The sequence below is a fragment of the Hyperolius riggenbachi genome, chromosome 11 (genome assembly GCF_040937935.1).
Source record: "Hyperolius riggenbachi isolate aHypRig1 chromosome 11, aHypRig1.pri, whole genome shotgun sequence".
NCBI lineage: Eukaryota > Metazoa > Chordata > Amphibia > Anura > Hyperoliidae > Hyperolius > Hyperolius riggenbachi.
This window is the reverse complement of record NC_090656.1, coordinates 194,309,620-194,597,977: the sequence shown is the minus strand read 5'-3', so window position 1 is coordinate 194,597,977 and position 288,358 is coordinate 194,309,620. Positions and strand designations below refer to the sequence as shown.

The 288,358-nt window shown below is 48.2% G+C and overlaps 1 protein-coding gene across 10 annotated transcripts; it reads left to right on the top strand.

Annotated features, from left to right (window-relative positions):
• The first annotated feature begins 139,819 nt into the window (after window positions 1-139,819).
• On the top strand, window positions 139,820-271,469 carry LOC137538056 (protein starmaker-like). Of its 10 annotated transcripts, none has more exons than XM_068260016.1 (18): window positions 139,820-139,980; window positions 160,642-160,798; window positions 163,807-164,035; window positions 168,273-169,803; window positions 178,073-178,104; window positions 184,878-184,935; window positions 197,711-197,742; window positions 200,179-200,245; window positions 203,488-203,522; window positions 210,074-210,137; window positions 223,025-223,056; window positions 229,933-229,996; window positions 231,727-231,761; window positions 235,734-235,797; window positions 236,900-236,953; window positions 250,948-251,088; window positions 251,176-251,211; window positions 269,038-269,119. In XM_068260016.1, the coding sequence occupies exons 1-17, from the start codon at window positions 139,877-139,879 to the stop codon at window positions 251,207-251,209; spliced, it is 2,733 nt and encodes a 910-aa protein (XP_068116117.1). In that variant the 5' UTR covers window positions 139,820-139,876; the 3' UTR covers window positions 251,210-251,211; window positions 269,038-269,119. The 10 variants fall into 10 exon arrangements, 9 of the variants coding, with proteins under 9 accessions (XP_068116117.1, XP_068116116.1, XP_068116120.1 ...); XM_068260015.1 differs by having other exon boundaries at window positions 229,930-229,996; XM_068260019.1 differs by lacking the exon at window positions 236,900-236,953 and having other exon boundaries at window positions 229,930-229,996.
• The last annotated feature ends 16,889 nt before the right edge of the window (window positions 271,470-288,358 follow it).

The following is a 288,358-nucleotide window of genomic DNA, read 5'->3' as shown; positions in this document are numbered from 1 at the left end:
AGGCGCTGGGTGACGGCTCGGACCAAGGGCGCTGGGTGAAGCCTCGGACCAAGGGCGCAGGGTGACGGCTCGGACCAAAGGCGCAGGGTCACGGCTCGGACCAAGGGCGCTGGAGTGAAGCCTCGGACCAAGGGCGCTGGGTGAAGCCTCGGACCAAGGGCGCTGGGTGACGCCTCGGACCAAGGGCGCTGGGTGACGGCTCGGACCAAGGGCGCTGGGTGACGGCTCGGACCAAGGGCGCTGGGTGACGGCTCGGACCAGGGGCGCAGGGTGACGGCTCGGACCAAGGGCGCAGGGTGAAGCCTCGGACCAAGGGCGCAGGGTGAAGCCTCGGACCAAGGGCGCAGGGTGAAGCCTCGGACCAAGGGCGCTGGGTGACGGCTCGGACCAAGGGCGCTGGGAGACGGCTCGGACCAAGGGCGCTGGGTGACGGCTCGGACCAAGGGCGCAGGGTGACGGCTCGGACCAAGAGCGCTGGGTGAAGCCTCGGACCAAGGGCGCAGGGTGAAGCCTCGGACCAAGGGCGCTGGGTGACGGCTCGGACCAAGGGCGCAGGGTGACGGCTCGAACCAAGGGCGCAGGGTGACAGCTCGGACCAAGGGCGCAGGGTGACGGCTCGGACCAAGGGCAGAGGTTGACGACTCGGACCAAGGGCGCAGGGTGACGGCTCGGACCAAAGGCGCAGGGTCACGGCTCGGACCAAGGGCGCTGGGTGAAGCCTCGGACCAAGGGCGCTGGGTGAAGCCTCGGACCAAAGGCGCTGGGTGACGGCTCGGACCAAGGGCGCAGGGTGACGGCTCGGACCAAAGGCGCAGGGTCACGGCTCAGACCAAGGGCGCTGGGTGAAGCCTCGGACCAAGGGCGCTGGGTGACGCCTCGGACCAAGGGCGCTGGGTGACGGCTCGGACCAAGGGCGCTGGGTGAAGCCTCGGACCAAGGGCGCAGGGTGACGATTCGGACCAAGGGCGCAGGGTGACGGCTCGGACCAGGGGCGCAGGGTGACGGCTCGGACCAAGGGCGCAGGGTGACGGTTCGGACCAAGGGCGCAGGGTGACGGCTCGGACCAGGGGCGCAGGGTGACGGCTCGGACCAAGGGCGCAGGGTGAAGCCTCGGACCAAGGGCGCAGGGTGAAGCCTCGGACCAAGGGCGCAGGATGAAGCCTCGGACCAAGGGCGCTGAGTGACGGCTCGGACCAAGGGCAGAGGGTGACGGCTCGGACCAAGGGCGCAGGGTGACGGCTCGGACCAAGGGCGCAGGGTGACGGCTCGGACCAAGGGCGCAGGGTGACGGCTCGGACCAAGGGCGCAGGGTGACGGCTCGGACCAAGGGCGCAGGGTGAAGCCTCGGACCAAGGGCGCTGGGTGAAGCCCTCGGACCAAGGGAGCTGGGTGAAGAATCGGACCAAGGGCGCTGGGTGACGGCTCGGACCAAGGGCGCTGGGTGACGGCTCGGACCAAGGGCGCTGGGTGAAGCCTCGGACCAAGGGCGCAGGGTGACGGCTCGGACCAAGGGCGCTGGGTGACGGCTCGGACCAAGGGCGCTGGGTGAAGCCTCGGACCAAGGGCGCAGGGTGAAGCCTCGGACCAAGGGCGCAGGGAGAAGCCTCGGACCAAGGGCGCTGGGTGACGGCTCGGACCAAGAGCGCTGGGTGAAGCCTCGGACCAAGGGCGCTGGGTGAAGCCTCGGACCAAGGGCGCAGGGTGACGGCTCGGACCAAGGGCGCAGGGTGACGGCTCGGACCAAGGGCGCAGGGTGAAGCCTCGGACCAAGGGCGCAGGGTGAAGCCTCGGACCAAGGGCGCAGGGTGAAGCCTCGGACCAAGGGCGCTGGGTGACGGCTCGGACCAAGGGCGCTGGGTGACGGCTCGGACCAAGGGCGCTGGGTGAAGCCTCGGACCAAGGGCGCTGGGTGAAGCCTCGGACCAAAGGCGCTGGGTGACGGCTCGGACCAAGGGCGCAGGGTGACGGCTCGGACCAAAGGCGCAGGGTCACGGCTCAGACCAAGGGCGCTGGGTGAAGCCTCGGACCAAGGGCGCTGGGTGACGCCTCGGACCAAGGGCGCTGGGTGAAGCCTCGGACCAAAGGCGCTGGGTGACGGCTCGGACCAAGGGCGCAGGGTGACGGCTCGGACCAAAGGCGCAGGGTCACGGCTCAGACCAAGGGCGCTGGGTGAAGCCTCGGACCAAGGGCGCTGGGTGACGCCTCGGACCAAGGGCGCTGGGTGACGGCTCGGACCAAGGGCGCTGGGTGAAGCCTCGGACCAAGGGCGCAGGGTGACGATTCGGACCAAGGGCGCAGGGTGACGGCTCGGACCAAGGGCGCTGGGTGACGGCTCGGACCAAGGGCGCTGGGTGACGGCTCGGACCAAGGGCGCTGGGTGACGGCTCGGACCAGGGGCGCAGGGTGACGGCTCGGACCAAGGGCGCAGGGTGAAGCCTCGGACCAAGGGCGCAGGGTGAAGCCTCGGACCAAGGGCGCAGGGTGAAGCCTCGGACCAAGGGCGCTGGGTGACGGCTCGGACCAAGGGCAGAGGGTGACGGCTCGGACCAAGGGCGCAGGGTGACGGCTCGGACCAAGGGCGCAGGGTGACGGCTCGGACCAAGGGCGCAGGGTGACGGCTCGGACCAAGGGCGCAGGGTGAAGCCTCGGACCAAGGGCGCTGGGTGAAGCCTCGGACCAAGGGAGCTGGGTGAAGACTCGGACCAAGGGCGCTGGGTGACGGCTCGGACCAAGGGCGCTGGGAGACGGCTCGGACCAAGGGCGCTGGGTGAAGCCTCGGACCAAGGGCGCTGGGTGATGGCTCGGACCAAGAGCGCTGGGTGAAGCCTCGGACCAAGGGCGCTGGGTGAAGCCTCGGACCAAGGGCGCAGGGTGACGGCTCGGACCAAGGGCGCAGGGTGACGGCTCGAACCAAGGGCGCAGGGTGACAGCTCGGACCAAGGGCGCAGGGTGACGGCTCGGACCAAGGGCAGAGGTTGACGACTCGGACCAAGGGCGCAGGGTGACGGCTCGGACCAAAGGTGCAGGGTCACGGCTCGGACCAAGGGCGCTGGGTGAAGCCTCGGACCAAGGGCGCTGGGTGAAGCCTCGGACCAAAGGCGCTGGGTGACGGCTCGGACCAAGGGCGCAGGGTGACGGCTCGGACCAAAGGCGCAGGGTCACGGCTCAGACCAAGGGCGCTGGGTGAAGCCTCGGACCAAGGGCGCTGGGTGACGCCTCGGACCAAGGGCGCTGGGTGACGGCTCGGACCAAGGGCGCTGGGTGAAGCCTCGGACCAAGGGCGCAGGGTGACGATTCGGACCAAGGGCGCAGGGTGACGGCTCGGACCAGGGGCGCAGGGTGACGGCTCGGACCAAGGGCGCAGGGTGACGGTTCGGACCAAGGGCGCAGGGTGACGGCTCGGACCAGGGGCGCAGGGTGACGGCTCGGACCAAGGGCGCAGGGTGAAGCCTCGGACCAAGGGCGCAGGGTGAAGCCTCGGACCAAGGGCGCAGGATGAAGCCTCGGACCAAGGGCGCTGAGTGACGGCTCGGACCAAGGGCAGAGGGTGACGGCTCGGACCAAGGGCGCAGGGTGACGGCTCGGACCAAGGGCGCAGGGTGACGGCTCGGACCAAGGGCGCAGGGTGACGGCTCGGACCAAGGGCGCAGGGTGACGGCTCGGACCAAGGGCGCAGGGTGAAGCCTCGGACCAAGGGCGCTGGGTGAAGCCCTCGGACCAAGGGAGCTGGGTGAAGAATCGGACCAAGGGCGCTGGGTGACGGCTCGGACCAAGGGCGCTGGGTGACGGCTCGGACCAAGGGCGCTGGGTGAAGCCTCGGACCAAGGGCGCAGGGTGACGGCTCGGACCAAGGGCGCTGGGTGACGGCTCGGACCAAGGGCGCTGGGTGAAGCCTCGGACCAAGGGCGCAGGGTGAAGCCTCGGACCAAGGGCGCAGGGAGAAGCCTCGGACCAAGGGCGCTGGGTGACGGCTCGGACCAAGAGCGCTGGGTGAAGCCTCGGACCAAGGGCGCTGGGTGAAGCCTCGGACCAAGGGCGCAGGGTGACGGCTCGGACCAAGGGCGCAGGGTGACGGCTCGGACCAAGGGCGCAGGGTGAAGCCTCGGACCAAGGGCGCAGGGTGAAGCCTCGGACCAAGGGCGCAGGGTGAAGCCTCGGACCAAGGGCGCTGGGTGACGGCTCGGACCAAGGGCGCTGGGTGACGGCTCGGACCAAGGGCGCTGGGTGAAGCCTCGGACCAAGGGCGCTGGGTGAAGCCTCGGACCAAAGGCGCTGGGTGACGGCTCGGACCAAGGGCGCAGGGTGACGGCTCGGACCAAAGGCGCAGGGTCACGGCTCAGACCAAGGGCGCTGGGTGAAGCCTCGGACCAAGGGCGCTGGGTGACGCCTCGGACCAAGGGCGCTGGGTGACGGCTCGGACCAAGGGCGCTGGGTGAAGCCTCGGACCAAGGGCGCAGGGTGACGATTCGGACCAAGGGCGCAGGGTGACGGCTCGGACCAGGGGCGCAGGGTGACGGCTCGGACCAAGGGCGCAGGGTGACGGCTCGGACCAAGGGCCCAGGGTGACGGCTCGAACCAAGGGCGCTGGGTGACGGCTCGGACCAAGGGCGCAGGGTGACGGCTCGGACCAAGGGCGCAGGGTGACGGCTCGGACCAAGGGCGCAGGGTGACGGCTCGGACCAAGGGCGCAGGGTGACGGCTCGGACCAAGGGCGCAGGGTGACGGCTCGGACCAAGGGCGCAGGGTGAAGGCTCGGACCAAGGGCGCAGGGTGAAGCTTCGGACCAAGGGCGCTGGGTGAAGCCTCGGACCAAGGGCGCTGGGTGAAGCCTCGGACCAAGGGCGCAGGGTGACGGTTTGGACCAAGGGCGCTGGGTGACGGCTTGGACCAAGGGCGCTGGGTGAAGCCTCGGACCAAGGGCGCAGGGTGAAGCCTCGGACCAAGGGCGCAGGGTGACGGCTCGGACCAAGGGCGCAGGGTGACGGCTCGGACCAAGGGCGCAGGGTGACGGCTCGGACCAAGGGCGCAGGGTGACGGCTCGGACCAAGGGCGCAGGGTGACGGCTCGGACCAAGGGCGCAGGGTGACGGCTCGGACCAAGGGCGCTGGGTGAAGCCTCGGACCAAGGGCGCAGGGTGACGGCTCGGACCAAGGGCGCTGGATGACGGCTCGGACCAAGGGCGCTGGGTGAAGCCTCGGACCAAGGGCGCTGGGTGAAGCCTCGGACCAAGGGCGCAGGGTGAAGCCTCGGACCAAGGGCGCAGGGTGACGTCTCGGACCAAGGGCGCTGGGTGAAGCCTTGGACCAAGGGCGCTGGGTGAAGCCTCGGACCAAGGGCGCTGGGTGACGGCTCGGACCAAGGGCGCTGGGTGAAGCCTCGGACCAAGGGCGCAGGGTGACGGTTCGGACCAAGGGCGCAGGGTGACGGCTCGGACCAGGGGCGCAGGGTGACGGCTCGGACCAAGGGCACAGGGTGAAGCCTCGGACCAAGGGAGCAGGGTGAAGCCTCGGACCAAGGGCGCAGGGTGAAGCCTCGGACCAAGGGCGCTGGGTGACGGCTCGGACCAAGGGCGCAGGGTGACGGCTCGGACCAAGGGCGCAGGGTGACGGCTCGGACCAAGGGTGCAAGGTGACGGCTCGGACCAAGGGCGCAGGGTGACGGCTCGGACCAAGGGCGCTGGGTGAAGCCTCGGACCAAGGGCGCTGGGTGAAGCCTCGGACCAAGGGAGCTGGGTGAAGCCTCGGACCAAGGGCGCTGGGTGACGGCTCGGACCAAGGGCGCTGGGTGACGGCTCAGACCAAGGGCGCTGGGTGAAGCCTCGGACCAAGGGCACTGGGTGACGGCTCGGACCAAGAGCGCTGGGTGAAGCCTCGGACCAAGGGCGCTGGGTGAAGCCTCGGACCAAGGGCGCAGGGTGACGGCTCGGACCAAGGGCGCAGGGTGACGGCTCGGACCAAGGGCGCAGGGTGACGGCTCGGACCAAGGGCAGAGGGTGACGACTCGGACCAAGGGCGCAGGGTGACGGCTCGGACCAAGGGCGCAGGGTGACGGCTCGGACCAAAGGCGCAGGGTCACGGCTCGGACCAAGGGCGCTGGGTGAAGCCTCGGACCAAGGGCGCTGGGTGAAGCCTCGGACCAAGGGCGCAGGGTGACGGCTCGGACCAAAGGCGCTGGGTGACGGCTCGGACCAAGGGCGCTGGGTGAAGCCTCGGACCAAGGGCGCAGGGTGACGGCTCGGACCAAAGGCGCAGGGTCACGGCTCGGACCAAGGGCGCTGGAGTGAAGCCTCGGACCAAGGGCGCTGGGTGAAGCCTCGGACCAAGGGCGCTGGGTGACGCCTCGGACCAAGGGCGCTGGGTGACGGCTCGGACCAAGGGCGCTGGGTGACGGCTCGGACCAAGGGCGCTGGGTGAAGCCTCGGACCAAGGGCGCAGGGTGACGGTTCGGACCAAGGGCGCAGGGTGACGGCTCGGACCAGGGGCGCAGGGTGACGGCTCGGACCAAGGGCGCAGGGTGAAGCCTCGGACCAAGGGCGCAGGGTGAAGCCTCGGACCAAGGGCGCAGGGTGAAGCCTCGGACCAAGGGCGCTGGGTGACGGCTCGGACCAAGGGCGCAGGGTGACGGCTCGGACCAAGGGCGCAGGGTGACGGCTCGGACCAAGGGCGCAGGGTGACGGCTCGGACCAAGGGCGCAGGGTGACGGCTCGGACCAAGGGCGCAGGGTGAAGCCTCGGACCAAGGGCGCTGGGTGAAGCCTCGGACCAAGGGAGCTGGGTGAAGACTCGGACCAAGGGCGCTGGGTGACGGCTCGGACCAAGGGCGCTGGGAGACGGCTCGGACCAAGGGCGCTGGGTGAAGCCTCGGACCAAGGGCGCTGGGTGACGGCTCGGACCAAGAGCGCTGGGTGAAGCCTCGGACCAAGGGCGCTGGGTGAAGCCTCGGACCAAGGGCGCAGGGTGACGGCTCGGACCAAGGGCGCAGGGTGACGGCTCGAACCAAGGGCGCAGGGTGACAGCTCGGACCAAGGGCGCAGGGTGACGGCTCGGACCAAGGGCAGAGGTTGACGACTCGGACCAAGGGCGCAGGGTGACGGCTCGGACCAAAGGCGCAGGGTCACGGCTCGGACCAAGGGCGCTGGGTGAAGCCTCGGACCAAGGGCGCTGGGTGAAGCCTCGGACCAAAGGCGCTGGGTGACGGCTCGGACCAAGGGCGCAGGGTGACGGCTCGGACCAAAGGCGCAGGGTCACGGCTCAGACCAAGGGCGCTGGGTGAAGCCTCGGACCAAGGGCGCTGGGTGACGCCTCGGACCAAGGGCGCTGGGTGACGGCTCGGACCAAGGGCGCTGGGTGAAGCCTCGGACCAAGGGCGCAGGGTGACGATTCGGACCAAGGGCGCAGGGTGACGGCTCGGACAAGGGGCGCAGGGTGACGGCTCGGACCAAGGGCGCAGGGTGACGGTTCGGACCAAGGGCGCAGGGTGACGGCTCGGACCAGGGGCGCAGGGTGACGGCTCGGACCAAGGGCGCAGGGTGAAGCCTCGGACCAAGGGCGCAGGGTGAAGCCTCGGACCAAGGGCGCAGGATGAAGCCTCGGACCAAGGGCGCTGAGTGACGGCTCGGACCAAGGGCAGAGGGTGACGGCTCGGACCAAGGGCGCAGGGTGACGGCTCGGACCAAGGGCGCAGGGTGACGGCTCGGACCAAGGGCGCAGGGTGACGGCTCGGACCAAGGGCGCAGGGTGACGGCTCGGACCAAGGGCGCAGGGTGAAGCCTCGGACCAAGGGCGCTGGGTTAAGCCCTCGGACCAAGGGAGCTGGGTGAAGAATCGGACCAAGGGCGCTGGGTGACGGCTCGGACCAAGGGCGCTGGGTGACGGCTCGGACCAAGGGCGCTGGGTGAAGCCTCGGACCAAGGGCGCAGGGTGACGGCTCGGACCAAGGGCGCTGGGTGACGGCTCGGACCAAGGGCGCTGGGTGAAGCCTCGGACCAAGGGCGCAGGGTGAAGCCTCGGACCAAGGGCGCAGGGAGAAGCCTCGGACCAAGGGCGCTGGGTGACGGCTCGGACCAAGAGCGCTGGGTGAAGCCTCGGACCAAGGGCGCTGGGTGAAGCCTCGGACCAAGGGCGCAGGGTGACGGCTCGGACCAAGGGCGCAGGGTGACGGCTCGGACCAAGGGCGCAGGGTGAAGCCTCGGACCAAGGGCGCAGGGTGAAGCCTCGGACCAAGGGCGCAGGGTGAAGCCTCGGACCAAGGGCGCTGGGTGACGGCTCGGACCAAGGGCGCTGGGTGACGGCTCGGACCAAGGGCGCTGGGTGAAGCCTCGGACCAAGGGCGCTGGGTGAAGCCTCGGACCAAAGGCGCTGGGTGACGGCTCGGACCAAGGGCGCAGGGTGACGGCTCGGACCAAAGGCGCAGGGTCACGGCTCAGACCAAGGGCGCTGGGTGAAGCCTCGGACCAAGGGCGCTGGGTGACGCCTCGGACCAAGGGCGCTGGGTGACGGCTCGGACCAAGGGCGCTGGGTGAAGCCTCGGACCAAGGGCGCAGGGTGACGATTCGGACCAAGGGCGCAGGGTGACGGCTCGGACCAGGGGCGCAGGGTGACGGCTCGGACCAAGGGCGCAGGGTGACGGTTCGGACCAAGGGCGCAGGGTGACGGCTCGGACCAGGGGCGCAGGGTGACGGCTCGGACCAAGGGCGCAGGGTGAAGCCTCGGACCAAGGGGCGCAGGGTGAAGCCTCGGACCAAGGGCGCAGGATGAAGCCTCGGACCAAGGGCGCTGGGTGACGGCTCGGACCAAGGGCAGAGGGTGACGGCTCGGACCAAGGGCGCAGGGTGACGGCTCGGACCAAGGGCGCAGGGTGACGGCTCGGACCAAGGGCGCAGGGTGACGGCTCGGACCAAGGGCGCAGGGTGACGGCTCGGACCAAGGGCGCAGGGTGAAGCCTCGGACCAAGGGCGCTGGGTGAAGCCCTCGGACCAAGGGAGCTGGGTGAAGACTCGGACCAAGGGCGCTGGGTGACGGTTCGGACCAAGGGCGCTGGGTGACGGCTCGGAACAAGGGCGCTGGGTGAAGCCTCGGACCAAGGGCGCTGGGTGACGGCTCGGACCAAGAGCGCTGGGTGAAGCCTCGGACCAAGGGCGCTGGGTGAAGCCTCGGACCAAGGGCGCTGGGTGAAGCCTCGGACCAAGGGCGCAGGGTGATGGCTCGGACCAAGGGCGCAGGGTGACGGCTCGGACCAAGGGCGCAGGGTGAAGCCTCGGACCAAGGGCGCAGGGTGAAGCCTCGGACCAAGGGCGCAGGGTGAAGCCTCGGACCAAGGGCGCTGGGTGACGGCTCGGACCAAGGGCGCTGGGTGACGGCTCGGACCAAGGGCGCTGGGTGAAGCCTCGGACCAAGGGCGCTGGGTGACGGCTCGGACCAAGAGCGCTGGGTGAAGCCTCGGACCAAGGGCGCTGGGTGAAGCCTCGGACCAAGGGCACAGGGTGACGGCTCGGACCAAGGGCGCAGGGTGACGGCTCGGACCAAGGGCGCAGGGTGCCAGCTCGGACCAAGGGCGCAGGGTGACGGCTCGGACCAAGGGCAGAGGGTGACGACTCGGACCAAGGGCGCAGGGTGACGGCTCGGACCAAAGGCGCAGGGTCACGGCTCGGACCAAGGGCGCTGGGTGAAGCCTCGGACCAAGGGCGCTGGGTGAAGCCTCGGACCAAAGGCGCTGGGTGACGGCTCGGACCAAGGGCGCTGGGTGAAGCCTCGGACCAAGGGCGCTGGGTGACGGCTCGGACCAAGGGCGCTGGGTGAAGCCTCGGACCAAGGGCGAAGGGTGACGGTTCGGACCAAGGGCGCAGGGTGACGGCTCGGACCAGGGGCGCAGGGTGACGGCTCGGACCAAGGGCGCAGAGTGAAGCCTCGGACCAAGGGCGCAGGGTGAAGCCTCGGACCAAGGGCGCTGGGTGACGGCTCGGACCAAGGGCAGAGGGTGACGGCTCGGACCAAGGGCGCAGGGTGACGGCTCGGACCAAGGGCGCAGGGTGACGGCTCGGACCAAGGGCGCAGGGTGACGGCTCGGACCAAGGGCGCAGGGTGACGGCTCGGACCAAGGGCACAGGGTGAAGCCTCGGACCAAGGGCGCTGGGTGAAGCCTCGGACCAAGGGCGCTGGGTGAAGCCTCGGACCAAAGGCGCTGGGTGACGGCTCGGACCAAGGGCGCTGGGTGAAGCCTCGGACCAAGGGCGCAGGGTGACGGCTCGGACCAAAGGCGCAGGGTCACGGCTCGGACCAAGGGCGCTGGGTGAAGCCTCGGACCAAGGGCGCTGGGTGAAGCCTCGGACCAAGGGCGCTGGGTGAAGCCTCGGACCAAGGGCGCTGGGTGACGGCTCGGACCAAGGGCGCTGGGTGAAGCCTCGGACCAAGGGCAAAGGGTGACGGTTCGGACCAAGGGCGCAGGGTGACGGCTCGGACCAGGGGCGCAGGGTGACGGCTCGGACCAAGGGCGCAGGGTGAAGCCTCGGACCAAGGGCGCAGGGTGAAGCCTCGGACCAAGGGCGCAGGGTGAAGCCTCGGACCAAGGGCGCAGGGTGACGGCTCGGACCAAGGGCGCAGGGTGACGGCTCGGACCAAGGCCGCAGGGTGACGGCTCGGACCAAGGGCGCAGGGTGACGGCTGGGACCAAGGGCGCTGGGTGAAGCCTCGGACCAAGGGCGCTGGGTGAAGCCTCGGACCAAGGGAGCTGGGTGAAGCCTCGGACCAAGGGCGCTGGGTGACGGCTCGGACCAAGGGCGCTGGGTGACGGCTCGGACCAAGGGCGCTGGGTGAAGCCTCGGACCAAGGGCGCTGGGTGACGGCTCGGACCAAGAGCGCTGGGTGAAGCCTCGGACCAAGGGCGCTGGGTGAAGCCTCGGACCAAGGGCGCTGGGTGAAGCCTCGGACCAAGGGCGCAGGGTGACGGCTCGGACCAAGGGCGCAGGGTGACAGCTCGGACCAAGGGCTCAGGGTGACGGCTCGGACCAAGGGCAGAGGGTGACGGCTCGGACCAAGGGCGCAGGGTGACGGCTCGGACCAAGGGCGCAGGGTGACGGATCGGACCAAAGGCGCAAGGTCACGGCTCGGACCAAGGGCGCTGGGTGAAGCCTCGGACCAAGGGCGCTGGGTGAAGCCTCGGACCAAGGGCGCAGGGTGACGGCTCGGACCAAAGGCGCTGGGTGACGGCTCGGACCAAGGGCGCTGGGTGAAGCTTCGGACCTAGGGCGCTGGGTGAAGCCTCGGACCAAGGGCGCTGGGTGAAGCCTCGGACCAAGGGCGCAGGGTGACGGCTCGGACCAAAGGCGCTGGGTGACGGCTCGGACCAAGGGCGCTGGGTGAAGCTTCGGACCTAGGGCGCTGGGTGAAGCCTCGGACCAAGGGCAGAGGGTGACGGCTCGGACCAAGGGCGCAGGTTGACGGCTCGGACCAAGGGCGCAGGGTGACGGCTCGGACCAAAGGCGCAGGGTCACGGCTCGGACCAAGGGCGCTGGGTGAAGCCTCGGACCAAGGGCGCTGGGTGAAGCCTCGGACCAAGGGCGCAGGGTGACGGCTCGGACCAAAGGCGCTGGGTGACGGCTCGGACCAAGGGCGCTGGGTGAAGCCTCGAACCAAGGGCGCTGGGTGAAGCCTCGGACCAAGGGCGCTGGGCGAAGCCTCTGACCAAGGGCGCGTGGCGAAGCCTCTGACCAAGGGCGCGTGGCGAAGCCTCGGACCAAGGGCGCGTGGCGAAGCCTCGGACCAAGGGCGCGTGGCGAAGCCTCGGACCAAGGGCGCGTGGCGAAGCCTCGGACCAAGGGCGCGTGGCGAAGCCTCTAACCAAGGGCGCGTGGCGAAGCCTCTGACCAAGGGCGCGTGGTGAAGCCTCGGACCAAGGGCGCGGGGTGAAGGGCGGAAGGGTCGTACTAGAGCGCTGGTTGTTACTAAAGTCCCTCCTGGGAGCCAGTTGTAACAAGTCCCTCCTGGGCGCCGGTTGTAACAAGTCCCTCCTGGGCGCCGGTTGTAACAAGTCCCTCCTGGGCGCCGGTTGTAACAAGTCTCTCCTAGGCGGCGGTTGTAACAAGTCCCTCCTGGGCGCCGGTTGTAACAAGTCCGTCCTGGGCGCCGGTTGTAACAAGTCCGTCCTGGGCGCCGGTTGTAGCATGTCCCACCTGGACGCCGGTTGTAGCAAGTCCCTCCTGGGCGCCGGTTGTAGCAAGTCCCTCCTGGGCGCGGGTTGTAGCAAGTCCCTCCTGGGCGCCGGTTGTAGCAAGTCCCTCCTGGGCGTCGGTTGTAGCAAGTCGCTCCTGGGCGCCGGTTGTAGCAAGTCCCTCCTGGGCGCCGGTTGTAGCAAGTCCCTCCTGGGCGCCGGTTGTAGCAAGTCCCTCCTGGGCGCCGGTTGTAAGTAAAGTTCTTCCGGCCATAATTACAATATAGTGCCAGGGAGAGTTGATCCAGGGATTTATCTGACTGCTATAAGGAGTCGGGAAGGAATTTTTCCCTTTTAAGGCTAATTGGACTAGGCCTTGTAAGGTTTTTCGCCTTCCTCTGGATTAACTAGGAAATGTGCAGTTTTTTTTCCTTTCTGATTAAAATTGGAAGTATGTATTTTCTTCTCTCAAACTTAGTATTATTTGACTATGGCAGAAAGCGTTGGTGATAGGCACTCCTGCCTGGCAGGACAGGGTTCAAATCCCTGCAATGTTTGCATGCTTGTTCTTCGCCCACAATTTTCCATATACATTACCAACACAATACTGTAAATATTTTTGTGTTTGGTCTCGAACCAGGGCACTGTTTGTAGTTTTGGACCAGGGCCCTGTTTATTTGAAGTCTCGGACCAGGGCGCTATTTGTTTGAAGTCTCGGACCAGGACGCTGTTTGTAGTCTCGGACCATGGCGCTGTTTGTTTTTAGCCTCGGACCAGTGCGCTGCTTGTTTGAAGTCTCGGACCAGGGCGCTGTTTGTAGTCTCGGACCACGGCGCTTTTTTTTTGAAGTCTCGGACCAGGGCGCTGTTTGTAGTCTCGGACCATGGCACTGTTTGTTTGAAGTCTCGGACCAGGGCGCTGTTTGTTTGAAGTCTCGGACCAGGGCTCTGTTTGTTTGTAGTCTCGGACCAGGGCGCTGTTCGTTTGAATTCTCGGACCGGGGCGCTGTTTGTGTGAAGTCTCGCACCGGGGTGCTGCAGGGCGCTGTTTGTTTGAAGTCTCGGACCAGGGTGCTATTTGAGAAGTCTCGTACCTGGGCGCTCTTTGTTTGAAGTCTCGGACCAGGGCGCTGTTTGTTTCACTTCTCAGACCAGGGCGCTGTTTGAATTCTCTCGAACCAGGCCGTTGATTGTTTGTCGTCTTGGACCAGGGCGCAGTTTGTTTGAAGTCTCAGACCAGGGCGCTGTTTGTTTCAAGTCTCGGACCAGGGCGCTGTTTGAATTCTCTCAGACCAGGGCGCTGTTTGTGTGAAGTCTCAAACCAGGGCGCTGTTTGTAGTTTCGGACCAGGGCGCTGTTTGTTTAAAGTCTAACTCTGCTACTGCCTATAGAGCGCACCCTAGTGGCTGCTGCTCTGGCGCTTTGAGTCCGCCAAGAGAAAAGCGCTATATAAATGTTATTTGTCTTGTCTTGAACTTCTCAAGTTTGCATTAATACAGAAAAATAGTATTCCATTGTTTGTTGCTCATCTCCTAAAGGACAACTGTAGTGGGAGGGATATGGAGGCTGCCATATTTATTTTCTTGTAAACAATACCAGTTGCTTGGAAGCCCTGCTGATCGATTTGGCTGCAGTAGTGTCTCAATAACACAAGAAACAAGCATGCAGCTAAACATGTCAGATCTGACAATGTCAGAATCACCTGATCTGCTGCATACTCAGGGTCTAAGGCTAAAAGTATTAGAGGCAGAGGATCAGCAGGATAGCCAGGCAACTGATTTCCTTTGAAAGGAAATAAATATGGCAGCCTCCATATCCCTCAATTAAGATATGCTTTAACGGGAACCTGAGGTGAAAAGGATATTGAATGCTGCCATATGTATTTCCTTATAAATAATACCAATTACTTGGCAGTCTTCATGATCCTGGGTCTCGAATACTTAGATCCATAGTCCCTGAATAAGCATGCAGCAGATCAGGTACTCTGACTTCGGTTTTACTGGATTAGCCATATGCTTGTTCCAGGGTTTCGACTCAAACTACTTATGCAAGCTCAATAGGGTTGCCGGACAACTGGTATTGTTTACAAGGAAATAAATATGGCCGCCTCCATATCACTCTCACCAAGCCTTTACTGTTTTTTTCAAAGTGTTCTTGGGCCAATGCAAGTTCCATTGCTGAGAAGAAAAATCACAAATTATGTATAGCTATTTTCTCTCTCTCTATAGATATAAATTTTTTTTTACGATCTTTCAATTTCTTTTGATACAATGTATGTTGATTGTATTTGATTGTGAAATAAAGTTATTTATTTTGTTGTGTGGTTTATTCTCTTGTCTCCAGGATAAAAAAGTAATGCAAAAACTTGAAAGAAATGATTAAAGGGGTTAATTTTATCCTGTGGGGGGAAAGTTTAAATGTGTGTTTGAGATGGCTAAAAATTAAAGCACACGTGAAGTGAGAGGGATACGAAGGCTGATAGATTTACTTTTAAACCATTCATATTGCCTGGCTGTCCTGCCTATACTCTCCCTCAAATACTTTTCGCCAGACTCTGAGCAAGCATGCAGATCAGATGTTTGACTAAAGTCTGACTGGATTAGCCTTATGTTTTTCTTTTTTTTCAAGTGTGTTATTCAGATACTATTTCAGCTAAAGAGATCAGCAGGATTTTCTGGCAAAAAGGAAATAAATATGGTAGCCTCCATATACCTCTCACTTCAGTGGTCCTTTAACACTCTATTAAAGCTTGCACTTTGGCTCTTACATGTATAATGGTTCTAGCGGCTTTCGCTCTGGGCTGCACATGTGTAGGCCACATAGTGTTAATCTGTGAAACCTTAGCACTGTTGGATAAACTGACATCACAGGCACCAAGGAAGGAGTGCGTCAGATGGAGGTAAGCGCTGAAATAGTCCGCACTAGCTTTTCTTTCTAGTTTTTGCTCTCAGTAGGAATTTAGAGTAACTCCACTTACATACATTTAACTTATCACTGCACAAGACATTTACTGACTGCCATAGCTTTTAAGAAACCTTGCCGAAAACCATGGCAACAATTTGAGGTTTGCTTAAAGAGTCTAAAGCCTACACATTACCTTTTTTAAGGTAGTCCTCTTCAGCATTAATGGCATAACTAAAACGCCGCTATCCCGCGACAAAACGATACCTTAATCGCCACCAAATACTGGGGCAAAAATCCATGACCTTCAAAGTCGTGGATTTTGCTGCCCGGAGAGGCTGAGCTTAGCGTTGTAGTTCTGCCTCAATTCTCGTCAATCTCCGCGGATCTCTGCCTCTCCCCTGCCCCACTCAAAGGACTGAGAGGGGCGGGGGAGAGGCGGCGATCAGCAGGGATTAATGCGAGGAGAGGCAGAGCTACTGACTGCTCACAGCTCTGCCTCCAACAGGAAGGAGCCCCGCAATTTGCCCCAGGGACTTCGGGGTGATTAAAGAAAACCTGCAACTAAAAAAAGTTCCCTTGGGGGTTTCTCACTTCGGGTGGGGGAAGCCTCCAGATCAGTGATGGCCCGAACCATTCGCCTGGCGAATCTTTCTGGGCCTCTTACTACTTCCGGGTCGCAATGACCCGGAGTAGTACGCCTGCGCTGCCCGGCGGAGCGCGTCCTAGATCGCGCTACTGTTGCCGGGCACTTTCTGCGCATGGGCGTGACGTCATGAGTGACGTCACGCACATGCGCAGAAAGTGCCCGGCAACGGGAGCGCGATCTAGGACGCGCTACGCCGGGCAGCGCAGGCGTACTACTCCGGGTCACTGCGACCCGGAAGTAGTAAGAGGCCCAGAGTAGCAGAGCGGTTCGCCGGCGAACGGTTCGGGAACCGTTCGCTACATCTCTACTCCAGATCCTTTTGAAGAGTCCCCCGTCCTCCTGTGTCCCACAGCGGTCTCGCTGTGCCCCTCCGAACAGCAGGGATGTAAATATTTACCTTCCCGGGTCCAGCGCAGGCGCATTGGCTCTACACTCGGAGATAGGCAGAATAGCCGATCGCTGTTGGACCACTCTACTGTGAAGGTGCAAGTCTCCTGCGTAGTAAAGCGGACCCAACAGAAATCGTCCATTTCAGCCTATCTCCGTTCTGAGAGCCGCAGCAGCGCCCCGCTGGAGCCAGGGAAGGTAAATACATCAGTCGAGCCAGGATTGTGACACGCTTTGGGGGAGCATGCGCTGGATTGCCTGCAGCTACAGCCGAGGAATACCCCCCAGGGGAACCTTTTTTTAGTCTCTTTAGGGCCTATTTTTCCTACAATCCTTCAGGGCAAGGTGAGACGCAGCTCCACCCAACGCAGGAAGAAGCAGCACTTCCCCTATAAAACAATCACATGGTTAGTCCACCCTCAGTGCTGTTTGTTCCTGCGTCCAGGCAGGTCAGCATCTCCCCTGGGAGTTGGATCTGTGTGCTGGGCTGCAGGTTAAATTCCTTAAGGGTGGCTGAGACTGTGGAACCGAGGCATTCTGGCCGTTTACCCCATGCTGGAATCAATGTGGGTAACCTACCTTTCTTTCCCAGATAGTTGGGAGGCAAGTGTGGAAGGCGCAAGGTCTCCTGGTCTATCGGTTGTCGGAGGTGGCGGGGATAAAAGGTGAGCGGCAAGCTGAGAGCGGTCCTGGGGCGGTGTTCATGCGACCTCGTGGTCGCGTCCCTCTTCCGCATTGCGTAACTTCCGGCGGGTATGCTGGAGTACGCTCTTTATGCCGATCGTCTCCATGATCCTTGCTCCCCGCCCACTGTAGACGTCATAGGCGGATGGTATAAGGGAGAAGCGCGGGCAGTAATGGCGGCTGCAGAGGAGACGGCGTTTTGTGTTGCACATAAATATGTCAACAACAGACAAGACGGACAGCGCCTCAGCCGCCCAGAAGGTGAGATAACTGAGTTAATCTCTTTCTGTGGCACCTTATGCTTTTTACTGTGGGTATGTAAGATATGAGGTTTGGTTAAAAGCACATGTTATAATGTTACTTTTTAAACAGCATGTTCTTTCTGTGCATAGAATGTTTGTGTTTATATTGCAGGCAAAAACAGGAGAGTCTTCAGACAGACCTAAGCCTCCTACATACAAAAGATGCCCTGTTTGTAACATTAAGATCCCTTTGCCATATGCAAAAACTTTATGTCAATTATGTATGGAAAAGGTGTTAGGCGAACAGCCTAGTTCCTCTATTCAGGACACTTTGCAGGCTTTCAGAGAAGAAATCAATGCATCTCTGGCCTCGTTTAAATCATCCCTGACAGAGGCTGGTACATCTACTGCAAAGGAGGTTTCTATACCTACTTTGCCAGAGAAAGACGGGCAGGATCAGATAGAAGGTCAGAATAGTTCAGAGGAATCTGATTCCAGGGAACTAGAGTCTGACATATCTTCAAGGTTTAAGTTCCGTATTGAAGATACTGAGACACTAATTGCAGCAATTGATGATACTTTAGAGTTAAATAAAGAGGTAACTGCCACATTGTCACTACATGATCAATTGTACACGGGTATGGAAGAGAAGGAAGGCCTAGTGTTTCCGGTTCACAAATCGATTACTCAATCAATTGTGAAAGAATGGAATGACCCCGAGAAGAGATTATTACTGTCAAAAGCTTTTAAAAAGGAGGTTTCCGTTTGCAGCTAATGATACGATTCTTTGGGATAAATGTCCAAAACTGGATACTCCCTTTTCTCAAGTAATTAAACAAGGGGATTTAGCTTTTGAGGATTTAGGGGATTTAAAAGATCCAATCGATAAAAAATCGATGCTTATTTAAAAAGATCTTGGGAAGCCAGTGCGGCTACATAGACCAGCGGTCGCATCCACGTGTGTGTCCAGGACACTTGAACTATGGATAAACCAGTTGAAAGCCAGTATCTTGGCGGGAGCTCCTATGGAGCAGCTGTTGAATTCCATTACTATATTGACAAAGGCTGCTGCTTATTTGGCAGATGCCTCGGCGGAGATTGTTAGATTCACAGCAGGGACAACAGCCTTGGTTAATGTAGGTCGCAGGGCTTTATGGTTAAAGACCTGGGACGGGAATCTAACGTCAAAAAATAGACTTTGTGGGGTTCCGTTTTCAGGTGATCTTTTGTTTGGACCAGAGCTGGATTCAGCGCTGGAAAGAACGGCTAACAAAAAGAAGGTTTTTCCGAAAAAACAGAAAACAACTCCTAAAAAGAGGTTTTTTCGTAAACCAGGCAATGATCAGAAAGAATCCTTTAACGATCAGAGAAGGGGCAGGAAATGGACGTTTGATAAATCAGCGAAAGGGGGTTTTAAGTCTAAAATTCCTGAGACACAGTCCAAGTCACAATGACTCGTTTGTGGCGGTAGGAGCGAGATTAAAGTTCTTTGCCCCAAAATGGTCTCTGATGTCAGAGAGTCCATTTATCAGACAACTGATAAGATTCGGTTATCGGATAGAGTTTGCGACTCCTCCTCCATCAAGATTCGTTATAACAAAAAATCCAAGAGACCCAGGTCTACTTCCAGAGATTCTCAAAATCCTAGAAAGCATGTTAAGTCAGAAAGTGATTCGAAAGGTTCCAAAAGTGGAACAAAAAGAAGGGTTTTACTCAACAGTATTTGTTGTAAAGAAACCATCGGGCAAGTACAGACTGATTTTAAATTTGAAAAGTCTAAACCCGTTTATGAAAAAGAAAAAATTCAGAATGGAGTCAATTTTTTCAATAAGGGATCTTTTGTTTCCAGGAGCCTTTATGGCGTCTCTAGATCTCAGAGACGCATATTGGCATGTTCCAATTCACTCGCAATCTCAGAAGTTTCTAAGGTTTGCGGTAAAGGTAAACAGAGTTGTAACACATTACCAATTCGTTTGCCTCCCGTTTGGGATCACATCTGCCCCAAGAATCTTTACAAAGGTTCTGGGAGAGGCATTAATCCCGTTGAGACAAAGAGCAGTGCAAATCATCCCTTATCTGGACGACTTATTGATCTTGGGAAGTTCAGTTCAACAACTGAAAGATCATTTAGAGATCGTCTCAGATCATCTAAAATCTCTTGGATGGATTATAAATTCGGAAAAATCCATGTTGGTACCAAACCAGAAGACTTTGTTTTTAGGAATGATTGTAAATTCAATAAAACAAATGATTTTTCTGCCTCCAGAAAAAGCAATGAATCTAGGATTGGCGGTCCAGTCCTTAATAAAGAATCCAGAGGTATCTCTACGAGAGATTTCTCGAGTATTGGGTATGATGTCAACAATTGTGGCAGTACCTTGGGCTTTGACACATATCAGACCTCTGCAGAGGTGTCTGTTGGAAAATTGGGACGGTCGTCCTCAAACATTGGATTTCAGAATTACAATCCCACAATTGGTTGTGTCGTCTCTACCTTGGTGGTTGGAGGAATCCAATCTGAGGAAGGGCAGGCTTTGGAAAGAACCTGTAGAAAAAGTCCTAACCACGGATGCAAGTGCGTGGGGATGGGGAGCTCATATAGGTCACAGAGCATTACAGGGAAGATAGACCAAATGGGAATACCAAAAATCATCAAATTTGAGAGAATTAAGAGCAGTGAAACTAGCTCTAATTCAGATACAGGACGAGATTGCACAGAGTCATGTATTGGTCCAATCGGACAACGTGACAGCTGTGGCGTTTATAAACAAGCAGGGAGGTACAAGATCCCAGTTATTACAGGAAGAGGCAGAACAGATTTTTTTCATGGGCAGAAAAGAACATATTGTCATTGAAAGCAGTACACCTCAAGGGTACTTTGAATGTGGAAGCAGACAAGCTGAGTCAGAACCAAGTGTTCTCCTCAGAGTGGTCTCTCAACAAAGAGATCTTTGCTCAAATAACAGTGAAGTGGGGGCTTCCGGATGTGGACCTGCTAGCCACAGAAGAGAATGCTCAGGTTCAGAAGTTCTTTTCTCTGAATCCAATGGATCACTGTCTAGCAGTAAATGCCTTCAATCAGAGCTGGGATTTCCCGCTTCTGTACGCATTCCCTCCACTGAAGCTGATACCAGTGGTACTCCGCAAATGGAGATCTTGTCAAAACCGGCTAATAGTGATTGCTCCCTTTTGGCCAAGGAGGAGTTGGTTCGCAACATTGAGATCCTTGGCAGTGGAAGATCCGTGGATACTTCCGAGCAGACCGGATTTGTTGTGTCAGGGTCAGCTTTGGCATCCGAATCCGAATCATTTGAAACTAGCAGTATGGATCCTGAATTGAAGTTGCTGAGAGGTTTGGGAGTATCAGACAAGGTAGCGTCTACTTTGATTAGTAGTCGCAAGGAAGTGACAAGAAAGATATATCTTAAGTATTGGAGAACATTCCATTCTTGGCTGAAAGGTTCAAGATTTAAAAGTTTGTCGGTCCCGGCTGTCTTGGAGTTCCTTCAAGACGGTTGGGATAAGAGTATTTCTCTCAGTACCTTGAAGGTACAGATTGCAGCGCTATCTGCTTTTTCAGGTTGGCCGTTATCTTCGTCTCCATTGATTATAAGATTTTTCAAGGCCTTGTCTAGGAAATCTCCAATTTTTAAACCTTATGTATCCCCATGGGATTTGTCTACAGTACTTAAGGGGTTATGTAAGCAACCCTTTGAACCCTTAGGGGATTGTTCTCTTAAATTGCTCACATTGAAAACGGTGTTTTTAGTGGCAATTGCGTCAGCTAGAAGAATTAGTGAAATTCAAGCTTTGTCGGTTAAAAGTCCATATTTTCAGGACTTCCAAGATAGGATAGTATTACAAACAGATCCTAAGTTTTGTCCAAAGGTTATGACGAAATTTCATAGATCTCAAGAAATTGTGCTTCCTACATTCTGTGTTAAGCCGGGTTGTGAAAAAGAAAAGATTTTTCACACCTTGGATGTTAGGAGGTGTGTTTTGGAGTATTTAAAAAAGACATCAGAGATTAGGAAGTCTGATTCTTTATTTATTTTATTTTCTGGAAAGACAGCGGGTCAGAGAGCTTCAAAGTCTTCTATTGCTAATTGGATAAAGTTAGCTGTTAGTGAAGCATATAAGGCAATGCAGTTAGATGCACCAGCCTCATTTAAGGCCCATTCAACCAGAGCAGTGGCATCATCATGGGCAAATAATGCAGGGGCCTCACCAGAGCAAATCTGCAAAGCGGCAACGTGGTCAAGTTTCTCAACTTTTATTCGCCATTACCGAATTGATGCAATGTCGGCTCATGACCAAGCATTTGGAAGAAAGATTCTCCAAGCGGTGGTCCCACCCTAAGGTTGTATTACTTGTTAATCGTCTCACCTTGCCCTGAAGGATTGTAGGAAAAAATTAGAGTTAGTACCTGCTAACGCTGTTTTGAACAATCCTTCAGAGCAACGATCCCACCCGGGTGTTATTGTCTATGTCAGATAGTGGCACGTATGTGGGTTAGTGGAGGTTCACCTGTCGGGTACTTGGTATAAAAGCACTGAGGGTGGACTAACCATGTGATTGTTTTATAGGGGAAGTGCTGCTTGTTCCTGCGTTGGGTGGAGCTGCGTCTCACCTTGCCCTGAAGGATTGTTCAAAACAGCGTTAGCAGGTACTAACTCTGATTTTTTGCAGTGGTATAGCAGAGTTTCAGCTATGCCATTAATGCTGAAGAGGACTGCCTTAAAAAAACTAATATTGTTGGCTAAGTATCAAAATTTTAAAGTAATATGTGAAATCTGATTTGTGTATGTTATCCAGCTTTACTGCATTGATTCATTTCACAGGAAACATGTTTACATGAGAGAAATCGTTCCCATATCAACAGCTGCTGAGTCATCCTAAGAAGCAGTTGCAGGTAAGTACATGGAGAACTCTGCACAAGGTGCTAGGAGTCACTGCCTCTTAAATCAAAATTCTTGAAATGCATAGAATTTTTTTCTTTAGATGTGCAAATATATATTTCATTTAAGACCTTCTTTTCTCAAGTATAAAGCGCAAAAATGACATAACCATTCATTTAAAGCCCAGTACACACAATATATCTTGATTGCCCCGTCACTGGTCAGTTTTACCTCTCATGTAGTATGAGGGCCAACAGATTTAAAATACTTTTATATTAATCACTCCTTGTGCATATGTGAAGCTACCTGTGTTATGCACTGTTGAAAGCACTTGAGGAACACTGGAGGCTTCCTTGTAGTAGAACTCAGTTGCAGTTACTTAGTTTAGATGTGTAGGAAAAGGGGTGTATTACTGAAATAGTAAATCGTTCTTTGTTTTTTTTTACGCAGTGGTTTCCATGTTGGCCCCCATGATGGGCCGCTTGCCGCGTTAGTCCCCCGATGGGCCTCTTGCCGTGGTAGTCCCCCGATGGGCCGTTTGCTGTGCCTCTAGCCGTTGTAGTCCCCCGATGGGCCTCTAGCCGTTGTAGTCCCCCGATGGGCCTCTAGCCGTTGTAGTCCCCCGATGGGCCTCTAGCCGTTGTAGTCCCCCGATGGGCCTCTAGCCGTTGTAGTCCCCCGATGGGCCTCGAGCCGTTGTAGTCCCCCAATGGGCCTCGAGCCATTGTAGTCCCCCTATTGTTGTCAGTCCCCTGATGGGCTGCTTACCATGTCAGTCCCCTGATGTAAGGCCGCCCATTGGGGGACTGACAAGGCAAGCAGCCCGTCGAGTGACAAGCACAGGAGGCGGACCACGGCAAGATGGGTTCTTGCCGCTGTAGTCCCCCGATGGGCCTCGAGCCATTGTAGTCCCCCGATGGGCCTCGAGCCGTTGTAGTCCCCCGATGGGCCTCTAGCCGTTGTAGTCCCCCGATGGGCCTCGAGCCGTTGTAGTCCCCCGATGGGCCTCGAGCTAATGTAGTCCCCCGATGGGCCTCGGGCCAATGTAGTCCCCCGATGGGCCTCTAGCCGTTGTAGTTCCCCGATGGGTGCAGGGTGACGGCTCGGACCAAGGGCGCAGGGTGACGGCTCGGACCAAGGACGCAGGGTGACGGCTCGGATCAAGAGCGCAGGGTGACACCTCGGACCAAGGGCGCAAGGTGACGGCTCGGACCAAGGGCGCAGGGTGACGGCTCGGACCAAGGGCGCAGGGTGACGGCTCGGACCAAGGGCGCAGGGTGACGGCTCGGACCAAGGGCGCAGGGTGACGGCTCGGACCAAGGGCGCAGGGTGACGGCTCGGACCAAGGGCGCAGGGTGACGGCTCGGACCAAGGGCGCTGGATGAAGCCTCGGGCACAGAGTGACGGCTCGGACCAAGGGCACAGGGTGACGGCTCGGACCAAGGGCGCAGGGTGACGGCTCGGACCAAGGGCGCAGGGTGACGGCTCGGACCAAGGGCGCAGGGTGACGGCTTAAACCTAGGGGGCAGGGTGACGGCTCAGACCAAGGGCGCAGGGTGACGGCTCGGACCAAGGGCACAGGGTGACGGCTCGGACCAAGGGCGCAGGGTGACGGCTCGGACCAAGGGCGCTGGGTGAAGCCTCGGATCAAGGGCGCAGGGTGAAGCCTCGGACCAAGGGCGCTGGGTGACGGCTCGGACCAAGGGCGCTGGGTGAAGCCTCGGACCAAGGGCGCTGGGTGACGTCTCGGACCAAGGGCGCAGGGTTACGGCTCGGACCAAGGGCACAGTGTGATGGCTCGGACCAAGGGCGCAGGGTGACGGCTCGGACCAAGGGCGCAGGGTGACGGCTCGGACCAAGGGCGCAGGGTGACGGCTCGGACCAAGGGCGCAGGGTGACGGCTCGGACCAAGGGCGCAGGGTGACGGCTCGGACCAAGGGCGCAGGGTGACGGCTCGGACCAAGGGCGCAGGCTCGGACCAAGGGCGCTGGGTGAAGCCTCGGACCAAAGGCGCAGGGTGACGGCTCGGACCAAGGGCGCTGGGTGAAGCCTCGGACCAAGGGCGCGTGGTGAAGCCTCGGACCAAGGGCGCGTGGTGAAGCCTCGGACCAAGGGCGCGTGGTGAAGCCTCGGACCAAGGGCGCGTGGTGAAGCCTCGGACCAAGGGCGCTGGGTGAAGCCTCGGACCAAGGGCGCGTGGTGAAGCCTCGGACCAAGCGCGCTGGGTGAAGCCTCGGACCAAGGGCGCAGGGTGACGGCTCGGACCAAGGGCGCAGGGTGACGGCTCGGACCAAGGGCGCAGGGTGACGGCTCGGACCAAGGGCGAGTGGTGAAGCCTCGGACCAAGGGCGCGTGGTGAAGCCTCGGACCAAGGGCGCGTGGTGAAGCCTCGGACCAAGGGTGCGGGGTAAAGGGCGGAAGGCTCGTACTACAGCGCCGGTTGTTACTAAAGTCCCTCCTGGGTGCCAGTTGTAACAAGTCCCTCCTGGGCGCCGGTTGTAACAAGTCCCTCCTGGGCGCCGGTTGTAACAAGTCCCTCCTGGGCGCCGGTTCTAACAAGTTTCTCCTGGGCGCCAGTTGTAACAAGTCCCTCCTGGGCGCCGGTTGTAACAAGTCCCTCCTGGGCGCCGGTTGTAACAAGTCCGTCCTGGGCGCCGGTTGTAACAAGTCCGTCCTGGGCGCCGGTTGTAACAAGTCCCTCCTGGGCGCCGGTTGTAGCAAGTCCCTCCTGGGCGCCGGTTGTAAGTAAAGTACCTCCGGCCATAATTACAACATAGTGCCAGGGAGAGTTGATCCAGGGATTTATCTGACTGCCATAAGGAGTCGGGAAGGAATTTTTCCCTTTTAAGGCTAATTGGACTAGGCCTTGTAAGGTTTTTCGCCTTCCTCTGGATTAACTAAGGGCGCAGGGTGACGGCTCGGACCAAGGGCACAGGGTGACGGCTCGGACCAAGGGCGCAGGGTGACGCCTCGGACCAAGGGCGCTTGGTGACGCCTCGGACCAAGGGCGCTGGGTGACGCCTCGGACCAAGGGCACTGGATGAAGCCTCGGGCACAGAGTGACGGCTCGGACCAAGGGCACAGAGTGACGGCTCGGACCAAGGGCGCAGGGTGACGGCTCTGACCAAGGGTGCAGGGTGACGGCTCGGACCAAGGACGCAGGGTGACGGCTCGGACCAAGGGCACAGGGTGACGGCTCGGACCAAGGGCGCAGGGTGACGGCTCGGACCAAAGGCGCAGGGTGACGGCTCGGACCAAGGGCGCAGGGTGACTGCTCGGACCAAGGGCGCAGGGTGACTGCTCGGACCAAGGGCGCAGGGTGACGGCTCGGACCAAGGGCGCAGGGTGACGGCTCGGACCAAGGGCGCAGGGTGACGGCTCGGACCAAGGGCGCTGGGTGAAGCCTCGGACCAAGGGCGCAGGGTGAAGCCTCGGACCAAGGGCGCTGGGTTACGGCTCGGACCAAGGGCGCTGGGTGAAGCCTCGGACCAAGGGCGCTGGGTGACGGCTCGGACCAAGGGCGCAGGGTTACGGCTTGGACCAAGGGCGCAGTGTGACGGCTCGGACCAAGGGCGCAGGGTGACGGCTCGGACCAAGGGCGCAGGGTGACGGCTCGGACCAAGGGCGCAGGGTGACGGCTCGGACCAAGGGCGCAGGGTGACGGCTCGGACCAAGGGCACAGGGTGACGGCTCGGACCAAGGGCGCAGGCTCGGACCAAGGGCGCTGGGTGAAGCCTCGGACCAAGGGCGCAGGGTGACGGCTCGGACCAAGGGCGCTGGGTGAAGCCTCGGACCAAGGGCGAGTGGTGAAGCCTCGGACCAAGGGCGCGTGGTGAAGCCTCGGACCAAGGGCGCGTGGTGAAGCCTCGGACCAAGGGCGCGTGGTGAAGCCTCGGACCAAGGGCGCGTGGTGAAGCCTCGGACCAAGGGCGCTGGGTGAAGCCTCGGACCAAGGGCGCTGGGTGACGGCTCGGACCAAGGGCGCAGGGTGACGTCTCGGACCAAGGGCGCAGGGTGACGGCTCGGACCAAGGGCGCGTGGTGAAGCCTCGGACCAAGGGCGCGTGGTGAAGCCTCGGACCAAGGTCGCGTGGTGAAGCCTCGGACCAAGGGCGCGTGGTGAAGCCTCGGACCAAGGGTGCGGGGTGAAGGGCGGAAGGCTCGTACTACAGCGCCGGTTGTTACTAAAGTCCCTCCTGGGAGCCAGTTGTAACAAGTCCCTCCTGGGCGCCGGTTGTAACAAGTCCCTCCTGGGCGCCGGTTGTAACAAGTCCCTCCTGGGCGCCGGTTGTAACAAGTCCCTCCTGGGCGCCGGTTGTAACAAGTCCCTCCTGGGCGCCGGTTGTAACAAGTCCGTCCTGGGCGCCGGTTGTAGCAAGTCCCTCCTGGGCGCCGGTTGTAGCAAGTCCCTCCTGGGCGCCGGTTGTAGCAAGTCCCTCCTGGGCGCCGGTTGTAGCAAGTCCCTCCTGGGCGCCGGTTGTAGCAAGTCCCTCCTGGGCGCCAGTTGTAGCAAGTCCCTCCTGGGCGCCGGTTGTAAGTAAAGTACCTCCGGCCATAATTACAACATAGTGCCAGGGAGAGTTGATCCAGGGATTTATCTGACTGCCATAAGGAGTCGGGAAGGAATTTTTCCCTTTTAAGACTAATTGGACTAGGCCTTGTAAGGTTTTTCGCCTTCCTCTGGATTAAAGGGACTCCGAGCTCACGAAAAAAAGAAAAGTTGTACTCACCAGGGGCTTTCTCCAGCCCGGTGCTGGTCGGGAGGTCCCACGCCGGCGTCCTGGCTCCTCTCCTTCTCCCCGCTCCGGTATAGCTGACAGGCCGCAGCCCGGGCGACACTCGGTGGAGTGTCGGGCTGCAGCTTCCGCGTATGACGCGGATTACGTCACACGCCGGCCGCCTCGCGTCATCACGGCGGCCGGCGTGAAAGTACTGCGCATGCACGATTAAAGCGCGCATGCGCAGTACTTTCACGCCGGCCGCCGTGATGACGCGAGGCGGCCGGCGTGTGACGTAATCCGCGTCATACGCGGAAGCTGCAGCCCGACACTCCACCGAGTGTCGCCCGGGCTGCGGCCTGTCAGCTATACCGGAGCGGGGAGAAGGAGAGGAGCCAGGACGCCGGCGTGGGACCTCCCGACCAGCACTGGGCTGGAGAAAGCCCCTGGTGAGTACAACTTTTCTTTTTTTCGTGAGCTCGGAGTCCCTTTAACTAGGAAATGTGCAGTTTTTTTTTCCTTTCTGATTAAAATTGGAAGTATGTATTTTCTTCACTCAAACTTACCGTATATACTCGGGTATAAGTCGACCTTGTGTATAAGTCGACCCTAATTTTTGACCCTCTTAAGCTGGAATTTATACCAAACCTGATGTGTTTGTGGGGCAGGGGCATCTTATGGACCTTTCCCCCTCAAGCTGTCTCTATCTAAGCTACACAGCCCTTCGGCGCTTCGGCGGAACTAGTCGGACGGGCGCAGGAGCGCCCTAGCAACCATCCCCAGCCCCCGATACACTCACTATTAGGTAAGCCCGACCACTTCTCTCCTGTTCTATGCTGTTCCTCTTCAATATATTTTTTCACTTGTTCATTGTGGCTGATTTTCACAACGCTTGTTCACACCTATACACACTTCTATCTTTATACAGATAGAGATCGTTTTACCTTGTTTGTATCCAACCTTTTTATCCTCAACGAGGTCTTATTGTCATTGTTACCATTGTAGATATATATATATTTTTGCACTGTATATGGATGCATAGTCCAGGAGCTTTTTTTCATATTTGAACTGTTGCATGTTTTAGCTAGACAGCGTTACTGCTGAGGAGCTGTGATGATGCAGCATTAGTTTTTGACTACTTTATTGCTTAATTTGGATGCTGCCATATCATACGTCACTTCTCCTCAGTAGATCTACGCAATCCATACTAATTAGTTGCGTTTATTTAATTGTGCAATATATCAGCATTATAGATGGGCTTATGGCAATCACTGTATCATATTAGGGGTTTTGGGCTGGGCATGGCATTGCCTTGGTTTTAATTGTTTTTATTGTTTTCACATTGGCTTCAATAAAGTAAGTTTTTGTATGTACTTCTGGCCTCATGCACTAGTTTTTTCATATCCAATATACTATTTTATTTAGGGAGGTGCCCCTTTTTCTTTCCAATTACTGAGAGTTACTTACCAGGTCGATGACCTGCCCTCCCTCTCATTAACACACTTGTGTTTATACTATGCATATTTTTTGCATGAATATGTCTGCTTACTCAGTGTTTGTGCAATGATGTGTGAAGTCTCGGACCAGGGCGCTGTTTGTGTGAAGTCTCGAACCAGGGTGCTGTTTGTCGTTTCGGAACAGGACGCTGTTTATTTGAAGTCTCTGACCAGGGCGCTATTTGTTTGAAGTCTCGGACCAGGGCGCTGTTTGTAGTCTCGGACCATGGCGCTGTTTGTTTTTAGTCGCGGACCAGTGCGCTGTTTGTTTGAAGTCTCGGACCAGGTCGCTGTTTGTAGTCTCGGACCAGGGCGCTGTTTGATTGAAGTCTCGGACCAGGGCGCTGTTTGTAGTCTCGGACCAGGGCGCTGTTTGTTTGAAGTCTCGGACCAGGGCGCTGTTTGTTTGAAGTCTCGGACCGGGGCGCGGCAGGGCGCTGTTTGTTTGAAGTCTCGAACCAGGGCGCTGTTTGTAGTCTCGGACCAGGGCGCTGTTTGATTGAAGTCTCGAACCAGGGCGCTGTTTGATTGAAGTCTCGAACCAGGGCGCTGTTTGTAGTCTCGGACCAGGGCGCTATTTGAGAACTCTCGTACCTGGGCGCTCGTTTGAAGTCTCGGACCAGGACGCTGCAGGGGGCTCTTTGTGTGAACTCTCGAAACAGGGCGCTGTTTGTAGTCTCGGATCAGGGTGCAGTTTGATTGAAGTCTCAAACCAGGGCGCTGTTTGTGTGAAGTCTCGGACCAGGGCGCTGTTTGTGTGAAGTCTCGGACCAGGGCGCTGTTTGTGTGAAGTCTCGGACCAGGGCGCTGTTTGTGTGAAGTCTCGGACCAGGGCGCTGTTTGTGTGAAGTCTCGGACCAGGGCGCTGTTTGTGTGAAGTCTCGGACCAGGGCGCTGTTTGTAGTCTCAAACCAGGGCGCTGTTTGTAGTTTTGGACCATGGCGCTTTTTGTTTGTAGTCTCGGACCAGGGCACAGTTTGTTTGAAGTCTCAGACCAGGGCGCTTTTTGTTTGAAGTCTCGGACCAGGGCGCTTTTTGTTTGAAGTCTCGGACCAGGGCGCTGTTTGTGTGAAGTCTCGGACTAGGGCGCTGTTTGTGTGAAGTCTCGGACCAGGGCGCTGCAGGGTGCTGTTTTTTAGAAGTTTTGGTCCAGGGCGCTATTTGAAAAGTCTCGTACCTGGTCGCTCTTTGTTTGAAGTCCCGGACCAGGACGCTGCAGGGGGCTCTTTGCGTGAACTCTCAAAACAGGGCGCTGTTTGTAGTCTCGGTCCAGGGCGCTCTTTGTTTGAAGTCTCGGACCAGGGCGCTGTTTGTTTCAAGTCTCGGACCAGGGCGCTGTTTGTTTCAAGTCTCGGACCAGGGCGCTGTTTGTTTCAAGTCTCGGACCAGGGCGCTGTTTGTTTCAAGTCTCGGACCAGGGCGCTGTTTGAATTCTCTTGAAGCATTCCACTGTTTGTTTGTCGTCTTGGACCAGGGCGCAGTTTGTTTTAAGTCTCAGACCAGGGCGCTATTTGAGAAGTCTCGGACCAGGGCGCTTTTTGTTTGAAGTCTCGGACCAGGGCGCTGTTTGTGTGAAGTCTCGGACCAGGGCGCTGTTTGTAGTCTCAAACCAGGGCGGTGTTTGTAGTCTTGGACCATGGCGCTTTTTTTTTGTAGTCTCGGACCAGGCCGCTGTTTGTTTGCCGTCTTGGACCAGGGCACAGTTTGTTTGAAGTCTCAGACCAGGGCGCTATTTAAGAAATCTCGGACCAGGGGGCTTTTTGTTTGAAGTCTCGGACCAGGGCGCTGTTTGTGTGAAGTCTCGGACCAGGGCACTGTTTGTAGTCTCGGACCAGGGCGCTGTTTGAAGTCTCGGACCAGGGCGCTGTTTGTAGTCTCGGACCATGGCGCTGTTTGTTTTTTGTCTTGGACCAGGGAGCTGTTTGTTTGAAGTCTCGGACCAGGGCGCTGCAGGGCACTGTTTTTGTGAAGTCTCGGACCAGGGCGCTGTTTGTTTGAAGTCTCGGACCAGGGCGCTGTTTGTAGTCTCGGACCAGGGCGCTGTTTGTTTGAAGTCTCGGACCAGGGCGCTGCTTGTTTGAACTCTCGGACCAGGGCACTGCTTGTTTGAACTCTCGGACCAGGGCGCTGTTTGTTTGAATTCTCGGACTGGGGCGCTGTTTGTGTGAAGTCACGGACCAGGGTGCTGTTTGTTTGAAGTCTCAGACCGGGGCGCTGCAGAGCGCTGTTTGTTTGAAGTCTCGGACCAGGGTGCTATTTGAGAAGTCTCGGACCAGGGTGCTGTTTGTGTGAAGTCTTGGGCCAGCATGCTGTTTGTAGTCTCGGACCAGGGCACTGTTTGTTTGTAGTCTTGGACCATGGTGCTGTTTGTTTGTAGTCTCAGACCAGGGCGCTGTTTGTAGTCTCGGACCAGGGCGCTGTTTGTAGTCTCAGACCAAGGCACTGGGCGGCCTAACATCGGGGGACTGACATGGCAAGCAGCCCATCAGGGCACTGACAGCAATTTGGGGACTACAACAGCAAGAGGCCCATCGGGGAACTACAACGGCTAGAGGCCCATCGGAGGACTACAACGGCTAGAGGCCCATCGGGGGACTACAACGGCTCGAGGCCCATCGGGGGACTACAACGGCTCGAGGCCCATCGGGGGACTATAACGGCTCGAGGCCCATCGGGGGACTACAACGGCTCGAGGCCCATCGGGGGACTACAACGGCTCGAGGCCCATCGGGGGACTACAACGGCTCGAGGCCCATCGGGGGACTACAACGGCTCGAGGCCCATCGGGGGACTACAACGGCTCGAGGCCCATCGGGGGACTACAACGGCTCGAGGCCCATCGGGGGACTACAACGGCAAGAGGCCCATCGGGGGACTACAACGGCAAGAGGCCCATCGGGGGACTACAACGGCAAGAGGCCCATCGGGGGACTACAACGGCAAGAGGCCCATCAGGGAATTAGTTCATGCTACATTAGCACTATCCAGGAGCGCCACGGGGAGGCTTCCCAATGCTCCCATACAACCGGGGTGCCGTGGGGCCCCAAGCTCTCACTGCCTGGAATCCACAGCGGCATCCCAGAGGGGGAGGCTGGGAGGTAAAGGTGATCCCCCCAAGCGTGGCCAGCGCCGGGAAGAGCAGCCCGCACCTGCATCCCAAAAATGAAAACAGGTACTTACCTACAACGGCTCGAAGGCCCATCGGGGGACTACAACGGCTCAAGGCCCATCGGGGGACTACAACGGCTCGAGGCCCGTCGGGGGACTACAACGGCTCGAGGCCCATCGGGGACTACAACTGCAAGAACCCAGCTTGCCGTGGTCCGCCTCCTGTGCTTGTCACTCAACGGGCTGCTTGCCTTGTCAGTCCCCCAATGGGCGGCCCTACATCGGGGGACTGACATGGTAACCAGCCCATCAGGGGACTGACAACAATTGGGGGACTACAACGGCTCGAGGCCCATCGGGGGACTACAATGGCTCGAGGCCCATCGGGGGACTACAACGGCTCGAGGCCCATCGGGGGACTACAACGGCTCGAGGCCCATCGGAGGACTACAACGGCTCGAGGCCTATCGGGGGACTACAATGGCTAGAGGCCCATCGGGGGGACTACAACGGCAAGAACCCAGCTTGCCGTGGTCCGCCTCATGTCCTTGTCACTCGACGGGCTGCTTGCCTTGTCAGTCCCCTAATGGGCGGCCTTACATCGGGGGACTGACATGGCAAGCAGTCCATCAGGGGACTGACATCAATAGGGGGACTAATGGCTTGAGGCCCATCGGGGTACTACAACGGCTCGAGGCCCATCGGGAGACTACAACGGCTCGAGGCCCATCGGGGACTACAACGGCTCGAGGCCCATCGGGGACTACAACGGCTCGAGGCCCATCGGGGGACTACAATGGCTCGAGGCCCATCGGGGGACTACAACGGCTCGAGGCCCATCGGGGGACTACAACGGCTCGAGGCCCATCGGGGACTACAATGGCTCGAGGCCCATTGGCGGAATACAACGGCTAGAGGCCCATCAGGGACTACAACGGCTCGAGGCCCATCGGGGGACTACAACTGCTAGAGTGCTAGAGGCCCATCGGGGGACTACAACTGCCAGAGGCCCATCGGGGGACCCCAACGGCTAGAAGCCCATCGGGGGACTGCAACGGCTAGAGGCCCATCGGGGGACTACAACGGCGGCAAGAGGCCCATCGGGGGACTACAACGGCAAGAACCCAGCTTGCCATGGGCCGCCTCCTGTGCTTGTCACTCGATGGGCTGCTTGCCTATTCAGTCCCCCGATGGGCGGCATAACATCGGGGGACTGACATGGCAAGCAGCCCATCAGGGCACTGACAGTAATTTGGGGACTACAACAGCAAGAGGCCCATCGGGGACTACAAACGGCAAGAGGCCCATCGGGGAACTACAACGGCTAGAGGCCCATCGGGGGACTACAACGGCTAGAGGCCCATCGGGGGACTACAACAGCTAGAGGCCCATCGGGGGACTACAATGGCTAGAGGCCCATCGGGGGACTACAATGGCTAGAGGCCCATAGGGGGACTACAATGGTTAGAGGCCCATCGGGGGACTACAACGGCTTGAGGCCCATCGGGGGACTACAACGGCTCGAGGCCCATTGGGGGACTACATTGGCTCGAGGCCCATCGGGGGACTACAACGGCTCGAGGCCCATCGGAGGACTACAACGGCTCGAGGCCCATCGGAGGACTACAACGGCTCGAGGCCCATCAGAGGACTACAACGGCTCGAGGCCCATCGGGGGACTACAATGGCAAGAACCAAGCTTGCCGTGGTCCGCCTCCTGTGCTTGTCACTCGACGGGCTGCTTGCCTTGTCAGTCCCCCAATGGGCGGCCTTACATCGGGGGACTGACATGGCAAGCAGCCCATCAGGGGACTGACATCAATAGGGGGACTTTAACGGCTCGAGGCCCATCGGGGGACTATAACGGCTCGAGGCCCATCGGGGGACTACAACGGTTTGAGGCCCATCGGGGGACTACAACGGCTCTAAGCCCATCGGGGACTACAACGGCTCGAGGCCCATCGGGGGACTACAACAGATCGAGGCCCATCGGGGGACTACAACAGATCAAGGCCCATCGGGGGACTACAACGGCTCGAGGCCCATCGGGGGACTACAACGGCTTGAGGCCCATCGGGGGACTACAACGGCTCGACGCCCATCGGGGGACTACAACGGCAAGAACCCAGCTTGCCATGGTCCGCCTCCTGTCCTTGTCACTCGACAGGCTGCTTGCCTTGTCAGTCCCCCAATGGGCGGCCTTACATCGGGGGACTGACATGGCAAGCAGCCCATCAGGGGACTGACAGCAATAGGGGGACTACAACGGCTGGGGGACTACGACAGCTCGAGGCCCATCGGGGGACTACAACGGCTCGAGGCCCATCGGGGGACTACAACGGCTCGAGGCCCATCGGGGGACTACAATGGCTAGAGGCCCATCGGGGGACTACAACGGCTAGAGGCCCATCGTGGGACTACAACGGCAAGAACCCAGCTTGCCATGGTCCGCCTCCTGTGCTTGTCACTCGACAGGCTACTTGCCTTGTCAGTCCCCCAATGGGCGGCCTTACATCGGGGGACTGACATGGCAAGCAGCCCATCACGGGACTGACAGCAATCGGGGACTACAACGGCTAGAGGCCCATTGGGGGACTACAACGGCTAGAGGCCCATCGGGGGACTACAACGGCTAGAGGCCCATCGGGGGACTACAACGGCTAAAGGCCCATCGGGGGACTACAACGGCTAGAGGCCCATCGGGGGACTACAACGGCTAGAGGCCCATCGGGGACTACAACAGCCAGAGGCCCATCGGGGACTACAACAGCCAGAGGCCCATCGGGGGACTACAACGGCAGCAAGAGGCTCATTGGGGGACTACAACGGCTCGAGGCCCATCGGGGGACTACAACGGCTCGAGGCCCATCGGGGGACTACAACGGCTCGAGGCCCATCGGGGGACTACAACGTCGGCAAGAGGCTCATCGGGGGACTACAACGGCAAGAGGCCCATCGGGGGACTACACCGGCATGAGGCGCATCAGGGAATTAGTTCATGCTACATTAGCACTATCCAGGAGCGCCACGGGGAGGCTTTCCAATGCTCCCATACAGACGGGGTGCCGCGGGGCCCCAAGCTCTCACTGCCTGGAAACCACAGTGGCATTCCAGAGGGGGAGGCTGGGAGGTGCAGGCGATCCCCCCCAAGCGTGGCCAGCGCCGGGAAGAGCAGCCCGCACCTGCCTCCCAAAAATAAAAAACAGGTAATTGCCTAAAACAGCTAGAGACCCATCGGGGGGACTACAACGGCTGGAGGCCCATCGGGGACTACAACGGCTGGAGGCCCATCGGGGGACTACAATGGCTAGAGGCCCATCGGGGACTACAGCGGCAAGAACTCAGCTTGCCGTGGGCCGCCTCCTGTGCTTGTCACTCGAGGGGCTGCTTGACTTGTCAGTCCCCAGATGGGTGGCCTGACATCGGGGGACAGACATGGCAAGCAGCCCATCAGGGGACTGACAGCAATCGGGGGACTACAACGGCTAGAGGCCCTTCGGGGGACTACAACGGCTAGAGGCCCATCGGGGGACTACAACGGCTAGAGGCCCATCGGGGGACTACAACGGCTAGAGGCCCATCGGGGGACTACAACGGCTAGAGGCCCATCGGGGGACTACAACGGCTAGAGGCACAGCCAGCAGCCCATCGGGGGGCCCACATGGCAAGAGGCCCATTGGGGGACTAACGCGGCAAGCGGCCCATTGTGGGGGCCAACATGGAAACCACTGCGTAAAAAAAAAACAAAGAACGATTTACTATTTCAGTAATACACCCCTTTTCCTACACATCTAAAGTAACTGCAACTGAGTTCTACTACAAGGAAGCCTCCAGTGTTCCAGTGTTCCTCAAGTGCTTTCAACAGTGCATAACACAGGTAGCTTCAAATATGCACACATGGAGTGATTAATATAAAAGTATTTTAAATCTGTTGGCCCTCATACTACATGAGGTAAAACTGACCAGTGACGGGGCAATCAAGATATATTGTGTGTACTGGGCTTTAAATGAATGGTTATGTCCCATTTTTGCGCTTTATACTTGAGAAAAGAAGGTCTTAAATGAAATATATATTTGAACATCTAAAGAAAAAAATTCTATGCATTTCAAGAATTTTGATTTAAGAGGCAGTGACTCTTAGCACCTTTTTGCAGAGTTCTCCATGTACTTACCTGCAACTGCTTCTTAGGATGACTCAGCAGCTGTTGATATGGGAATGATTTCTCTCATGTAAACATGTTTCCTGTGAAATGAATCAATGCACTAAAGCTGGATAACATACACAAATCAGATTTCACACATTACTTTAATATTGTTGGCTAAGTATCAAAATTTTGGTTTTTTTAAAGCAGTCCACTTCAGCATTAATGGCATAGCTGAAACTCTGCTATACCACTGCAAAAATAGGCCTTAAGAGACTAAAAAAAGGTTCCCCTGGGGGGTATTCCTCGGCTGTAGCTGCAGGCAATCCAGCGCATGCTCCCCCAAAGCGTGCCACAATCCTGGCTCGACTGATGTATTTACCTTCCCTGGCTCCAGCGGGGGCGCTGCTGCGGCTCTCAGAACGGAGATAGGCTGAAATAGCCGATTTCTGTTGGGTCCGCTTTACTACGCAGGAGACTTGCACCTGCGCAGTAGAGTGGTCCAACAGTGATCGGCTATTCCGCCTATCTCCGAGTGGAGAGCCAATGCACCTGCGCTGGAGCCGGGAAGGTAAATATTTACATCCCCGCTGTTCGGAGGGGCAAAGCGAGACCGCTGTGGGACACAGGAGGACGGGAGACTCCTAAAAAGGATCTGGAGGCTTCCCCCACCTGAAGCGAGAAACCCCCAGGGGAACTTTTTTTAGTTGCAGGTTTTTTTTAATCACCCCGAAGTCCCCGGGGCAAATTGCGGGGCTCCTTCCTGTTGGAGGCAGAGCTGTGAGCAGTCAGTAGCTCTGCCTCTCCTCGCATTAATCCCTGCTGATCGCCGCCTCTCTCCTGCCCCTCTCAGTCCTTTGAGTGGGGAAGGGGAGAGGCAGAGATCCGTGGAGATTGACGAGAATTGAGGCAGAACTACAACGCTAAGCTCAGCCTATCCGGGCAGCAAAATCCACGACTTTGAAGGTCATGGATTTTTGCCCCAGTATTTGGTGGCGATTAAGGTATCGTTTTGTCGCAGGATAGCGGCGTTTTAGCTATGCCATTAATGCTGAAGAGGACTACCTTAAAAAAGGTAATGTGTAGGCTTTAGACTCTTTAAGCAAACCTCAAATTGTTGCCATGGTTTTCGGCAAGGTTTCTTAAAAGCTATGGCAGTCAGTTGACGTGTTGTGCAGTGATAAGTTAAATGTATTTAAGTGGAGTTACTCTGAATTCCTACTGAGAGCAAAAACTAGAAAGAAAAGCTAGTGCGGACTATTTCAGCGCTTACCTCCATCTGACGCACTCCTTCCTTGGTGCCTGTGATGTCAGTTTATCCAAAAGTGCTAAGGTTTCACAGATTAACACTATGTGGCCTACACATGTGCAGCCCAGAGCGAAAGCCGCTAGAACCATTATACATGTAAGAGCCAAAGTGCAAGCTTTAATAGAGTGTTAAAGGACCACTGAAGTGAGAGGTATATGGAGGCTACCATATTTATTTCCTTTTTGCCAGAAAATCCTGCTGATCTCTTTAGCTGAAATAGTATCTGAATAACACACTTGAAAAAAAAGAAAAACATAAGGCTAATCCAGTCAGACTTTAGTCAAACATCTGATCTGCATGCTTGCTCAGAGTCTGGCGAAAAGTATTTGAAGGAGAGTATAGGCAGGACAGCCAGGCAATATGAATGGTTTAAAAGTAAATCTATCAGCCTTCGTATCCCTCTCACTTCACATGTGCTTTAATTTTTAGCCATCTCAAACACACATTTAAACTTTCCCCCAACAGGATAAAATTAACCCCTTTAATCATTTCTTTCAAGTTTTTGCATTACTTTTTTATCCTTGAGACAAGAGAATAAACCACACAACAAAATAAATAACTTTATTTCACAATCAAATACAATCAACATACATTGTATCAAAAGAAATTGAAAGATCGTAAAAAAAAGAGAGAGAAAATAGCTATACATAATTTGTGATTTTTCTTCTCAGCAATGGAACTTGCATTGGCCCAAGAACACTTTGAAAAAAACAGCTTGGTGAGAGTGATATGGAGGCGGCCATATGTATTTCCTTGTAAACAATACCAGTTGTCCGGCAACCCTATTGAGCTTGCATAACTAGTTTGAGTCGAAACCCTGGAACAAGCATATGGCTAATCCAGTAAAACCGAAGTCAGAGTACCTGATCTGCTGCATGCTTATTCAGGGACTATGGATTTAAGTATTCGAGACCCAGGATCAGGAAGACTGCCAGGTAATTGGTATTGTTTATAAGGAAATACATATGGCAGCATTCAATATCCTTTTCACCTCAGGTTCCCGTTAAAGCATATCTTAATTGAGGGATATGGAGGCTGCCATATTTATTTCCTTTCAAAGGAAATCAGTTGCCTGGCTATCCTGCTGATCCTCTGCCTCTAATACTTTTAGCCATAGACCCTGAGTATGCAGCAGATCAGGTGATTCTGACATTGTCAGATCTGACATGTTTAGCTGCATGCTTGTTTCTTGTGTTATTGAGACACTACTGCAGCCAAATCGATCAGCAGGGCTTCCAAGCAACTGGTATTGTTTACAAGAAAATAAATATGGCAGCCTCCATATCCCTCCCACTACAGTTGTCCTTTAGGAGATGAGCAACAAACAATGGAATACTATTTTTCTGTATTAATGCAAACTTGAGAAGTTCAAGACAAGACAAATAACATTTATATAGCGCTTTTCTCTTGGCGGACTCAAAGCGCCAGAGCAGCAGCCACTAGGGTGCGCTCTATAGGCAGTAGCAGAGTTAGGGAGACTTGCCTAAGGTCTCCTACTGAATAGGTGCTGACTTACTGAACAGGCAGAGCCGAGATTCGAACCCTGGTCTCCTGTGTCAGAGGCAGAGCCCTAAACCATTACACCATCAAGCAGCTTGGAATTGGGTCAATAAAATGCAGTTGGCCTAATTGTAAGTTGTATGTAATTACGGCAAATTTGCATCAGCCTGATCAATTAACGTCAACCTAAAGGTGCCCAGACAGATCAAATCTGATTAGAGAGGGATCTGTTAGCTACCCCATATCCCGCAAGACAGTTCTGCCTTGCTACTCCATATATACTCCGACACCCCAAATGTTATCCTCCCGTCCATCCCCCCCCCCCCTCCCCCAATGCCCCTGCTATGTAATCTCACCTGCTCCAGCTGCCACAGCTGCTCCTGGTCTCATTACTGGGTCACAAGCAAGCATGACAGCATCTCATCTCAAAATGTCATATGATCCTTAAAGAAAAAAGATGGACATCTGTAAACATATGTAAAACTCTGACAAATACTAAATTCTTTACTAAGCAAGCAAATGAGGATAATTTCAAAGAAGCACATGTGTTACAAATAAGGCTGTGTTCCCACTAGAGCGGAGAATGGACTTGTTTTGTCCATCTTCTGCTCATTGCTAAACGGACAGTGAACAGCTCCTATTTTTAAATAGAAGCTGCTGGCACTTGTCATGGATTAATGACAGTAAGATGACTGCACTTCTGTGCAGTCCGCGATAATCCCGGGCAGGCCGATGTGTTCCCTCATATAGCCTATGGGGAGCACATCCATCCCAGGCTCCAGCCGTACCACCCCGTACCATCTGAGCGGATACTACACTGCTCCCGCTAGCCACGTGTGTTCCGGCAAAAAGTGAGAACAGTCTTCGAGGTAAAGACATGCAGATATTGACAACAATTAGAAAAATAGATATCCCTTAAACACAGATATTCCCAATTATAAGAAGAAAATACCAAAAGGGAAAAATATCAATGACATACAATTGACAGCGGTAGGCAGATAATTGCATTCATGTGTGGTGGATGCGGTATAACAGCGTACAACATCCCAAAGCACTGCATGCAGTGCGTTACTGCAAAACGTGTTAAAAGAGAAGAAAATGTTTAATGGATTGTATGCTTCACTGTGTGCAACACAACTTGCTGCTAACGTGCTACATTGCTTTCCCGCTGTCACAGGGAATAACAGGCAGACATTACCAGCAATGACCAACATACATTACCAGCAATGACTGGCATATGTCACATTTACAGTATAAAAGACCTGCAGGCATTGCCAAGTGTAGGCAAAAAGCAATGACCTGCATATATTACCAGTAATGACCAGCAGAGAGGAATTATCTGCAGATATTACCCTCAGCATTGCCAGCGATGACCCGCAGGCATTACCACATTGCCAAAATGACCTCTAGGCATTAGCAAATGGCCTGCAGACATTGCCAGGTGACCTGCAGGCATAGCCAATGGAAGGCAGACCGTGATGACCTGCAGACATTACCAAGAACAAACCTCCAATGATCTGCAGACATTACCAAATGACATGCAGCCATTACCAATAGCAGGAAGAAAGCAATGACCTGCAGAAATTACAAAATGCCAGGCATTGCCAGGTGACCTGCAGGTATGGCCAAATGACCTGCTAGTGTAACGAATGGTAGGCAGAAAGCAATGACCGTCAGATATTACCAGCAAAGACCGGCAAGACATTACCACATTGCAAAATGACCTGCAGACAACAATAACCTGCAGGCATTACCAGTAGACATTGCCAGGTGACCTGCAGACATTGCCAGGTGACCTGCAGACATTGCCAGGTGACCTGCAGACATTGCCAGATGACCTGCAGACATTGCCAGGTGACCTGCAGACATTGCCAGGTGACCTGCAGACATTGCCAGGTGACCTGCAGACATTGCCAGGTGACCTGCAGACATTGCCAGATGACCTGCAGACATTGCCAGATGACCTGCAGGCAGAAAGGGATAGCCGGCACTCGTTGCAATGACCTGTAAACCTTACCAGCAATAGCCTGCAGACTGCTATGGCAGGCAGACATTACCACATTGTAAAATGACATGCACACAATGCCAGGTGACCTGCTGGCATAGCTAATGGTAGGCAGACAGCAATGACCTGCAGACATTGGCCAAAGGACCTGCAGAAAACAATGACCTGCAACCATAGTCAATGGTAGGCAGAAAGCAATGACCGGCCGTCATTAACAGCTGACTCGCAGACAGAAAGCGATAGCCTGCAGACATTGAAATGACCTATAGACAGGAATACCCTGCAGGAAGACAGCGATGGCAGGCAGACATTACCGCATTGTCAAATGACACGCACACAATGCCAGATGACCTGCAGGCATAGCCAATGGTAGGCAGACAGCAATGACCTGCAGACATTGGCCAAATGACCTGCAAGCATAGTCAATGGTAGGTAGACAGAAATGATCTGTATAAATTACACATAAACAACGTACAACATCCCAAAGCACTGCATGCCGTGGGTTACTGCAAAATGTGTTAAGAGAAGAACATTTTTAATGGATTGTATGCTTCACTGTATGCAGCGCAACCTGCTGCTAACGTGCTACATTGCTTTCCCGCTGTCACAGGTAATAACAGGCAGACATTACCAGCAATGACCAACAGACATTACCAGCAATGACCGGCATAAGTCACATTTACAGTATAAAAGACCTGCAGGCATTGCCAAGTGTAGGCAAAAAGCAATGACCTGCATATATTACCAGTAATGACCAGCAGAGAGGAATTATCTGCAGATATTACCCTCAGCATTGCCAGCGATGACCCGCAGGCATTACCACATTGCCTAAATGACCTCTAGGCATTAGCAAATGGCCTGCAGACATTGCCAGGTGACCTGCAGGCATAGCCAATGGAAGGCAGACCGTGATGACCTGCAGACATTACCAAGAACAAACCTCCAATGATCTGCAGACATTACCAAATGACATGCAGCCATTACCAATAGAAGGAAGAAAGCAATGACCTGCAGAAATTACAAAATGCCAGGCATTGCCAGGTGACCTGCAGGTATGGCCAAATGACCTGCTAGTGTAACGAATGGTAGGCAGAAAGCAATGACCGTCAGATATTACCAGCAAAGACCGGCAAGACATTACCACATTGCAAAATGACCTGCAGACAGCAATAACCTGCAGGCATTACCAGTAGACATTGCCAGGTGACCTGCAGACATTGCCAGGTGACCTGCAGACATTGCCAGGTGACCTGCAGACATTGCCAGATGACCTGCAGACATTGCCAGGTGACCTGCAGACATTGCCAGGTGACCTGCAGACATTGCCAGGTGACCTGCAGACATTGCCAGGTGACCTGCAGACATTGCCAGATGACCTGCAGGCATTGCCAGATGACCTGCAGGCAGAAAGGGAAAGCCGGCACTCGTTGCAATGACCTGTAAACCTTACCAGCAATAGCCTGCAGACTGCTATGGCAGGCAGACATTACCACATTGTAAAATGACATGCACACAATGCCAGGTGACCTGCTGGCATAGCTAATGGTAGGCAGACAGCAATGACCTGCAGACATTGGCCAAAGGACCTGCAGAAAACAATGACCTGCAACCATAGTCAATGGTAGGCAGAAAGCAATGACCGGCCGTCATTAACAGCTGACTCGCAGACAGAAAGCGATAGCCTGCAGACATTGAAATGACTTATAGACAGGAATACCCTGCAGGAAGACAGCGATGGCAGGCAGACATTACCGCATTGTCAAATGACACGCACACAATGCCAGATGACCTGCAGGCATAGCCAATGGTAGGCAGACAGCAATGACCTGCAGACATTGGCCAAATGACCTGCAAGCATAGTCAATGGTAGGTAGACAGAAATGATCTGTATAAATTACACATAAACAACGTACAACATCCCAAAGCACTGCATGCCGTGCGTTACTGCAAAATGTGTTAAGAGAAGAACATTTTTAATGGATTGTATGCTTCACTGTATGCAGCGCAACCTGCTGCTAACGTGCTACATTGCTTTCCCGCTGTCACAGGGAATAACAGGCAGATATTACCAGCAATGACCGGCATAAGTCACATTTACAGTATAAAAGACCTGCAGGCATTGCCAAGTGTAGGCAAAAAGCAATGACCTGCATATATTACCAGTAATGACCAGCAGAGAGGAATTATCTGCAGATATTACCCTCAGCATTGCCAGCGATGACCCGCATGCATTACCACATTGCCAAAATGACCTCTAGGCATTAGCAAATGGCCTGCAGACATTGCCAGGTGACCTGCAGGCATAGCCAATGGAAGGCAGACCGTGATGACCTGCAGACATTACCAAGAACAAACCTCCAATGATCTGCAGACATTACCAAATGACATGCAGCCATTACCAATAGCAGGAAGAAAGCAATGACCTGCAGAAATTACAAAATGCCAGGCATTGCCAGGTGACCTGCAGGTATGGCCAAATGACCTGCTAGTGTAACGAATGGTAGGCAGAAAGCAATGACCGTCAGATATTACCAGCAAAGACCGGCAAGACATTACCACATTGCAAAATGACCTGCAGACAGCAATAACCTGCAGGCATTACCAGTAGACATTGCCAGGTGACCTGCAGACATTGCCAGGTGACCTGCAGACATTGCCAGGTGACCTGCAGACATTGCCAGATGACCTGCAGACATTGCCAGATGACCTGCAGACATTGCCAGATGACCTGCAGGCAGAAAGGGATAGCCGGCACTCGTTGCAATGACCTGTAAACCTTACCAGCAATAGCCTGCAGACTGCTATGGCAGGCAGACATTACCACATTGTAAAATGACATGCACACAATGCCAGGTGACCTGCTGGCATAGCTAATGGTAGGCAGACAGCAATGACCTGCAGACATTGGCCAAAGGACCTGCAGAAAACAATGACCTGCAACCATAGTCAATGGTAGGCAGAAAGCAATGACCGGCCGTCATTAACAGCTGACTCGCAGACAGAAAGCGATAGCCTGCAGGCTGCACACATTGAAATGACCTATAGACAGGAATACCCTGCAGGAAGACAGCGATGGCAGGCAGACATTACTGCATTGTCAAATGACACGCACACAATGCCAGGTGACCTGCAGGCATAGCCAATGGTAGGCAGACAGCAATGACCTGCAGACATTGGCCAAATGACCTGCAAGCATAATCAATGGTAGGTAGACAGAAATGATCTGTATAAATTACCAACAGACATTATCAGCAATGGCCTGCAGACATTACCATCCATGACCTGCAGGCAGACAGCAATGACCTGCACACATTACCGCATTGTCAAATGACATGCACACAATGTCAGGTGACCTGCAGGCATAGCAAATGAACGGCAGACATGGGCAAATAGGTATGCAGACATTACCAGCAACAACCAGCAGACAGCAATAGCCTGCAGACATTGCCAGGTGACCTGCAGACATTGCCAGGTAACCTGCAGACATTGCCAGGTGACCTGCAGACATTGCCAGGTGACCTGCAGGCACGGCCAAATGATCTGCAAGCATAGTCAATGCTAAGCAGATAGCAATGATCTGCAGACATTACAAGCAACGACCTGCAGGTATTACCAATAGATGGCAGAAATGACCTGAAGACATTACCAGCGATGACTGGCAGACAGCAATAACCTGCAGACATTACCACATTGGCCAAATGACCTGCAGGTATGACCAGCAAAAAGCACTGACTGACAGGCATGGGCCAATGACCTGCAGACAACCCCAGCAATGCAATGGCCTGCAGACGCCACCCGCAATGCAACGGCCTGCAGACGCCACCCGCAATGCAATGGCCTGCAGACGCCACCCGCAATGCAATGGCCTGCAGACGCCACCCGCAATGCAATGGCCTGCAGACACCACCGGCAATGCAATGACCTGCAGACGCCACCGGCAATGCAATGACCTGCAGGCATCAATGGCAGGCAGAGAGCGATGGCCTGCACATTACCAGTGATGACAGGCAGACATAACCAAATGGTCTGCAGACAATGCCAGGTGACCTGCAGGCATAGCCAACGGTAGGCAGACAGCAATGACCTGCAGACATTACCAGCAAAGACCAAATGTCCAAGTGTGTCTCCAGGCCGCACTCCCCCACAGCATAAACCGAGATGCAAGGTCAGTCCGCCAGAGCAGCAGGTTGGACACCCAGTATAAAGTCCACAAGGACCAGCACACTCAAAGATTTCTGAGTTTTGGAAGAAATCCCTATTACAAAATCTTCATTCATAGCAGTCGGATAGACAAAGGTCACCATCATATAGAAAGTCTAAACATCACGCCGTGATGTTTGGACTTTCTATGATGGTGACCTTTGTCTACCCGACTGCTATAAATACTGCGTCTGCTTGGGGACTAGGCTTTTGATGGACATTGACCTTCTTTAGCGGTTATCGTATTGCTGGATAGTCCCTGTGACGGCTCATGTATTTTAATGTTTTTGATAATGAAGATTTCTATGAGTTTTGGAAGAAATCCCTGAGTGTGCTGGTCCTTTGGACTTTATTGCCAGCAAAGACCAACAAACCGCAATCACCTGCAGACATTACCAGCGATGACATGCAGAAAGCAATAATCTGCAGACATTAGCCAAATGACCTTCAGACATTGTCAATGGTAGGCAGAGAGCGATGACCTGCTGACATTAGCCAGGTGACCTGCAGACATAGCCAGGTGACCTGCAGACATAGCCAGGTGACCTGCAAGCATAGTCAATAGTAGGCAGACAGCAATGACCTGCAGACATTACCAGCAACAACCGACAGCAATAGCCTGCAGGTGCTGACAAATGACCTGCAAGCATTATGAAATGATCTGCAGGCATTACCAAATGACCTGCAGACATTGCCAGGTGACCTGCAGGCACGGCCAAATGACCTGCAGGCATAGTCAATGGTAAGCAGATAGCAATAACCTGCAGTAATTACCAGCAACGACCAGCAAACAGCAATGACCTGCAGACACTGCCAAATCACCCGCAGGCATGGCCAAATCACCCGCAGGCATGGCCAAATGACCCGCAGGCATGGCCAAATGACCCGCAGGCATGGCCAAATTACCCGCAGGCATAATCAATGGTAGGCAGAAAGCAATTACCTGCAGACATTACCAGCAACGACCTGCAGACATGGACAAATGACCTGCAGACAACATCAGCAATGCAATCACCAACAGGCAGACAGCGATGGCCTGCACACACTACCAGCGATGACCAGAAGACATTACCACATTGCCAAATGACCTCCAGGCATAGCCAGGTGACCTGCAGACAGCAATGACCTGAAGGCATAGTCAATAGCAGGCAAGCAGCAATGACCTGCAGACATCATCAATGGCAGGCAGACAGCGATGGCCTGCAGACATTACCGCATTGCCAGGTGACCTGCAGGCATAACCAATGGTAGGCGACAGCAATGACCTGCAGACATTACCAGCAACGACAGGCAAATGACCTGCAGGTATTACCTATAGAAGGTAGCAATGACATGGAGACATTACCAGCAATGACTGGCAGACAGCAATAACCCGCAGACAATACCAGCGATGCGATGATCTGCAGGTATGACCAGCAAAAAGTACTGACCGGCAGGCATGGGCCAATGACCTGCAGACGCCACCCGCAATGCAATGACCTGCAGACGCCACCCGCAATGCAATGACCTGCAGACGCCACCCGCAATGCAATGACCTGCAGACGCCACCCGCAGTGCAATGACCTGCAGACTCCACCCGCAGTGCAATGACCTGCAGACGCCACCAGCAGTGCAATGACCTGCAGACGCCACCCGCAGTGCAATGACCTGCAGACGCCACCCGCAGTGCAATGACCTGCAGACGCCACCCGCAGTGCAATGACCTGCAGACGCCACCCGCAGTGCAATGACCTGCAGACGCCACCCGCAGTGCAATGACCTGCAGCACGCCACCCGCAGTGCAATGACCTGCAGCACGCCACCCGCAGTGCAATGACCTGCAGACGCCACCCGCAGTGCAATGACCTGCAGACGCCACCCGCAGTGCAATGACCTGCAGACACCACCCGCAGTGCAATGACCTGCAGACGCCACCCGCAGTGCAATGACCTGCAGACATTGTCAATGGTAGGCAGAGAGCGATGCCCTGCAGACATTGGACAAATGACCTGCAGACATAGCCAGGTGACCTGCACATAGCACCCCACCCGCAGTGCAATGACCTGCAGCACGCCACCCGCAGTGCAATGACCTGCAGCACGCCACCCGCAGTGCAATGACCTGCAGCACGCCACCCGCAGTGCAATGACCTGCAGCACGCCACCCGCAGTGCAATGACCTGCAGCACGCCACCCGCAGTGCAATGACCTGCAGCACGCCACCCGCAGTGCAATGACCTGCAGCACGCCACCCGCAGTGCAATGACCTGCAGCATGCCACCCGCAGTGCAATGACCTGCAGACGCCACCCGCAGTGCAATGACCTGCAGACGCCACCCGCAGTGCAATGACCTTCAGACATTGTCAATGGTAGGCAGAGAGCGATGCCCTGCAGACATTGGACAAATTACCTGCAGACATAGCCAGGTGACCTGCACATAGCAAAGACCTCCAGGCATAGCCAATGGTATGCAGACAGCAATGACCTGCAGGCATAGCCAATGGTAGGCAGACAGCAATGAACTGCAGACATGCAGGTGCTGACAAATGACCTGCAAGCATTATGAAATGATCTGCAGGCATTACCAAATGACCTGCAGACATTGCCAGGTGACCTGCAGGCACGGCCAAATGACCTGCAGGGATAGTCAATGGTAAGCAGATAGCAATAACCTGCAGTAATTACCAGCAACGACCAGCAAACAGCAATGACCTGCAGACACTGCCAAATCACCCGCAGGCATGGCCAAATCACCCGCAGGCATGGCCAAATGACCCGCAGGCATGGCCAAATGACCCGCAGGCATGGCCAAATTACCCGCAGGCATAATCAATGGTAGGCAGAAAGCAATTACCTGCAGACATTACCAGCAACGACCTGCAGACATGGACAAATGACCTGCAGACAACATCAGCAATGCAATCACCAACAGGCAGACAGCGATGGCCTGCACACACTACCAGCGATGACCAGCAGACATTACCACATTGCCAAATGACCTCCAGGCATAGCCAGGTGACCTGCAGACAGCAATGACCTGAAGGCATAGTCAATAGCAGGCAAGCAGCAATGACCTGCAGACATCATCAATGGCAGGCAGACAGCGATGACCAGCAGACATTACCACATTGCCAAATGACCTCCAGGCATAGCCAGGTGACCTGCAGACAGCAATGACCTGAAGGCATAGTCAATAGCAGGCAAGCAGCAATGACCTGCAGACATCATCAATGGCAGGCAGACAGCGATGGCCTGCAGACATTACCGCATTGCCAGGTGACCTGCAGGCATAACCAATGGTAGGCGACAGCAATGACCTGCAGACATTACCAGCAACGACAGGCAAATGACCTGCAGGTATTACCTATAGAAGGTAGCAATGACATGGAGACATTACCAGCAATGACTGGCAGACAGCAATAACCCGCAGACAATACCAGCGATGCGATGACCTGCAGGTATGACCAGCAAAAAGTACTGACCGGCAGGCATGGGCCAATGACCTGCAGACGCCACCCGCAATGCAATGACCTGCAGACGCCACCCGCAATGCAATGACCTGCAGACGCCACCCGCAATGCAATGACCTGCAGACGCCACCCGCAATGCAATGACCTGCAGACGCCACCCGCAGTGCAATGACCTGCAGACGCCACCCGCAGTGCAATGACCTGCAGACTCCACCCGCAGTGCAATGACCTGCAGACGCCACCAGCAGTGCAATGACCTACAGACGCCACCCGCAGTGCAATGACCTGCAGACGCCACCCGCAGTGCAATGACCTGCAGACGCCACCCGCAGTGCAATGACCTGCAGACGCCACCCGCAGTGCAATGACCTGCAGCACGCCACCCGCAGTGCAATGACCTGCAGCACGCCACCCGCAGTGCAATGACCTGCAGACGCCACCCGCAGTGCAATGACCTGCAGACGCCACCCGCAGTGCAATGACCTGCAGACGCCACCCGCAGTGCAATGACCTGCAGACGCCACCCGCAGTGCAATGACCTGCAGACATTGTCAATGGTAGGCAGAGAGCGATGCCCTGCAGATATTGGACAAATGACCTGCAGACATAGCCAGGTGACCTGCACATAGCACCCCACCCGCAGTGCAATGACCTGCAGCACGCCACCCGCAGTGCAATGACCTGCAGCACGCCACCCGCAGTGCAATGACCTGCAGCACGCCACCCGCAGTGCAATGACCTGCAGCACGCCACCCGCAGTGCAATGACCTGCAGCACGCCACCCGCAGTGCAATGACCTGCAGCACGCCACCCGCAGTGCAATGACCTGCAGACGCCACCCGCAGTGCAATGACCTGCAGACGCCACCCGCAGTGCAATGACCTTCAGACATTGTCAATGGTAGGCAGAGAGCGATGCCCTGCAGACATTGGACAAATTACCTGCAGACATAGCCAGGTGACCTGCACATAGCAAAGACCTCCAGGCATAGCCAATGGTAGGCAGACAGCAATGACCTGCAGGCATAGCCAATGGTAGGCAGACAGCAATGAACTGCAGACATGACCAACAACAACCGGCAGACGGCACTAGCCTGCAGGTGTTGCCAAATGACCTGTAAGCATTATCAAATGACCTGCAGGCATGGCCAATGGTAGGCAGACAGCGATGACCTGCAGCCATGGCCAATGGTAGGCAGACAGCGATGACCTGCACACACTACCAGCAATGACCTGCAGACACTGCCAAATAACCTCCAGGTATTACCAATAGCAGGCAGGCAGCAATGACCTGGAGACATTACCAGCGATGACTGGCAGACAGCAATGACCTGCAGACATTGCCAGCTGACCAGCAGACATGGGCAAATGACCTACGGACAGCACCAGCAATGCAAATGCCAGCACACATTATCAATGGCAGGCAGACAGCGATAGCCTGCACACACTACCAGCGATGACTGGCAGACATTACCACATTGCCAAATGACCTCCAGGCATGGCCAGGTGACCTGCAGGCATAGTCAATGGCAGGCAAGCAGCAATGACCTGCAGACAACACCAGAAATTACCTGCAGACATTATCAAGGGCAGGCAGACAGCGATGGGCTGCAGACATTACCACATTGCCAGGTGACCTGCAGGCGTAGCCAATGGTAGGCAGAAAGCAATGAACTGCAGACATTACCAGACTGACAGACCGCAATAGCCTGCAGGCATTGCCAAATGATTTGCAGGCAGACAGCAATGGTCTGTAGACATTACCAGTGATGACCAGCAGACCGCAATGACCTGCAGATATAACCAGCAATAGACTGCAGACATTACCATCAATGAGCTGCAGGCAGAAAGCAATACCCTGCACACATTGCAATGACCTGCAGGCAGAAAGCAATAGCCTGCACACATTGCAATGACCTGCAGGCAGAAAGCAATAGCCTCCACACATTGCAATGACCTGCACACATTACTGCATTGTCAAATGACATGCACACAATGCCAGGTGACCTGCAGGCTTAGCCAATGGTAGGCAGACGACAATAGACCTGCAGACATGGGCAAATGACCTGCAGACATTACCAACAACCAGCAGACAGCAATAGCCTGCAGGAGTTGCTAAATGACCTGAGAGCATTTATCAAATGATCTGCAGGCATTGCCAGGTGTCCTGCAGGCATGGCCAAATGACCTGCAAGCATAGTCAATGGTAAGCAGATGGCAATGACCTGCAGACATTACCAACAATGACCAGCAAACAGCAACGACCTGCTGACATTGCCAAATGACCTACAGGTATTACCAATAGAAGGCAGCAATGGCATGCAGACATTACCAGCGATGACTGGCAGACAGCAATAACCCGCAGACATTACCAGCGATGCGATGACCTGCAGACATTGGCCAGATGACCTGCAGGTATGACCAGCAAAAAGCACTGACCTGCAGGCATGGGCCAATGACCTGCAGACAACCCCAGCAGGGCAATGACCTGCAGGCACCACCCGCAGGGCAATGACCTGCAGGTGCCACCCGCAGGGCAATGACCTGCAGGCACCACCCGCAGGGCAATGACCTGCAGGTGCCACCCCCAGGGCAATGACCTGCAGGCACCACCCGCAGGGCAATGACCTGCAGGCGCCACCCGCAGGGCAATGACCTGCAGGCGCCACCCGCAATAAAATGACCTGCAGACGCCACCCGCAATGCAATGACCTGCAGACGCCACCCGCAATGCAATGACCTGCAGACGCCACACTAGCCAGATGACCTTCAGACATTGTCAATGGTAGGCAGAGAGCGATGCCTTGCAGACATTGGACAAATGACCTGCAGACGTAGCCAGGTGGCCTGCAGATAGCAATGACCTCCAGGCATAGCCAATGGTAGGCAGACAGCAATGACCTGCAGGCATAGCCAATGGTAGGCAGACAGCAATGAACTGCAGACATGACCAACAACAACCGGCAGACGGCACTAGCCTGCAGGTGTTGCCAAATGACCTGTAAGCATTATCAAATGACCTGCAGGCATGGCCAATGGTAGGCAGACAGCGATGACCTGCAGCCATGGCCAATGGTAGGCAGACAGCGATGACCTGCACACACTACCAGCAATGACCTGCAGACACTGCCAAATAACCTCCAGGTATTACCAATAGCAGGCAGGCAGCAATGACCTGGAGACATTACCAGCGATGACTGGCAGACAGCAATGACCTGCAGACATTGCCAGCTGACCAGCAGACATGGGCAAATGACCTACGGACAACACCAGCAATGCAAATGCCAGCACACATTATCAATGGCAGGCAGACAGCGATAGCCTGCACACACTACCAGCGATGACTGGCAGACATTACCACATTGCCAAATGACCTCCAGGCATGGCCAGGTGACCTGCAGGCATAGTCAATGGCAGGCAAGCAGCAATGACCTGCAGACAACACCAGAAATTACCTGCAGACATTATCAAGGGCAGGCAGACAGCGATGGGCTGCAGACATTACCACATTGCCAGGTGACCTGCAGGCGTAGCCAATGGTAGGCAGAAAGCAATGAACTGCAGACATTACCAGACTGACAGACCGCAATAGCCTGCAGGCATTGCCAAATGATTTGCAGGCAGACAGCAATGGTCTGTAGACATTACCAGTGATGACCAGCAGACCGCAATGACCTGCAGATATAACCAGCAATAGACTGCAGACATTACCATCAATGAGCTGCAGGCAGAAAGCAATACCCTGCACACATTGCAATGACCTGCAGGCAGAAAGCAATAGCCTGCACACATTGCAATGACCTGCAGGCAGAAAGCAATAGCCTCCACACATTGCAATGACCTGCACACATTACTGCATTGTCAAATGACATGCACACAATGCCAGGTGACCTGCAGGCTTAGCCAATGGTAGGCAGACGACAATAGACCTGCAGACATGGGCAAATGACCTGCAGACATTACCAACAACCAGCAGACAGCAATAGCCTGCAGGAGTTGCTAAATGACCTGAGAGCATTATCAAATGATCTGCAGGCATTGCCAGGTGTCCTGCAGGCATGGCCAAATGACCTGCAAGCATAGTCAATGGTAAGCAGATGGCAATGACCTGCAGACATTACCAACAATGACCAGCAAACAGCAACGACCTGCTGACATTGCCAAATGACCTACAGGTATTACCAATAGAAGGCAGCAATGACATGCAGACATTACCAGCGATGACTGGCAGACAGCAATAACCCGCAGACATTACCAGCGATGCGATGACCTGCAGACATTGGCCAGATGACCTGCAGGTATGACCAGCAAAAAGCACTGACCTGCAGGCATGGGCCAATGACCTGCAGACAACCCCAGCAGGGCAATGACCTGCAGGCACCACCCGCAGGGCAATGACCTGCAGGCGCCACCCGCAGGGCAATGACCTGCAGGCACCACCCGCAGGGCAATGACCTGCAGGCGCCACCCGCAGGGCAATGACCTGCAGGCGCCACCCGCAGGGCAATGACCTGCAGGCGCCACCCGCAATAAAATGACCTGCAGACGCCACCCGCAATGCAATGACCTGCAGACGCCACCCGCAATGCAATGACCTGCAGACGCCACACTAGCCAGATGACCTTCAGACATTGTCAATGGTAGGCAGAGAGCGATGCCTTGCAGACATTGGACAAATGACCTGCAGACGTAGCCAGGTGGCCTGCAGATAGCAATGACCTCCAGGCATAGCCAATGGTAGGCAGACAGCAATGACCTGCAGGCATAGCCAATGGTAGGCAGACAGCAATGAACTGCAGACATGACCAACAACAACCGGCAGACGGCACTAGCCTGCAGGTGTTGCCAAATGACCTGTAAGCATTATCAAATGACCTGCAGGCATGGCCAATGGTAGGCAGACAGCGATGACCTGCAGCCATGGCCAATGGTAGGCAGACAGCGATGACCTGCACACACTACCAGCAATGACCTGCAGACACTGCCAAATAACCTCCAGGTATTACCAATAGCAGGCAGGCAGCAATGACCTGGAGACATTACCAGCGATGACTGGCAGACAGCAATGACCTGCAGACATTGCCAGCTGACCAGCAGACATGGGCAAATGACCTACGGACAACACCAGCAATGCAAATGCCAGCACACATTATCAATGGCAGGCAGACAGCGATAGCCTGCACACACTACCAGCGATGACTGGCAGACATTACCACATTGCCAAATGACCTCCAGGCATGGCCAGGTGACCTGCAGGCATAGTCAATGGCAGGCAAGCAGCAATGACCTGCAGACAACACCAGAAATTACCTGCAGACATTATCAAGGGCAGGCAGACAGCGATGGGCTGCAGACATTACCACATTGCCAGGTGACCTGCAGGCGTAGCCAATGGTAGGCAGAAAGCAATGAACTGCAGACATTACCAGACTGACAGACCGCAATAGCCTGCAGGCATTGCCAAATGATTTGCAGGCAGACAGCAATGGTCTGTAGACATTACCAGTGATGACCAGCAGACCGCAATGACCTGCAGATATAACCAGCAATAGACTGCAGACATTACCATCAATGAGCTGCAGGCAGAAAGCAATACCCTGCACACATTGCAATGACCTGCAGGCAGAAAGCAATAGCCTGCACACATTGCAATGACCTGCAGGCAGAAAGCAATAGCCTCCACACATTGCAATGACCTGCACACATTACTGCATTGTCAAATGACATGCACACAATGCCAGGTGACCTGCAGGCTTAGCCAATGGTAGGCAGACGACAATAGACCTGCAGACATGGGCAAATGACCTGCAGACATTACCAACAACCAGCAGACAGCAATAGCCTGCAGGAGTTGCTAAATGACCTGAGAGCATTATCAAATGATCTGCAGGCATTGCCAGGTGTCCTGCAGGCATGGCCAAATGACCTGCAAGCATAGTCAATGGTAAGCAGATGGCAATGACCTGCAGACATTACCAACAATGACCAGCAAACAGCAACGACCTGCTGACATTGCCAAATGACCTACAGGTATTACCAATAGAAGGCAGCAATGACATGCAGACATTACCAGCGATGACTGGCAGACAGCAATAACCCGCAGACATTACCAGCGATGCGATGACCTGCAGACATTGGCCAGATGACCTGCAGGTATGACCAGCAAAAAGCACTGACCTGCAGGCATGGGCCAATGACCTGCAGACAACCCCAGCAGGGCAATGACCTGCAGGCACCACCCACAGGGCAATGACCTGCAGGCGCCACCCGCAGGGCAATGACCTGCAGGCACCACCCGCAGGGCAATGACCTGCAGGTGCCACCCCCAGGGCAATGACCTGCAGGCACCACCCGCAGGGCAATGACCTGCAGGCGCCACCCGCAGGGCAATGACCTGCAGGCGCCACCCGCAATAAAATGACCTGCAGACGCCACCCGCAATGCAATGACCTGCAGACGCCACCCGCAATGCAATGACCTGCAGACGCCACACTAGCCAGATGACCTTCAGACATTGTCAATGGTAGGCAGAGAGCGATGCCTTGCAGACATTGGACAAATGACCTGCAGACGTAGCCAGGTGGCCTGCAGATAGCAATGACCTCCAGGCATAGCCAATAGTAGGCAGACAGCAATGACCTGCAGGCATAGGCAATGGTAGGCAGACAGCCAATACCTGCAGCCATGGCCAATGGTAGGCAGACAGCGATGACCTACACGCATTACCAGCAACAACCGGCAGACACTGCCAAATAACCTGCAGGTATTACCAATAGCAGGCAGGCAGCAATGACCTGTAGACATTACCAGCGATGACTGGCAGACAGCAATGACCAGCAGACATGGGCAAATGACCTACGGACAACACCAGCAATGCAACCGCCAGCAGACATCAATGGCAGGCAGACAGCGATGGCCTGCACACACTACCAGCGATGACTGGCAGACATTACCACATTGCCAAATGACCTGCAGGCATGGCCAGGTGACCTGCAGGCATAGTCAATGGCAGACAAGCAGCAATGACCTGCAGACAACACCAGAAATTACCTGCAGACATTATCAAGGGCAGGCAGACAGCGATGGGCTGCAGACATTACCACATAGCCAGGTGACCTGCAGGCGTGGCCAATGGTAGGCAGAAAGCAATGAACTGCAGACATTACCAGACTGGCAGACCGCAATAGCCTGCAGGCATTGCCAAATGACCTGCAAGCAGACAGCAATGGCCTGTAGACATTACCAGTGATGACTGGCAGACATAACCAGCAATAGACTGCAGACATTACCATCAATGAGCTGCAGGCAGAAAGCAATACCCTGCACACATTGCCATGACCTTGTAAGGCTTGGTGGTGTATTCTCCACAGTCAGCATGCAACGCATGAGCTGACGTGGAGGAGGTACACACACTAGCACAAGGAAACAGGCTATCCCTAGTATAGTGGAGGGGAGGACTGACTCCAATAGGAGATTGTGGCGCACAGAGCTGATGCAGATCCGACAGCCACAAACAATGCTTTCGCTATAACGTCTCAGCGCAAAGTAGCGCTGAGCGCATAAACCAGAACTGAGGAGATCAGGACAGGTAGACAGAAGGAACGCTTGCTAGCTAGCGGCTACTTAGCGACAGCAAGCGTCCAAAACTAGACAGACTGGAATGAGGTAGCCATTGCGTTTGCAGCGATGGCGTGCCTCACAAAGACAGGACAGGATAGTCAGGAAATAGCAGGATCAAGATAGATGAACGTAACACAGACAAATATACAATAAGTATGTTTTCCTAGCGTATTACAATTACAGCTATCAATGAAACTATTTGTAACGTCTGACTAACATATGTATATATCGGCAATGAACCGATATATGACATAAGCAGGAACGCTGACTAGGACTGGAGTAATACAGGGAACAGGACTCAGAAGGATTCGTTATCTCTTCGCAGAGATGAACGCAATCCACAAACGGTAACAGAACAGGATTCAGAAGGATTCATTATCTCCTCGCAGAGATGAACGCAATCCACAAACAGAACCAGGAGCAGGGTAACTACCTCAGCACGGGTGGTCACGGTACGCGCAACCTACCAAAACGTGCTGGAAGGCTGACTAACTGCACACAGGATATAAACAGTTCGTGTACATATACATCAGCGACACTGATGTATCAACGTAACACGAATACAAGGAAAATAATAAACGTGCTGGTATGCATATATATTGGCAATGAACCAATATATGATGCAAAGACCAGCAAAGTATCTTTAGAACAAGAAACACGATCGGGGACTGAAGCGACAGCAAGGCAGGCTTAAACTGAAGCTATGAAAACCCAAGGAAACCCTGCAGGAAGCAGATCTTTATACTGAGGTCATCCAATGGGAGCAGACATGCAGATTCCCAAACAGGTGAATGATAATCAGTCACAAGCTGACAGCAGGGAAAGACAGACAAAGCTATGCAGCTTGCATGGAAATAGATCAGAACTGCCTGAGCTGCAGCACTACTACTTCCAGCAATAGCTGCTGCAGCAGCGATCATTACAGTACCCCCGCCCTTAAAAGCGGATTCCAGACGCTTTTCAAAACTGAAATTCCCAACAAAACAGTCTGACTGATAATTCATGATGACCGGGACAGCCCGGCAAGACCGAATTCCAGAATCAGTCCCCACAAGACTGGACCCATCAGAACCAGAACCTACAGAACCATGCCCATCAGTACTACAAGCCCCAGTGTGACACCCATCAGAACCATGATTTCCAGAAGTAAGCCCTCCGAAATTCCCTGAGCGATACCCACCGCCTTCCAGGAACCGTTCAGAAACGCCAAAGCCTTTGCAATGCCCACCGGTACTGTCTTTACCAACACAAAACCCACTGTTGTACCAGTCCAAGGCACCAGGACAAGTTTTCTCAGAGACCTCCCAGAACACCTTGAAGCTCCAAAGAGATCCCCATAGGTCAGAATGCCCCTTAGGCTCACATGGAGAACTATCAAGAACCCCTATGGAACCTAGGGCAATTCCAGAGTCAGGGCCACAAGGACAAACATCAATATCAGGGCTTTCAGGGACCAGAACCATCTCTGGGCATGCAGGCAGACTGGCAACATCAGAACGTGTTCCCACTAAGAAAGCATCAGAGCACGCTAACACCTTAGACACACTTGGGCATTCTGGCACACAAAGAACATCTGGGCACACCGGCACAAGAGAAACCTCTGGGCATGTCAAGGAACTGTGAGCCTCAGGGTCAGCCAAGACAGGACCAAAACCAGGACTGGCCAAAAAAAAATCATCATGACTAAACTTCGCAACTACTGGACTTTTACACGAGAATGCTGGATCAGACTTAGATGTCGCTGATTCCAGCAAAGTCAGTAACAAATCAGATTCAGGGGCACTAACAAGACAGGACAAATCTTCTGATGTATGCACTGAACCAGATAGGGACTCCACAACTACCTCTGGACTGGACAGAGACTCATTTAATACATTGGATTGGAGCTCATGAGGCGCTGCAGAACAAGTCAGTATTGCAGCAGCCCCCACTGGACTAGGCAAAACTGAGGAATTCCCTGGACAGGAAGGGGACTCTGGAACCTCTGCCACAGCGGCCAGAGAACCAGAATCTTTCAGGATACAGGGCTGGGTTTCAGGAACACTCATCAGACCGGACTGAAATTCTGAGATTTCTATTATTTTGACCAGAGAATCAGAATTATCCATGTTACAGGGCAAGACTTCTGAAACATTCAGAGGACAGGGCTGGAGTTCCTCGGCTGTTACAACACTGGAGAGGGACTCAACAACATTGGTTAAATCAGACTGTGTATAGGGCAAGGTATCTAACACACTTGCTGACGAGGACAATATTTCAATGGCTTCTGCTTTGCTGGGCAGAAATTCATCAAGTTTTATTAGAGCAGACTGTAATTCCAAAACAGCTGCTAGACAAGTGAATATTACTGCAACACCAACTGAGGTAAGCAGTGCCTCAGACTCCTCTGCTAGAGGGTTTGAAATATCCAAAGTACTGGGTGAAGCATAAGACTCTGCGACCACAGCTTCACTGGACAGGATCACTGAACAGTCCATATTGCAGGGCAAAACCATGGAAGCACCTGCTGGACAGCATAATGATTCTGTGACCTGAGTTTCATTGGAGAGATCTACTGCACAATTCATGGTACAGGGCAAATTTATTGGAACATTTTCTGAACAAGGTAATAATTCTGCGATTTCAGGTTCATAGAGCAGATGCTCTGAGCTATTCACGAAACTAGAGCGAGGTGTAGAAACAGGAAGATCAAGACACAATGTTTGCGCATCTGAATCACCATTCAATTGTAAAATTGGAAAATTCAGATGCTGGGGTTCTGAGGTTTCTGGACAGGATTGCTGGGACTCGGAAACTGATGTAGTGCATCTATTGGCATCTGCTGGATCAGACAGGAGTTGAACTTTATTAACACGGGTAATTTCTGCAGAAGTGTTTGCAGAGACAGGCAAGGTTTTTCTGGTGTCTGTTTCACTGAACAAAGACTCATGAGTACTGGCTAGGCTGGACTCAGAAGTCAGCAGGACCTCTGGATTCTCTGCTGAGAAATTTGTGCAGGGCAAAGTTAAGAAAGTATCAGTGGCTTCTGTTTTACTGGGAAGTAACACTGAGTTATCCATGGTACAGGGTGGAGTTACAGGAACATTCACAAGACATGGCAGGGACTCAGTAACTGGAGAAGTGGGACAGTCTCCAATTGACAGTGTGTCTTCCCTGGTATCAACTGATTGAATCGCATAAAAATCATCCAAAATCATTTTCCACACATCGATCAATGGAGCCACAAAGTCATACCCACACACACCACTTTTTATTAGGTTATAGGCAGACTTAATGCATGCATTCAATACTAATTCACTTTTTGCACTGTAAAATTGACAAAATGAACTTGAATCATTCTTCCATTCATTGACCAGAGCTTCCATCTCTCCTTTCTCAAATGGAGGATTCCAAGCATACTTAACAGGCAGATCACAGTTTGCAGATATGATTGTGGCAGGGACATATATTGGGTTAATTAGCAGGTGATTGGCAGATTCCTTATTCTTAAGAATCTCTAATACCTGTAGCAAGTGTTGAACTGTAGTGTATGCAAACTTTCCTTGCTTCACAAATAAGTTGATTTGTTCAATACTCTGTAATATCTCCTCATAATCATACTCAGATAATTCTTTTAAACAAAAATCTTTATTTTCCCTAGCCAGTGATGAAAGTTCATTAGTAGTTTCATAAGTCCATTTAACTCCCCTGAAAGACAATTGCATTTCATTATCTGTTAATGGCAGAATCTCATTATAGGTCTCAGTCGCTAAGGATAACGACTCTGCAGATCGAACACGTTTCTTAGAACGTTTGCGTTTTGCCTTAGACCCTGCTGTTTTTGGTGATTTATTCAAGGCTGCAGGAAAATTATCAGGAACACTCTCTGCTTGCTGATCATTTTTGCAAACAATTGAAGGAGCAGCTGATTGGCCTGCTGCCAGGAGTTCATTTAGAGGAAAAGGCAATGGATCTATGCGCAACCAGTTATGGATCACAAACGCTAGAAATTCCAGCGGTCTCTCATTCAAATCGGAATGATTGAGAACATCACATGCCCACTGAAGCAATTGCCCTTTAAACAAAATATAAACTAGCTGGAGTGCCCAGGTTGAAACAGGAGTCGCTTGGAGATCGGGATTGGCCAGGAACCTGGCACATTCAGAGAAAAACTCATTTTCTGTTTCAGAGTTAAGTTCTTCAAATTTCTTAAAGGAACAGGAACCATAATTAACTGTGTCATACTTTCTGGGAATCCCCCCCACAATGGGGATTGGTAATGGGGTTTTCATAATGTAAGGCTTGGTGGTGTATTCTCCACAGTCAGCATGCAACGCATGAGCTGGCGTGGAGGAGGTACACACACTAGCACAAGGAAACAGGCTATCCCTAGTATAGTGGAGGGGAGGACTGACTCCAATAGGAGATTGTGGCGCACAGAGCTGATGCAGATCCGACAGCCACAAACAATGCTTTCGCTATAACGTCTCAGCGCAAAGTAGCGCTGAGCGCATAAACCAGAACTGAGGAGATCAGGACAGGTAGACAGAAGGAACGCTTGCTAGCTAGCGGCTACTTAGCGACAGCAAGCGTCCAAAACTAGACAGACTGGAATGAGGTAGCCAATGCGTTTGCAGCGATGGCGTGCCTCACAAAGACAGGACAGGATAGTCAGGAAATAGCAGGATCAAGATAGATGAACGTAACACAGACAAATATACAATAAGTATGTTTTCCTAGCGTATTACAATTACAGCTATCAATGAAACTATTTGTAACGTCTGACTAACATATGTATATATCGGCAATGAACCGATATATGACATAAGCAGGAACGCTGACTAGGACTGGAGTAATACAGGGAACAGGACTCAGAAGGATTCGCTATCTCTTCGCAGAGATGAATGCAATCCACAAACGGTAACAGAACAGGATTCAGAAGGATTCGTTATCTCCTCGCAGAGATGAACGCAATCCACAAACAGAACCAGGAGCAGGGTAACTACCTCAGCACGGGTGGTCACGGTACGCGCAACCTACCAAAACGTGCTGGAAGGCTGACTAACTGCACACAGGATATAAACAGTTCGTGTACGTATACATCAGCGACACTGATGTATCAACGTAACACGAATACAAGGAAAATAATAAACGTGCTGGTATGCATATATATTGGCAATGAACCAATATATGATGCAAAGACCAGCAAAGTATCTTTAGAACAAGAAACACGATCGGGGGCTGAAGCGACAGCAAGACTAGCTTAAACTGAAGCTATGAAAACCCAAGGAAACCCTGCAGGAAGCAGATCTTTATACTGAGGTCATCCAATGGGAGCAGACATGCAGATTCCCACACAGGTGAATGATAATCAGTCACAAGCTGACAGCAGGGAAAGACAGACAAAGCTATGCAGCTTGCATGGAAATAGATCAGAACTGCCTGAGCTGCAGCACTACTACTTCCAGCAATAGCTGCTGCAGCAGCGATCATTACAGACCTGCAGGCAGAAAGCAATAGCCTGCACACATTGCAATGACCTGCACACATTACCGCATTGTCAAATGACATGCACACAATGCCAGGTGACCTGCAGATATAGCCAATGGTAGGCAGACGGCAAATGACCTGCAGACATGAGCAAATGACCTGCAGACATTACCAACGACCAGCAGACAGCAATAACCTGCAGGTGTTGCCAAATGACCTGCAAGCATTATCAAATGACCTGCAGGCATGGCCAATGGTAGGCAGACAGTGATGTACTGCACACACTACCAGCAATGACCTGCAGACACTGCCAAATAACCTGCAGGTATTACCAATAGCAGGCAGCAATGACCTGCAGACATTGCCAGCTGACCAGCAGACATGGGCAAATGACCTACAGACAACACCAGCAATGCAACCGCCAGCAGACATTATCAATGGCAGGCAGACAGCGATGGCCTGCACACACTACCAGCGATGACTGGCAGACATTACCACATTGCCAAATGACCTCCAGGCATGGCCAGGTGACCTGCTGGCATAGTCAATGGCAGGCAAGCAGCAATGACCTGCAGACAACACCAGAAATGACCTGCAGACAACACCAGAAATGACCTGCAGACAACACCAGAAATGACCTGCAGACAACACCAGAAATGAACTGCAGACAACACCAGAAATGACCTGCAGACATTATCAAGGGCAGGCAGACAGCGATGGGCTGCAGACATTACTACATTGCCAGGTGACCTGCAAGCATAGCCAATGGTAGGCAGAAAGCAATGAACTGCAGACATTACCAAACTGGCAGACCGCAATAGCCTGCAGGCATTGCCAAATGACCTGCAGGCAGACAGCAATGGCCTGTAGACATTACCAGTGTTGACCGGCAGACCGCAATGACCTGCAGACATAACCAGCAATAGACTGCAGACATTACCATCAATGAGCTGCAGGCAGAAAGCAATAGCCTGCACACATTGCAATGACCTGCACACATTACCGCATTGTCAAATGACATGCACACAATGGTAGGCAGACGGCAAATGACCTGCAGACATTACCAACAACCAGCAGACAGCAATAGCCTGCAGGTATTGGCAAATGACCTGAGAGCATTATCAAATGATCTGCAGGCATTGCCAGGTGACCTGCAGGCACGGCCAAATGACCTGCAAGTAGTCAATGGTAAGCAGATGGCAATGACCTGCAGACATTACCAGCAACGACCAGCAAACAGCAATGACCTGCAGACATTGCCAAATGACCTGCAGGTATTACCAATAGAAGGCAGCAATGACATGCAGACATTACCAGCGATGACTGGCAGACAGCAATAACCCGCAGACATTACCAGCGATGCGATGACCTGCAGACATTGGCCAGATGACCTGCAGGTATGACCAGCAAAAAGCACTGACCGGCAGGCATGGGCCAATGACCTGCAGACGCCACCCGCAGGGCAATGACCTGCAGACGCCACCCGCAGGGCAATGACCTGCAGACGCCACCCGCAGGGCAATGACCTGCAGACGCCACCCGCAGGGCAATGACCTGCAGACGCCACTCGCAGGGCAATGACCTGCAGACGCCACCCGCAGGGCAATGACCTGCAGAGGCCACCCGCAGGGCAATGACCTGCAGACGCCACCCGCAGGGCAATGACCTGCAGACGCCACCCGCAGGGCAATGACCTGCAGACGCCACCCGCAGGGCAATGACCTGCAGACGCCACCCGCAGGGCAATGACTTGCAGACGCCACCCGCAGGGCAATGACCTGCAGACGCCACCCGCAGAGCAATGACCTGCAGACGCCACCCGGAGTGCAATGACCTGCAGACGCCACCCGCAGTGCAATGACCTGCAGATGCCACCCGCAGTGCATTGGCCTGCACACAATGCCAGGTGACCTGCAGGCATAGCCAACGGTAGGCAATGACCTGCAGACATTACCAGAGATGACATGCAGACCCGCAATGAACTGCAGACATTACCAGCGATGACATGCAGACAGCAATAACCTGCAGACACTAGCCAAATGACCTTCAGACATTGTAAAGGGTAGGCAGAGAGCGATGCCCTGCAGACATTGGACAAATGACCTGCAGACATAGCCAGGTGACCTGCAGATAGCAATGACCTCCAGGCATAGCCAATGGTAGGCAGACAGCAATGACCTGCAGGCATAGCCAATGGTAGACAGAAAGCAATGACCTGCAGACATTACCAGCAACAACCGGCAGACAGCAATAGCCTGCAGGTGTTGCCAAATAACCTGTAAGCATTATCAAATGATCTGCAGGCACGGCCAATGGTAGGCAGACAGCGATGACCTGCAGCCATGGCCAACGGTAGGCAGACAGCGATGACCTGCACACACTACCAGCAATGACCTGCAGACACTGCCAAATAACCTGCAGGTATTACCAATAGCAGGCAGCAATGACCTGGAGACATTACCAGCGATGACTGGCAGGCAGCAATGACCTGCAGACATTGCCAGCTGACCAGCAGACATGGGCAAATGACCTACAGACAACACCAGCAATGCAACCACCAGCAGACATTATCAATGGCAGGCAGACAGCGATGGCCTGCACACTCTACCAGCGATGACCGGCAGACATTACCACATTGCCAAATGACTTCCAGGCATGGCCAGATGACCTGCAGGCATAGTCAATGGCAGGCAAGCAGCAATGACCTGCAGACATTATCAAGGGCAGGCAGACAGCGATGGGCTGCAGACATTACCACATTGCCAGGTGACCTGCAGGCGTAGCCAATGGTAGGCAGAAAGCAATGAACTGCAGACATTACCAGACTGGCAGACCGCAATAGCCTGCAGGCATTGCCAAATGACCTGCAGGCAGACAGCAATGGCCTGTAGACATTACCAGCAATAGACTGCAGGCATTACCAGCAATACCATGCAGGTGTTGCCAAATGTGTTGTCACCAAAGGCAGGCAGACAGCGACAGCCTGCAGACATTACCAGAGATGACCTGGTAGACCTGCAGACATTAAAGGACGCCCGAAGCGAAAATGAATGAAAAACAATTGTATCTATCTTCCTTCTACTAAAAATGATATTCCACAGTTATTTTATGTTTAAATCTACTTTTTAAGTTTTAACTGTTTTATTGTTTTTGCTCAATGACACATTCATTGAACTATGCCAGAGTCAAAATCTAAGAAATATTGACCCCTTTTTATCTCTTTCCTACTCTCAGAAGCCATTTTCTACTAGGAAAGTGTTTTATAGTTGGAATTTCTTATCAGTGAGGGTCACACTGTAGTCACTTCCAGTCTAGTCAGGACTGAGTCAGCCACTTACATACCTGATATTTAACTTTCAGGCAGAGAAAGAAAAAAAGGAACACAGCATAGTTAGTGTGCTTGGCACTGTATATATACATGTCCATCATGTCACACGTCACTTTGGGTATCCTTTAACAAAGATGACTTAGTAGACCTGCAAACACTACCAATGGCAGGCAGTCAGCAATAACTTCAAGTAAAATTTGAAGCCACAAGCACACAGCATCAACCTACAGATATTTCCAGTGCCAAGAAGTAGCAATGGTGCTTCCCCAACACCATTATGAACCTCCCCTAGGGAGAGGTTCATTTTTTATCATTCAGAAGAGCACTAAATGACAGGCAGCTACCAAAGCAAAACTACACCAATGACAGGGCAATAAAGGAAGCCATACATCTAGCGATGATGGGCAGATTCGACCAAAAGACAAATCTCTCTCTAATCAAATCTGATTAGAAAGATCTGTTGGCTGCCCATACACCACAGACTAATTACCGATCAATTCCATGCTGGAATCGATCTGGAATCGGCCTTGTGACACCGCCTCGCCACCCCGATGCTATCCCCCGAATGTTAAACATCCCCCCGGTGCCCAGTGCAAGTGATACGATGCCTGTCCGCTGGCTTACGGGCGCACTCTAATCTATATATGCGCGTGCCATGTGGTTGCCTAGTAATATGGCCACATGTATAATGTCCGACTTCATATGCGCGCACTTACTAGGCAACTACTTGGGAGGCCGCGTGTATGTAGAGTGGAGAGCGCCTGGAATAAGCACAAGCAATGGCCGCGGACAGGTCATGTATAATTTCAACGGGGCACATTTAATATTAGGAGTTGACAGCGCGGGCGGCTTCGTTGCATTGGTCAATCATCCCAAAATTGCACGCTGTTACCGCCATGCACCCGATCGAGCAGGTTGTCCCAACATCTTACAGCATGTGCAATCGACTTATGCAACCAATTTCATCCCGAAATTGTTCGCATTATTGGTCGGGCATGCATTAGCACAGATTTTCATCCGATTCAATTATAATCGAATTGGATGGTCGATCAGTCGCCTGATATATGGCTACCTTAACAGGACAAACAGATATCACTAACATACCAATGACAGGCAGACAGCAATGACCTTCAGGCATTACCACATGACCTACAGATAGCAATGACTAAAAATAAATTTCAAGAGAAAAGCAGACAGCAGCGACCTACAAATATTTCCAGTGGCAAAAAAACACAACAAGAAGACCAATGACACAAACATAGCAACATACCGTACTTTTCGCCGTATAAGACGCACTTTTTCTCCCCAAAAAATGGGGAGAAAAAGTCCCTGCGTCTTATACGGCAAAGGCAGGGAATCCCCGACTTACGAACACCCGCCGATACGAACCGCGACCCGCCGTCGGGGATTCCCTGCCTGTGCGTCCTGCTGTGGCCTCTCCTCCCCCTCCTTGCTTGCCCCCCTCCTCGTGTCCCCAACGTGTGCGCTCGGGCCCCCCTAATTGAGAAGTGGCAGCTGCTTACCTCCTCCATCTTGCCCGTGGCGATTGAAGACATCCGGCTCCTGTGGGCGGCTTCCTCTAGTGCCGGCTTGTAATGACGCGTCATCGATGAGGAGGAGGTAAGCAGCTGCCTCTTCTCAATTAGAAAGGGACCCGGCGAGAACACACAGACAGGACACGAGGAGGGGGGCAAGCAGGGGGGACCCGGCGATCACACACGGGGGCAGACACACATGAGGGCCAGAAACCTGGGGGCAGACACACGGGGGCCAGAAACCTGGGGGCAGACACATGGGGGCCAGAAACCTGGGGGCAGACACATGGGGGCCAGAAACCTGGGGGCAGACACATGGGGGCCAGAAACCTGGGGGCAGACACATGGGGGCCAGAAACCTGGGGGCAGACAGCTGGGGACAGAAACCTGGGGGCAGACACATGGGGGCAGACACATGGGGACAGAAACCTGGGGACAGAAACATGGGGACAGAAACCTGGGGGCAGACACATGGGGGCAGACACATGGGGGCCAGAAACCTGGGGGCAGACACATGGGGGCCAGAAACCTGGGGGCAGACACATGGGGGCCAGAAACCTGGGGGCAGACAGCTGGGGACAGAAACCTGGGGGCAGACACATGGGGACAGACACCTGGGGGCAGACACCTGGGGACAGAAACCTGGGGACAGACACATGGGGACAGAAACCTGGGGGCAGACACATGGGGTCAGACAGCTGGGGGCAGACACATGGGGGACAGAAACCTGGGGGCAGACACATGGGGGACAGAAACCTGGTGGCAGACACATGGGGGGCAGGCACATGGGGGCAGACAGCAGGCACATGGGGGCAGGCACATGGGGGCAGGCACATGGGGGCAGACAGCAGGCACATGGGGGCAGGCACATGGGGGCAGGCACATGGGGGCAGACAGCAGGCACATGGGGGCAGACAGCAGGCACATGGGGCAGGCACATGGGGGCAGACAGCAGGACACTGGGGGCAGACAGCAGGACACAGGAGGACACCATTTGGGGGAGGTCATGTACAAGACGCTCCTGAAATATGGACGCACCAGGTTTAGTTTATATCTTTTTTTTCCCTGGATTTTGCCCTCTAAACCTGGGTGCGTCTTATATTCTGGAGCGTCTTATACGGCGCGAAATACGGTTCATAAATTGCCAATGGCAAGCGGACAGTAATGACAACTGTTAAAGGATACCTTAGCCCATATCAAAATTTAAAGATGGGAGCAGGCATGTGTAGGAGGCTCTCATGCCCCTCCGCTCTCCTCCATCCCCCTTCGTTATGGTGTAATGTCCACCCGAAGCTACTTCCGGGGTCAGTGAACATTGAGCAGGCGCTGCCTGGTGACACGCATCCTTGATCACGTGGCTAGGAGCGCTCTGAGCATGCACACTATGAAGTAGTTCTGTAGTGCGCATGCGCAGAGCGCTCCTGGGCAGCGATCAAGAATGTGCGTTGTTGGGCAGCACTTACACAGTGTGCACCGACCCTCCCAACCCAGAAGTAGCTTTAGGGGACATTACACCATTACGGGAGCAGAAGGAGAACGGGGGAGCGGTGGGCATACGGAGAGCCACCTACACATGCCTCCTCCCCTGTTTTTAAATTTTGATATGGGCTAAGGAATCTTTTAAACAGCAAATACTAGCAATCAACAAATGGCAATAGAATTAAGATGTTACCAAATACAAGCATTTATCAGCAATAGCCATCTTACCAAGACAGAAAAGCAGCATAGCTATGAAGCTATTACACTAAAATGTACACGTTAAACTGCTAGCAACAGCTTAAAGTGAACCTCCGGACTAAAAATTGACTCAGCAGCACTGAAAAGGCTTGGTGTTTCTTTAACAGTCTCACAGCATCAGAACTTTGTTTCTCTTATACAAGCCTCATTTTTAGCTGCACAGAAGAAAACTGCCCGGGCTTTTTTCCCCTGATGCTGTGCAAAGCATGATGGGATTTCTGATGTTGTTCTCTTTCTGCTGTTTTGGTGCAATTTTTTTTTTTTTTTTTACATTTTGAATTTGACATTTGAAGCCTAGTGTGTGCAGCTGGGAGGGTTAATCAGGACACAGGAAATTTGGAAATGTGTCTCCTGCTTGTTGTCACCTCCTTTCAACCAAAAAGATGGCTGCCCCCATGACAAAGATGGCAGCCCCCATGAATCACAAACATTTGCCTGTTCTTTTAAAACAGGGTGGGTAAGAGATTATATTACCTATCTATTCTAATTAACATAACTAATGTAACTTGATGACAGTATGTTTGTTTAGGCTGAAGTTCCCCTTTAATGGCTCCCTCTCGAATTGCTAGGTTTCCAGTAGGTTGTAGCAAACTACGCCCACTCTATTTGGTAAATCACAACATTGTGTTCCCTATGAGGTTTCCCGCTGGGTCCCTGAAAGACAACTAGCAGCACACACATCCAATTTTGATTGGCCAATAACGAGCCAATTTTAACTCATCCATGCAGAAGGAAGGCCAGATTTTGAGGGAAGGCTCTGGGTCTTATAGAGCATTCCCATTCCTCTCCTGGTCCCCTCATTGCAGCCCAGGCTCCCTCTCCATTACATTCTCCTGCAGCGGGAGGCTTTGAAGGTCTTTGGGAGCTTGAGCGCTCCCAAAAACAGGCGGCTGTGCTTACGCATGCACAGTATAAAGCGACCGGTCCAGCACTTGGACTCCTGAAGACTTCTGAAGTCAACTGCAGTGGCAGAGAGCAGTCTCCGACAACAGTCAGAGACTGCAAACGAGGGAGCCAGCGGTTGAACGAGGGGACCAGGAGGGGAATGGGAAGGCTCTATAGCACCCAGAGCCTTCCCTCTCCTTAAGTATCTTTAATTTTCGCTTCAGACTCCTCTTAAAGAGTCTGAAGCCTTTCAAAATACCTCTTTTTATGCTGCAGGCTTCTTCAGTATTATAAGCCAAGCTGATTCACTGTGGAGACGCGGCAGACCACATAACTCCACATAAATACAGACAGCATTTAAGGACTTCAGATGCGAAAATCAAAATCAATTTTTTTACTCACCTGGAGCTTCTTCCAGCAGTTCAGCCCCTCACCGCAGCCCCAGTCCTCTTCGTGTCCCCGGCCCCGCTGGCTATCCACAAACATGGCGACCCGCCAGCGGGGTCGCCTCTTCTGAGAGCACAACTAATGAGCGCCTGTGCATCCACGTCATCTTGTGCGTAGTGCACCTGCGCAGTAGTTGTGCAGGAGTGCCCGCGCAGGCAATGAAGCGCCAACCATGCCAGCGGGTCAACATCACTGTGGACGGCCAGCGCGGATAATGAAGAGGACAAGGGCTATGGACTGAACTGCTGCACGGGGCTGGAAGAGGCCCTAGGTGAGTAAAAAATAGATTTTGATTGTAGCATCAGAAGCCCTTTAGGATGTATATGAAAATTTGACCAAGAGACAGCGCTATCTGATCGAATCTGATCATAGAGATCTGTTGCCTGCCCACATATTGCAGGCCAATTACAGATCGATTACAATATGAAATCTCAGTTATTGGCCTTGTGATGCTACATCTGCCCCTGTCCCCCTATTGTTATTGTGCCCGCCTGCCCATGCATTAAAATACCTTATCTGTCCACTGTTGCCTGCTGCAGTGCGCAGTGACATCACACACGCACCATGTGCTATACACCGGCAGCGAGTGGGGGTGTGAATGCAAGACTGATGGGAACTGCGGCCGGCAATAGTGGACAGGAAGTATTTTAAAGCATGGGCCGGGGGGAACATTTACCTCCGTGGGGACAACGCCAGGGATTCCATTGTGTTTGAAGCTCAGCCCGAGATTGCATACCGTTACCTCCGTGCACCCAATCAACCACAGCGGACAAAGATTCCCCAGCATGTCCAATCCATAGTCAGGGACGGATGTGTACTTTTTACTGCCCTAGGCCAGCAGTCAATGAACTGCTCCCTCCTTCACCCAGCACACACAATATATCACCGTTTGTTTGCTCCACTGAGGACAGACAGTGACATGTCTAAAGTGCTGCAGAAGATGTCAGAGCTATATAAATATGTAATAATAATATGGTAGGATATTAGGCTATGACTATGGTAGGATTAGATTGTGAGCTCCTTTGAGGGCAGTCAGTGACATGACTATGTACTCTGTAAAGTGCTGCAAAAGATGTCAGCGCTATATTAATAATATGGATGGACAGACTGACTATGGTAGGGATTAGATTGTGAGCTCCTGTGAAGCCAGTCGATATGCAAAAGGGAGAGAGGGGAAGGAAGGAACAGAGGGAGAGAAAGAGCACAAGATGGCAGATTAAAAAGCTGAGGGAGAGAGGGAACAAGATGGGGAAAGGGTAGCTAAAAAAAAGACAGAAATAGAGAACAACAGAGGGAGAATGCGATGGGAAGAAAAAAGTGGAGGAGGAAAGGAGGCATTACACATGTGGAGAGACTGAAAATGGGCAATAAATCAGGCAGGGTAGGCTGGGAAACAGCAGCAGGCAAATCTCCGGTGTAGCTGCCTAACCTAACCTGACCTAACTTAAAGTGTAACTGTCGGGCATAAAATCAATTCTTTATTTTTATCTGGTAAACAAGTAATAAGGATGCTAATCAGGCAATCCAAAAGTTACAATCACTATTACTTGCTGATAAATGATCATTCCCCAGTTTACCTGTCTCTTATGTGGTACGTTGCCGCACAAAGGAAGTTGCAGGGCATGCTGGGTTGTCCTTTTTTGCTTCTGTACATTAGTTTAGTCTGAGGGGAAATAAAGAAGCAAAAAAAAGACAACCCAGCATGCCCTACAACTTCCTTTTTGCGGCAACGTACCAAATAAGAGTCAGGTAAACAGGGGAATGATCATTTATTAACAAGTAAAGTAATAGAGATTTTAGCTTTTGGATTGCCTGGTTAGCATGCTTATTACTTGTTTACCAGATAAAAATAAAGAATTGATTTTATGCTCGACAATTACACTAAGGGCTGGTAAAGACGGACGCTTGCAGAGCGTTTACCGCAAGCGTTCAGGAAGTCACGTTAAACACTCCCATTCATGTGAATGTGAGCAATTGCACCGTGCTTTTGCACGCGTTTAAACGAACGCGTCGTTCGGGTCCCGATTTTCGCTTGCGTTCGAGGTGCCCCTGGAAACTACATGTAGCTTCCAGGGGCGGCCAACCGCGACGGGTAATGTCCCCCTAGGGGAAGAAAAACCGCAACCGCATCCGAACGCAACGCGAAGGCTGCTGAAAGCCTGAACGCGCAGCCGCCGCACGTCATCAAACGCGACGCCGCGCAGACGTCCGTGTGAACCAGCCCTAAGTCTAAAATACCAATGCAGTGTTTTCCCTCCATGATTTTTTTCTTCCCGCAAATGTTTAATGAACAGAGCCCTATATCTGTTTCCTAATTGCTAGCCATGCTGGTGCAGCTCCCGGACAGCCAGCTCGTTTTCACGAGCCAGCTCACGTTTTCTTTATCTGTGATATATAGCCATGGGGACTGTTAGGGAAACTTCAGCCAGGTAACACGATGTGAGTTGCCTGGCTGTGTCTGTTACTACTTCTCTACCACCCTCTCCATGATCAAAAGCTTGCGCCTGGCCATTCCGTCTAGCCCCATGCAGCCACAAGCGAATCGATGCCCACCACCAGCCAGTGTAAATAGCAGTGCTGGCCAAGCCGCTCCCCCAACCCGCGCTATTGGATGCCTGGATAATGTGAGCGCAGCGATTGGGCTGCTGACAGCGCGTGCGGGGAGCAGCCGAATGTTTTATGTACCAGCAGATGCGGGGGACCTCGCCCGCCTGCTACTAGTGCTAAACACAATAAAAGACACAAACCAGCAAACGGAACTTACAGAGCGCCGCAGCGATCTCCCCAACAGTCACATTCATTAAGGCCGGAATCGGCGTAACACAAAGCTATTTTTTGGAGCAGCTGCTCAATTTGGCGCCTTTTTTTTTTTTTTTTTTTTTTTTTTTTTACATCATCACGTGACCGAACAGGCAAACTTTTAAAATGTTTGAAATTACTTTTTAAGCTGGATAACTGAATGTATCTCGGCTCATAAGCCGAGTTTTAATGTGAACATTGTGAAAAAAATTGAAATTCAAAGTAAGAAAAAAAAACGTATGCTAGACCTTCACCATGCCCCGCCCACGGAGCTTTAGCCAATCCCTGGCCACGCTCTCAGTGATCCAGTTGTACGGGCAAGCTGTGTGTATAACGTGCTGTGTGATCTTTGGCTGTCTGTATAACGTAACGTTATAGCACTGAGAAGCTGCAGGATCTGCTATGCACAAAATCTCGTGTGAAGAAACGGATCTGTCCTGAATATAGCAGACCTGGGGAAAGGCAGCACCCTCCTCTGGAGGACATCACAAGAAGTTACATCCACATTTTAACTAGGGCCATAAGACCCCGTTCACATCTAAAAACGCTAGCGATTAACGCTAGTGTTTTGCGGGAGTGATTTTTCTGCGATTAATGAGGAAAAATCACTGGACACTAGCATTTTGGGAATGATCGCGATTAGCGGTTCTATACATGCTAATCGCGATCGCTCATGAATCTGCCAAAACGCTGCATGTAACGTGTTTGCGGTTAACGCTAACCGGAAAACGCCCTGCAATCGCGGCAGTGAGAATACTGCTATAGGCTAACATGGGCTAGCGGTTTTGTGAGCGGGAATCAAGAGTTAAGGGCTCGTTCACACCAGGGCTGTGGAGTCGGTCCAAAAATCCACCGACTCCGACTCCTCAGTTTAGGATTCCACTGACTCCGACGCCACGACTCCGACTCCTCTAATTTGCATATTACAATTTTGTTGATTAAAAGTATGTAACATGAAATTCGTCTCTTAACTGCCAACGCTTAGGAATTTTACAAGACAACTGAAGTGAGAAGGATATGTAGACTACTATATTTATTCCCTTTAGACTAAAACTAGTCCTTGGTAAGAGTACTTGTAAAAGGTACAAACCGGAACAAAGAACATCTATCAGGCCCTAGGCAATGTAAGTGTGGGTACATGTAAGAATGATGTGCAGGTACTCTGCAGGGGAATGAGGAGATTGTAAACAGACAACACCTCTGTGTTCAATGTGCACAGCATTCTCAGTGGATTCCCTGCAGCTCTGTGGGGAGTGCATATGTAGAGTATAGTACTACTGTGTAACAAAGTAAACCTGAGACAGATGATATTAAAGTTTTATACATACCTGGGGCTTCCTCCAGCCGCCTTCAGGATAATCAGCCCCTCGTTGTCCTCCTCCACCACCTGGATCTTCTGCTATGAGTCCAGGTACTTGAGCCAGTCAGGCGTAGTGCGCATGCACACACTCCGCCGCCAGGAGCATACTACACCTGTGCAGCTATTGCGCAGGTGCAGAATGTTCCTGGCTGTGGGAGCGGCATGCGGCCGGACAGCGCTGACTGGCTGAATTACCAGGACTCATAGCAGAAGATCCGGGTGGTGGAGGACAGTGAGGGACTGATTAGCCTGAAGGGGGCTGGAGGAAGCCCCAGGTATGTATAAAACTTTACTTTTCATCTGTCTCAGTTACCCTTTAATTTGCAGTCACCAAACCAAATTTTAATAACATATCAAATTATTTGATTTCATCAGCAAAGGGAGTGCATACATTTGCATAAATCAGCATCAATGCAGAATTATTTCCATCTCGTTGACCATCTCTATTAGTGACATTAGAGTAGTTTAGTTAGTTTTTTAGGCTCTTTGCCTAGCACAGTTATTTAAGTTACTATATATACTTATGACTAACTGAGCTTCCAAACTCACAATCACTACAGATTGATACTCTTGCAGGCAATACACAGATTTTATACAATCAACCACTAGCCACTAGTTATTTTTCACTCGCTCATTTACAGGTCCATGTTCATAGTTACTTGAGCTCGTGTGTGTTATATAGGATACTTAGCTATATTGATACCACTCCCTGGAGTCTCTGTAGGGTGGTGTAAGTCCCCCATTCTCCAGGTAGAGAGGTCTTTACAAATCTTCCCATATACGAGTTCTATAGTACAATAACTTTAAAGGGGCCCATACACTCAACCGATTTTCTGGCCGACCGATCGATCCCGATCGATCGATTGATCGTTTGCAAATCGGTTGGCCAATCGACCGATCGATGGTCGATTTCGATGGATTTCGATGGATTTCCATCGAACTGGCAGGGTGGAAAATTTAGGTCGATCTGATGAGATTGCTTATCAGTTTGCATTGGCCTTAATGGAAATCTGATGGCAAAAAAATGCCATCAGATCGAATTTCAATAGATTTAAAACTGAAATCTATTGTTTCAAACTGAAATCTATTGGAATTCTATCCTGGTAAAAAATGTTCTAAAAACGCATCAGATAGATCATCAGATGCATTTCTTATCTATCTGCTGCCAATCTGACGAGTGTATGGGCACCTTAAGACTACTTCCAAGACCTACATAAGGTATTTGTTGGGATCTGTGATCCCTCACTCATTCTTACTGGTGGAATTGATAACCTAATAATAGAAAATCTCTTCATCTATCCACAAGGGAATTGTAATATTACAATTTCCTCTTATCTTACAGTATTCAACTCGTAATGCTAATACGTCAAGAATTATTCTTGACTCCTCCCCGCACATTGGGGCAGTGTTCTAGAACCTCGCAACATTCTCTCATCTGGTTTATAGATATACTCCTGACATATCTCCTTTAGTATATAAATACTCACACTAGGAGTTCAGTTCAGTAGTGTTAAACTCAAAACATTGTTATAATTCCTTTGCAAACTACTACTGTATTATTGTAATATTGTATTTCTGTATTACTGTATTATTAGATACTTGTTACTCTGAACTGCATTTCATGTACACTGTTCTAACCACAACTTTCCTTCTGTATAATTTTAAAAATTTTCAATAAAAACTCTATTAGTGACATGGCTACACATCAGGCTTTATACTTACAGCATAGATGTTATTTAGTATATATGTTACGGCCAGAACCCGAAGTGTGGCCACTTCTAGTTCTGGCCGGCCACTTCGGGTTCTGGCCGGCCAATGTGCAAAGTGGCCGCAGCGCAGCGGCCAATGTTAGAAATGGAAAGTTTACATTTATTTTACAGCCGTCTCGCTGCGGCCAAATGTATTAAAAGTTGCTTAATTTAATTAAATATAGCCGGCGGCGATGTGATAGATGAAGCCGCCGGCTTTCGCACTGCCTCCTCCTCCTCTCCTCCTCCCCCCCCGCCTCTCTCCTCTCCCCTGCCTCCTATACGACATACGGAGCAGCCGGGCGGGGACACGCGTGTCCCCCGAGAGTCGTTCGTCGCGGCAGGGGAATCCTGCCGTTCCTGCAGAGCGGGCGCTGGCAGAAGCAATGTCTGCAGCCTCCCCGCTCTGCTTCCCCTGCCGCGACGAACGACTCTCCCGGCGGCTCCGTATTGTATGGAAGGCGGGGACAAGGAGAGAGGCGGGGGGGGGGGGGGAGAGAATCGGGGGGGGGGGGGGAGGCAGTGCGAAAGCCGGCGGCTTCATCTATCACATCGCCGCCGGCTATATTTAATTAAATTTAAGCAACTTTTAATACATTTGGCCGCAGCGAGACGGCCGTAAAATAAGTGTAGCTTTGCATTTCTAACATTGGCCGCTGCGCTGCGGCCACTTCGCAAATTGGCCGGCCAGAACCCGAAGTGGCCGGCCAGAACTAGAAGTGGCCACACTTCGGGTTCTGGCCGTAACATATATAAGAGATTCCTGTGTACACATCATATATATACAGTCACAATCAGATATGTATATCTGACTAAAAATACGGGGACTGCTTTATTGAAGCAGCACAATTAACTAATTTTGATTGGTTTATTTCATTTTTGTGGACTGAGCACAGCTATTACTGTATATATACTGTATATATACATTATTTTTAATGACTATTATCTGAGAAATAGAACATTTTATCATATTTTCTATTTTAATTACAGTTACAAATTCATTAGGAGTCGGAGTCGGAGTCGGTGCATTTTTTCCCGACTCCGACTCCAGGCACCCAAAATTGCCCGACTCCACGACTCCGACTCCACGACTCCGACTCCACAGCCCTGGTTCACACTGCAGGTGGTTTCGGTTTTTTTTCGTCCACCTGCGGTTTTTGAAAACGCCCCCACCCGACGACGTGGCAAATGCATGTCTATGAGAAGGTTCATATCAGCGCGGGTCGTTCGTGGTGCGGGCAGGAAAGCCGTGCGTGCTCCATTTTCAGGCAGATTCCGCGTCAGTGACAGATATCGGAAAATCCGTGAGCGCATACGAACACGATCGCGCTCCCGTTTTTAAGAATAAATACATTGTAATTATTCTTTTCCGGGTCAAAGAGTTCACTTCCTGACTTGCTTCAGGGAGTGCATTACAAAACCGCTCGGAAAAATGCTTAGAAAATCACTAAGCACAAAAACGAATCGCCCACCCAAGCGCCGGGAATCGGGAAAAAAAGCTTTTTTAAGCGTTTTTGCAGAGCGATTGTTTTTTCACTTCCTGACGTTAGTCAGGAAGTGAACTCTTTCACCCAGAAATGAATAAATACAATGTATTTATTTATGAAAGCGCTTTTTCAAGTGCTTTGCGATTTCACTATACCTTCCATTGAGCAAAAACGCTCAGAAAATGGTACAGGCAGCGGTTTGCTGAGCGGATCGGAAACTAACCGCTCCGATGTGAACTTTCTCATAGGTAATCATTGCACAAGCACTCTTAGGGCAATTGCGAAAATCACCGGCGCTTAGAAGAAAAAAACCGAAAGCACCCTAGGCGTGAACAAGTCCAAAGGGAATGTTAAAGGATACCTGAGGCAAAGTCATTTGTACAAACAGAGGGAGCTGGCATGTGTGGGAAGTGAAAATTGAAATGCCCAATTACTCAGCTGGAGCTTCTTCCAAGGGCTCCCTGAAGTCTTCCTGGTCTCTGCGCTGCTCCGGTGCCCCCCTGTGTATGCTGCAATACTGCGCTGTAGTTATTTTTATGAGGAAGTGTGTGGACCAGGCAGACTTCGGGCCGGAACAAGCCCCAGGTAAGTAACTGGACACTAACATTTGCACTTTAAATTCGCTTAGGGCCCTTTTCCACCAGCGCGTTTGCGCTGGCCGAATCGTAAAGACGCAAACCGCTAGCGATTTTACAATTGCTACGGTTTTCTTTTTAACATACGAATCGCGGTAGGTCATTTCCACTACAGCGATTCGTTTTTGACGGGAACGCGAACGCGGTGGAGCGATATTTGCCGCGATTTTGCTATGCAGTGCATAGCATAGCAAAATCGCGGCCGTGAACGTCGGGGAATCGCCGGTAATTGCGATTCAGCAATCGCTAGCGTTCAGCGTGAACGCTAGCGATTGCAAGTGGAAAAGGGCCCTTAAGGTTACATTCCCAGTGGCAATTGCGATCCCTGTAGGAACGCAAATGATCAGGAACGTGGCACCGAACATTATCCGCGCATTGGGCTTGATTCACAAAGCCGTGATAACTCTTATCATGGTCGTGCTAGCGTTTTGCGCGCACTATAACGCACATAACGGTTTTCACATGTAAACGGGCGCGTTTTGCGCAAAAAAAGGTCATTTTTGCACAAAAAAATCATAATTGCGGCAAAAAACGTTATGCGCGTTAGAGCGCACAAAATGCTAGTGCGACCATCAAGCTCATTGTGTCGGATACAGTAAAGCACACAGTGAAAAGTGTGCTTCACTTTGACTGTTAACGTATGTGCTACATCACAATGCTCCCGCCTCACTGTGTGTGTTCCTATATGTGATGCATTTCAGTTCGGCAAGCCACTTTACAAGGCAGCCGTCATGCCACACTGCAATGCACCACTGTTAACCTAAAAATGTCCCTGTATAAAGAAAAGTGCCCAAGGTAGATACTTACCTCAGTACAGAGCCTCTGGATAATGAAGAGGTTTCCACCTTCCGCTCGAGCAGAGCACGCCGTTACAGCACTGGGACCTTCTGAACTTATTCAACAAGGGCTTTTTGTATGGGTTTGCACTGCGCAGGCATACTGATGGCCTGCACAGTAGCATGGTGCTGCTCTTCAGTGTGCCTGTGAAGTGTGGCCGTGTTTGTTCAGAGACGGGGACTTTCAGAGGGTCCCAGATTGTGATCTCAAGGAGGGCATAGGAAGCCTGATGTAAGTATATAACTTTTCCCTGAGGGCCCTTTCACACTGGCGCGGTGTTGTGCGTCAAATAGATACACTGCTACCACAGCCTAATGAAAGTCTATATGAAAGTTCATACTTCCCACGTTGTCGTACGCTGCGCCGGAGGTCCCCAATTTACCGCTAACACAAAACTACGTTACCGCGTGGCTCCTGCGTCAATCTGTGTCGGCCAGGAAGTCATGTTAGTCTATGCGACCCAGGCTTCTTTAAAGAAGTTGACGTGTTGTTTCCGTGCACTTCCGCATACTCGAAGCAGGAAGTGACAATAAGCACACCTCAATTCCTGCTTGGCCTAATGCCAGACAGGGAACACCATGTACTAACGTGGTGTTCCCTGAAGGCCTGTTTTTGGCGATGCGGTGCGACGGGCACAACACACTGCATCGATGACGCCAGTTTGCAGTGTGAAAGCAGCTTGAAGTCACAGGTTTGCTTCAAATTGCCTGAGGTGAACTTCGAGTCAAAAGTTAAAGAGATTCAGAGACGAGGGTTAAGCTAGTTTTTTTTACTTACCCTGGGCTTCCTCCAGCCCCCTAAGCACGTCTGCGTCCCTCGCTGTCCTCCTGCGATCTCCTGTTCAGCCACGGTGAGCCCCGGTAACAGGCTCAGTGACGTCACTCTGGGTCTACTGTAGAGCTTGTCAGATTTCAAGCTTGCAATTGCGCTCCTCTTCAAGCATGGCCATACTGTGTGAGCACAGCCGCGTCTGCGCAATAAGCTGTGCTACTGCACCGCTGCATTAATGCTTCTGCTTGAAGAGGGTCACAGTTGGCAATGTGCAGAGTGTCCCGGACAGTGGTGGAGTAAGGCCCCTCTCCTTGGGTAAGTATTTGATTTATTACCTGAGAAAGAAAAAAATTACACCTACTTGGAGCTTCCTCCATCCCCCTCCGGGCTGATCGCTCCCTCGCCATCCTCCTCCGCCTCCTGGATCATCCACAATTCACCCCAGAAAGTCCCCTGGCTGGGGCGTAATGTAAGGCCCTGTCAACGCTCCGGACGATGGGGGAACCCGTGCGGCCGGACTGCAACAACTGGAAAAATGTCCGGAGTGAATTGCGGACAGTACCTGGAGGTGGAGGACGACGGTGAGGGAGCGACTGGCCTGGAGCCAGGGCCGGCGCTACCATAGAGGCAAAGGGGGCAATTGCCCCAGGGCCCCAGAGCTTGTAGGGGCCCCCAGTGGCTACAAGAGGAAAAAAAATTCAAATCGACTTTATAGTTTTTGAGAAAATCGATTTTAAAGTTTCAAAGGGAAAAAAATACCGTATATACTCGAATACAAGTCGACCTCGTGTATAAGTCGACCCCAATATTTGACCCTCTTAAGCTGGCATTTTTTAATGTCTCGAATATAAGTCTATCTAGCAAAGTTGTAGTTAAGTCCAAACCTTCTGTCTTTGGAAGAAATCATAAATAAGGTTAAGGGCAGCATGGTGGCGAAGTAGTTCTCACTCTCGCCTTGCAGTGCTGGGTTCCCGGGTTAAAATCCCAGACAGGTCAACATCTGTATGCAATGTAACAATGTATACTCTGCCTGTGTCTGTGTGAGCTTCCTCCAGGCACTATGGTTTCCTCTCACATCCCACAACATACAGATAAGTTAACTGGCTTCCCCCTAACTTGGCCCAAGACTATAATACATACAATACATGATACATAGGCATATGGCTAAGGTAGGGATTAGATTGTGAGCCCCTCTGAGGGACAGTTAGTGACAAGACAGTATACTCTGTACAGCAATGCAGAAGATGTCACTGCTATATAAATACTAAATAATAATAACAGTGGGCATGTATGATACTGATACCAGGTGCAACCCTGCATGATCTCCATGCATCTTCCTCACACTGTGCTGCTGATATGTTAATACAGAACATTAAAAGCAGCACAGTGTTGGAAACATGCTTGCAGATCACAAGGGGTTAATCACTTCATGTATCCTCAGTTAGAAAAGCAATGATAAGCAACAGTGCACACAGGAGCTGAGTGCTGACAGGGAAGATGAGCCCAATGTTAGAGAATTACCCAGTCTGACTCTGGATGCATCTTAACTTCCTCTCAATGCTGATATCCTCCACAGATCACTGAAACAGGCTTCAGCTCCCATCCAGCATGTCTCGCTACTCTGATCCCCTCCCCCACTTCCTCATGTCACTAGGAAGCAGGACGGGGATACCTAATGCTAATTGTATCAATGCTGGTAAATAATGCTGCTCTCCCCAGCTCTGCACAATAAAGGTGTCACTGTTATCAGCAGTGCTGACACTTCAGTGATTGAAGATTCAACGGAGCTCCAGCTTCAATGGAGGAATTAAGCTGCTCTTGCCCCGCTGGCTGTACGAGAGTCAGGGCCTGATTTCTGGCAAGGCCACATAGGCCATGGCCTAGGGTAGTGTTGGGCGAACATCTAGATGTTCGGGTTCGGGCCGAACAGGCCGAACATGTCCGCGATGTTCGGGTGTTCGACCCGAACTCCGAACATAATGGAAGTCAATGGGGACCCGAACTTTTGTGCTTTGTAAAGCCTCCTTACATGCTACATACCCCAAATTTACAGGGTATGTGCACCTTGGGAGTGGGTACAAGAGGAAAAAAAAATTTAGCAAAAAGAGCTTATAGTTTTTGAGAAAATCGATTTTAAAGTTTCAAAGGGAAAACTGTCTTTTAAATGCGGGAAATGTCTGTTTTCTTTGCACAGGTAACATGCTTTTTGTCGGCATGCAGTCATAAATGTAATACATATAAGAGGTTCCAGGAAAAGGGACCGGTAATGCTAACCCAGCAGCAGCACACGTGATGGAACAGGAGGAGGGTGGCGCAGGAGGAGAAGGCCACGCTTTGAGACACAACAACCCAGGCCTTGCATGAGGACAAGAAGCGTGCGGATAGCATGCTTTGTACCACCATGCAGTCATAAATGTAATAAAGATAAGTGGTTCAATAAACAGGGACCACGCGGCAACGCTAACCCAGCAGCAGCACACGTGATGGAACAGGAGGAGGCGCAGGAGGAGAAGGCCACGCTTTGTGAGACACAACAACCCAGGCCTTGCATGAGGACAAAAAGCGTGCGGAGAGCATGCTTTGTACCGCCATGTAGTCATAAATGTAATAAAGATAAGAGGTTCAATAAACAGGGACCACGCGGCAACGCTAACCCAGCAGCAGCAGCAGCAGCAGCACACGTGATGGAACAGGAGGAGGCGCAGGAGGAGAAGGCCACGCTTTGTGAGACACAACAACCCAGGCCTTGCATGAGGACAAAAAGCGTGCGGATAGCATGCTTTGTACCGCCATGTAGTCATAAATGTAATAAAGATAAGAGGTTCCATAAACAGGGACCGGCAACGGTAACCCAGCAGCAGCAGCAGCAGCAGCAGCACACGTGATGGAACAGGAGGAGGCGCAGGAGGAGAAGGCCACGCTTTGTGAGACACAACAACCCAGGCCTTGCATGAGGACAAAAAGCGTGCGGATAGCATGCTTTGTACCGCCATGTAGTCATAAATGTAATAAAGATAAGAGGTTCAATAAACAGGGACCACGCGGCAACGCTAACCCAGCAGCAGCAGCAGCAGCAGCACACGTGATGGAACAGGAGGAGGCGCAGGAGGAGAAGGCCACGCTTTGTGAGACACAACAACCCAGGCCTTGCATGAGGACAAAAAGCGTGCGGATAGCATGCTTTGTACCGCCATGTAGTCATAAATGTAATAAAGATAAGAGGTTCCATAAACAGGGACCACGCGGCAACGGTAACCCAGCAGCAGCAGCAGCAGCAGCAGCACACGTGATGGAACAGGAGGAGGCGCAGGAGGAGAAGGCCACGCTTTGTGAGACACAACAACCCAGGCCTTGCATGAGGACAAAAAGCGTGCGGATATAGCAGCAATGCTTTTTGCCGCCATGCAGTCATAAATGTAATACAGATGAGAGGTTCAATAAACAGGGACCGGAAACGCTAAACCATCCCAGATGTTCATCGGTCATGTTACTTGGTTGGGGTCCAGGAGTGTTGCGTAGTCGTTTCCAATCCAGGATTGATTCATTTTAATTTGAGTCAGACGGTCTGCATTTTCTGTGGAGAGGCGGATACGCCGATCTGTGATGATGCCTCCGGCAGCACTGAAACAGCGTTCCGACATAACGCTGGCTGCCGGGCAAGCCAGCACCTCTATTGCGTACATTGCCAGTTCGTGCCAGGTGTCTAGCTTCATGCCCGGTTTCAGGTCCAGCGGTGCCAGCCACAAATCCGTCTGTTCCTTTATTCCCCTCCAAATTTCCTCCCCTGTGTGCTGCTTATCCCCAAGGCAGATCAGCTTCAGCAACGCTTGCTGACGCATGCCAACAGCTGTGCTGCACTGCTTCCACGATCCTACTGCTGCTGGTGCTGGGTTAGCATTTCCGGATGAGGTACAGCTTTGAGATGCGTTGGAGGAGAAGGAGTCAGAGAGGTAGGTGCTGCTGTTGTTATCCAGCTGTTTGCGGCGTGGGCAACACCCGCGCCGTAGCAGGTGAGGAATCGCTGCCAGGCTCCACAAGGTTCACCCAGTGCGCGGTAAGGGAGATGTATCGACCCTGGCCGAACGCACTCGTCCAGGTGTCAGTGGTGAGGTGAACCTTGCAGGCAACGGCATTCTTCAAGCTTCGGGTTATTTAGCTGACCACGTGCTCATGCAACTCAGGCACTGCAGAGCGCGCAAAGTGGTAGCGGCTGGGAACAACGTAACGTGGGATGGCCACTGACATCATGCCCTTGAAGCTGTTTGTCTCCACCACTCGATATGGCAGCATTTCGCAGGCCAGAAGCTTGGCTATGCTGGCTGGCTGTTACTGCCACGGCCCGGGGGTCATTTGCTGGCAATTTCCTCTTGTGCTCAAACATCTCAGAGACAGACAACTCAACCGTAGCGCTGCACACCGAAGGGCTGTTGGTTGTTGTGTTTGATGAACACTGGGAGACCTCAAGAGCACTAGTCCGGAAAGTGACAGTGTCAGCATCGTCTGATGTTTGTGAATGTTGTGAACCACGCAATGGCTGGGCTACTGCTGCTGCTGAGGCGGGTCTGGTGGTGAGTCTGGTGAACCCAAGGGAGGCAGTGTTGCTGGTGGTACCCTGTCCTGCCGCGTTTGCCCACAGAGTGGGATGTTTGGATAGAATGTGGCGGCTCATGCTGGTGGTGGAGAGGTTGTTAATACTTTTCCCCCTGCTCAGGCGGGTCTTGCACACCTTGCAAATCGCCATGGTAACATCCTCAGTGCAGTCTTCAAAGAAAGCCCAGACTTTAACTGGCTGAGGACTCGGACCTCGTGCGTGATGTGCTGGTGCTGCTTAACCCACTGCTGGACGCTTGAGAGGTCATCCAAGTAATTATCTGGTCCTGTTCTTTTGGATCTGTGAGGGTTGTTGTCCTGGACAACATGGGCAGTATTGAGTGGGTTTTCTTGGGTGCTCCCCTGTGGCCTGTACGTGAACCGTCAGGGGAAACACCTCTTCCCTTGCCCCTCCCTCTTTCACCGGATTTCTTCCTCATTTCACTTATCCTTAAAGTACACGCTGACTGGCAGCAGTACAGTGGCAGTACAGAAATGCTATACAGTGGTGGGTGAGCGGTGTACCACTATTGTCAGCAGTGACACAGAGCACAATGCTATACAGTGGCGGGTGAGCGGTGTACTACTGTTCCCAGCAGACACAGAGTGGAAGTAAACACAATGCTATATAGTGTGGCTGAGCCGTGTACACAGAGTGGCATTAAACACAATGCTATATAGTCTGCTATATAGTCACCCCGAACAGGGTGATGTTCTGCAGAACCCGAACAGTGGCAAACACTGTTCGCCCAACACTACTGGGAGGGAACGCAGATTTTAGTACCTAAACACACGATACAACATGTTTTCCGGGGTCGGACTCTGAGGCACATACAGATGGTCCCGATCATCATCCTCATCATACAACTCTTCTCCTGAGTCTGACCCACCCACCACCTCTGCCACCCCAACATCCCCAGACACAGACCCCTCATCGTCCTCAACATTAACTTGGGATGCTGGCCTGAGCCAGACCTCCTCCTCCACATCAGGCCCCATCATCTCCTCAATGGCAGCCCTCATTAATCGCTCTGGCGACGGACTGATGGACACAACGTTCTCCTCCGGGGAGGGCTGCTGCTGACCACTGGCTGCTGGGGTGGATGTTATAGCTTGCGTGGGGCGTTGGCTGTTGCTGTTGTTGGGAGTGCTGCTCACAGCGGAGGTCTCTGGGGAACTCATGTTGAGCTCATATAGTGGTTGACGGTGAGTGGAGTATTACTGATCCCAGCAATATACACACTGACTGGCAGAGTACGCAATGCTATATAGTGTGGCTGAGCGGTGTACACAGAGTGGCAGTAAACACAATGCTATATAGTCTGGCTGAGCGAGCGGTGTACTACTGTTCCCAGCAGAATCAGAGTGGCAGTAAACAATGGTATATAGTCTGGCTGAGCGGTGTACACAGAGTGTCAGTAAACAATGGTATATAGTCTGGCTGAGCGAGCGGTGTACTACTGTTCCCAGCAGAATCAGAGTGGCAGTAAACAATGGTATATAGTCTGGCTGAGCGGTGTACACAGAGTGTCAGTAAACAATGGTATATAGTCTGGCTGAGCGAGCGGTGTACTACTGTTCCCAGCAGAATCAGAGTGGCAGTAAACAATGGTATATAGTCTGGCTGAGCGGTGTACACAGAGTGTCAGTAAACAATGGTATATAGTCTGGCTGAGCGGTGTACACACAATGCTATATAGTCTGCTATATAGTGTCAGTAAACAATGGTATATAGTCTGGCTGAGCGAGCGGTGTACTACTGTTCCCAGCAGAATCAGAGTGGCAGTAAACAATGGTATATAGTCTGGCTGAGCGAGCGGTGTACTACTGTTCCCAGCAGAATCAGAGTGGCAGTAAACAATGGTATATAGTCTGGCTGAGCGGTGTACACAGAGTTTCAGTAAACAATGGTATATAGTCTGGCTGAGCGGTGTACACAGAGTGTCAGTAAACAATGGTATATAGTCTGGCTGAGCGGTGTACACAGAGTGGCAGTAAACACAATGCTATATAGTCTGGCTGAGCGAGCGGTGTACTACTGTTCCCAGCAGAATCAGAGTGGCAGTAAACAATGGTATATAGTCTGGCTGAGCGGTGTACACAGAGTGTCAGTAAACAATGGTATATAGTCTGGCTGAGCGGTGTACACAGAGTGTCAGTAAACAATGGTATATAGTCTGGCTGAGCGGTGTACACAGAGTGGCAGTAAACACAATGCTATATACTCTGGCTGAGCGAGCGGTGTACTACTGTTCCCAGCAGACACAGAACAGTGAACAGAATGCTATATAGTGTGGCTGAGCGGGCGGTGTACCACTATTCCCAGCAGACACAGAACAGTGAACAGAATGCTATATAGTGTGGATGAGCGAGCGGTGTACCACTATTCCCAGCAGACACAGAACAGTAAACAGAATGCTATATAGTGTGGCTGAGCGAGCGGTGTACCACTATTCCCAGCAGACACAGAACAGTGAACAGAATGCTATATAGTGTGGCTGAGCGAGCGGTGTACCACTATTCCCAGCAGACACAGAACAGTGCACAGAATGCTATATAGTGTGGCTGAGCGAGCGGTGTACCACTATTCCCAGCAGACACAGAACAGTAAACAGAATGCTATATAGTGTGGCTGAGCGAGCGGTGTACCACTATTCCCAGCAGACACAGAACAGTAAACAGAATGCTATATAGTGTGGCTGAGCGAGCGGTGTACCACTATTCCAAGCAGACACAGAACAGTGAACAGAATGCTATATAGTGTGGCTGAGCGAGCGGTGTACCACTATTCCCAGCAGACACAGAGTGGCAGTAAACAGAATGCTATATAGTGTGGCTGAGCGAGGTACACAGAGTGGCAGTAAACAGAATGCTATATAGTGTGGCTGAGCAAGCGGTGTACTACTATTCCCAGCAGACACAGAGTGGCAGTAAACAGAATGCTATATAGTGTGGCTGAGCGAGGTACACAGAGTGGCAGTAAACAGAATGCTATATAGTGTGGCTGAGCAAGCGGTGTACTACTGTTCCCAGCAGTGACACAATGACTGGGGGGACCCTGGCTAGCGTGGCTGGAGCGCGAACTACCCTGCCTGCCTACCCAAAGCTAAACCCACAGACAAATGGCGGAGATATGACGTGGTTCGGGTATTTATTTACCCGAACCACGTGACCGTTCGGCCAATCAGAGCGCGTTCGGGTCCGAACCACGTGACCCGTTCGGCCAATCACAGCGCTAGCCGAACGTTCGGGGAACGTTCGGCCATGCGCTCTTAGTTCGGCCATATGGCCGAACGGTTTGGCCGAGCACCGTCAGGTGTTCGGCCGAACTCGAACATCACCCGAACAGGGTGATGTTCTGCAGAACCCGAACAGTGGCGAACACTGTTCGCCCAACACTAGCCTAGGGCACCAGAAGTTTAGGGGCGGCTCAGTGAGGGGCAGGAAAGCTGTTCTATGCAGTCATCCCTATCAACAAGAACAGCTTTAACCTTTGAACTCTCTGTCCTGTACTTGTGCCATCCCTGCAAGACCTGTAAGCTCTATCCTGCAGGTATACATCAGTCTAACTCTCATAGTGACGCAATGGGTCCATCATTAATGAGATGGCAAGCATAACATAAAATTTCAAAACATAACTTCTAATCTATACACGTATTACTAAAATGGCTATTGTCTGTGACACCAATGATGGAAAGTAAGGCAAATTCTCATTGGGGCACACAGAGATACAGATGGTATAGTTGGTCTTGGGCGGTAATAAGTACAAATCCGGCCCTGACGAGAGTCACGTGTTATCAGAGCGGAGGTTAGTCCATTATGCAGCTTGCAGGGGGAGGTGGATTATGGTGACCAGGCATCTTAACTGAAGCAAGGGAGTAGGGACACAATCTGGCTGGCTAGCAGCACAAGGGGAAAAGAATGCAGCAAATGTAGAGCAGAGGGGATGCTTTATACTCTGCTACAAGTCAGAAATTTAGGTCTGATGCAAGTATAAGTCGACCCCCCTACTTTACAAAAGTAGATCAGACCTAAATTTCTCGACTTGTAGACGAGTATATACGGTACACATTTAAAAACCCGCCGACTTTAATGGTTAATAGCAAATCCACCTTAAATGCTAGAAACCCTAAATTTGCAGGATATGTTAAGGAGATCATTGGGAATAAGAGGAAAATACAATTTTTTCAAAAAGACCTTATAGTTTTTGAGAAAATCGATTTTAAAGTTTCGAAGGAAAAAAGTATACTTTTAAATGCGGTAAATGTCACTTTTAGTAGCAACCCTAACAGTAGTGTAATTTTACATGTATCAAAAGAAAGAGCAATACTTTCCTGACGGGGTTTCCAGGGGGTCCATACGCAGCCGCAGCGTTTTTTGCCAGGGATCGCTATACAGATCCCTGACATTTTTTTCTATTTTCCCAAATTTTTTTTATGTTTAGAGTGTGGGAATTTAAAAAAAAAATGATGTGGGGTCCCCCCTCCTGAAACTTTTTAACCCCTTGTCCCCCATGCAGGCTGGGCATGGCCGGATTTGTGGAAAGGCCCCCAAGGCCGGTTCCTAGGGCGCCTGATTGCCACAGGGCGACTGTAGGTTAAGAGTCATACACACCATTCCGCCCTGATAGTGATCTATAGGTGGGCTTGATCCATCTGCAGCCGCCCGCTTCGCTGTGCACACTGTAGCCTGTGCGTACGTGCAGGCAGGCAGTGCAGCGGGCAGCTAAACAGGAGCTGGCCAATAGCGGAACAGAGAGGGGAGCTGTTAGGACCAGCAGGCAGCGGCCGCACGCTCAATTCAGTCAGTCTAGTAGCCTGCTGTAACAGCTTGTTTACAGCTCCGAGCTCCTGTGCAAACGTCTCCCGATCAGAAAGTTTCTGAAGCCACCTGAGCGGCTAGCACAAGCAGTAAAGCAGAGGGCCCAACCGTCCCGATCTCGTCGGGACTGTCACGATTTGGGGGGGCTCTCCCGCTGTCACGGTATGAGCCCCCCAAGTCCCGGCGGCAGTGGGCAGCAGTAAAAAAAAAATGATCGAGGCGCCAGCCGCGCCTAAGTGATATGCGGGATGCCGGCCATATCATTACTACCTCCCTCCCTCCTTCCCTTGAGATCTGCCCCCCCTGTGTCCCCGTTAGCAGAGTGCGCAGCGAGCGGAGCGGGCTGTCATTACCTGCGTCCATGCACGCATACCGATGTCCGGCTTCACTCTGCTTCCTGTGACGTCACAGGAAGCAGGAAGCTGGAGAAAGACATCGGTATGCATGCATGGACGGAGGTAAGATGACAGCCCGCTCCGCTCGCTGCGCACTCTGCTAACGGGGACACGGGGGCAGATCTCAAGGGAGGGAGGTAGTAATGATATGGCCGCATCCCGCATACCACGCGCGGCTGGCGCCTCGATCATTTTTTGGCACCCATCCTCACCCTCCTCCCCACCCACGGGCACCCTTACCCTCCTTCCCACCCACGGGCAGGGTAGGGTGTATGAGGGTATATTTAATAAAAAAAAAAGAATAAGGGCATAAATATTAATAAAAAAAAAATATTAAAAAAAAAACGATGGTAGGCGTGTCTTGGGGGTGTGGTTGGGGGTGTGGTTAGGGGTGTGGCCAGTGTCCCGGTTTCTTAGTTTAAAATGTTGGGAGGTATGAGTAAAGTAAGGAATTCCTATGAGTGCTGGTCTGGTGCTGAGTGTCAACCTTCCCCTCTCCACAAGGTACACAGTGACAGCCTGTAAAAATCTGCAGCCTCCGTAAGTTGTGCTGCAGATCTCTCCCGTCTCTAGTGTGCTTTTTAGCAAACAGCAGCCTGTCTTTATCAGCCAATATTGTGATGGGGTCAGAGGTCTGGTGGCTGCTGAGACAATCTGATGGGGCTGACACTGATCGAGGCAGCATGGGGGAAGGAGAGACCTCAGCTGTTGGCAAGATAAAGAGACTCTTACACACACTCTCTCTCTTACACACACTCACACTCTCTCTCTCTCTTACACACTCACACTCACACACTCTCCCTTACATACACACACTCACACTCTCTCTTACACACACACTCTCCCTTACATACACACACTCACACTCTCTCTCTCTTACACACTCACACTCTCTCTCTCTCTTACACACACTCACACTCTCTCTTTTACACACACACTCACACACTCTCCTTTACATACACACACTCACACTCTCCCTTACACACACTCACACTCTCCCTTACACACACTCACACTCTCTCTCTTACAAACTCACACTCTCTTACAGACACACTCACACTCTCTCTCTTACACACACACACACACACACACACACACACACACACACACACACACACACACTCACTCTCTTACACACACACTCACACTCACTCTCTTACACACACACTCACACGCTCTCTCTTACACACACACTCACACGCTCTCTCTTACACACTCTCTCTTACACACTCTCTCTCTCTTTCACACACACTCACTCACATGCTCTCTCTTACACACACACACACACACACACACACACACACACACTCACACTCTCACACACTAACTCACACGCTCTCTCTTACACACACACTCACTCACACACTCTCTCTCTCTAACACACACACACACTCTCATTCACTCTCTCTTTCTCTCTCTCACACACACACTCTCTCTCACTGTCTCACACACTCACTCACACCTCTCCCCCCACCCTCCCAAAGCAATCATGGAGCAAATAAAAATACATTATTTATAGATACCTCATTAGTGGGATACTACTGGATAGTACTGAGATTTCCCGCATCTTTTTACACCCCACCATTACAGCACACTGTCCCTCTCTGGACGAATTAGCTTCGTTGGTATGTAAGTGCGACCCTGCCCAAGCATTTTCCATAGTGAACATGCGCGATTATGGACCATGCATGCTTGGTAAACGTGCTTTCATCCTACTGGGCATGCAGGGACCTTACTTGCGCATGCCCAATATGGACACCTTTGTCCATGGCAGAACTTATTTGTTAATCATAACATTTTAATTCCTAATTCACTTTTTGGAGAATACATTCTCCCACAGTAAAACAGAATGCCCCTGAGAAGCTGTGGAAGTAACATTCTAATGTGGGCAGTATGGTGACTGAGTGGTTACCACTCTCACCTTGCAGCACCAGGTTCATAGCTCAAATACAAGCCAGGGCACTATTTGCATGGGGTTTGTACATTCTCCCCTTGTCTGGGTGGGTTCACTCTGGGCATTCTGGTTTCCCCCCACATTCTAAAAACAGATAACTTGTTTTCCCCTTAAAAAATGGAAGTCATTGGAATGATCCAACTTTACTTGTGCAGCCTCCCTGGGGGCATTACATTTAATTCAGAAAATTACTGGTTTTATTGTGGGAGAATGTTTGCGTTTGGAGTGAGTAGTTGGTAAACATTTTGTTATTTTTATTGGGGGGGGGGGGCGGTTGGTGACATTGGGCCTTGGGTGGAGAATACTACAAATCCGGCCCTGAGGCTGGGGTAGCCAGAATGTGGAGCACCGACCGATTGGGGCGTCACACCCTGATTATACCAGCTGCAAAAAAGGTCCCTTAATGCCGATTTTTGTTCCGGGGTATCTGTTGGGGGGGCCCCTCAGGTTTATTTTGCCCTGGGGCCCCATTGTTGCTTAAACCGGCCCTGCCTGGAGGAGACTGAAGGAAGCCCCAGGTATGTATAATATTTTTTTCTTGTCCCCCGTCTCAGATACCCTTTAAAGGTGGCCACTAAAAACAGAACATAATTGAAGTAGTAAGTTTATTCAATAAAATCGTTGTACTGAAAAATCAAATTAAATGTTTTCATTGTTCAATGGATTTCACTCAGTGGTGTAAGAATCACCCCCAGCAGACCTGCAATCAGAGTGGATGGGGGCCGATCCAGTAGGTACAGTGCTAGATATACAGCCTGTGGCTATTGGGAGGTGGGCCTTTTTCTTTTTTTCCTCTCTTTCCTCTCCTTGGGAACCCCTCCTGTGCTCCTCCTACCACTGTTATCCCTCTCCTTCTACACTTGCAGACAGGCACAGCGGTGGTGCATGGTCCTGATTATGCTAGAGTCCAGCTTCGGTCTTCTTCCCAACCTTGGTTGCCATCCAATTTCCTTCACTGAGTCTTATCTGCAAGTTTGTGGTGGGGGCTGGAGATGCCAAATGACTACTACAGCTGCAGCTAAATTATTTTATTTAAAGGGTTCCTATGGCAATCCAAACTTTACAGAGTGGCCACGGGACTTCTTATGTGTCCCCATTACATCTGTGGCAGCTCACATCTGTCTGTGCTCAAGCTGTGGCACCCATTCACAGCTCCAACTGGGTCTGGTCAGAGAGGGGTGAGTTCTCCATCCGCTCTGAACAGCAATTCTGACCAGGAATGTCCAATTTTTTCTTTTAATCATGCTCTCTGTTGTGGTTTCTGCACACAGCCTCGTGGGAGTTGCACAAAGAGGGCGCACTGTCTGAATGGAGCAGCTTCGACTTGAGTAGTGAATGGAAGGTATAGCCAGACTACAAGGGGATGGCCACAGAAAGTGAGGGACCGTGGATATCTCAATCCACACATCAACTATGTATGCATTTTTACTTGTATTACTGGATGCCTTAACTGTACAGTGTCTTGAACTTCTCATTTACAGTATATATGTTCCCCAATATTTGTTTTGGACTATGTACAGAACTACAGAAGATGTTTGCACTACATACAGTAAATTAAGAATAATAATAATTTGGGTCACTTTAGGTTTGCTTTGAAAGGTAAAATAATGGCTGCAGTTGAGCATGTCTCATAATGGTGATAATGGCTGACTTCACCATTCGTTGATGATGGGGGGGGAGGGGATGAGCTGGTCACACTTTGGTGTCTTCCCTCCTGGGGTCTCCCTTCTACAATGCTCTGTGTTTTGCAGAAGCACGGGGGGAGCACGTGAACTGCATGTGCAGCCCTGTACCACCATAAAGAGTAAAGGTGGCCACTAACAATACAATTTGCCAAACGATCGTTTACTAACGGTTATTTGTATGAAAGATTATCATTTGGGACCACTAAAGGACAAAAGTCTCTTAACCAATCCAATCAGATTGGATGGATGGGATTTAACCAAAAATCGTATTGATTTCATTAAAGAGAACCTGTAGCAAAAAAACGTCCCCTGGGGGGTACTCACCTCGGTAGGGGAAAGCCTCAGGGTCCCAATGAGGCTTCCCCCTCCGCTGTAGCTGCAGGCAGTCCAGCGCTGGCTCCCCTGAAGTGTCCCAGAATCCTCCCTCGACAAGGCTCATAAGAGCTGATTTACTTACCTTTCCTGACTCCAGCGGGGGTGCTGTTGTGGCTCTCTGCATGGAGATAGGCGAAAATAGCAAATCTCCATCGGGTCCGCTCTACTGCGCAGGCGCAGGAGACTTGCACCTGCGCAGTAGAGTGGCCCGACAGCGATCAGCTATTTCCGCCTATCTCCGAGCGGAGAGCCGATACTGTGCCTGCGCTGGAGCCCGGGAGGTAAATATTTACATCCTCGCCGTTCCGGGAGTATTTTCACCGTCGCCATGGGACCGAGAAGGACGGGGGAAGCCTCAATAGGATCCAGAGGCTTCCCCCACCCGACGGGGAGTACCCCCCAGGGGAGGTTTTTCTTATTACAGGTTTTCTTTAATCTGATCACATTGGTTAGGAGATTTTTGTTAGTGGTCCCAAAGGATCATTTCCGATCGTTCACATGAATAATGGTTTGTAAATGATCGTTCAGCAAATTGTATGGTTAGTGGCCACCTTTCCGAGGCTCTGCACAGAGCTCACGGCCAGGCTGAAAAGAGGAAGCAAATAAACTTACTGCTCCGATGTGCTCTTGTGCATATATCAGGGGGAGGAGGGTAACCCTCCAGACTCCCTAACTCTAGCTGGGTGGAGCAGTGCACACAAAAGCTGCTTAAGGACCCGTTCACACTATGACACACATGCAGCAGTTGCGGAAACGGTGTGGTAGGTGTGTCTGCTCAGGATGTGCAGGGGCACTAGGGTTAGCTAATACCATAGGTGAGGGGCAAAGGTTGCTAAATGCTGATCGAGAAGTTAACAATAGACATTGGCACTGTGGAAAGCAGGGGCACAGTGATGGATGGATGGTTGAGTTCAGCACTGCTGGGCCCACTGTCCATTTGTAAAGTGCTTCAGTGCAATACACAATAATGGAAATCATGCAAGAAATCACATACCAGCGTGTAACATAAATGTGTAATGGGTGCGGGGGAGAAAAGTAGCCTGACAGCTATTTCACACTTGGTGCTTGTTCTGAGGCTAATAGCTGGTATGTGCTTTCTTGCATGATTTCCACAATTGTGTAATGTATAGCACCTTAACCACTTCGGTACTAGCAGCCTCTGCCCCCTTAACCCATTCAGGTTCCGTCGTTTTCACTTGAGAAATGTTCACCTCCCATTCATTAGCCTATAACTTTATCACTACTTATCACAATGAACTGATCTATATCTTGTTTTTTCCGCCACCAATTAGGCTTTCTTTGGGGGGTACATTTTGCTAAGAGCCACTTTACTGTAAATGCATTTTAACAGGAAGAATAAGAAAAAAACGGAAAAAATCATTATTCTCAGTTTTCAGCCATTATAGTTTTAAAATAATACATGCCTCCATAATTAAAACTCACGTATTGTATTTGCCCATATGTCCCGGTTATTACACTGTTAAAATTATGTCCCTATCACAATGTATGGCGACAATATTTTATTTGGAAATAAAGGTGCATTTTTTTCCATTTTGCTTCTATCACTATTTACAAGTTTAAAATAAAAAAAATATAGAAATATTTCATCTTTACATTGATATTTAAAAAGTTTAGACCCTTAGGTAAATATTTACATGTTTTTTTTTATATTGTAATGTTTTTTTTTTTTTATATTAAACATTTTATTTGGGTATTTTTGGGAGGGTGGGATGTAAAGTATAGTTTTATAATGTAATTGTGTGTTATTTTTAATTTTTTTTAATTTTAGTTGTAGTTTTACTTTTTGGCCACAAGATGGCGGCCATGAGTTTGTTTACATGACGTCACTCTAAGCGTAACACACGCTTAGAGTGACTCATCGGGAAGGGAACGGCCAGAAAAAGCACAGCTTCCGAGAGAAGCTGTCGCTTTTTCAGCGGGGGAGAGGAATCAGTGATCGGGCACCATAGCCCGATACATTGATTCCTTGGCTACCGAATCCGCAGCCGGGAGTGCGCGTGCACGCGCGCGATCGGTCGCGGGAGCGCGTGGTAGCGCACATGGTTCCTGGACGTAGTTTCTACGTCCAGGAACCAAAATAGGTTAAAGAGACACTGAAGCGAAAAAAAAAAAATATGATATAATGAATTGCTTGTGTACTATGAATAATTACTAGAAGATTAGCAGCAAAGAAAATATTCTCATATTTTTATTTTCAGGTATATAGTGTTTTTTCTAACATTGCATCATTCTATAATATGTGCAGATTACACAACTCTTAGCATTCAAAATGATTCTTTCAGAGCAGTCTGTGAATTAATGACCTCTCCTCTGGCAGAGAAAAAGTAAACAGTTCAAGAACAGTTGAGATAATAAAAGTCAGAAAACAGCCCTCTCCACGACTTTGAAAGTTGTAGAGCTTAATGACTTTCTTGCATAGAGATAACAACTGGAGTTTCTTAACTCTTCCTGTACTGGAAACAATTAGACTGATGTACCTGATCTTAATGTTTTATTTGTTAGCTGTACTACACATACAAATCATAATATCATAATTTTTTTTTCGCTTCAGTGTCTCTTTAACCACTTGCCGACCGCCCACAGCCGATGGGCGGCAGCAAAGTGGATCCCTAAAGGACCGCAATACGCCCAAGAGCGTTGCGTCCTTTTCACATGCCGGGGGAGCGATCGTGTCATTGATGACGCGCGCTTCCCCCGGCAACTGGCTCCGCCGACCCGCCGCAACATCCCGCCGGCCATACGGAAGCGCCGGCGGGATGTTAACCCCGCGATCGCCGCTACAAAGTGTATAATACACTTTGTAATGTATACAAAGTGTATTATACAGGCTGCCTCCTGCCCTGGTGGTCCCAGTGTCCGAGGGACCACCAGGGCAGGCTGCAGCCACCCTATGTCGCACCCAAACACACTGATCTCCCCCCCCCTGCCCCCTGATCGCCCACAGCACCCCTCAGACCCCCCCCCCCTGCCCAGCCCCCAGACCACTGTTTGCACCCAATCACCCCCCTAATAACCCATCGATCACTCCCTGTCACTATCTGTCAACGCTATATTTTTTTTTATCCCCCCTGCCCCCTCCTGATCACCCCCCCCACCCCTCAGATTCTCCCCAGACCCCCCCCCCCCCCCTGTGTACTGTATGCATCTATCCCCCCTGATCACCTGTCAATCACCCATCAATCACCCCCTGTCACTGCCACCCAACAATCAGCCCCTAACCTGCCCCTTGCGGGCAATCTGATCACCCACCCACACCAATAGATCGCCCGCAGATCTGACATCAGATCACCTCCCAAGTGCAGTGTTTACATTTGTTCTCTACCCTAAACACCCACTAATTACCCATCAATCACCCATCAATCACCCCCTATCACCACCTGTCACTTTTACCTATCAGATCAGACCCTAATCTGCCCCTTGCGGGCACCCAATCACCCGCCCACACGCTCAGATTGCCCTCTGACCCCCCTTATCAATTCACCAGTGCATTAATTACATCTGTTCTTCCCTGTAATAACCCACTGATCACCTGTCAATCACCTGCCAATCACCTATCACCCATCAATCACCCCCTGTCACTGCCACCCATCAATCAGCCCCTGTCACTGCCACCCATCAATCACCCCCTGTCACTGCCACCCATCAATCAGTCCCTAACCTGCCCCTTGCGGGCAATCTGATCACCCACCCACACCATCCGATCGCCTGCAGACCCGCAGTCAGATCACCTCCCAAGTGCATTGCATCTGTTCTCTCCTCTAAACACCCACTAATTACCCATCAATCACCCCCTGTCACTGCTACCCATCAGATTAGACCCCTATCTGCCCCTAGGGCACCCAATCACCCGCCCACACCCTCAGACCCCAGCCCTGATCACCTCGCCAGTGCATTACTTGCATCTATTCCCCCCACTAATCACACCTTGAGACACCCATCAATCACCTCCTGTCACCAGTCACCTGTCACCCCCTAGCACACCTACCCATCAGATCAGGCCCTAATTTGCCCCGTGTGGGCTCCTGATCACTCGGCCAAACCCTCAGATCCCCCTCAGACCCCCTTCCGATCACCTCCCCAGTGCATTGAGTGCATCTATTTTCCCCTCTAATCACCACCTGAGACACCCATCAATCACCTCCTGTCACCCCCCTAGCACTCCTATCCATCAGATCAGGCCCAATACAACCTGTCATCTAAAAGGCCACCCTGCTTATGACCGGTTCCACAAAATTCGGCCCCTCATAGACCACCTGTCATCAACATTTGCAGATGCTTATACCACTGAACAGTAGTGTTGGGCGAACAGTGTTCGCCACTGTTCGGGTTCTGCAGAACATCACCCTGTTTGGGTGATGTCCGAGTTCGGCCGAACACCTGATGGTGTTCGGCCAAACCGTTTGGCCACATGGCCGAACTAAGAGCGCATGGCCGAACGTTCCCCGAACGTTCGGCTAGCGCTGTGATTGGCCGAACGGGTCACGTGGTTCGGACCCAAACGCGCTCTGATTGGCCGAACTGTCACGTGGTTCGGGTAAATAAATACCCGAACCACGTCATATCTCCGCCATTTGTCTGTGGGTTTAGCTTTGGGTAGGCAGGCAGGGTAGTTCGCGCTCCAGCCACGCTAGCCAGGGTCCCCCCAGTCATTGTGTCGCTGCTGGGAATAGTAGTACACCGCTCGCTCAGCCACACTATATAGCATTCTGTTTACTGCCACTCTGTGTACCTGGCTCAGCCACACTATATAGCATTCTGTTTACTGTTCTGTGTCTGCTGGGAATAGTAGTACACCGCTCGCTCAGCCACACTATATAGCATTCTGTTTACTGCCACTCTGTGTACCTCGCTCAGCCACACTATATAGCATTCTGTTTACTGCCACTCTGTGTCTGCTGGGAATAGTAGTACACTGCTCGCTCAGCGACACTATATAGCATTCTGTTTACTGCCACTCTGTGTACCTCGCTCAGCCACACTATATAGCATTCTATTTACTGCCACTCTGTGTCTGCTGGGAATAGTAGTACACCGCTCGCTCAGCCACACTATATAGCATTGTGTTTACTGCCACTCTGTGTACCTCGCTCAGCCACACTATATAGCATTCTGTTTACTGCCACTCTGTGTCTGCTGGGAATAGTAGTACACCGCTCGCTCAGCCACACTATATAGCATTGTGTTTACTGCCACTCTGTGTACCTCGCTCAGCCACACTATATAGCATTCTGTTTACTGCCACTCTGTGTACCTCGCTCAGCCACACTATATAGCATTGTGTTTACTGCCACTCTGTGTCTTTCTGGGAATAGTAGTACACTGCTCGCTCAGCCACACTATATAGCATTCTGTTTACTGCCACTCTGTGTACCTCACTCAGCCACACTATATAGCATTCTGTTTACTGCCACTCTGTGTCTGCTGGGAATAGTAGTACACCGCTCGCTCAGCCAGACTATATAGCATTGTGTTTACTGCCACTCTGTGTACCTCGCTCAGCCACACTATATAGCATTCTGTTTACTGCCACTCTGTGTACCTCGCTCAGCCACACTATATAGCATTGTGTTTACTGCCACTCTGTGTCTTTCTGGGAATAGTAGTACACTGCTCGCTCAGCCACACTATATAGCATTGTGTTTACTGCCACTCTGTGTACCTCGCTCAGCCACACTATATAGCATTCTGTTTACTTCCACTCTGTGTCTGCTGGGAATAGTAGTACACCGCTCGCTCAGCCACACTATATAGCATTGTGTTTACTGCCACTCTGTGTACCTCGCTCAGCCACACTATATAGCATTCTGTTTACTGCCACTCTGTGTCTGCTGGGAATAGTAGTACACCGCTCGCTCAGCCACACTATATAGCATTCTGTTTACTGCCACTCTGTGTACCTCGCTCAGCCACACTATATAGCATTCTGTTTACTGCCACTCTGTGTCTGCTGGGAATAGTAGTACACTGCTCGCTCAGCCACACTATATAGCATTCTGTTTACTGCCACTCTGTGTCTGCTGGGAATAGTAGTACACCGCTCGCTCAGCCACACTATATAGCATTGTGTTTACTGCCACTCTGTGTACCTCGCTCAGCCACACTATATAGCATTCTGTTTACTGCCACTCTGTGTCTGCTGGGAATAGTAGTACACCGCTCGCTCAGCCACACTATATAGCATTCTGTTTACTGCCACTCTGTGTACCTCGCTCAGCCACACTATATAGCATTCTGTTTACTGCCACTCTGTGTCTGCTGGGAATAGTAGTACACTGCTCGCTCAGCCACACTATATAGCATTCTGTTTACTGCCACTCTGTGTACCTCGCTCAGCCACATTATATAGCATTGTGTTCGCTCAGCCACACTATATAGCATTGTGTTTACTGCCACTCTGTGTACACCGCTCACCCAGCACTATATAGCATTATTGTGTTTACTGCCACTCTGTGTCTGCTGGGAACAGTAGTACACCGCTCACCCGCCACTGTATAGCATTGTGCTCTGTGTCGCTGCTGGGAATAGTGGTACACCGCTCACCCACCACTGTATAGCATTGTGCTCTGTGACTGCATGGTGGCAAAATGCATGCTATCCGCACGCTTCTTGTCCTCATGCAAGGCCTGGGATGTTGTGTCTCAAAAAGCGTGGCCTTCTCCTCCTGCGCCTCCTCCTGTTCCATCACGTGTGCTGCTGCTGCTGCTGCTGCTGGGTTAGCATTTCCGGTCCCTGTTTATTACTCCTCTCATCTTTATTACATTTATGACTGCATGGCGGCAAAAAGCATTGCTATATCCGCACGCTATTTGTCCTCATGCAAGGCCTGGGATGCTGTGTCTCAAAAAGCGTGGCCTTCTCCTCCTGCGCCTCCTCCTGTTCCATCACGTGTTCTGCTGCTTGTGCTGGGTTAGCGTTACCGGTCCCTTTTCCTGGAACCTCTTCTCTGTATTACATTTATGACTGCATGGCGACAAAAAGCATGTTACCTGTGCAAAGAAACATGACATTTTCCACATTTAAAAGACAGTTTTTCCTTTGAAACTTTACAATCAATTTTCTCAAAAACTATAAGCTCTTTTTCAAATATTTTTTTTCCTCTTGTACCCACTCCCAAGGTGCACATACCCTGCAAATTTGGGGTATGTAGCATGTAAGGAAGCTTTACAAAGCACGAAAGTTCGGGTCCCCATTGACTTCCATTATGTTCGGAGTTCGGCGCGAACACCCGAACATCGCGGCGATGTTCGCGAACCCCAACATCTAGGTGTTCCCCCAACACTACTGAACAGTCATTTTGAGACATTTGGTTTCCAGACTACTCACGGTTTTGGGCCCGTAAAATGCCAGGGCGGTATAGGAACCCCACAAGTGACCCCATTTTAGAAAAAAGACACCCCAAGGTATTCTATTAGGTGTATGACGAGTTCATAGAAGATTTTATTTTTTGTCAAAAGTTAGCGGAAACTGATTTTTATTGTTTTTTTTTTTCACAAAGTGTCATTTTTCACTAACTTGTGACAAAAAATAAAATCTTCTATGAACTCGCCATACACCTAACGGAATACCTTGGGGTGTCTTCTTTCTAAAATGGGGTCACTTGTGGGGTTCCTATACTGCCCTGGCATTTTAGGGGCCCTAAACCATGAGGAGTAGTCTAGAAAACAAATGCCTCAAAATGACCTGTGAATAGGACGTTGGGCCCCTTAGCGCACCTAGGCTGCAAAAAAAGTGTCACATGTGGTATCACCGTACTCAGGAGAAGTAGTATAATGTGTTTTGGGGTGTATTTTTACACATACCCATGCTGGGTGGGAGAAATCTCTCTGTAAATGGACAATTGTGTGTAAAAAAATCAAACAATTGTCATGTACAGAGATATTTCTACCACCCAGCATGGGTATGTTTAAAAATACACCACAAAACACATTATACTACTTCTCCTGAGTATGGCGGTACCACATGTGTGGCACTTTTTTACACCCTAAGTGCGCTAAGGGGCCCAAAGTCCAATGAGTACCTTTAGGATTTTACAGGTCATTTTGCGACATTTGGTTTCAAGACTACTCCTCACGGTTTAGGGCCCCTAAAATGCCAGGGCAGTATAGGAACCCCACAAATGACCCCATTCTAGAAAGAAGACACCCAAAGGTATTCCGTTAGGAGTATGGTGAGTTCATAGAAGATTTTATTTTTTGTCACAAGTTAGCAGAATATGACACTTTGTGAAGAAAAACAATTCAAATCAATTTCCGCTAACTTGTGGCAAAAAATAAAATCTTCTATGAACTCACCATACTCCTAACCTAATACCTTGGGGTGTCTTCTTTCTAAAATGGGGTCATTAGTGGGGTTCCTATACTGCCCTGGCATTTTAGGGGCCCTAAACCGTGAGGAGTAGTCTTGAAACAAAAATGACCTGTGAAATCCTAAAGGTACTCATTGGACTTTGGGCCCCTTAGCGCAGTTAGGATGCAAAAAAGTGCCACACATGTGGTATCACCGTACTCAGGAGAAGTAGTATAATGTGTTTGGGGGTATATTGTTACACATACCCATGCTGGGGGGGAGAAATCTCTCTGTAAATGGACAATTGTGTGTAAAAAAAAAATCAAAAAATTGTCATTTACAGAGATATTTCTCCCACCCAGCATGGGTATGTGTAAAAATACACCACAAAACACATTATACTACTTCTCCTGAGTACAGCGGTACCACATGTGTGGCACTTTTTTTCGGAACCGGGAAAAAAGGGCGCATGCCGCTAGTGGACAAAAAGGGCGCCGCCATTCACTCTCATAATAAATAGCGTTTAATGGGCGCCGAGCAGGAAAAAAGGGCGCAGGACATAAATAACGTTTACAACTGGCGCCAGGAGATTTTTAATGATTTATAAGTGTGCTTGTGGTGATTTACGTTTATAAAATGCACCCGTGCCGAATAACGTTTATAAAAATACTAAACATATTTATCTTATTTAACTAATTAAAACATTATTTAAAGTTTTATCCCATACTGTTTGTAAAACATTATTATTCACAAAATAAAGCGATCAGTACGTAACGTAAATTGCAAAATATTTTTTGCATCCACAATTAGTAAAACATTATTATCCACATAATAAAGGGGGGTCTTAGGTTTAGGCACCACCAGGGGGGTCTTAGGTTTAGGCACCAACAGGGGGGACTAGGGGTTAGGGGTAGGTACAGGGAGGGTTACTTAGGCACCAACAGGGGGGGTCTTAGGTTTAGGCACCAACAGGGGGGGTCTTAGGTTTAGGCACCAACAGGGGGGTCTTAGGTTTAGGCACCAACAGGGGGGTCTTAGGTTTAGGCACCAACAGGGGGGTCTTAGGTTTAGGCACCAACAGGGGGGTCTTAGGTTTAGGCACCAACAGGGGGGTCTTAGGTTTAGGCACCAACAGGGGGGTCTTAGGTTTAGGCACCAACAGGGGGGTCTTAGGTTTAGGCACCAACAGGGGGGTCTAGGGGTTAGGGATAGGTACAGGGAGGGTTCTGTGTAAGAGTAGGCTTAGGTAAAGTTTTGATAAAATTTTAGTAATAATTACTAATGTTTTACAACACTTATTACGAACGTAGTTATATTTATATCATTGTTATAAAGAATATTTTCAGATTTTATTATAAGAACAAATCGTAAATGAAGGTTATTCACAATAATATAGAATTATAACAATTAAACATATATTATTGTTTTTTTCATAAACGTAATTATAAGTTTAACTTTAGAAACAGGGAAGAATAACGTTTTCACAATTTCCGACTTCATAAACATTATTTAATGATTTATAATTTTGTTAAACCTTATTTGTAAACGAAATATAGCACACTATTTTTATAAACCCTATTAATGATTAATTATTATTTAGAGTTTACACCCCGCGCCCTTTTTGTCCGGGCGCCCTTTTTGTACGTACGCCTTTTTTTCACCCTAAGTGCGCTAAGGGGCCCAAAGTCCAATGAGTACCTTTAGGATTTCAAGGGTCATTTTGAGACATTTGTTTTTAAGACTACTCCTCACAGTTTAGGGCCCCTAAAATGCCAGGGCAGTATAGGAACCCCACAAATGACCCCATTTTAGAAATAAGACACCCCAAGGTATTCCATTAGGAGTATGGTAAGTTCATAGAAGATTTTATTTTTTGTCACAAGTTAGCGGAAAATGACACTTTGTGAAAAAAATCACTTAAAATCAAATTCCGCTAACTTGTGACAAAAAATAAAATCTTCTATGAACTCACCATACTCCTAACGGAATACCTTGGGGTGTCTTCTTTCTAAAATGGGGTCATTTGTGGGGTTCCTATACTGCCCTGGCATTTTAGGGGCCCTAAACTGTGAGGAGTAGTCTTAAAAACAAATGTCTCAAAATGACCTGTGAAATCCTAAAGGTACTCATTGGACTTTGGGCCCCTTAGCGCAGTTAGGGTGCAAAAAAGTGCCACACATGTGGTATCGCCGTACTCAGGAGAAGTAGTATAATGTGTTTTGGGGTGTATTTTTACACATACCCATGCTGAGTGGAAGAAATATCTCTGTAAATGGACAATTGTGTGTAAAAAAAAATAAAAAAAATTGTCATTTACAGAGATATTTCTCCCACCCAGCATGGGTATGTGTAAAAATACACCCCAAAACACATTACACTACTTCTCCTGAGTACGTCAATACCACATGTGTGGCACTTTTTTGCAGCCTAACTGCGCTAAGGGGCCCAAAGTCCAATGAGCACCTTTAGGCTTTACAGGGGTGCTTACAATTTAGCACCCCCCAAAATGCCAGGACAGTAAACACACCCCACAAATGACCCCATTTTGGAAAGTAGACCCTTCAAGGTATTCAGAGAGGAGCATAGTGAGTCCGTGGCAGATTTCTTTTTTTTTGTCGCAAAGTGTCATTTTCAGCTAACTTGTGACAAAATATAAAATCTTCTATGAACTCATCATGCCTCTCAGTGAATACTTTGGGATGTCTTCTTTCCAAAATGGGGTCATTTGTGGGGTATTTATACTATGTTTTTTTTTTAATCAAAGACATGTAGCAGAATAACTTTCGCGCTCAAATGAATAGGAAATTTTACTTTATTTGAAAAATGTCAGCACAGAAAGTTAAAAAAGTCATTTTTTTGACAAAATTCATGTCTTTTTTGATGAATATAATAAAAAGTAAAACTCGCAGCAGCAATCAAATAGCACCAAAAGAAAGCTGTATTAGTGAGAAGAAAAGGAGGTAAAATTCTTTTAGGTGGTAGGTTGTATGACCGAGCAATAAACCGTGAAAGCTGCAGTGGTCTGAATGGAGAAAAAGGCTCTGGTCCTTAAGGGGTAGAAAGACTGTGGTCCTCAAGTGGTTAAGGACCAGAGGCTGCTGGTACACTGAAATGCTGCATACCGGCGAATCGCCGCAAAAATCTGCCTCTCTTGCCGGTCACCCTGCTCTGTCCCCGCCGCAGGCTGCTCTCTCTGCCGTCTCTATGACAGCAGAGCGCTGTGCGCCGGTCAGGAGCCACTTTCATTGGCTCCTGACCCTGTCACTCAATGTAAGCCAATGGGAACGGCTTTCAGTAATGACAGAGCCAGGAGCCAATGAAAACAGCTCCTGCCCGGCTCACAGTGCTCTGCCGTCATAGAGACGGCAGGGTGAGCAAATTGCGGCGGAGAGAGAGCGGCGGGAATGGCGGGGACGGGCGGTGAATGGAATGTAGAGCTTACGTCCAGTCAGAACCGCAGCGCCCCCTCCCCGACGTAGATTTGTACTGCGTCGGTCCGGAAGAAGTTAATAATAAACAATGGACCCAGCCGTGCCAGCCTCTGCCACCATCTCTTCTACTGAAACATACGGCTTGAAGTGGACCAGAACTCCCCCTCTGCTCTAAAAGATAAGCAACAGCATAATAACCTTTAAAGAAAAACATTTCTTTTGTTACAGCCGATACCGATCCTGCAATAAATCTGCAGTGTGTCTACTTCCTGCTTTTGTGGAAGCAGACATAGGTTTAATATACTGTATTTACAAATCAGCTGCTCTGCCGAGGCAGCCAGCTGACACAGCTGAGCGCTCAAGATACACTTGTGATTAGTCGCAGATGAGGGGGAATTAGACAGGCTAAACTCTCTAAATACATACAGGGTGCATTTCTCTCTCTTTCCTTCTGTCCTGTGCAGGAGTTCAGGTCCACCTTAATAGAACTACCCAATTCTTCTAACATTTGGGCACACAAATGCTTCCTAATACTTAAGGATAAGGAGACCATATTACCACCTAAAGGTGACCATTAACGATACAATCCTACGGCCAATCTATAATTTCTGATTGTAAAGGTAATCATAAACAATAGGTGGTGCCCATTAATGTCCGAATTCCTGTTAACTTGAATTGGGTAACGGGAATTTGGCTTGTTAAAGGGGGGGGGGAAGTGTTCCAGAGACTGGGGGCAGTTCTAGAGAAGTCCTGCAGTCGTGTGTGGGAGTTCGAGATATGCGGGGCGGCGAGGTGAAGGTCCTTGGAGGAGTGGAGAAGGCAGCCATCGAGGTGTGACCCCAGATGCTGATGGTCTCTCTTTCAGCAGTCCAATATATTGAATTATGCTTGTGTATCTCATTGTTGTGCTGCTGTAGTCCCTGCAGCATTGCACCTCACACTAGTCCCTCTGCCTCCATCTCAATAGAACAGAACAGGCTGCTTCCCAGCAAGCAGAACACAATATTTGTGCGTTAATCATTCTTTTGAGCAGGAATCATTGCAAGTAGGTGGGCAGCTTGGTATTGCTTCCATTAGAATGTCACCATCCTTCTGCATTGATTTTGCTGTTCAATTCTTTGCAGGTTCAAGCACTGTAATCAAATCTGCTGGTAATCTATTGCCTTTAAATATGTTATCGATCAACTTTCATCGATTTTGACTAAAATTGATCAAAAGTATTGATTGAGTAGGATGTAAAATACACTTCTGTGGATCACACTCGGAGCAGGAGTGGCAGTCGATTGATATGGTTCCCACTGAAAATCGATGTGTTGTGTGGTGAAGTAATCGATCACAATTAGACCAAATTCTTACCGGAGGGTGATTGAGTGGATAGATTTACACCAACCTCCATAGTTAGCAGTGCAGGGAGGGTAGGGGTTGGAAAATTTTACAGCAGATTTTTAGAATTTTTTTTTTACCCAGGCAGGGCAGACAGTAGTCATCCCTGACTCTGGGTTCAGAACTTGCACTTCAACTCCTTTTTCTTTAAGTGAGTTAGATACTTACCTATGAAGAGGGCAGGTTCTGGATCCCATAGAGCCTTTATGGTTCCCTCTCCATGCGCTAGGTCCACTGCTGTCTCCCGTTGAAGTTATTCACCAGCTGGTGGAATAAACCTTCAGGAACACTCGTGAAGGCTTTGGAAATACTTGTGCTACCCAGTACTTCCGAAGATGCGTGGATCTGTACTGTGTGCACAAGAGTCCGGGCTCAAGCATGCACAGTACGGATGCAACCATCTTCAGAAGTACTCAGGGACGCGAGTACTTATGAAGCCTTCACAAGGAGTACTGAAGAAGATACAGTCGGGCATGAATTTTGAATGGGGAATGGCACTGGAACAACAGGACAGAGAGAGGACCAGGAAGGTTCTATAGGTTCCAGAGCTGCCCTCTTCTTAGGTAAGCAAGCATTATTTTCAGCATTCTCTGTGGGACTGAACCAGACGGGTAAGTCATGTCTCCCCATGTGCATTTATGACTCCATTGCCAGTTCACTTGCTGTTATTCCTTGGACCACCTTTGGTAGGTACTAACCATGTCATACTGTGAATGCTCCTGAAGACTTTCCATTTTTTGTTAGATATTCTGAGCCAGTTGTCAAGCCATTACAGTTTGGCTCTTGTCAATGCCGTTACGCCTGCCCATTTTTCCTTCTTACCACACCATGTAGAAGAAGTAACTGTTCACTTGCTGCCTAATATATTTTAGCCCTTGTAGGTGCCATTGTATCAAGATAGTCAATGCTATTCAAGTCACCTGTTAGTCCTTTCACACTGGGGCGGTGCGGTGCGTCAAATTGACGCACTGCTACCACTCTCCAATGCAAACCTATGGGGAAAACACATTACCTGCGTCACGGTGCGGTCTGCCAGAAGTTTTCAATCTGACGCGGCTCCAAAACTACGTTACCACGCGACTTTTACGGCGATCTGTGTTGGCCTGAAAGTCATGTTAGTCTATGGTGACGCAGGGATTTTGAAACCCTTTCCAACATAACGTTGCGGCGCGGAAGTACATTTTTTACAATACACTTCCGAGCACATGATTGCTTGGCCGTCAGAAAGTGAGCGTTAGTTCCTGCTTGGCCAGATGAGGAATACCGCGTAGTAACACTGCCAGTTTGCAGTGTGAAACCAGCCTAAAGGTGTACATGTAATTAACGAGCCGGCAAATTTGGGCACAGGGTGAAGCCAAATAAAGGCTCACTGCTCCTGCAAAAGTCCCCGCAGCATTACTATCCCCCTCCAGACCGTCGGCGACTGTGATGTAAGATGTAATTCGGCTGGCAGCTATTGCTCTATGCTATTTGTATCGTTATTTGGGCCATCTGTTTAAGGCGCCTAAATTAGTGCCTGAGCACCGAAATAGCTGTAATGCATATGTACAGTATATACTTGTCACTGGTGAATTGGGCACAGAGTGAGCCGAATGACAGCTGTCCCTGCTGGCGCAAAACTCCACAGCAGTGTTAAATATTATTCCCCCTCTGAGTTTTCGCAACTCGGGGTAGATGTAATTTGAGGCCCGGCAACGCACAGTATTACATTACTGCTATGAGGCTCCTAGTTTCGGTGCCCTGAAACAACCTGCTTCGGCTTTCCGTTACCACCTATGGCAGCGGCTGCTGCGCCCAAATTTCCTACGCAGTTTTTGCCTGACTCGTCTTAAAGGGCATCTAAGGGGAGAAGGACACAGAGACTGACATATTATTTCCTTTTAAACAATGCTAATTGCCTTGCTGGCCTGCTGATCCTTTGCCTTTAATACTGTAATTTTAGCTAAAGACCCTGAAAAAGCATACAGATTAGATTTTTCTGACTGAAGTCTGACAAGATTAGCTGCATGCTCATGTTTCAGTTGTGTGGTTCAGACACAACTGACCAGAAAGATCAGCATGTTCCTTTCATTTCAGGGGCTTGATTCACTAAACCGTAATAACGCATTTTACGTGCGTTATAACGCACGTAGCCATTTTCACGCACAATCACGAATTTTTGCACGCAATCGCAAATTTTCACACGAAAATTTGCAATTGGGCACGAAAATTGTTACACGTGTTATAACGTGTGCAAAACGCTAGCACAGCCTTGATATCAGTTATCACAGTTTAGTGAATCAAGTCCAAGGTATGTTTTAAAGTTGTGGCAGACACGTCACAAACAGCCAGTGTATCTTGCACACAGCACACACACAGCAACATACTGCTGTGTGTAGAATGACTGGCTGTGATGCCCCACCCCCTCTCCCAGCAGAGCGGACTCTAGTTAAATGTGTATCTCACAGACTACTGCCTGTCCCTGGAACAGCTGTTCTGCTCACCCCCCAGCAGACAGGAGAAGAGGAGGAACACCTGCAGCAATGGAAGATCAGCATCTCACTGCTGCAGGAGAGATTGAAAACCGGCACAGCTGTGAAGCTGACAGTGATGAGCACAGGCGTCTCACCCACCAGGCAGCTATAAATTCTTGCCTAGAGCGGCAGGAGGAAGCAGGAGCGCTGCTGCACTGAGTAGTGAGAGAAGAAATGCCTCTCAGGTATCAGTTTACACTACAGCAGCAGCTAACAGCAGCGCCTGACTGGACTCATAACTGATTCACTGACTGATTCATTCAGTTCCTTCAGCTCAGTGATTCAAAGAACCACAGTAATGAGTCAGTGAGAGAAGGCTCCGAGTACAGCATCAGCTCCTGAGTCCTGACACTTCACTCTTAAAGAGGAACTCCAGTGAAAATAATGTAGTAAAAAAAGTGCTTCATTTTTTACCATAATTATGTATAAATGATTTAGTCAGTGTTTGCTCATTGTCAAATCTTTCCTCTCTCAGATTCACATTCTGACATGTGTTACATGGTGACATTTTTACTGTGGGCAGGTTATGTAGCTGCTCCTAGCTGTTTTGGCTGTTAGAGACAGCTGTAAACAGCTAATTCCTGTCTGTGAACCTTGTTACATTGTGGCAGTTTGCCCAGAGTACCGCGGTACTCAGAGCTTCTTGTGGGAGGGGTTTCAGCACAAAATCAGTCATACAGCGCGCCCTGATGGTCTGTTTGTGAAAATCATTATATTTCTCATGTAAAATGGGGTATCAGCTACTGATTTGGATACATTTCAATTCTTGGTTGGAGTTTCTCTTTAACTGATTCATTCAATTCCTCTCTCTCTGCTACTGGTAACTGCGTGGATGACTGAGTGCAGGGACGGGCCGAGGCAGAGGCGAGAGAGGCTCCAGCCTCAGGGTGCAGTGTAGAAGGGGGTCACTGGCGCATGGAGGGGGGTGTTCCGGGTGTCTGGAACACCGAGACCGGAAGTGGGGTGTGTGCGGCGAGGGTCTCATGAGCAGGCCTTATGCTGCGGGGGGCCTCGCTTGCTGCTGGCGGGTGGCGGCGGGCGTACGGGCCTCACGCTGCGGGAAGAGAGAAGACTTCCACTTACAGTGCCTGGATCCTGTGCAGCCTCTATGTACTTCCTGTCCCGGCCGGCGTCTGTCGCTATGGTAACAGCGCCCCCTGTGATGACGTACCGCATGTCATCACAGGGGGAGCTCTTACCGATGCGATGCGTGCCGGGAGAGGCTGAAGATAGAAGGTGCGTGCAGGATCAAGGCAGGTAAGTGGAAACTCCTCTCTCCCTGCAGCTCTCCCTGCCCCCCCCCTCCCCCCGCCTAACTAACTTATACTGGAGCATATACCTATCTAATCTATACTGGGGGACATATACCTATTTAACTTATACTGGGGGACATATACCTATCTAACTTATACTGGGGGACATATACCTTATCTAATCTATACTGGGGGACATATACCTATCTAATCTATACTGGGGGACATATACCTATCTAACTTATACTGGGGGACATATACCTATCTAATCTATACTGGGGACATATACCTATCTAACCTATATTGGGGGACATATACCTATCTAACTTATACTGCGGGACATATACCTATCTAACCTATACTGGGGGACATATACCTATCTAACCTATACTGGGGGACATATACCTATCTAACCTATACTGGGGACATATACCTATCTAACCTATACTGGGGCACCTACCTATCTAATCTATACTGGAGGCATAGACCTATCTAATCTATACTGGAGGCATATACCTATCTAAGCTATACTGGGGGACATATACCTATCTAACCTATACTGGGGGACATATATCTATCTAATCTATACTGGAGGCATATACCTATCTAACCTATACTGGAGGCAACTATATGGGCTACCTATACTGGGGGGGGGGGACTTATAGCTGGCTACCTATACTGCAGGCACCTATACATGTCTCCACGTTGGGGGCGCATTTTACGCCCCCCCCCCCCCCCCACTCTGGGTGCAATTTAGCCTAGAAACTGCTAGTATTTGGCTCCACCCACACCATGTTTTGGCCATGCCCACACGTCGCTTTCAGGAATCCCCCCCTTGGAAATCCTGGATTTGCCCCTGGGGGGCGCAGAACTCACTCAGCTATCATTCCCCTATTGTGTTTGAAGCAGAGAGAAATAAGAAAAGGGGATACATGGTAGTGACTACAAGCCACCAGACTAGAGATTAAGGTGTTGGGGGGGTGGGGGGTTGGGGGCCTGGGGTGCCTCTTAGTCTAATAACAATCAGTGTGTGACAGATGGGGGGGGGCGAAATTTGGCATCTCAGCCTTGGGTGCTGGAGGACCTTGTCCCGGTACTGACTGAGTGTAGCAGCCAGGCATGGACTGCCCCCCAGGCCGCCTTTTATTCAGTGATTTGGGGCTAGTCTGGTGTTTGGTGTGTTCGGGTTTGTTGTTGTAAGGCAAAGTAAAATACTAGGCTAGCTGATAAAAGTGCAATTAGAGGGCAGGCATGCTGGTAAATATACACAGCATGATGCAGAGCTCGTCTGGAGGGTCTGTGGGAAAAAAATCTGTCTGGTCTCTCCCCATTGTTATAATGACTGCATGTGTGGATAAGGTGTTAAACAGGTTGAAAAGTTTTGACAGACCCTAGACTCCAGGAGGGCTGCTTTCTGACTGGTGTGAGAGACTGTCAGGGACAGCAGTCCTATTACCGGCAACTAGTCTCTGTGTAATGTGGGACTGCAATACAGATACACTCTCTGCTCCATCTCCTGCTATTCTCAGTCTCACTCCACTCCTCCTCTGCTTGGGCTAGTGCACAACAAAATCGCAATAGCAATCGCTAGCAATTTGCAAATGCGACTTGATAATTTGGGCTGAGGCTGCCATGATAACGGGCCTCAAGTCTATGTTTCACCCAGGCCAAAAGGTCCCAGTCCTCCCCTGGTAGCAGCATAGTGTGTGTGTATAGTGTATGTCTTTTGTGTGCTGTGTGTGTATAGTGTGCGTGTGTACTGTGTGTACTGTGTATAGTGTGTGTGTTGTGTGTATTTTCTGGTGAACCCATGCCGCAATAAGTGTATTTTCTGATTTTCTGGTGACTGTATTATGATTTTCGGGGGTCTTGGGGTGAGGTTCACCACGGGGGTGGGGGGTATGGGGCTGGGGGGCAATCACGGGGGGGGGGGGGGAGGCGGGCACCACAGGATTTCTCGCCTGGAGTGACAAAATGGCTAGAGACACCCCTGGTGATGAGGGCCTGTTTTCACTAGGGCAATTAGCTGGCGATGCCCTCTAATCGCCGAAGCGCCAGCTTTTTTTTTTTGTTTTTGTTTTTTTTTACAAATCAGTTTTTACTGTTTTGTAACATCAAAAACGTGAACAGAGTTAAAAAAAAGTACAGTGATCCAACAGGGATCTGAATATTACAGGTATCCACAGCTTGTCCAAGTATGCATTAAAAATAATTATACCTATGTAACATGAGTATGCATTATGAAATTACATACAGGCAACTGCATTATCTATAAAATCATACAAGGAAGTTGCAGTTGCAGGTAGAGCTGTATTATGCTGGGCATACACAGTTAGATAGTTCTTAGATAGGTTACATAGTTCTAGCTGATGGCTCGATTGATAAGATCCAACCTGTCCGATCACCGCGGCAAATCGATACCGCGATCGATCCCCGCGGGCGGACAATAGAAAAAAACAAAGCGCTGATAAGAAGCACCCGCGGGGACAAGCGGGAATCGATCCGCGCGGACGAGTGGTGACACGACGGCATTGAGCCGCTGGCTCAATACTGGCACATAAACGAAGAGTGTATGCCCAGCATTGCAGTGCAATATTTAGCTGTGTAAAGTAATTATGTAACCAGTAGCCAATCAAGCAGAGTATACCTCAGATCTCATTGTACATTGGCGGCTGCAAAGCGGCATGCCCAGGACCACGTAACGCCAATTGGCGTCGGGTCCTGGGACTCTTCCGGGCCGGGGATCGCGCGCTGTGATGCGCGCGCATCTGCCGGCAATAGGCTCCGCCCAACCTCGACGTCAACCCGCCGGCCGTTCGGAAGCGCCCGCCGGGTTGTTAACCCTTCGATCGCCGCGTTAGAAGCGTATAATACACTTTGTAATGTATACAAAGCGTACTATACAGGTTGCCTCCTGCCCTGGTGGTCCCAGTGATCGAGGGACCACCAGGGCAGGCTGCAGCCCTCCCTGTCTGCACCCAAGCACACTGATCTGCCCCCCTCCTGCCCCCTGATCGCCCACAGCACCCTTCAGACACCCCCCTGCCCAGACCCCTGTTTGCACCCAATCACCCCCCTAATCACCCATCAATCACTCTCTGTGACTATCTGTCACAGATGCTATTTTTGAGATTAGGTCCTAAACTGCCCCCTGGGGCTCCTGATCACCCCCCCCCACACCCTCAGATCCTCCCCAGACCCCCCCCCCCCCCCCCCCACCGTGTACTGTATACCTCTATCCTCCCCTATAATCATCCACTGATCACCTGTCAATCACCCATCAATCACCACCTGTCACTGCTACCCATCAGATCAGACCCTAACCTGCCCCTTGCGGGCATCTGATCACCCACCCACACCCTCAGATCGCCTGCAGATCCCCTCCCAAGTGCATTGTTTACATCTGTTCTCTCCTCTAATCACCCACCAATCACTCCCTGTCACTATCTGTCAGCGCTATGTTTTAAATTAGTCCCTAAACTGCCCCCTGGGGGCTCCTGATCACCCCCCACACCCTCAGATCCTCCCCAGACCCCCCCTGTAATCACCTGTCAATCACAAATCAATCACCCCCTGTCACTGCCACCCATCAGCTCAGACCCTAACCTGCCCCTTGTGGATACCTGATCACCCGCTTACACCGTCATATTGCCCGCAGACCCACCCTCAGATCACCTCCGAAAGTGCATTGTTTACATCTGCTCTCCCCTCTAATCACCCAGTGATCACCCATCAATCACCCATCAAACACCCCGTCACCACCTGTCACTGCTACCCATCAGATCAGACCCTAATCTGCCCCTTACGGGCACCCAATCACCCGCCACACCCTCAAATAGCCCCCCAGACCCGCTCTGATCAACTCGCCAGTGCATTGCTTGCATATGTTTTCCCTTGTAATCACCTACTTTTCACCTATCAATCACCCTGTCACCCCCTGTCACCACCTGTCACTGCTACCCATCAGATCAGACCCTAATATGCCCCTTGCGGGCAACCAATCACTCGCCCACACCCTCAGATAGCCCCCCAGACCCGCTCTGATCAACTCACTAGTGCATTACTTGCATATATTCTCCCTTGTAATCACCTACTTTTCATCTATCAATCACCCCGTCACCACGTGTCACTGCTACCCATCAGATCAGACCCTCATCTGCCCCTTGCGGGCACCCAATCACCCCCCCACACCCTCAGATAGCCCCGCAGACCGGCTCTGATCAACTCACCAGTGCATTGCTTGCATATATTCTCCCTTGTAATAACCTACTGATCACCTATCAATCATCCTGTCACCCCCTGTCACCACCTGTCACTGCTACCCATCAGATTAGACCCTAATATGCCCCTTGCGGGCACCCAATCACCCGCCCACACCCTCAGATAGCCCCCCAGACCCTCTCTGATCAACTCGCCGGTGCATTGCTTGCATATATTCTCCCCTGTATTCACCTACTGATCACCTATCAATCACCCCCTCACCCCCTGTCACCACCTGTCACTGCTACCCATCAGATCAGACCCTAATCTTCCCCTTGCGGGCACCCAATCACCCGCCCACACCCTCAGATAGCCCCACAAACACCCTCTGATCAACTTGCCAGTGCATTGCTTGCATATATTCACCCTGTAATCACCTACTGATCACCTATCAATCAATCCGTCACCCCCTGTCACCACCTGTCACTGCTACCCATCAGATCAGACCCTAATCTGCCCCTTGGGGGCACCCAATCACACGCCCACACCCTCAGATAGCCCCCTAGACCGCTCTGATAATCTCCCCAGTGCATTATTTACATCTGTTATCCCCTCTAATCACCCACTGATCACCCATCAATCACCCCCTGTCACCATCTGTCACTGCTACTCATCATACCCATCAGATCAGACCCTCATCTGCCCCTTGCGGGCACCCAATGACCGGCCCACACCCTCAAATCGCCCTCAGATACCCCCGATCACCTCCCCAGTGCATTGCTTGCATCTATTCCCCCCTCTATTCACACCCTAAGACACCCATCAATCACCTCCTGTCACCCCCTAGCACACCTACCCATCAAATCAGGCCCTAATTTGCCCCCCTGCGGGCGTCTGATCACCCGGCCAAGCCCTCACCCGCCCCACCGCAGTTAAAGAATTTTTTTTTCTGATCACTGTTGGTACGACTTAATTGTGGCTGAGACCAACCGTTATGCCACACAATACGCAACCGCCAATCCAAGAAGCTACTATGCCCAGCCTTTTCAGTGGAAGCCACTCCAAGTTTCAATCACCCATCAATCACCCTCTGTCACCACCTGTCACTGCTACCCATCAGATCAGACCCTAACCTGCCCCTTGCGGGCATCTGATCACCCACCCACACCCTCAGATCGCCCGCAGACCCGCCGTCAGATCACCTCCCAAGTGCATTGTTTACATCTGTTCTCTCCTCTAATCACCCATCAATCACTCCCTGTCACTATCAGTTAGCGCTATTTTTTAGATTAGTCCCTAAACTGCCCCCTGGGGGCTCCTGATCACCCCCCACACCCTCAGATCGTCCCCAGACCCCCCCCCCCCATGTACTGTATACATCTATTCTCCCCTGTAATCACCTGTCAATCACAAATCAATTACCCCCTGTCACTGCTACCCATCAGCTCATACCCTAACCTGCCCCTTGTGGGCACCTGATCGCCCGCCTACACCCTCAGATTGCCCGCAGACCCACCCTCAGATCACCTCCGAAAGTGCATTGTTTACATCTGCTCTCCCCTCTAATCACCCAGTGATCACCCATCAATCACCCATCAAACACCCCGTCACCACCTAACACTGCTACCCATCAGATCAGACCCTAATCTGCCCCTTGCGGGTACCCAATCACCCGCCACGCCCTCAAATAGCCCCCCAGACCCACTCTGATCAACTCACCAGTGCATTGCTTGCATATATTCTCCCTTGTAATCACCTACTGATCACCTATCAATCACCCCGTCACCCCCTGTCACCACCTGTCACTGCTACCCATCATATCAGACCCTAATCTGCCCCTTATGGGCAACCAATCACCCACCCACACCCTCATATAGCCACCCAGACCCGCTCTGATCAACTCGCCAGTGCATTGCTTGCATATATTCTCCCTTGTAATCACCTACTTTTCACCTATCAATCACCCTGTCACCCCCTGTCAACACCTGTCACTGCTACCCATCAGATCAGACCCTAATCTGCCCCTTGCGGGCACCCAATCACCTGCCCACACCCTCAGATAGCCCCCCAGACCCCCTCTGATCAACTCGCCAGTGCATTGCTTGCATATATTCTCCCCTGTAATCACCTACTGATTACCTATCAATCACTCTGTCACCACCTGTCACTGCTACCCATCAGATCAGACCCTAATCTGCCCTTTGCGGGCACCCAATCACCCGCCCACACCCTCAGATAGCCCCCCAGACACCTCTGATCACCTCCCCAGTGCATTATTTACATCTGTTCTCCCCTCTAATCACCCACTGATCACCCATCAATCACCCCCTGTCACCACCTGTCACTGCTACCCATCAGATCAGACCCTCATCTGCCCCTTGCAGGCAACCAATGACCGGCCCACACCCTCAGATTGCCCTCAGGGTCTGATCTTCTATGAACTCACCATACACCTAATGGAATACCTTGGGGTGTCTTCTTTCTAAAATGGGGTCACTTGTGGGGTTTCTATACTGCCCTGGCATTTTAGGGGTCCTAAACCACGGGGCAGCGGGACCACTAAAACTATGAATTTTAGAAAACCAAAGTTCAATCAAATTAGGCGGGTACTAAGTTTGGTGAACTGGGATAATGTACTACAAGGGGAAGACACTGAAGGGAAATGGCAAGCTTTTAAACTTATACTCAATCAATATTGTAGTATGTATATCCCATATGGAAACAAAATATCTAGGAATAAAAAAAGGCCTCTATGGATGAATAGAAAGGTTAAAGATAAAATGAAGAGGAAAAAGAATGCCTATAAGGTCTTAAAACAGGAGGGGACCGAGGCTGCACTAAGCAATTATAAGGAGTGCAATAAAAATTGTTAAAAAGAAATTAGGCAGGCAAAGATTGAAGCTGAAAAACAAATCGCTAAGGATATCAAATCTAACCCAAAAAGTTTTACAAGTACATTAACTCTAAAAAAAGAAAGGTTGACTGTATAGGACTCCTAAAGGATGAGGGTGGGAACTCAATGATGGATGACCAAGGTAAGGCAGAGTTATTAAATGCTTTCTTTGCTTCTGTCTTCACAAAAGAAACAGCACTGTTGCAAACTACAGAGGCGGAAGAGTCTCAATCTTCTAACTGTAATATTAAATACTTAACGCAGGAAGAAGTGAAGGCAAGACTAAATAAATTAAAAATAGACAAGGCACCTGGCCCGGATGGCATGCATCCTCGGGTCCTAAGGGAATTAAGTTCAGTTATAGATAAACCCCTTTATCATATCTTTTGTGACTCTCTTGCAACTGGCAGAGTCCCAGTGGATTGGCGTGCAGCCCACATTTTCCCTTTATTTAAGAAGGGCAAAAAATCAGATCCAGGAAATTATAGACCTGTAAGCTTAACATCAGTTGTATGCAAACTATTTGAGGGGTTACTAAGAGATACTATACATGACTTCATAGTAGAAAATAATCTTATTTCTCAGCATCAACATGGGTTTACTAAAGACAGGTCCTGTTTGACTAACATGCTCAGCTTTTATGAGGTAGTGAATGCTAATATGGATATTGGGAATGCTGTAGATGTGATATACTTGGACTTTGCAAAGGCCTTCGACACTGTTCCCCACAAAAGTCTGGTGCAAAAGTTGAGGATGCAAGGACTGGGGAAGAGTCTGTGTTCATGGATAGGGAATTGGCTAATGGACAGAAAACAAAGAGTTGTGGTGAATGGATCGTACTCAAAATGGGAGACTGTTAGCAGTGGGGTCCCACAGGGGTCTGTTCTGGGTCCAGTGCTCTTCAATTTATTTATTAATGACCTAGTAGATGCAGTAGTGAGCAATGTTGCTATTTTTGCAGATAATACAAAATTGTGCAGAATCATCAACTCTCAGGAAGATAGTGTCATATTGCAACAGGATCTGGATAGGATGGCTATATGGGCACATACATGGCAGATGAAATTCAATGTTGACAAATGTAAAGTCATGCACTTTGAACGTACTAATGGTCCAGCACCATACAAAATAAATGGGATACAGTTGGGGACATCAAACTTGGAGAAGGACTTAGGAGTACTCATTGACAACAAGTTAAATAATCGTACTCAATGCCAAGCAGCTGTAGCTAAAGCTAACAAAATTTTGGGATGCATTAAAAGGGAAATAAAAACTCGAGATGCTAGTATAATATTGCCCCTGTTTAACTCTCTAGTAAGGCCACATCTGGAATATGGAATTCAGTTCTGGGCACCACATTACAAAAAAGATATTGCAGTTTTAGAGCAGGTGCAGAGACGAGCAACAAAATTGATACGTGGGATGGAAGGTCTCACTTATCAAGAAAGGTTAGATAAACTGGGTTTATTTAGTCTAGAGAAAAGACGCCTTAGAGGGGATCTAATTAACATGTATACAGGGGCGCCTCTAGCCATCTTGTCACTCCAGGCGAGAAAACCTGTGGTGCCCCCCACCCCCCTTCCCGTGGCACCCCGACATGCTCCCCACCGCCCCTGTGGTGCCTCCTCATGAAAATAAATGTGATGCAGCTGCCTGCCCTGTTCTGCCTGCCAAAGACTCCACAGGCTGAAGGTGAGCTGCGGGCTGCGGCTGGTGAACTGGTGCTGCGTCTATCAGACGGCACAAGCCAGTTTACCGGCTGGGGGGTGGCCCAGCCCCCCGCACATCGCTCCAAGTGACCACCTGTATGGCCTTGTGGATCAGGTGCCCCTGATTCCAGCATACTTTTTCACAAACATTATGAGATATGTTACCGCCTGTTAGGATAGTACTGGAGTGGGTACATCATGACATTAAAGGTTTGACATAGTCAGATGGTATAATAGTTTAGCAATTCATAACCCATTCTGGAAATAAGCACAGTGTGTTTGTAGTGTAAGTGAGACAAGATAAGAGAAGTAGAATGGAGGGAGGAAGGGTGGTAGAGGGTCAGAATTGATGACATGCATGAGCAGATAGATATGAGCAGAATAGAGGCATACTGGGTAGCACTATTTAGTGGCGGACACAGCCAGCAGTGGGCCCCTGTGCAAAATTGCAATTGTGGGCCCTTGTGACCTGCAGCGCGCAAAGCGCGCTGTGGCAAAAAATGGGTGTGGACAGAACCTGCAGCGTGTAGCGCCGCAGCAAAAAATGGGCATGGCAATGACCGGATGAGGGCGGAGCTAACTGTAATTTAAAGTGAACCCGGGGTGAGAGTGATATGGAGGCTGCCATATTTATTTCCTTTTAAACAATACTAGTTGCCTGGCGGTCCTGCTGATCTATTTGGCTGCAGTAATAAACTGAATTACACCAGCAACAAGCATGCAGCTAATCTTCTCAGTTCTGACAATATTGTCAGAAACCCCTGACCTGCTGCATGCTTGTACAGGGTCTATGGTTGAAAGAATAAGAGGCAGAGGACCAGCACGGCAGCCAGGCAACTGGTATTACTTAAAAGGAGAGAAATATGGCAGCCTCAATATTATTTTCACCTCAGGTTCCCTTGAAAAATGCAACGCAAAGACAGTGGGCCCAAGTTTTGGTGACCCTTTCCCCAGTAAATTCACATAATTGTGCAGGTTTTCTCAAGAAAATACACATAATGTCGGCAGATATGCCCAGAAAATACATTCAATCATGTCGGCAGATATGCCCAGAAAATACGTGCAATCATGTCGGCAGATATGCCCAGAAAATACGTGCAATCATGTCGGCAGATATGCCCAGAAAATTCATGCAATCATATCGGCAGATTTGCCCAGAAAATACGTGCAATCATGTCGGCAGATATGCCCAGAAAATTCATGCAATCATATCAGCAGATTTGCCCAGAAAATACATGCAATCATGTAGCAGATTTGCCCAGAAAATACATGCAATCATGTGGCAGACCTGCCCAGAACATACACCTGCTAATATAAATAAAAAAAAACCATTTACTCACCTGCAGCAGCAGACCTCCTGTCCCAGCCTCCATCCGGCGCGCAGCTCCCATGGGTGGTTGGGTGGATAGGTAGCCTGGTGGGTAGGTAGGTAGCCTGGTCGGTGTGTAGGTAGGCAGCCTAGTGGGTGGGTAGGTAGCCCTTAGCCGGGTGGGTAGGTAGCCGGGTGGGTGGCTGGGTAGCTGGGTGGGTAGGTAGCCGGGTGGGTAGCTTAGTGGGTGGGTAGGTAGCCTGGTTTAGGTAGCCTGGTGGGTGGGTAGCCTGGTGGGTAGGTAGCCAGGTGGGTAGGTAGCCTGGTGGGTAGGTAGCCTGGTGGGTAGGTAGCCTGGTGGGTAGGTTGGTAACTAGCCCGGTAGGTAGCCTGGTGGGTGGGTCGGTAGGCAGCCTGGTGGGTGGGTTTAGCCGGGTGGGTATGTAGCCTGGTGGGTGGCTGGGTAGCCGGGTGGGTAGGTAGCCTGGTGGGTGGGTGGGTAGGTAACTAGCCCGATAGGTAGGTAGCCGGGTGGGTGGGTGGTTAGGTAGGTAGCTGGGTGGGTGGGTGGTTAGGTAGGTAGCCGGGTGGGTAGGTAGGTAGGTAGGTAGCCTGGTGGGTGGGTAGGTAGGTAGCCTGGTGGGTGGGTAGGTAGCCGGGTGGGTAGGTAGCCAGGTGGGTGGTTAGGTAGCCGGGTGGGTGGGTGGGTAGCTATCCGGGTGGGGGGCCCGCAATGTTCACAACTTTAGCCTAGTATGGGCTTACCTTACTTGCCTCAGCAGCACTGCACTCCTAATGCAGCCACTTGTTTGGGGGGGGGGGGGGGAGGGGAGGGGGATAGAGCGCGGAACACATGCAAGGCCGGCCAAGGGGGGGCTCAGCAGGGGTCACAGACGACACACAATAGTGCAATCTCCCTGTCCCCAGCCTCAGGCATGCGGCGCCGTCGCGCCAGCCAGTAGAGTCACGCTGCTAGTGATGGGTCGGAAGAGCCGGAATTCCCATCACTACACGCTGCCTTCAGGCGGGGGGCGGAGTTAGAGGCAGCGCCGCACCACGCAGAAAACAAACTGCGGCTGCTGCTAGGGAGAGGGACGGTGGGCGGGCAAGCCCGGCCGGCCGGCAAGGCGATTTGGAGGAGGTGGAGTGGGCGGGACTTTCCACCAAGTCTATTGGCTGGGCCAGCGGGGGGGGGGGGGGGGGGGCGTGCATAGAAGAGGCAGAGCACCACGTGGTGTAAATAAACCACGTTCGCCGACAAGCGCAGCTGCAGGTGATTTTAATAGCGGCGATCAGCCGCACGCACGCAGTCTAACCCCCCGCAGCAGCGCGCCCCCCTTTCTTCATGCCGCTTCAGGCACCCGCTTGTAGTGCCAGCCGGTAAAGGCGCCCCTGCATGTATAAATACATCAGAGGGCAATATAATAGCTTGGCGGATGAGCTTTTTGTCCCTAGGCCTTCTCAAAGGACTAGAGCAGGGGTCCCCAACCTTTTCGAGCCCGGGGCCCAATATCACGACCAAACTTTTCTCTGGGGCCCAGGGAAGGGGGGGGGGGCGTGGTTAGTGGCGGCAGCCCCCCACCCCCTTTTCCCCCGATTTTGAGTGTAGTATATAGGTAATTAGTTATCTAGGTATAGTTGCCCCCAGCATAGGTAGCTAACACAGTTGCCCCTGTATAAGGACTATAGTTGCCCCAGTGTAGTTCGGTAGTATAGTTACCCCAATATAGATAGTATAGTTACTCCAGTATAGCTAGTACAGTTACCCCAGTATAGCAAGTACAGTTACCCCAGTATAGCTACTAAAGTTAGCCCAGTGTAGCAAGTACAGTTAGCCCGGTATAGCTAGTACAGTTAGCCCAGTGTAGCCAGTACAGTTAGCCCAGTGTAGCCAGTACAGTTTGCCCAGTGTAGCCAGTACAGTTAGCCCAGTGTAGCCAGTACAGTTAGCCCAGTGTAGCCAGTACAGTTAGCCCAGTGTAGCCAGTACAGTTAGCCCAGTGTAGCCAGCACTGTTAGCCTAGTGTAGCCAGCACAGTTAGCTCAGTGTAGCCAGCACAGTTAGCCCAGTGTAGCCAGCACAGTTAGCCCAGTGTAGCCAGCACAGTTAGCCCAGTGTAGCCAGCACAGTTAGCCCAGTGTAGCCAGCACAGTTAACCCAGTGTAATTATGATCACTGATATATCAGCAAAGTATTAAAATGCATGTACAACAATCCCAGGCCTAGGGCCTGCCTTAGTATGCAGCACAGAAGTATATGAGGTAGTGAGGCTACATTCAAAGGAAAGGAGGAACAAGTATGAAATATACAACGAATACAAATTAGAAACTAACTTGTCAGCCTTACGCAGAAGAAAATGCATTTAGATTGATGAATATGGTCCGCCACGCTATCTCTGTCTCACTGCCTCCCTGTCTCACACTGCCGAAGGAAAGCGCGGATGCACACACTGAAGCCAAACACTCGAGAAAGATGATATGGGCTAGGGCGGCGTGACTTCCGGCTTGCGCGGCTGTGCTCTGCAACGCGTACATGCGGAGATCTAGCCGCGTGCACTCGCGGAGTCGCGGCTAATGAAGGAGGGGGCAGAGGCAAAATAAAATCAGTGTGAGGCAGTGGATTAGCCGCGGCCCGGCGCAAAACGTCCCGCGGACCGGTATTGGGCCGCGGACTGGGGGTTGGGGACCCCTGGACTAGAGGACATGACCTGCGCATGGAGGAAAAACTTTTTAGCCATTTATTTAGGAAAGGGTTCTTTACAGTAAGAGTGATTAAGATGTGGAATGCATTGCCACAGGAAGTCGTTATGGCAAACTCTATACCTGCATTTAAAGGGGGCTTAGATGCTTTCCTTGCGTTGAAAGACATCCATGGCTACAATTACTAGGTAATGCCTAATGATGTTGATCCAGAGATTTTATCTGATTGCCATCTGGAGTCGGGAAGGAATTTTTCCCTTTAGGGGCTAATTGGACCATGCCTTGTAAGGGTTTTTTCGCCTTCCTCTGGATCAACAGGGATATGTGAGGGAGCAGGCTGGTGTTGTACTTTATACTGGTTGAACTCGATGGACGTATGTTGTTTTTCAACCAAAATAACTATGTAACTATGTAGGAGTAGTCTAGAAACCAAGTGCCTCAAAATGACCTGTGAATAGGACGTTGGGCACCTTAGCGCACCTAGGCTGCAAAAAAAAAGTGTCACACATGTGGTACTGCCCTGGCATTTTAGGGGCCCTAAACCGTGAGGAGTAGTCTTGAAACCAAATGTCTCAAATGACCTGTGAAATCCTAAAGGTACTCATTGGACGTTGGGCCCCTCAGCGCACCTAGGCTGCAAAAAAGTGTCACACATGTGGTATCGCCGTACTCAGGAGAAGTAGTATAATGTGTTTTGGGGTGTATTTTTACATATACCCGTGCTGTGTGGGAGAAATATCTCTGTAAATTAAATTTTTTTGATTTTTTTTACACACAATTGTCCATTTACAGAGATATTTCTCCCACCCAGCATGGGTATATGTAAAAATACACCCCAAAACACATTATACTACTTCTCCTGAGTACGTCGATACCACATGTGTGACACTTTTTTGCAGCCTAGGTGCGCTAAGGGGCCCAACGTCCAATGAGTACCTTTAGGATTTCACAGGTCATTTTGAGACATTTGGTTTCAAGACTACTCCTCACGGTTTAGGGCCCCTAAAATGCCAGGGCAGTATAGGAACCCCACAAATGACCCCATTTTAGAAAGAAGACACCCCAAGGTATTCTGTTAGGAGTATGGTGAGTTCTTAGAAGATTTTATTTTTTTTGTCACAAGTTAGCGGAAATTGATTTTTATTGTTTTTTTTCACAAAGTGTCATTTTCCGCTAACTTGTGACAAAAAATAAAATCTTCTATGAACTCACCATACTACTAACGGAATACCTTGGGGTGTCTTCTTTCTAAAATGGGGTAATTTGTGGGGTTCCTATACTGCCCTGGAATTTTAGGGGACCTAAACCGTGAGGAGTAGTCTTGAACCAAATGTCTCAAAATGACCTGTGAAATCCTAAAGGTACTCATTGGACTTTGGGCCCCTTAGCGCAGTTAGGGTACAAAAAAGTGCCACATATGTGGTACCGCCGTACTCAGGAGTAGTAGTATAATGTGTTTTGGGGTGTATTTTTACACATACCCATGCTGGGTAGGAGAAATATCTCTGTAAATGACAATGTTTTGATGTTTTCACACACAATTGTCCATTTACAGAGATATTTCTCCCACCCAGCATGGGTATGTGTAAAAATACACTGCAAAACACATTATACTACTTCTCCTGAGTACGGCGATACCACATGTGTGGAACTTTTTTGCACCCTAACTGCGCTAAGGGGCCCAACGTCCAATGAGCACCTTTATTATTTCACAGGTCATTTTGAGACATTTGGTTTCAAGACTACTCCTCATGGTTTAGGGCCCCTAAAATGCCAGGGCAGTATAGGAACACCACAAATGACCCCATTATAGAAAGAAGACACCCCAAGGTATTCCATTAGGATTATGGTGAGTTCATAGAAGATTTTATTTTTTGTCACAAGTTAGTGGAAATTAATTTTTATTGTTTTTTTTCACAAAGTGTCATTTTCTGCTAACGTGACAAAAAATTAAATCTTCTATGAACTCACCATACTCCTAACTGAATACCTTGGGGTGTCTTCTTTCTAAAATGGGGTAATTTGTGGGGTTCCTATACTGTCCTGGCATTTTAGGGGCCCTAAACCGTGAGTAGTCTTGAAACCAAATATCTCAAAATGACCTGTGAAATCCTAAAGGTACTCATTGGACTTTGGGCCCCTTAGCGCAGTTAGGGTGCAAAAAAGTGGCATCGCTGTACTCGGGAGAAGTAGCATAATGTGTTTTGGGGTGTATTTTTACACATACCCATGCTGGGTGGGAGAAATATCTCTGTAAATGGACAATTGTGTGTAATAAAAATCAAAAAAATCTCATTTACAGAGATATTTCTCCCACCCAGCATGGGTATGTGTAAAAATACACTCCAAAACACATTATACTATTTTTCCTGAGTACGGTGATACCGCATGTGTAACACTTTTTTGCAGTCTAGGTGCGCTAAGGGGCCCAAAGTCCTATGAGCACCTTTAGGCTTTACAGGGGTGCTTACAATTTAGCACCCCCCAAAATGCCAGGACAGAAAACACACCCCACAAATAGTGTTGGGCGAACAGTGTTCGCCACTGTTCGGGTTTTGCAGAACATCACCCTGTTCGGGTGATGTTCGAGTTCGGCCGAACACCTGATGGTGTTCGGCCAAACCGTTCGGCCACATGGCCGAACTAAGAGCGCATGGCCGAACGTTCCCCGAACGTTCGGCTAGAGCTGTGATTGGCCGAACGGGTCACGTGGTTCGGACCCGAACGCGCTCTGATTGGCCGAACTGTCACGTGGTTCGGGTAAATAAATACCCGAACCACGTCATATCTCCGCCATTTGTCTGTGGGTTTAGCTTTGGGTAGGCAGGCAGGGTAGTTCGCGCTCCAGCCACGCTAGCCAGGGTCCCCCCAGTCATTGTGTGTCGCTGCTGGGAACAGTAGTACACCGCTCGCTCAGCCACACTATATAGCATTGTGTTTACTGCCACTCTGTGTACCTCGCTCAGCCACACTATATAGCATTGTGTTTACTGCCACTCTGTGTCTGCTGGGAACAGTAGTACACCGCTCGCTCAGCCACACTATATAGCATTGTGTTTACTGCCACTCTGTGTACCTCGCTCAGCCACACTATATAGCATTGTGTTTACTGCCACTCTGTGTCTGCTGGGAACAGTAGTACACTGCTCGCTCAGCCACACTATATAGCATTGTGTTTACTGCCACTCTGTGTACCTCGCTCAGACACACTATATAGCATTGTGTTTACTGCCACTCTGTGTCTGCTGGGAACAGTAGTACACTGCTCGCTCAGCCACACTATATAGCATTGTGTTTACTGCCACTCTGTGTACCTCGCTCAGACACACTATATAGCATTGTGTTTACTGCCACTCTGTGTCTGCTGGGAACAGTAGTACACTGCTCGCTCAGCCACACTATATAGCATTGTGTTTACTGCCACTCTGTGTACCTCGCTCAGCCACACTATATAGCATTGTGTTTACTGCCACTCTGTGTCTGCTCTGAACAGTAGTACACTGCTCGCTCAGCCACACTATATAGCATTGTGTTTACTGCCACTCTGTGTACCTCGCTCAGACACACTATATAGCATTGTGTTTACTGCCACTCTGTGTCTGCTGGGAACAGTAGTACACTGCTCGCTCAGCCACACTATATAGCATTGTGTTTACTGCCACTCTGTGTACCTCGCTCAGCCACACTATATAGCATTGTGTTTACTGCCACTCTGTGTCTGCTGGGAACAGTAGTACACTGCTTGCTCAGCCACACTATATAGCATTGTGTTTACTGCCACTCTGTGTACCTCGCTCAGCCACACTATATAGCATTGTGTTTACTGCCACTCTGTGTCTGCTGGGAACAGTAGTACACCGCTCGCTCAGCCACACTATATAGCATTGTGTTTACTGCCACTCTGTGTACCTCGCTCAGCCACACTATATAGCATTGTGTTTACTGCCACTCTGTGTCTGCTGGGAACAGTAGTACACCGCTCACTCAGCCACACTATATAGCATTGTGTTTACTGCCACTCTGTGTACCTCGCTCAGCCACACTATATAGCATTGTGTTTACTGCCACTCTGTGTCTGCTGGGAACAGTAGTACACCGCTCGCTCAGCCACACTATATAGCATTGTGTTTACTGCCACTCTGTGTACCTCGCTCAGCCACACTATATAGCATTGTGTTTACTGCCACTCTGTGTCTGCTGGGAACAGTAGTACACTGCTCGCTCAGCCACACTATATAGCATTGTGTTTACTGCCACTCTGTGTACCTCGCTCAGCCACACTATATAGCATTGTGTTTACTGCCACTCTGTGTCTGCTGGGAACAGTAGTACACTGCTCGCTCAGCCACACTATATAGCATTGTGTTTACTGCCACTCTGTGTACCTCGCTCAGCCACACTATATAGCATTGTGTTTACTGCCACTCTGTGTCTGCTGGGAACAGTAGTACACCGCTCGCTCAGCCACACTATATAGCATTGTGTTTACTGCCACTCTGTGTTCCTCGCTCAGCCACACTATATAGCATTGTGTTTACTGCCACTCTGTGTCTGCTGGGAACAGTAGTACACCGCTCGCTCAGCCACACTATATAGCATTGTGTTTACTGCCACTCTGTGTACCTTGCTCAGCCACACTATATAGCATTGTGTTTACTGCCACTCTGTGTCTGCTGGGAACAGTAGTACACCGCTCACCCGCCACTGTATAGCATTGTGCTCTGTGTCGCTGCTGGGAATAGTGGTACGCCGCTCACCCACCACTGTATAGCATTTCTGTACTGCCACTGTACTGCTGCCAGTCAGCGTGTACTTTAAGGATAAGTGAAATGAGGAAGAAATCCGGTGAAAGAGGGAGGGACAAGGGAAGAGGTGTTTCCCCTGACGGTTCACGTACAGGCCACAGGGGAGCACCCAAGAAAACCCACTCAATACCGCACATTTATGACTGCATGGCGGCAAAATGCATGCTATCCGCACGCTTCTTGTCCTCATGCAAGGCCTGGGTTGTTGTGTCTGAAAGCGTGGCCTTCTCCTCCTGCGCCTCCTCCTGTTCCATCACGTGTGCTGCTGCTGGGTTAGCGTTGCCGGTCCCTGTTTATGGAACCTCTTATCTTTATTACATTTATGACTGCATGGCGGTAAAAAGCATGCTATCCGCACGCTTCTTGTCCTCATGCAAGGCCTGGGTTGTTGTGTCTGAAAGTGTGGCCTTCTCCTCCTGCGCCTCCTCCTGTTCCATCACGTGTGCTGCTGCTGCTGCTGGCCTGGGTTAGCGTTTCCGGTCCCTGTTTATTGAACCTCTCATCTGTATTACATTTATGACTGCATGGCGGCAAAAAGCATTGCTATATCCGCACGCTATTTGTCCTCATGCAAGGCCTGGGATGTTGTGTCTCAAAAAGCGTGGCCTTCTCCTCCTGCGCCTCCTCCTGTTCCATCACGTGTGCTGCTGCTGGCCTGGGTTAGCGTTTCCGGTCCCTGTTTATTGAACCTCTCATCTGTATTACATTTATGACTGCATGGCGGCAAAAAGCATTGCTATATCCGCACGCTATTTGTCCTCATGCAAGGCCTGGGATGTTGTGTCTCAAAAAGCGTGGCCTTCTCCTCCTGCACCTCCTCCTGTTTCATCACGTGTGCTGCTGCTGGGTTAACGTTTCCGGTCCCTGTTTATGGAACCTCTTATCTTTATTACATTTATGACTGCATGGCGGCAAAAAGCATGCTATCCGCATGCTTCTTGTCCTCATGCAAGGCCTGGTTTGCGTCTCAAAAAGCGTGGCCTTCTCCTCCTGCGCCTCCTCCTGTTCCATCACGTGTGCTGCTGCTGCTGCTGCTGGGTTAGCGTTTCCGGTCCCTGTTTATTGAACCTCTCATCTGTATTACATTTATGACTGCATGGCGGCAAAAAGCATTGCTATATCCGCACGCTATTTGTCCTCATGCAAGGCCTGGGATGTTGTGTCTCAAAAAGCGTGGCCTTCTCCTCCTGCGCCTCCTCCTGTTCCATCACGTGTTCTGCTGCTTGTGCTGGGTTAGCGTTACCGGTCCCTTTTCCTGGAACCTCTTCTCTGTATTACATTTATGACTGCATGGCGACAAAAAGCATTTTACCTGTGCAAAGAAACATGACATTTTCCACATTTAAAAGACAGTTTTTCCTTTGAAACTTTACAATCAATTTTCTCAAAAACTATAAGCTCTTTTTCAAATATTTTTTTTCCTCTTGTACCCACTCCCAAGGTGCACATACCCTGCAAATTTGGGGTATGTAGCATGTAAGGAAGCTTTACAAAGCACGAAAGTTCGGGTCCCCATTTACTTCCATTATGTTCGGAGTTCGGCACGAACACCCGAACATCGCGGCGATGTTTGGCGAACGTTCGCGAACCCGAACATCTAGGTGTTCGCCCAACACTACCCACAAATGACCCCATTTTGAAAGTAGGCATCCTAAAGTATTCAGAGAGGGGCATGGTGAGTCCGTAGCAGATTTCATTTTTTTTTTTTGTCACAAGTTAGCAGAAATGGAAACTTTTTTTTTATTCATTTTTTTTTATCACAAAGTGTCATTTTCCGCTAACGTGTGACAAAAAATTAAATCTTCTATGAACTCACCATGCCTCTTGGTGAATACTTTGGGATGTCTTCTTTCCAAAATGGGGTCATTTGGGGGGTATTTATATTATCCTGGAATTCTAGCACCTCATGAAACCTGACAGGTGCTCAGAAAAGTCAGAGATGCTTCAAAATGGGAAAATTCACTTTTTGCACCAGAGTTTGTAAACGCCATAACTTTTACCCAAACCAATAAATATACACTGAATGGGGTTTTTTGGACAAAAATGTATACAGAAATTTTACTTTATTTGACAAATTTTATCACAGAAAGTTAAAAAAATCATTTTTTTGACAAAATTCATGTCTTATTTGATGAATATAATAAAAACTAAGAATCACAGCAGCAATCAAATAGCACCAAAAGAAAGCTGTATTAGGGACAAGAAAAGGAGGTAAAATTTAGGTGGTAGGTTGTATGACCGAGCAATAAACAGTTAGAGCTGCAGTGGTCTGAATGGGAAAAAAGTGTCTTGTCCTTAAAGAGAGTCTGAAGCAAGAATAAATCTCGCTTCAGACCTCATAGATAGCAGGGGCACGTGTGCCCCTGCTAAACCGCCGCTATCCCGCGGCTTAACGGGGGTCCCTGATCCCCCAAATCCCCTCCGTAATGCGGGGGAGCGCTTCCTGGTTGGGGCAGGGCTAACCGCTGCAGCCCTGCCCCACGCGCGTCTTTCAGCGCGTATCTCCGCCTCTCCCCCGCCCCTCTCAGTCGTCCTTCACTGAGAGGGGCAGGGGAGAGGCGGCGATGCGCCGCTGACAGACGCGACTGGAGGCAGGGCTGCAGCCATTAGCCCTGCCTCTAGGAGCGACCAAGTGTGTGACCAAATGTCGCAGTGGGGGGTTTGGGGGTCAAGGGACCCCCGTTTAGCGGCGCTATTGCGGCAGTTTAGCAGGGGCACACGTGGGGCATACATCGGAATGACGTCATGGACGTCCTGACGTCAGACGCCTGCGATCCAGCCCTTAGCGCTGCCCGGAACTCATTGGTCCGGGCAGCGCAGGGCTCTGGCGGGGGGGGGGGGCCTCTTCTGTGCGCGCGGCTAGCAAAGTGCTAGCTGCGCGTACAGCACTTTAAATGGCGCAAATCGCCCCACCAGGGGCTGAGATATCTTCCTGCGCGGCATAGCCTGAGCTCAGCTCGGGCTTACCGCCAGAAAGGTTAATGTTCTCGGCGTCTCTTATTAGGACTGCTAAGGGCTCAATGGCAAGAGCGAAGAGATATGGTGATAGTGGACAGCCCTGGCATGTGCCCCTCGACAGCGGAAATGGATGTAAAATATTATTGCCTGTTTTGATGCGAGCCACCGGTTCATGGTAGAGGGCTTGGATCCATGAAATAAAATTATTACCCAAATCTAATGTATCTAATAGTTGCCATAAATACTGCCATTCAACAGAATCAAAGGCATTTTCTGTATCCAGAGAGGCCACCGTACGCCTGCCAGATTCTTGAGGGGGGATAGAGATGTTGCTGCGTATGTTGATGTCGGTACTACGCCCTGGCATAAACCCAGTCTAGTCACAGTGGACTACTTCTGTAATAACTTTTTTAAGTCTGTTTGCTAGTACTTGGCAAATATTTTTGCGTCCGAGTTTATTTAAAGGCCACTTCCGGATTTCAATCCGGATCCCAAATTTCAATCCGGATAATGGGTTCTGATATCTAGATAGACTCGGATTTCTAAACGGTTTGAATCCAGATATCTAGATTTATCCAGATATCTGGATTTATCCAGATTTTTTGCTATCCGGATCCGGAACAATCCAGATATCAAAAAGAGGTATTCGAGCACTACTGCGAGTCCTGTATAATTAATTCAAAAGGTTCCATCCTCACATCTAAAATACCTCACAGAATTACTTTACCTACAGAAATCAGCTGCTCTAATCTCTGTAAGAAAAAGTGGGCGTGGTTACTCCTTGCTTGCCTTTGTGAATTGTGTAATTAATGAATGTTAGACCAGGTCTAAAAACAGTCTAAAACATTACACCAAACCATCAGTAGACTAAAAACCATCTGTAGGCTAGTCTAAACTGCTTAGTGAATTGAGGCCTATGTATATAGTGAACAGTTATGTCAGCTGATCTCCTAATGTGCTCTGGGGCAGAAGACTGTGTGCCATCAAAACTTAGCTAAAGATTACTAGTAGGGCAGGGCTATATACTAATACACAATAATATATAGTTATAAGAAGCATTCCTAATGTTGAAACAAGGATACTGTAATGCAGGGCCGGGCCGAGGCATAGGCTGGAGAGGCTCCAGCCTCAGGGCGCAGTGTAGGAGGGGGCGCACAATTCATTCAGCTGTCATTCCTAATTGTGTTTGAAGCAGAAAGAAATAAGAAAAGGGGATACATAGCAGTGACTGCAAGTCAGATAACTAGAGATTAAGGTGCTGGGGAGGTTGTGGGCCCTGTGGCCCTCTTAGTCTAAGAGCAATCAGTGTGTGACGGCTGGGGTGGGAGGGATGGAGGGGCGCACTTTGGTGTCTCAGCCTTGGGTGCTGGAGGACCTTGTCCCTGCTCTGCTGTAATGATCCGTTCAGCTGGATGCACTGGCAGACAGCTTTTTGACCATTCCTCTAGTCTGTGGGCTGCAGGTCTCTGCAAGAGAGACCTGTCTTTCCATTACAAGTTTCTGGTCTGTTCTGCTGCTAAGGAATTTGCATACACTTGTTATGCAAATCCCCTACCTGCCTCCTTTGATGACTGGCAGTATAAAGAGCTATGTTTCCCAGAGTCCTTGGCTGGTCATAAGGGTTAGTCCTGTGAAACACTCGCTGGAGTGTCAGCCTTGCTCATTGTTTAAAGATTAGCTTAGAGTAATTCCTGGGACTGCACTAGGCAGATTCCTTAGTGCAGTTAGGATGGCATATCTGTTTTGTTTGTCTGTTGCGATTGTCCTGTCCCAGCGGTGGTCGACAGGAAGTCGTTCTGATCTTTGTTCTTGGAGTATAGCTGGAGCAGCGGTTGCTACCAGCTATCTCATCTGATCTGTCTTGCCAGGATCGCACTCGCCTTGCGCTAGTGCTGTGGATCCGTCTGATCTCCATCTCTCTTGCTGTACTTGGATCGAACTCGCCTTGTACTAGTGCTGTGGATCCTTCTGTTCTGTCTTCCTGGATCGCACTAGCCTCTTGCGCTAGTGCTGTGGATCCTATCTCTCACTTATTCCTGTTTTCGTGATTCTGTCTTGTCTGCTACGAACGCTTGCTGGAGGCTCGGTGAGGTAACCGTTAAGCAAGCGCTCGCGTCCTCTGTTTCATGTTTGTCTGTCGGTGGTTAGTTAGGCGTGCTTGTCTCTGTTGTGCTTATCACGCGGAGACCGCGCATAAACGCGTGCACTGTTGAGAATGAGTGCGGTGTTCGCGTTTAGCTAGCGTTTGTTATTTTCCTTGTCTCCTCATTGTATTATTTGCTGTGCCTTTGCTACTCTCGTGCTCTGCCTTGCTGTAGCCTTGTGTAACCTCTGGCAATCGCCTCTCTCGCGATTGCGTTCCTACTTCATATCTGCTATTGTGTATGCACCGTCGCGGGTTGGCAACTAGTTTGGTGCACACACATACAATCTGTCCCTGTGCTCATTCTCTTACGCAATCGCTTCTCTTGCGATTGCGTTCTCACTTGGTTTCTTCTGTTGTGTGTCCACCGTCGCAGGTTGGCGGCTAGATTGGTGGACATACATACATTCCTCATCTGTGCTTATTCGGTCTTGTGTCGCTGTTAGCAATCGCCATCTCTGGCGATTGCCTTCTCACTTTGTCTTCATGGTTGTGTGTTCATCGTCGCAGGGTGGCGACTAGTTTGGTGGACACACATACCCTCTGTCGCTTTGATCTCTCTCTTTCAGGGCTATCTTGCCCTGCGTTTCTTCCCTTCGTGCAATTCCTGTCTGGCGTGTGTGGCAGGGCAGAGGAGCTGTTCCTCTGCACTCCACAGCTCCATCTGCCGACAGGAATTTCCCTCTACAGGTGCATTGCACCTTTTGCTGGGTTCCCTCAAATTACACGCTTGTGGAGGATTTCCGCAGTGTCAGCGCACGGAGAGAATCCCACAATCGTTACAGATACATAAAGTAAAAATAGGTTACCTAAATGATGTTTTTATGTCCTGCTATGAGTAATTATAGGTACTCTTTTAAATAAAACAGAAAACACATGAAGAGCAATGTTATGTATAAACCAATTGAGAGATAAAGGCTAAGATCCCATCTAGCACTGAGTCCATCACATGGACATGTACATAATGAAAAATCCAGTCTGACTCTTTCTAAAGAATCAACTTGGTCTCCTCAGTGGAAAAGCATTGCCACTCTCTGTGACTGACCTCTCATTCAGAGGTCTTCATTAAACAACTTTTTTTTTTTTATTAAATTGAGTCTCTATGCAATAGCAACCATTACACTAAGATCATTTGCATCGACCCTGGCCATTTTATTCACTGCTCTCTTGGTGTTTTTAGTTCTTCTTTCCTAGTCGCTGCCTCAGCCATCTGCATACAATGATGAAAAATGTGTGTGGGTGCTGTGTCTATGGAGTGGGGAGGGGAATGTATGAGTGCTATAAGTGTAACTGGTTTCCACCTTCTGGGGGTAAACTACAATGTGTTCACTTCCTTTCTCCAGACATTGCTAAGTGCTGGGCCTTCTTTCATATGCAATTACAGACCAGGGACACAATGCTCACTTCAGTTTTTAAAAGGTTCTCTGGATTTAATAAACTTTACTTTGATGCCTCCTCCTCTGTGCTCTGGATGGACCAGGTTTACTGCCTATAAGGAAGGTAACAGTAAAAAAGGGCGCAGGAGGCTAGTGGACAAATCGGGCGCCGCCATTCACTCCCATAATAAATATCGTTTAATGGGCGCCCGATAGGAAAAAAGGGCGCCGGAGAAAAATAACGTTTTAAAAGCGGCGCCCGGAGACTTAATGTTTTATTACTGCTTCTCATGATTACACATTATTTAATGATTTATACATTTTTTAATATTATTTTTAAACGAAAAACAGTACAATTGTTTTTTTTTTTTTACATTATTTTTAAACGAAAAAAACGCACAATATGTTTTTGAAACGTTTATTAATGCTTATCACAGGGGGGTCTTAGGTTTAGGCACCAACAGGGGGGTCTTAGGTTTAGGCACCAACAGGGGGGTCTTAGGTTTAGGCACCAACAGGGGGGTCTTAGGTTTAGGCACCAACAGGGGGGTCTTAGGTTTAGGCACCACCAGGGGGTCTTAGGTTTAGGCACCAACAGGGGGGTCTTAGGTTTAGGCACCAACAGGGGGTCTTAGGTTTAGGCACCAACAGGGGGGTCTTAGGTTTAGGCACCAACAGGGGGGTCTTAGGTTTAGGCACTAACAGGGGGGTCTAGGGGTTAGGGGTAGGTACAGGGAGGGTTACTTAGGCACCAACAGGGGGGTCTTAGGTTTAGGCATCAACAGGGGGGTCTAGGGGTTAGGGGTAGGTACAGGGAGGGTTACTTAGTAATTTTTTTTTAAACGTTATTATACGTTTCACTATTTAAACGAAAGATTAACGTTTTTACAATTGCCGATTTAATGCACATTATTTAATGATTTATAACTTTATAAAACATTAATTTTAAACGAAATACAGTACAATACATTTTTAAACGTTATCCATGCTTATCGTTTAAAACCCCGCGCCCTTTTTTCCCAGCGCCCCTTTTTAACGTACGCTATAAGGAATGTCTATGATGATAATAATAAAATCAACATTATAAACAGAGTTTACAGGTTTATTTAGAAATTAGATTTACAGCATAAAAACAACAAAAGAAAAAAGATAACTAGAAAAGAGAAAAGGCACAAACAGGTGGAGCAGCACCTTAAGTTGGTTGGTGCTTCCTGAGCATCCTATGGGCTCAGAACTTATAGGGAAGGTGCGAGCAGTGAAAAAAAAAAAAAACAGATCTACTTACCTGGGGCTTCAGAATGTTCCAGACCTTATGAGCGTGATCACAAGTGGTGTGGCCGTGAGCTTGCACAGAAGATGCTGACCTGGCGAGGTGGTCATCTATAACGGAGGGTATAGGCTGCCATGGGCTGGAAGAAGCCCCAGGTAAGTAGATCTGTTGTTGTTTTTTAACTGCTCGCACCATCCCTTTAAGCGTTTTTTTTTTTTTTTTTTTTTAAGCATTAAGTCAAAAATGATTACCTCAATGAACATCTTTGGGTGTATAGTGCAAACCAACAAATCACCCTTGACAACAGAAAGGTGTACTCTTAGAATCAGACTTCTTTTGATGGTTTTCCATGCATATGTATATCCTTGGCCCCACAGTCTTCCCTGACCGATGGAGTCCTGACTCCTTATCCCTGCCAAGTTACATGACCTCTTTCTTGTGTATGAGGCTTTACAGTAGTATCAGATGGCTTGCAAGGGTATGGGGCAAGGGAACATATGCACCCCTAACCCATTCCCATGAAGAGTTTTATGTAAATATAAATGTCAGCTGCTAGAAGAAGCTTTTTTCCTAAAACAAGACATAAGGCAGAAAGTTAATGGCTCTTTCTGTAACACCGGCGTACCTACCGGGGATGCGACCCCCTCAGCCGCAGGGGGGGCCCGGGGCCGCTCTGGGGCCCGCTTACTGTGCGCGGGGGGAGCGTTGCCGCCCGCCCGATTCTGGACCCCCCAGAAAGGTGCTCAACTGGCCGCAGTGTCTGATAGACGCTGCGCCAGTTCATTCCCCGCAGCCCCGCTCCAGCAGCCTGCATGTTCCTCTGGCAGGCAAAGCAGGGCTATGGCAAGATGGCCGCCGAAGCCCTGTACTGGAGACTATTTGTGTCTCCAGTACAGGGCTTCGGCAGCCATCTTGCCGTAGCCCTGCACTCTGCCTGTCAGTGCGGGAGATGTGCTGCAGTGCACAGGAGGATCCTCGGGGAGCTGCGCACCAGAGGCCTGGAGAGACTCCTGGCAGGTAAGTGAATTGTTTTTCGTTTTTTTTTTACACGGGCATTTTTTTTTCTGGCGTCTGCTGCCCACATTACGATATTCTGGTGACTGACTGCTGCCCACATTAGGATTTTCTGGTGACTGCTGCTCACATTGCGATTTTCTGGTGACTGCTGCCCACATTGCGATTTTCTGGTGTCTGCTGCCCACATTGCGATTTTCTGGTGACTGCTGCCCACATTGCGATTTTCTGGTGACTGCTGCCCACATTAGGATTTTCTGGTGACTGCTGCCCACATTGCAATTTTCTGGTGACTGCTGCCCACATTGCGATTTTCTGGTGACTGCTGCCCACATTGCGATTTTCTGGTGACTGCTGCCCACATTGCGATTTTGTGGTGACTGCTGCCCACATTACGATTTTCTGGTGAACACTGCCCACATTACGATTGTCTGGTGAATGCTGCCCACATTAAGATTTTCTGGCCCACATTACGATTTTCTGGTGAACACTGCTCACATTACGATTTTCTGGTGAACTCTGCCCACATTACGATTTTCTAGCCCACATTACGATTTTCTGGTGAACACTGCTCACGTTACGATTGTCTGGTGAACGCTGTCCACGTTACGATTTTCTGGTAAACTCTGCCCACATTACGATTTTCTGGCCCACATTACGATATTATGGTGAATGCTGCCCACATTACGATTGTCTGGTGAATGCTGCCCACATTACAATTTTCTGGTAACTGCTGCCCACATTACGATTTTCTGGTGAACTCTGCCCACATTACGATTTTCTGGCCCACATTACGATTGTCTGGTGAAATGCTGCCCACTTTACAATTAATTTACAGTGAAACGCTGCCCCATTACGATTATTTGGCACCTATGGGGGGGGGCCCATCCAAATATTCGCAGGGGGGCTCAGTGATTTCTAGTTACGCCCCTGTTCTGTAATGCAATTTATTAAGGGTTCCCCGATATATAATTGTGTTTTTGAGACTAAGGCCAGTTTGTGGACTCACAATCCTATATGTGATTTCACTGGGACTGCAGGTGCCAGTATGGATACTTGAGGTTAGGTCTTGGCTTTAAATGACCAAGATTGTCGTTGTCCCCTCTCACCTTGCTCAATCCATCTTCCAACTTTTGCCTTCATGTGTGTTTATGTATTTAAAAATGCTTGTAAACATACATATTTTATACTTTTGTATTGCTTTTATATCTTATCTTACCCCTACCTAAGAGATTTGCTCTTATAAAGAGGTTGTACGTCTTATTGTAATTTGACTATGACTAAGGGCTGATTGTTGGTCCCATATGCATGAGTATTTTCCTGTTTGATGCTTCAAAATTAAGAGTTTTAGCCTACTATCGATCTTTAGACTTGGCACTATCCTGATTTCCCAATTCAATCTTAGATCAGATCACATGAGAGATCTAATCTCCCTCTCTTTGCTGCTGCCACAAGCTTCCTGCTGCTCACTGAAATACAAAGCTATGGAGGTTCACTTCCTGCTTGGCTTGCAACCAGAAAGGAGACTACCATGCATTGCCGCGATAATCTCCGTAGGCTATTTTTATTGGTGCGTTGCGCAGGTATAACGCCGGTTGGCAGTCTGAAACAGGCCTTACTGTCCTGCAGATCTGCTGCTACCCGAAAAGAGGACAGCAGTGGATAGTAACTGTGCATCAGCAGTGGCTATACAGGTGACAGGGTGGCCTGGCAGCATAGGAGGCCTCTGCTGTGGGTGAGGCACCAAGCAGCAGGGATGCTCATCCAATATTTGGGTATCCAAACTACCCAGATAATCCAAACTTTTTCTACTATCCGAACTCTGATTCAGATTCCGGATATCTGTGTAAATCCGAATAGCACTATCCGAGTAAACTCGGATATCTATCTGAAATCCGGAATCCTGGTCGGATAGTTAGTTCGGATACCCGAATAGAGGCTTTCAAAGGCAAAAATCACTTTGGAGGCATTCAGTCCTAGAGAGAGATAGAGAGAGAGAGATATTTGGAAGTAATTTAAAGTGAATGGGTATCCTTTTAAAAATAAAAAAGTCAGATACTCACCTAAGAAGAGGGAAGGCTCGGTCCTAATGAGAATTCCCTCTCCTCTCCCGCTGCCCGGTCCCGCTCAGGATCCCCCGTAGCAGTATTCGACCAGTTCGGTCCAATACTGCCACTTCGGCCGCCGAACGGAGGTTTCGGAAGTCTTCGGGAGCACTCGGGCTCCCGAAGACGGGCCGCTCCATACTGCGCATGCGCGAGTGCCCTCTATGAGGTATGGAGCGGCCCGTCTTCCGGAGCCCAAGTGCTCCCGAAGACTTCCGAAGTCCCCCGCGGCGGGGGATTTGAACGGAGGATCCACCGGGCACCTAGAGAGGAGAGGGAAGGCTCATTAGGACCGAGCCTTCCCTCTCCTTAGGTGAGTATCTGGCTTTTTTTTTTTAATCGGCATCCATTGGCTTTAAGCTATTTAACCACTTAAGTCTATCTGGACAGATATATCCGTCCAGATAGACTGTGCAGCTGCCGTTGCCTGCCATCACCCCCCCGATCAGTGAATGGGAATATAATTCCCATTCACCGATCTAAGTACCCCGGTGCCCCGATGCTTTCTAATCAGAGAGCGCGGTATTTCTGCAAAAAAAAAAAAATGTACAGCCTCCATATAGTTCCTGGTAGCGTGATTGTACACTCCAGGATTTTTTTGACTGTGGCCATCTTGTGGCCAAATAGTAAACTACACCCACATACATTTTTTACATTATATAACATTATTTTACATTTAAAATTATCTGTTTCCCTCCCACACCAAAAATTACCCAAATTCATTTTTTAATAAAAAAAAATAAATAACGTTTTTTTTTTTAATTATAAGCTTGTGAATAGTGATGACACAAATTGAAAAAATGCACCTTTATTTATAAATAAAATATCGGCGCCATAAATTGTAATAGGGACATAATTTAAATGGTGTAATAACCGGAACAAATGGCCAAATAAAATACATTAGTTTTAATTACGGTAGAATGTATTAATTTTAAACTATAATGGCCAAAAACTGAGAAATAATTAATTTTTTCCATTTCTTTCTTAATCTTCCTGTTAAAATGGATTTAGAAAAAAATAATTCTTAGCAAAATGTACCACCCAAAGAAAGCTTAATTAGTGGCAGAAAAAACAAGATATAGATCAATTAATTGTGATAAGTAGCGATAAAGTTATTGGCGAATGAATGGGAGGTGAACTTTGCTCGGATGCATATGATTTTCGACACTGTAGGCTGAAGTAGTTAAAGAGAACCTGTACTGAGTAAAAATATTTAAAATAAACACATGAGGTAACTTCAAATGAAAATTACAGAGTTACCTTGCCATCAGTTCCTCTCAGAAGCTCACCATTTTCTTCTGACAATAATCCCATCCAGTTCTGACAATATTTTGTCAGATCTGAAATATATCAGTTGCTGTCAGTAAAATATCAGTTGCTGTCAGTTATAGCTGAGAGGAAAACGGATGTACCAGGCAATGTCCATGTTTCCCTATGGCTCAAGTGGGCAATGTTACAGTTTAACTGTGTGCTGACCAGAAAGCTGTTATGGGTAATGGCTATTTTCAAAATGGAGGACGGAAAATTCCCTTGATCATAGTGAACAAATAGGACGCAGGACAGGAGAAAGACACTAAGGAGTAGACTACATGGAAGGTAAGTATGACTTGTGTATGCCTATTTTGAATTTTATTTTCAGTACAGGTTTTCTTTAAAGGCCACTTCCGGTTTTCTATCCGGATATCCAAATCAATTCGGATTTCCCGGATAATGGGTTCAGATATCCGATTGTATTCGGTTTCCGGAACGTTCGAATTCGGATATCCGATTCGGATCCGGATATCCGGATCCGAATCAATTCGGCTTTTAAAAAGGGGTGTCCGAGCATCCCTGCCAAGCAGGCCATTGATTTGCCTGGGCCAAGCAGCACTCCTTTAGGTGTGATAAGTAATGTAAAAGTTATTGCTGAATGAATGGGAGGAGTGTGAAATGTGGTTCTTATGTTAAAATAACCTGTAGTGGGGAAGGGGTTAAAGGATTTACAACACGAGGATGTTGGGCCCTCACAGATTATCTACACTTTCTTCCAGTAATAATAGTCTGTTTACTTACTTAACATATGTCCTTCGAGTGACAGGAACAGAAGGAAGGTGACAAGCTTTAACAAAGTCTAATCCTCCAACAGCTAAGAGATTCAGGGAGATTTACAACCACACAGTGTGTGCTAGAATAAAATGCTATGAGCAGAAATCTATACTTCCATGGAGGCAAGCCGATCTTTGTCTGCATTCTTTCCAGCGGCCCAGACCCAGTTCACCCTACAATGTTCACAGCAGCAAGCTCTACGGAAGCAGCGGGAGAGGAGGTAAGAGGGGTCATTAGGATTAATTACATCACACCCAGGCTGCTTACAAGGGGTAGGTAGACCTCTCTCACTGATGACAGACAGCGAAAATGTCTGGACAAATTATCTTCTTGGTAGTGAATTAGCATGAAGCAGAACTGAAGCATGGATAGAGTCACTAGTGCACCGATGTTCAAATGGCCTCAATTCTGGTAGCTGTGTGCGGTAATTTTTTTTCTTTGTCTGGGAAATCCTGCAATCAGTATTTTCCTTTTTTGGCTCTTCTGAAAGATCTTTCCACATGCAACCATTTTTCGGTAATTTTTGAAAATGTGGTAAAAGCGTGGTATTTCGGCAGTATGGCCCAAAACGGTTTGACCGCAAACTTATTCGTGCGAACTTCGCTGGATCGCGTTCGCAAACTTTATGGCGGTTCGACCCGCCTCCTATACTACATCATTAGGGTCAACTTTGACCCTGTATATCACAGTCAGCAGGCACATTGTAGCCAATCAGGCTACACTCCCTCCTGGAGGCCCTCCCCCCTCCATTTAAAAGGCAGGCGTTTTACTCACTCGTGTGCCTGCAGTAATTAGAGAAGGGAGAGCTGCTGCAGACTCACATAGGGAAAACTTAGTTAGGCTCTTGTAGGCTTGTTAGCTTGCTCCTTGCTGATTCTTATTGCTAAAAAAGCACCCCTCAACAGCTCTTGTGAGAGCTAATCTTGTTCTTGTGATCTATTTTTTTCTTTTGTTTGGCCCACTTGCATTATACAGTGGGTTGCAAAAGTATTCGACCCCCTTGAAGTTTTCCACATTTTGTCACATTACTGCCACAAACATGAATCAATTTTATTGGAATTCCACATGAAAGACCAACACAAAGGGGTATACACATGAGAAGTGGAACGAAAATCATACATGATTCCAAACATTTTTTACAAATCAATAACTGCAAAGTGGGCTGTGCATAATTATTCAGCCCCCTTTGATCTGAGTGCAGTCAGTTGCCTATAGACATTGCCTGATGAGTGCTAATGACTAAATAGAGTGCACCTGTGTGTAATCTAATGCCAGTACAAATACAGCTGCTCTGTGAGGGCCTCAGAGGTTGTCTAAGAGAATATTGGGAGCAACAACACCGTGAAGTCCAAAGAACACACATGACAGGTCTATGACAGGTCAGGGATCAAGTTATTGAGAAATTTAAAGCAGGCTTAGGCTACAAAAAGATTTCCAAAGCCTTGAACATCCCATGGAGCACTGTTCAAGTGATAATTCAGAAATGGAAGGAGTATGGCACAACTGTAAACCTACCAAGACAAGGCCGTGCACCTAAACTCAAAGGCCGAACAAGGAGAGCGCTGATCAGAAATGCAGTCAAGAGGCCCATGGTGACTATGGATAAGCTGCAGAGATCTACAGCTCAGGTGGGAGACTCTGTCCATAGGACAACTATTAGTCATGCACTGTACAAAGTTGGCCTTTATGGAAGAGTGGCAAGAAGAAAGCCATTGTTAATAGAAAGCATAAGAAGTCCCGTTTGCAGTTTGCCACAAGCCATGTGGGGGACACAGCAAACATGTGGAAGAAGGTGCTCTGGTCAGATGAGACCAAAATGGAACTTTTTGGCCAAAATGCAAAACGCTATGTGTGGCAGAAAACTAACACTGCACATCATTTTGAACACACCATCCCCACTGTCAAATATGGTGGTGGCAGCATAATGCTCGGGGGTGCTTCTCTTCAGCAGGGACAGGGAAGCTGGTCAGAGTTGATGGGAAGATGGATGGAACCAAATACAGGGCAAACTTGGAAGAAAACCTCTTGGAGACTGCAAAAGACTTGAGACTGGGGCAGAGGTTCACCTTCCAGCAGGACAAGGACCCTAAACATAAAGCCAGGGCAACAATATTCCATTGTTGCCCTGGCTTTATGTTTAGGGTCCTTGTCCTGCTGGAAGGTGATTTAGGCTGGTTTCACAGTGGGACGTTACAGGCGCACGTTAGAGCAGCCTGTAACGCACCCCACCGCACAGCAATGAAAAATCAATGGGCTGTTCACAGTGCCCATGTTGCGTTACTTAGTAACGCTGCGCCATAAGACAACGTACTGCATGCAGTACTTTATAAGCAGCAGAGCCGCGTTAGACTGCTTGCACATGCTCAGTAATTTTGGGGAGGAGCGGAGAGCAGCCAGGCACATGGCTAATTAATATTCACTGCACTCAGTGAGGTGCAGTGTTTACTTCCTGGAGCGGCCGCTCTGTGTGGCGATTGGCCGGCGGGACCACGTGATGCCGCATGCGTCCAAGAGTATGCATCACGGCATCACGGACGCCAGAGTGAGCTGCAGAACACGGCTCACTCTGACGTCCACACCAGAGAGCACCAGGCGTTGCGTTAGGGGCAGGTTATGCGACCATAACGTCCCCTAAAACGCAACGTCCTGGTGTGAAACCAGCCTTAAAACAAAACATATCTATGTGTTAGAATGGCCCAGTCAAAGTCCAGATCTAAATCCAATCGAGAATCTGTGGCAAGATGTAAAAACTGCTGTTCACAAACGCTGTCCATCTAATCTGACTGAGCTAGAGCTGTTTTGCAAAGAAGAATAGGCAAGGATTTCAGTCTCTAGATGTGCAAAGCTGGTAGAGACATACCCTAAAAGACTGGCAGCTGTAATTGCAGCAAAAGGTGGTTCTACAAAGTATTGACTCAGGGGGCCGAATAATTACGCACGCCCCACTTTGCAGTTATTTATTTGTAAAAAATGTTTGGAATGATGTATGATTTTCGATCCACTTCTCACATGTACACCACTTTGTATTGGTCATTCACGTGGAATTCCAATAAAATTGATTCATGTTTGTGTCAGTAATGTGACAAAATGTGGAAAACTTCAAGGGGGCTGAATACTTTTGCAACCCACTGTATACAGCCCTGTCAGTCAGTCGCAGCTGGCCTTTGGCGCCTTGGTGGTAATTCCTACTGTGCCACTGCTAGGCCCAGCACATTCATTGACTACCTGTGTGTGTGACAGGCAGCTGCACATTTGTAATCCCATCCCAATCACTGCACCTGTTCAGTGCACCTACCTACCTACCTACGTGAGCGCACGCATTGTTAATACCACCAGTCAATGCACCTGTTCACGGTACCTGTGTGTGTGTGTGACAGGTGCACATTTGTAATACCCAGAAGCACTGCATATACCTACCTGTTGTTCAGTACACCCACCTATCCACGTGAGCGCACGCAGTGTGATATTTAATACCACCAGTCACTGTACCTGTTCACGGTACGTGTGTGTGTGTGACAGCTGCACATTTAATACCCATCACTGCATATACCTACCTGTTGTTCAGTGCACCCACCTACCTACGTGAGCGCACGCAGTGTGCTATTTAATACCACCAGTCACTGTACCTGTTCATGGTACGTGTGTGTGACATGTGCACATTTGTAACACCCATCACTGCATATACCTAGCTGTTGTTCAGTGCACCCACCTACCTACGTGAGCGCACGCAGTGTGATATTAAATACCACTGTAGTCACTGTACTTGTTCACGGTACCTGTGTGTGACAGCTGCACATTGTATTGATACCCGTCACTGCATACCTGTTCACTGCTTCTGTGTGACTGCACTTTGTATTAGTCAAGTCAGTGCATACCTTTCACTTCATCCCCCCCAATATGGGCAAAACAGGCAGAGCCAGAAGCAGGCCACCTGGCAGGTCTGTTTGAGGTCATGCTCAGTGTTCAGAAGGCGCGTGCCATCAACCCCCAAGATTGTCAGGACGTAGTTGACTATTTAACACAGAACATCTCATCTTCCTCAGCTTTCGCACGGAATCTTCCTCCTCCTGCTCTGATTCTGGCACCCCACTTACCACTCAGTCGGCCACCACCACCATAGTGCCATCACCTCAGGGCTCTGCGGTGTGGAAATTTTTTTGTGTGTCTGCCTCAGATGAGATCAATGCCATCTGTACTCTCTGCCACCAAAAATTGAGCCATGGAAAGACCAAGACCCATGTAGGGACAACTTCCTTACAAAGGTGCATGATGACAAAGCACAAACTGCAATGGGATGACAACCTGAGGAAAAGCAGCACACAAAAGCAAAGCCACACACCACAGTGGAAGATACCAGGCCGCAATTATTTCTCAAATAAGGCGATACCCAAACTGTACCGTGATGTTGAAAGGCAAGTGATGTCATTTCTGGCACACAGCATTGGGTCAAGGGTCTGCAAAACATGGTCAGGCCTGCCCGAAGACTAAGTCAGTCCTCACACACAGCATCTCTGCCTGCACACCGTGTGACTGCCTGCCCCAAGACTAAGTCGCTACCCACACAGCATCTCTGCCTGCAGTCCGTTTGACTGCCTTCTCCGCCACTACCAAGAGGGTCCAGGACTCCAGGTGGATTCCTGAATTTTTAAGGCCGCTGCTAGCAGCGGCCGCTATAATAATTTTTCTGGTGCGTGTACATGCCTGCCTAATTTTTCTGGCTGCACTGCAGCTGCAACAACAAAACAAAAGGCATGTACATGTGCCAATTCCCCTTCGTGATCATTACCTTGCCGCGGTGAAGGGGCTTGCGTATCACAATGAAGAAATGACTGCCGGCTATATGAGTGTCTCGGGGGGCACACCCACGATAATAAGGTCGTTGCTTCATTGTGGACAGACCAAATCTGATCAGCTGGACAGTCACTGTTCTGTCATTCAGCTACCTTAGCCCAGCGACCATATGGGCTGTAAAGCCGCCATCACCTGCACTCTCGTCATGGTGCGCACCAGTCCAGCATGGCCATCACTACACAAACAGCTGTTTGCAGTCACTGCATACCTTTCACTGCATCTGTGACTGCACATTGTATTATTCCTGGCAGTCAGTGCATACCTTTCACTTGAATGGATAGCAGACTTGATTCGTCTCATCATATACAGCAGGGCCTCGAAAGTCCTCCTGTATTGTTATTTTTTGTCACTACCTCGGGACTTGCATGCCATGCCTGCTGCCTTCCTTTAATGTATGGTGGTGGTAGCCGTTTCTAAGGCTCCCACTCCAGACCGGAATTGAACCAGGATTCCCCGGCCATTACCCGTGGTCACCATGCTACTGACTACTGAGAAAGTACCATCGAAAGTTTCACACAGTTGAATGAATGGCAGACTTGCCCTCCATAACACATTCTTGGCAAATGCTTTTGATTTGGTTCGTCTTGCGCTGGGTCAAGGGTCCATCTGACCACAGATGCCTGGTCTGCAAAGCACGGTCAGGGCAGGTACATTACTTATACAGCAAATGGGTCCTTCCTTGGATGTGTGGTGGTAGCCGTTTCTCAGGCTCCCACTCCGGAACGGAATCGAACCTTGGTTCCCCGGCCATTAGCCATGGTCACAATGGCAGATAGATTCTCGTTGAAGGTACTGAACAGCAAGCAGAAAAAGTAATAAAAAAAAAATAGATGTAAGCTTTAACAATGGTAGAGAAAGAACCATTGAAAGTTGATAAGGCAGTCAGACATTACCTGATATCACTGAGGAAGAGCAATCTCGCCATGGTGCGCACCAGTCCAGCACGGCCGTCACTACACAAACAGCTGTTTGCGGTGCGTTACACAGTGAGTTTGGTGAGTCAGTGTGAAGCAGTACACTAATTACACTACCTGATTGATGTATACACGTGCAAGATGTTTTAAAGCACTTTAGGCCTGCAATTTAGCATTCAATGTGATTTCTGCCCTTAATACGCCGCTGTGCGTCCAATCCAGATTTTTCCCTGGGATTTTTTGGCATCTATCCCACTCATCCATGCAAAAACTCAGATATTAGACCCCTTGAAACATCTTTTCCATCACTTTTCTGGCCAGCATAAGTGTTTCTAGTTTTCAAAGTTCGCCTCCCCATTGAAGTCTATTGCGGTTCGCGAAAGTTCACACGAACCGAACTTTTGCGGAAGTTCGCGTTCGAGATTCGCGAACCGAAAATCTGAGGTTTGAGCCATCTCTATTCAGTAGTAAGCATGCGGTAAATAATAATAGTCCTTAATTGTCTTCCATGAGTTAAGAAAGTCTTTGGCAGGTGTTTTTTTTTGGGGGGGGAGGGGGGGTGGAGGGTGCATTTGATTATGTAGCAACCTACAGAAAGTAAATAAAGTAAATATACTTTCTAGGCATCCTCTATTAAAAAAAAACCCAGTACATATTTGGAATTTTATTTCTACTATTCTTTTCTATTACACAGCCTGATTAGGAATGCCACTAAAATAGAGATAGGAATTCCACTACAAACTGCAAAATGCACACAAATTGACTTTACCGCCAGGTACAGGCAGGTCTTAAACTGATCTGTAAATTATTTGCTAACATGTCCCGTTTTCCATGAGAATTCCAATTTTCAGTAAAATAATGGAAAGTACCGCACTTTTTATGACCTGATTTACCACATTCGGTAATCTATGACTAAGGCCCCGTTCACACTTGCGGTTTTGTCAAAACCGCACCGGATGTCCGGACCGCACCGTATCCGGACCGGACCTGATCTATACGGTTCCTATCCGGATCCGGTCCGGATCCGGTCCGTTTGCATCCGGCTTCCGTGCGGTGTGAACACGGTTGCGGTCCGGATCCGGTTTCTTAAGGAGATAACAACCTGTTATTACCTGGGGTCTGGGAGGTCAGCAGAAGGGTCTGGGGTCATTGTTGGAGACAGGTGGACGTGTGGAGACCATCCGTGGATACAGAGACTGCAGTTGGGACCATGGATCCAGGCATTTTTTACTCGTATACCTGGGAATTCTCTGTTGTTCGCCTCCTCGTTATCAGACTAATCAGACATGTTGCTGCCTAGAGCTCCAGCATGAAATCGCTGCTGCCCCACCTGAACGCTGGGCCCATGTGGTCCCCATCCAAAATGCATAGGAAGTGGGGTAGAACGTCCGGTTTTTGTAGCCAGTGTGTTGTGCGCTCTCCGGTTCTCATTGGTTTCCATTGGCCGGATGGTGCAGTCCGGCTCCGCCCCGGAGACGGCTGCCGGAGGAGCCGGACCAAAAAATAGCGCATGTTGGAACGGACGCCGGAGTCCGGATCCGGTCCGGATCCGGTCCGGCTCCGGTCCGGCAGAACGGACGCATGTGAACGGACGCATAGGCTTTCATTGCTATTGCCGTGCGTCCGTTCCGTCCGTTCTGCAAGCGGTCCGGCTCCGGCACGGCGATTCCGGACGGCCACCGCTAATGTGAACCGGGCCTAAAATCTGTCAGAAATGCAAACTGCATTTACCGAATGCGGCAAATGCAGTAAATGCGGCGCCATAGACTTACATTGACTTCTGGTCCGCCAGATTGCACCGCACAGTTCCAGTATGAAAGGCCCCTACCGACTTGGTATTGCATTGCCGGCGGTAAAAACAGGGCCTGTGGTAAAACGGACACTAACCCTACCAGAATTGAGGCCAATATGTTGGAAATCGCAGCACTTCCAATATCTGCCTATCCTCATTGATTGCATTTAGGGCTTGTTCAAACTATGAGCATTTGTGTATTTTTTTAAGCCCTGAAGAATTTAGAAATCGCCCTAAAAGTGCTTGTACAATGATTCCCTATGAGAGTGTTCACATATGAGCGGTTCGATTATGATCTGCTTCCATAAGCGCTGCCTGTACCATTTTCTGAGCGCTTTGGCTCAATGGAAGGTATAGGGAAATTGCTAAGCGATTGAAAAAGCACTTTGTATAGCGATTTCCCAAGCACTTTTAAAGGGACTCTGCGCACCTCTCATGGGTATGCCTTTAAGCCAGACGACTTCCAACAAAGTCGTACTATGACCCGTCTGGAGGAGCCTCTTGCAATGGCCATGCGTGTCACTTCCTCTTCCTGCTTCATTCAGTGATGCACTTTTATAACAGAGAAGACAGGGGTGGGGGGGCGCATGCGCGGCGCGCAGGAAGACGGACGCAGCTTCATGTAGCTCCGCTCCAGCACAGCTCGTATAGCCGCAACGCGGGGTATTTAGCCCTCATCTTGAGCACAGATCTTCAGCCTCGACCCCCGCTCTCGCCGGTGTATGCCAGGGCGGAAGAAAACCGGCCCTTCACAGAGCCAGAAGTCAGTTTCAGACTATTTCCTTAGGCCGCGTGACCCCACAATGACGCACCAAGATGGCCGCGGCTATCCTACAGGCTCACAGGACTCAACCTCAGACACAGGCCCCGACTGGACCAGCTCCAAACCAGAGCGAAGTAGATCATTGACGAAGCAAGATCTTGAGGAGAGCCTGGAGCAGATGTACAGAAAGCTCGCAGGTAAATTTCAATCTGAACTGCGTAGAGTTGAAACCACATTATCACAGGAGATAGCCTCACTGGGCAGCCGCACAGACATTTTAGAGACTAAGCATGATAACTTGTTAGCCGCACATAAAGAGCTCCGTGTTGAGCACGATAATCTGAGAGAGTCAGTGGACACATTACAGTTACAGTCCGAAGATCTGGACAACCGAAACCGTAGAAACAATCTGCGGATACGCGGGCTCCCAGAATCATACCAGGAAATTATCCCACCAGTGCTGGCAATCTTTACCTCTTTGCTGCCGGACCTACCTGATACGGCTTTCACCTGCGATAGAATTCACCGGGCACTGAGGGCCCAACCAGGGCCAGAACAACCGCCCAGAGATATCATTTTATGTTTAAAGGATTTCTTGATAAAAGAACAGATCATCAAAGCAGCCAGAACCTCCACAGAGATCCGGCATGAAGATCACGTTATCCAGATATTCCAGGACATTTCGCCCATAACATTGGAAAAACGCAAAAATATGAAGCACATTACATCAGCTTTAATGAAAGCCCAAATTAAATATCGCTGGGGGTTCCCATTTAAACTCATAGTATTACATAATGGTCTAACTTATGTGGCGCAGACACCCAATGAGGGACTTAAGCTTGTACGTAAACTTGGATTGCAATGTTCCACACCTATCTCCTCTTCAGCCAAGCAAGGAAGACGACCTCTTTCTCCTATCTGGTCTCGGAAAGGCCCTTAGGACACTAAATCGCCTCCACGGTCTGCTGAAACAACCTGAACGGTGTACATTTATACTTAAATAAGATGGTATTTGCTCTGACCTAAGGGAATAGGTCTTTTCTTTTTCTATTTTAGTGACCCGAGCTTAACTTTTCTTCCGCCTTCTTATGCTAACTTTAGTTCACAATATGGCATAGCCATGCGGCTGCTGTTGGGCTGTGCACAGTGCACTGCCTCCCCCCTCAGTTCCCTGCTCGTAGTGGGACTGTTGTACCACAGGACTCTCCCCTACCAAATATGATTGGGGTTATCACCTGCGGACCTACTTGTTTATTTTTATCCATGTCTGCATTTATAGGATTTATGTTTAGTTTTTTGTGTTCTTGCTCCCTCCTGAACCAGGTTCGAAACTCCATCATTGCATGCATTAACCAGACCTCTTGTGATAGAGAAATTTATTATTACTACAGTTGTATAGTCTCATTGACTCCCAATATGGTATTCCCCCAGGTCAGATTGGATGGGGTAGTAGGGTGCGGGATTGTATGGCAGCGCCTCTCGGCTACTTTGATAGTGTACCATCAAATGCGTATTCTCTCTTATAATATCCAATGCCCCTATGTTTGATAAGCCATAACACGCAAGGCTTTAATTCGCCCTCTAAGCGCAAGAAAGCATTCAAACAGTACAAGCAGCTGAAAGCTGATGTCATATTTTTACAAGAAACACATTTCGCAACTAGTAATACCCCAAAATTTTTGGATAGAGCCTATCAACGAGCATATTTCACATCCTTCACAAATAAGACGAGAGGCGTTGCCGTGCTATTGCGTAATGGTATCTCATTTGAGGCCAAAAAAGTATATAAGGATCCAGAAAGTCGTTTCCTAATTCTGCAGGGAACTTTGGAAGGCAAAGAAGTCACACTATGCAATTTATATGCACCCCACACATCTCAGGCAACTTTCTTCAAGAATGTTTTCACCCGCTTAGAACCGTATCTTTCTAACCACTTAATAATTTCAGGTGACTTTAACTGTGTAAATAACCCATTGACAGATAGAAGCACAGCAACTGAAAACAGTAGGGTCTTTCCTAAATATTTGAACTATGTAATTAGAACTCATCAGTTGGTGGATGCTTGGAGGGCATACAATATGGGAGACAGGAGTTATTCATATTACTCACACCCTCAAAATACGTATGCAAGATTGGATTATTGCTTTCTTTCTCCCATACTGCTTGCTGGCTCTAGCTCCGCAAACATTAATACATGTGTATGGTCTGATCATCAGATAATCTCGGTTGTACTAAAAGAAATTGGAACCCCTTTTATACCGGAAAATTGGAGAATTAATGAACTTCTCTAACAGGACCCTCGTATAATAAGTGAAATACAACAAGCTCTAGAGGAATACTTCACCATTAATGATAATGGGGAAGTTTCCTCCGGCACTCTGTGGGCAGCACATAAAACTGTTATAAGAGGTAAGCTTATACAGATGGCAGCTAAAAAGAAAAAAGAGAAACTGAGTTCTATACTGAATCTTACAAAAGAACTAGACCATTTATATAGAATCCACTCCTCTACCACTGATCAGGCTACCCTACTTCTCATTAGAGAAAAGAGACACTCTCTAAACCAGTTGCTGTCAGAGGCGGCTGAAAAGGCTCTTAGGTTTTCTAAGGCCAAATTCCTACTGTATGGCAATGCCTCAAGTACAATGTTTGCAAGGAAATTGCAGCAATTTTATAAACCGCCCCATCTGTATAAGCTTCAGAACAAAAAAGGTTCAGTAGAAATTATCCCGGATAAAGTTATGGAAATCTTTGAGGATTATTATAGGAATCTCTTTACTGCCCCTCATAGACCCACAGATGAGAGAATAGACGACTGGCTAAACTCTTTGCCGATCCCCTGCCTATCAGCAGATCAGCTGGCTAGTATTAATGACCCGATTACATCTAAAGAGATTGAGGATGTAATTTCCTCACTGAAGAATGGTAAGGCCCCAGGGCCAGATGGCTTTACTAGTAGGTATTACAAGAAATTCGCTCAAATTCTTACCCCACATTTACGAACCCTTTATAACAATGTACTGAACGGTCAGAAATTCCCGGTGGAACTCACCAATGCATTTGTTTCGCTAATCCCAAAACCTAATCTCGATCACACACTTCCACAGAATTTCCGACCAATTTCATTGTTGAATAATGATGTGAAGCTTTTCTCAAAGATAATGGCCAATCGTCTATCCTCAATAATCACAAAATTAATATCACCCGCCCAATCTGGGTTTATCCCCACACGTCAAACAACAGATAACACCAGATTGGCATGTAACATCCTACAGGACTCCAAACTATTCAACCAACGATTTTTATCATTAAGTCTTGATTTGCATAAAGCATTTGACTCAGTCCTTTGGCCCTATCTAAATAGAGTACTATTAAAGATGGGTATAAGTGGCCCTTTTTTAAGTGCTGTACTGGCCCTATATGATAGCCCCCAAACAAGGTTACGGATTCCAGGGGCCCTTTCTAAACAGATCTCAATTGGCCGTGGAACGAGGCAGGGGTGCCCCCTCTCTCCCCTTTTGTTATCTCTTGCCATTCAAACAAACTCAGACATCAAAGGCTACATTAAACAAGACAAAGAATACAAAATCAGCTTATATGCAGATGATGCCTTGCTCTTCTTATCACAACCAATTACCTCTATGCCAACCCTTTTTCAAATACTGGATCCATTTAGCAATCTCTCTGGCCTAAAAGTAAACACCTCAAAGTCCCAGGCACTCCCAGTAAATTTACCACCTCAAGCAGTAAAACTATATCAAGCTAACTTTGATTTTAAGTGGGCCACCACAAGTATCTCATATCTTGGTATAAGATTAACCGCTTCCTATGACTCGCTAATTAAGGCTAATTACCTCCCCCTATTGAAGTCTATCACGCACACCCTAGAGGAATGGTCACGTTACCAGATTTCATGGCTAGGGAAATCTACTGCTCTAAAAATGGTCATCTTACCCCGCATTCTTTACTACTTTAGGGCTCTACCTCTTAACCCGGGACGCTCTTTAATAATAAAATTTCAAAAACAGTTCACCAAATTTGTTTGGGATTCCAAACCGGCCCGCTTTAAAAATATAAACCTATATAGATCCCAGTCAGATGGTGGGATAGGCCTCCCAAATCTTTGGTATTATTTTCTCGCAGCCAGATTTGCTCAAATGTTGCCCTGGTTTTCTACAGCCCCAGATACACCTTGGGTGCAGTTTGAAGCAGATTCGGTCTGCCCATATAACTTAGCCTCTATACCCGCTTTCCAACTTAAGATGAAAGCCTTTATCCAAAGCCTAAACCTTATAGTACTTGAAAATTTTGTGCTTTGGCACTTATATAGAGATAGTATGAAGCTTTGCTCTCCCAAGCCTCCGTGACTATCTTTTATAGGTCATCCCGAATTCCCTCCAGCCCTACAAGATCATTCCCAATTTGATTGGTGGATATCGAACATGATGACTGCCTCCAACCGTTTTTGGTTGGCGGATAAGTTTATCTCTTTTCAGACCTTACAGTTTGGCAGAGATTTACCCACACAAGAATATTTTAGGTATAGACAAATACGCCACTTTTTCTTGAAACATTCTAGTCCATTTGGACTTCTAAATTGCACTTTTTACGAGCATATGTACTTATCCTCTGCCCCTACAACTGGAGCTATCTCCAGATTATATTTACACATGATTGCTCATTCACATTCAAATAAAACTAAAGGAATGGAGGAATGGGAAGCAGAGCTTCAGATGAAATTTTCCCTAGAAGAATGGCATAAAATTGGAGACAATATGATGTCCTTTACTAAAACCCCCATGATTAGAGACACAATGATTAAGCTTGCCACAAGATGGTACCGAACCCCACAGAAATTGCATAGAATTTTTCCAAGCATCTCCCCACTATGTTTCAGGGGATGTAACCAAGAAGGATCTTACTTGCATTTATTCTGGGAATGCCCAGTGGTGGGTTCTATTTGGGATAAATTTAAAAACAAATTATCTAGAGCCGCTTCAACCTCTATTAATCTAGAACCCCAACACGTATTACTCCTTAAATATAATGAAAGTGTTCCCAAAAAGTGGAGGAGAATTTACTATGCGGTAATATGTGCAATTTTATGGGCAGTAGCTAGAAATTGGAAATCTCCCTCTATCCCTAATGCACAAATATTACAAAGAATTGAAGATATTAGATTAGTGGACTTCTTGTATCATACTCTACATGACACCTATCAAGTATTTCATATTAACTGGGAACCTTGGCCTCAAGGGGAACTTCTTGACCATTAGCTTTTGGGCAGCCTTGGGAGACACAATGTCATTATAATGGTGTTATCAGTGATTTTTTCTTTCTCAGAGACTGGTTTCATGCACAATTTACCAAAGATACCCTCAGGAGGGGTATAATGATGTTCATTGTTCTTTATTTGATATTCTTATTCTCACTTTGTTCTCTTATAATTAAGCTATGCACTCTTTGGACAATCCGCACATGTAATGTACCCTTTGTTGTAGACATAGGCCTTTAAAGGTCAGTTTATTGATGTAAATGTCATTATGATTCCTTTTTTATGACAATAAAACGAAGTGAAAAGAAGACAGGGGTGACCCGGAAGTTATAACATAGCCAAGATGGCAGCCGTGATTTTTATATTGAAATCGAATGAAAACTATTTGGTGTAGAACGGTGATTCAGGCATCAAATAAAAGAGGAGAGCGCAAGCTACAGAAAGGTATGCATCTTTAAGTACTTTGCAGTACTGGTCGGAGGCATACCCATGAGAGGTGCTTTGAGTCCTGTTAAGAATGAATACATTGGGCTCGATTCACAAAAGGGTGCTTGCTCAGTTAGCACACCTAAAAGGGGCGTGCTAACTAACAAACAACATAACATTTGTATTGCACTTTTCTCCTGGCGGGCTCAAAGCACCAGAGCTGCAGCCACAAGGACGTGTTCTATAGGCAGTACAGTAGCAATGTTAAGGAGACTGAATAGGTGCTGGCTTACTAAACAGGCAGAGCCGAGATTTGAACCCAAGTCTCCTGTGTCAGAGGCAGAGCCCTTAACCATTACACTATCCAGCCTAGAGTGCTAAGCAGTTAGCACGCCTAAAGCTTTTATTGATCACGCGCACTGTGCAACTTTTATTTAGGCACACCCAGTGCGACATTTTGGCTCGCTACGGGCAGCGCGAAACTTTGTGCGCCCTAAAGGGCTTAAGGCGTGCTAAGGATTTAGGCGTGCTAACTAAGTTAGCACACTTTTGTGAATCAAGCCTATTTTATTTATTCTTTTTCTGGGTCACTGACGTCAGGGAGTGAAAATCTCAATCGCTCATTAAAAGCGCTTAGAAAGGCCCTTTATACAAAATGGCCCAATGCTCTGAAAACGGGGATCGATTGAAAAAAATCGGGCACAAAAACGCTCAGCGCTTGCGATCGCGCTTGCAATTTATAATGTGAACAAAGCCTTGCACAATTACTACTAGTAAGAGTTCCCATTGCAACTATGGGCAGCCTGAGCCTGACGCATGCTGATATGGAAGAGCAGATGGTGCACACTTTTTGTATTCACCTTTGTCAGTGTGACAGTTGACTTAGAATACACCTTTGATTAGAACGTTTTGTTTAAGAAAAAAAAAAAAAAAACACAAGACTTAACCTCCTTGGCGGTATGAAAAATACCGCCAGGAGGGAGCGCAGCAGTTTTTTTAAAAAAATTTTTTTTTTTAATCATGTAGCGAGCCGAGGGCTCGCTACATGATAGCCGCTGCTGAGCAGCATCCCCCCGCCCGCTTCGATCGCCTTCGGCGATCTCCGATCAGGAAATCCCGTTCATAGAACGGGATTTCCTGGAGGGCTTCCCCCGTCGCCATGGCGACGGGGCGGGATGACGTCACCGACGTCACTGACGTCGGGACGTCATTGGGAGTCCCGGGCCACCCCTCGGCGCTGCCTGGCACTGATTGGCCAGGCAGCGCTGGGGTCTGGGGGGGGGGGGCCGCGCGCCGCAGCAAATAGCGGCAATCGGGCGGGGGCCGGCGGCGATCAGAGTGCTGGCGCAGCTAGCAAAGTGCTAGCTGCGTCCAGCAAAAAAAAAATTATGAAAATCGGCCCAGCAGGGCCTGAGCGGCACCCTCCGGCGGCTTACCCCGTGTCACACACGGGGTTACCGCCAGGGAGGTTAAAGAAAACCTGTACTGAAAAAAAGTTCCCCTGGGGGGTACTCACCTCAGTAGGGGGAAGCCTCTGGACCCTATTGAGGCTTCCCCCATCCTCCTGTGTCCCACGGCAGTCTCGCTGCAGCCCACGGAACGCACAGGCGACAATTTGTCACACTGTGCAATATTTACCTTTTCTGGCTCCAGCGGGGCCTATCTCCGTGGGAAGAGCGGATACTGCGCCTGCACTGGAGCCCGGGATGTAAATATTTACATCGCCGCCGCTCCGGGAGGATTTTTGCCACCGCCGTGGGACCGAGGAGGACGGGGGAAGCCTCAATAGGATCCGGAGGTTTCCCCCACCCGAGGTGAGTAACCCTCAGGGGAGTTTTTTTCATTACATATTTTCTTTAAGGGCTAGCGTTCTATTTCTGAAAACCTTTGCAGAAAAAAACAAGCTGGTATGGCAATACAGCCGCTGTCTGTTTACAATAGTTTCATCTTCTCATAGAAGGGAACTTACAGGCGTACGCATGAGTGCGTAGGCTGAATGACAGCTCACCCTGCTGCCGCTTAAAGGAAAACTTAATTAAAAAATAAAAAATGATATTTACTCACCCGGGGTATCCCTCAGCCCCCCGAAGCTGGATGGTGCCCTCGCAGCCCCGCTGTACTGGGGACACACGGCTGTCCCCAGTACAGCGCTGCAGCTGATCGCAGCGCTGTACATGGTAATTAGATGGCGATCGCCGCTCAGATACTGAAGGTGGGGCGGAGCCTGCGCGTGATCTCCTGCAGTAGCCGGCTCCAGGACCTGACGCCAATTGGCATTAGGTGGTCCTGGGGCTGCCGCCGTGTTCACGCCAGTTGGCGTGACGCGGTCGTTAGGTAGTTAAGAACATTGGAATGCAGCTTAAAGCACACCAAAGCACCACCAGTACTACATACACAATATGGAGCCTGCATTGCACAATGCCGTCTTTTTTATCCACTCTACAACCGCATAACACAAATTGACTAACACAGAGTGGGTCACTGAGGACCGCTTAATACAGATCTGCATGAAGTCTGGTAGGCGGAGAATAGCAGCGAATGTGCGCGCATTCACGCTGAGTAACAGAGCTCTGCAAAAATATCAGCCTGCCTGTCCGCATTTGCATTTGCCAGACTGGGAAAGGAATGACATAAAGCTCGGTTGGTGCCAAGAAAAGGACAGCACATTCCTGAGGCCCCGTTAATCAGTTGGTGTGCGTTAGTACGCGTTGGTACGTGTTAGTGCGTGTTGGTACGCGGTTTTCCATAGCAGTGCATTGGGAGGAAGATTTCAGTTAAAACGCGTTGAGTGTAAAAGAGGCCATAGGGAAACATGGGCTTTACTTTGAAAATCAGTTTTCTTTCAGTTATAACTGAGAGCAACTGATTAATTGTAAAAGGGCCCTTCAGTGTGCTAAGTTGTACAAATGTGCAGCAAACAGTTAAAGCTGCAGTGGCCTCAATTCACTAAGCTTTATCAAACACTTTATCAAATGTTTGATAATTTTCCTCAGGGGTAAAAACTAATTTTGAATTCACTAAGGTGTTATAGATTTATTGATCATTTCATCGATAAAACATTCGATAAATCTATAACACCTTAGTGAATTCAAAATTAGACTTTACCCATGAGGTAAATTATCAAACGTTTTATAAAGTGTTTGATAAAGCTCTGTGAATTGAGGCCAGTGAGTCTAATTGATAAAAATGTCCAGGTCACTAGGGGCGTGTAAGCCCATGACCAGCCAACATGTAAAAATGCATGCAGTGCTGATACAAAAAAATGCACGTGTAGGCCAGAATAAAGATGGACAATAGCATTGTAATGCTATGCCCCCATTATATTGCAAGGCCAAATCTTTAATTTATGCTGCATCTGTGACCAAAAAATGGGAGTTTTTAACCCCCCCCCCCCCCCCCCCCCCAAAAAAAAACATGACATTGTACATATGGGCAACACAATTTAATAACTAAATTACAAAAAAAAAAATGTAAAAATTAAGGAACACATATAAACAACACATATAAACAAATAACACATATAAACACATATAAACAAGTAACACTTACTTGCCCAGTCGCAAACTAGTATCAGAATCAGAATCACTTTTATTCGCCGAGTGCGCTGTTGGCGCCCCCGGAATTGGTTATGGTACACATGGCAAGGCAGAGAGCAAAAAGACATAGGACCTACAAACATTCATACATACATACAGGCATAGCAGTTAAAAAGCATTGCGTCGGTGCAGAGTCAATGTTGGCGACTGGGGAACTGAGTTGTACACGGACTAAGCTGTAGAGGCCCGGATGGGAGGAGTGTTCAGTAGGAGGACTGCCTAGGGGAAAAAGGTGTTTCTTCACCTCGTGGTTCTTGAACGGACTAGTCTGAAGCGGCGGCCCGATTGGAGGGGCTCAAAGAAGTGGCTTCCTGGGTGGGAGGGGTCTTGGGAGATCCTGCCGGCTCTTTTCATCCTTCTGCCTGTGTGGAGGAGGTCGAGAGGGGGCAGAGGTGTGCCAATGATCTTCTCCGCGGCGCTAATTACTCTCTGAAGTTTATACCTGTCCCTGGCGTTAGCTCCCGAATACCAGACAATGATGGAGGAGCAGAGGATGGACTTAACTGTAGCGGAGTAGAAACTGGTGAGCATATCACGCGGGATGCCAAATTTCTTCAGCTGACGCAGAAAAAACAGCCTCATCTGAGCATTCTTCTGAATTCTGGTGGAGTTTCGCCATTCTTGGGTCACTAGTTATGGTGGTGCCCAGGAGCCGAACACTTGGTGCCTGGTGACTTCAGTCTCTCCGATGAGGACTGGTGGAAGGGCAGGAGGGTGTTTTCTGAAGTCCACAATTAATTCGACGGTCTTGGATGCGTTGAGGACGAGATTGTTTTGCTAGTATGAAGCTGGTGCTGATGAGCAAAGCAATAATAGGCCACAAACAGCTGACAAATGTTAAGGAAGCCCAACTAATGAAAATACTTGCATCATTGCATTTTGTGCGCGTAATAGTCTACGTGCTCTAAGTCATTTATAAAGCGCACTGTGTATCCCCGATGCGCACTAAGGAGTTATACCACGTGATGTGTGTTTTTCCCGCCCGCTGTGACAGTTTAGTGCACGTAAAGTTTTAGCTCTATAGTGTTATGCATTAGCACAGTTTAGTGAATCAACCCCAATGCATTTTCACAAAACTTTTCTCAAAATCGAAAAGGCCATTTTTGATGCGAAAATGACTCATGCAACACTGCCGGAACCCCAAATTTCCTTCCTATATCGTCTAGCATAGATCGTAGTCTAGGACCAATTTAGGGGGAAGCCAATTAACTTATCTGTATGTTTTTGGAATGTGGGAGGAAAACAGAGTACCCAGAGGAAACACACACAGACACGGGGAGAACATACAAACTCCTTGTAGATGTTTACCTGTCTGGGATTTGAACCAGGGACCCAATGCTGCAAGGCTAGAGCGCTAACCACTACGCCACCGTGCTGCCAATCAATGACCAATATTACCACCTCCATTTAGTATGAAGGCTTACCTACACAATCTGCTCATAGTATTCAATATCTGTTGACCCTTAAACTACATGGAGGTGGAAAAATTGGTTAGTGATTGGCCAATCATAATTGAAAATGTGTACCAGGCTTTAGGGTGCATACACATATCCAATTTTGATGTGCCAATGATTGGCCAATTTTAACACTTCCATGTAGTATGAGAGCGGTCCTCTACAATCTATTCACAGCATTCTAGATCTGTTAGCCCTCATATAACATGGACATAGTAAAATTGGCCATTCATTGACCAATTAAAATTGATGGTATGTACCAGGCTTTAGGATATCATACACTGAATTGATTTCTCTTCAATATCACAATCTATTGGATTTTTCAGTGAAAACTACTGTTGAATCAAATTTGCATAGTTAAAGTAAATTCATACAATGGATTTAGATTAGACATCAGACTATGCAAAATAGGAACCTTTGACAGTCAGCCTACTGGGCCAATCAAAGTGCAGGAATATCGTTCTTTGAAGCTACTGGACCCACCAGGCTTCCGAGCGGGTTCAGTGGAGCACTCGTTAAGTTTAACAAATCGCTCGTTAAAGTAGCAATAGAGAGCGTAATTTAGCAGCGCAAGCTATGACAGCACAGCGTGCGCTGAGAATTATTAGCAAGTGCTGTTGTCATTAAGCTACGCTGCTGTAGCAGTGAATCAACAGGCGCTCCTCACTCCATGCTGCAGGAAGATAAGACACTGTGGGCCATATGCAATTCACTCATAAGTTTCTTTTAGGTGATATTTTTAAACCTTAGCAATAAAATCCCTTTTTAGACACTTGCAAGAAAGAAAATACTTACACATTACGTTTCACTTACTTTTTAGTACTTTTTCAATTGTAGAGTGCTAAAAAGTTATTTTAAAGGGACACTTAAGTCAAACCAAAAAAATTAGTTTTTCTCACCTGGGGCTTCCAATATCCCCCTGCAGCTGTCCGGTGCCCTCGCCGTCTCCCTCTGATCCTCCTGACCCCGCCGGCAGCCACTTCCTGTTTCGGTGACAGGAGCTGACAGGCTGGGGACGCGAGTGATTCTTCGCGTTCCTGGCCACAATAGCGCCATCTATGCTGCTATAGCATATATCATATGCCATATAGTAGCATAGAGGGTGCTAATGTGTCTAGGAACGCGAAGAATCACTCGCCTCCCCAGCCTGTCAGCTCCTGTCACCGAAACAGGAAGTGGCTGCTGGCGGGGCCAGGAGGATCTTAGGGAGACGGCGAGGGTACCGGACAGCTGCAGGGGGCTATTGGAAGCCCTAGGTGAGTAAAACTCATTTTTTTTGTTTGACTTAAGTGTCCCTTTAAGCAGAAGATAAAAAATTATCTCCTAGGAGAAAACTTAGGAGAAAAAGTGAATTGCATATAGCCCTGTGGCCCATATGCAATTCCCTTTGTCTCTTGAGTTATCTCCTAGGAGATAATTTTTTATCTTCTCTGTAAAATAACTTTTCCGCATTTTACAATGACAAAGGTACCCAAAAATTGGTGAAAAATTGTGAAATGAAATGACAATACGTGAAAATATCACCTAGGAGAAAACTTAGGAGAAAAGGTGAATTGCATATGGGCCTGTGTTATTAACCTGAGGAAGCGGGTGATTCCCAAGAAACGTGTCATTCGTATTGATGTCCAATAAATTTACTCTTAAACCTCCATATTAATGTAAGATTGTTTCTTATCAACACCAACATTGTCTTCTTACACTCACATTGGGGCGCTACCCCCCTCCCAGTATAGCATAGTAGTGTGTTACTAATAATTGGGCAGAGCAAACAAGGCTTGATTACCTTTTTGATTTTGATTTTCTTGTACAGGGAGAAAGAGATACGTCTGCAGATTCAGCTAGAGCTTACCTGCCAGAGGCAACGTGATGCCCACACACGGAATCAGGAATTACTGAGAGATTTCAGACGGCTTGAGGAAGAACTGTCTCTTCTAACTGCAAGGACTGACAGCTTCAGGAGAAAGCAGGTTTCTTTCTCTTTTACTGTTATACTCGTACTTGTGTTCACTAGAGATATCAAAGGGGGCTTTTGTGTGTTTGTTTGTTTGCTTGTTTCTTTTTAACCATTTTACGACTGCTCCACGCCAATGGGCGTGGAGGCCACAGCAGCCCGCCGATTGGCGCAAGATCCATGGGGCAGAGTTTGCAGGGGATCGCGCGTGCCACTGTGCGCCCATCCCCGCTCTGATGGCGGAGCTCCCCTCTGCCTTCAGTCTCCCAGCGGCGATCGCTGCTAGGAGACTTAGACAGCGAGACCGCCGTCTATTTACTCGGTACAGCATTGCGATCTAAGGCAGCGCTGTACAGGGGACAACCGTGTCACTCGGTTGTCCCCTCTGGTGGCACAAAAGTGATCTGCTGTGATAGGCTGAAGCCTATCACAGCCGATCGCGCTGATTGGCTGGCGGGGGCAGGGAGGGCTAGGGAAATAATTAATAAAGAAATGAGGTACATTTATTAAGAAAATAATAAAATCAATATTTATAACAAATAAATAAACAAAGCTGGGGGTGATCAGACGCCACCAACAGAAAGCTCTGTTGGTGGGGAGAAAAAGGGGGGGGGGGAATCACTTGTGTGCTGAGTTGTGCAGCCCTGCCAGCTGCAGTGGCCTATTTCTTTAAAAATGGCCTGATCTTTAGGGGGGTTTAAAACTGCGGTCCTCAAGTGGTTAAAGAGGAACTTAACATGAATGGAATAAGACATTTCAAGACTGCCAACTTTCTTGTGACCACTCAATGAGGTCGATTTACTGGTTTACAGTAAAACTTCCGTACGCAGACAGCGCATGGCAATTTTGCTGGTACAAATGCCATTCATGCATTGAGTGGGGCTTTATTTCATTGAGCGCATTACATGCTCTGGTATTCGATTGTGCTATGCATTTCAAGTGCATGCTATGCACTTCAAATGCATAGTGCACTTCATATACATAGTGCGGTTGGGGGTCCCGACTACTTGCTATGCTTCTGGGGGGAGAATGGGCAGCCCTACTAGTGCCCTCACCACCAGAGAAAGCACCACTACTACCCGAATTAAATGCAAAAACACATGGAAAGGCAATGCTAACTCATCCAGCAGCACCTGCAATTAATCTAGTCTGCAGAGCACAGCCAGTCAGCCTATTGAAAGACACTGTATGTGTCCGAATCTGCAGTACCGATGTATGCATGGGCTGAACCGTATACACTGTCTCCCCTATGCTTTCACATTGTAATGTGTCAGCAGGGGCGGCCAGCCTCCAGGCCCCAATCCTAATGTGACCTGAGAGTTGCATTACCCATACAATGTTTAAAGCTTCAGGCCAGTTTTACACCTGGCCATAGCATTGCGGAGAGTTGCTCTACCCCCTTTCACATCGCAATGCAGAAAACGTCATTCATATGACCCTGCGGCAGAGTGAGTACACCGACAGGGTCATATGCATAGCGCCATCAACCTTTCCCCCACGCAAGCCCGTCGCCGCCCCTCACCCAGTGACATACCCACTGCTGGACAGGACGTATGTCACTGGGATTCCTGGGTTTCCCCATTATATTCATGTCAGTTGGCACGTGTGCGCCACACCGTTGCCTACATATTTACACAGGGGCGTAAATGGAATTCCCCGGGCCCCCTGCAAAAATTTGGATGAAGCACACTCCCCCCCCCCGGGCCCGCTTAGGGACGTTTTGGAGGGGCGGAGGGGTCGCAGCATGAGGAGAGAGCATGGCCACACATCAGCGGTGAGGGGGGCTCTCCTCTCCAGCATCTCTCAGTGGCAGCAGAGTGGGCAGGAACACATACCTCCATCCACTGCGGAGGTCCAATCTCAAAGTACCTCATGTTTAATTAGGAAGTAGCGTCAGACACTTAGAGAGAGGAACCTCTGGTGGTGGAACGCACAAAGGTATGTGTTCCTGCCCGCCTCCTGCTGCCGCTGATTGATGCTGAGGGGTGCGCTGAGGGGAGAGCCCGAGGTGAGAGAGGGGGACTGTCCCCCCTCCCCACCAATGTGTGCCCATGCTCTCTCCTTATGCTGCAACCCCTCCTGCCCCCCAAAACGGCCCTTAGCTGGCCCAAGAGGGGCCCCGGCCCCGCCCTCCCCCCACGGTGCAGGGGCTGCAGCCCATATTGTTGAGCCACTGTAATTATATTATCTGTGTCGCCCATTGACTATCATTACTTCTGAGGCCGCTGCCTCGCTGCAGAGGTTGGACAGTAACGCACTGTTCACTTTGCGGCAGCTCGGTGGCCAATTGGTAACTTTCTGTGCAACGTGACGAAACGCAATAAGTATGCTAGGCCCCATTACCTTGCATTGCCGTTGCGTTACCCTTCGGTAAAACAGTAACACAACGCAGGTTTGCAAGGCAAGTGTAAAAGGAGCCCCAAACACAGGTGAGTCTGGACGCTACACCTCAGCGGGTAGAGTGGGCAGCCCTCCTAGTGCCCTCACCACCAGAGAAAGCACTCACCACCATAAATGCATTTAGTTCTAGGAAGGTTTGCAGTTGCTGCTAGGTAAGTTGGCATCGCCTTTCCATGTGTGTTTTTGCAGAATTTGTGCAGCCAGGACCTCAATATCCCATGCCCATTAAACTGCAGCTATATCAGATTATGATATACTGTTAGTTTTCTGTGTTATGCTGGGGATACACGGTACGTTTCTGTACCATGTATCGACCAGCTGATAATATTCAGCTGGCCCGATCATGCCGCTCGACCCGCGCCCGCTCGATTGCTGCTGGCAGACAACGGCAGGGAATCGAGCGGTGATAAGGAAGCGCCGGCGGGGACGAGCGGCAATGGATCCGCGCGGACGAGCGGGGATGCACCGGCATCGAGCCGCTGGCTCAATCCGGAGCATAAATTGTGCCGTGTATGCCCGGCATAAGAGATATACAGTAGATGGCAGTGGTTTTGCATTTCAGCAGATAGGTTTTTGAGTTTCTAATCTCTTTCTTGTTAATCTATTTTAAGTTTTCTTCTGTAGGAGAACTACAAGAAGCAGCTGCACACCTTTATATCAGCACCTTCACAACTTGATGCACATAATAATGCGGCAACCACAGTGGATCGCAGTTACGCTATGCAATTTTATTATGTTCCTGAAGCATGTGGCGCTTATGATCCCGGCCACATCTCAGCATCCATGGGTCATGTGAACCAAGCCCCTGCCCGGCCTGGTCTGTGTACAAATCATCACTGCAGAGTACAACAAGGTAAACTGACACTGCAGAGGTTCTGTGATTCTATTGGATGTCATCTCAAGAGTTTGTATGGTTATATGTAAAAACAAACAGTCAGTTATGGTATGTGTGGGTACTACTGGCTATGAAGATGCATTTGATTTTTATCACCTGAGGCAATCGTTGATTGTCTGGGTTTAAAATCCAGCATTAGTGCCTGCAGAGTGCAGACTCATGATCCATCATGCCGGGTCAATAAATAACTTGACATAAACTATTACTATTGCCCTGGATGTTCATCTTTTTGTTGCCCAATTTCCATAGAACAGAACAGGCTACTCAATTTTAAAAATCAGAATCAGTGCATGTGTATCATTTAGAGAACTGAATTCTTAACCCTTACAGTGAATATAAAAATAAAACAAGGAACATAGAGGAATTCTATGTAGCATTGGCACTGTACATACACATGTCTATTGCATAATGCTACATGTCACTTCAGGTACCCTTTATAAAGGGTACCTGTGTACCTGATGACCGCCAACCATTCATTCAGGTCACATGACTACGACAAGCCAACCTGATGTTTGTATTACTGCAGAGCAGAGGGGTGAAAAAACAGCTGTGGTGGAAACGCAACATGTTATTGCATGCGTAAATCTGGTGATCTTGTTTAGGAAGATAAACCAGTATTGTTCATCTTGAATTAAAAAACCCTCTTATGCAACATATATTTAATGTAAATCTCTTTTTATTAAAGGAGAGATCCAAGCATTTAAAAAAAAAAAAAGATCCACTTACCTGGGGCTTCCTCCAGCCCGTGGCAGCCATCCTGTGCCCTCGCCACAGCTCCGGCGTTTTCCTCCTAGGAGATATTTTTTATCTTCTGTTTAAAATAACTTTTCAGCACTCTGCAATTAAAAAAAGTACCAAAAAGTAGGTGAAAAGTACTGTCAAAATTAATCTGGGTATTTTCTTGCTTGCTGGTATCTTAAAAGGAATTTTATTGATAAGATGTGAAAATATCATATGGGAGAAAACTTAGGTGAAAAACTGAATTGATTCAGACTAGAGATGTTGCGAACCGAAAGGTTCGGTTCGCGAAAAAGTTCACAAACCGCAATAGACTTCAATGGGGAGGCGAACTTTGAAAATTTTAAAAAATTCTACTGGCTAGAAAAATGATAGAAAACATGTTTCAAGAGCTCTAATACCTGAAGGCACACCTGATTGAGTGAAGTACACATCACTGCTGGAGGATCCACCCTCCCTCCCTCCTCCAAGCAAGGTCCTTTATACCATTTGACTCAGTTGTCTGCCTACACTAATTAGTTATGGGACAGCTGCTACACACTCTGCTAGGGAGATTTTAATTAGCCTCTTAGGGCCCGTTTCCACTACGGCGATTTCGCCGCCGATTCTGAAGAGTTTCCCCGCACATGATTCGCACGGGGAAACTCTGCCATAGGGGATGACGGCGCCGCTGCGGAATCGCTCGCGGGAGCGATTCGCCCGGAATACCCCGCAGTTTTCGCTGCCGAGGCTGCGAATCCCATAGCCGTGCATGGCACGGCTCATGGGATTCGCCTGCGATCCCGCCCACTCGCTCAGTGCGGCGTGCGTCTGCGAGACGCACGCCGCACAAGTGGAAACGAGCCCTTAGCCTCTTGTGGGTCTCCTCTCTAATTCAGACCCATCAGCCCATATGCAGTTCACTTTTTCTCTTGAGTTTTCTCCTAGGAGATAACTTTTCATCTTCTATTCAGAATAACTTTTCACTTTAACTGTGCAATTAAAAAGTAGCAAAAACTCGTAGGAAAAGTACTATCAAAACTATTTTAAGTATTTTCTTGCTCGCTGGTGATTTAAAGGGCATTTTAAAGAAAACCTGTATCGAGAAAAACCTCCCCTGGGGGGAGGTGGGGGAAGCCTCCGGATTCTATTGAGGCTTCCTCCGTCTTCCTCGGCCCCACGGCGCCGGCGAAAATTCTCCTGGAGCGGCGGCGATGTAATTATTTACCTCCTTGGCTCCAGCGCAGGCTTGGCTCTCCGCCTCGGAGATAGGCGGAAATAGTCGATCGCTGTCGGGTCCGCTCTACTGCCCAGTAGAGCGGACCCGACGGAGGTTGGCTATTTTCGCCCATCTCCGTGCGGAAAGCCGCAACAGCGCCCCCGCTGGAGCCAGGAGAGGTAAATAATCAGCGCTTGTCAGCCTTGTCGAGCGGGAATTTCGGGACACTTCGGGGGATCCAGCGCTGGACTGCCTGCAGCTACAGCGGAGGGGGAAGCCTCATTGGGACTCTGAAGCTTCCCCCTACCGAGGTGAGTACCCCCCAGGGGGCGTTTTTTTTGTTACAGGTTCTCTTTAATGACATGTTTGAAAATGTCACTTAGGAGAAAACTCAGGATAAAAAGTTAATTGCATATGGGCCATCATGTTTTAAAGCATACCTAAAGTGATATGTGACAAGAGCCCAAATTCAATTAACTTTTTCACCTGAGTTTTCTCCTCGGAGAAAATGTTTCAACTTCTTTGCAAAATAACTTTTCAGCATTCTGTAATCTAAAAAGTACCAAAAAGTAAAAAAAAAAGTTATCAAAATTATTTTGAGTATTTTCTGTCTTGCTGGTGGCTTAAAAGGGATTTTATGACAAGGTGTGAAAATGTTAACTTGGAGAAAACTCAGGTAAAAAAGTGAATTGCATGTGGGCCAAGGTGAGATGAACATTTACACATATGGAACTAGCCCTTCTAAGAAATTGTATGAAGTCTTTCTGATTTCCAGTACAGCAAGGTTTAGAAAGCTACAGTTGTTATCTTTGCAAAAGAGCTTGTTGAACAGCTTTTCAAATTCAGTCTGGTCTCCTCAAAAGCAAATAAAAGCTAAAAGCCTGTTATATGTCATATAGAAGATAAATGATAAGGTTTTATTACGGGAGAATTCAAAGCGTCATTACTTCAGCTATTTTTCAGCTTCAGCTTTTTGAATCCCAAGGTCTTCTGAAAAATCATGAAAATTGTGATGACCTGTACACACTGGTGCGATGCGTTTGTTTTTGAAAAACACAATCGCAGAGACTGCTGTGCTTTTTAAGCACTGCATTTTAAAAAACGCAATGCATGCGATTTTCATTACGTTTTTAGTTAAACAATCAGGAAACCAGGAAAGGATAGCCTCAGCAAAATCGCAAGCGAGTCACAAGCGCAAAAAAATCGCAAGTATGTTGTACTTCTCAGACAGCCCACCTGTCTTGCCTTGTTGGTCGTGCCAGGTCTAGTCCGTGTGGCTAGCACAGACTTGATAAAGTCCAAAAAGAAATAATAAACTTCCAGTACCAGACTAAGCTGGTTCAACTCTGCGCTCAATATAACAAAGTCTCAAGGTAATGGGAGTTCAAGGATAACGTGCCAATTTTTTGGTATATCAGGTATATGAAATAATATATAGTCTAAAAATTAAACACTCTGATGACAGCTACTTCAAACTGCAGGTCATACAGATGAATTAGTCCAGTCAAATGTCATAAACACTTTTCCAATTCACTAAAACGCTAAAAAGTCCCATATATTGCGACTTGGGCTTCGCTGTAGTCAAAATAAGGCGAGTTAGTCCTTAATGTCAAAAAGAAGTATTGACTAGCACAGGCTGTATCATAAAAAAAAACAGGATTTTATTCACATGAACAACCGTGAACAAAAAAACAGCCAAAAACATCCGATGGCCTTGAGGATGTAATTAAGGCTCCAGAGTATTTAAAACTCATAGCTGCATATAAATGGCTGAAGATATCATCCAGAGATAGGCATTGCCTTCATTGCAGCCAAATCTGCCCACACGACAGTGATAGCACTTGACAAAGATCGGTGTATCTGTTCGAAACGGCATCCATCGTGTGGGCAGATCTGGCTGCAATGAAGGCATAGCCTTAAATAGAAATTTGATTAAAAAACGCAATCGCATCGCATTGTGTTTGCGCTTGCGATTTTCAGTGTGTACAGGCCCTAACTGTGAAAGTCTGATGCAATGGTAAAAATAAAGCTATAAAACTGAAAATAAAAATATGAGACTCTTCTCTATACTACTAATGTTCTATTCATCAACCGTACTACACATGCAATTCATTATCTTATACGTTTATTTTCACTTTGGGGTCACTTTAATTTACATTTCTGAACCAAGATACACACAAACATATATAAATTCTATATATAGTCTAACTACGTGTAGAATTACAACATTTGTTTTGCCTTTTGTTTATTATCCTATAGTCCATCAGGCTGATCGACCCAGCTGTGTTGCTGCGTATACTCAAACATCACCAGTCTCCACCTCCAGGGCATATCTTTCATCAGTGTCACCTCCTGCCCGGGATGACCACGCAAGAAAGAACATGCACATTAAACTCCGGGATAAAGAAACTCTATTTAAAGCAGCAGTAGAGCAGAACATGGGAAAGTATACTTCCACTAAGGAACTTGGATACATTGCTCAACCTAAAGTGGAAAATCATGAAACACCAATAAGCTTGAGGTCTGGTAATATTCCTCAAGCATTAACAGGAATAATGGAAATTATTCAAAATTATCCAATGCATTATCAATCTGACCATGAAAAGACAAATGGAACTTCAGGAGATAAAAATGTAAGTGAAGAAACAATAGTTCAACCAGACCAAAAACTAGCATGTCCAGAAGTTGACCTTAATGAACATGGAAAAGAGGGAGGCTTGGGATTTTTGGTCACTGTTCTCAAAAAGTCTTCGGAAGAGTTCAGAAAGTCTGATGAAGAAGCTAGTATGATTTCCAAGGACTCAGAAGATGGGGAAGATGACAAATCTGGTAAATGCAGAGCTTCCGAACATGAATCTGGCCAAGAAAATCCAGGTATCTCATTAGGTTTGTCTTTGAAGAAAAAGGATGATACAAGTAGCAGTATACATTCAGATTGTGGAAAAGGACAACAGCAGAAGGCTCAAAAACTATACAAAACAATGACATTGCAGGATTCAACCTCATATGAAGATGCTTCTTTGGTTGTGAAGAAAGGTAAAGTGGAAGAATTGTTGAATTCAGACATGTCAGAATCAGAGGTCAGCGATTTTGAAATGCAAGAAAGGGAGGGTGAAGGGAAAAATATGGAGATCACTCAGCCAAATTGTGCAGAAATCAAAATTACAGAGGACAGAGAGACAGATGACATTGAAAGAGAAAGATTCTCAGAAATGCTTCTTCGAGAAATAGAAGTAGGTAGCAGCGATGATGAGAGAGAGGGTGAAGGGGTGAGTGGAGCAGAGAGTTCAAGTCATGAAGTGATTGGTGTTGTCATAGCAAAGAGGAGAAACACACAGGGGAAGGTCAACACTAATGAAGAAGGTGACGGACAAGACAGCATTTCTGAAGTAGGTGAAACAAGTACAGAAGATGATCAAGCTAATCATTTAATTAGTAAGGCTGAAGGAGTATGTGGAGGTAGCAACGAAGAAAAAATCAATGCTGAGGCTAATAAAGAAAATAAGTTAGCTAAAAAAAGGGGAGATAAAAGCAAGTTGAATGCTGGATCAGAAAGTGGCACAGTTAGTGAAGAAGACCCTCCTAATGATGCTGTTAGACTTGAGGACAAGAGGTCGGATGGTGAGGATACGGATGTAAGTGATGAATTAAACAGCTCAGAAGAAGATTCTGACTTCTATGGCCATGAAGGTCGTGACCTGAATTTGGAGATGATGAATATGAATATACACCAGCAATCCTCAAACCAAGGAGATTCCCCTGAAGAAGTCAACTCAGATGTTTCTTCCAGGTAACGTACCAGCCATTTCCTAGACCTCTTTACTAGTCCTATTCAAAAACACCATTATAAATGGTTGCTGGATATTTTTAAGATAAATTAAATTATGAAAAATAAAACCCAATTTACCAGACATAACTGTGAAGGGGGTCAGACTTGGGTGACTTTCCATGATTAGAGTTGGGCCGAACCTCCGATTTTCGGTTCGCGAACCGGGTTCGCGAACTTTCGCGAAAGGTTCGGTTCGCGTTAAAGTTCGCGAACCGCAATAGACTTCAATGGGGATGCGAACTTTGAAAAAAAAAATTAATTATGCTGGCCACAAAAGTGATGGAAAAGATGTTTCAAGGGGTCTAACACCTGGAGGGGGGGATGGCGGAGTGGGATACATGCCAAAAGTCCCCGGGAAAAATCTGGATTTGACGCAAAGCAGCGTTTTAAGGGCAGAAATCACATTGAATGTTAAATGACAGGCCTAAAGTGCTTTCAAACATCTTGCATGTGTATACATCAATCAGGTAGTGTAATTAAGGTACTGCTTCACACTGACGCACCAAACTCATCGTGTAACGCACCGCAAACAGCTGTTTGTGTAGTGACGGCCGTGCTGGACTGGTGCGCACCATGGCGAGAGTGCAGGTTTTGGTGGCTTTACAGCCCATATGGTCAGTCACCTGGCTGATGTAGCTGAATGACAGAACAGTGACTGTCCAGCTGATCAAATTTGGTCTGACCACAATGAGGCAACGACCTTATTATCGTGGGTGTGCCCCCCGAGACACTCATCTAGGCGCCGGTCATTGCTCCATTGTGATACGCAAGCCCCTTCACCACGGCAAGGTAATGATCACGAAGGGGAATGGGCGCATGTTCATGCCTTTTCTTTTGTTGTTGCAGCTGCCCGCAGTGCAGCCAGAAAAATTAGGCAGTCATGTACACGCACCCGAAAAATTATTACAGCGGCCGCTGCTAGCAGCGGCCTAAAAAATTCAGCAATCCGCCTGGAGTCCCGGACCCTGTTGGTGGTGGCGGAGAAGGTAGTGAAGCGGCCTGCAGGCAGACATGCTGTGTGGAGGGACTGGGAGCGACTTAGTCTTCTTGGGGCAGGCCAGGCAGCCAGTCACACGGCGTGCAGGCAGAGATGCTGTATGTGCGGGGACTGACTTAGTCTTGGGGCGGGCAGCAGCCCTCCGGGATCCATGCCTCATTCATTTTTATAAAGGTGAGGTACTTAACACTTTTGTGACTTAGGCGACTTCTCTTCTCTGTGACAATGCCTCCAGCTGCGCTGAAGGTCCTTTCTGAGAGGACGCTTGCGGCAGGGCAGGAGAGAAGTTGGATGGCAAATTGGGACAGCTCTGGCCACAGGTCAAGCCTGCGCACCCAGTAGTTCAAGGGTTCCTCATCGCTGTTCACAGCAGTGTCTACATCCACACTTAAGGCCAGGTAGTCGGCTACCTGCCGTTCCAGGCGTTGGTGGAGGGTGGATCCGGAAGGGCTACGGCGAGGCGTTGGACTAAAGAACGTCCGCATGTCCGACATCACCATGAGATCGCTGGAGCGTCCTGTCTTTGACTGCGTGGACACGGGAGGAGGATTAGTGGCAGTGGTACCTTGCTGGCGTTGTGCCGTCACATCACCCTTAAAGGCATTGTAAAGCATAGTTGACAGCTGGTTCTGCATGTGCTGCATCCTTTCCACCTTCCGGTGAGTTGGTAACAGGTCCGCCACTTTGTGCCTGTACCGAGGGTCTAGTAGTGTGGCCACCCAGTACAGCTCATTCCCCTTGAGGTTTTTTATACGGGGGTCCCTCAACAGGCAGGACAGCATAAAAGACGACATCTGCACAAAGTCGGATCCAGTACCCTCCATCTCCTCTTGCTCTTCCTCAGTGACGTCAGGTAAGTCAACCTCCTCCCCCCAGCCGCGAACAATACCACGGGAAGGTTGCGCAGCACAAGCCCCCTGCGACGCCTGCTGCGGTTGTTCTCCTGCCGCTGTCCCCTCCTCCTCCTCCTCCTCCCCCAAAGAAACACCTTGCTCATCATCCTCTGAGTCTGACTCATCTTCTGCACATGACCTCTCTTCTTCCTCCTCCTCCCCCCTCTGTGCTGCCGCAGGTGTTGAGGAAACAGCTGGGTCTGATGAAAATTGGTCCCATGCCTGTTCCTGCCGTAACGGTTCCTGGTCACGCTCATTCGCAGCTTCATCCGCCACTCTACGCACAGCACGCTCCAAGAAGTACGCGTAGGGAATTAAGTCGCTGATGGTGCCCTCACTGCGGCTCACCAGGTTGGTCACCTCCTCAAACGGCCGCATGAGCCTGCATGCATTTTTCATCATTGTCCAGTTGTCGGGCCAGAACATCCCCATCTTCCCAGACTGTTTCGTTCTACTCCAGTTGTAGAGGTACTGGGTGACGGCTTTCTTCTGTTCTAGCAGGCGGGAGAACATGAGGAGGGTCGAGTTCCAGCGAGTGGGGCTATCGCAAATGAGGCGTCTCACCGGCATGTTGTTTTTACGCTGAATTTCTGCAAATCGTGCCATGGCTGTGTAAGAGCGCCTCAAATGCCCACAGAACTTCCTGGCCTGCTTCAGGACATCCGCTAAGCCAGGGTACTTTGCCACAAATCTTTGAACCACCAGATTCATGACATGTGCCATGCAGGGTATGTGTGTCAGCTTCCCCATATGCAAAGCGGCAAGCAGATTGCTGCCGTTGTCGCACACCACGTTGCCTATCTCCAGGTGGTGCGGGGTCAGCCACTCATCCACCTGTTTCTTAAGAGCAGCCAGGAGAGCTGCTCCAGTGTGACTCTCCGCTTTGAGACAAGCCATGTCTAAGATGGCGTGACACCGTCGTACCTGGCATGCAGCATAGGCCCTGCGGAGCTGGGGCTGTGTAGCTGGAGAGGAGAACTGCCACTCAGCCAAGGAGGAGGAGGAGGACAGCGAAGAGCATGTAGCAGGAGGAGAGGAGGTGGCAGGAGGCCTGCCTGCAAGCCGTGGAGGTGTCACAATTTGGTCCGCCGCTTTCTGCTTGCCATCGTTCACCACCAGGTTCACCCAATGGGCTGTGTAGGTAATGTAGCGGCCCTGCCCGTGCTTGGCAGACCAGGCATCCGTGGTCAGGTGTACCCTTGACCCAACGCTCTTCGCAAGAGATGACACCACTTGCCTCTCAACTTCACGGTGCAGTTGGGGTATGGCCTTTCTGGAAAAATAAGTGCGGCCTGGCATCTTCCACTGCGGTGTTCCGATGGCCACAAATTTACGGAAGGCCTCAGAGTCCACCAGCCGGTATGGTAACAGCTGGCGAGCTAACAGTTCCGCCACGCCAGCTGTCAGACGCCGGGCAAGGGGGTGACTGGCCAAAAGTGGCTTCTTCCGCTCAAACATTTCCTTCACGGACACCTGACTGCTGCTGTGGGCAGAGGAGCAGGAACCGCTCAAGGGCAGAGGCGGAGTGGAGGAGGGTGCCTGTGAAGGTGCAAGGGAGAGAGCGGCATAAGCAGATGATGCACCTGAAGGAGGAAGAGGAGAAGGAGGGTGACTTTGCTTTTGTGTGCTGCTGCTGCTTTTGCTCAGGTGGCCATCCCATTGCTGTTTGTGCCTTTTCTGCAGGTGCCTTCGTAAGGCACTTGTCCCTACGTGAGTGTTGGCCTTTCCACGGCTCAATTTTTGTTGGCAGAGCGAACAGATGGCTTTGGTCCGATCTGAGGCACACACATTAAAAAATTTCCACACCGCTGAGCCACCCTGGGATGTGGGCACCTCAGCAGCTGATGCTGAAGGGCAAGTTGGCTGGCTGTACATAGGTGGCGAATCTGGCGATACATGGTGCCGGACTCTGCCACCAGCTGTTTCTGACGAAGAGCTGCCCCAGCTTCTTTCAGCAACTTCTATCCTCCTACTACTCTCTGACTCCCCCTCTGAACTGTCCCCCTCTTCATCTCCTCTATTGGGAACATACAGAGGATCCCTATCATCGTCATCATCGTAATCATCCTGCCCAGCTTCGCTTGCCTCAGAAAAATCCAAATGTGTAGGTCCTTCATCCTCCTTACACGTTACATCCATAGTGTTGTCGCGTAACGCAGACATATGAGCTGGTGAAAATTCATCTGGCTGTAACAATGGCTGTGCATCAGTGATTTCACCACCACTAAATAATTCTTGCGAAGTGTCAAATGCAGCGGAAGTGGTGCTAGTAGTAGCGCTGGTGGCTGAGCAAGATGAGGTGTTCTGTGTCGCTAAATACTCAACCACGTCCTGACAATCTTGGGAGGTGATGGGACGTGCCTTCTTCCGAGCACTGTACTGTGGGCCAGGTCCACACGAAATTACATTTACACGACCTCGCGCAGACCTGCCGGGTGGCCTTCCTCTGCCTCTGCCACTACCTCTTCCTCTTCCTCTACCTGTTTTGTCCATATCGGGTATGCACGGAGTGGTATATCACACTGCGTGCACTCACGTAGGTAGGTGGGTTCACTTAACTGCACAGGTATGCGCACTGATGCGGTGGGTTCACTGAACAGTACAGGTATACAGTGGCGGGTTCACTGAACACAACAGGTATGCAGTGGCGTGTTCACTAAACAGGTATACAGTGGCAGGTCCACTGAACAGAACAGGTATACAGTGGCAGGTCCACTGAACAGAACAGGTATACAGTGGCGGGTCCACTGAACAGAACAGGTATACAGTGGCGGGTTCACAGAACAGGTATGCAGTGGCAGGTTCACTGAACACAACAGGTATGCAGTGGCGTGTTCACTAAACAGGTATACAGTGGCAGGTCCACTGAACAGAACAGGTATACAGTGGCGGGTTCACAGAACAGGTATACAGTGGCGGGTCCACTGAACAGAACAGGTATACAGTGGCGGGTTCACAGAACAGGTATGCAGTGGCAGGTTCACTGAACACAACAGGTATGCAGTGGCGTGTTCACTAAACAGGTATACAGTGGCAGGTCCACTGAACAGAACAGGTATACAGTGGCGGGTTCACAGAACAGGTATACAGTGGCGGGTCCACTGAACAGAACAGGTATACAGTGGCGGGTTCACAGAACAGGTATGCAGTGGCAGGTTCACTGAACACAACAGGTATGCAGTGGCGTGTTCACTAAACAGGTATACAGTGGCAGGTCCACTGAACAGAACAGGTATACAGTGGCGGGTTCACAGAACAGGTATACAGTGGCGGGTCCACTGAACAGAACAGGTATACAGTGGCGGGTTCACAGAACAGGTATACAGTGGCGGGTCCACTGAACAGAACAGGTATACAGTGGCGGGTTCACAGAACAGGTATACAGTGGCAGGATCACTGAACAGGTATGCAGTGGCAGGATCACAGTACAGGTATGCAGTGGGCTGAGGGCTCACTGAACAGAACAGGTATGCTGTGGCAGGATCACTGAACAGCTATGCAGTGGCAGGATCACAGTACAGGTATGCAGTGGGCTGAGGGCTCACTGAACAGAACAGGTATGCTGTGGCAGGATCACTGAACAGGTATGCAGTGGCAGGATCACAGTACAGGTATGCAGTGGGCTGAGGGCTCACTGAACAGAACAGGTATGCTGTGGCAGGATCACTGAACAGGTATGCAGTGGCAGGATCACAGTACAGGTATGCAGTGGGCTGGGGGCTCACTGAACAGAACAGGTATGCTGTGGCAGGATCACTGAACAGCTATGCAGTGGCAGGATCACAGTACAGGTATGCAGTGGGCTGAGGGCTCACTGAACAGAACAGGTATGCTGTGGCAGGATCACTGAACAGGTATGCAGTGGCAGGATCACAGTACAGGTATGCAGTGGGCTGAGGGCTCACTGAACAGAACAGGTATGCTGTGGCAGGATCACTGAACAGGTATGCAGTGGCAGGATCACAGTACAGGTATGCAGTGGGCTGGGGGCTCACTGAACAGAACAGGTATGCTGTGGCAGGATCACTGAACAGCTATGCAGTGGCAGGATCACAGTACAGGTATGCAGTGGGCTGAGGGCTCACTGAACAGAACAGGTATGCTGTGGCAGGATCACTGAACAGGTATGCAGTGGCAGGATCACAGTACAGGTATGCAGTGGGCTGAGGGCTCACTGAACAGAACAGGTATGCTGTGGCAGGATCACTGAACAGCTATGCAGTGGCAGGATCACAGTACAGGTATGCAGTGGGCTGAGGGCTCACTGAACAGAACAGGTATGCTGTGGCAGGATCACTGAACAGCTATGCAGTGGCAGGATCACAGTACAGGTATGCAGTGGGCTGAGGGCTCACTGAACAGAACAGGTATGCAGCCAGGAAGAAGTTAAGCCTAACTAATCTTTCCCTGAGAGACAGTCTGCAGCAGCTCGCCCTACTCTGACTAATGCAGGCACACGAGTGGCCGTAATGGCCGCCGCTGCCTGCCTTATATAAGGGGGGGTGGGGCTCCAGGGGCTAGTGTAGCCTAATTGGCTACACTGGGCCTGCTGACTGTGATGTAGAGGGTCAAAGTTGACCCTCAGGTGCATTATGGGGCGAACCGAACTTCTTCCGCAAAAGGTTCGCGTGCGGTACCCGCACGCGAACCACCTAAGTTCGCGCGAACCCCGTTCGCCGGCGAACCGTTCGGCCCAACTCTATCCATGATCAGCTGGATATAATAAACAAAACAAAAAAAATCAATATGTGACCATTCAGTGACTATGAGTAAAATAATTATAAATGGGTGGTAAATTAAAATCAAAATGTAAGCTATAAAAAGCCTTGCAGGAGAGGAGCTGAAAGCTGTTCCCTTTCCTGCAAAGCCCCTTTTCATGCCAAGGAGAAGGCTCATCTCTACCTCTGGTGTCCAGGAGGAGGTAGGAGTAACTTTTCCATGCATGCGGGCATAGGTCCTGGGTGGGTGACTTATGGTGGAATCTGGGAACCCCCTTTAATAAGAGGAGCCCAGTGTTGTAGCTACCGAGGTCGCAGTGGTCGCAATTGCAACCGGGCCTGTACTCCTGCAGGGGCCTTTCTCTTCACTCACCGGTGGTTTGTTTGTCTCTTTCTCCCTGCCTGAGGCTCCCACTCTCTGAGTAGCAGACATATGAGATTACAGCCGCTGTGCTCCTGCATATGCCATTGCACCTCTGCTCGTTGCTGCTACTTTGCTGCCAGGCACCCTGACACTCTGCCAACATTCACTGGTTGCAGGAGTAGAAGACACACAGGGTCAGGACTAAATGCACTGTAGGGCCTTGGGGTGACAGTTTGCAACTGTGGTGTGCACTTGAAAAACAAACAGTCCAATTCAGCAACAAGAGAGATAGACGAGGCACTATCCACAATGCTTAGGAGTATTTTATTTGCCACCATCATCAGCACAGACACAATACAAGCAGCACAAGAGTGATGGCCTAACAGCCATTACGCAGCACTTCCGCTTCCTCAGAGACCAATAATCACACAGCACAAGGCAGCGAATCAGTTGACCCGGCACAAGGCAGTTATTAAAGCAAATCATTTGGCGCTAAGGTTGCGGAAGAAAGACTAAATCGGCTGTTTGAAAGAGAAGTAAAACTATTCTGAAGTAAGCCTTATAGGGAACAAAGATATAAAGAAATCGCTGCTAGAGGATTGAGAAAAAAAAAGTGATTATCGGTCTCTGAGGAAGCGGAAGTGCCGCAAAATGACTACTCAAATTGTCCCACTCTGGACCCTGTCAGGTCCAGAGACTTTGTAGGACGAGATCCCCGCACTTTGATAGGCCCAATAGGCTGCCTGTCACTTGACAGGCAGCCTATTGGGCCAAAGTGCGGGGATCTTGTCCTACAAAGTGAATCAACTCCCAAGTCAGTTAGCTAGTTGTACAAGCTGTTAGACTGTATTTCTCCTGTCTGGGAAATTGCTGATATTGCTGAAACCCAAGAGAAGCTGAAGATGTGTATGACATGTCTGATGCCCAGAGGATTAACCATGGCAACAGGGACGTGAGCCCTCTGCGCAGTCCCAATTTGAAACCTGTTGTATGGCTCTCACAGAATTATAGTTTAAAATATGTGGCGTTTATGGCTCTCTCAGCCAAAAAAGTTCCTGACCCCTGTTCTAGGGCATCTAGAACCTGGTGGTAATGAAATCTGAATTGTGAATACAATGCTAAAGCAAACAATTCACATGAGAGTAATAAACTACTTCATATAGACATAAATGTGTAAATAAATAGGGTACTGAGTACTTTCACATTTACCTGAAAAGTATGCATAATTTGTAACATCCTGTAGTGACTTTTTTTGCAGGGAGGAGGAAAGTCTGCATTCTCCAGTGCCAGGTGAGCAGTTTATCATTGTTTTGATGTCTTCCAATGTTGCTCATAGAAAGAAAGTCAAAGCTGTGTTAACTTAAAGGGGAACTTCAGCCTAAACAAACATACTGTCATCAAGTTACATTAGTTATGTTCATTAGAATAGATAGGTAATATAATCTCTTACCCACCCTGTTTAAAAAGAACAGGCACATGTTTGTGATTCATGGGGGCTGCCATCTTTGCCATGGGGGCAGCCATCTTTTTGGTTGAAAGGAGGTGACAAGGAGCAGGAGACACAGTTCCAACTGTCCTGTGTCCTGATCACCCCTCCCAGCTGCACACGCTAGGCTTCAAATGTCAAATTCAAAATGTAAGAAAAAAAATTGCACCAAAACAGCAGAACGAGAACAACAAAATCAGAAATCCCATCATGCTTTGCACAGCATCAGGGGAAAAAAGCCCGGGCAGTTTTCTTCTGTGCAGCTAAAAATGAGGCTTGTATAAGAGAAACAAAGTTCTGATGCTGTGAAACTGTTAAAGAAACACCAGGCCTTTTCAGTGCTGCTGAGTCGATTTTTAGTCCGGAGGTTCACTTTAAAGTGTACCAGAGATGGGGAACAAAAAAAATGTATACATTCCTGGGGCTTCATGCAGCCCTCTTTAGACCGATCTCTCCCTTACCATCCTCCCAGGATGTCTCCATCCTCCGCTAGGTGGCCCAGTACATCCGCTTCGGGCTAAGTGCACACTTAGCAGAAACGCTAGCATATCGAAAAAGCATATACGTTTTGTATGCATGCATTTTTTAAAAACTCTGGTTTTGTTGCATAATCTGAAAAAAAGCATCAAAAGTGCACAGAATGAAAGTCAATGGAAATGCAATGGTATGCGTTTTTCATGCATTTTCCATGCGTTTTTCTATGTGTTTTTGTAAAAAAAATGTTTTCTGATGTATTTACGCTTCATATTGTCCTCCTAGTGATTTGCATAAAGCGCAAAAGGAAAACGCATGAAAAACACACAACGCATATGTGTTTTGTATATGCAAACCGCAAACACATTAAAATGCACGCAAAACACTTAAAAACGCATCTGTGGTAAAAAAAAAAAGCTAACGCAAATGCACCAAAAACGCAGTAATATGCAGCAAAAATGCACAAAAAAAGGCACACAACATAAAATGAAACATGACATAAAACGCAGCTTTTCATATGATGCCATGTGTGCACCTACTCTCAGCATGAGCAATCCGGCTGTGGGCACTCCCTCATCACGCTCCCGTGGCCAGCAGCTCCAATAAATGGCGGTATGTGCGTGGCTGGCCCATGCATGCGCACGGCTAAGTGCAACTTCTGAGATGTACCAGGCCATCCAGTGGGAAATTGCAGCAGCCAGGGGAGCGATCGGCCTGATGGGGGCAGAAGGAAGCCCAGATATGTATTATTTTTTTTTCTTTTTGTCCCCATCTCAGGTTCCCTTTAGGAAATGCACATAGAAAAAATACCTGTCTAAGGCCCAGTGCACACCAAAACCTCTAGCAGATCCTCAATACGCTAGCAGTTTTGGGAGCTAATTTCAGAGCGATTCTAGGTATGTTTAGAGAGGTTTTCTAAACATACCTAGCGGTTTTGCGTGCGTTTTTGTGTAGCAGATTACACATATTGTTACAGTAAAAGCTGTTACTGAACAGCTTCTGTAATAAAAACGCCTGGCAATCCGCTCTGATGTAGCATTTTTCAGAGCGGTTTGCGTTTTTCAGAGCGGTTTGCGTTTTTCCTATACTTTACATTGAGGCAGAAATGCTTCTGCAAACCGCAAACGTGCAGCAGGAGGCACATTTGCGGTTTGCTACAAACCTCAAACCGCCGGTGTGCACCATCCCATTTCAATACATTAGCCAAGCGGATTTACAGGCGGGTGCGGCCGGCGGATCGCATCCAAAACCGCTCGGTGTGCACTGGGCCTAAATAATGACGATTAAAGTGAAACACTGGTCTAGTGTAGACTGATTCGTAATAAGCTGTGACTGTGTTAAAACATGTTTTAGCTTAAATTCCACATAAAATTGAGGATGTATAGAGCGCTGCTACCCAATGACACAACCTGATATTTCCACACCTGGGGCCAATTTGCAATTCACTTTTTCTCCTGAGTTTTCTCCTTGGAGATATTTTTTCATCTTCTCTTTTAAGTAACTTTTCAGCACTTTGCAATTAAAAAACTACCAAAAACCAGGTAAAAAAAAGATCTATCAACATTATTTTTAGTATTTTCTTGCTTGCTGGTGGTTTAAAAGGCACTTTATTAACAAGATGTGAAAATATCACCTAGTAGAAACCTGAGAGAAAAAGCTAATTGCATATGGGCCATGGTCATTAATATGCTTTTTAAACCCCCAGCAAGCAGGGATGAGCGAAAATGCTGATATTGTTTTTGCATTAATTTTCACGAAAATAATGTTAAATTTGATTTTGAGCAAAAATGTAATTGAAAATCATTTTGCTATAAGTCCGTCATGAGTGCATTAGCCAGAATCATCCACTCCTCCCATCGCTCCACCACAGTGGCTCCCCTCTGTCAGTCCCTCCACTGGCTTTCTATCCAGTCCAGCATCAGATTCAAGATACTGTGTATGGCCTACAAATCTGTGCGCAAAACCTGCCTGACCTACATTTCCGATCTTACTCAGAGGTACACACCGCTCACTCCGCTCCTTCAATGAACTTCACCTGACTGTCCCCCGCATCACCCAGTCCCATGCACGCCTCCAGGACTTCTCAAGAGCTTCTCCAACACTATGGAACTTCCTACCTCCCCCCATTAGGATCGCACCATCCTTCAACATCTTTAATAAGGTCCTCAAAATGCACCTTTTCACCCTGGCCTACCAAACCCCCCGCCCCTCACTGATGCTCTAAAACGGCAGCTGAACGCTGGTCTCCTACCTTTCATGTCCCTACCTCTCCCTCAAGATTGGAAGCCTACCTGATCATGCTATTCACAAGCAAAACTGCCAGCAAATCTGCCAGCAAGCAGTTATATTAATAATATTCACATACATGCTTTTTTTAATTGCAGAGTGCTGAAAAGTTATTTTAAAGAGGAAAAATCACAAATCAAAATGTGGACAGTGCAATACATGTGTTATGTAAGTAGGGCAAGTATTTATCTACTTATATACAGTGGGATGCGAAAGTTTGGGCAACCTTGTTAATCATCAGGATTTTACTGTATAAATCGTTGGTTGTTACAATAAAAAACGTCAGTTAAGTATATCATATAGGAGACACACACAGTGATATTTGACAAGTGAAATGAAGATTATTGGATTTACAGAAAGTGTGCAATAATTGTTTAAACAAAATTAGGCAGGTGCATAAATTTGGGCACCACAAAAATAAATGAAATCAATATTTAGTAGATCCTCCTTTTGCAGAAATTACAGCCTCTAAACACTTCCTGTAGGTTCCAATGAGAGTCTGGATTCTGGTTTAAGGTATTTTAGACCATAACTCTTCACAAAACATCTCTAGTTCATTCAGGTTTGATGGCTTCTGAGCACCACAGATTTTCAATTATATTCAGGTCTGGGGAGTGAGATGGCAATTCCAGAACGTTGTACTTGTTCCTCTGCATGAATGCCTTAGTGGATTTTGAGCAGTGTTTAGGGTCGTTGTCTTGTTGAAAGATCCAGCCCCAGCGCAGCTTCAGCTTTGTCACTGATTCCTGGACAATGGTCTCCAAAATCTGCTGATACTGAGTGGAATCCATGCGTCCTTCAACTTTGACAAGATTCCCAGTCCCTGCACTGGCCACACAGCCCCTAAGCATGATGGAACCACCACCATATTTTACTGTAGGTAGCAGGTGTTTTTCTTGGAATGCTGGGTTCTTTTTCCTCCATGCATAACGCCCTTTGTTATGCCCAAATAGCTCAATTTTAGTTTCCAAAATGAAGCTGGCTTGTCCAGATGTGCTTTAGCATGCCTCAAGCGGCTCTGTTTGTGCTGTGGGTGGAGAAAAGGCTTCCTCTGCATCACTCTCACATACAGCATCTCCTTGTGTAAAGTGTGCCGAATGGTTGAATGATGCACAGTGACACCATCTGCAGTAAGATGATGTTGTAGGTCTTTGGTGCTGGTCTGTGGGTTGACTCTGACTGTTTTCACCATTTGTCGCTTCTGTCTATCTGAGATTTTTCTTGGTCTGCCACTTCGAGCCTTAACTTGAACTGAGCCTGTGGTCTATTTCCTCAATATGTTCCTAATTGTGGAAACAAATAGCTGAAATCTCTGAGACAGCTTTCTGTATCCTTCCCCTAAACATGATGGTGAACAATCTTTGTCTTTAGGTCATTTGAGAGTTGTTTTGAGACCCCCATGTTGCTACTCTTCAGAGAAAATGAAAAGAGAAGGGAAACTTACAATTGACCCCTAAAATACTTGTTCTCATAATTGGATTCACTTGTGTATGTAGGTCAGGGGTCACTGAGCTTACCAGGCCAATTTGAGTTGAAATAATCAGTTCTAAAGGTTTTGGAATCAATAAAATGACAACAGTGCCCACATTTATGCACCTGCCCAGTTTTATTTAAACAATTACTGTGCACTTTCTGTAAATCCAATAAACTTAATTTCACTTCTCAAATATCATTGCATGTGTCTCCTATATGATATATTTAACTGATATTTTTTATTGTAACAACCAACGATTTATACAGGAAAATCATGAAAATTAACAAGGTTGCCCAAACTTTCGCACCCCACTGTAAATATAAGTAGATACATACTTGCTCTACTTACATAACATATGTATTGCACTGTCCACGTTTTGATTTGTGATTTTTCTACAGTAAAAAAAAAAGAGAAAATCCTTCTTAGCATTTCCCATTTTAAGCGTGGCTATTTTGAAGCCAATCCTAATGTGATTTCCTCCCTTGCTCTCCTTTGCCTGATTGTGTAGGCATTTCCCACCCTTCACTATAGAAAATGCATTGCCTCAGCATGAGAAATATTGGCCAGTCAGAGAGGAACAGAGGTGTGGGAGGGGAAACAGGAGGGAAAGAGACTTCAGCCAATCAGGCTGCATTAGTTAAGTCTGAGGAGAATTAGAGAAGCAAAAAAGGACAACCTAGCATGCCCTGCAACTTCTTTTGTGCGGCAATGTACCAAATAAGTTACATAGTTACATAGTTATTTTGGTTGAAAAAAGACATACGTCCATCGAGTTCAACCAGTACAAAGTACAACTCCAGCCCGTCCCCCACATACCCCTGTTGATCCAGAGGAAGGCGAAAAAAACCCCACAAGGCATGGTCCAATTAGCCCCAAAAGGGAAAAATTCCTTCCTGACTCCAGATGGCAATCAGATAAAATCCTTGGATCAACATCATTAGGCATAACCTAGTAATTGTAGCCATGGATGTCTTTCAACGCAAGGAAAGCATCTAAGCCCCCTTTAAATGCAGGTATAGAGTTTGCCATAACGACTTCCTGTGGCAATGCATTCCACATCTTAATCACTCTTACTGTAAAGAACCCTTTCCTAAATAAATGGCTAAAACGTTTTTCCTCCATGCGCAGCTCATGTCCTCTAGTCCTTTGAGAAGGCCTAGGGACAAAAAGCTCATCCGCCAAGCTATTATATTGCCCTCTGATGTATTTATACATGTTAATTAGATCTCCTCCAAGGCGTCTTTTCTCTAGACTAAATAAACCCAGTTTATCTAACCTTCCTTGGTAAGCGAGACCTTCCATCCCACGTATCAATTTTGTAGCTCGTCTCTGCACCTGCTCTAAAACTGCAATATCTTTTTTGTAATGTGGTGCCCAGAACTGAATTCCATATTCCAGATGTGGCCTTACTAGAGAGTTAAACAGGGGCAATATTATGCTAGCATCTCGAGTTTTTATTTCCCTTTTAATGCATCCCAAAATTTTGTTCGCTTTAGCTGCAGCGGCTTGGCATTGAGTACGATTATTTAACTTGTTGTCGATGAGTACTCCTAAGTCCTTCTCCAAGTTTGATGTTCCCAACTGTATCCCATTTATTTTGTATGGTGCTAGTCCATTAGTACGACCAAAATGCATGACTTTACATTTGTCAACATTGAATTTCATCTGCCATGTATGTGCCCATATAGCCATCCTATCCAGATCCTGTTGCAATATGACACTATCTTCCTGAGAGTTGATGATTCTCAGGATAAGAGTCAAGTAAACTGGAGAATGACCATTTATCAACAAGAAAAGTAATAGTGATTTTAACTTTTGGATTGCCTGGTTAGCAACCTTATTGATTGTTGTTTACCAGATAAAAATAAATCATTGATTTTATGCCCGACAGTTACACTTTAAAGAGAAGATGAAAAACTATCTCCTAGGAAAAAACGTTAATTGCATATGGGCCATGGAACTTTCTCCATGCTGAAAATCACAGGGGTGGTCAAAAGAAGCAGGAGGTATCCTTTATTAGGTTTCTACCTGCCTATCCCATGAAACAACCTTGCTTTAGTTTTTTTGTTTTTTTCTAAATTCAAATAAAAAATAAAAATTCAGCACTGAACATGTAGTGGCGGGATTATCTCATGTTCAGTGCCTCAGTGAGCTGTAGCTGTACAACAACTGAACTTATGAGCTCTGATGGCCATGCCTTGCCTGTGACAAAATGTAATTACTATGCTGGTGTGAAATTCTTTTTGAATGTTATTGAATCATCCCTCTACTGACTGCAGTTTTACTTTAATCCTGACATGAAAAATTAAGCTAACTAATGATTATTGCCTTCTTACCTGATAGACATGTCATCAGTCAGTTCACAGAATGCAATAGAAGAGGAGGACAAAGACAGTCAAAGGTATCTGTGACTATATAGATCCAAAGCTAGTAGCAGTGGTGTAAGTAAGGAGCTTGGGGCCCCAGTGCGAGTTTTACATGCGGCCCTGAGCACTCTATTGATATGGGGCCCCAAAACCTTCCAAAGACAGCTGCAGCCTCTGAGAGGTGTATTTAGAGTGAGGAAAGAGTTTAAGGCTTACATCTGTGCAATGCACATTATCAGGTGTTCATTACCAGCATAGCACCAATAAAACGCTACTAAGATGGATGAAGGAGGGCCCCTACTTAGACCCTCTGGTCCAGGGGTCCTGGTGTTGTTGCTACCTCTGCAACCCCTATTTCTACGCCACAGGCTAGTAGAAAGTATTCCTGGTCTCCCACAATGCTCTGGGAGAAAAATTCCAATTAGCTAAACAGCCCAGGTTAACCCCCTTGGCGGTATGAAAAATACCGCCAGGGGGCAGCGCAGCAGTTTTTTTTTTTATTTATTTTTTTTTAAATCATGAAGCGAGCCCAGGGCTCGCTACATGATAGCCGCTGCTCAGCGGCATCCCCCCAGCCCCGCCGATCGCCTCCGGCGATAGGCGATCAGGAAATCCCGTTCAAAGAATGGGATTTCCTGGAGGGCTTCCCCCGTCGCCATGGCGACGGGGCGGGATGACGTCACCGACGTCAGCGACGTCGGGACGTCATTGGGAGACCCGATCCACCCCTTGGCACTGCCTGGCACTGATTGGCCAGGCAGCGCAGGGGTCTGGGGGGGGGGGGCCGCGCGCCGCACCGGATAGCGGCGATCGGGCGCGCGGCGGCGGCGATCGGGGTGCTGGCGCAGCTAGCAAAGTGCTAGCTGTGTCCAGCAAAAAAAAATTTAGGAAAATCGGCCCAGCAGGGCCTGAGCGGCACCCTCCGGCGGCTTACCCCGTGTGACACACGGGGTTACCGCTAAGGAGGTTAATGATCACTGGGAAGTGCTACATACCTATGCACAGCAATATATAGATATTGGAAGTGAAAATTTACCATAAAAGTGAGTATCCTGAATAATTTACTGGATTCTACTATATGTCATTGCAGTGCCTCTTTAAATATTACAGCATACAGTAGCTGCCATGGGTATACCAGGGTTGTCAGGCATGCAGATGCAATCCAGTCACCCTCAGTACATTCTGTGTGCCAGTAGCTCAATGAAAGCAAACCTCTTGAGTTTATGTTCCTGAGTCAATAAACTTACAGTATCTCCTAATTTTTTTCACTGGGATTGATTTTTCATGTTAAAGTGATCCTGAGGTGAAAATGAACTGATGAGATAAACAATTGTATTTATCCTCCTACTCCTAAAAATGACCTTTTTTAAGATATCCCATGGCTTTATTTTATATTTAAACATGTACAAAGTAGATTGAATGTTTTGTTGTCTCTGCTCTGTGGCAGCCTATTAAGTGTCCCTAAATGAAAATACATGAACTGTTGACCTTTTTCTATTTACCCCTGCTCTCAGAAGTTGTATTCTGACAGGAAAATGTTTATGGCTATAATTTGCTTATCAGTGATGTTTACTATATTCCCTACAAGGTACCAACAAGACAGAAGTTGTCATTTCCATCACTAAAAATTAACACTTTCAGGCAGCAAAATAAAACAAGCAAAACAGCCTGATTATTAATACGTTTTTCACTGTTCCTACACGTTGAACTCATCATGTCACATGTCACCTCGGGTACACTTTAAGAATACAATATGTAGCTATTCAGCCTCTAGAAAGCAAAAAAGTACTTAAAATATGTGGCCACAAATTTGAGTAAAGGGTACCCATAGTGACACGGGGCCGATTCACTATGAGAGGGTAAAACTGCCATACGCAGAACACACACTGCAATCTTACCGGTACACGTGCCACTAGAGTAGAGCATGTTGGGCAATTTGTACAGCTCGTGGGGCATGTGTCCCGCTTGTGTTGCAATGCCTAATGCACATTACCATAGCAACGTGAACATTACCGATGTAGCACTTGTTGTGCTTATTGCGCACAGCAGTTTTACCCTATGATAGTGAATCAATCCCATGGGGCTTGATTCACTAAGACAAATAACATGCCTTATCTGAGTCTTTTTTTACCTTATTTTCTTTAACAGTCCTCTTCAGCTTTAATGCCAGAGTTAAATTGCCGCATCCATGCAATAGAGGAGTGGTTTCTTGCCCAGAAAACGACCTGCAAAGTTCTACAACTCTGCTCGTCGCAGATCATGCTGCCCTGGCGAGGCTGAGCTTTGAGCTGTAGCTCAGCCTCTCCGCAATCAATCTCCACGGATCTCCGCCTCCTCCCTGCTCCTCTCAGGGAAAGAAGACTGAGAGGGGCCGGGAGAGGCGGCGATCAGCAGAGATTGACTGCGGAGGAGGCAGGGCTACAGTGTAAAGTACTGCTTCTTTGAGGAAATGAAGCCCTGCGAGCCCGGGAGCTTTGCAGGGCTTATCTCTGGTAATAAATCACTCCTCTGTTGTGGGGGTGCAGCAATTTAACTCTAGCATTAAAGCTTAGGAGGGTTGTTAAACAAAAGAAGGTAAAAAAAGAGACTTCAAAGTCTCTTTAACATGCCTTATCATGGATAACACACCTTATCCGAGTTAACACTCCATATCAGAGATAACATGCCTTATAAAAGTTAACACGCCTTATCAGAGTAGAATAGCGAGCACTACGAACTTATGCCGATGACGAGAGCTCCACTTGTCCTGCCCTGAGCCCCTGCTAGTTTGTAGCGCTTGCTATGCTACTCTGATAAGGCATGTTAACTTCGATAAGGCGCGTTGACTTTGATAAGGCGTGTTATCTCTGATAAGGAGTGTTAACTCGGATAAAGCATGTTATCTCTGATAAGGCGGGTTAACTCCGATAAGGCTTACTATTTGTCTTAGTGAATCAAGCCCATGGTGAGATAAACAGCCTTGTGTACAGTCCCGATCCTACTTACAGCTATGTGTTCCCTTTTTTCTTTTTTTTCTTACTCACTGTAAGAGTTAAGAATCCAGAGCTTTAAGGCTGGTTTCACAGTGGGACGTTGAAGTCCCACATTACAGCAGCCAGTAACGCAGCCTAACTTACAGCACTGTAAAATCAATGTGCTGTTCACAGTGCACACGTTGCGTTACATAGTAACGCAGCACGTTTAAACAAAGTGCTGCATGCTGTATGTTATACTGGGCTAAGCCACATTAGACTGTTTGCACATGCTCAGTAATGTTGGAGGAGGAGGTCTCCCCTCCTCCTCTGCGGCCAGCCACATGGCTAATTAATATTCACTGCACTGTGGAGACTCGTGGTGGGACTGTAGTGTTGTCCGGATCATGAACCAATCGTTCATTTGATCCAGATATTTTTTGTGAGTAGAATCATCCGGATCATCACAATGAAAGATTCGGTTCACAGGATGTCTGTCTGGAAGAAACAGGAACATACAGAATGTACAGTGCAGGGAAAGTTCTGTCCTGCTAGTCATTTCACCCAGTCTGCTTCCCTAGTAAAATGATTCAAATGATTCGTTTCAAAGACCCGGATCTTTTCAATGATCCGGTTCAAATGATCCGAATCCTTAAAAAGATCAGGACTTTCTATCACTAACCTGTAGCGGCTGCTTTGAGAGCTGCATAACGCAGCTCAATCTGACATCCAACTTCAACACCACCATGCGTTGCGTTAGGGGCACGTTATGCGACCATAACGTCCCCTAAAACGCAACGTCTTGGTGGAAAAGTAGCCTAAATGACAGTTTCTCTGCGGGTGGACTGTAGTGTAATTTTCACTTTTAAAGTGTACCTGTGAGGAAAAAAGTCCCCTTGGGAGGTGCTTACTTTGGGTGAGGGAAGCCTCTGGATCCTAAAGATCCTTGCAGGTTTTCTTTACGTTATTAGAGGTGATAAAACTTTGTGTGGTTAAGAAACATTTCAGAGTGCAGAAAACAGATGTTTAACCATTTGCAGACCGCGTGCCATTTGAAAACGTCCTGTTGGTCCCTCCTAATGGACCAACAGACGTTTTAAAACGTCCTCCGCAACCGCCGTGCACGCATGCACCCTCAACGCACATGCCCGTTGGATCCCAGAGAGACACAATTGGTAAAAGGGAAGAAGTGTTCCCTGAACCAATCAAAGTGCCTGTAAGAGAAAGATCATGGCTTCAATGACAAGGTGTGAAAATATCAACTTGGAGAAAAGTTAATTGCCTATGGGCCAATGTATCAAAAATAGGATACTATTTGTCAGTCAGTTTAATGTTTACAACAATAAGATTGGAAATATTGTTAAAAAGAATTGGCATTTGTTGCGCGATGGTGGCACTTCTGTGGAAGAATTCCAAGAGATGCCTTTCAAGGTAGCCACTAACAATACAATCTTTTTTTATTTAATCTTACCATTTCTATTTAAGCCAGGTATTTAAGGGTTTACTTGGTGATTGATGCACACTAGTGTTGGGCGAACATCTAGATGTTCGGGTTCGGGCTGAACAGGCCGAACATGGCCGCGATGTTCGGGTGTTCGACCCGAACTCCGAACATAATGGAAGTCAATGGGGACCCGAACTTTTGTGCTTTGTAAAGCCTCCTTACATGCTACATACCCCAAATTTACAGGGTATGTGCACCTTGGGAGTGGGTACAAGAGGAAAAAAAAATTAGCAAAAAAGAGCTTATAGTTTTTGAGAAAATCGATTTTAAAGTTTCAAAGGGAAAACTGTCTTTTAAATGCGGGAAATGTCTGTTTTCTTTGCACAGGTAACATGCTTTTTGTCGGCATGCAGTCATAAATGTAATACATATAAGAGGTTCCAGGAAAAGGGGCCGGTAACGCTAACCCAGCAGCAGCACACGTGATGGAACAGGAGGAGGGTGGCGCAGGAGGAGAAGGCCACGCTTTGTGAGACACAACAACCCAGGCCTTGCATGAGGACAAGAAGCGTGCGGATAGCATGCTTTGTACCGCCATGCAGTCATAAATGTAATAAAGATAAGTGGTTCAATAAACAGGGACCACGCGGCAACGCTAACCCAGCAGCAGCAGACGTGATGGAACAGGAGGAGGCGCAGGAGGAGAAGGCCACGCTTTGTGAGACACAACAACCCAGGCCTTGCATGAGGACAAGAAGTGTGCGGATAGCATGCTTTGTACCGCCATGCAGTCATAAATGTAATAAAGATAAGTGGTTCAATAAACAGGGACCACGCGGCAACGCTAACCCAGCAGCAGCAGACGTGATGGAACAGGAGGAGGCGCAGGAGGAGAAGGCCACGCTTTGTGAGACACAACAACCCAGGCCTTGCATGAGGACAAGAAGCGTGCGGATAGCATGCTTTGTACCGCCATGCAGTCATAAATGTAATAAAGATAAGTGGTTCAATAAACAGGGACCACGCGGCAACGCTAACCCAGCAGCAGCAGACGTGATGAAACAGGAGGAGGTGCAGGAGGAGAAGGCCACGCTTTGTGAGACACAACAACCCAGGCCTTGCATGAGGTACCGCCATGCAGTCATAAATGTAATAAAGATAAGTGGTTCAATAAACAGGGACCACGCGGCAACGCTAACCTAGCAGCAGCAGACGTGATGGAACAGGAGGAGGCGCAGGAGGAGAAGGCCACGCTTTGTGAGACACAACAACCCAGGCCTTGCATGAGGACAAGAAGCGTGCGGATAGCATGCTTTGTACCGCCATGCAGTCATAAATGTAATAAAGATAAGAGGTTCCATAAACAGGGACCGGCAACGCTAACCCAGCAGCAGCACACGTGATGGAACAGGAGCAGGCGCAGGAGGAGAAGGCCATGCTTTTTGAGACACAACAACCCAGGCCTTGCATGAGGACAAAAAGCGTGCGGATAGCATGCTTTGTACCGCCATGCAGTCATAAATGTAATAAAGATAAATGGTTCAATAAACAGGGACCACGCGGCAACGCTAACCCAGCAGCAGCAGACGTGATGGAACAGGAGGAGGCGCAGGAGGAGAAGGCCATGCTTTTTGAGACACAACAACCCAGGCCTTGCATGAGGACAAAAAGCGTGTGGATATAGCAGCAATGCTTTTTGCCGCCATGCAGTCATAAATGTAATACAGATGAGAGGTTTAATAAACAGGGACCGAAAACGCTACACCATCCCAGATGTTCATTGGTCATGTTACTTGGTTGGGGTCCTGGAGTGTTGCGTAGTCATTTCCAATCCAGGATTGATTCATTTTAATTTGAGTCAGACGGTCTGCATTTTCTGTGGAGAGGCGGATACGCCGATCTGTGACGATGCCTCCGGCAGCACTGAAACAGCGTTCCGACATAACGCTGGCTGCCGGGCAAGCCAGCACCTCTATTGCGTACATTGCCAGTTCGTGCCAGGTGTCTAGCTTCGATACCCAATAGTTGAAGGGTGCAGATGGATTGTTCGACACAGCTACGTCATCTGACATGTAGTCCTTGACCATCTTCTCCAGGCGATCGGTGTTGGAGGTGGATCTGCACGCTTGCTGTTCAGTGGGCTGCTGCTGCATGGGTGTCAGAAAATTTTCCCACTCCAAGGACACTGCCGATACCATTCCCTTTTGGGCACTAGCTGCGGCTTGCGTTGTTTGCTGCCCTCCTGGTCGTCCTGGGTTTGCGGAAGTCAGTCTGTCGGCGTACAACTGGCTAGAGGAGGGGGAGGATGTCAATCTCCTCTCTAAAGTCTCCACAAGGGCCTGCTGGTATTCTTCCATTTTGACCTGTCTGACTCTTTCTTCAAGCAGTTTTGGAACATTGTGTTTGTACCGTGGATCCAGAAGGGTATAAACCCAGTAATTGGTGTTGTCCAGAATGCGCACAATGCGTGGGTCGCGTTCAATGCAGTCTAGCATGAATTGAGCCATGTGTGCCAGAGTCCTACCAGAATCCTCATCATCCTCTTGTGAGCGTTGTGATAGTTGTTGTGATGCATCATAGTCGTCACCTTCCTCCTGGTCTGCTTCTGCTGACCATTCGCGCTGAATTGTGGAAGTCCAACGTGCACCGCTCTGGCCCTCGTCAGTGGTGGCATGAAATTCCTGCTCCAACTCCAGCTGTTCCTCCTCCTCTTCTTCGTCATAGCTGCTGGGGCCAGCGTTCCCTGAGGCGGATGGCCTGATGTTGGTACCATCACGCTGATCGTTTTCTCCTTCAGATTCCCCCAGTTGCATCATGACAGCTGTTTCCTTGATTTTCAACATTGACCTCTTCAGTAAACACAGCAGTGGTATGGTAATGCTGACTGAAGAGTTGTCACTGCTCACAAGCAACGTGGATTGCTCAAAATTTTGGAGGACTTGGCAGAGGTCCAACATGTTGGCCTAATCGGATCCACAGAAGCTTGGCAGCTGTCCGGATGCGCCTCGGTACTGCGCCGTCATGTACTGGACCACTGCACTCTTCTGCTCACAAAAGCGTGCTAGCATGTGCAGCGTAGAATTCCAGCGCGTAGGGACATCACACAGCAAGCGATGGTGGGGGAGATTGAAGCGCTCCTGCATCTTGGCGAGTGCCCCCGAAGCAGTACTGGAATTTCTACAATGTTTGGCCACTCGACGCACCTTCAACAGAAGATCGGCCACGCCTGGGTATGTCCTCAGGAACCGCTGAACTACTAGGTTCATCACGTGCGCCAGGCAAGGGATGTGTGTCAGCTTAGCCAACCTTAAAGCGCGAATGAGATTACTCCCATTATCACACACAACCATGCCCGGTTTCAGGTCCAGCGGTGCCAGCCACAAATCCGTCTGTTCCTTTATTCCCTTCCAAATTTCCTCCCCTGTGTGCTGCTTATCCCCAAGGCAGATCAGCTTCAGCAACGCTTGGTGACGCATGCCAACAGCTGTGCTGCACTGCTTCCACGATCCTACTGCTGCTGGGTTAGCGTTTCCGGATGAGGTACAGCTTTGAGATGCGTTGGAGGAGAAGGAGTCAGAGAGGTAGGTGCTGCTGTTGTTATCCAGTGGGAGGGACGGCGGTGCAGCTGTTTGCGGCGTGGGCAACACCCGCGCCGTAGCAGGTGAGGAATCGCTGCCAGGCTCCACAAGGTTCACCCAGTGCGCGGTAAGGGAGATGTATCGACCCTGTCCGAACGCACTCGTCCAAGTGTCAGTGGTGAGGTGAACCTTGCAGGCAACGGCATTCTTCAAGCTTCGGGTTATTTTGCTGACCACGTGCTCATGCAACTCAGGCACTGCAGAGCGCGCAAAGTGGTAGCGGCTGGGAACCACGTAACGTGGGATGGCCACTGACATCATGCCCTTGAAGCTGTTTGTCTCCACCACTCGATATGGCAGCATTTCGCAGGCCAGAAGCTTGGCTATGCTGGCTGTTACTGCCACGGCCCGGGGGTCATTTGCTGGCAATTTCCTCTTGCGCTCAAACATCTCCGACACAGACAACTGAACCGTAGCGCTGCACACGGAAGGGCTGTTGGTTGTTGTGTTTGATGAACACTGGGAGACCTCAAGAGCACTACTCCGGAAAGTGACAGTGTCAGCGTCGTCTGATGTTTGTGAATGTTGTGAACCACGCAATGGCTGGGCTACTGCTGCTGCTGAGGCAGGTCTGGTGGTGAGTCTGGTGAACCCAAGGGAGGCAGTGTTGCTGGTACCCTGTCCTGCCGCGTTTGCCCACAGAGTGGGATGTTTGGATAGCATGTGGCGGCTCATGCTGGTGGTGGAGAGGTTGTTAATACTTTTCCCCCTGCTCAGGCGGGTCTTGCACACCTTGCAAATCGCCATGGTAACATCCTCAGTGCAGTCTTCAAAGAAAGCCCAGACTTTGGAGCACCTGCCTCCTTGCTGGCGATTTCTGTTTGCTCCTCTTTTGCCTCTCACTTGAACTTCCACGCTTGTGGTGCCTGAAATTGCGCGCCGCCTACCTTGTGGCACAAGGCGAACTCGTGCAGCAGTGGGTTCTTCAACAGACTCATCTGTGCTGCTGCTACGACGGCGATGTTCTCGTTCACAAACAAAATCTGGGTCTATGTCCACATTGTCCATACCCTCCTCTTCCATCTCCTCAAACTCGTCATATGTCATTGTGGGGGGCCGCCGCCGTGGAGTAGAGCTCCCCAGAACAACCTCTGCGCAGCTCATTCCAACGTCGTCTTCCAGATCTTGTCGGCCGACCTCCTGCAATTGCAACCCCTCCTGCCCAACTTGCTCTGGGATTTGGGTTTCCGAGTCCTCCTCGAACTCGCCTTGTATTTCAGTGCGCGGTGCATTTCCCACAGTTAATGGTTGTGAATCCAGGCACAACATTTCTGGCTGTTCCTCCATTGACCTTTGAAAGGTGGAAGTTTGTTGGGCTGGGAATAGCTCCTGCGAATACCCCATTGTGTCCTGAGGTAATTCATCGGACTGGTTATCTGGCAGTTGTGTGCGTGGTGTCGCTGCCGGTTGTGTCAGCTTTGTGCCCACTGGCTCCTTGTAACTGGCTGAGGACTCGGACCTCGTGCGTGATGTGCTGGTGCTGCTTAACCCACTGCTGGACGCTTGAGAGGTCATCCAAGTAATTATCTGGTCCTGTTCTTTTGGATTTGTGAGGGTTGTTGTCCTGGACAACATGGGCGGTATTGAGTGGGTTTTCTTGGGTGCTCCCCTGTGGCCTGTACGTGAACCGTCAGGGGAAACACCTCTTCCCTTGCCCCTTCCTCTTTCACCGGATTTCTTCCTCATTTCACTTATCCTTACAGTACACGCTGACTGGCAGCAGTACAGTGGCAGTACAGAAATGCTATACAGTACCACTATTCCCAGCAGCGACACAGAGCACAATGCTATACAGTGGCGGGTGAGCGGTGTACTACTGTTCCCAGGCCCAGCAGACACAGAGTGGAAGTAAACACAATGCTATATAGTCTGGCTGAGCGGTGTACACAGAGTGGCAGTACACACAATGCTATATAGTCTGGCTGAGCGGTGTACACAGAGTGGCAGTACACACAATGCTATATAGTCTGGCTGAGCGGTGTACACAGAGTGGCAGTACACACAATGCTATATAGTCTGGCTGAGCGGTGTACACATAGTGGCAGTACACACAATGCTATATAGTCTGGCTGAGCGGTGTACACAGAGTGGCAGTACACACAATGATATATAGTCTGGCTGAGCCGTGTACACAGAGTGGCAGTACACACAATGCTATATAGTCTGGCTGAGCCGTGTACACAGAGTGTCAGTAAACAATGCTATATATAGCGTGGCTGAGCGAGGTACACAGTGGCAGTACACACAATGCTATATAGTCAGGCTGAGCCGTGTACACAGAGTGTCAGTAAACAATGGTATATAGTCTGGCTGAGCGGTGTACACAGAGTGTCAGTAAACAAAGGTATATAGTCTGGCTGAGCGGTGTACACAGAGTGGCAGTAAACACAATGCTATATATAGCGTGGCTGAGCGAGGTGCACAGTGGCAGTACACACAATGCTATATAGTCAGGCTAAGCCGTGTACACAGAGTGTCAGAAAAAACAATGCTATATATAGCGTGGCTGAGCGAGGTGCACAGTGGCAGTACACACAATGCTATATAGTCAGGCTGAGCCGTGTACACAGAGTGTCAGTAAACAATGGTATATAGTCTGGCTGAGCGGTGTACACAGAGTGTCAGTAAACAATGGTATATAGTCTGGCTGAGCGGTGTACACAGAGTGGCAGTAAACAAAATGCTATATATAGCGTGGCTGAGCGAGGTGCACAGTGGCAGTACACACAATGCTATATAGTCAGGCTAAGCTGTGTACACAGAGTGTCAGAAAACACAATGCTATATATAGCGTGGCTGAGCGAGGTGCACAGTGGCAGTACACACAATGCTATATAGTCAGGCTAAGCCGTGTACACAGAGTGTCAGAAAACACAATGCTATATATAGCGTGGCTGAGCGAGGTGCATAGTGGCAGTACACACAATGCTATATAGCCAGGCTAAAACGTGTACACAGAGTGTCAGAAAACACAATGCTATATATAGCGTGGCTGAGCGAGGTACACAGTGGCAGTAAACAATGCTATATATATAGTGTGGCTGAGCGAGCGGTGTACTACTGTTCCCAGCAGCGACACACAATGACTGGGGGGGACCCTGGCTAGCGTGGCTGGAGAGCGAACTACCCTGCCTGCCTACCCAAAGCTAAACCCACAGAGAAATGGCGGAGATATGACGTGGTTCGGGTATTTATTTACCCGAACCACGTGACCGTTCGGCCAATCAGAGCGCGTTCGGGCCCGAACCACGTGACCCGTTCGGCCAATCACAGCGCTAGCCGAACGTTCGGGGAACGTTCGGCCATGCGCTCTTAGTTCGGCCATGTGGCCGAACGGTTTGGCCGAGCACCGTCAGGTGTTCGGCCGAACTCGAACATCACCCGAACAGGGTGATGTTCTGCAGAACCCGAACAGTGGCGAACACTGTTCGCCCATTACTAATGCACACACCCTTTTTGCAAGATGCCATTTCTATTTAATATAAGCTAACTGCCTTATATTAAATAGATTGTAAGCCTTCGGGCAGGGTCCACCTCCTTTTGTGTCCTACCTGATCATGCAGCTCCATTACTGTGCACCCATGCTATGCATTTGAGTGAACTCAGCTTGCCAAATCTTCATGCTTCCATCCAGTGACTGACTAAGCATTACCTTGTACTCATACTGTGCTGCATGATCTGGTTTTCTTGTATTCCTGTATTGTCGTATTGATGTATGTCACCCCTAAATATTGTCTGTAACCTAAACTAATGTCCAGCACTGTGTAATATGTTGACGCTTTATATAAATTAAATAAATAAATAATAAATAACTGCCTAAATTATCCATTCAATATATTCATTTAGTTTACTCTTATACTACATAGATTTTGTAAAATTGTATGAAAAAGATTGTATTGTTAGTGGCCACTTGGTCACTAGGGATGATCACAGATATGCAAATTGTTCCGAGTTGATGCAAATGTATGCAAATTTTTTATGCAAAATGTATGCAGCTCGAAAATGGACCAATCAATTTAAACCTGGGTTTAAATTGATTGGTCCATTTTCAAACTGCATACATGTGCATATAAATTTGCATAATTTCAGAACAATTTGCATCTCATTGATCATCCCTATTGGTCACTTAGGGCCCGTTCTGACTTGAGCGGGAATCGCGCAATTCCCGCTCAAGGCAAACCGCTAGCGGTTTTGTAAAAACTGTTACAACATGTAACACATGGCAGTGTTCTCACTGCCGCATTTGTGGTTAGCGTTAACCGCATACGTGTTACATGCAGCAGTTTGCCAGCGATTAGTGATTAGCATGCATAGCACTGCTGATCGCGATCGCTCCAAAACCGCCGCAGTGTTTTTTCTGCGTTAATCACGGGAAAATCACTCCCGCAAAACGCTGGACCCTAATGATACAATTTGCTGAATGATCGCTTTTGAACGATTCTTTGTATGAACGATTGAAAATTATCGTTTGGGACCACTAATGGACAAAACTCGCCCAACCTGGTTAAGAGATTTTTGTTCTGTAACCAAGGAACTGTAACCAAGGATTGAATTTCATCCGAAACAGTAGCTTATACCCCCTTTCCCATGAAAAATATTTACCTTTTCTCCAATAGATCATCAGGGGGGTCTGTATGGCTGATATTGTGGTGAAACCCCTCCCACAGTGTGATGTCAACTAAGTCCGAGGTCACTAGTTATAGATATATAGTAACGTTTCTGGTTTACTAGTACAGTACACTAACTAACTGACATACTGGAATATCTATTTTTGCAGGAAAGACATAAAGTTGCATTCTTCACAATCAGGTGAGCAATTTTTCCTTGTGGATATCTGACATTTTTTCATGCATAAAGAAAAGACAAAATTGAAGTATACATGGTAGAATGTCAGACCATGGGATAGTTCACTTAGACAGTTGTGTGAGTATAACAGTAATACTATAAGCGCACTAATTAAGCTGTAATTGTTTTATGCCGGGCATACACGGTGCGTTTATGCGCCGGAATCGATGCCGGCGCGTCCCCACTCATCCGCGCGGGCGCGTAGATCAGTTCCCACTCGTCCCCGCGGGCGCTTTTTATCTGCCGCTCATTTTTTTATATTGTCCGCCCAGGGGGATCAAGCGCAGAATCAATCCGTCGGGGTGATCGGACACGTCGGATATTATCAATCGAGCCATCAGCGGCTCGATTGAAAAAAAAAAAAAAATCACCGTGTATGTCCAGCATTAGATTTTAATCTCTATTTACTGTTGCAACTCTTCTGCATTTCCAGGCAGGGCGTTTTTAGGCATAGGCATTCCAGGCAACTGCATGGAGTGCCATTTGTCCTGGGGGGTCACCAGGCATTCCCTTGATTTAGCCACGCCCAAAATGAAGCCCCATCCCGTGAACTAAGCCACTCCTCTGAAGTAGGCCATGCCTCCTCTGGTGTTTGTGCCACCTTCTGTCCCTTTTTGTGCCTCTATCTCCCTGTAACTCATTTTGTCTCCCCGTGCCTCATTCTGTCCCCCTGTACCTTTTTTGTCTCCCTTTGTGCCTGCTTCTGTCTCCTTGTGCCCCTTTCAGTCCCCCTGTGTGTAAAAGCAGAGTATAGCGCAGCAGAAGCTGTGCTGTAACCTCCCCTCTGGAGTCCAGTGCTGTGACTGTGCGACCATCCTGTTTTTTGCTCCCTCTGGTGCTGGCACCTCACTCTCTTCATTTAGCATGTAATCAGGCTACAGTAGAGGGGTGAGAGCACAAATTCTACTGTGCTATACTTTGCATTTACACACTAAGCTAGGGTAGTGCTGTAAGGGGGTGTGAAACAAAATGAGACAGGATCGGCGGGTTTGTTTAGATCTCAGATTCTCCTGGGGGGAATGACACAGGACTTCTTACCTGGACTGACAAAAAGGCTAGAAACGCTCCTGTTTCCAGGACAATATTTAAATATAAATGACTTTAAAGGGGCACTACAGCAAAAAACTGTAAAATTTAAAATATGTGCAAACATATACAAATAAGAAGTACATTTTTTCCACTGTAGAATGAGCCATAAATTACCTTTCTCCTATAATGTTGGCACTTACAGTTGGCAGTATAAATTTGACAGAAGTGACAGGTTTTGGACTAGTCCATGTCTTCATAGGGGATTTTCAGAAAGGCTTTTATTCTTTATAAAGATATTCCCAAAAAAGGATTTTAACAATGGTGCTGGCCAGCTTCCCTGCTCCCTACACAGTTTTTTGGCAGTTGGACAGAGCAACTGCCATTCACCAAGTGCTTTTGAAAATAAATATATCCCTGAGAATCCCCTATAAAGAGATGGACTAGTCCAAAACCTGTCACTTCTGTCAGATTTCTACTACCTACTGTAAGTAACAGCAACATAGGAGAAAAGTAATTTATGGCTCATTTTACTCTGGAAAAAATGCACTTCTTATTTGTCTATCTTTTCACATATTTTAAATTTTACAATTTTTCACTGTAGTGCCTCTTTAAATAAACAAAATAATAGTTTTCTAAAGTGGCTACACACCCTGCATAACAATTATTGGATTGGAAGTGTTATTTATATGAGTTCAGTGAGTTTGAGCCATTGAGGTGGATCTAGCCTAGTAAGAATTTGTGTATCCTTTATAGATTTATTTGGGGAAACTGCAAAATTTCTGTATATGCCCTAAGGATTTGTTACCAGTGGCAAAACTAATTAATTTCGGCTGAGATCTTCCTATTCAGAAGAACATTGGGGGAGCAAAACGTGCCCTGCCTGGGGCACCAAAATGGCCCTGAAAGTCCTCCTCCTGTCTCATCACCTGCAGAAGGTAGTCAGGGAGGGGGTGGGAGGAGGGACAAAACAGCCATTTGCTGTGAACACAGAGTTTACCCCACCCACCTTTTCTGTGCTACTGAGAGAGATGAACTCTTGTAGCCAGCACAGCGTCAGGTCTCAGCAGCTCACTGACCATCTCTAGTCTTTGCGCTGCACATGACTGCAGTTATTATACAACTGCTATTTTACTGATCTTTCAATGACCCACTGTATTCTGATATTACTCAGGTGAGAATTGCAAATGTTTGTCACCTAAAAAGCAGAATTGAAAAAAAAATTCAGTCCAGGCTTTCTGAATCACATATGTTCTCCTTTGTTCACCACCCATAGTAAATCACCCCCTGAAACATGGAAAAATATGATATTTGCCCTTTCTGAAAAATGAAGCTGTTTATTGGTTGTTGTTTTGTATTGATCTTACACAACAGATGTGGCTGCATTCAGTTCCCAGGAAGAGTCAGACAATGAGGAAGAGGAGGACACACATAGAGAGAGGTAGCCTTGACTTTATCTATCCCTCTGTTGTGTGCAGTATTTTGTGACCCAGAGCAAGAAGGTCATCAGCTATCCATTTATTAATATACAGTAGAGTCACAGTTATTCAGAACTCAAGTAATCGGCACTCTAAAGTGACTGGCAATAAACGTGGAGGGGGGCGGGGGGGGGGGCATTTTGGGTCCTTATCCAAGGCCGGGTTTATACTTTTTTGTGCCCCTACACCAAGTATGTTGTGTCTCCCCATTCTTGCTCAGCTGTACCCCTCCCATTTCACGTGCAGCCCTTCTTTAAAGCGTTTCATTTATGCAACAGACTTTACTTTCATGAACAGCTCCCTTGAGCTTCAGTTTCTCTTTTTCATGTGTTCCTCCCCATTTTCAGCAGTCAGAAGAAGAGTCGCTCACCACTGTAGAGGTGCAGGACCATAAATACAGTCAATATCAAATCCAGAAGGTCCGCACACTCGCTTGTAGACCAAGTCTGCTTTTATTCAATAGACTTGACACAATTCCATTCCATCTACCAACGATTCGTTTCAGGGGCGGCTCCGAGGGGTCCCCTTTGTCAAGGTAATAACACATAATGGTAATTGTTACCATTCTGTGTTATTACCTTGACGAAGGGAACCCCTCGGGGCCCGAAACTAATCGTTGGTTGATGGCATGGAATTGTACCACATCTATTGAATAAAAGCAGCCTTGGTCCCCATTGTCAGGCTCCTCTTTCATATGTAGCAGCCCCTCTTTCATGTCCAGGTGCTGCAGCCGTCCAAGGCCCTGGCCTTTGTGGCCTTCCCAAGAATCCAGCCCTGTCCTAATCATATTAATATGTGTCCCAGTTTTTCGAAAGGAAGGGGATTATGCTCTGCTTCAGTATGTCAGAGCACATGATGACATTCTTGGTTCCCTCAATGAACTGTAGCTTCCCAGTGCCCTCAAAACTCATGCAGCCCCAAACCATGACCCTCCTGGCGCACACGCTTGGCACCATCTGAAGCAAATAAGACTATCTTGGTCTCATCAGACCACCGGATATGGTTCCAGTAATCTATGTCCTTAGTCTGCTTGCCTTCAACAAACTGTTTGCAGGTATATCACTAATCAATGGCTTCGTTTTATAGTTTGTAAAAACTACACTTTTAACATATTGTGTCAATGCATAATTTATTTAAAGCGGACCTGAACTCAGAGCTTCCTCTCTGCTCTTAAAGGGGTTCTCTAGCATTTAAAAAAAAAACTGCCACTTACCTGGGGCTTCTATCAGCCCCCTGCAGCTGGAATGTCCCGCGCTGTCCTCCTCCGATCACCCGTTCCCCACCTCCGGCACCGGTGTAATTATTCATCTAACTAGACGAATAGAAGTGCGGCTGCGCGGCCACGTCAACGGAAGCTTACTGCGCAGGCTCAGTACGAAGTTTTCCTGTACTGCAAGCACGCGTGAGGCCACGGACGCGCAGCCGCACTTCTATTCATCTAGAAGAATACTAATCTTTAAACAGAAAACATTTCTTTGTTACAGCTGATACAAATCCTAAAATAAATCTGCAGTTTCTACTTCCTGATTCATGGAAGCAGACATATTGTTAACATCTAGTGCTTTCAAATGGGCTTATCTGCCATCTCTGCCATTGGCAGTCATTTGACACATGGGAGAGATCAAATTATAACTTGTGATTAGACACAAATGAGGGAGAATTAGACAGGCTAAACTCTCCATATTTATACAGGATGCATTTCTCTCTGTTTTCCTTCTGTCCTGTGCAAGAGTTCAGGTCCACTTTAAAATAATGTTGTGTCAAATACATGTAAAAATCAGCGATCAGCTGATCTTTTCTCATTAATTTTTGCGAAAATAATGTAAAATTTGACTTTCTACTGAAAATGTCATCGAAAAAATCATTTTGTAACAAGTTTGTGACTTTTCTAATTTTTTGCAAATTTACGCGCTAAAAGAAACAATTTTTGTGCGTTTTACGAATTTTACCCCAAAGTACCGTATTTTTTGCAAATTTTTACATCGGAAAGAAGAATTTGTTTCCTTTTACCATATTACAAAAACAATGTATTTTCACAAATATTTTCTCAAAATCGAAAATAGCCTTTTCTATGCGAAAATTACTTTGACAAAAATGAAAAGCGTTACTGGTAAAAATGTGCCTGATTTGAGAACTTACAGTGTTGGTTGTACCTGAATGGAGTATGAAATGACAGGACTTACACCGTGCCCAGGGTAGATTTCTGGAAATGCCACAAAGGCCTGGGCCTTGGGTGGCTGTAGCATGAAAAAGGGGTTGTTACATATGAAAGAAAAGGCCGCAAAAGGGGAGCAACACATGAAAAGGGAAGCTGATGCCCCAGGCAGCTGTACATGAAAGAGAGGGGCAGCAGTACATTGAAGATACACATGGAAGAGGGGGCTGCACGTGGAATGGGAGGGGCACTGCTGTACATGGGAGGGGAGCCCCAACACTTGGCATAGGGGTGGAAAAAGTGGGGAGTTGAACGAGTGGTGTCCACTGTGACTGTATGCCTTCAGCACTAACCTGGCAACCTGAGTATCCAGCCTGAAACTGGTGAGTGAAGGGAGCGAGTGAGGGGCCTGGTGTGCATTGTCCACTATCCTAGTGGACATAGAGTTGCACTAAAAAGTTCTCAGAGCGATGTGACCAAGCCCACAATCAAGCAAGCTAAGTAGGGAATGTCACTTTAAAGTAGATCTGATCTCTTGCAAAGAACAGACTGAAAAGTGTTAATTCCACATAGAAATGCTGTAAAAATCAGTTGAGTGTAATTATCTGTAGGAGTGTGTTATCAGTAGGCCTGACTCAGCATTAGCTGTACAGGAAAGACAGATGCTTTAACACTTCTTTTGCTCCCTGAAAGTTCATCCAGTACATTTTCAGGGCTTTTTGGGAGGATTTCTGTGCATTGTAACAAATATTTTTTCCCTGATTGTTTTGATACAGCACCTAATCTTTTAGAGCAGAGAGGAAGTTCTGAGCTTAGATCCACTTAAAAAGAAGTGAACAACCCTCGTTCAACTCCCCCTTACTCAAGAACTGCATCACACCAACACGGGGCATAGTGCAAAAAGCTACGATTCTCAGCTTCCCGACAATATGTAGATTTCTAAAGGAGAGTAAATATCCTTTTAATAGAAGGCAGTCGAAATTTGGTAGATGGAATAATACGTAAGTATCGTATTGACTAATGTTTTGTCTGGATTGTGTTTTTTTGCAGAGAAGTGGGAAGAGCGCAATCTTCTCCAGAACCAGGTGATCAGTCTCCCCTCCTTTTCATGCTTTTCAGTAACAATAAGTCAAAGTCTTGTTAACAGGGAGTAGTACGTACAACAGTAATGTCTCAGTAGACATTGAAAGCAAACTTGATAATAAAATTATTGCAAATTCTTTACATTTACAGAGAATATTGAGAATATGTCTGATTCCTCCAGGACTTCCGACTGTGGGAGGCAGTGAATAAAATGTACCATATATAGTTGTTAGTTATTACTGCTAAGCCTGGTGCAAACTAGCTATTATGAGACCATTCATCTTGTACATGGGTGAAATGGCTTTATATAAAGGTTGACTGAGTTGGGATGAAAAGTGCAGATGAAATGCAATAACTGTCACATCAAATGGCAAATCCTGACTTATATAAAATACAAATGGGTGGGCAATCTGGCGATCTCTAGTCTTTTTGAAGATCAAAATGATCGGATTGCCTGGGAAGGGGATGGTCTGAGGCAGTGGCAAAACTACTATTCATTGATTGGGCCCCCAATGTTCAAACCTCTTCCCTTGCGTCCCCTTGGTGCCCCTCACAGCCCCCAGGTCCATCTCACAAGGGTCATTAAACAATTGTGGCCATCATGATCTTAACACCCTTAACAAGTGTAGCCACAAAAACACCTGATCTAAAATATAGTCCACTGTATTGGATGAAGGGAAGTTTAGTACTTTGGGCCCCCCACCTACCACCCCAGACTGGAAAAGTAAGTATTTTTTTCAAGGTCTTAACCACTTGAGGACTGCAGCTAAACCCCCTAGTGACCAGGCCATTTTTAGTAAAATTTGCCACTGCAGCTAACACAGCATACAAGTGATCCTCCCCTTCCCCCCCCCCCCCTTTTCTCCCCACCAACAGAGCTGTCTGTTGGTGGGGTCTGATCGCTCCCCCCATGTTTATTTTTTTTTTTTTAATAAATAGTATTGTCAGTGAGTTTTTTTTTTAAATCTTTCTTTAAGTATGTCCCCTCCTCCCCTCCCTCCCCACAGCCAGCCAATTACGGCGATCGGCTGTCATAGGCTTCTGCCTATGAGAGCCGATCGCTCTCTTGTCCCCCAGGGGGACAGCCGTGTCACACGGCTGTCCCCAGTGCAGCGCTGCTGCTGATCGCAGCGCTGCACAGTGTAAATAGACGGTGATCACGCCGTCTAACAGTCTCCCGAGCGGCAATAGCCGCTCTGAGACTGAAGGCGGGGCGGAGTTCCGCCCCCAAAGCAGGAGATGCACGTGCAGCCTGCGTGCGATCTCCTGCAAAACAGAGCCCCAAGACTTTACGCCAATCGGCGTTAGGCGGTCCTGAGGCTGCCGCCGCAGCCACGCCCATTGGCGGGCTGCAGAAGGTTAAAAAGCATACTTTGCATGAAAACATATGTGGACAGTACTTCCTTGTCCAGTCTTGGCCTGGATCAAGTGATTTGGGCACACTGTCTGTCAGCTACACCAGGCACTGCCTAAGACTGCAATGTACATTTGCGGCTATGCAGCACCGGGATCTTTCACTTGGGCACCAGTGATTAGCTATTGAAGAATTACTACTCAGCTACTGAGTACTGAGTAGCCGAGTGTTCAGGAGTATTACTTGGGTGCCGGTGATTAGCTATTTTATAGCCCAGTGTCGGCACTCAGCTATTGAATAGCCACTGCTCAGCTACACTGTAGTGGAAAGCCGTTTTTTGCTTAAGATAGTAGTAGTGTTAGGGGATAGAATAGAGGAAGAATAAAGTAAATAGTCAGGGAAAGGATGTTAATGTTAAGGTGTCCACTAATTGTTCAATTAACTTTTTCTCCTACGTTTTCTCCTAGGAAATAATTTTTCATCTTCTGTTAAAAATAATTTTTCAGCAAATCAAAAAAGTACACAAAATTAGGTGAAAAGTACTGTCAAGTTTATTTTAAGTATTTTCTTACTTGCTGTAGGCTTAAGCTATTGCTGGCTGCATCATGCTGATCGGCACGGCCGCGGCGCAGCCCCAGGACCGCCTAATGTTGATCGGCGTAAGGTCCTTGGGGCTCACTTTGCAGGAGATCATGCACGCTGATGCACGAGCATCTCCGCTAGGTAGGCGGAGCTCCGCCTTCAGCCTCCGGAGACTGTTAAACTTCAAAACCGCCATCTAATTACCTTGTACAGCGCTGCGATCGACAGCAGCGCTGTACTGGCCCTGGAACACAGGAGAGCGAATGGCTCTCAGAGGCTGAAGCTTATGACAGCCGATCGCCGTGATTGGCTGGGGGGAGGGAGAGAGGGAACAAATAAATAAATAGGTACATTTAATAAAAAATAAAGAACAAATATAAAAAAACGGGGGGCGGGGAGGGATCAGACCCCACCAACAGGAAGCATTGTTGGTGGGGAGAAAAGGGGGGGGGGATAACTTGTGTGCTGAGGTGTGGGGCCTTAAAGCTGCAATGCCCAATTAAGCCAAAAATTGCCTGGTCTTTAGGGGGGGGGGGGGGGGTAAAACTGCAGTCCTCAAGAGGTTAAGATGCATTTTATTGATATGGTAGGAAAATATCACCTAGGAGTAAACTTTCAAGAAACTGTGGGCAACAAATTATTTTTTGATGATTTTTTTGAGATATTGGCCCTCATTTAATTAACACTTTCTACTAAGTTTTCTCCTAGGTGATATTTTCATATTATAAATAAAATGCTTTTTGAGCCACCAGCAAGCAAGAGAATACTGAGAATAATTTTGGTAGTACTTTTTCATCTTGTATTTGGTTCAATTTGCAGAGTGCTGAAAAGTTATTTTAAACAGAAAATGAAACATTATCTTCTAGGAGAAAGCTTAAGAAAAAAAAAGAAAAGTTAATTTTATGATGGCCATTGGCCCATATGCAGTTAACTTTTTCTCCTTATTTTTCTCCAAAATTATATTTTCATAAAATGCCTTTTAAACCACCGGCAATCAAGAAAATAGTCAAAATAATTTTGATAATACTTTTTTGGTATTTTTTCAGTTGCAAAGTGCTAAAAAGTTATTTTAAATAGAAAACGGAAAATAATCTCCTACGAGAAAACTCATGCGTTAATTATTGCATATGGGCCAGGGGGTTAGAGGTAATAAACTGCGTAAAGAGGAATTACCTGCGTAAAGGCTTACCTCATGATTTTTATTTTTATTTAATTATTTAATGTATTTATAAAGCACCAACATATTACGCAGCGCTGGACATTAGTTAAGGTTACAGACAAGATTTAGGGGTGACCTACAGCAATATGACAACACAGGAATACAAGAAAGACCAGATCATGCAGCACAGTAGAAGTACAAGGTAATGCTTAGTCAGTCACTGGATGGGAGCATGGAGATTAGGCAAGTTGAGTTCACTCAAATACATAGCATGGGTGCACAGTAATGGAGGTGCATGATCAGGTAGGACACAAAAGGAGGAGGACCCTGCCCGAAGGCTTACAATATAGAGGGAGAGGTAAGGACACAAAAGGGAGAGACCAGAGTTCAGCTGCGGGTTTAGAGCACCAGTGAGGAGTGGAAGGCCAGAGTGAAAAGGTGAGTTTTGAGGGCCTTCTTGAAGATGTTGAAGGAGGGGGATGCCCTAATGGGTGGAGGTAGGAAGTTCCATAGTGTTGGAGCATAAAGTTAGAGAAACCGAGAGCCCAATATAGTGTAGTATGTTCAGCATAAATATAGTAAAGATAATTAGTGAGAAGAGTATACTCACAAACGTGGGAAGTCACTCTCTGTAGGTCAGAAAAGGGGTAGATCACCCTTCCACCAGGGGTGGACACGGTACAGCAAAAGGAGAACAGAGGCGCCAGCAGGGTACTATTATATTACTATTATACAGACAGTCTTTCGTGTCTGCTTTATGGAGGTAAGTCCACCGCTTCCTACAAACAAATTTTAAAGGTTTTATCCACTTTTACCCTGCTGGTGCCTCTGTTCTTCTTTTGCGATAGTGTTGGAGCAGCTCTTAATAATTAGAACATATGCATTGTATATAATGTATTGAATTCCACTCATCGTGCAGTAAGAGTTTACGCACGCAATTCTGCTTTACACAGTTTATTGCATAGCAATTTTTTATCATTTGTTTAAAATAACTTTTTTAACAAATTTAGGAATATCACCCTGGAAAAAACTCCGGAGAAAAAGCTAATTGCATATGGATCTGTATGTCTAATAGGATGCCCTCCATAAGATCTGGTAGCTGTACTTGAGGTAATGAATTGATTGTTTGCACCTGATTTGCCATAAGCAAATGTATACATTATTGTAGGACAAAGTCTTTTAGTTTCTCATTTTATGTAGAGATGTCGCAAACAGAAAATTCTATAACAGCCAAATCTGGCAAACCACCAAAGATTTCAATGGGCAGGTGAATTTTAAAGCTTACAAAGACTGTGGCCTCAAAAGTAATGAAAACGTTGTTTCAAGGGGTCTAACATCTAGATAGGAGCATGCCAGAGGAGGATCCATGCCAAAAGTCTCAACAAAAATTATGGAGTTGACGCAACGTCGGGTTTTAAACCCTAATGAGCAGAAATCACATTATGCACAGCTCTGGGTGTCAGTGGGCTGTGGAGTGTCTCACACAGAGAGATACAATAGTACTATCAGAATACAGTGAAATAATAATGCACACAGCTCTGGGTGTCAGTGTGCTGTGGGGTGTCACACACAAAAAAACAAGCAAACAGGAGACAGATGTGCTAACCCTCAAAAGGGCTGTTTGGGGTGCTTTCACAGCAAGTGAAGAACAAGAACACAGGCCTAGCTAATGCTTTCCCTACCTATCTGCAGCAAGTCTGACTCTGCTCTCACTAACAGTCAGCAGCCAGCAGAGAATTGATCCAATATGGCCACCGCAACTGCTTTTTGATAGGGGGGTTTTCCAGGAAGGGGTGCTAGCTGATTCCCTGCCATGTGTCTGCTGACTGTGAGGTAACGGGTCAAAGTTTAGCTCAATGATGATGTATAGGGGGCGAATCGAACATGCCAAATGTTCGCTGTTCGCCGCGAATGCGAACAGCCAATGTTTGCAGAATACTTCTCGCAGGCGAACTGTTCGGGCCATCTCTATTTTTATGTTGATGGAACACTTACCTGATGCTCATAAGCAATTAACTTTTATTTCTCCTGAGTTTTCTCCTTAGGTATAATTTTTCATCTTCTTTTTAAAATAACCTTTCAGCGCTCTGCAATTAAAAAAGTACCAAATATTAGGTGAAATAGTTCTTTTAAAGTTATTTTGCGTATTGTCTCTACTGCTGATGGTTTAAGGCTGGTTTCACAGTCGGACCTTAAAGTCCCACGTTACAGCAGCCAGTAACGCAGCCTAACTCACAGCACTGTAAAATTAATGTGCTGTTCACAGTGCACACGTTGCGTTAGGGTATAACGCTGCACGTTAAATGAAAATACGTTGTAGCCCTATAGAGCTACGTTAGATTGTTTGCACATGCTCAGTGACTAGCCACATGGCTAATTAATATTCACTGCACTGTGGTGACTCATGGTGGGACTGTAGTGTTGTCCGGATCATGAACGAATCGTTCATTTGATCCAGATCTTTTTTGTGAGTCGAATCATCCGGATCATCACAATGAAAGATTCGGTTCACAGTGGATGTCTGTCTGGAAGAAACAGGAACATACAGAATGTACAGTGCAGGGAAAGTCCTGTCCTGCTAGTCATTTCACCCCCAGTCGGCTTCCCTAGTAAAATGATTCAAATGATTCGGTTCAAAGATCCGGATCTTTTCAATGATCCGATTTGAATGATCCGAATCCTTAAAAAGATCCGGACTTCCCATCACTATCCTGGAGCAGCTGCTTTGAGAGCCGCATAACGTGGCTCAGTCTGACGTCCAACTTCAACACCACCATACGTTGCGTTAGGGGCACGTTATGCGACCTTAATGTCCCCTAAAACGCAACGTCTTGGTGGGAAAAAGGCCTTAAAGGCATTTTATTGACAGGATGTGAAAATATCACCTTGGAGAAAAGTGCATATGGGCCTCTGTGTTTAGTGACATCTTGACGCTAGTGAATGGGACAGTCCAGAGCAAGATCATACACCAGGCAACCTAGGCAGGTCAAGGGACCCACCTGCCATCTTTTTTTACCTCTCTCCACTACAGCTTACCAAAAGAACCACAAAGTGGTGCCAAATCTATCCCACCCATCTCTGGGACAATCCGCTAACACTAAGGTACTGAATTCCTTTATCGGCCGATAAGGGGGACATGCTGGTGTGTAGGCTGTTTGCCTTTATTAATATTTGCAACAAAATGATGGAGAGGTTTAATATGATAGAAGATGTTTATCTTGGCAAGAAACAAATGCTGGATATTTCTGTCCAGGACACACATTGCTTTCCTCTGTATTGTCAATTAGTATTTCTGTATTGCTGACAAAGTCTAAAATAAGAGGTATTTGTCCCCACCAAAATGAATACAAAATTAGAAACACATTTTTAAAATATATAATATGATATACTGTATTTTGTAGTCTGATGTGCTGCAAACTGATTTTTTCTAATAAGTATTGTGTTCCGCTATCTAATAGATGTAGTTGCATTCAGTTCCCAAGATGTGACAGAAGATGAAGAGGATGACACAGAAAATCAGAGGTATCTATAAGTTTGTAAATCTGTCTTGAATTTTTTTTAAAGTCAAATGTATTGAAATGTACATCAATACTAAGAATATACCCAACATCGGTATATTAACACTTACCTGAAGCAGTAAAGCACCGATTCTTTAATGAGCACTAAAGCAGCACGTTTCGCCAATCACAGCCTGCTTCATCAGGTTTATACAGAGTACTTCAGCCATTCACCTTTGCAGCACTGTACTGTATGTACAGGGTGGGCCATTTATATGGATATACCTTATCTATGGATACACCCCATATACCACACTATACCATCAATTTTTTTTTTGTTCCAACAGTCTTGAAGGGATCTATCCAATGTGGGTTAGTGTCAGAACAATAGCGGTGGTTTTGTTTGTTAACTTCACCATTCACATAAAATGGTGTATCCATATAAATGGCCATATTAAGGTGTATCCATATAAATGGCCCACCCTGTATTCATTTTTTTATATGAACACTGTATGAGCAACATTCACATGCTGTCCTTCCAGGCTAATAAACCCATTTGCGGATAGTGCCGGATTTTTCCTCCTTTGGTTTACATAATTTTAGGTAGGGGGAGTTAGAGTTGGGGGGAAGCTGATAGTAAAATATTAGTGATAGTACATTACCAATTTTCTAACTACTGGCAATGTCAGGCGCCCAATTAACCACTTAAGGACCAGCTAACGCCCATAGGACAAAAGGACGAGAACAGCAGTTCCCTAAATCACCGCACCACTCCAAACCAATTCTCAATAATAATGATCTTTATTCACGGTAACAATAAAAACACCTAAAAACACATATGGATCGCCATGTAAGCAGATAATATGGGTAATGGTAGTAAATTACATAATCAAATATAACCTTTAATACAAACTCCACAATACAATAATGAATGAGCAATGGGAGAGAAAAATAATATTGCACCTCCCCTGTCTCGTAAAAATGAAAATTAGGACAAATAACACCCTAATATGGAAAGTATCAGCCAACAATAAATGGTGCAGAAAATGCTAAGTGCAAACAATGAAAACAACTGCAAAAGTACATACAAAAGGGTGAAAGAAGGGGGGGAAAAAGGGACAAAAGTGCAGTGTGCAGGAACAGACTGGCGTACACACGTCAGAAAAGTGCAGAGTATATTAAAACGTGTAAGGGGATAAATTATCCCACCAAGGTGCAAAGCTGAGACTTACCACAAGGAGATTAGTGGAGTAGAAGGACCATGGCGTCCAAGAAACGCCGTCGCGATTCGCCGCTATTCAAATACAGCAGCTTCCACTGGGCTAAAATTTCAAATGGCGTCCCGGCAATTTTAAATAAAAGAACCAGGGCGGGCGGGGGGCGTGCCTATCAGAGCGTCATGTGCGCGGCCGCGCACAACAGGGAAGTACCAATGGCGCTGTACAGCGCCACCTCACTTCCCTGTCCTGCCTCTAAGGGTTCTGGGAAATGTAGTTGCCGGGATGTAATTAAGAAACGTGATTCTGGATCAGATGAACACGGCTAAAGAAGCCGAAAAAAATATAGAATAGGAAAAAGGCTCAGAAATAGGTATAAATACAATAAATGTATAAACATACAAAGAAGTTTAAAGAGACTCCGTAACAAAAATTGCATCCTGTTTTTTATCATCCTACAAGTTCCAAAAGCTATTCTAATGTGTTCTGGCTTACTGCAGCACTTTCTACTATCACAGTCTCTGTAATAAATCAATGTATCTTTCCCCTGTCAGACTTGTCAGCCTGTGTCTGGAAGGCTGCCAAGTTCTTCAGTGTTGTGGTTCTGCTATGAACTCCCCCTTCCAGGCCCCTCTATGCACACTGCCTGTGTATTATTTAGATTAGGGCAGCTTCTCTCTTCTCTCTTATCTTTTACAAGCTGGATAAATCGTCCTCTGAGCTGGCTGGGCTTTCACATACTGAAGAATTACAGACAAAGGCAAAGCTGTTTGCAGGAAGAAACGAGCAGCCTGAATCTTCAGTGCATGAGAACAGGGGGAAAGAAACACACAAATGATCTCTTGAGATTCAAAAGGAAGGCTGTATACAGCCTGCTTGTGTATGGATGTATTTTCTATGTGTGGACATACTGTACATCAACCTACTTCCTGTTTTGGTGGCCATTTTGTTTGTTTATAAACAAACTTTTTAAAACTGTTTTTAACCACTTTTAATGCGGCGAGGAGCGGCGAAATTGTGTCAGAGGGTAATAGGAGATGTCCCCTAACGCACTGGTATGTTTACTTTTGTGCGATTTTAACAATACAGATTCTCTTTAACAATATTCAGTATATAATTCCATTTTCCATCACATATATCAGCAAAGTGGACCAATATCGCCACCATGTGGTCAACCTAAAAAAGTGTTTACAAAGGGAAGCTATTTCAAACAGGAAACATAATCAACACATTCCCAAAATCTGGTAAGTGGTTACAAGAAGCCAAATAAAATCCTGGAGGGGTTACAAGGTTCTGGAACACTCCATTTATGGAAGAAGACGGTATGTTGTTCACTCTGGTCTATATCAATACGATGTATATTCAACAAAGTCCAATATAAATCGCTAAAGAATACAAAAAATAGATATCAGAAAAGTAACAATAACAAACATTTCTGGAAATGTGCATATATAAACCATCAAATTGATATCCAAACACGTCAAACCACACCAAACAAATGGGAACAAATCACAGCAAGTGTAATCAACATGCTATGAGGACTACTCACAAATCCTCTAATAGAGTAATACTAAGAAAGATATCACATTATATCACGCCACATAAGTCTAAGTCAAAAGAAACCACACACATGTGGCAACGCATGTTATGAGGACTACTCACAAATCCTCTGCTCGGGCATCACTGCATAAAACCATAAATGGAGTGTCAAACACACGTGCTCCCCATATACCAACAGGTGACACAGATAACATTAGGGACAAGAGGAAAGGAGGAGGGCCCACTCACCATGGATCCCCCTCCCCCTACAAAAGCATCAACTAGTCTTCAGTGTAAAAATCCCACAAAAGAGAAGTCCTCATTTAAACCCACCGGTGATCTGGACCCCAGGTCATAGATCCATTTGGTTTCTTGTCTCAGCAATGAAGCCACCACATTACCGCCCCTAGAAGACAAAATGACACGTTTTAGACCACAAACAGTCCATCCCACAGTAGAGCCCGCATGGACTCGTAATGCATTGTCCGCAACCGATGTCAGCATTTTCCCCTCCGCAGCATCCCTCTCAGCCAAACGAATGGTCGAGAGGTGCTTTTGTATCCTTGTCTTAAGTTTGTTTTTAGTTTGTCCAACATAAAACAAGTTGCAAGGGCACCTCAACAAATACACCACTGCCTCTGTTTGGCAGTTAATAAATTCTCTAACTTGGTGCAATCTGTTGGTCCTCGGATTATGTTTCCTGTTTGAAATAGCTTCCCTTTGTAAACACTTTTTTAGGTTGACCACATGGTGGCGATATTGGTCCACTTTGCTGATATATGTGATGGAAAATGGAATTATATACTGAATATTGTTAAACTTCTTTGTATGTTTATACATTTATTGTATTTATACCTATTTCTGAGCCTTTTTCCTATTCTATATCTTTTTCGGCTTCTTTAGCCGTGTTCATCTGATCCAGAATCACGTTTCTTAATTACATCCCGGCAACTACATTTCCCAGAACCCTTAGAGGCAGGACAGGGAAGTGAGGTGGCGCTGTATAGCGCCATTGGTACTTCCCTGTTGTGCGCGGCCGCGCACATGACGCTCTGATAGGCACGCCCCCCGCCCGCCCTGGTTCTTTTATTTAAAATTGCCGGGACGCCATTTGAAATTTTAGCCCAGTGGAAGCTGCTGTATTTGAATAGCGGCGAATCGCGACGGCGTTTCTTGGACGCCATGGTCCTTCTACTCCACTAATCTCCTTGTGGTAAGTCCCAGCTTTGCACCTTGGTGGGATAATTTATCCCCTTACACGTTTTAATATACTCTGCACTTTTCTGACGTGTGTACGCCAGTCTGTTCCTGCACACTGCACTTTTGTCCCTTTTCCCCCCCCCCCTTCTTTCACCCTTTTGTATGTACTTTTGCAGTTGTTTTCATTGTTTGCACTTAGCATTTTCTGCACCATTTATTGTTGGCTGATACTTTCCGTATTAGGGTGTTATTTGTCCTAATTGTCATTTTTACGAGACAGGGGAGGTGCAATATTATTTATCTCTCCCATTGCCCATTCATTATTGTATTGTGGAGTTTGTATTAAAGGTTATATTTGATTATGTAATTTACTACCATTACCCATATTATCTGCTTACATGGCGATCCATATGTGTTTTTAGGTGTTTTTATTGTTATCGTGAATAAAGATCATTATTATTGAGAATTGGTTTGGAGTGGTGCGGTGATTTAGGGAACTGCTGTTCTCGTCCTTTTGTCCAATTACATATTAGTTCCTTTCTGCACACTCTGAGGAATGTTTTATTATAACAATATATACATTGAGTGGTAGATGGTGCTTGCCCATTTTGTGTATTGTTGAAATCAGCTAACGCCCATAGGCGTCAGCAGGTCTTAAGTGGGTTACCATGGAAACGGCTGCTTGATCGAGCGGCCTTTTCATGTCAGTTCACGGAGCGTGTCTCCGTGAACAGCCGGAGAGCCGCCGATCGCGGCTCGCTGGCAAAATGTAAACACGCGGGGAAGAAATCCCCGCTGTTTACATCACACGGCGCTACTGCGCAGCAGCACCGTAGAGCAGATCAGCGATCCCTGGCCTCTGATTGGCCGGGGATTGCCGTCATTTGATAGGCTGAAGCCTATCCTACAATGCGCAGGACGGATATCCGTCCTACGCTGCTCACAGGGGGAGGGAGAGAGTGCCGAAAACGCTGCGGAGGGGGCTTTGAAGAGCCCCCCGCAAAGCGCAGCAAGCCGGCGGCGATCAGACCCCCCCAAGAGGACATCCCCCTAGTGGGGAAAAAAGGGGGTAAGTCTGATCGCCCTGGCTATTTCCTGATCGGTGCTGCGGGCTGGAGAGTCCACACAGCACCGATCAGAAGAAAATCCCCTGGTCCTAGAGATGCCTAGTACAGTACTGTATATACGTACCCCGCAGTATACCCCAAAACATCACTGGCTTGGAATTGCAGTTTGTAGGCAAAGGATGTGCCTTTCGTGGTATACATACAGAACTTAGAGTGGATGCAAACCTGACAACAAACCCACTGATTGGTCACCGTCAGGAAGCCCTAACTAGTCAGGAGGAGAGAGTGGTAATCTGTTGTACAGTAGCAGTCTCATACAGTTTGACTTTTACATATTGCTAGGGGATCACAGGAGAGTAAGTAGTGCAGTACCGCCACAGACTTAGGGGGGGAGGGGGCACAAGATGTTGCTAATAGTAAAATATTGGTTTCACAAAAGACCATCTTCTACAACCATTAATTACTATGCAGTAGCTGCTACTACTACTAGGAGTGAGGAGACCAGGGTGTGCCTTGTGGGAGAGATGTGCAAGGTGGACTATGCTGCAGGCACTTACTATGAAGTTCCCACCGGCACACAAGGAACCGGGGGACTCTGATCTGAGGAGCGGATTGCAACGGGGAAACCAGTGATGTCAGTTGATGGCTACACACATTTTACATTTCTAACCAAAACCATCAAAAAGCTGTCTACTGTCCACAAAGTTAGCAGCCCTCATCTTGATCATATCATTCAATACTGTGAGTTTCGGAAACCACCAAATGCATTTACCCAAAGTAAAAAAAATGTCCTTTATTTTCATAATTTTGCCCTGGACAGCCTGTATGAAGAAGTCCTTATTGCTGGTGTGTGCATCTTACTGCCAGTGGCGTAGCTACAAACCTCTGGGCCCCGATGCGGAATCTGGATGTGGGCCCCCCCACGGCAACAACACCCCCCCTCCCCCGGCAACACCCGACGCACACACATATCCGAATCCCTATAGCCAGCTATAGGTCCCCCCAGTATAGGTAGCCAGGCATAGGTACGCCAGTATAGTTGCCCCCGGTATAGGTTAGCCAGGTAGGTGCCTCCAGCATAGGTAGCCAGTATAGTTGCCCCCAGTATAGGTTAGATAGGCAGGCGCCGCCAGTACAGGTTAGCTAGGTGGGTGCCTCTAATATAGGTAGCCAGAATAGTTGCCCCCAGCATAGGTTAGATAGGTAGGTGCCCCCAGTATAGGTTAGTTAGGTAGGTGCCTCCAATATAGGTAGCCAGTATAGTTGCCACCTGTATAGGCTAGCTAGGTGCCCCGAATACAGGTTAGACAATTAAGTGCCCCCAGGTTAGATAGGTAGCTGCCCCCCAGTATAGGTTAGATGAGGTAGGTGCCCCCCAGGATAGGTTAGGTAGCTGCCCCCCAGGATAGATTAGGTAGCTTTCCCCCAGGATAGGTTAGAGTAGGTAGCTGCCCCCCAGGATAGGTTAGAGTAGGTAGCTGCCCCCCAGGATAGGTTAGAGTAGGTAGCTGCCCCCCAGGATAGGTTAGGTAGGTAGCTGGCCCCCCCAGGATAGGTTAGGTAGGTAGCTGGCCCCCCAGGGTAGGTTAGGTAGGTAGCTGGCCCCCCAGGATAGGTTAGAGTAGGTAGCTGCCCCCCAGGATAGGTTAGGTAGGTAGCTGGCCCCCCCAGGATAGGTTAGGTAGGTAGCTGGCCCCCCAGGGTAGGTTAGGTAGGTAGCTGGCCCCCCAGGATAGGTTAGAGTAGGTAGCTGCCCCCCAGGATAGGTTAGGTAGGTAGCTGGCCCCCCAGGATAGGTTAGGTAGGTAGCTGGCCCCCCAGGATAGGTTAGGTAGGTAGCTGGCCCCCCAGGATAGGTTAGGTAGGTAGCTGGCCCCCCAGGATAGGTTAGGTAGGTAGCTGGCCCCCCCAGGATAGGTTAGAGTAGGTAGCTGCCCCCCAGGATAGGTTAGGTAGGTAGCTGGCCCCCCAGGATAGGTTAGGTAGGTAGCTGGCCCCCCAGGATAGGTTAGGTGGGTAGCTGGCCCCCCAGGATAGGTTAGGTAGGTAGCTGGCCCCCCAGGATAGGTTAGGTAGGTAGCTGGCCCCCCCAGGATAGGTTAGGTAGGTAGCTGGCCCCCCAGGATAGGTTAAGTAGGTAGCTGCCCCCCCAGGATAGGTTAGGTAGCTGCCCCCCCAGGATAGGTTAGGTAGGTAGCTGGCCCCCCAGGATAGGTTAGGTAGGTAGCTGGCCCCCCAGGATAGGTTAGGTAGGTAGCTGGCCCCCCAGGATAGGTTAGAATAGGTAGCTGCCCCCCAGGATAGGTTAGGTAGGTAGCTGGCCCCCCAGGATAGGTTAGGTAGGTAGCTGGCCCCCCAGGATAGGTTAGGTAGGTAGCTGGCCCCCCAGGATAGGTTAGGTAGGTAGCTGGCCCCCCAGGATAGGTTAGGTAGGTAGCTGCCCCCCCAGGATAGGTTAGAGTAGGTAGCTGCCCCCCAGGATAGGTTAGGTAGGTAGCTGGCCCCCCAGGATAGGTTAGGTAGGTAGCTGGCCCCCCAGGATAGGTTAGGTAGGTAGCTGGCCCCCCAGGATAGGTTAGGTAGGTAGCTGGCCCCCCCAGGATAGGTTAGGTAGGTAGCTGGCCCCCCAGGATAGGTTAAGTAGGTAGCTGCCCCCCCAGGATAGGTTAGGTAGCTGCCCCCCCAGGATAATTTAGGTAGGTAGCTGGCCCCCCCAGGATAGGTTAGGTAGGTAGCTGGCCCCCCAGGGTAGGTTAGGTGGTTAGGTAGGTAGGTAGGTAGGTAGGTCGCTAGCTGCCCTCTCCCTCCCTTCCTCTCCCCCTCAGATGCAGAGTGCGCGGCGCACGGAAGCGCTGTAGGCAGAACTCACCTCCGTCCCTGCGCCGCTGGTCTCCTCCCGCTCTGTATAGATGTTGTTACACACTGCTTCCTGTTTAGCCGGAAGCAGTGTGTAACAGCATCTATGCAGAGCGGGAGGAGACCAGCGGCGCTTGGAACGCAGGCAGGTGAGTTCTGCCTACAGCGCTTCCGTGCGCCGCTCACTCTGCATCTGAGGGGGGGGGCCCGGGGAGAGGAAGGGAGGGAGAGGTCGGGCTGCCCTCCCCACGGCTGCAGCTCCCCCCTCCCAATAACGCACGCACGGATCTCCGAGACGAGTCCAAACGGACATGGGCCCCCCGGGCCCCTCCCCCGCCTCTTCAGGAGCCGGGCCCGGTCGCCGAGGCGACCGTTGCGACCACAGGCCCTACGCCCCTGCTTACTGCAATAGTTACCTGTCAGCAATCCTACCTGAAGAATGTGACATAGCTCAGGTTAAAGTTACAAACGTGTGACATATTTTAATAGATAGTTCTTAATGAAAGTAATAACAAGTATTTAAGAAAAGTATCACTAAAGTAGTATAGGACTCCATACTCCGAATATTTATTTGCTTGCTGGGAGATGAAATGGTTCTTTATTGATAACGTGCAAAAACAACGTGAGTAAACAAAAAAAAAAAACAGAAGAAAAGTTTAATTTGTAACGATTCCATTTGAGACGGTCGATGAGACTAATGAATTCGAGGTGATGTCAATGTTATGTTAGTTTTGTGCAAATGTATGCAGTTGAAGTTAGAACAAAACCATCAGCTAGTGTGTGTTTCATTGGTCCACTACCAAGCTGCATATATTTGCATAAAGTTAGCATTACATTTGCATCAACTCAAACTATTAAAGTTGTATGCAACACAGCATTTCTTCTTTGCTCTAAAAGATTATTTACAGCACATCAAATACTAGCACAATTTTTTTTAGCAGAACAGCATTCAAACAGTTAAACACAGGACTTACTTTTTCAATAGAAAGCTCCCTGCAGTGAGATCCGCATCTGAAGAGGTGATAACATTATCTTGTGTTTTCTTAATTGGAGCAAGAGAGCAAGGTAAACAATCCCTGGCAGTGCTGAAACTCTTTCTAACTAACTTCTGGGTACATTACAAGATATAAATACTGTAGGTGTTAATTAAATGCAATGGCAGCTTTCAGAGCAAATAAGCAGTACTTTGGGAACTTGTAATTTCTGAATGAACAACACTTGTGCACAAAAGCAAATATGATAACTATATGGGTTGTAAAAAGTAGGAAAATACATTTTTATTCAATATTATGTCAGCGTTTAATACCGCTTTAATATCTTACTGCCCATGTCTAGTTTTTGCTGTTTTTTTTTTTTAACCTGTTAAAGTAGCCTTGAAGCGATATAAAAATAAAAATTTAGATACTTACCTCAATAGAGAAAGCCTCTGAATAGTCCAGGAAGCCATAGATCCCAGTGTTACAGTGAAGGGTCCCTAAGGGTCTTCTAGTCGCACTCCCAGCCATGGATGAGCACATTATAACTGGGCATGCATGGACCTTATGGAGGAAGAAAGCTCTGCATAAGCCCTTTGTATTAATGAGTATGCATGCACCTTACAGGAAACCTCTGGACCACCACTGAAGTAAGTATCTAGTGTTTTATTTTTATAAAAAGAAGCATTTTTATTCATTATGTTTTTCTTACTACAGTTACTCTTTCAAGGACCTTTATTGTGAAAATTCTAAAATTTAAAATACACGTAAACACATAGAAATAATAAGTACATTTCTTTCAGAGTAAAACGAGACACAAACTACTCCTACTACATTGCTGTCACTTCTAGGAAGTAGGTAGTAAAATCTGACAGGAGTAGCCCATCTCCTCATGGAGGGGGGTTTTAAGGGTTTTCCTTATTTTCAAAAGCACTTACTGAATGGTAGTTGCTCAGTTCCACTGCCAAAATAGTGTGCAAATAGGTGGTGGCAGGTGGCCAGCATCTTTGCATGGATCCTTTCTTTTGTAAAGAATAAAGGATATACTGACAGTCTCCCATGAGGAGATGGACTAGTCCAAAACCTGTTAGTTCTGTATGCTTTCTACTAGTTACTGTAAGTGACAACAACATAGGAGAAAAGTACCCCGGAAGAAATGCACTCCCATTTTTATTTTCAATTATATAGGGTTTTTTTTTTTTGGTAACACTGATTTTTAGTAAACTCAGAAACATAATAATGAATAATTAACAGTTGCAGTGACAATAATTGAGCCCATGATTGTATGCATGACAATCATTCCAACAGGGATTCTCTAATAAACCATAGATGAAATCCTATTAAGAGAAAGGAAAAAAAACTGATAATGAATAGAGTACTGGTTAAGGGCTCTGCCTTTGACATGGGAGACCAGGGTTCGAATCCTGGCTAAGGCCAGTACCTATTCAGTAAGGAGTTCAAGGCAAGACTCCCTAACACTGCAGGGTGGCCTCCTGAGCATGTCCCAGTGGCTGCAGCTCTTGAGCGCTTTGAGTCCAACAGGAGAAAAGCGCTATATAAATGTTCGGATTATTATTATTATTATAATGTGCAGTCCAGGATATCAAAATGGATAGGTGGAGAGAGTCCACTAAGGAGCTAATGAGTCAAAAAATAAAGGCTTGATTTTCCTAAACCTGTTGAGTGGACTAGCGTTTTATTTTTATATATCGCTTCAGGGGTAGTGATCAGTGGCGTAGCTAAGGAGTTGTGGGCTTCGAGGCAAGTTTTACATTGGTGCCGCCCTAGGCACTCTATACATAACAATTGATACGGTGCACCAAATCCTGCCAATGGCAACTACAGTGTCAGAGGTGCAAGAAGGGGATGGGGAGCACTTTGTTAATGATTACCACTATACAAAGTATCTATAGAAGTGATTATTACCAACACAGGACCAATAGAGAGCTAATACTGCAGTTGAGGGAGGGCTCTCCGGGGCCCCTCTGGCCCAAGGGCCCTGATGTGGTCGCAACCTCTGCACCCCCTATTGCTACACCCCTAGTAGTGATGTCATGTCTAGGAGAACTCCATTCGTAGCATGCGGTTTGTTTGATCAGCTGATAGATTTACAAAACTCTGATTTGCTGTGATCACATCCTGCTTAGCCCATGAACCTGACTAGCAAATCAGAGACTTACTGTCACCTGACCAAACTGATCACATGCTTCTCCATGAGCTCTCCTAGACATAGCCGGTTTAAGGGGCCCTGCGGCCCTGGGGGCAAACCGTAGCATTAGCCCCCCCCCCCCCTCATTACCCCTCTGCTCCCCGGGGCCCTGCAAGTATAATAGCAGCCATAATTATCTATTGGTCCCAGCAGGTGAGCGGACGGGCAGCGGCTGCACTCTGAGACACGCTGTCTTCCTCCCACTCTATGACCCACGCATCATGCGTAAACACGCACCGGGTCATAGAGTGGGAGGAAGACAGCGTGTCTCAGCGTTCAACCGATGCCTGTCCGTATCTCCAAAAAAAAGTGTTTGGCTTGAGAAATGCCCTATAAACTATATGTAAGGGGCACAATTATGCAATGAGTAAAAGTTTTTATCACTTTAACTTGACCTGCTGCTGAACTGATTTTCACTTCCACCACTAGGTGCTGCTATTGCGTTACTTATTATGTAAAGGAAGCATGTACTGTATTGAGGATACCATGTTGTTATATCGCTTTGTAGTGTTGTGTGTCTGTGTGATTTTTGACTTCAGTTTTATCATCACACACCTGCAACAGGCCTGCAGCTAACCTAGGAGAGTTAGAGTGAATTAGATCTTCTGATCTGCATACTTCCTCTAGGTCAGTGAATAAATCAGAAGCCACTAAAGGCAGATGATCAGCACAAAAGCTGGGAAAGTAACTTTCCTTTTCCAAAAGACATCAGCAATAGAGATGATCAGTGAGATGATATCTTGTCTTGAATATAAATTTGATGCAGATTGTATACAAATTTTTAAAATCGCCGGAAAACGCTAATGAAATTGCTTACAAAACGCTAATTCAAAACACTAACTATTGTCATTAGCGACTTGTAGTGGGTTCCAGGCCTAAGGGACAGTTAGTGACAAGGCTATATAAACCATATAAAATTGCTGCAGACAGATGTCAGCGCTATTCAGATGCTAAATAATAATAATGTGTTGCTATGAGACAACTTCACACTTGTCTTTCTCCATCACCACTATCCTTTAGGACAGCAGATGCATTGCAGGACCCACTTGTCAAGCAAACAAGACCTATCCTCTCGCAGGTGCAATGGACTCTGCCATAAACCCCAGGTGCCAAGGTACAGGCCATTAAGAATTAAAGGAATACTGTAGGGGGGGTCGGGGGAAAATGAGTTGAACTTACCCGTGGCTTGTAATGGTTCCCCTGCAGACATCCTGTGCCTGCGCAGCCACTCACCGATGCTCCGGCCCCGCCTCTGGCTCACTTCTGGAATTTCCGACTTTAAAGTCAGAAAACCCATGCGCCTGCGTTGCCGTGTCCTCGTTCCCACTGATGTCACCAGGAGTGTATAGCACAAGCCCAGTATGGTCTGTGCCTGCGCAGTACGCTCCTGGTGACATCAGGGGAAGCGAGGACACGGCAGCGCAGGCGCAGTGGTTTTCTCACTTTAAAGTCAGAAATTACAGAAGTGAACCGGGGGCGGGGCCGGAGCATCAGTGAGCGGCTGCGCGGGCACAGGATGCCTGCAGGGTACCATTAGAAGCCCTGGGTAAGTTAAACTCATTTTCCCTCGACCCCCCTACAGTATCCCTTTAAGATGGAATAGGGCCTAAGGCAAGGCAGTGGCTTTGTCAGAGTCAGTCAGAGAAGGTGGCAACTAGGCACTTTGATACCCAGTAGGCCTCAGGTTCCTGCCTAGGTTGCCTTGTGGATGATCCTACTCTGGGTATAGAGTATCCGTAGATATGCTGCCACGCCAGCACATTACAGATGTCCTTTGTTAAGTTTCAGTGTTTCCTGAATGGTGTAATATAACTGGTTTCAATGCAGTAACAAGATTGTGTTTCTTTCAGGGAAAAAGTAAGACTGCAATCTCCAGAGCCAGGTGACTATTCCTTAATTGTCTTCATGTCTTCCAGTGTTACATGCACCATGATAAGTCACTTCTGTTAGAGCTGACGATTAAAGTCCATCACCAGCCACAGATTGAAAACCAAACATTACCTCGTGTGTAAAGTCAAGCTCCCGCAGCTAAAATCCTATTTCTAAAATGTGGTCATGTAACTATTGAGTTAAAGAAGTTAATAGTGGGAGGGGCTGCTGTTTCTAAATGTTTCTGTTAGGGCCCTGACATACTAGAGAGTGTTTTGCGGGTTGTTTTCGTTTTTTAAAAAAATGCTTTCATCGACTTACATTAAAATCACGGCAACGTTGCAGCGATCGAGATTTTTCAAAAAAGCACGATTGCAGCTATTTTGCCCTGATCACGATATTAATTTAAGTCAATGGCAGCGTTTTAAAAAAAATTGAAAACAATCCTCAAAATGCTCTCCGGTGTCTCAGAGCACTTTTCTACAGGCGGCTGAACTGCCCTCTTAGTGAGCAGTTACCAGGCAGCAGTCAGTGAGCAGTTGCCAGGTGGCAGTAAGCAGTTGGCAGGCAGCAGCACGCAGTTGTAAAAATTAATTATTTTCACAGACCATCAACTGCTTGTGGCCATACACAGGCAGTTGACAGCAGACTGTCCACTGCGTTGCCTGCCAGTTGCTCCTTTGGAACTCCTGGTCCCCTGGAAGCAGCAGAAACATGTAACATGGGCAGTGGAGTGGCAGCTGCTAGACATTACATGTGATTGTTTCCAACTGTGTAGTAGCTGTGCGGTTTGTCAACTGCTAATGTGTGGTTACAAATGCTGCTGCTCAGGTGCAGTACATAGCAGCAAGCATATGGTGCACATTCCTTTGCAGATCAGCAGGTGAACCATGCGGCAAGTGCGCAGATCAGAGGCCTCACTTATATCATAATGCTTTTCAGACTGGGAAAGGAATTAACACCTTCCAATCCATTTTTGTATCACCCACCCCAGCACTTACTTTTCTCTGGTGTGTGTGTGTGTCTGGGGGGGGGGGGGGGGCATGGATGACCCAAGGAGGGCCGCAGCACCAAGGTTCCAATGCTACCCAGCATCAGGGAAGAGGGCAGGGCCAGCACCGGCTCATGCACAGTAGCCCCCGCCCCCTTTGCACGTGTATCAACGTAATTACACGGTTCATTGTGGTGCCAAAGGGGGATCAAAGTGTCAGACTGATCCACATAGGGTAATGCTGTGCTAGACTAGATCCAGCAATGGTGCTCCTAGAGATGAGCCCAAATGTGCACATGTAATATCTAAACTACATATTGCTGTGGCAGATAGGGGGTCCGGCAGTGATCAAAGGGGTTGACAATTTTATTCAACAATAGTGCCCCCTAGCGGCAGCCATTTTTCCTATTTCGGACTATGTCTGACATTGGACCTATGCTAGAAAAGGCCAATGTTGGACATAGTTTGACAAAGGATTGAAAAGAGTAAAAGAGGATTAATGAATAATACTGCATTTTTAGTATATATATTTTTTTTTATACCAGATTCATTTATAAATTATTTAGTCAGTGTTTGCCCATTGTAAAATGTTTCTTCTCCCTGATTTACATTCTAAAATTCGTCCCAGGTGGGAACATATTTACTGCTGGCAGGTGATCCCTGCAGAATGTTTGTTTATTGTGTGTTCAGAAGTCAGTAGAAATAATGTCTGGTCTCCCAGAATGCATAAATAAAAAGCCTAGGCTGTGACATCACTGGGAGGGCAGGATGAATCCTAGAGCGAGAAATGCAAAAATCTGAAGTAAATAAACATATATTTAATGGAGGATTCACCCATCTCCACTAGATCAGGATACCTAAAAGGAAGTGTCTCCATGCACAAAATTCCAAAATAATCATGTAAATGAAGTAAAGATGCACAACTTCAAATAGGAAAAACTTTACTAAAACACATGTATGTAACAAACTCAATTTTGTTTCTGTATTGACAAGTTAATTTAAAAATACATAAGTTACCAAATAGCTGAGGGAGAAGATAAAGCACAGTGTGCACAGCCAATTGATGAACCTCAGAATGGATGGTAAGTTTTGTGCGATTATTTGAGCTGCCACCTGGGGGAGCTAAAGTCATGTGACTGGAACTTGTCTTTTTGAAGTTAGCCTATTTGTACACACAGCCTTGTACAATCAGAGAGTGATCTACTGCCGGGAATGGATCAGGAATAATTAATGTGTGTATGGCCTGCTTTAAAGTGTACCCGAGACAACCTGAATAAAAAATAAATAACATACCTACCTAGGTAGAGGGCAGGGGCGTAGCAATAGGGGTTGCAGAGGGTGCGACCGCATCGGGGCCCTTGGGTCAGAGGGGCCCTGAAGGGCCCTGCCTCAATTACAGTATCAGCTCTCTATTGGTCCTGTGCTCATAATAATCACTTCTATAGATACTTTGTATAGTGGTAATCATTAACAAACTGTTCCCCATTCCCTTCTTGCATCTATGACACTGTAGTTGCCATTGGCAGGTTTTGGTGCGCCGTATCAATTGTTATGTATAGAGTGCTTGGGGGGCCCCATTGTAAAACTTGCATCGGGGCTCACAGCTCCTTAGCTACGCCACTGGTAGAGGGAAACCTCTGGATAAACCTGAGGGCCAGGCTTCCCATTTCCTTCTCTCCCCAACTGTTGCTGCTACGAGGCTGTTCCTCCAAGCGACTCTGCAGACGCGGCTGTACTCGCGCAGGCGCAGTACAGCTAAGCTCATGCATGAAGAGGAGAGCGGACGCGGACTTCCAGAGGGTCCCGGGAAGTGGCGGTGGTCTGGTGGAGGATGTGGGAAGCCTCTGGAGGATCAAGAGGCTTCCTTCTTCTTAGATAAGTATATTTTTATTTTTTTAATTTAACCTCCTTGGCGGTTATCACGAGTCAGGCTCGGCGTGGTAAAAACAAGCCAGGTGCGGTAACCCCTAGTGAGACTCGTGGTAGCCGCCAGGAGCCTTGTGCAGAGCATAACGCGCAGTCTGTGTTTCAACTCACCTCCCCTGGGATCCATACACTGGCAGCCATTCTCCTTCCTGTCCTCGGAATATCTGCATCCCTCCTATGAGATCGTTGTTTGTCTTCATGACGAGAGGGCAATCTCACTACAGGGTTACAGCGCCACCCGGAGGATGGAGGAAGAACTGCAGAGCTGGATCCCATGGAGGTGAATAAGTGCTGGGGGTGCTGCAGATCTCTCTGCAGCAGGGGTGTATCTAGGTAATATAGCGCCTATGGCAAACACTGAAATTGCGCCCCCAACACCCCTCGGTCAGACCACCTTGTACCATAATAACAGCGTCTTTTCTTGCAATGATACAAGTCCCCCCAGTATAAGTAGCCCCCCTCCAAGTACAGGTTGCTAGAGTTTGCTCCCCAGGTATAATTAACCAGAGGTAGCACCCCAATATAGATAGCCAGAAGTAATTTACCCAGTATAGGTAGCCCCCAGTTTAGGTTGCCCTCCCAGTATATGTAGTTAGAGGTGTCTCCCCAGTATAAGTAGCCTTCTTAAGCATAACTGGTGAGAGGTGTGCCCCCAGTTAAAAAAAAGTCCCCCAGTATAAGTTATTCCCACTATTATAGGTTTGGCAAGTGTCGCCCAGTATAAGTACTCCTCCCCCAAGTATCCCCTCAGTATAGGTATATAATTAACTCCCCCCCAGTATATGTAGTGAGAGATGTCTCCCAGTAGAAGGAGGCAGGCATTGCGCCCATGGTGCTGTGGCGCCTATGGCACGATTCATACCTGCACCCCTCTAGATACGCCTCTGCTCTGCAGTGTGATTTCTTTCCTGGTTTTAGGGTCTAAAAGCCTGCAAAAAATTGCGCCTCAGGTCAGGTTCTCTTTATCCTGTGTACAGACAATAGATGAAACTCAGCTCAGTCTGCCAATATTGGACGAGAATCCAGAATGTGTACCCTGAACCCCTTGGCCAACCGGAGATCGACCTGAGGGATCGCGACAGCTGAGCAACGGCCAAGAGGATTGTTTTCTGCACTTACCCCACCCGCCACATAACAATACACCTGTGCCGCTCAGTTGGCCGTCTCCCCTCCCCACGCCTAGTAACAGAACAGGTCATTACGCGTCTGTAAAACCCCTTCTCCTTGCAATGTCGCCTGAAAGAATGTCTCTCAATCCCCTCCGGGAGTCATGCCTTGTATGTGTATGAGGGCTTACTCTTCCACCTGCGGAGCAAACACAGTGCAGGGGCATAACTATAATCCAGAAAAACTTTGATGTGCCCCCCTCACAGCCTGGGGCCCCATCTTACATGGATCATAAAACAAGTGTGGCCATCACAACCATAACATGTGTAAACACCTGGAGTATCGGAGAGAGGGTATGTTAGTAGTTGCCTCCATGCACACACCTGGGCCCCCTGCAACTGCACGGTCTGCTCTCCTGTAGTTACACCCCTGTGGGAGTGGCATAGTGGATAGCACTCTCATCTTGCAGCACTGGGTGCTTGGTTTGGCTATCTGCATGGAGTTTGTATTTTCCTCTTGTGTTTGTGTCTCATCCCAGATACCAAAATCTTACGCTGGGAATACACAATTAGTTTTTTTGGCAGATTTACTGGCTGATCGATTTTCTGATCTTTTTTGCGATTGATTTTCACTTCTATGAGGAAATCGATCAGGAAAACGATCAAAATCAGATCAGACCTGTCGGAATTTAGTCATTAATTTAGCCATCTACCTATCAAAATAAAACCTCATGGTGTATTTTCCATCATTACAGAATCAACTTTACTCTAAAATCAGTTACCGTATTTTTCGGACCATAAGACGCACTTTTTCTCCCCCCAAAATGGGTGGAAAAAGTCACTGCGTCTTATGGTCCGGATACAGCAATTTTGGCCAAGTTTCTGTCCCCTGTTCTGAGTCCCCCTTCCGCTACGTCATGCCCCGTGTGCTGTCCTGTGTCCCCTGCTATTTCCTTGTGTCTCTAGGGGCCCCCGGGGTAATATGATGCTGAGGAGTTAGGGACAGGTTGTACCTGGGTGGAGAGAGAAGCGATCGTAGCCGCGCCGATCACAGCCCGCACCGATGAGAGAGGGCGGCAGAGCATCCCAGCTGACCTGCAGACTGGCGGCTTACAGCATAACGGGGCCACAGCGGCGAAATGAGTAGCGGTAACCGTCCATAGGAAAGCCGCTGGCTGGTCCGTGCACGCTGCTGAAGCCTATCTCTCGTCACTTCCGCTTATGTCACTAATGCGGAAGTGACGAGAGATAGGCTTCAGCTGCGTGCACGGACCAGCTAGCGGCTTTCCTATTGACGATTACAGCTACTCATTTCCTCACTGTGGCCTCGTTATGCTGTAAGCCGGTCAGCTGGGATGCTCTGCCGTTCTCTACCCTTTCACGGTGCGGGCTGTAATGGTGCGGGCTGCGATCGCTGGAGCAGTCGGATCCGGATGACTTCTACCTCCGCCGAGGTAAGCTGGGATGCTCTGCCACTCTCTCCCCTTTCTCAGTCCGGGCAGTAATGGTGCGGGCTGCGATCGCTGCAGCAGTCGGATCCGGATTACTTCTACCTCCGCCGAGGTCAGCTGGGATGCTCTGCCACTCTCTCCCCTCTCTCGGTGCGGGCTTTGATGGTCCGGGCTGTAATCGCTACAGCTGTGGGATCGGGATGGCTTCTCCCTCTGCTCAGGTACAAACTGTCCCTCACTCCGGAGCTGCACATTACCCCTGGGGCCATGGGTGCTACATGCTTCTCCCAAGGATGACAACTTGCTGGGGGGAACTGGGGAGGGGTGTGCTGCTGGTTGGCAGAGTGTCATGTGGTGAGGGGATGAGGGACAGTCTGGGCAGGGGAGTCATTTGCTGTAGAGGGATGGGTGTCATGTGCTGGGGGGGGATAAGTGCTGTTTTACAGAGGAAGGAATCTCTGACTGGTGGGGGTGGGGACAGGCACCATTTCAGTGTTTGCCATAAGTACCATATTTCCACATCACTGCACACAAAAATCAGGCCAGGGGACACTCAGGATAGGAAACACAGAGGACAAGGGGACACACAGGACTCAAGACAGAGGAGGACAGAAGACAAAGAGGGACACATATGAGGACACAGGGGGCACATATGAGGACACAGGGGGCACATATAAGGACACAGGGACATAATAATTGGGGGGGAGAAGATACTGAAGATGCACTGCACCATGGACGCACCAGGTTCAGTATATTTTTTTTTCCCTGGTTTTTGTCCTCTAAACCTAGGTGCGTCTTATGGTCCGGAGCGTCTTATAGTCCGAAAAATACGGTACATTGATGACCAATTAATTCTGACGATGGACATTTGGGAACTGTGACTGTGATGTGGGAAATACTACATTTGTTGTTGTTTTTTTTTCTTAAAGGACACCCGAGGTGAAAATAAACTAATTAAATAAACGATTGTATTTATCTTCCTTCTCTTAAAAATAACTTATTTAGATATTCCACAGTTTTGTTTTATGTTTAAATCTACTTTTTGAGTTTTAACTGTTTTATTGTTTTTGCTTCATTGAAGTATTCCAGATCTAAAATATATAAACTATTGACCCCTTTTATCTCTTTCCTGCTCTCAGAAGCCATTTTCTGCTAGGGAAGTGTTTTATAGTTGGAATTTCTTATCAATGAGGGTCACTTCCTGTCAGGACTGAGTCAGCCACTTACATATCTGATATTCTACTCTTTCAGGCAGAGAAAGAAAAAAAAAGAACACAGCCTAGTTATTTGTGTGCTAGGCACTGTATATACACATGTCTATCTCATCATGTCACTTTTGGTATCCTTCAAATCTCTCAGTCTGAAATATGACGTAAACTCTCCAAAGATAATTGTCTTTTCTTCTTGCATAGTAGATGTGGTCTCATGCACTTCCCAGCTGGTGATGGAAGATGAGGAGGAGGACAGAGATAGACAGAGGTATCTGTGACTTTGCAAATCCCTCCATTGTGTGCAGCAATTTCAGAGCCGGCAGTCCATTAATAATCCTATTAGTGGATTGTGAGCATTTTGAGGGTTTTTTTGTTTGTTTTTTTTAAAGCCTCATCTACATGGGTAGATGAGGCTGCGATCCGGCGGCTCGATTAGTCGGCGGATCGCCTCTTCAGCGTCCCTGCACATGCCCGCTCGCCGTGCGTGCGCCGGATTCGATTCCCCGCTCGTCCCCGCCGGCGCCGCTTATCTTCCGCTCGATTCCGTCCCATTGTCCTCTCGCGGGGAACGAGCAGGGAATCGGCGGTGGGGAGATCCGTCCTGTCGGATCTTATCAATTGAGCCGCATTAGCGGCTCGATTGATAAGCCACATCGCCGCCGCATCTACGTGTGTGGATGCAGCTTAAAGTACTGTAATGCTGGGCATTCACGGCTCATTAGGAAGACTCAATAGATAATTTCCGACATGTCTGATCTCCGCTCGATCGTTTCGCCGCTCGATTCTGGTTTGCAGTGAATGGAAAAATGAGCGGAAGATAAGAGAATTGACTGTGGAATCGAGCGGTGAGAATCGAGCGGCAAAAACGAGACGTGTATGCCCAGCACAAGGGCTTGTTTACACTAGGAGTGTTTGTGGATTTTTTTAAAAAAATTGCCCTAAAAGCGCTTGTGCAATTATTTCTTTTGAGAGTGTTCGCATATGAGCGTTTAGATTTACAACAAATCGCAAATGCGCTGCATGTACCATTTTCTTAGTGCTTTTGCCATACTGGAAGGTATAGGGAAAGTGCAAAATGCTTGAAAATGCGCTTTCACATCAATTTCCTAAATGAAATACATTGTATTTATTCTTTTCCGGGTCAATCTCAAAATCTCAATCGCTCAGCACTTTTCTAAGCTCAAAGCGTAGGGAAAAGCACTTTGAACAAGGCTCAGTAAATCGCTAGGTGCTGGCGATTTATAACCTGAAAAGACCTTAAAGTGCTTGTGTAATAAAATCGTATGTGAGCATTCTCACGTGAGCAATGAGCTTTTTTTTCCTATCACAAACGCGGGTCCTGCACCATTTTCTGCATGATTGCGCTTCAATGCAAGATAGAGGAAAAATTGCAAATTGCTTTGAGGCCTCTTGCCTACTACGTGCAATTCTGTTTTTTTTTTAATCCAATTTTTGATTCCGATTAAAAAAAGTACTGCATGCTGCTACGTTTTTTAATCGGAATCAAAACTCAGATCGTATAAAAAAAATCGGAATACTATGTACAGGGTGGGCCATTTATATGGATACACCTAATATGACCATTTATATGGATACACCATTTTATGTGAATGGTGAAGTTAACAAACAAAACCACCGCTATAGGTCTGACGACTAACCCACATTGGATAGATCCTTCCAAGACTGGGTGTATCCATATAAATGGCCCACCCTGTAATGTGCAAGAGGCCTAAAAGTGATTTGAACTTTCATTTTGTGATTGTTTTTCAGGCAATTTACTTTAAAGATATTCAGTTCCTGGGCATTTCCTGTTTGTCTTTTGGAAATCTGTTGAGAATTGTTCTACAGTGTATGGATGGAATCAATCAGAGAGGAATCGATTGTTTGGGACCAATGGGCAAAAAGCTATATGTGTATGGCTACCATAAATGACAGATGTAGTTTAAAGTTTAATTTTTCCAAAATTCACTAACAAGTTTGTTTTTTTTTTGTTTTCAGGGAACAACAAGACAGACCAATCTCTCCAGAGCCAGGTGACCAGTTACCCATTGCCTTTATGTAGGTCAATGTTATGTAAAGAAAGCAAAATCAGAACTGAATTACATGAGTAAATTACACATGACAGAAATGCCTGGATGCACAAAGAGGGTTCATTCAGACCTAGGGCCCACTGGCAGCACTTTTGCAGAGCTTGCTAATTGCCAGCAATTGGCAAATCACTACAACAGTGGAACCTTAGGTGGGTGGTACCGCTTTCAGCCTTGGGATAGCGGAGCAATCACAAAGCGATGCACGCAGGCGCAGCAATTTAAAGAGGAACTCCAGTGAAAATAATTTAATAAAAAAAGTGCTTCATTTTTATAATAATTATGTATAAATGATTTAGTCAGTGTTTTCCTATTGTAAAATCTTTCCTCTCCCTGCTTTACATTCTGTCAGGACCATGGCCCTGACATCACGCTGTGGGAGGGGTTTCACCACAATATCAGCCATGCAGAGCCCCCTGATGATCCGTTTGTGAAAAGGAAAAGATTTATCATGGGAAAGGTGGTATCAGATACTGATTGGGATGAAGTTCAATTCTTGGTCACAGTTTCTCTTTAAAGTGTACCTGAGACAGGGAATATAAAAAAATTATACATACCTGAGCCTTCCTCCAGCCACTTCCAAGCTCATCGCTCCCTTGTTGTCCTCCTGCGCCACCTGGATACGCCTTTATTCAGCCTGTAAAGTCCTTCAGTTCGGGCCAGTCAGAGCATGTGCAGTCCAGCAGCGCGCACTCCCCCTAGCCCCGCCCCCTATCGCACACCTATCACTGGGATTGTACTGCGCTCTTCTGAAAGTGTTGAAATCTGTTATTATATCAACATATCCGATGTATTCCCTCTAAAGATGGCCATATACCATACAATTAAAAAATCCAATTTTACACCAATTCAATAAATACTATCGGTTGTCCCGAAAAATCAAAAGCTTTTTTTTTTAATCGAGAAATCCGATCGAAGTTCCAGTTTTTTATATTTTTTTTGAGATTGGACATGTTGGAAAATTCAGACCAATTTTATAAAAAATTGAATGGTTTGTGTGATGGACTGTGAAATTGTATTTACGTAACCAGACTAAATTGTATGTAACAATTCAGTATATACCAAACTTTATTATTGCTTTTATAAACAACAAAAAGGATGGAATGATGAAAGACTGGGTGTCTATATGTACCGTATATACTCGCAAGCAAGCCGACCCCCCAACTTTTACCTTAAAAACCAGGAAAAAATGATTGACCCTCATATAAGCCAGGGGTAGGAAATGCTGGCTGCGTGATCCCTCCAGTGTGTCCCAGTATAGCTAGTATAGTGCCCAGTATGGTTAGGTAGTGCCTCAGTATAGCTAGTAAAGTGCCCAGTATAGTTAGTATAGTGCCCAGTACAGCTAGTATAGTGCCCAGTACAGCTAGTAAAGTACCCAGTACAGATAGTATAGTGCCCAGTATAGCTAGTATAGTGCCCAGTATAGCTAGTATAGTGCCCAGTATAACTAGTAAAGTGCCCAGTATAGCTAGTATAGTGCTCAGTATAGCTAGTATAGTGCCCCAGTATAGCTAGTATAGTGCCCCAGTATAGCTAGTATAGTGCTCAGTATAGATAGGTAGTGCTCAGTATAGCTAGTATAGTGCCCAGTATAGCTAGTATAGTGCCCCAGTATAGCTAGTATAGTGCCCCAGTATAGCTAGTATAGTGCCCCAGTATAGCTAGTATAGTGCCCCAGTATAGCTAGTATAGTGCCCCAGTAGTATAGTGCCCCAGTATAGCTAGTATAGTGCCCCAGTATAGCTAGTATAGTGCCCCAGTATAGCTAGTATAGTGCCCAGTATAGCTAGTATAGTGCCCAGTATAGCTAGTATAGTGCCCCATTATAGCTAGTATAGTGCCCAGTATAGCACCCCAGTATGTGTAGGTGCCGAACGCCCCCCCCACCTCCCGCCGCCGCTGCTATTACCTTACCCGGCGGCTTACAATATTCCCCTCTCCATCTCCTGCACGGGGCGTGTAAATAATTAACAGCAGCTCGCCCCACAGCGGCTTCTGTGTGATGATGGAGGAAGCAGGAGAGCGGCTTCCTGTAGCGGCGATGTGTATCGCCGTTACTACGGGAACCGCTCTCCCTACAGCTTCCTCCCTCATCACACAGCAGCCACCGTGGGGCGAGCTGCTGTGAATTATTTACACGGGCGAGCAGGAGACAGAGGGTAATAGAGGAAGCCACCGGGTAAGCGAATAGCAGCGGCGGCCGCGGGGGGAGGGGGGGGGGGGTTGGTGTCCATGGACCACATCACTCGCAAGCAAGCCGACCCCCCAACTTTTGGCCCACTTTTGGGGGGGTCTACAATTCGGCCTGCTTGCGAGTATATATGGTATGTAATGAAAAGATAGGATGAGTTTGATATGTAATGTGAATGTAAAGTATATATGTTACTGAATATATTTTATATTATATAAGCATGTTGCTTGACAACAGAAGCAAAAACGTGGCAATATCACGCTAAAGCGTAGAATTCTGGTCGTACGTTGTCTATCAAAAATTCACTTTTTTCTCTCAATTTTTCTAACCAACCAATTTTTTCGGAATTTACGATGTTATATCCCTAAATTGTGGCAATCTCGAAAATACATGTTGTACCTCGAAGATTCTGAATGACACTTCTAATCAATCAGAAAATTGGATCGGAATGCTCAAATCGAATCAAATACAAAAAAATTGTATGGTGTGTGGCCACCTCAAGTGTAAGGCCCCATTTCCATTGTGTCCGAATACCATACAGAAAGGCACGTAAAATCCGCATTAGATGTGATAACCCATTTAAAAGCATTGAGCTGTTTCCACTTAAAGTCTGTTTGTTACAGCCAGAGATGCTTTGTCTGTGTGCAATAAACTCCTGAATTATTCTACTGAGTTACTTTGCTGCTTTGGCTGCTCTATGATCAACGGGAGAATTAAACCAACCATACCTCTCCTTTTTAAACATTCAATTCTTTTATATAGTTTTGGGCACCTTAGGGCTCTTTCACACTAGAGGCTGCGGTAGAAAAGGCTGAAAGTCCGCCTTTTGCTTAACGCCAATACATAGCGTTTTCAAAGCGTTTTCAAAGCCTTTTGAAAGAGTTTTACAGCCCATATGAAAACGTCCTTTTTTTTTTCTTCTATAAAAATAAGTGAACAAGATAGCTGTAAAACGCTTTGAAAAGGCTTTGAAAACGCTGAAGTTGGCGTTTTCCATTGACTATCATTGAAACGCCAACAGCCAACTTCGGCTGTTAACAGCCCTGAAAAAGCTCCTGGGAGCGTTGAAACGCAACGCTCCAAAACGCCGAGTTAGATGTGAAAGGTAAAATGAAAGTCTATGGACTTTCTTTTACCTAGCAAAACGCCAACTTCGGCCGTGGCGTTAAAACGCCGAAAAATCCCTCTGGTGTGAAAGGGCCCTAACTACCTACTATTGACTTCTACTAATTACCTACTAGCTAGTGCAGGAGATCAACCGTGCTTATGTCTGGTAAACAAATTTGATGCCTGTAACATTTACCTCAACAACATGAGTGTTCCTACATAGTGAGACATAGCACCGCCCCCACTATGCACGCATGTCTTGGAGACATATGTATGAGTTGTCCTGACCTTCCGGCCACTAGTAGGCCCACCAAGACCACCAGGCATGGGAACACTTTTTTTTTACCCGCCGCTGTCAATCTCTTAAACTCTTCCCCCTCGGTGGGACATTAGTTCCTGTCATAAAATAATGCAACCATTTGGTCCTTGAGTTCCACCTGTGAAGTAATTGTTATTGTTGAACAACTAAAGTTTAGATGTGCCAGAAGACATAAAAGCATCCCATCTCAAGTGGTGTAAACCTAGAAAATAAAGACATATTATAGGAAGCTACTCAAATGCCCTCATTTTTCATACCTGATTTTATTTTATTGTGATATTGTCTTCTTATGTAATAGAAAGAGCTGCACTAATTTCCTTCCATGATGTAGCAGATGAAACAGAGGACACAGAAAATCCGAGGTATCTGTGACATTGTGAATCTCTCTGCTATGTGCACTATACTAAGCTCCAAATCAGACAAGCTCCTCAAAAATTCCATTCATGTTTATCACAATCACATTTATTTGACCAAATTTACAGTTTCAAGGATTGATGCCCCAACATGCCGCTTGATCGTAATTTTGATCGATTTTTGGCCGACATGGACCGACATTACTGGTCGGACAGGGCAACTATTCGGGGGCAGTCATGGGTGTGATGGTGTCTATGCGGTCGGCTTAGAGCCACTGACAGGCCCCCCAACTGATACTGCTCTCCCCTAGGGACATAACAAGAGCCCCAACAACCCTCACTATGGCAGGGGGGCCTGGGGACTAGGGCGGCCTGGTCTTTGGGTGCAAAGTAATGGCATTTGAGGTACCTTAAGTGTGCTTTCAAACTCTCTACAACCCCCCACCACCACCAACCACCGCCACACACACATTTTGCAGAGTAGCCGCAGCGGAGCTTGGTGCTTTACCTCATTCTGGCGGTGGGACATGTCCTCCTCACTACTCTATATAGCCGCACCATGCTGCCTATGCGGCTTCCGATGTCTATCACATGACATGCAGTGTATGGCCACCTTAAATGAGTTTTGGCCAGTTATGCAAAACTCATCTCCATGCTCTGACTGGCATGTTCCCAGTTTGGTGTGTGTTGGTGTAAGGGGTGGGGTAGGGGTAGAGGAGGAACAGAAAGCTTTCCATTATGGGCAGATAGAAAGCAGTCAGTCAAAAATATCTAACATGGCCAACTGCAAGTTATCTGAGATGTGTTGAATGCAGAAGACTGAGGATCCCTGTACAGACGTAGCATGGCATGATCTTCAACATTCAACTTATAGCTAATACCTGTATAACCATTGACAGACTTATATGCCTTGATCTTCCAAACATTGAATGCTGTTGATACCCATCACATTCGGCACTGCTTATGTCCATCATAACATCTTCCCAAATAAGTGGGCGTCTATTTACAGTGCTCTGTCTTTTTGCTTTGGATTTTTTTTATATATTCAACTCTAAAACATGAACTATATCATAAATTTGTTTCAACTCTTTGGCCATGTTTTCTTGTTTAGGTCCTCCTGGTTCTGCTGCCTGAAACGATGTTCATTGCCTCAGATTTGTCAGAGGTCATTATTTGTCAGTCTGCTTATTTGTCTGTCTGTGTGTGTCTGACTCTGTGTTCAGTGTAATTTGCCTTCTTAAAACAGAAGGTGTTTGAGATAATTCAGCTTTAAAGAGAACCAGAGACGAAGCACCCTCATGTATTTTATTACATTTATCAGTGGGAACATGACAGTAAACACCTACCCTGCTTTTAGTTTCATTCGTATCTGCTTAATTAGTCTATTATCAGCTGTGATAAGAATCCCCGACTGGCTCAGTCTAGGCTTGACCTGGAATCATTATAGCTGAGTCACTCTTCTGTGGAGTCTTTTCAAGCCCAAGCCTGCCACCTCCTGGCTCAGATTTCCTGCTTTGCATACTGAGAGCTGTGATGACATGGGAGGGGCTGCTGCTGCTGCTGAGAGAGAATCTCTGAAACAGACAAGTGTGGCTGCAATAAGATCTGTGTGCTCTGTGTGCACTCTGCATAGATAATGATGATGACTGCAGTTTCATTCCTATGAGTGACACTTCCTACAGGCAGCTGCACATCATACCAAAATGAAAGCACACAGATGATAGGCTGCAGCAGCCTTTCTCATATAGCCTAGATAGCAGCCTAGTCTCATATAGCCTAGACAGCACATCCAGAACAACTCATAACCCGGAAGCAGAAGGGATATGAGCCGGCGGCCATATTGGATTTTTCCTGGAGCAATAATGGATAAAAAACACTAAAAAAGGCACACCAGAGCGAAATTATCAGGTAGAGCATTTATTCTTTACAAGCTATCGACTGATATGTTTATTTTGTGTGAAACGTTCATCACTGGTTCCCTTTAAGTGAGCAACTGTGGTTACTGACAATGCATCACTACTGAACATGCAAATTATCTCTTTATGCCCCTGTAGCTAGTTTATACATTTTACCGCTATTGCTCACCAAAACTGAATTATCTCAAATACCTTCTGTTGTAAAACAGGCAAATTACACTGAGCACTGCTTTTTAGTAGGAGGGCGTTTGGTCTCTTTTAGTCCCTTATACTGCTCTATTGGTTTTATGGTGAGGGAGTGATGGCATGTGGTGGGTGGGGTAAGTGGGGAAAACAATGCTTTCAGACATAGAACAATCTAAGTGATCCACCGGGCCGAGGGGAGTCAAGAGCTGCTGTACACACACTGGATTCTCAGCAGCGGTGGTCGTTATTGGCCAATCTTCATCCACCATGTGTACGGGATTACAGACTTGCCTATTGACTGGTAAATCCCCCAAGATGCAGCTCTGCTCACCTCATTATACATGTTCAGGGATACAGTAGCAAGAAAAAGTATGTTAACCCTTTGGAATTATATGGATTTCTCCACAAATTGGCCATAAAATGTGATCTGATCCTCATCTAAGTCACAACAATAGACAATCACAGTCTGCTTAAACTACTATCATACAAATAATTAAATGTTTCCATGTTTTTATTGAACAAACCATGTAAACATTCACAGTGCAGATGGAAAAAGTATGTGAACCCCAGACTAATGACATCTCCAAGAGCTAATTGGAGTGAGGTGTCAGCCAGCTGGAGTCCAATCAATGAGATGAGATTGGAGGTGTTGGTTAAAGCTGTCCTGCCCTATAAAAAACACACACCAGTTTTGGGTTTGCTTTTCCCAAGAAGCAATGCCTGATATGAATGATACCTAGCACAAAATAGCTCTCAGAAGATCTACGATAAAGAATTGTTGACGTGCATAAAACTGGAAAGGGTTATAAAAGTATCTCCAAAAGCTTTGCAGTTCATCAGTCCACAGTGAGACAAATGGTCTATAAATGGGGAAAGGTCAGCACTGCTTCTACTCTCCCTAGGAGTGGCTGTCCTGTAAAGATGACTTTAAAGGTGCGCACACACGCACTACTATAGAGAACGACGGGTCCGTCAGACCCTCCCGCTGGCAGCGTTCTCCCGACAGTAGTGCGTGTGTAAAGTCTGTCTGCAGACTGATAAGGCTGTTTCTGAACGATCCGCTCAGTGGATCGTTCAGAAACATGTCTGCCGACAGACTGTACACACACTCTACTATTACTGAAATGCCCACCCAGCGGGAGGGTCTGACGAACCCGTCATTCCTTACAGTAGTGCGTGTGTACACACCTTGATAGTGTCAGCTAAAGAGCCCCATACACATACTCAACAGCAGTCTTTTATGCTGGGGATACACGGGACGTTTTCCCCCTTATCAATCGAGCCACTGATGTCTCGATTGATAATTTACGACAGGTCCGATGACCCCGCTCGATCCCCGTGGGCGGACAATAGCAGGGAGTCGAGCGGAAAATAAGGAAGCGCCCGTGGGGACGAGTGGGAATCGATCTGAACGGGGACGCGGCGGGAGTCGATCAGGCGGCTAATCGGCCGCCGAATCGACCAGTGTATCCCCAGCATTAGGTTCTCACAACTTTTCTTGTGAAACACCTAAAAAAAATCTCTTGCTATTGTTCAAGCAGCTCATAAGACTGATAAGAAGTCAATTCAACATTTGGAGTACATTTGAATTCGGCGCTGGTAGACTTGGGCGCAGGATCCAGCTGTTATATGGCTGGTCCTGCTTCTGCACAAGTCCGGGCCGAATTAATTACTATTCCCCCTCCAGGCCGCCATGGATAGTGGGGGAATGAAATAATTCGGCTTCCAGCTATTGCTGGAAGCCGAATTATTATGATTTTTCAGCAACCTCGGCTCCGTCTTCTGACGGCGCCGACGTTACTCACTGAGCGCCACTATAGACTGAATCCCTTTATAGTCTATGGCGGCGCTGGCTGCGCCCAAATCTAACAGCGCTGAAAGCACTGCTCCGAACATTTGGATTGACTTCTCATCAGTCTTATCAGCTGCTTGAACAATAGCATGAGATTTTTTTAAGGTGTTTCACAAGAAAAGTTGTGAGTGCCTAAAGGTAGCCATACACTGGTCGATTTGCCATCAGATTTGACCAACAGATACAGTGGCTTGCAAAAGTATTCGGCCCCCTTGAAGTTTTCCACATTTTGTCATATTACTGCCACAAACCTGAATCAATTTTATTGGAATTCCACGTGAAAGACCAATACAAAGTGGTGTACGCATGAGAAGTGGAACGAAAATCATACATGATTCCAAACATTTTTTTTACAAATAAATAACTGCAAAGTGGGTTGTGCGTAATTATTCAGCCCCCTTTGGTCTGAGTGCAGTCAGTTGCCCATAGACATTGCCTGATGAGTGCTAATGACTAAATGGAGTGCACCTGTGTGTAATCTAATGTCAGTACAAATACAGCTGCTCTGTGACGGCCTCAGAGCTTGTCTAAGAGAATCTTGGGAGCAACAACACCATGAAGTCCAAAGAACACTCCAGACAGGTCAGGGATAAAGTTATTGAGACATTTAAAGCAGGCTTAGGCTGCAAAAGATTTCCAAAGCCTTGAACATCCCACGGAGCACTGTTCAAGCGATCATTCACAAATGGAAGGAGTATGGCACAACTGTAAACCTACCAAGACAAGGCTTCCCACCTAAACTCACAGGCCGAACAAGGAGAGCGCTGATCAAAAATGCAGTCAAGAGGCCCATGGTGACTCTGGACGAGCTGCAGAGATCTACAGCTCAGGTGGGGTAATCTGTCCATAGGACAACTATAAGTCGTGCACTGCACAAAGTTGGCCTTTATGGAAGAGTGGCAAAAAGACAGCCACTGTTTGCCACAAGCCATGTGGGGGACACAGCAAACATGTGGAAGAAGGTGCTCTGGTCAGATGAGACCAAAATAGAACGTTTTGGCCAAAATGCAAAAAGCTATGTGTGGCAGAAAACTAACACTGCACATCACTGAGAACGCACCATCTCCCCTGTCAAATATGGTGGTGGCAGCATCATGCTCTGGGGATGCTTCTCCTCAGCAGGGACAGGGAAGCTGGTCAGAGTTGATGGGAAGATGGATGGAGCCAAATACAGGGCAATCTTGGAAGAAAACCTCTTGGAGTTTGCAAAAGACTTGAGACTGGGGAGGAGGTTCACCTTCCATCAGGACAACAACCCTAAACATAAAGCCAGGGCAACAATAGAATGGTTTAAAACAAAACATATCCATGTGTTAGAATGGCCCAGTCAAGGTTCAGATCTAAATCCAATCGAGAATCTGTGGCAAGATCTGAAAACTGCTGTTCACAAACGCTGTCCATCTAATCTGACTGAGGTGGAGCTGTTTTGCAAAGAAGAATGGGCAAGGATTTCAGTCTCTATATGTGCAAAGCTGGTAGAGACATACCCTAAAAGACTGGCAGCTGTAATTGCAGCAAAAAGTGGTTCTACAAAGTATTGGCTCAGGGGGACCGAATAATTACGCATACCCCACTTTGCAGTTATTTATATGTAAAAAAATGTTTGGAATCATGTATGATTTCCGTTCCACTTCTCACATGTACACCACTTTGTATTGGTCTTTCACGTGGAATTCCAATAAAATTGATTCATGTTTGTGGCAGTAATATGACAATATGTGGAAAACTTCAAGGGGGCCGAATACTTTTGCAAGCCACTGTAGATCCCTCTCTGATCGAATCTGATCAGAGAGGGATCGTATGGCTGCCTTTACTGCAAACAGATTGTGAATCGATTTCAGCCTGAAACCGTTCACAATCTGTGGTGAAGGTGGTGCTGTCGCCCCCCCCTCCCCCGGATACATTACCTGCTCCGGCCGGCGCGACTCCCCCCAGTCTCCGCTGTCTTCTTCTCCGCTCTGGTCTGGTCTCCGGATCCGGCAGGCTTCACTTCTTCCTGTCTGGGGGAAGTTTAAACAGTAGAGCGCCAGGGGCGTTTCTAGGGTCCTTGGAGATCGGGGGCACCTGTGGGCACCAGGCGGGGAGTTATATGCGCGTGCCACGGCAAAAAATGGGCGTGGCCACGAGGTGAGTGGACGTGGCCATGGGTGGGGCCAAATGTGCATGAATTTAGCAGTGGTGTAAGCTACAGATAACGGGCCTGCCCATCGAAATATTGGATGGAGCCCCCTGTCCTTTATTTAGATAATTTACAATCAGTATAGGCATAGATCAAAGATGTATACGCACATACAATTTTGATTGGTCAATCACTGACCCTCAATTTTACCACCCCCGTGCAGTAAGTGGGCCAACAGACAATGAATTTTATGAACAGAGCTAAAATTGGCTAATCAAAATTGTATGTGTGTACCAGGCTTTACAGCTAATACTGTACATACTGAAAGTAGCAGGGATCAGCATACAATACAGCTGGTTTACAATCAGTAAAGGCACAGAGTAACACCTTACACTGTACACACTGGAGGTAAATCAGCACACAGTGCAGGCACTAGAGAACAGTGTATACTGTACATACTGTAGGCAGCAGAATTCAGCACACTGCAGCTAGCGTGCCAAAAATATGAGGATCACGTTGTGCGGCGTGCTTATCGCGCCGCACCGAAAAATGGGTGGGCCATGGACCAGAATATAGGTGTGGTAACGGGTGGAGACAAATTTACATGAACCTAGCAATGGTGGGACATTAGATTATGACAGTGGTGGCGAACCTTTTGGAGGCCGAGTGCCCAAACTGCAACCCAAAAGTCACTTATCTATCGCAAAATGGCAACAGCAATTTAAACTAAATACTGTACAAATGTTTTAACTCATACATGAACATTATGGAAAATCCAAGTTGAAAATAAACTGTGAAGATAAACAATTTCATCCATCCTACTCCTGAAAAATGTATTCAATTTTTTAGAACCTCCCAGTTTTATTTTCTGTTTTAAAAAGCTAAAAAAGTAGGTTTAATGCTATTGTCTCATATGATAAAGATTCAGCTTTTCCCATAGTCTCGCAGTTAGCAATGTGACCCCCAACAAGACAAATTCAGCAATCATGAGGCCCCCAACAAGACAAATTCAGCAATCATGAGGCCCCCAAAAACTATGAGGCCCCCAACAAGACAAATTCAGCAATCATGAGGCCTCCAACAAATCATGAGGCCCCCAACAAGACAAATTCAGCAATCATGAGGCCCCCAACAAGACAAATTCAGCAATCTTGAGGCCCTCAACAAATCATAAGGCTCCCAACAAGACAAATTCAGCAGTCATGAGGCACATAAATAGACAGCATTTCACATAAATAGGCAGAATGCCCCCTTAATATGGTAGCCCCCCAAGTTAGGTAGTGGGTGACAGGGACCCCCATGTTAGCTAGTAAGTGACAGGCACCTCCAGTTAGGTAGTGAGTGACAGGGACCCCGATAGTGAGTGACAGGGAGCCCCTTTAGGTAGTGAATGAGTGCCAGGGAGCCCCTTTAGGTAGTGAGTGAGTGCCAGGGAGCCCCCTTAGGTAGTGAGTGAGTGCCAGGGAGCCCCCTTAGGTAGTGAGTGAGTGCCAGGGAGCCCCTTTAGGCAGTGAGTGAGTGCCAGGGAGCCCCTTCAGGCAGTGAGTGAATGCCAGGGAGCCCCTTCAGGCAGTGAGTGAGTGCCAGGGAGCCCCTTCAGGCAGTGAGTGAGTGCCAGGGAGCCCCTTCAGGCAGTGAGTGAGTGCCAGGGAGCCCCTTTAGGCAGTGAGTGAGTGACAGGGAGCCCCTTTAGGTAGTGAGTGAGTGACAGGGAGCCCCATTAGGGAGTGAGTGAGTGACAGGGAGTCCCTTTAGGTAGTGAGTGAGTCACAGGGAGCCCCTTTAGGAAGTGAGTGAGTGACAGGGAGCCCCTTTAGGGAGTGAGTGAGTGACAGGGAGGCCCTTTAGGTAGTGAGTGAGTGACAGGGAGCCCCATTAGGCAGTGAGTGAGTGCCAGGGAGCCCCTTTAGGTAGTGAGTGAGTGCCAGGGAGCCCCATTAGGGAGTGAGTGAGTGCCAGGGAGCCTCTTTAGGGAGTGAGTGAGTGACAGGGAGCCCCTTTAGGGAGTGAGTGAGTGACAGGGAGGCCCTTTAGGTAGTGAGTGAGTGCCAGGGAGCCCCTTTAGGTAGTGAGTGAGTGACAGGGAGCCCCATTAGGGAGTGAGTGAGTGACAGGGAGTCCCCTTTAGGTAGTGAGTGAGTGACAGGGAGTCTCTTTAGGTAGTGAGTGAGTCGCAGGGAGCCCCTTTAGGAAGTGAGTGAGTGCCAGGGAGCCCCTTTAGGTAGTGAGTGAGTGCCAGGGAGCCCCATTAGGGAGTGAGTGAGTGCCAGGGAGCCCCTTTAGGGAGTGAGTGAGTGACAGGGAGCCCCTTTAGGGAGTGAGTGAGTGACAGGGAGGCCCTTTAGGTAGTGAGTGAGTGCCAGGGAGCCCCATTAGGGAGTGAGTGAGTGCCAGGGAGCCCCTTTAGGAAGTGAGTGAGTGACAGGGAGCCCCATTAGGCAGTGAGTGAGTGACAGGGAGGCCCTTTAGGTAGTGAGTGAGTGCCAGGGAGCCCCTTTAGGTAGTGAGTGAGTGCCAGGGAGCCCCTTTAGGTAGTGAGTGAGTGCCAGGGAGCCCCTTTAGGTAGTGAGTGAGTGACAGGGAGCCCCTTTAGGTAGTGAGTGAGTGCCAGGGAGCCCCTTTAGGGAGTGAGTGAGTGAGTGACAGGGAGCCCCTTTAGGTAGTGAGTGAGTGCCAGGGAGCCCCTTTAGGCAGTGAGTGAGTGACAGGGAGCCCCTTTAGGTAGTGAGTGAGTGACAGGGAGCCCCCCCCCTCTCCCCCCCCCTCTAGCCGCAGCCGCTCCCCCCTTACCTTGCAGACAGTGTGTGTCAGTCAGACCTCAGGATCAGCGGTGACCCGACCAGTACGAGCGGGCGCCGGACGCACCCGCTCTATATGCGGAAGTGATGTCACTTCCGCATATCAGTGCGGGCGCTGGGTCCTAGCGCCCGCACGATTGGTCGCCGGCTCGCCGCCTGATCGAGGTCTGAGTGACGCGGCGGCGGCTGGAGGGAGCCACTGACAGAGGGGGTGGCGGCTGGGGAAGAGATCCGTGGCACCCCAGGACAGATTGGGGGTAGTGCCCCCCCAAAATAGGGCTAGCGACGCCCCTGTAGAGCGCCCTCTACTGTTTTAATTTCCTGCCGGGACAGGAAGAAGTGAAGCCTGCCGGACCCGGAGACCAGCGCGGAGAAGAAGACAGTGGAGACCGGGGGAGTCGCGCCGGCGGAGAAGGTAATGTATTGCAGCTGTATTGCGTCGGTCGTCGGGCACTCGAACGCCGCTAGCGACGCGCTCCCTACCCGCGGGCGATCGACGGTAATTTCCCGCATGGAGCAATCGACGGGACCGATCTATTTTGGGACGAAATAGATCGAAATTTTGCGTTAACGTCAACGATTTGACAGCAGATTCGATCCCAGTGATCAAATCAGCTGTCGATCGGCGGGGGAATCGGCCTAGTGTATGGCCAGCTTTATGCTGGGCATACACGGGTCGATCCGGCGGCCGATTAGCCGCCGGATCGACTCCCGCCGCGTCCGCGCGATCGAGCAGGGAATCTATCCGGCAGGTCATCGGACCTGTCGGATATTATCAATTGAGCCGCGGCTTGAGTGATAAGGATACAAACTTGCCATGTATGCCCAGCATAAAGGTGAATACACACGCACTACGGAAGCCAACGATGCGTCCGTCAGACCCTCCCGTTGGGCGGACTTTCAGCCAACAGTAGTGCGTGTGTACGCACTGTCGGCAGACTGATTAGGCTGTTCGCTCAACGGATCGTTCAGAAACAGCCTTTTCAGTCTGCCTGACAGACTGTACACACGCCCAGCGGGAGGGTCTGACGGACCTGTCGTTCCCTGTAGTACAGCGTGTGTACGAGCCTTACGGCTCATACACACGTTGGATTTTTCCAAACGACCGGTCATTTGGAAAAATCCAACGTGTGTATGAGCCTATATACCCTGTTATCTGAGGAACATATAGGGTAGGCTAATTATCTTATCTTGTCACAGCTGGCTATTTGATTTGTTTATCGTGAGGGACCTGGCTACTTAATCATGTTATCTGAAGATGTGTGACTACTTGTTTTATCTGGATGCTTGTGACTACCATATCCTTTTATCTGGAAGCACATGATTTCAATATTTTAATTGGGCGGTATTGAACTACTTGATTCTTTTATCTAGAGGCATGGAACTACTTGATTCTTTTATCTGGTAGCAGGTGCGTTTTGGGTCCTATGGGAGAATGTTTTGCTGTAGTGCAGAGGTGCCCATAAGGTAGATCGCGAAGGGCTTCATGGATCCCGACCCCACTACATTTTCCATTCTGTATATACAAGTGTGCTCCTAAAATTGCACATCGGTGGATCATTTTGACTTGCTATTTTTTTAAAGTAGCTCACAAGCCGAAAAAGTGTGGGCACCTCCGCTGTAGTGGTTGTTAATCTATCTGGAAGCATGTGACTATTCATTTATTTAATCTCGAGGCACATGGCTACTTAATTCTAATATAGTAGAGATATTTCTGAAAAGCATCCGGCAACATCCCCTGTGGAAAAAAAAACACAGACAACAAAAAACAAAGGTACCGAAGAAGAAAGGATTCTGTTTTTACAGACAAAGGGGGCTCTGACGGCAGTGTGTGTGTGTGTGTGTGTGTGTGTGTGGGGGGGGGGGGGGGGGTGCAATTCCACTGTTTGCCCTAGGCGCCATATTACCCAGATACGCCTCTGATCTGATCTGCAACTACAGGAAACGTTTGATTGAAGTTATTGCTGCCAAAGGAGGTTCAACCAGTTATTAAATCCAAGGGTTCACATATTTTTTCCGCCTGCACTGTGAATGTTTACATGGTATGTTCAATAAAAACATGGAAACATTTAATTATTTAAATTAAGTCCAAACTAAGGCCCGCGGGCCGAATGAGGCCCCCTGAGGCTTTTTTACCGGCCCCCCCACACACAAAATGTATTACTTATAGATGCGGTCAGCTACATCTTTAAATATTGGTGGTCTGCATATAGAATAGCAGTGCTGGCACTACCCATCCACATGGAAGCCAGAAAGCAGTAATTCGCTGGTTTCCAATCAAATTCCACATCAGGTCCACTGCAGGTTGTCACCTGGGTATGCTTCACTGTCTGGCCCGCAAAGACTTCTACATCATTGTATGTATACTCTGGCCCCCCAGCAGTCTGAAGTATGTTGACCCGGCCCTCGACCCAAAACTTTGGGGACCCCTGACTTAGATGAAGATCAGATCAAATTGTATGACCAATTTGTGCAGAAATCCATATAATTCCAAAGGGTAGCAGGAAAAAAAGGCGCTGGCGGCTAGTTGGCGAAAGGGCGAAAAGACTCTAATGCAATTATCGTTAATACTAGGAAAAATCATAAAACATGGCGCCCGATAAATATCGTTAACAACATTACAACAGTACAGTTTTTGAAGTAGGTTATTGTTTTAGAAGCTTGCAACGTTATAGTTTTTGTCATATTTCGTTTGTATGTACATATTTTACGTTATCAAAGATATTATTATTTCTATGTGTAAAAGGGTGTTTCTGCAGAGGGAGTGGTTAGGATTAGGCACAACCAGGGGGAGTGGTTAGGGTTAGGCACCACCAGGGGAGTGGTTAGTTTAAGGAAACACCAGGGGGGTGGTTAGCGTTAGGCGCCACCAGGGGAGTGGTTAGTTTTAGGCACCACCAGGGGAGGGCTCTGTGTGAGAGTAGGGTTGGGTTAAGCAGTAATGTTGAGTTACGTAATGATTTTTAACGTTAATATCTTTTTGTTATCATCTTTCGTCTGTTTTTTTTAAAACTGTATTTATCGTTAACCAGGCTTGACAATGATGTTTATAGTTATTAAAATTTCGTTATTCACTGGCGCCATTTCGTTATCCAGCCGGGACCTTTTTTCCTGGCGCTTTTTTTTTCATGCACGCTTCCAAAGGGTTTACATATTTTTTTATTGCTACTGTATATAGGGAAGAAGGGCCACCTGACATTAAAGAAGATGGTTACAGTGTTAAACAAGTTACGTGCTGCCATTGAGCCAATGCATATCATTAGCAAACAGCAGCTCCTTCAACAAGTTGAAACAGTTGGGTGCCAGCTCCCGGGTATTGTACTGCGGATACTATCTTAACTGCCTAGATGAGCATATAGCACCCCGAAAAGAAAAAGAAAAGGTGAAATTAGGAGGGATAGGGTCAATGTTCTCCAGCACCAGCGGCAGGGATTCCAAAGTATGCCCCTCCCCCGATTGTGCCCGCCCCAGTATAGGTAGTAATACTTATACTATACTTGGTATGCACCAAGTATTAGCCCCCCCAAGTATAGGTAGGTATATGTTTCCCTAGTACTAGGTAGCCCCCCTCCCCAGTACAGATAGCAGATGTGCCCAGAATATAAGATAGCTCCCCCCCCATATGCAAAATTGCGAGCGGATTGTGGTATAGTTTACGCACCTCTCAGCGTCACAGTCTCTCTTCAGCGGGGTTGCAGCGTGCCCTCTCTATGACTCCTCCAGCAGCATCACATAATCAGAGATGTTACACGAGGTGGTGAGATATACTTGTGCTCCGCTCACAATCAGGAATGTGTATGACAACCAGCGAGCGTTCCTTTTTAAAATCTCTAGTGTTTAAAAAGCTCTTGGGGTGTGAATCAGCCCTAAGTGCTTTTGAAAATAAATACATCCCTAAGAATACCCCCATGAAGAGATGGCCGCTTCTGTCAGATTTCTACTACCTACTTCTGTAAGTGACAGCAACATAGGAGAAAAGTAATTCATGGCTCATTTTACTCTGGAAAAAACATACTTCTTATTTGTTTGTTTGCACATATTTTAAATTTTACAATTTTTGCCATAGTGCCCCTTTAAGCTAGCTCATTTTAGAAAGAGACCAAGACGCTCTCTCTTAAGGTGGCCATACACTGGTCGATTTGCCATCAGATTCGACCAACAGATAGATCCCTCTCTGATCGAATCTGATCAGAGAGGGATCGTATGGCTGCCTTTACTGCAAACAGATTGTGAATCGATTTCAGCCTGAAACCGATCACAATCTGTGGAGCTGCTTCCCCCCCCCCCCCCCCCCCCCTGCATACATTACCTGTTCCGGCCAGCGCGAGGCGTACGAGAGAGAACGGCGCCGGAGACTTGGGCGCAGGACACAGCCAGTATATGGCTAATCCTGCTGCCGCACAAGTCCGGGCCGTGTTAATTACTATTCCCCCTCCAGGCCGACATGGATAGTGGGGGAATGAAATAATTCGGCTTCCAGCAATAGCTGGAAGCCGAATTATTGTTTTAAAAGCAACTTCAGATCCGTCTTCTGACGGCGCTGAAGTTACTCCATGTGCCTGCGATAGCCGTAGTTCCTATTACGGCCTATGGTGGCGCCGGCTGCGCCCAAGTCTCCTGCGCTGCTGCGCCCAAGTCTCCAGCGCTGGATTTACCGTGTTCGAGCGCGAGTCCCCGCTGTCTTCTTCTCCGCTCCGGGCTCTTGACCGTTCCTGCAGCTACTGAACTTCCTGTCCAGGGGAAGTTTAAACAGTAGAGGGCGCTCTACTGTTTAAACTTCCTGCCGGGACAGGAAGTTCTGTGTAGCTGCGCAGCCGGTCCGGAACCCAGCGCGGAAAGAAGACAGCGGGACCAGGGGACTCGTGCCGGCCGGAACAGGTAATTTATACCCGCTGTATTGCGTCGGTCGTCGGGCATTCGAACGCCGCTATCGACGCACTCCCGACCCGCCGGCGATCGAGAAAAATCTTCTGCACGGACGGATCGTCGGGAACGATCGATTTCGGACAGAAATCGATCGTTCTGTCAGCGGTGTGTGCGGCAATTTCACAGCCGATTTGATCACTGTGATCGAATTGGCCGTATATCGGCTGGAAAATCGTTAGGTGTATGGGCCCCTTTACATTGTTCCTGCTCTGAGGACATTATAGTGTCTTTGGCCTCGATTCATAAAGCATTACCGCATGCGTTATATCGCCCAAGCGGTAAATTACTGCATGGTATGTTGTTGATAGTGGATTCATAAAATTTAACTCATGTTTTACGCATGTTTTACCGCATGCGGTAAAAGTGTGGTAATAGCGCGGTAATGAAAACGTTGTTTGTGTCGGTAAACTAATTGAAGTGTATTCATTAAAAAAAAAGGGGGGGGGGTGGAGGAAGGAAGCGATAAATAACATGTTGTTATCACCAGAAAAGACCTGGCGAGTTTGCTCTACCCAGTAGCATTTTAGGTGACAAATGGAGCCCTGTCACCTTAATGTTATGGAATTTTTAAGGATACAGAGGAGGAAGGGTGGTTGTAATATCATACATTTACAAAAAAAAAATCAAAAAAAAATTATATATATATCAGGTAATAACCGTTTGCTGTTAACCATTACTTTACATTGCGCCCATACTATGCAGTCCGGGCCGGCAAGGAGTTATATAGCCGAAAATTGCATTGAAAGAATAGCCGTGCCTAATTCATGCAGCGCTTTAATCACCTGTTCGATACATATATATATATTATAAAAAATAAGTTACGTGTCTAAAACTGCCCACTTCTACCCAGCATGCACCTTGTCATTAGGAAGTCAGCGGCAAACTACCATACTCAGCAAATTATACCGACAGCTTTCCGCACCACACCGCACACTTACCGCACACTAAAGCCCCATCTAGATGGATTAGCCGCCGGATCGACTCTTCCGCATCCCCACGCGTACCCACCGCGTCCCCGCTCGTCTGCGCGTGCGTCGGGTTCGATACCCGCTTGTCCCCGCCGGCGCCGCTTATCTTCCGCTCCATCTCCCGCTATTGTCCACTTGCGGGGGTCGAGCGGGGAATCGAGCGAGATCGGACCTGTCGGATCTTATCAATCGAGCCGCTGATGCGGCTCGATTGATAAGTAAGATCAGCACGTGTAGACCCAGCATTACCGACTGCTATCGCAATCTCACCTCGCACTCAGAATTTTTTTATGGATTCACTGCAAAAACCCTCATTTACCGCTAGTGGTAATTTCCCGCCCATCTCTGAACTACCGCACTCACATTTATGAATCAAGGCCTTTGTCTTTAATAGGGACAAGGAGTCCAAGTGTAACAGATTTCATGAGGATGGGTATATGGACATGGTTCAGATGCATCCAGTGGAATCTAGCTGCATGGTACCCACTGAACAGACTCCTCCATGTTCTCCTGGCACTGCCACCACTGTTCCCAGGTAAAGTAAACCGAACATAAACAAGAAAATATTATATACCTGCCTATTCTTAATAAACTTCTAACCTTCTGTCCTTTCCCCCCCCAGCATTCACTCTGATATTCAGTCTAGTAGACACTGAAGGTAAGACTCGTAGATATTTTTTGCTTACTCATTTGAAGTCATTAGTCTGAATATAAACACAATCTGAAAACAAACGATGTAAAAAAAATGGTAAAACATGATTTTCGCACCAAAAACGTGATTCCTGTTAAAGGACACCTGAAGTGAACGTGATATGGAGGCTGCCATATTTATTTCCTTTTAAACAATACCAGTTGCCTGGCAGTCCTGCAAATCGTTCATGCATCAGTAGTGTCTGAATCACATGCCAGAAACAAGCATGCAGCTAATCCTGTCAGATTTCTGTCAGAAACACCCATTTACTTGCTTGTTCGGGGTCTATGAGTAGAAGTATTAGAGGCAGAGGACCAGCGGGACAGTCAGGCAATCTGCATTGTTGAAGATGTAAAAGGAAATACAGCAACTTTTCCATATCCCTCTCACTTCAGGTTTCCTTTAAAGCAAATCTGAAGCCACCCTGTAAAAAAAAAATAGTCACCTACGTAAAGGGAAGGCTCTGGATTGCTCCTCCCCCCGTGCTTCCAAAGACATAGGGCATTCATACTGCGCATGCGTGAGTGTGCCTTCATGTGTGCGCAGTCAAGACCCGCTCGTCTTCGAATGTACTCAGGGATTTTAGTACTTCCAAACCTTCATGAAGAGTTCCGAACACATATTCAATCAGTTGGTCGCATAACTTTCACGGGGGACAGCGGTGGACCGAGGGCACAGAGAGAGGATCGGAAAGGCTCTATGGCCGGAGTCAGGAACCTTTTTGGCTGAGAAAGCCATAAGCGCTACATATTTTAAAATGTATTTCTGTAAGAGCCATACAATATGTTTCAAACTGGGACAGTGCGCATGCGCAGCAGAGGGCTCACGTCCCTGTTGCTATGGTGATGTTTATACAGTTGATCCACTGGGTAGCGGGAGTGTCAAACATGTCTTCAGCTTCTCTTGGGTTTCAGCAACAGCCGCAATTTCCCAGAGCCAGACAGGAGAAATACCGACTAACAGCTTGTACAATTAGCTAGCTGACTTGGGGGTTGATTCACTTTGTAGGACGAGATCCCCGCACTTTTAGGACGAGATCCCCGCACAAGTGATAGACAGCCTATTGGGCCAATGAAATTGCGAGGATCTCATCTTACAAAGTCACTGGACCTGACAGGGTCTAGAGTGGGACAATTGAAGCAGCTGTTCGTTTTGAGGGAGCGCGAGTTAGTTAGTAGTGCATGCTACAGCAGTTGCATGCCTACTTTGAAAATGTCACTTGTGCTGCCACACTAAGCAGCGCTGCTTGAGCAGTGTCGCTTAGTGAATTAACCACCCTGGCGTTCTATTAAGATCGCCAGGGCGGCTGCGGGAGGATTTTTTTTAAATACAAAAAAAACTATTTCATGCAGCCAACTAAAAGTTGGCTGCATGAAAGCCCACTAGAGGGCGCTCCGGAGGCGTTCTTCCGATCGCCTCCGGCGCCCAGAATAAACAAGGAAGGCCGCAATGAGCGGCCTTCCTTGTTTTGCTTACATCGTCGCCATAGCGACGAGCGGAGTGACGTCATGGACGTCAGCCGACGTCCTGATGTCAGCCGCCTCCGATCCAGCCCTTAGCGCTGGCCGGAACTTTTTTTTCCGGCTACGCTGGGCTCAGGCGGCTGGGGGGACCCTCTTTCGCCGCTGCTCGCGGCGGATCGCCTCAGAGCGGCGGCGATCAGGCAGCACACGCGGCTGGCAAAGTGCCGGCTGCGTGTGCTGCTCTTTATTTGATGAAAATCGGCCCAGCAGGGCCTGAGCGGCAGCCTCCGGCGGTGATGGACGAGCTGAGCTCGTCCATACCGCCCGGCTGGTTAAAGGACACCCGAAGCGAAAATAAACAAATGAAATAAACGATTGTATCTATCTTCCTTCTCCTAAAAATGACTTTTTAAGATATTCCACAGTTTTATTTTATGTTTAAATCTACTTTTTAAGTTTTAACTGTTTTATTGTTTATGCTCAATGACACATTCATTGAACTATGCCAGAGCTAATATCTATGAACTATTGACCCGCTTTATCTCTTTCCTGCTCTCAGAAGCCACTTTCTGCTAAGAAAGTGTTTTATAGTTGGAATTTCTTATCAGTAAGAGTCACACTGTAGTCACTTCCTGTCAGGACTGAGTCAGCCACTTACATACCTGATATTTAACTCTTTCAGGCAGAGAAAGAAAAAAAGGAACACAGCATAGTTATTTGTGTGCTAGGCACTGTACATACACGTCTATCTCATTGTGTCACCACACGTCACTTCGGGTATCCTTTAACCCCCTACTGATTGATCTGTGAGCCAGATGTAGCCATCAGAAGAGCCACATCTGGCTCCAGAGCCATAGGTTCTCTACCCCTGCTCTATGGGATCCAGAGCCTTTCTTCTCCATATGTCAGTATTCTGGTTGGCTTCAGTTTTACTTTAAAAGTGAACTTTTGCAGGAGGGGTTGAAGCATAAGTAAAATTTTCCAACCTAAATGGAAACATATATATATATATATATATATATATATATATATATATAAAACACACACACACACAATTACAGGGCCGGTTCAAGCCTCAATGTGGCCCTGGGGCAAAATTAACCTGCCCCCCTCCCCCACAACATATTCACCCCCTGGGCCCCTGAGTCAACTGCCACCCTCCCCTCAGATCTCCCTCCCCCCCCCCCCAACATCACTGTACTCCCTGGGGCCCCCACATCGTTTTTTCTCACCTGTCCCGGTGCGCTGCTCCGTTGGCCCATGCACTTTTGTCTTCATCCTCGCAGGGCCGCCTTTTCTCAGTGACCCGGTGCATGTTATTACCTAATGAGCTGCAATGGGTCATAGTGAAGAGGCAGTGATCAGGTATGAAGATGTGGAGAATGCATTGAGCAGCACGCTGGGGTATTTAGCTTCTATGCTGACAAAACTTTGCAGGGGCCCTGGGGAGCACTAGTCAAGGGGAGACCTGGGGGGCCCAGCAGCACTTGGGGGCCCCGGGAAAATTGCCCTCTTTACCTCTATGGTAGTGCCGTCCCTGAATAATTACTTGCTGCAACCTAAGCACCCTGTGGCCCCTTTCCAAAAAATGTGCCCCCCCTTCCCCTGCACTGGAGTGGCACTGTCCACCATCGGGTCATGACCTCTGATAGCACCTTTATGCTCCTGAATGCTGATCTTCACATTGCAAATGGTGTTTTGCACACATAGTAACTCACATGGGCATTCCACGCAGGGCCGGCCCGCCCATGAGGCGGGGTGAGGCGGGTTCCTCAGGCGGCAGGATGTGGAGGGGCGGCACCAGATGAAGTGGCTGTGACTGTCTGAGCGGGGGGAGCCAGAGCCGCGGTGAGGGCAGCCCGACCTCTCCCTCCCTCTCCCCGGGCCGCCCTCCATGCTCCCCCCTCGGACTTTAGGCAGCAGAGTTAGCGCGCAGGGAAGCGCTGCTGTACACAGCCTGTTACTCACCTCCCTGGATCCGATCGCCGCTCCCGCCCTGCTGGTCTCCTCTCTGCCTAGCCGGCTGATACACACGCGGCTGCTTCCTGTGACCAGCAGGGCGGGAGCGGCGATCGGATCCAGGGAGGTGAGTAACAGGCTGTGTACAGCAGCGCTTCCCTGCGCGCTAACTCTGCTGCCTAAAGTCCGAGGGGGGAGCATGGAGGGCGGCCCGGGGAGAGGGAGGGAGAGGTCGGGCTGCCCTCCCCGCGGCTCCGGCTCCCCCCTCCGCCATTATGAGGGGGCACCTACCTGGGCAAGCTACCTATCTATCCTATACTGGGGGGCACCTACCTAATCTAACCTGTTTTGGGGGCAGCTACCTATCTATCCTATACTGGGGGGCACCTACCTAATCTAACCTGTACTAGGGGCAGCTACCTATCTATCCTATACTGGGGGGCACCTACCTAATCTAACCTATACTGGGGGCCAGCTACCTATCTATCCTATACTGGGGGGCAGCTACCTATCTAACCTATACTGGGGGGCAGCTACCTATCTAACCTATACTGGGGGGCAGCTACCTATCTAACCTATACTGGGGGGCAGCTACCTAATCTAACCTGTTTTGGGGGCAGCTACCTATCTATCCTATACTGGGGGGCACCTACCTAATCTAACCTGTTTTGGGGGCAGCTACCTATCTATCCTATACTGGGGGGCACCTACCTAATCTAACCTGTACTAGGGGCAGCTACCTATCTATCCTATACTGGGGGGCACCTACCTAATCTAACCTGTTTTGGGGGCAGCTACCTATCTATCCTATACTGGGGGGCACCTACCTAATCTAACCTGTTTTGGGGGCAGCTACCTATCTATCCTATACTGGGGGGCACCTACCTAATCTAACCTGTTTTAGGGGCAGCTACCTATCTATCCTATACTGGGGGGCACCTACCTAATCTAACCTGTACTAGGGGCAGCTACCTATCTATCCTATACTGGGGGGCACCTACCTAATCTAACCTATACTGGGGGCCAGTTACCTATCTATCCTATACTGGGGGGCAGCTACCTATCTAACCTATACTGGGGGGCAGCTACCTATCTAACCTATACTGGGGGGCAGCTACCTATCTAACCTATACTGGGGGGCAGCTACCTATCTATCCTATACTGGGGGGCAGCTACCTATCTAACCTACACTGGGGGGCAGCTACCTATCTAACCTACACTGGGGGGCAGCTACCTATCTAACCTATACTGGGGGCAGCTACCTATCTATCCTATACTGGGGGGCACCTACCTAATCTAACCTGTACTGGGGGCAGCTACCTATCTATCCTATACTGGGGGGCACCTACCTAATCTAATCTGTACTGGGGGGCAGCTACCTATCTAACCTATACTGGGGGGCAGCTACCTATCTAACCTATACTGGGGGCAGCTACCTGTCTATCCTATACTGGGGGGCACCTACCTAATCTAACCTGTACTGGGGGCAGCTACCTATCTATCCTATACTGGGGGGCACCTACCTAATCTAACCTGTACTGGGGGGCAGCTACCTATCTAACCTATACTGGGGGGCAGCTACCTATCTAACCTATGCTGGGGGGCAGCTACCTGTCTAACCTATGCTGGGGGCAGCTACCTATCTAATCTATACTGGGGGCACCTACCTAATCTAACCTGTACTGGGGGCAGCTACCTATCTATCCTATACTGGGGGGCACCTACCTAATCTAACCTGTACTGGGGGGCAGCTACCTATCTAACCTATACTGGGGGGCAGCTACCTATCTAACCTATACTGGGGGCAGCTACCTATCTATCCTATACTGGGGGGCACCTACCTAATCTAACCTGTACTGGGGGGCAGCTACCTATCTTACCTATACTGGGGGGCAGCTACCTATCTAACCTATACTGGGGGCAGCTACCTATCTATCCTATACTGGGGGGCACCTACCTAATCTAACCTGTACTGGGGGCAGCTACCTATCTATCCTATACTGGGGGCACCTACCTAATCTAACCTGTACTGGGGGGCAGCTACCTATCTATCCTATACTGGGGGGCAGCTACCTATCTAACCTATACTGGGGGGCAGCTACCTATCTAACCTATACTGGGGGGCAGCTACCTAATCTAACCTGTTTTGGGGGCAGCTACCTATCTATCCTATACTGGGGGGCACCTACCTAATCTAACCTGTTTTGGGGGCAGCTACCTATCTATCCTATACTGGGGGGCACCTACCTAATCTAACCTGTACTAGGGGCAGCTACCTATCTATCCTATACTGGGGGGCACCTACCTAATCTAACCTGTTTTGGGGGCAGCTACCTATCTATCCTATACTGGGGGGCACCTACCTAATCTAACCTGTTTTGGGGGCAGCTACCTATCTATCCTATACTGGGGGGCACCTACCTAATCTAACCTGTTTTAGGGGCAGCTACCTATCTATCCTATACTGGGGGGCACCTACCTAATCTAACCTGTACTAGGGGCAGCTACCTATCTATCCTATACTGGGGGGCACCTACCTAATCTAACCTATACTGGGGGCCAGTTACCTATCTATCCTATACTGGGGGGCAGCTACCTATCTAACCTATACTGGGGGGCAGCTACCTATCTAACCTATACTGGGGGGCAGCTACCTATCTAACCTATACTGGGGGGCAGCTACCTATCTATCCTATACTGGGGGGCAGCTACCTATCTAACCTACACTGGGGGGCAGCTACCTATCTAACCTACACTGGGGGGCAGCTACCTATCTAACCTATACTGGGGGCAGCTACCTATCTATCCTATACTGGGGGGCACCTACCTAATCTAACCTGTACTGGGGGCAGCTACCTATCTATCCTATACTGGGGGGCACCTACCTAATCTAATCTGTACTGGGGGGCAGCTACCTATCTAACCTATACTGGGGGGCAGCTACCTATCTAACCTATACTGGGGGCAGCTACCTGTCTATCCTATACTGGGGGGCACCTACCTAATCTAACCTGTACTGGGGGCAGCTACCTATCTATCCTATACTGGGGGGCACCTACCTAATCTAACCTGTACTGGGGGGCAGCTACCTATCTAACCTATACTGGGGGGCAGCTACCTATCTAACCTATGCTGGGGGGCAGCTACCTGTCTAACCTATGCTGGGGGCAGCTACCTATCTAATCTATACTGGGGGCACCTACCTAATCTAACCTGTACTGGGGGCAGCTACCTATCTATCCTATACTGGGGGGCACCTACCTAATCTAACCTGTACTGGGGGGCAGCTACCTATCTAACCTATACTGGGGGGCAGCTACCTATCTAACCTATACTGGGGGCAGCTACCTATCTATCCTATACTGGGGGGCACCTACCTAATCTAACCTGTACTGGGGGGCAGCTACCTATCTTACCTATACTGGGGGGCAGCTACCTATCTAACCTATACTGGGGGCAGCTACCTATCTATCCTATACTGGGGGGCACCTACCTAATCTAACCTGTACTGGGGGCAGCTACCTATCTATCCTATACTGGGGGCACCTACCTAATCTAACCTGTACTGGGGGGCAGCTACCTATCTAACCTATACTGGGGGGCAGCTACCTATCTAACCTATGGTGGGGGCAGCTACCTGTCTAACCTATGCTGGGGGCAGCTACCTATCTAATCTATACTGGGGGCACCTACCTAATCTAACCTGTACTGGGGGCACCTACCTAATCTAACCTATACTGAAGGGCAGCGACCTAATCTAACCTATACTGGGGGGAAGCTACCTATCTAACCTATACTGGGGGCACTTATCTAACCTGTATTGGGGGCACCTACCTACCTAGCTAGCCTATACAGGTGGCAGCTATACTGGCTACCTATACTGGGGGCACCTACCTCACTAACCTATACTGGGGGTACCTACCTATCTAACCTACGCTGGGGGCAACTATACTGGCTACCTATATTGGAGGCACCTACCTAGCTAACCTGTACTGGGGGCACCTACTTATCCAACTTATACCGGGGGGGGGGGTGCCTGCCTATCTAACATACTGGGGGCAACTATACTGGCTACCTATACTGGAGGCAACTACCTGGCTAACCTATACTGGGGGCAACTTTACTGGCTCACCCATGCCTGGCCACCTATACTCGGGGGGGACCTATAGCTGGTTACCTATACCGGGGGGGGGGGCGCAATTTTTACACCCTCGCCCTGGGTGCATTTTAGCCTAGAAACTGCACTGTTGCCGCCGGCCTCCGAGTCCGACGACTCCGAGCTCTGCAGCCTCTCCTGTCTCCTCCAAGGCTGCATGCTGGTGACGCTGCCTAGTGCCTAAGCCTGCTGATTTGATGGCGGCGGCTGCCGCCCGCTCTGCTGCCCTGGCTGCGGCTGATTGTCACGGTCAGTCACTGAGCAGCGAGCGCCGCCGACGTGTCGATGATGATGATAAGGCTGGCTGGCTGCCGCCGGCCGCCGCTCATGTTATGTAGAAATATTGGGGGGGGGGGGGGGGGCGCCTTTACGATCTTTGCCTCAGGCAGCAGAAAGTCCAGGACCGGCCCTGATTCCACGGCATACACCACGTAGCGGCTGTTGCAAGAGTACCGTGACCTGATCCAGTTCTGATCACCAATATGTGGATGGCTTATATGGTCCCGTTTCACAGTTGCACAACATTAGCTACATGCCAAGCAAAGGAAAGTCATTCTCTTTTGTGCTCAGACATTACTATTTGCCCCAATTCTCGCCCTCCATTGTTATCAATGGACGTGATTGATATTCCCCAGATTTTGTCAGAACAAGTGGATCAGTTTGGCGGTTGTCGTGTGCAGATACTGATGATGTGTGTATGTGGAAACCTCTAATCTCGGCTGACTTAAGGTGGCCATACACTGGTCGATGTGCCATTAGATCGACCAGCTGACAGATCCCTATCTGATCGAATCTGATCAGAGAGGGATCGTATGGCTGCCTTTACTGCAAACAGATTGTGAATCGATTTCAGCCTGAAACCGATTCACCATCTGCTGAGCTGCTCCTGCCGCCTGTCCCCCCCCCCCCCCCCCCCCCGCGCATACATTACCTGACGCTGGCTCCCGGGCATCTTCTCCGCATTGCACGGCTCTGTTCCGGCTCCATTACGGCGCTTCCTGTGTTACTCCGTGACCAGGAAGTTCAAATAGAGCGCCCTCTATTTGAACTTCCTGGTCACTTCAGTGACACAGGAAGCGCCGGGATGGATGGAGCCGGAACAGAGCCGTGCAATGCGGAGAAGACGCCCGGGAGCCAGCCTCAGGTAATGTATTCTTGATCGGATCAGCCGCCGCTAGCGACGCGCACTTTACCCGCGGGCGATCGAGGGTAATTTCCTGCACGGCGCGATCGACGGACCGATCCGATTTCGGGAGGAAATCGGATCGGCGGCTGCGTTTACCGCGAGCGATTGGCAGCAGATTCGATCCCAGGATCGAATCTGCTGTCGAAACGGCCGGGAATCGAGCCAGTGTATGGCCTGCTTTAGGCCTGTCACCATGTCATCTGTGATACTCTAGTGACTCATCCTGAAAGACAATGGAGGCCCTCTGAGTCAGCCCCCTAGAGGTGTGGAGATGATGGGGGATGGGGGACCACAGGTGAAGGAATAGTTAATTACACTATGTGACACAGACAAGGGTCAACACAGTGTCACCTGCAGAAAACCATCCCTTTGTTTCACAGCAGCCTGGGTGTCAAAGAGAACCTGTGAGAAAGGAAAAGCAACACCAAAGATAAAATAGAAACTGAAAAATGAGTATTGGTTAGTGTGAGTTGCAAAGCCCGCTTTATGTTTCACTACCCGAGACTTTTACTTTTACCAGCCTTTTTGATTCCAAGCACAAGTGTCAGGGAAATAAGTAACTGGGTGCTGCAAGATTGGAGGAGATAGACTTTCTGTGCAAACTCCCCTGTAATTTAGGTCCCTTCCTCCACAATTGGCATCCCTCCCCCAAAGCCCTCTCATAATGTGCCCACTGGGGCCCCTCTTCTCATTAAATGCCCCCACTGAGGCCCCCTCCCCTGTAGTTACTGTCACAACTTCTGTCTCCTTCAGTCCCAGTATTGTCCCCATAGTGCCCCTCTTCCTGTATTTAGTGTCCCTACTATGGCCCCTCCCCTCTTGCGCACCACCTGCAATCCCCCTCCACTCGAGCGTCCTCATTGTGCCCTCCTTCTGTCCCAGCCTAGCACTATTCCCAATTTGCTCGCCCTCCTCACTATTTTCAATGTCCCCTATGTCCCTCCCTCCTCCCCCTCTAATGTCCCCATTCTGAGACCCTCCACTTTAGTGTCCCCTATGTGACCCCCATCTATCCCAGTGATGTTCTGATTGCGGTACAGGCGCACTGCTAGCCTAGAGGTCAAAAGGTTGGTGATGCATCGGTTGCTATAGAGGGGGGAGGCAGGGTGAGGTAGCAGCTTCCGGCAGGTGGGGTAGGGAAGAGTACAATGTGTTTAGGGGTCAATGGAGCATCCTTGTCGCTATAGATCCAGTGTGTCGGATCTTTGGGCAATGTCAGGGGTACACACCATAGATTCTTGGCCAAGACGTTTTTTACAGCCACCTGAGATGTGAACAGTGTTGCCAACACATCCCTTTAATTACTGACACATCTAAGTTATGCAGGTTCTGGAGCTATTTGCACATAATCAGTGCCTTAACTGCATCTACCTAGCCACAAAACCTGTATAATTTATATGTGTCAGAAATTAAAGGGATGAGTTGGCAACACTGGATGTGAACCTATAACTGAGGGCCATTACTGACCACTATTCCTCCCCTCCCACCCCCCATGTGCACACACCATATAATAAATTCCTCAATTATGTCCCCACATGAATCAAATATCCCAGGTATACCCCGCCCCCTCCAAGCTGCTAGAATAACCAGTAGGTATACACCAGATTACAGAGAGACTGGACATTCCATTTGATTATGCAGGAAATCTACCATAGAAGTCTTCATCTAATTTTAGGACTTTTAGCTGTTTTTAGGTCAAATTCATATTAAAATACAGAGTCCCTACCTGCAGGGAGTTTGTACCCCCCCATGTTTGCATGGGTTTCCTGTAACATCCCCAAAACATTTAGATACACTAATTGGCTTCCCCCTAAAATTGTCCCTTGACTATGATGGACATGTGACTATGGTAGGGATTAGATTGTGAGGTCCTTTGAGGGACAGTTAGTGCCGTGACCATGTACTCTGTGCAGCGCTGTAGAAGATGTAGGTGCTATAAATACTAAATAATATATACTGTATATGTGGTTCCCTGGTGTAATGGTTAGCACTCTGGACTGAGTCTGAATCCAGCCATCTTCCAGTTCAAATCTCGGTGGGACCTTAATTATGGGCAGCACGGTTGCATAGTGATCAGCGCTCTCACCTTGGAGTGCCCTGGTTTGAATCCCAGCCAGGGCACTACCTGCAAGGCGTTTGTATGTTCTCCCCATGTCTGTGTGAGTTTCCTCCGGGCACTCCGGTTTCCTCCCACATCCCAAAACATACAGATTAGTTAATTCGCTTCCCCATAAATTGGCCCTAGACTATAATACACTACACGATAGATACATACATAGACATAGGACTATGGTAGGGATTAGATTGTGAGCCCCTCTGAGGGACAAGGACAACTGTAGTGAGGGTGATATGGATGGTGCCATATTTACTTCCTTTTAAGCAATACCAGTTGCCTGGCTGTCCTGCTGATCCTCTGCCTCTAATACGTTTAACTATCGACCCTGAACAAGCATGCAACAGATCTGACAAGATTCAGGCAGGGAACACACTTGACTTTCAGTTTTCTGCGCGCGTTTTTCTGCATACTTTTTCTGCACACCAAGTGTGTTTCCATGCAGGAAAACGCGCGCGTTTTTTTCACAGCAGCTGATGTAAATGATAGAGGAAACTGACAAAATGTGCAGAGTCATCATGCAGAATGTGAGTTTTTTTTTCTGCGCACGAACAACACAGTAAGTGTGCACTAGCCCATTGATTAACATGAGTTCTCAGTTTTTCTGTGCAGAAAACGCGCACGAAAGTGTGTTCCCTGCCTGTTTCTGGTGTGATTCAGACACTACTGCAGCCAAATAGATCAGCAGGGCCGGCAGGCAACTGGTATTGTTTAAAAAGAAAAAAATATGGCAGCCTCCATATACCTCACTACAGTTGTCCTTTAAGCGACAAGACAAAATACTCTGCAGTGCTGTGGAAGAGGTCTGCTCTAAATATATATATATATATATATATATATATATATATATATATATATATATATATATATGTACATATACATAAATATATCATATTTCTTCCCTACTGGAATTCTCTTTATTATGCTGGGCATACACGGCTCGTTTTTGCGCCGGTATTGAGCCAGCGGCTTGATGCCGACGCGTCGCTGCTCATCTGCGCGTGCGGATCGATTCCCGCTCGTCCCCGCGGGCGCTTCCTAATCAGCGCTTCGTTTTTTCTATTGTTCTGCCCGCCGGTATCGAGTGCGGAATCGATCCGGCGGGCAATCGGACCTGTCGGAAATGATCAATCGAGCCATCAGCGGCTCGATTGATAAGAAGTATCGAGCCGTGTATGCCCAGCATTAGGACACATATAATCTATGCCTTCCCAGATTCATTACCCTTAAGGCCCATACACACGTCGGATTTTAGCGAACGACCCGTCGTTTGAACGTTCTGTCGTTCGGACGTTTTCGCGTCAAATCCGACGTGTGTACAGACTATCGTTTGGGTGATAAGACTGGTTACCAACGATCCGCCGGGCGGATCGCTGGTAACCAGTCTTATCACCCGAACGATAGTCTGTACACACGTCGGATTTGACGCGAACACGTCCGAACGACGGAACGTTCAAACGACGGGTCGTTCGCTAAAATCCGACGTGTGTATGGGCCTTTAAGTGACCTTCTTAATCACAGCAGAGAATGAGTTACAATGCACTGATGGACAGTAATCATTTTAGAGAATGAGCTCTGCTAATTACCTTACAAAAGGAGAGATTAGTGGAAAGCATTGTAAGCAGATGTGTATGTCTTCTTATCTCCTCCCATTTTCTCAGCCCTTCTATTGTAATGAAATCCCAAATCACCAAGACATTCTCCCCTGTCTCCATCAATGGCCATTTGGTATTATTTTACATCCAGTTAGAGAGAGGGGTGCTTGTAATCCCCTCCCCCTGGTGACTGCTATTGTAAGGATACAGCAGTTGTCATGCAAGAGAATTCTCTTCTCACCAGTGTTCTTCCACACTGTCCTCTCACTGCTGAGGAGGTGACCCTCTGCCATTGTCATCTGCTTTCAGTAGCAACTGATAAGATAGCTATAGAATGTAGATGGAAGAGATCATCATGCAGAATCTTATGGGTTGTACAGATATCCTTTATAAAGGCCCATACACACGTTGGATTTCCGCGAACGACGGGTCGTTTGAACGTCCCGTCGTTCCGTCGTTCGCCCACTAAATCAGGCGTGTGTACAGACTGTCGTTCGCTTGATAAGGGTGAGTTTTTGATCGCTCAACCTCACCCTTATCAAGCGAACGACAGTCTGTACACACGCCCGATTTAGAGGGCGAACGACGGGACGTTCAAACGACCCGTCGTTCACGGAAATCCGACATGTGTATGGGCCTTAAGGGGCCGATTTCAGCCATCGATCAATCAGAAATCGATTCTTTAAAATCTATCGATCGATTTGTGGTCAATTTCGATCGATTTTGATCTATCTGACAGAATGGAAGATCTAGGTCGATTTGCTGCTGGGCAGCAGATCGATGGCCCATAGAGTTGCATTGGATCTAATGGTCCAATAATGCATTTAGATAGATTTCCAAAAGATTTTATTCTGAAATGTATTGGAAATCTGTTCCTAGTGTATGGCACACATCAGATAAATTCCTGTCAGATTCGACTTGACAGGTATCTGCCAGAAATCTAATGGTCGAATCTGCGGCAAATCTATATATGTATGGCCACCTATATAGGTAACCCATGGGCGTAGCAATCACCCCTGCAAACCCTGCCATTGCAGGGGGGCCCAGAGGCTTTGGGGGGCCCTCCCCCTCACCAACTGCAAGTGCAGTCAATTAGCAAAAAAAGCCTCCCTGTTTGCTCAAAATGCCCCTGTCACCTCCTCCTGCCAGGCAGAGTAGCGGGAGTGTCTGTCATTTTTTCCTGTTTCCAGATGCTGCTTCACAGCAGAACACTCTGTGCTGCCATTCGCCATCTCCCAATCACGCGACCTGCATGGGGTTTGGGGACCAAGGGGGCCTCATGCTTTCATTTTTGCAGGCGGCCCTATTACATCTAGTTACGCCCCTGTTTATAGATGGGCAGCACAGTGGCGTAGTGATTAGCGCACCCACTTTGCAGCACTGGGTCCCTGGTTTGAATCCCAGCCAGGGCACTATCTGCATGAAGTTTGTATGTCCTCCCCATGTCTGGGTGGGTTTCCTCTGGGCACTCCAGTTTCCACCCACACCCCAAAACATACAGATAAGTTAATTGGTTTACCCCTAAAATGGCCCTAGACTACGATACATACACTATGCGATACATACATAGACATGTGACAGTGGTAGGGATCAGATTGTGAGCTCCTCTGAGGGACAGTTATGTGACAAGACAACATATACTCTGTAAAGCGCTGCGGAAGATACAGGCGCTATATAAATACTAAATAATAATAATAATAGATCGTCACCCAATGTGGCAAAATGATACATGCCGGTCTGATTAGTATCGATTCACTAGTGATGATTGTAATCTGCTAATTAAACATTTCACAATTACGATTTGGACATTTGATTTTGTATAATCCATTTGTAATTATTTGTGCAATTTCATGCTGAATTTAACAGTTAATAGCAAAGCTCCCATACATGCTATTGTCACCAAAATGGCTACGTATGTTAAGGAGAAAAGTGGGAAGAAGTTAAAAAAAAAATAAATAAAAAAAATTTGTAGTTTTTAAAAATACATTTTAAAAATGCAAAAAAAAACCAAAACAAAAAAAACAGTTCAAAAACAATTTTTCCTTTGCATTTTTAAAATCGATTTTCTCAAAAACTACAGGGGCCCATATGCAATTCACTTTTTCTCCCAGATTTTCTAACAGGTAATATAGGTAACAATATAATATTGTAATATAATAATAATAATAATAATGTAAAAATAATATAAGTCTATAAAATGGTTTTTAAACCACCAGCAAGCAAGAAAATATCCCCCCCAAATTTTTCAACAGTTTTTGGTATTTTTTCAGTAGCAAAGTGCTTAAATATTATTTTAAAAAAATATAAAAAATAATATCGTAGGAGAAAACTTAAAAGAAAAAGTGAATTGCATACAAGTAAAACTTTAAAAGTAAAAATTAAAATATCATGCAAAAGTCCATTGATTTCAGTAAAGTAATTTAACTTAAAAGTGCAAACTAATATGTGAGTCTGACACTTTGAGCCTAGAATATTAAACATTTTCACAATATTCTAATATACGGTCTGAGATTTTGATTTTGGGGTTCTCATAAGCTGTAAGCCATAATCATCAAAATTATAACAAATAAAGGCTTGAAATATCTCTCTTTGCATGTAATGAGTCTATTTCATATATTAGTTTCACCTTTTAAAGGGACTCCGAGCAGTGCAGAAACTATGGAAAGATGCACATCATTTTAAAGCTCTCTTTCTCCTCTTTCCAATGATATATAAACCACCACCCTACGTCTTTTAGTTTTCGCTATTTTTGCGATTGAAATTGCCGCGACCGCGATTTCGATCGCGAAAATAGAGAAAACTAAAAGGCGTAGGGCAACGATGTAGGTGTCGTCAGAAAGAGGAGAAAGAGAGCTTTAAAATGATATCCATCAAGCCATAGTTATATTGTATTACACAGGACGACACTTTCCCCAGTGTCAGCAGCTCCATTCTGCTGAATGCAGCTGCTGACTTTGACAAAAAGTCGCCCTGTGTAATACAATATAACTATGGCTTGATGGATATCATTTTAAAGCTCTCTTTCTCCTCTTTCTGACGACACCTACATCGTTGCCCTACGCCTTTTAGTTTTCTCTATTTTCGCGATCGAAATCGCAGCCGCGGCAATTTCAATCGCGAAAATAGCGAAAACTAAAAGGCGTAGGGTGGCGGTTTATATATCATTGGAAAGAGGAGAAAGAGAGCTTTAAAATGATGTGCATCTTTCCATAGTTTCTGCACTGCTCGGAGTCCCTTTAAGTTGAATTACTGAAATAAATGGACTTTTGCCACTCTAATTTTTAGAGTTGCACCTGTCTTTATTTCTTTTTGAAAAACAATTTTTTTTACTTGTTCTCATTCTTCTCCTTAACCTATTTTGGTTCCTGGACGTAGAAACTACGTCCAGGAACCATGCGCGCTCCCGCGGTCGATCGCGCGTGTGCACGCGCACTCCCGGCCGCGGATTCGGTAGCCACAGAATCAGTGTATTGGGCTATGGTGCCCGATCACTGATTCCTCTCCCCCGCTGAAAAAGCGACAGCTTCTCTCGGAAGCTGTGCTTTTTCTGGCTGTTCCCTCCCCGATGCGTCACTCTAAGCGTGTGTTACGCTTAGAGTGACGTCATGTAAACAAACTCATGGCCGCCATCTTGTGGCCAAAAAGTAATACTACACCTGAAAGTAAAAAAAAATAAAAATTAACACACATTTACATTATAAATCTATTGTTTACCTCCCACCCTCCCAAAACTACCCAAATAAAATGTTTACTATAAAAAAAAACAAAAAACATTACAATTGAAAAAAAATGTAAATATTTACCTAATAGTCTAAACTTTTTAAATATCAATGTAAAGATGAAATATTTCTATATTTTTTTATTTTAAACTTGTAAATAGTGATAGATGCAAAATGGAAAAAATGCACCTTTATTTCCAAATAAAATATTGTCGCCATACATTGTGATAGGGACATGATTTTAACGGTGTAATAACCGGGACATATGGGCAAATACAATACGTGAGTTTTAATTTAGGAGGCATGTATTATTTTAAAACTATAATGGCTGAAAACTGAGCAATAATGAATTTTTCCATTTTTTTCTTATTCTTCCTGTTAAAATGCATTTACGGTAAAGTGGCTCTTAGCAAAATGTACCCCCCAAAGAAAGCCTAATTGGTGGCGGAAAAAACAAGATATAGATCAGTTCATTGTGATAAGTAGTGATAAAGTTATAGGCTAATGAATGGGAGGTGAAAATTTCTCACGTGAAAACGACGGAACGCGAATGGGTTAACATATGTAGGTATGTTGAGGACAATGGCATGTATAAGGGTTTTGCTATTAACCGCTAAAGACGGCACAAAATTACACAAAAATGATGTGAAATTGCGAAATTACAGTTCCTGATTATGTTTTCAAACAAAATTAATTAAAGGGAGTCTGAAGGGAAAATAAAAATAAATAGGAAAACAGATACTCATCTAAGGAGAGGGAAGGCTCTGGGTCCTATAGAGCCTTCCCGTTCTTCTTCCGGTCTCCGCGTTCACCCCGCAGGCTCCCCTGTTAGCAGTCCATGCCCATTCGGTTGTGGGCTGCTCTCTTCTGCGTTGGGTGGTATTTGGCAGTCTTCGGAAGCACTTGGGCCATTTCCGATCAATTTTTTTTGTTTACTTCTATGGAAAATCGATAGGAAATCAGTTCGGACTTGTTGGAAATAGTCGATATGACAGTAAGTCTGTCAGAAAATTGTATCGTGTCTGTGTACCTATTATTATACTGCCACACACAGAAAATCAATTTTTAAGGTTTCACCTTGAAATATATTAAAAAAACAGTGGATTCGCCAATGCATTGCAGGGCCTCCAGGTCTCCACCCTTCTAAAATGTGCTCCCCTGAGGACCGTTTAGAGGGTTGGCAGTGGAGCTCACTCACCTTACCACTGTCCTCCTGTGTTTTCTCTCCATCCCTGCTCGGGCACCTGTACCGCCGTGACCCCACGGCATGTATGTAGTCACGTAACGTACATAACCCCAGATCACAAGGGAACAGGAGAGAGGAAACAAGGAGCGCGGCGGTGGACAGGTGAGTGTGCGCTCCTCTGGCATCACTTTGCATGGGCCCTGGGATAGGTCCATCGGCCGCCCCACAATCTACTGCCATGCACCCAAGAACCCTCTTTCTAGCAAAATCTTTCCGTCTTGAGATATCGCTTTTGTCTGGAAATTGATCGAAGTTGCAGCATTGATCTACGCCAGATTCAATAATGGACAAATCTGCCAGGGAAACTCGACAAGTATATGGGCACCTTTATGTATCTTCACCCTTTTCTTTTTCAGTGAGAACAAAGGTTTAACTTCACTGCAACTAGATGGAAAACTGATGCTGAGTACCTTGGAGCTCTTATCCTTCAGGGAAAGGTCTGTGTGGACTATCCATCCTATTCCACTGAACTGGGGCAGAATCTGATGAGGAGGAAATGACCGGCTCTACACTAAGAGAAAAGTCTCTTTTGCCTCTGGAGTATCTGTAATGAGCTGATATGGTGCACTGAAGCTGCCTCAGTCTAAGGGCATACGTAACAAAAGGGCGCCCGGAAATTTGGGGGCTCAGGAAATTTACAGATATTCTACTATTAAAGTGTAACGAAGGATCGTAAAATATTGGTATTGAAGGGAACCTGAGATGAAAAGCATCTCAGGTACCATACTTACCTGGGGCTTCCTTAAAGCGGGATTGTCACCATAAAAATCAAATTTCAACAGCAACTGGTCTAAGTATATTAAGTGATACAGATGCTAATCCTGCATTCAAAACTTTTTCTGCCGTTATGATTTGGAGTTATCACATACTTTAGGAGCACTGGCCCTTTAATAGTCAGTGCCAAACAGTTGCATGCTGGGGGTTCTTTTTATCTATATTATTTTCCTCCTCTTCCATTTATTTCCCTGCCTAGCTGCCTTTCTGAAACATGATCCTCTGCTCACTTGTGTTTACAAGCAAGGCTGAGGTGACTTGGAGGAGGGGATTGGAGGAGAAACGAAAAAAGTAAAGGGCAGAAATGACATTAGTATTTAGCCTAAACTGTGGGCAAAAGACATTGTTCCCACCAGGAACAGAATTCTGTTCATTTACTATACAACATTCACTGAAATCAAAACGTGGACAGTACAATACATGTGTTATGTAAGTAGATCAAGTATTTACTTATATATGTGTTTTTTCCCTGGCATAGTATGGCTAATCCTACTGCTTTAAAGTGTACCAGAGCTGAAGAACCTACAAAAATCAATACTTTCCCTCTGCGTCCTCCAGCAGCATAAACATGTGTGAGGCCCTCGCTGTTCTCCTGTGGTCTGCCATTCAGCCGCAACCAGCCCCAGTAACTGTCTCAGTCGCATCTTCTGTGCATGCGCGGAACTCTGCGCATAAGTATCAATTTTTGTCGTTTCTTCAGCTCCGGGTTACTTCAAGCTCCCTTGAGGGGTGGCTCCTGTCCTGCGTCCCGAAAGCTTGGCCGAGTCCCACTTCATCACGCATACGCAGCCCAGCCAGGTGCGCTCCCCCGTTGTAACTGTGAGACAAAACACAACTTAAGGTGCCCATACACTCATCAGATTAGCAGCAGATAGATCATCAGATGTATTTCTTATCTATCTGATGTGTTTTTAGAACATTTTTTACTAGGATAGAATTCCAATAGATTTCAGTTTGAAATCTATTGAAATTCGATCTGATGCCATTTTTTTGCCATCAGATTTCCATTAGGGCCAATGCAAAATGATAAGCAATCTCATCAGATCGACCTAGATTTTCCACCTTGCCAGTTCGATGGAAATCCATCGAAATCGATCATCGATCGGTCGATTGGCCATCGATCGATCGGCCAGAAAATCGGCTGAGTGTATGGGACCCTTTAGCCAAGCTTGCTGTCCAAATTGCGAAGGACAGGAGCCACCCAGGTAGACGTGCGAGGGGCGAGCGGCCTCAAAGGGGCTTAAGGAAGCTCCAGGTAAGTATGGTCCAGGAGACGCTTTTTGTACACTTTAAATACTGCTATTTTCCTATAGCTAAACCTAACCCTACTCTCACACAGAACCCCCCCCCCAATCCCCTGCACAAACACCCTACCTAACACCTAACTCTAACCAACCCTCTTCACAAACACCCTACCTGACCCTACCTAACCCTAACCTCCCCCCCCCCCCCCCACGCCTAACCTTATCTCCCTCCTCCCTGCTGTCAATCATCACCCCCGCAGCAAAAATAAAACAAAATCATGATTTTTCAGGCGCCGCTGTAGGTGCTCATTGATATTGCATTGAGCAATAATTTAGGCGCTAGTGCTCGCAAAATTTCTTCTCAATGACGCTATTTCAATGGGCACCTATGGCAGCGCCCAAACTTCCAGTAGTAGCAGGCACCCAAATTTCCTGCTTCCCGCTAAGGGCCCTTTTGTTGCGTCGCAACGGACAATATCACTGCATTCAGGTCAGGATTTACCATAAGGCACTGTAGGCTTGTGCCTACAGGCGCCTGATGATGGAAAGGTGGCTCACTCCCCTCCCTGAGTGCCTCCCTCCCTACTTCCCTATGCAGAGTCCCGAGTGGAGTGTAAATGAGAGGTTACTCACCCGACTCTCAGCATTCCACTGTCAAGATCTCCCTTCAGTCAGGGGCACCTCAAGCTACTTATTATTCAGGGTACCTCTGGTGCGTACGTTAAAAAGAGGCGCTGGGAAAAAAGGGCGCGGGGTTTTAAACGATAAGCATGGATAACGTTTAAAAATGAATTGTACTGTATTTCGTTTAAAATTAATGTTTTATAAAGTTATAAATCATTAAATAATGTGCATGAAATCGGCAATTGTAAAAACGTTAATCTTCCGTTTAAATAGTGAAACGTATAATAACGTTAAAAAAAAAAATTACTAAGTAACCCTCCCTGTACCTACCCCTAACCCCTAGACCCCCCTGTTGGTGCCTAAACCTAAGACCCCCCTGTTGGTGCCTAAACCTAAGACCCCCCTGTTGGTGCCTAAACCTAAGACCCTCCTTAGAGATCACTGTATTGTGTGTAGAATAATGTTTTAAAAACAGTAAGGGATAAAATATAGTACAATTTACGTTACGTACTGATCGCTTTGTTTCGTGAATAATAATGTTTTACAAACACTAAGGGATGACTTTTAAAATAATGTTTTATTGAAATAGGAAACGTAAATCATCACAAGCAGTTATAAAACATGAAAAATCTTCGGGCGCCATTGGTAAACGTTATTATTCTCGGGCGCCCTTTTTTCCTGTTCGCGCGCCCAGTAAACGATAATTATTATGGGAGTGAATGGCGGCGCCCGATTTGTCCACTAGCCTCCTGCGCCCTTTTTTACTGTTTCCCCTCTGGTTACCTAATGCTAAGGTACACCTGTAGCTAACTATGACAGGCAAGGGAAGTAAGGGAGAATTGACTGCGGGACAGCCAGCACATTTGCAGTGCAGTTTGGTGGGGGTTTGTAGGTTCATGGAGGGTGAAGTCTAGGGTGCCAGAACATCTGTGTCTATAGGCTCCTGTGATGTAAATCCAGGCCTGACTGCATTGCAATTCAATGATTTTCCTATGGGGCATGCCATATCGAGTGTGTTGCGGCGAGTTCCAACACAGTAATGTATACGTTTACAGTAGCAGTGAGGCATACATTTATTATACTGTATGCCTCACTGTATGGCCGCACTGCAGCGGTAATGTGCTTAGTCTTTTCTACGTTGCATTTGCAATATTGTCGCAATGCAATGACTCTGTGTGGAAGGGCCCTAAATAGGAACTTTACCAGGAAGATACTACTGGGAGGGGATAATGCTGCCTCCTGCATCAACTGCATATAATATCCATGATGTGTAACATTATTTATTGTTGTAATGTCTCCCCTATCTATTGTACAGCGCTGTGTAATAGGTTAGCAGTTTATAAATAAAGTTTTTGACAAATAAATGTACTGTTTTGTTTATAAAGTTTAATAATTATAATAATAATAGTGCAATGTCAGTTTGTACCTCTGTTAGCATCTGTGAGCACAGAAGAAGTAAACAGTAGGAATGAGCGAGCGAGAATCTCAAAGTGAACCTTAACCCTGGGGGTTAATGGTATATACCTATATGATGTCCATGTTACACTTAAGCTGGATGTGTGCACATGATTGAAATGCATACATTTGCAATTATGTTTATGTCATCATTTTTTATTTTGTTTTTTCACTGTTTCTCTCCTTATTTTGAAATCATTGCGATTTTTTATTGTACGTGTTTTTATTTCTGTTTGTTACAGCTGCTCCTTGTTTTGTATTTTTGCCTGAGGAAGCGGGCTTGAGACCCGTGAAACGCGTTGCAACTGTTAGTCTTGGAGTATAGATTAAATGTTCTTTGCAATTTGATCCACCCTTGCCCCCTTGTTTTATTGTTTTTAAATACGGTTCTCTTTTTATCCTGTTGGCGCCTCTGTTGTTATCACATATTGTTATCCACCTGGTGGATGGGTGTGGACACCCACTCTTTTTTCCTGCTACAGAGAGCGACTTCTTAACCCTTAGTGGGGACAGGTCTAACATCCCCATATGCGCTTATAGTGGTTGCCTGGTCTTCGGCAACCCGTGTTTGTGAGTATATATCTCTCATTTACTTATTATACTATCACCCATCACCAATAATACACTATTGGGGGCTCCCGTCTCTATTTTTGTCTCCTTACATACTGGGGGAAAAAAGGTTTCTTACCTGGGGCTTCCCCAAGCCCCCTGCAGCCGTCCTGTGCCCTCGCAGTTCCTCGAGTGTCCACCTCCGGTCCCCGGCCGCAGCTTCGTTTCATTTTTGGCCAACTGACAGCCCCCCGGCAACGCGTCCTTTTCTTCGCCTTCTCATCTGTCAAGCACGTAATGCACAGGCGCTTGCACGGGAAAGGTGAAGAAGAGGACGCGTTGCCGGCCGAATACTAAACTAAGCCGCGGCAGGGAACCAGAGGACACTCGAGGAGCTGCAAGGACACAGGAAGGCTGCAGGGGGCTTGGGGAAGCCCTAGGTAAGTGAAACTTTTTTTTCCCCCGTGGTTAAGGTTCACTTTAAGTTCTGTCTCACATCGAATCGGATCCTTTCTCTCTTAGTGAAATGTTGCATTTTACACTGAAGTCAATGGTGCCAAATTCTGGTGATTTATAGCATGCCATCTTCACCAGACATACTGGGTATGTAAGGGAAAATAGTGGGAAGATATAAAAATTGTTTGCTAAAAAGACCTTTTAATTTTTTTTAGAAAATTGGGATATATACTCTAAACTGCAGTAAGCAAAATAACAAGCGCCATAAAGTCTCGATGAGTAGAGAGTAATGTATTGCATGTAATGTATTGCGGTATGCTCTACTTTACATGTTATTCTGCTTACTGCAGTTTAGTGAATACATCCCTATTGGTTTTTAAAGGGGTTTTCTAATGTATTTTTTTTTTAAAGTTTAACTTACCTGGGGCTTCTACCAGGCCCCTGCAGACATCCTGTCCTACGCCAGTCCTTAATGTGAACCTCCAGACTAAAAATCGACTCAGCAGCACTGAAAAGGCTTTGTGTTTCTTTAAGGCTGGTTTCACAGTGGGACGTTACAGGCGCACGTTAGAGCAGCCTGTAACGCACCTCACCGCACAGCAATGAAAAATCAATGGGCTGTTCACAGTGCCCACGTTGCGTTACATAGTAACGCTGCGCCACCAGACAACGTACTGCATGCAGTACTCTCTAAGCGGCAGAGCCGCGTTAGACTGCTTGCACATGTTCAGTAACGTTGGGGAGGAGCGGAGAGCGGCCAGGCACATGGCTAATTAATATTCACTGCACTCAATGACGTGCAGTGTTTACTTCCTGGAGCGGTCGCTCTGTGCAGCGAATGGCCGGCGGGACCACGTGATGCCGCATGCGCACAAGAGTACGCATCACGGCATCACAGACGCCAGAGTGAGCTGCACAACGCGGCTCACTCTGACGTCCACCTTAGAGAGCACCAGGCGTTGCGTTAGGGGCACGTTATGCGACCATAACGTCCCCTAAAACGCAACGTCCTGGTGTGAAACTAGCCTAACAGTTTCAAAGCATCAGAACTTTGTTTCTCTTATACAAGCCTCATTTTTAGCTGCACAGAAGAAAACTGCCCGGGCTTTTTTCCCCTGATGCTGTGCAAAGCATGATGGGATTTCTGATGTTGTTGTTCTCGTTCTGCTGTTTTGGTGCAATTTTTTTTTTTTTTACATTTTGAATTTGACATTTGAAGCCTAGCGTGTGCAGCTGGGAGGGGTAATCAGGACACAGGACAGTTGGAACTGTGTCTTATGCTCCTTGTCACCTCCTTTCAACCAAAAAGATGGCTGCCCCCATGACAAAGATGGCAGCCCCCATGAATCACAAACATTTGCCTGTTCTTTTAAAACCGGGTGGGTAAAAAATTATATTACCTATCTATTCTAATTAACATAACTAATGTAACTTAATGACAGTATGTTTGTTTAGGCTGAAGTTCCCCTTTAAGGATCCTCCAGTCCCCTGCCGCAGGTCACTTTCTGTTTCTACATCTTACGAGTTGAACACCACTGCGCCAGTGTGGCCGTGCACATCCTCGCTCCCGCTTACATTGCCGGGAGTGTCCTGCACAGGCGCAGTACAACGTTTTCTCATACTGCGCCTGCACAGGACGCTCCCAGTGATGTTAGAGCGAAGGACGTGCGTTGCCATGGCTGCGCAGGTGCAGTGACGACTCGTAAGACAAAGAAACGGAAAGTGAGCCGTGTCGGTGTACTTGAGCGGCTTGGGACAGTACGTCTGCAGGGGGCCGGTAGAAGCTCCAGGTAAGTGGAAAAAAACAGTAAAGAACCACTTTAAGTAGAGCCACTGCAGGACCACTTCCCAGAGAGGGTGGCACTAAACCAACAGACTTGTGAAATTGACCCATGCTTTATTATGAGAAGGCATGGCCCCATTCACACATGTTCATCTCTACCATTGCGCCACCCCATCACATTACTTAGTTAACCTTTATCACAGGGGGCTGGGGAAGTTCACCCCGTGCATAATGCAAAGCAGCAGCGGAACGTTATATATTACCTGGGACAGGTCCTCTTCATTTCTCTTCAGTGTACCGTATAGCCAATCACCATGAGGGTTCCATCCCTGCGTGTGCCATGTGACAGGGACAGAAACCTCATGGTGATTGGAGGCACTGGTACGTTATGCCAGAGTAATATATAACACTCTACTGCTGCTCTGCGTTACATACAATAGCGTGCCCTCATAGCCCCTGGACCCTCCCATGGTGTAGGTCATAAAAAGGCGCCCGCAAATTTGGGCACCCAGTAAATCGGATAGTAGAATATCTGTAAATTTACTGATATTCTTCTATTAATATATCGGTATTAAATACTGATATTTTACTATGGCTACACCTAAGCCTATTCTCAGACTGTACCCTCCCACTACCGATGCGTAACCGTTGCCTGCAGCGCTGGCTGGAAACAAGGCCCTAAAGTGGCCAAACACAATACAATGAAAACATCTATAAAAACGATGGGTTGTACAGAGAAGCCAAAAGGTTGTTTGTTTGTTTTTATTTGGACAAGAAATGTGATCAAAGTTCTTGGGTTTTTTCAATATAAGTGGATCGAGAGTGGCAGAAAATTCAGATACATTTTTCAGCAAATTGAATGTTATAGGACACATTAGCAATTTCCTTTTTCCTAGTTTTCGATCATTCTTTTCACAATACAGAAAAGATGGAACACACGCTTGCCATACATTGGTCAGATGTTTCATAGGTTGAGATCAATCGGAAAGCTTAATCATAATAAATAGCTTGAGGCCTGGAACCCACTAGAGCGCTTTCTGGGCGTTTAGGGAGCGCTTTAAATCACCAGCGATTTCCACTAGAGCAACTGCGATTAGGGAAATCGCTGTTGCAGGACATGCAGCATTTTGGGAGCGTTTCTGTTTTAATGAATTGCATAGGAGCACGGAAATCGCTCTCAAAATCGTTTGGAAAACGCTATCACAAATCGCTAGCACTTTCTAGTGGGTTCCAGGCCTCAAACTAGTATAGAGAATGGTATGGTGTGTGGCCACCTTTACAAGTGTGGGGGGAGCAGATGGACCCCACATCTGGCACAGGGGAATGGATTGAGGCACCCTCCATCTAGCACTTTGGTGTTGCTGCTGACTTGCTGCACATGTGCAGGACACACAGAAAAGTAACGCTTTGCTAATGAGTCAGTGCTGAAGTTTACAGCTGCACATAAATCCTGTGAATCTTAGAGTACATATGTTAGTAATTACAACATGTGCTCATCACTAGAGCAACAGCCTTTGAAACACAGCTGGGCTTGCTGTTCACATTCTAGGAAGACATTTGTGTAACGGCAGCCATACATGGGTCAATTCTCTTCTGGATATGATCACTTACATCAAATCTGTCAGTAATCCTGTTGCAGCCACTAACCTGATCAATAGGCCTCTGATCAATGAACTGACTATGCTGCAAGTTTACATCTCTGCTGGTGTGCCTTCTCCTGTGTTCTGAGTCTTTCTCCATTATTGCCTGGGCAGTGGCGTAACTAAAGCTGGCCATACACTAGGCCGATTCCCCGCCGATCGACAGCAGATTCGATCACTGGGATCGAATCTGCTGTCAAATCGTTAACGCTAAATTTCGATCTATTTCGTCCCAAAATAGATCGGTCCCATCGATCGCTCCGTGCGGGAAATTACCGTCGATCGCCCGCGGGTAGGGAGCGCGTCGCTAGCGGAGTTCGACTGCCTAACGACCGACGCAATACAGCTGCAATACATTACCTGCTCCGCCAGCGCGACTCCCCAGGTCTCCGCAGGCTTCACTGAACTTCCGGTCCCGGCAGGAAGTTTAAACAGTAGAAAGCGGGGGAGGGGGGGGATGGGGTTGGACGGCAGCAGCACCACCACAGATTGTGAACGGTTTCAGGATGAAATCGATTCACAATTTTGTTTGCAGTAGAGGCAGCCATACGATCCCTCTGTGATCAGATTCGATCAGAGAGGGATCTATCTGTTGGTCGAATCTGATGGCAAATCGACCAGTGTATGGCTACCTTAAGGAGCTATGGGCCTCAGTGCAAGTTTTACATTTGGTGGATAATCCTGCTCTGCTTGTGGGTGATCTTGCTCAGATCTGAGGGGGATCTGTCTGATGGCCACATTGACCAGTGTATAGCCACCACAAAGAATATCTGTAGGAACCCCCCCCCCCCCCCCCCCCTCCCGGTGGATACTTACCTTGGGAGGGGAAAGCCTCTGGATCTTAATGAATCCTCCGAAGTCTCAGCAATCCAGCGTGGCAGCTCCCGAACAACAGAGAGGTAAATATTTACCTACCACGATTATGCACAGGCGCAGTAGCGGCTTTCCGATCGGGCTCAGACTATACCACAGCCGACATCCTTGTTGGCTGTATTTTCACGGAAGCCAGCGCTGGATCCCTGAGGCTTATGCTGGATACACACGTTGAGATTTCCCGTTCGATTCCCGGGATCGAACGGATCGAATCGATTATTTCCAACATGCTCGATTCGGATTTCGATCGTTTCTGCCGTCGATTTGCATGTTAAGTATGCCAAATCGACGGCAGAAACGATCGAAATCCGAATCGAGCATGTTGGAAATAATCGATTCGATCCGTTCGATCCCGGGAATCGAACGGGAAATCTCAACGTGTGTATCCAGCATTAGGAGGATGAGGGAAGCCACGTTAGGATCCAGAGGCTTACCTCTCCCGAGGTTAGTATCCCCCAAGGTGGGTTATTTTTCTTATAGATTCTCTTTAACTGACAGTTGTTGACTTAACTAACAACAAAGCACCTTCTCCAATTCAGATCACTCTGATTTCCAGAGAACTCCTTGTTACGGGCCTGTAAATAAAATGGTACTTATAAGGGTGATTATAGTACTTGTATAGAAAAGGAGCCATCATCACTAAGGTGTGACTAGTGGGCGCCAGCTGGGAATACAATGAGCAGCCTTTTGATGATTGTATACATCTAGAAATGGGGGTGACCAATGTGATAGACGATTGTCTAGGACTGGGAAGATTCAAGATCAGTATAGTGAAAGCAAGAAGAGCATTAATTGGGTTCACTTATTGTTAAAAAGACACAGACTCGTCAGCTGATAACAACCTATTGTTCTAGTAGTGGGAAGATAAGATAAGGTACTGGGGATCTGCTTTGCACACAACTATGTCAGGATATGCATGATTTGATGTTCAAGTGCAACACCTGTCTTCTGTATGTAATTAATGCTTGTACAACACATGGTCCAACCTGATGGTATTGTCAAGGGAACTGATGCTGGGGTCCGAGATCCACTGCAGGGACCCTCTATACCTGTTTGACTTAGTCCAATGAAAGTCTAAAGCTGGAAATACACGGTTCGATTCTGCAGTCGATTCTCTTATCTTCTGCTCGTTTTTTCTTATCTTTCTTCATTCAATTCTATCAGAAAACGAGCGGCCAAACAATCGAAAGGGAGATCGGACATGTCGGAAATTATCTATCGAACCTTCTAATCAGCTAAAAAATGAGCCATGTATTCTCAGCATAAAGTCACCAACGTTGTGCGGCGCCATATGACGGCGCAAGTGAAGTTTTTGCTGCAAGGACAGATCTACATTACTTACCATGCAGTTCTGCAGCAACCTGGAATGACGCCTAGTGGCCTGGAAGTCATGTGAGTCTATGGCGACACAGGGAGTTTAAAGGTGTTCTGTATGGGTTTTTAAAAACAAAAAGTGTCACTTACCTGGGTCTTCTACCCGCCTCCTGCAGACATCTTGTCCTGCGCTGGCCTCAACAATCGTTTGGTTCCCGTGCTGCAGGTCACTTCCCAATTATCTTTTTAACTAGACGAATGCCACCGCGTCTGCGTGGCCATGGCCGCGCGCGTCCTCTCTCCCGCTCGTGTCTCTGGTAACTTCCTGCGCAGGTGCAGTACAAAGTTTTCTTATACTGCGCCTGCACAGGAAGCTCCTGGAGACGCAAGCAGGAGCGAGGATGTGTAGTGATGACGTACGCAGCCATGGCCGCGCAGACGCAGTGGCATTTGTCTAGTTAGACGAATAATTGGGAAGTGACCTGTGGCACAGGAACCAGAGGATCGTTGAGGCTGGCATGGGACAAGATGTCTGCAGGGGGCCAGTAGAAGCCCCAGGTAAGTGACACTTTTTGTTTTTAAAAACCCATACAGAACCCCTTTAAAAAATGTACGCGGTGGTGTTGTGGCACGCATGCGCGGAAACGTATTTTTACAATATGCTTCCGTGCACTTCCGTATTTTAGTAACAGGAATTGAGCGTGAGCGAGCATCACTCCCTGTTTGGCTGTCAGCCACAAGGGGATTACCACGTATTAATGCGGTAATCCCTTAAAGCCTGTTTTAGCCGGTGCGGTGCAGCCCCCTACGCACCTCTATTGCCAACCTAAAGTCTATAACTGGCTTCAGTGTGAGTTGAATAGGTTTCTACCAGATGCACTGGTCTATGTCTGCACACGACCAGTAGAAAAAAGCATTGCTTTTTCCTCCATGCACAAGCACTTTGTCTTACTGGGCGTGAGCGGAGCCTACTTGTGCATGCTAAGTCTAGAGGTGCTCATCCACAACTACATATACACACACTAGATGGAACTCAGCCAAAGCAGCCATTTGGGTTTAGAATCCAACGTGTATACAGGGCTACTCCAAGCTTGTTTAAAGGGAACCTGAGGTGAGAGGGGCATATTTAATTCCTTTTAAACAATACCATTTGCCTGGCAGCTCTGCTGATCCTGTGTCCCGGGGCAGAACTATAGACCCTGCAAGGGATGCATCCGCAGGGGGGGCCTGTGGGGGGGGGGAGATTTATTTTTCATTTCCTGAGAGACTGACAACTGAGAGGTAAAAGAAATTCTGCTATCTGCACATTTTTTTTCCATGACTGTGTCTGCTCAGCCACTGGTAAGTAATCATACAAAGTTTTGCAGACAAAGATTTATAGACAGTCCCTATTCAGTGTGCAGCAGGGTCTAGTGTACAGTTCCCTGCCCCCAGACTCTTCACTCCCTCCCCAAGTGCTTTGTACTGTAGTGATGCTGGAGAAGAACGCAGAGCCAGTTATGCTTTATCAGAGATGGACAGAGTGAGTAGACACACATGGTGTGCAGAAACCACATACAGAAAACAGACAGACGAGTGTGCTCCCAGCCTCAGCTTATTACACTCACTCTGTCCATCTCTGAAGAAGCCGAGCTGGCTCTGCGGTCTTCTTCTGTATGTGTGAAGACATGCATGTTTTATTACAGAAGCTAATGTAACTGATAGAAAAAATGCCTGTTTATATCTGTATGGGGAAAACACATTCAAGTGTAACAAACAAAACACAGAACATTTATATTGCGCTTTTCTCCTGGCGGACTCAAAGCGCCAGAGCTGCAGCCACTAGGGTGCGCTCTATAGTCAGGGCGCAGTCAGTTTACCTGTGCAGAAACCAAGGGGGTGGGGTGGGGGCCCCCTCCAAAGTATCGCAGGGGGGCCCAGTGATTTCTAGTTACGCCCCTGCCTGTGTCTCTAATACTTTTAACCATAGAACCTGAACAAGCATGTAGTAGAACATAAATAATAAATAATCAGGTACTCTGACTCAGGCTTTACTGGATTTGCCATATGCTTGTTCCAGGGTTTTGACTCAAACACTACTTATGCTAGCCTACTGATCAACAGGGCTGGCAGGCAACTGGCATTATTTACAAGGAAATAAATATTGCAGCCTCCATATCTCTCTCACCTCAGGTTCCCTTTAAACACCCAGCATGCCTAGCAAGTGACGGTAGTACTGCTTCAAATGGATATCAGCTCACTTCTTTATTTTTATTTTTTTTAATTCAACAGTTTTTATTGAATTTTTTTTTTCAAATTACAAGTACAAGTAGCGAAGAATAATACAGATAAAGATACTTCGTATAACACATTGATCTAGATTTCCATCAATACGGTCAAGAGTGTTACACACGAGTGTAGAGTAGATTCTGGCCTTGCCAACTCAAACGTAGCAGAATGAGGTAAGCCTCTTATAATAACAGTCCCTTAGCCAGAAGAACCAAGGGGCTGGTTGCCACTAGTACTTGAACAGCTTAATCTATAACATAAAATAGATTAGCATAATAAAATAAAATAAGGTGCATTAATTAAATGAGACAAGATAGATTAGAGAAAAGTACACAAAATTAAACTGGGCTGGGGTAGTTTAAAGCTACCCAGACCTACAGAACATAAACACACTCTGCTCCTCTGCCTTTCTAAATTCTGCTTGTTTATCCAAAATTATATCTGTATACCCGTAAGAACTGTGTGTGGCAGAAAAACTAGGGAACCGAGCAAAAAGGATTGAGGTTGTATGAGCCTTGGGCCTGTGCATCCTATTTGCTGACGGGCTATTTGGGGGAGGGGGGGGGGGAGTGCTTTAACCACTCACGCGTCGCTTTGAAACGTCCTGTTGGGCCCTGTTAATAATGGACCACAGGACGTTTTAAATCGGCCTCCATCCAATCTTACCATCGGAATCCACAGAGCCACGATTGGGGAAATGGAAGAGGTCTACCCTGAACCAATCAAAATGTTTGTAAGCAAACATCATGGCTTGAATGAGAAGCCAATAAGCTTTGCTCTATCAACACCCTCTCTGTCTCACAGAGACAGTTAGTGTGAGGACATCTAGTGGTCAAAAAAATAAATACATACAAAAATAAAAAATACACATTAATTTACACTACATATTACACTTATTAAATAAAAATAAATTAATACCTCCTTCCCCCCTCCCTGAACTCCCCTCCCAATAGTTACCAAAATAAAAAGCATTTAAATAAACGTACAAATAGTAATGTTAGGGACTCTGCTTTTTTACTTTGTATGGCATGAGGGTATATTTGTGTTATTATTTATTTTCATTTATTTATTGTATTTAAAAAGCGCCAACATATTACAAGACAAGACAAAAGAGAAATAACATTTATATCGCGCTTTTCTCCTGGCGGACTCAAAGCGCCAGAGCAGCAGCCACTAGGGCGCGCTCTATAGGCAGTAGCAGTGTTAGGAAGACTTGCCAAAGGTCTCCTACTAAATAAGTGCTGGCTTACTGAACAGGCAGAGCAGAGATTCGAACCCTGGTCTCCTGTGTCAGAGGCAGAGCCCTTAACCATTACACCATCCAGCCACTGTTTATACAGCTTTATTACGCAGCTAATTACAAGCCCGTATGTTTTCATATATGGACTTGTAATTAGCGACGAACACAAAACTGAAAAAATGCACCTTTATTTCCAAATAAAATATTGTCGCCATACATTGTACTAGGTTCATAATTTAAATGTTATAATAACCGGGACAAATGGGCAAATAAAATACGTGGGTTTTATTCACATAAGCAATTTTATTTTAAAACTATAATGCCATGTAAAACTGAGAACTAATGATTTTTTTTCTTATTTCTGCTAAAATGCATTTACAATAAAATAATTCTTAGCATAATGTACCTCCCAAAGTAAGCCTAATTGATAGCGAAAAAAACAAGGTATAGATAGTTTGGTGTGACAAGGCACATACACTACACATTCCTAGGCATTAGCTAGATCGGATTACAGTAGCTAGATCGCAGCGCTGTACAAATGTATATTGCTTTTTTTAATCTTTATTTCAGCCTGCGAGCTCCAATCGCGACTGGCAGGCTGATTGCGCTCTGTTTAGAGCAGGCAACACACGCTCGAGCGAGCGCTCATTCCCTGCTAATCTCACAAGGAGCGAGGTGGCACCGCTCGGCGTTAGGCGGTCCCCAGAAATCCACGCTCCCACCGCCAATTGGCGTGAGGCAGTTGGGAGCAGGTTAAAGTGCTATGAAACGCAAAATTACATTTTTGTTCTAAAACATTAAGACACACAAAAACACACAGGAAACATAAAATACTGCTCTAATGCCATTCCAAGGCATATTTACATTTCTTTGAAGCTAACTGATAACATTGCAGGTTGCAGGAATAATTTTTAAATTGTCTTGTAATTAATTGCTGTGCTAAGTAGTACGTTCTCTACTTATACTCTGGATACAGCAGAAGATTTTCAGCATTGTTGACCAGCTTAGTATATCTGAACACAATCTGATAATTTTGGTGGTCAAGCGCAACCTTATCAGTTAGCTTTCAAGTGAAGTAGAAGTTTGAGTATTAACCATTCCCTTCAAAACCATTTATATCATTTTTTTCCTATTAGTTTTATGCTGTATTTAATGCTTTGGACCATAGCTGAAATTTGAGTTTCACCCCACTTTAGAGTTCCAGCATACTGGATCTTTTACCAACAGCCAAGTGCATTGTTCTCCTCCATATCTCGCCCACCATAAGGCCTGTACACATGGGGCTTGATTCACTAAGTGGCGCTAAGTGTTAGCGCCGGAGTGAAAAGCCACATAATGCCTGAACGATAATGTCTCACCCGCTGCCCTGTAAACGTCGCATTGATGCACCATTTCGGGGTGTAAAAGGAGAAAGGGGAGAGCACCAACCTATTTTGTATACTTTGTTCTATGAATTGGAATTTGCATTTGTGCTATAGGATACCCAGGCAGGTAGCTAACAGCTGCTTTGAGTAATAAGAACGCTTGCTCACTGCTTTCAGAGGGTATGGATGGGAAAGGCATAGACAACGTGCTTTTAATGCGTGCCATGCATGTGCCCCACACTGTTGACTCATCCTCTTCTCATATTCGACCAATCACTGTGGGAGATGGGGAATGTGTGCAAGGGCACAAAGCAAAAAATTACCTGCATGTGTATATATATATATGTTTGCCAGAGCTCACCATTTCCTTGGAAATGCAGAATTCCCTGGTAAAAGAACCAGGGCATCCCACTATGTTGTAATTTCCAGTTTGCTGTGAGCACATCTGTGGCGAACATTACGGAAAGTCGTGCGCAATACCTCTCTTCTCATAAAAACAGAGCCCCTCACGCCCTCCAGCTTTTTACACGTAGTTGGTGACACATAGGTTACAAGCTAGGACCAAATGGTGACCATGAAGTAGCTTCAGCTCTCTCCCAAGAAACCAGCTCGAACTGGCAGAGATAAGAGATTCCCTCCAAAATCATACAATCAAACAAAGAGAACTTTTATGTATTTGTAATTCAAAATAGCCTTGTCGCAGAAAGACAAAAAAAGCACATTTTCTGATACCTAGAAATCAGTTCGAACATTCACATGAATTACAATTTTCTAACTATCAGGAATCAGTAGAGAAACGGCTTTATCCAGCCTGCGTAGAGCAAATGCGATAGAATAGGCATGTATAGCCTCATTTGATACAGGGTCGCAGGCCGCTTATGAATATAGCCTCGGATTTGCGATGCGCCAATCTGGGGCGGAGTCACACAGAGAATTCATAAATGTTACATTTTTTGCTCTGAGTCTGGGGGGCGGCAACCTGCTGATTAGGAGGTAACCCCGCCTTAAACACACCTACTTTCCAGGTAGTTAAAGCCCAGAACTCAGGTCCTCTAAAATTGGGGCGGGACCAACCCCACCCAGTTCTCCAAATTCCATCGACCAGGAAAGTCCAGGCATGCGTTCAAAGAGAACCGACGCATGCTGTGTTCCAGGACTATTAACATTAATGCGTACTTTTAAACTGGACTCTGTTTCTTCATTCTTCAAATGGACTGCTCAGCCATAACTAAGTAAGAACCTTCTGATTTTATTCCTTTTCATTTTTAAGCTCTGTGTGTATATGTTAATTGGTGTATATAACTGTATGTAATGCATTTTTGTTATTAAACGTTTTAAAAATAGTTTAGCGGTTATGACCTGTTGCTGAACTCACACAATCGTACCTATTCTCCTGAAATCGCTACCCTGTGTTTAATAGAAGTGTGCCTTTATAACCCGTATGCGAGAACCCGGCCCAGATATAACGATCTGACCCAGGTTCCTGCATACTGCATGAACTGTGAGGCATAGAAAAATAGTCTGGCACTATAGTATTTATTGTGCAAAAAGTGACACAAAAATGCACGATCAAGGCATTGGCAGAATCTGACAATCATACAAAAAGTCATATAAAGATTCAAAGGTCATACCAATGGCATCTTTGGTGGCGTCTGGGTGAAGGTGGAGAACAGCGGCGGTGTGTGCCAGAGGGTGCACGGCCTAACGAACGTTTCGCGTGGCTTGCGCCAAGCTTTGTCTAAGGTGGATGTGCAACATTGTTTGGAAGGCGACAAAATGTTATAAAGTGAACGGAAGAAACACTTCCGGTTCGCCACTTGAAGTCCCGCCCCTTCCGGGAGTGTAAAGGAGCTTGGTCCAATCACTCATTGGCATTGGTGGAACGCATGGGATTGCGTATGGAAGGTCACGTGTACGCGTCATTGATGACGCAAGCACTCGCCGGATAGACTTCTCCAATGCAAACAAATGGCTGGCAAAACATAAGTGCGCATGACAGGTCACGTGCAAGCGTAAACAAGGACGCAAGAACGTGTCAAATGTCAGTCATGCGCACTGGGTCCTGATACACACGGAGCTACAAATGAGTGCTCAATCGTGCATAAAAACAGTCAGCGCGACTCCATTTCTGCCATGCCTAGTGTGGGCAATGGGAAAGCTGGAGATAGACAACATCTCAAAGAGCGCTCAAAACATAAATATGATGGTAAACAACAGGACTAAGTATGGAGATATTCTCACATACTTGGCTATATTAGCTTAGATACATTAAATAAAGCCAGCTTGAAATGAGTGAGAACAGGAAACCAGTCCAAAAAAGGGGGGGGGGGGGGGAAGGGACGGGGTGAGAAGAAAATGAGTGAACCCAAAGAGTGAAAGTGGGAAAAGCAAATAAGGAAGGAAGAGAAAGAAAGAAAGGAGGAGGGTGTGGGAACACTAGGGAGAGCTGGAGATGGAGGTCGTCGGGCGACACCCAAAGAAGAGAAACAACAAATCGAAACCCAAAATGGCATCTCTCATATATATAAAGAAACAGGCTCAACATTTATTATAATATATATATATATATATATATATATATATATATATATAGAAATTGGTTGGAAATAAAAGAGAATATGGCCATCATGGGAATGGATGGGCAACAGGAGGTAGTCATAGGGGCAGGAGATAACAATTTCGGTGATTTTATCCTGTTATTCTTAAGGATCAAGGAAACATGCAAGATCAACGTAGTCGTTCAAGCCCAAAGGACCCATAGCATCAGTGCGTAGGATCCACAACGCTTCTTGTCTGAGTAAAAGTTTTTACCTATCACCACCTCTACGGGGCGTTTCACAGGAATCAATGCAGGCAAAAGACAAAAGGTTCGGGTTGCTTTGATGGAAAGTTGACATGTGCTCAACAATCCTAGGGCAACCCTTGTTTTTAGGAAGCAGACGGACGTGTTCTAAGACACGGTCTTTCACCATCGTAGTGGTTTTGCCTATGTAAAAATGTTGGCATGGGCACCATAGAGCATAGACAACATATTTGGTTCTGCAGGTAGCAAAAAAAGGGACATTATGATTAATTGGGCCTATGGTGTAAGATTTACCAGTTTTCATAAAGTGGCAAGCTTTGCAGAAGCCACACTTATGATTGCCTGAAGGGGCAAAATCGCTCAGCCAGGTGCGCTGTGGATGCCCGCGAAAATCGCTATGTACCAACAGGTCACCAATAGTTGGTGCTCTTTTAAAAGCGATCAAAGGTTGAGGAGGTAGAGAGTCCTTTAGGACTTGGTCTTCCAGCAGGAGAGACCAGTTTCTACTAAAGGCCCATTTAACTTGACTAGCCATGGGAGAGAAGTCAAAAGAAAAGACTCCTGATCCCTTGGTAGTTTTGTCCCGATGTCTCCTTTTAATAAGGTCAGATCTGTCTTTATTAAGGGCTCTTTTGATGGCCGAATCGAGATTGTGTTCGTCATAACCTCGAATAAGGAGCCTCTGTTTTAAATCCTCTGCTTGATGAAGAAAGTCCTGGAGTTCAGTGTTGTTCCTGCGTAAGCGCAGGAACTGGCCGTAGGGAAGAGATTCTGTCACGTGTTGTGGGTGGTAACTCTTGCAGTGCAGAATAGTGTTAGAAGCAGTGGGCTTACGATAGCCTTTGGTCACTATGCCTTCTTTCGTGGCGGTCAATTCCAAATCGAGGAAACGGATGCTCCCCGTTGACCATTCCATGGTGAAGAGCATATTGACATCGTTGCAGTTTAAATACTACATAAAGCGCTGCAATCGCAAGATGTCTCCTGACCAAAAGGTCAGGACATCATCCACATACCTGGACCACATCCTCAAGGCCGAGCGGTAAGGGTTGCTAGGGGAGTGGATGTAGATTTCTTCCCATGCTCCTAGAAACAGGTTGGCATAGGTACAAGCGACCAGGGTCCCCATCGCAGTACCAGAAATCTGCTGGTACCAAGTGTCACCAAACATAAAAGCATTATGTGTGAGAATGAACTCCAAACACTCACACACAAATGCATTGTAAGAAGCCTCCTTATTTGTGCCTCTATCAAGGAACATCCTCACGGCACTAATACCGTCAGCATGTG

Coding starts and splice junctions, on each gene's coding strand:
- LOC137538056 (XM_068260015.1), top strand. CDS start 139,877: ATGGAGGCAAGCCGATCTTTGTCTGCATTCTTTCCAGCGGCCCAGACC. Junction 160,799..163,806: donor ACAGCTTCAGGAGAAAGCAG/GTTTCTTTCTCT, acceptor TTTCTTCTGTAG/GAGAACTACAAGAAGCAGCT. Junction 184,936..197,710: donor GAGGACAAAGACAGTCAAAG/GTATCTGTGACT, acceptor CTATTTTTGCAG/GAAAGACATAAAGTTGCATT.